The sequence below is a fragment of the Rhinolophus hipposideros genome (assembly GCF_964194185.1).
Source record: "Rhinolophus hipposideros genome assembly, chromosome: 2".
In the NCBI taxonomy this organism is placed as follows: Eukaryota; Metazoa; Chordata; class Mammalia; order Chiroptera; family Rhinolophidae; genus Rhinolophus; species Rhinolophus hipposideros.
The window spans coordinates 108,830,296-109,100,343 of NC_138048.1; the positions used below are offsets into that span (position 1 = coordinate 108,830,296).

The 270,048-nt window shown below is 52.8% G+C and overlaps 5 protein-coding genes and 1 long non-coding RNA gene across 17 annotated transcripts in view; 4 read left to right on the forward strand and 2 right to left on the reverse strand.

Moving 5' to 3' along the window:
• The first annotated feature begins 12,855 nt into the window (after positions 1-12,855).
• Positions 12,856-43,824, forward strand: PDXK (pyridoxal kinase). 3 transcript variants are annotated; one of them, XR_013991946.1, is made up of 12 exons: positions 12,856-13,074; positions 25,131-25,185; positions 31,693-31,797; positions 32,643-32,726; positions 33,207-33,253; positions 33,875-33,960; positions 35,020-35,065; positions 35,949-36,060; positions 37,200-37,336; positions 38,244-38,310; positions 38,586-39,640; positions 40,326-43,824. XR_013991946.1 is itself a non-coding variant. In XM_081028761.1 (11 exons), exons 1-11 carry the CDS (start codon positions 12,988-12,990, stop codon positions 38,696-38,698), a joined length of 939 nt encoding a protein of 312 aa, XP_080884887.1. In that variant the 5' UTR covers positions 12,856-12,987; the 3' UTR covers positions 38,699-43,824. The 3 variants fall into 3 exon arrangements, 2 of the variants coding, with proteins under 2 accessions (XP_080884887.1, XP_080884888.1); XM_081028761.1 differs by having other exon boundaries at positions 38,586-43,824; XM_081028762.1 differs by lacking the exon at positions 12,856-13,074 and adding an exon at positions 24,465-24,601 and having other exon boundaries at positions 38,586-43,824.
• Positions 43,825-47,810: 3,986 nt separating this feature from the next.
• CSTB (cystatin B) lies at positions 47,811-51,870 on the reverse strand. The gene is made up of 3 exons (XM_081028789.1): positions 51,691-51,870; positions 48,596-48,697; positions 47,811-48,192 (listed from the first exon to the last, which is right to left on the reverse strand). The coding sequence occupies exons 1-3, from the start codon at positions 51,754-51,756 to the stop codon at positions 48,064-48,066; spliced, it is 297 nt and encodes a 98-aa protein (XP_080884915.1). The 5' UTR covers positions 51,757-51,870; the 3' UTR covers positions 47,811-48,063.
• Positions 51,871-53,415: 1,545 nt separating this feature from the next.
• LOC308509465 lies at positions 53,416-54,803 on the reverse strand. Its single transcript, XR_013995189.1, has 3 exons — positions 53,914-54,803; positions 53,584-53,702; positions 53,416-53,478 (listed from the first exon to the last, which is right to left on the reverse strand). It is a non-coding gene; the product is annotated as an uncharacterized lncRNA (long non-coding RNA).
• Positions 54,804-54,947: 144 nt separating this feature from the next.
• On the forward strand, positions 54,948-70,378 carry RRP1 (ribosomal RNA processing 1). The gene is made up of 13 exons (XM_081067350.1): positions 54,948-55,138; positions 56,248-56,330; positions 58,236-58,293; positions 59,881-59,966; positions 61,667-61,728; positions 63,783-63,912; positions 63,987-64,051; positions 64,245-64,414; positions 66,860-66,939; positions 67,524-67,621; positions 67,800-67,819; positions 68,661-68,774; positions 69,689-70,378. The coding sequence occupies exons 1-13, from the start codon at positions 55,006-55,008 to the stop codon at positions 69,913-69,915; spliced, it is 1,326 nt and encodes a 441-aa protein (XP_080923476.1). The 5' UTR covers positions 54,948-55,005; the 3' UTR covers positions 69,916-70,378.
• Positions 70,379-96,959: 26,581 nt separating this feature from the next.
• AGPAT3 (1-acylglycerol-3-phosphate O-acyltransferase 3) lies at positions 96,960-193,066 on the forward strand (the record flags this gene model as incomplete). Of its 10 annotated transcripts, none has more annotated exons than XM_081070593.1 (10): positions 96,960-97,131; positions 123,542-123,604; positions 168,717-168,942; positions 177,158-177,327; positions 178,623-178,784; positions 179,674-179,827; positions 180,323-180,425; positions 184,101-184,176; positions 187,459-187,657; positions 187,942-193,066. In XM_081070593.1, exons 3-10 carry the CDS (start codon positions 168,765-168,767, stop codon positions 188,028-188,030), a joined length of 1,131 nt encoding a protein of 376 aa, XP_080926719.1. In that variant the 5' UTR covers positions 96,960-97,131; positions 123,542-123,604; positions 168,717-168,764. The 10 variants fall into 10 exon arrangements, with proteins under 10 accessions (XP_080926719.1, XP_080926723.1, XP_080926720.1 ...); XM_081070597.1 differs by having other exon boundaries at positions 96,995-97,131; positions 123,542-123,622; XM_081070595.1 differs by lacking the exons at positions 96,960-97,131; positions 123,542-123,604 and adding exons at positions 157,260-157,304; positions 158,151-158,301.
• Positions 193,067-205,252: 12,186 nt separating this feature from the next.
• Positions 205,253-270,048, forward strand: part of TRAPPC10 (trafficking protein particle complex subunit 10) — an 81,588-nt gene continuing 16,792 nt past the window's right edge. The window contains exons 1-17 of the mRNA XM_081070556.1: positions 205,253-205,490; positions 226,382-226,463; positions 230,972-231,107; positions 240,654-240,850; positions 244,725-244,920; positions 247,437-247,548; positions 249,854-250,101; positions 251,916-252,062; positions 252,632-252,746; positions 253,712-253,788; positions 254,548-254,639; positions 261,148-261,288; positions 261,598-261,710; positions 263,980-264,494; positions 265,209-265,350; positions 266,771-266,929; positions 267,652-267,881. Of these exons, the coding sequence (XP_080926682.1) occupies positions 205,424-205,490; positions 226,382-226,463; positions 230,972-231,107; positions 240,654-240,850; positions 244,725-244,920; positions 247,437-247,548; positions 249,854-250,101; positions 251,916-252,062; positions 252,632-252,746; positions 253,712-253,788; positions 254,548-254,639; positions 261,148-261,288; positions 261,598-261,710; positions 263,980-264,494; positions 265,209-265,350; positions 266,771-266,929; positions 267,652-267,881 (2,769 nt within the window). The 5' untranslated portion in view covers positions 205,253-205,423. The remainder of the gene's footprint in view (positions 205,491-226,381; positions 226,464-230,971; positions 231,108-240,653; positions 240,851-244,724; positions 244,921-247,436; positions 247,549-249,853; positions 250,102-251,915; positions 252,063-252,631; positions 252,747-253,711; positions 253,789-254,547; positions 254,640-261,147; positions 261,289-261,597; positions 261,711-263,979; positions 264,495-265,208; positions 265,351-266,770; positions 266,930-267,651; positions 267,882-270,048) is intronic.

Here is a 270,048-nt window from a genome sequence, read left to right on the forward strand (position 1 = left end):
ACTGCCAGCTGGAAGCCCAGCAAGGCCCGGCCTCCGCTGGGACCACACAGCGCTCGGCACATGAACGTACCTGTGTGCGTCCGGTCCCCTGACAATGGGGCTTTTAGATTTCCATCTCTAACGTAGGCCCAGCGGCAGCTGGGGCCCCCGGTCCACACCCTGGGGGGAATGCAGCATCCGCGAGGGCTCCTGTTCTCACAGATCCCACACCGGATCGTGTCCTCTGTCCCCTCACCCCCAATGTGGGCACAGGGCCTCTGCCTGCACCCTCCCTGAGACATTGCAGGCGCTGGGAGCAAGCCTGATCTGAAGGTTGGGGTGGAGCTACGGCCCCTCCCTCCATAAACCTAAGGGCACACTGGACACGGCATTTTTCAGAGTGATCGTCACCCACCATATCCACGCCTGCCGCTCGGAGCCTTCGGCGGGCAGCTGGCTCCCAGCCATGCCCGCACGGGCGCCCTGCCCCCCACCCCAGATGCGCAGCTTCCAGCTCCTTCCAGCCCCCAAGGCGCTCAGCCGTCTTCCCCGCTTCCCACACGCTCATGTGGTGCTCGGCAGAGAACAGCCTTGCGTGTAACAGGTGCCACCTCCCGAGAAGACGTGTTGCCAGATGGCTGTTTCTCCCTCATCACTGACCGTGTTTCCTCTACACACTCACTCAGCTAGTGCTTGCTGTACCAAACACCCTCCTGTACGACACGCTGTACACGCAGCCATCAACAGACAAAGGCCATGGGGACGACAAACGGTGGGACAGGCACGCTAGATTGGGACCTACCCAGGGAAAAGGCAGCTGCACTGGGCTCTGGTGCTGACCTGTAAGTGACCGCTGCCCCCCCACACACATCCTAGAGGTCTGGACATTTCTGTACAGATTGCTGTCAGACTTCACAGATGTGGTACCCTTTTAAGTTTCTGCTGAACTTAAAACAAAGAAGTATAAAGACCGCTGGAAGCCATTGCCAGTTTTATTAAGTGATGGAAAGAATATTAAATTGAACAATCAATATTTTAATTTTGGGTTTTTTTTTTCCATAATTTACCTGACTGCTGGCAAGGGCTGTTTGTTTAAAAGAAGAGAGACCATTTGACCAGAGACCAAAAAAGGTTGGAAAGTGAACCATGAGGGCATCTGGAGAAGGTATCACAAGCGGAAGGAACCTCGCATGTAAAGGCCCTGAGGCCAGTCCGTGTTTAGGGAATTTGAAGAGCAACGAGGAGAAGTGGGGATTCAAGGTGGCAGTGCAAGGAGCTTGGACTGCTCTGCCCATGAGCGACATCTGACGTGCTGGTCAGGTTAGCAAAGATAGCCTTCCAAAGTCTCAGGAGATTCATCAAGGGCTCACCAGAAACAGAAGCATTTATTCAATACAGGGGCCCAGTAGGAACAGCGGGAGCCTGGTGGTGGGGCCAGGCTGCACCCATGGGTCCACAGCTCTGCCTTCTAGAAGAACTGCCCCATGGACTCAGCAGCTGAGTGCCAGTGTCCATCTTCTCCCATCTCCCTGGCGTGGAAGGGCCATGCCACGTAGACCCAGCAGCCAAAGAGGAACATTTGTCTTCATGCTTCCACAGCTACGGGGGGGGGGCAGGGGGGGAGTAGGGGGCAGGGCTGGGGAGGGGCTGCTGTAGGTGCCGTGTCTACGCACCTTTTATATCTTGGACAAGGGGACTCAGCGACTCGGAGCAGACAGCCTGCCTCCCTGGCCCTGGGAGCTGCGGGCGCTTCTGCCAGACTCTGTGAGTGACAGATGCCCCCACAGTTTCCCAGAAGGAAAATCTGATGAGTCCTGCCCACAGACAAGGAAATGAGGCTTGGAGAAGCCGGGGCCTTGCCCAGACCTCAGCTCACGTGTGTCCAAGCAGGGCACTGGTCCCACTCCCGAGTCTGCAGAGTCAGGATCTGACCAGCCCCACGCCCCAGGTGGATGTGCTCCTGGCAGTGGGCTGCGGCCAGCAACAGGCCACCCAGAGTCACTAGATGGGCACAGCAAGTGGGGACGCACTGGCCCAAAGGCCAGAGCCTTTGCACCACCCTCTGCACAAATTGGCCCTCAGTAAATATTTGCTGCATTGAATTGACTGCAGCTGAAACCTCCAAACCAAAGGGGTTTCCCTGGGCCGGACGCCCTGGAGGTCCAGGCGGGAGGAGCTCCTCCAGGCCCCTCAGCCTTGCCTTTAACTTTGAAAGCAGAGCACACGCACCCACAGACCGTCGTGTCGAGTGAAGTGGTATTAACCTTTGCCGTGCTCCAGTGTGTGTTCGTTCTGACTGAACCGTCAGTAAAGTACAGACAACATGACAGTTTGTCCCCAGACACCGGCCTGCATTGCCAATGAGTGGCGTCCTCCTCTCCAAGCACAGCCCTGTAGCCACGCCAAATCCAACCCTCTTCCCAAAAGTTCATGGTCAGATCTGCCCCAGTTGTCCCCAAACACATTTTTCTTAACCATAAAATAACCAAGGATCACGTTGCATTTCTTTATCGTGGCTAAAGTTTCTCTTATTCTAGAACCTCCCTTATTTTTTCTCATGACATTGCATTTTTGAAGAGTGTGTCTGACCTTGACCTTATGGCCCACGGGTGGGCTGTAATCACCCTGGGGATGGGCTAGCAGGGGTCATAACCTTTCCTCTTGGTCGGGGGTCAGAAGGCAGACGTGTGGCTCTAGTCCAGCGAATGGACAGAACCCCGGAATAAACTCTGTTATTTTACCAACGCCCCAATGATATCACTTTTCTATAAATGAAACATAAGCCAAGTCAAAGTTTCGTTTAACAACACTAATGCAGGACAGGGACGGCTTCGGTCTGTTTTCTGAGCCTGCAAACCCTGCGGAAGCAAGGTCTGACACTGGCCTGCACATTTTGTAGTGACCCTGCCAGGGGTTCAGAAAGGTGGGAAAATGCCCAGCTACCCTCTCTGCCAGCCACTTGTAACCAGCAGTTGGATCAGGAGAGCCCCATCCCTTCCCCCACCCCATTACCCTGCTCCCCACACCTCCATGCCCACTCTGGAGAAAGGTGCTCTCTCCTTGGGTTCCTTTGCCCAGAGAGTGCCAGGCACCAGGGTGTGAAAGCCGACTGGAGGCTCCACATGCCCTGTGAGGTATTTCCTATGAGAGGTACCACGAGATGGAAGGGGAGTAACCAGCGCTGCCCTGCAGAAATGCTACCCCAGCCACCCAGCTGTCACTTGCAATTACTTGTTCAGTAGCCACATTAAAAGGACAAAGAAGGGGCCAGCCCGGTGGCTCAGGCAGTTGGAACGCTGTGCTTCTAAGGCCAAGGTTGCCGGTTTGATTCCCACATGGCTAGTGAGCTTCGCCCTCTCAGCTAAGATTGTGAACAACAGCTCTCCCTGGAGCTGGGCTGCCGTAAGAGCTCCGGCCTGGTAAGGCTCCTAATACCAGCACGGGCCAGGGAGCTGTGTCCTACACTAGACTGAGAGACAACGGCTGGAACCGGAGTGGGGGGGCGGGTGGAAGAAGGGGGGGAAAAGGACAAAGAAACAGGTGAAACCAATTTTAATAATACATTTCATTTACCCAAAATATTACCTTTTATTTCCACATGTAATCAATGTCAAAAACTATTAATGAGCTATTTTGCAGCCTTTTTTCGTGGCGAGTCTGCAATACCTAGTGACCTTCACTGACAGCATGTCACAGACTAGCCGCGGCCCAGTGCTCCGAGGACATGAGAGGGCACCTTACAGCCAAGCGCGCAGAGGTGGGGCCAGGTCAGGGAGGGCCGTGCAGACGACCTGGAGGGTTTGGGCTTTGTCCTGGGGACACTCAAGGACCTCTGAAGGAAGAGCTTTGGGCAGGCCGAGCTGAGGTTGGTGGCCCAGCAGCAGGCAAAGGACAGGCCAGAGGCCTGAGTTCAGCAGGTTGGGGGCAAGGGGTGCAGGCAGTTTTCTGGATGTCCAGGGAGGTCTGGAGAAACAGGTGACTCCCAGGGAGTGACTGCCTCTCTCTGGTCGGTGCCATCTCCCGGGCCACCTTTTCCTCCCTTCTGAAAAAGGCTGGAAGCTGAGCAGCAGGCAGGCCTTGTCCCCATTCCACTTAGGAATTGGACTGGCTGAGGGACAGCAGTACGGGATCCCACGGGGGCTCAGGGAAGTGACAGGTGAGGGCGTCCAGTGGGGACATGCTTCAAGGGCCAGCCTCTTGCGGTTTATCACACCACAGCGCCACTCTCTGACCTTCCTCTGGGAACATCCACCAGAGGAGAGGTGTTTCCAGGGGCCCTGAGGACTGGGTTGGCCTGGGGCCCTTGAGGGTGGGGCCTAGGGCTTTGGGCCATTTATCCCAGAACTGCCCCAGGGAAGGCAGCGGACCCCCTTCTCTGTGGGTGATGGTGGTGCATTTCCCTCTTAGGAGGCAGGTCACTCTGGGTCCCTGAACAGAGCCAGCAACAGCGAATGAACGGAGTGCCAGGCGCCTGTGGGTTTAGGGGAGGCTCTGTCATGCCTTGTGTTCCGGGAACTCGCTGCCTTTCTGAATTCCTGTCAAAAAGGGGCTGCAATTCTTCCTGGCATTAGTCACTGCCTGGTGACTAAGGCTCTGGCTCATCAATCTTTAAATCCTATAATTATTTCTCCACCTCGGGTTTTAAGAATAAAGTTAAAAATGTACCCCACTGGCAGCTCCTGGATTTCAATCCCATTTTATGGGCACCTTCTGGTGGGCACCATTTGTTGCCACCACAGCTTGCAGCGTCCTGGCAAATGTCACCAACCTTAATGGCTGAAGTGGCAGGGGCGCCGACACTCATATTTCCCCCCAGTAACTGGCTTTCTGTTAGTGAAAAGACATCGCGTTTCTTCCCCACAGCAGTGTTGGCAGTGCTGTTTGTTTTTAACACTGTGGAACCCGGCAACTTTATCTTAAATGACGGACATGTGATCATGTGTTGAAATTTGCTAATGAAAACGCTACAAGGAATAGAGTATGAGCTCGGGTGCAATTCAGGTGTGTTTATGTGACTGAGAAAGGAAAGGGTGTCTGGCTGCTCCAACTTGGCCAGTAACCGAGGAGATAGTGAATTCCTCACCCAGGCCTTCCATGGGGCTGGCCACCTCTATTTCCAACAGTTCCCATTTACCAAAAAGGTAAATGATTACCCAAGGCAATGCCCGATCTTTCTACATCCTGACAAAAGTTAAAAAAGAATTGCTTCTAGCTCCCTCTCCAGGACGCGCGGCTCCAGGTACTCGACGCCCACCTTATCTGGACATTCTGATACAAAGCTTCATCCGTGAGTGCACATAATCACGGAAACCGCTGGCCCATCGCTGTACTTGCCCTCGTCCTCTGCCGTGAGGCTCCCCTCCCTTCCTGACGTCAGACGCCGCTTCAAGGCTTCCTGGGGCTCTGCTCCCGGGCTCATCCTCACGGGGCCCAGATGAAAACTCCTTTCTTAAATCTATAAGGTTCTTTTTGTTGACATGACAATTTTTTTAAGGCAAAGCACCCCTTCTTTGCCTCCCCTCTCTCAATCAAAAAATATGTCTGCAAACGTTAGAAGCTGCTGGCTTGCCAGCACTCCTGCTACAAGCCCAGAGTGAGAGGAGCTGGGTAGAAGAACCAGTCGATTCCCTTCTCAAGGGACCTGGAGCCCCAGCCACAGCCCCCCCCACTACCCCGTCCACCTGAGCCAGTGGCGGTTACATGAGACTCTACTGTAGAAACTTCCATGAACTGAGACTGGGGCTTGCTGAAGAAAATGCTATCCATATACCAGAGTGAATTACAGTCATGAAAAACGACAATGTAGAATCAGCTTGATGGATGTAAGTAGAGGTGCGCCATCTGTTAATGAAAATGCAGGTTGTGAAATAGCACAAGCAACCTGATTCTCTTACTCTTTTTCTCCCCCCTTCTTCCTCTCCCCTCCCCACTCTGGTTCAAGCCGTTGTCTCTCAGCCTAGTTGTGTAGGACACAGCTCCCTGGCCCGTGCTGGTGTTATGAGCCTTGCGCTCCCCCCGGCTGAGGCAGTCATTCGCTGGTTGTTGGTTGGCTGCTCACAGCAGCCCACAGCAGGACATGGCTGGCAGCTCATGCCAACTTCCGACTGCTCACCCCAGCCCAGCTCCAGGGAGAGCCGTTGTTCACAATCTTAGCTGTAGAGGGCGCAGCTCACTGGCCCATGTGGGAATCGAACCGGCGACCTCGGCCTTAGGAGCATGGTGCTCCAACCACCTGAGCCACAGAGCCAGCCCTGAGTCTCTAACTCTTTAAAAAAATTAATAAATAAAATAAAAATTCTAGATTTGCATCAAAATGTTACCAATGGGTCATCGAATTAAACGTGATTTTTCTTTATAAACTTGTATTCTTTTAAATTTATAGATCTTATTTTTTAGAACCATTTTCAGCGTATAGAAAAGTTGACAGAGTTCCCTACACCCTCCTCCCCGCAGCCTCCCTATTGTTAACATCTCGAGTTAGTGTAGCACGTTTGTTACAAGTGATGCACCAGAATGATAACATTGTTACTAACTACAGTCCATTAGGGCTCACTCCCGGTGTTGTATGCTCTGTGGATTTGACAAATGGTTGACACGCATCCCCCATTTCAGTATCGCCCAGGAGTGTCACTGCCCTAAACATCCCGTGTCCACCGAGTTATCCCTCCTTCCTATGCTTCACATTCATCATGTGAAACCATCCCCACTGTCACTACCTTTCTCGTCTCGTAAAACTGAAACTCTGTCCCCACTAAACAATAACTCCCTATTCCCATCCACCATTTCTAGCCCCTGCTAACCACCATTCTGCTTCCCGTCTCTATGATTTCCACTAATCCAAGCACCTCATGTAAGTGGAATCACGCAGTACTCGTCCTTCTGTGACTGCCTTCTGTCACTCAGCATAATATCCTCAAGGTTCATCCGTGTTGTAGTGTGTCAGACCTCCTTCCTTTTTAAGGCTGAGTAACATTCCACTGCACGGATTCACCACATTCTCCTTATCCATCATGCCTTGATGAATATTTGGGTTGTTTCCACCGTTTGGCCATTGTGGCAATGCTATAATGGAACATAGGTGTACAAATATTTGTTTGAGTCCCTGCTTCTAATTTCTTTTGGTCTACACACAAAAGTAGAATTGCCGCATCATATGGTAGTTTTACGTTTAATTTTTAGAGAAATTGCCGTTTTTTCACCAGTTGATTGATTTATCCATCCACCCACCCAGTCAGCCCTCCCTCCCTCCATCCATCCAACATTTATTAAGTGTCAGTGTTGATGTTGGCGTGCAGGACCGCTCTGGTCCCCCGCTAATGGAGTTACAGTCTGCTGGGAAAAGCTGGTTTTATTAATCGCCAGCATTTGTTGTGTGTGCCCCGTGTGTAAACGCGTGATTCCTACTAGACGGTGGGGAGAGGGATGCTGTTATTACCCCTGTCTTCCAGATGAGGCGCTGGTGAGCTGAGGGCGCACCTTGGGCATGCGCAGTCTGTTAGGAAGCCGGGGTGCTGTGGGGGTGTGAGTCAGGGCCTCTCCTGGCCCCCGGTGCTGCTTCCTGAGGTCCAGGTCAGCCCTGGGCTGAGAAGGACTGGCCTGACTGGCGTGATTTCAGGAGCAAACAGAAGACGGTCTACCTCTAAAAGTCCAGCTTCTATAGTTAGATTAATCTCTTTTATTTGCATATGTAACTTCCTTAGAACCCTAGGGAGAAGTTCCACAAGTTCATATCTAAAAATGCCTCTGTGTTTTTTGTTTGCCAGTTTTCAAGAATTCTGTAAAAATATAGATACCTGGTACTGATGAGGCTGTGCCAAAACTTTCATCAGCTGCTGTTGACAGGACTGTCAACTATACGCTTTTCCTGCAGTATAATTTGGAATATATGTTAAGAATCTAAATATTCTTTTTCCTGTCATTCCACTTCATTATTTATACTAAGAAAGAAATAAAAACGCACACAAAGATTGTCTTACAAGTAAGTCCAGTGAAATATTTATAACAGTGAAAGCTGGAAACAATGTAACTACCCAACAATAGGGGACTAGTTTGAGATATTCTTGTAACTCGATGTGATGGAAAGAATACAGCCATGAAATACCACAGAGAAATATTAGAGGACATGCGGAAGGTATAAAAATATAATATCGTGTATGAGGTCTGACAATTAAGTTCGCCAACTTGTTGCAATGATGTTGCTAACCCTTTTTGATAGCAGAGGGATTAGTCATTATGAATTTGTACCAAGTGGACAAACAGTCAACCAAGTTCACTATTTGGAAGTGCTGAAAAGGCTGAGTGAAAAAGTTAGATGACCTGAACTTTTCGCCAACAATTCATGGCTCTTGCATCACGACAATGCACCAGCTCACACGGCACTGTCTGTGAGGGAGTTTTTAGCCAGTAAACAGATAACTGTATTGGGACACCCTGCCTACTCACCTGATCTGGCCCCCAATGACTTCTTTCTTTACCTGAAGAGAAAGGAAATATTAAAAGGAAGGCATTTTGATGACTTTCAGGTGTCATCTTCCAAAATTGCTTTTTTTTTTTTTAATTTTATTGGGGACTATTTGGGAACAGTGTATTTCTGTGGGGTCCATCAGCTCCAAGTCGTCCTTCAATCTAGTTGTGGAGGGCGCAACTGAGCTCCAAGTCCAGTCACCATTTTCAATCTCAGTTGCAGGGAGTACAGCCCACCATCCCATGCAGGAATCAAACTGGCAACCTTGTGTTGAGAGCTTGCATTCTAACCAACTGCGCCATCTGGCTGCCCCCAAAATTGCTTTGAAGGGTGAAGTAGGCACTGGTGTTGGTGCATAGCTTCCCAAGGGGAGTACTTCAAAGGTAACTGTAGTGATATTCAGCAATGAGTTATGTAGCACTTTTTCTAGGATGAGTTTACAAACTTAATTGTCTGACCTCATTTATACACAATATAATACAATCCAAGTACATACACGATATCTATACACACGATACAATATACAATACAAGTTGTATATTTTATATTCAGTATATTTCTTGAGCACTTACCATGTATTGTGTAAAATCAGACAGATGTGCACAGAAAGACCAGAAACCTGTACCTAACCTTTCCAAGTTTTCTACAACTCCAGTTTCTCCTACAACTAGAGAAACAGTGCTTGGTATTGAAGGATCTTTAGGGATACAATGTGCAGTAAGAAAAGCAGCAGGAAGTTAATCCCAAACCACCTGGGTCAACAAATTTTGCTTGTGGTTAGTCAAGAGGAAAATCCAGATGCTCACGTGAATGAGGAATTAACAGCAAAAGAGAGAATTCCCTCACTTGCCCTCTTTTCTTTCCTGTTCAGTAACTTGTCCCACTAGGCCCCTTGAGGGTCCAAAATTCTCAGTTGTTGGCCCAGATTTTGAATCTTGTCTTAATTAAAGTATCAATCACTAAGGAAAGAGAGGAAATACTCTCAATAAACGGAATAGAGGATGAGGTTCAAGGTTATTTCTTTGGGTGGTGGACTGTGAGCAGTGTTGGCCCCTCTTGGGCTTAAGCTGAAACTTATATTTTATAGTCAGTAATACTTCTTGAGCACTTACCATGTGTTGTGTAACTGTGCAGGTGGCCTGGAGCTGTTTCACGTGGCGCCTGTGAGATCAGACAAACATCAGGGAGAGTCACAGGGCCAGGCTGCTGACCCAAGGACTGCAAGGTGAGCCACAAACATATTTGAGGATTAAAAAGTCAAACTGCACTGAGACAGCTCAGGAAAGAATCTAGAGGAGTCTCTAGTGTTTCTGAAGATACTGGCCCAAAGTGCTTTTAAAGTTTCACCAAAAAATGGCTATTCCCAGGAGGAAAGCAAAAAAGGCAATTCTATAACAACAGCAGCAATAATAATAATAATTAATAATAATAATTCCAGGCTTCAGACTCAGCTGTTGCCAGTTGACAAAGATTTGGAACTGGGAAACATGCAAAAGACTGTTCCCAAGAGGATGGAACCACTTTTTAAAGATGGAAGGATTTCGAACTAGGTTCTTCATTGCTTGAAAATGGCGGCTTGGAGTCCACCCATCATTCATGAGTGATAGGGGAATTTTCAACAGCTTCTGTTCCACCAGGAGGTGGAACAGAAGAATGAAGAGGGAACTACTGAGCTCTCATGTCAGACCCTGTTCTCCGTCTCTACGGGGTCAGTCTGCAGGGTCCCCTCAGCATCTCTTTGACAGAGATATTATTACCATTTCTCCATCTGACTTGTGACTCCAAGGTGACGTGGCCACCGGAGAAGCTGGACTCCAACCTGGGCAGTGTGGCTCCGGAGCTCGCCCCAGTGGACTAACTACATTTTCTTATTTTTCTGTATTCTTGATGCTCGGGCATCTGGGGCTGCACTGACTAGGAGACACCGCCCCTCCAATGCTTGCTCATCAGGGGGCTGCCCCTGCAGGGCATTGGCCCAGTTAGGGACAGTTAGTCCCGCAGCCTGGGGGACATGGGGATGAGGGGGGAGGGTCCTACCGGGCTCTGCACTGCCCCCCCACCAACCCTCGACTCCAATGCAGAGCTGAGGCCGCCCACCCATCACCTGTCTGGCCAACAAACTGACAGTTTCTGAAAGGCCTTCACTATCTGATTCATCAAGGAAAGAGGTTCATTCTTGGACTGGTAATTATTGGCAGTTGACAGTGCTCATAAAAATACGAAATTAGCTCAGATGCCTAGACAGTGCCCCTTAAACTTTAGTCTTAGAAGCACCGGGAGAGCTGAGAGTACAGGGGCCAGGCTCAGTGAGATGGGACAGGACTGAGCCCGGCTACTTTACCAGGTTCCCCAGGTAACTCCTGTGACCAGCGTGGGGACCACAGGTATGGGGAACGAGGAACTGAGATCCAAAAGTCCAAGGAAAAGTAAATTCACCAAAATGCCATTGTCAGGGTTTTGACCTCCAGCTACCTGGGCCCTCTGTCAAGGAAGAGGGTTCCAGAGCCCACAGGCAGGGAGGCCCTTTCCCCTTCTGAGTGCTTTGTAAATCCATTCCTGGGCCAACACAGTTTTGTGTGTTTTGAGGGGGTGGGGACTAAGGATTGGGCAGTGTGCTTATGAGGCTTGCCCGGGGAGAGAAAGGGACCTGGGTGAAACAGATCGAGGTCGGGAGGAGGTGAGATCAGCTGCAGAGACAGAGGGATTCATCAGCCCTCCCGAGAGCCAAGGGCCATTGACCTCACAGAGTAGGCATGAGAAAAGGGCAGTAAGGCCACTGGCTGGTGCCGCCAGCCACCGTGAATGCCAGGGGCTCTTACCAGCAGCGCCATCACTAGCTGGAACCTTAACCCCTACTGTATAAGATAGTTATAAAGACTATTAAAAAAAAAGACAGGAAACAACATCCAAAATGGAGTCACTCATGCTAAGCCACGTCACCAAAACAAAAGTTAGTAACTAACATAATTATAGTTCCGCCTCTCCCAGGAGTGGAATTTTAAACCAATCAGTCTGGAAATTACTGTTCCACGCTAGGAAGGTAATCTGCCTGATAAAACCTGGGCCCTCGCCCTAGGGAAGGTGTCCTTGCCTGAAACAACCCACTGTTAACTTCTTAGTTTCAGCCAGTTCCACTTTGTACAACCCCTTGGGGCTCCTTCTCCCTGCTGCATTGGGCTGCTGCCAGACTCAGAAATGGCTTGGTAAATCCAATTAGATCGTCACATGGTTACGTTTTGTTTTTCTACAAAATTAAATGTGTGGAATGTGCCTAGCCCATAGCAAGCCCTCAGTAAATGTTAGCTATTATTTACTCACGATTATTAACTACATAGATGTCCTCTTCAAAACCTGGACAGCTATGGCACAGCGCTCCTTCCTGGCCGTCGCGGCACTGGCCGTGTCACTGCTTGGGCCTCCTCACCAGGGTACAGATGTTTCAACGTGCTGCCTTGAGTCACCATAGGAGACCCAAATCACCACGTCTGGAGGTGTGAACCTGGGGCGGGGGGCAGGGCAAGCCGCAGAGAGCCGCTCAGCTGTGGCGGAGGGTGGGAGTGGGACGTGAAGGGTAGGGGTCATGGTGGCGCTGGGCCCCACTGGTGGAAGGCAGGTGTCTGAACGTGGAGACGGCGTGGCTTGGGTGGGCACAGGCCACGTGGCCCAGCCGGGGCACCCTGAGGCGGGTGGGCCCCCCACCTGGTGGGTTGAAGGGCTGGGTTTCAGGGGACTGCGGAGATGTCCGCCCCACCCCCAGGCCCCCGCAGGCCCTAGCGCCGTGCGCGTCGGTCAGCTCCGCGGTCCATAGGCGAGCGCGCGCGGCGGAAGGGGAGGGCCTGGGTCCTCGGTCCTCAGGGCGGGCCCGGGGCTCGTGATCTACGCGCCGGGCCCGATGGTCTGCGGGGGGGGGGGGGGCTCCGGTTCTCTACAGGGGGCTGGGCGCGCTGACACCTCTGCGGGGGGGACCCGGCACTGCGCGCGCCCCGGGCCGTGGGACAGCGGGCCGGTCACCTCCAGCCTCGCCCGTCTCCGCGCTCAGCCGGCCCGTGCCCCTCTCGCGGGGCCGAGCCTGCGCATTTCCTGCATGGCGGTCCTGCCGGACGCGCCCGTGGCCCGGAGAGACTGGGCGCAGAGTCCGCGGACCTGGGCGCCCGTTAACCAATGAATGAAGCAGACTGGAATGAATGAGCGAGGCTGCCGCGCCCTTCCCGGGTCACATTAGAAGGGCGAACCCAGTCTCTGCGGGATGGCTGCTCCCGCCCACGTGCCAGGAGCGCAGCGTGACGTGGGTCCCCGAGGGGGTGAGGGGCAGGGAATGGCGGGTGTGGGGTGCGGTTTCGATTCACCCCGTCCTGGGGGGAGGGGCGGGGGGCGGGGCCTGTGCGATGCCCCGCCCCACGCCGCGCGGGACCGGCAGGTTCCCATCAGCGCCGAGCTCCGGCGGCCTAGCCGAGCGCCTGCGCGGAGCCGGCCCGAGCGGAGCCTGAGGCCCGCGAGCGGGGAGACGCCGACGCGCCCGGCCCCGCGCCGCCCGCCAGGCCGGCATGGAGGAGGAGTGCCGAGTGCTCTCCATCCAGAGCCACGTCGTCCGCGGCTACGTGGGCAACCGGGCGGCCACGTTCCCGCTGCAGGTACGCTTGCATAACCCGCGGTGTCCCCGCGCCCGGCCGTGCGGGCCCGCAGCTGGGTGGCCACAGCCGCCCGCGTGACCTTGGCCGGGCCGCCGAGGCAGCCGCAGGTGCGGTCTGGAGCGCAGGTCCCGACGCGGGCCGGGAGCACGTGGTGGGCCCCTGCGGGTGGGCTGGGGCGGGGGCGCTGGATTAGGGTGAAGCCCCCGCGCGAGCCGTGCCCGCCGCAGCCCCCCGCCGCCCGGCCCCTGCGGTCCCGGCTCCCTGGGGGCGAGAAGATGCAGTGCGGGGGGCCGGGGAGCCGAGCGAGCCGAGACCCTGCCCCGCAGCGCAGGAGGAGACTGGAAGGGCGGGTGTTTGCAGTGCTCACCTGCTGGGCGCCCCATTCAGTTCCCGGCTGCTGTGGGTCAGGCTGCGGGGAGGGAAGCCGAGGAGGAAGCTCACGGACAGGGAGGCCCCGCCGCCGAGGGGGGGCCGCACACCGCGGCTGACCATCCCGGGAGGTGGTCGCTGGAGGGCAGGGGACCGAGAAGGCCTATCTGCAGGTGCTGGCCCTGAAGTACGGCCCAGAGACCAGTGCAGGGCCGCGCAGCGTTCGCTTTAGAAGACGCTCTTCAAATGTGTCAGCCTTCCCATGCTGGCGTCCCCGCGGCCTTCCCTCCCACCTCCTCCCCCAAGTCCTGCGTGAGGGGCTCACCCCCATCTCCTCCTGACTCGTCGGCTGGGCACCCACTGCTCCCTGTTGCTGCCCCAAGGTTCTGGCTGGGTGGCCCTTGGAGGGGCAGGAGGAGGCCTAGGTGTAGTGCAGTGTCACCTGGGCCAGAAGCAACACCAGGGGGCCTGGGCCTTCCTTGCCTTGGGCCCCACAGGAGCACTGGCTGTTCTGGCAAGATGGTTACCCTCAAGGACTGCCCAGCCTGGGCCCAGTGTTAGAGCAAGGAACAAGTATGGCAGGTCCCAGGGCCCCTGCTAAGCATGCTGAGCACCACAGGACAGAGGGCCACCAGCCCCAACAAACGGCCTGCGGAGTGCAGGCTGGCTGGAAGGGCTGCAGGGGGGGCTGGAGCTGGTGCTCAGTAGAATTTGAGGGCCGACCTGAGGCTGCCCTGTGAGACAACTGAGGAGGAAATAGTGGAGCAGAGACTTGAGGGAGGAAAGGTAGGAGGGTTCAAGTTCAAAATGACCTCCTGCCCCTGATGTGTGAGCACCCGCACCCAGGTCTGGTCCTTGCCCCTCCCGTTGTGGCCAGCAGAGGGCAGAGCCCTGGGGGTAGTGAGTGTGCATGCCTGCAGCTGCCCCACAGCCCCCACTCTTGGCCACTGCTCCAGCATGCCTGCTCTCCCCCAGCTTGTGGGGGGAGACTCACCTGGATGGGACTGCTGAGGGCTGTGGAGCTGCAGGGTCCTTGGAGCAAAGCAGGAGCCGCCCAGGAAGGTGGGACCAGAAGGGCTCTGAGAACAGCTTCGGCCAGCTGCCCCAATGGCAGGAGCAGCCCCAGCCCGGCCTGGGCCAAGGAGTCATGGGAACAGCCCTTGGCAGAGATGTGCAGCTCCCTGCTGGCCTCCCTGTGCCCTCTGCCCCGTCCTCCCTCCCCGCCCACCTGTGGCCACTCCCTTCTTTCTCTTTCCACTGGGCAGCTGTTCCCTTCCTCTGCCCACCAGGGTCCTGCAGTGATGTCCCTTATTCCTGAACTCCCAGGCACGTGCCCTCAACTTCCACACCCAAACCATCCTTTTCTCGTTACTTGAGGGAAGGGCCTCGTAAGGACAGAGCTGCGGTTTTTACCTGAGTCTCCCCAGAGCCAGCATCCTTATTGTAGGTGAATGTCCTGGGGCTTGTGGCACATAGTCTGGGGGTGGGAGTCATGTCATCTCCTGCCTGTCATGGGGGGGGGTGTGATCCCTCTGTCTCTGATTTAATCCAGCCCAACACTTCCTCCCCTTGAGGAGCATGGCAGGGTGGGTGCCCAAAAAGCAGGGGCCCTGCTGTAGGGTGGTGACCATGAAGAGGCCACTTTCTACACAGGCCCTCTGGTTCTGGTACCTTGTCTGGGGAACGGGCATGATGTTGCTTCTTCGCGGCTCCTCTGAGAACCAAGGGAGATGGGGGCAGACACAACTGAGGATGGCCAGCAGTGCCTGGGGTGCTTTGCTTATGTCTCCTCAGGCAGAAAGACCAACGAAGGGCAGGGCATGGTGGCACCCAGGCCTGACTGGGGCACCCGCGGAGGCTGGGACCTTTGTCAGCCATGGATGAGGGTTGGGTCCACACTTCCATCCCTCAGTCCTTTGCCTTAATTATCTCTTGCTTCTAATTACAGAAATAAGATATAATTTGGGGGTTGGAGAGAGCTGAGGTCAGGGAGAAAGCCAGGGATGGTGGTCCTCAAAACATGCTCCCTCAAAACTGGGCCTCAAACAACTGTGTTAGTCAGCTCGGGGCTCAAACACGGTTATTCCCTCCTAGCTCTGGAGGCCGGAGGCCGAGATCCACATGTCCCAGGGCCGTGCCTGCTGAGGCCGCTCCTGGGCGTGCCGACGGCGTCTGCTCCCCGTGTCCTCACGTGCTCGTCCCTGTGCTTCTGTGTCCTGATCGCTTCCTCTTGTGCAGACACCAGGTGTGTTGGATCAGGGCCCACGCTAACGCTAGTGATCTTGTTTAACCTCTGTAAAGGCCCTGTCTCCCAATGAGGTCCCATTCTGAGGTGCTGGAGCTCAGGGCTTGAACATATGCAATTGGGGGACACGATTCAGCCCAGAACAAAAAGAGTTTCCAGAAATTTCTTATGTCACTGGACACTTTCTCCACTTGCCTACTAGTGCTTCCTGGACCAGTCTGTGCAGGCTTGCTGCGGCCTCGACCTCCTGTAGCACAATCTGGCAGTACTGCCTGATGGCTCCCAGGGTCCCCTGCAGGCACTTTGCTCCCCACCCTCACGTCTGGAGCAGGGACAAGAAGGGAGCTGGGTGGGGTGGCCCGCTGAGCGCAGGAGGGAGGCATCCCTCACACCCGGAGCCACTCCGACAGGAGTACTACATTCTGAGTTTTGACCAACGCCCCATAGCTGGACACTCCAAAGGCAGCTCCTGCACACGGCTGGCTGTGGGGAGAGAACTTGGAAATGACTGAGAGCAGGGCTCTGGCCGGGCTTCACAGGTCTGCCTTCATGCTACTCAGAGAGATGAAAATGCGTGTGGTTGGGGGGCTGGGCAGGCCGCCTGTGGGGACGGACCTGGTGTCCCCTGGTCTTGGACTTCTAGCTCAGGGATCTGGCCCTGCCTTCTGAGCCTTTGTAAGCGTCCTCTGCAAAGTGATGTCAACAAAAAGAACCTTATAGATTTAAGAAAGGAGTTTTCATCTGGGCCCCGTGAGGATGTGCCCGGGAGCAGAGCCCCAGGAAGCCTTGAAGCGGCGTCTGACGTCAGGAAGGGAGGGGAGCCTCACGGCAGAGGACGAGGGCAAGTACAGCGATGTGCCAGCGGTTTCCGTGATTATGTGCACTCACGGATGAAGCTTTGTATCAGAATATCCAGATAAGGTGGGCGTCGAGTACCTGGAGCCGCGCGTCCTGGAGAGGGAGCTAGAAGCAATTCTTTTTTAACTTTTGTCAGGATGTAGAAAGATCGGGCATTGCCTTGGGTAATCATTTACCTTTTTGGTAAATGGGAACTGTTGGAAATAGAGGTGGCCAGCCCCATGGAAGGCCTGGGTGAGGAATTCACTATCTCCTCGGTTACTGGCCAAGTTGGAGTAGCCAGACACCCTTTCCTTTCTCAGTGAGAATAGTTCTCGTGACAATCAGATGGTGCCTGGCCACCGGGGTGCCCCCTGACGGAGCTCAGCCCAAGGTGCCTGCACACTGCGGGCCAGTTCTGGGAGCTCCTGCAGCTCCGTGGTGAGCGTGGCACACACTTGCGAGTCTGGGCTTCAGGGCCGGGATCCCAGACTGCCTTTAGCCAGGTTCACAAAGCATACCATTCAACATATCAGGCAGATAGCCACCTTCCCTGAGCAGAGAAAAACCTTTAACAAAAGCGAAGAGGGCAGAACCTTGACCCTGCTTTTGGATTTGTTTCCGGGCTCAAGTCCAAAGTACACGTTAGTGGCCATGGGAAGCATGTTAGTTAATGTGACCAGTGACAGGAGGTAGGTAACCTTAGCTTGAAACCCATTTAAATGCTGAGTCACCGAGACAGGAAGACGACCACAGGAGGCCCCAGAAGAGCTTCAGGGGGACTGCTCAGGTTGGGACCTGTGGACGTCAGCCTCATCCTTTGACTCCTGGCCTGTCTGTGCAGGAAGAAGCTGGCTGGGGGGCATGGCCTGGAAACCAAGATCCTAGACCAGGACCTACCAAGTGGCTACAGGAGCTGGCGCAGAGTTGAGGGCCCCGCAGGAGGGCTGGGCTCCCGCTGCTCGAGCAGAGCAGAAGCTGCAGAGCTGTGGGGACCTGGGCCTTTTATTCCTGTGGGTGGCTCCATCCAGGTTCTGGAGTCACCACTGGATCCCAAGGGGTCGCTTCAGGGCCACAAGGAGCTATGTCCACCCTCTCCCCTTTAAGAAACCCCTGGGTGGCAAGGTGACCTTCAGAGGATCTCTTGATAGTCCTTTTGAGGATCTTTACATTTTTTCCTTAGAATTCCTAGGATAGAAAGGGCCTTTTGCAGCAGAACTGCACTCAGATGAACTGGCAGAATGTCACCTTGCCCTTTAAAAGACTTCGTTTCTGTCTTAACGTTTTCCACGGTGACACATCATTAGCAAACAGTACGAGAGCTGCCGCGAAAAGCATGCTTCCTTCCCGCTGCACGCTGCAGTTGTCCATTCCCTTGGAGTGACGCACCACATTTGGAGCAGTTCTGAGTGTCTTCCGGAAGGTTCCTGCGTGCTGTGCAGGCCACACAGGTCTGCTGCTTCCCGCTGTGCTGGGTGTGACCAGCCTCGTTTCCCTGCAGAATCCAGCCGGGTGCAGTCCTGGGACGTGGATGTTGTTTTTGCTGTTTCTGCAAGAAAGTCTAGAATTGCTTAAATCTTGATTTCTAAATCTCTTTGTTTGGGACTGATTTCTGTTTCTCTTTGCCTGCCATGGGGAAAAAGCAAGACTTTAATTGGTCCCATTTTCTCATCTCCTCACCGTGCCTGTGTGGGCATGTGTGTGCGTCTGTGCATGTGTGCCTACACGTGTGGGCGTGCACCTGCACGTGTGGGTACATGTGTGTCTACACGTGTGGGCGTGCTCTGCACATGTGGGTACATGTGCATCTACACGTGTGGGCGTGCTCTGCACGTGTGGGCACATGTGTACCTACTTGTGTGGGCGTGCACCTGCACGTGTGGGTACATGTGCGCCTACTCATGTGGGCGTGCACCTGCACGTGTGGGTACATGTGTGTCCACACGTGTGGGCGTGCTCTGCACGTGTGGGTACATGTGCGCCTACACGTGTGGGCGTGCTCTGCACGTGTGGGTACATGTGTACCTACTTGTGTGGGCGTGCACCTGCACGTGTGGGTACGTGTGCGCCTACTCGTGTGGGCGTGCACCTGCACGTGTGGGTACATGTGCGTCTACACGTGTGGGCATAGGTGTGTATCTGCATGTGTGTGTATGTGCATTATGTGTAGCATGTATCTGCACATATGTGTACATGTGGGCATGGGTGTTCATTTGTGCACGTGTGGGTGCGTGCATGTGTGTGATTTTGTCATGCAGTGCTGCTGTGCCCTGTGTGGGCCTTGTGTTTAACTGACCCCCGTCACAGGCCAGTGCTGCCCTCTCTCGAAGGGGAGGGCACGTCTGCCAGCAAGGGGCTTCTGTGACATGAGAGCTGACAGGATTTGCGGCTCATGGGCTTGGTGGTCCCCTGGTGCACGACGCCCACACAGAGCCTTTGAACTGGAATCAGCCAGTTCTACTCGCAGAGTGGTCTGGAAGAGGGACACTGTGGAACAGAATCAATGGAGTTTCCCTAGGAGAAAGGAAGGAGGCATGGGGACATGGGCCACCCAGAGCAGCCCAGCCTCCCTGGTCCCCATGTTTACCTGGGGGCCACTAGGAGATTGGGATGAGACCCCCTCTCAGGGCTTTGCAGTGCAGCCCAGCTCCCAGCCGAACCTGACTGTTAGCATGCGGACCCTGTGCAGGCCCGGGGGTGCCCTCCTGGCACTGAGCACAGTGAGCCCAGAAGCTGGGGGAGGGGTGCATTGCGCCGGGGTGCATGTGCTGGATGCAGGGCTGGTCCAAAGTGATGGGGTCCAGGGCTGTGAGGACTCTGAGGCCAGGGCGCTCATGTGGGCCCTACAGCAAGCAAGTCAGGGAGGCTGCTTCTGGGTGGGGGCAGGGCCGTTTGCAGGAGCAGTTCCCGTGGAGATCAGGGCAAGGTGGGTGTGTGTTGAGCTGATTGTAGGACTGATAATGGGTGGTGGTGGGACACAGGGCAGGCACTTGGCGTGAGGTTGATGAGGGTGACAGCATTCACATGACACCCTCCTGTCCCCTCTTTCCAAATTCTGATTTCCTGTGGAAGCGCTCAGGGTCTTGCACAACCAGCCAGTGACCAGTCTTGACACCAGAGCGCCCTCTTGCTGCCCAAGACAAATCTCTTCCCCTAGAGGAACCAGGGTGGTCTACGCGGGTGGGTGGTGGAGCAGGGCCGGAACGTTCCAGCATGTCCCCTCTCCTGCTGTGATGAGGGCTCATCGAGAGCCTTGTCTGCCTACCTGTCAGCACAGAGGGTGGATGATGAAGCCGAGAGGTGGGCGGGAGGCCCTGGGAGCCTGCGTCACCTGCCAGCGCTGCTTCAGCTCCCCAGCATGTGCGGCTGTCCTTGGGGAGAGCTGTGCCTGGAAAGGTGGGCTGAGGTCTGTATCTGGGCAGAAGATGGGAACCTGCATGGACTGGACACTCTGATGCTGTCCTGTGTCCCACTGTCATTGCTCTTGTGGCTCCATGACCGCAGAGGGAAGCGCTCTCCCATGGTACACGTGTGTTTCAGCTATTGCCAGTGTTTCCTGGCTTGCTGGCAGGGCTCGGAGGCTGGAGTCACCTCCAGGATGGCTCACTGACCTGGGCTCGTTGTGGGTCCCAGAACGAGGCCACCTGAGCTGCCTGCTCTCTGGGCAGGGACCAGTGCTTTGTACATACTGTCTCCACATCGTCTCCACTTCTTCAGCAGATCAAGCGCTCCTGCCGTGTGCCAGGCGTAGATTCATATTGACAGGCAGACTGTCCCACGCAGGGACCTTGCCAACAGTGCCTCGATTTTGGCTGGCTATGAATGTCAGTGGCTCCCCTCAGGTCTGAGACCCCTGTCTCAGCTGAGTTTTACAGATGTGGTCACGTGTAGCCAGGCTTTCTCAGCAGCCAGAGTGGAGGTGTGACGCACTCAGTCAGGGCAGACTTCTCTGCTGTGGCCCCGAGTTTCTCTGAAGCGGGATACATTTGCCAGTGGAATTGAGGCTGGGGCTTTGGCCTCTGCCAGCCTTTATTCAGAGGCACATGGGATGGTGGACTCATTCTGGGGCTCATGGTGGGTGGGGGCGCCCCAAAGCCCTGAAAACCCCACTGAGTGCAGGGGAAGGAGAGGAGCTCGCAGAGCTTTCACAGCTTTTCAGTATACAGGAAGTGGTATACAGGAAGTGGCCGGCGGTGCTGCAGCCACAGCGTGGAATCCATAGAATGGAGTGAGATAAGGCTGTGGGGGGGCCGGCGATGGGCATGCTGGTGGGACATGGGGTCTGGCTTCCTCCCACGGGCAGCGGGAGGCCCTCGAAGGTTGGGGTTTAGCAGATCTGGGGGTCAGCAAAGGGGCATGGGCAATGGTGGTGTGGAGGCTCAGAGGCAAGGAGTAGGAGCTGTTGAACAGCAGAGATGGGGCCCTAGGGGAAATTCTAGGGGCGCCTGGCCCCCGACTGGGGGACGCACCAGGCAGAAGGAGGGCAGTGCTGGGGCAGGGTGAGCAGCTGCAGGAGGGTTGGCAGAAGTGGTACCCCTTCTCTTGCAAGGTCCTCCTTCCCGTGCCACCCAGGCTGAACTAGTCAGTTCTTCCTATTTTTTCTTATAAAGAGTCTGTTTACATCTGTTTACTGTGTGCTGGTAAACGTTAACAGACTGGCTGGGGGTGAGGAGGCTGTGGCATACGTCCTTCCCCAGCTGCCTGTGAACCGCCAGCTTGAGATGGGAGAGTGACGTCCCTTCTGTACATCAGCAGCCGCGAAAGCCCCAGAGCCCAGCTGAGGGTTCAATGTAGTGAGCTAATTAAGGAATGGTGAGGCATGGATTGTTACTGCTTTTGTTTTTAATGGACTTCGTGCACGCGTATGCCTTCTGACGCGGATTGTAACAGTGGCTGTATGTGACATTGTCGTGCACGGTTGTGTCGTCATCACGTGGCCCCCATCCTCGCAGCCCGCGACACGCATGAGTCCTTTCACATTGTTCTCGTTGCCTCTGATCATCAGCCTAAAACTCCCTGCCTCTGATGGGCGCTGTGCTTAGATCAGACTCACCTGGGTACCCTGCTGCTGCCCGCGGGGCCTGATGACATCACAGGTCCCACCCACACTTGGATGGGTTTGTGCAGGGCTGCCCCCCACAGGCACCCCAAGGCCCTCTGAGCCCGTTCACTGTAAAACAACGAGTCTCCCCCATGAGAACCAGGGACCAGCAGTGCTGTCTCATCGATTGGCCTGATACAGACGGGTGGTCTTGTTGGGCGGTGGAGCCACGAGGCGTCTTGGTTGTTCCCATGTCATGTGACTTATGTGGAGGCATCACGGGACAGGGACTCGGATCTGCCCCGCATGCCAGGCCAGAGGCAAACACGGGAGAACCAGGCTGCTCAGCGTGTGTGTGTGGGGGGGGGGGCATGACACTGCACTGCACCCTGGGCCAAGAATCAGTGTGTCCCCGGGGGGGTATCAGGGACACACAGTGGCAGGGGCCGTCCAGAAGCAGGAACCAGAGCAATCGTTGTCACAGTTGTTAAGCCAGGTATCGGGACAGCAGAAAAAGTCGCTATAGAGGGGGCTGCACCTGCCCGCTGTCTAGCAGCTGACCTGGACCAGAGAGGAGGTTGGGTGCCTGGAGCTTAACGCTGGGCAAAGGGGCTAGGAGGGGTAGGTGAGGGGGCTTACGTCCACGAATGACAGAAAGCCAGTGTGGCTGCTGCTGCCACCACTGGGGAAGGCCTGTCACTGCTGGGACAGACCACTGCTGGGAGAAAGCCCTGCCCCTCCCCTGGTCTCTCCTTGCTGGCCATGCCCAGGAGAGCCACTGGCAAAGCAGGGGTGACGCCACAGGGCCCAGCACAAAGGGTGGGTTTGAACTGAAGCCTGAATTTGAACAAGAGGCGTTTCTCTGGGGCCCAGGGGCTCCCTCTCAGACACGGGGCTCTCCACTCTTTCTGCTGGGTCCCGCTCAGCCCTGCGCACAGCTTTGATGGGTGCCAGATTAACAAGCCCACATGGCTGGTGGTATTTCAAATAAGCCAGGGGCTTAGGGCTCTCTGTCACTTAAAAGCAGAACATAACGACTTCCAGTTCTCCAGCTCTCAAGGATTAAGTACCCACATCCAGAAGCAACAGAACAGATATTTTGGCAGGATATCTGGGACCGGTGTTCTTGCTGCTTCAAACCTGTTTCTTCAGAATTGATTAGAATTTTAAAGGATCTGAAACACTATGAGCTATCTGTGTCCAGGAGGCCATGAAACCAGGCAAGGAAGTTTGCAGAGTGCCCATTGTAATTTTAGATTAATAAGACTTGATTTTTTTTATTACTTGAAGTCCTGATAATAACTGGCTTAAAATGTTTAGAAAGACTTGTTAATACACATTTTTAAGTGTGTGGCTCAGTGACCTCACAGAATGCTACACGTCTGCGTAGCTGCCACCCACACAAAGAAAAGGACTGTGAGCAATGAGCAGCTCCCACTTCCCATCACTGCCCCCCCCTTCCTGGAGGCAGCCGCTCCCCATCGCCCGCACCACAGGTTGGCCTGTTTTGAACCTTAGGTGAGACTTGGAAGTGGTTTCATGTTGTCAGCTGAAGAGGGAAGAGAGTGTGGGAAGTTGTTGGTATTCAGAAGACCAGGTGGCCACAGCAGAAGGGCCTGGGGCTGGAAGCCGCTGGGCATCATAGAGGGTGGCCACTGGGGCCAGCCATGCCCCTTGGTTTTGTCCCCCTGTCCTCTTTTCTCTCAGACACACACTGTCTGTCTCTCACACTCGTCCCTCTTGCCATGTCTTCCGGAGGCTGTACAGGCGAGGTAGCTCACTGTCGCTCTCTAGGCCCCTTGTAGGTGCAGAGACTGTAATCTGACTGCGTGTGAGGTGTCTGTCTGGGCTACTTCACAGTTTGCTGCTGTCTGCCCCCTTTCTTTGTCTTGTGGGTCAATGTTACAGAAAGGTCCTTTGTCCCCATTTGGGGGAGTGCAGGGAGAGGGTCTAAAGGTCAGTGGGCCAGTTGAACTACAGTCCTGGGCTTGATTTCCCAGGGCTTCCCGCTCCCTGGCCTCTGCCCTCACTCACTGCCCTGTCCGGGCACGGCCACATCTCCTGCATCAGAGTTGAGCCCACACGTGTCCTCTTCTCACCCCCAGGCAGGGCCTGTCCTTGCACTTCCCTCATGGCTCCGGGCTTCCCTGCTTGTGTGTAGCTCGTTGGAGTGTGGTGGCCCTTGGGTGGCCTGGCAGGTGCCCTCTGGGGTGGGCTGGAGGCCAGGCCTCAGGTCTAGAGCACGGTGCAAGGGAGCAGAACATGAAGACATATGTGTGTGTGTGTGTGTGTGTGTGTGTGTGTGTGTGTGTGTGTGAGAGTCAGATCAGCTTGTCCTCATTAAGTTCTGTGCAGTGTAAACATTTGCACGAAGATCACGCCAGCCAACTGAGCCATCTGGTCACCTGGGAGCTGAGCGCCAGCTCCTTGACTTCATTCTAGTTGCGGAGGCTGCAGCTCGCTGGCCCACGTGGGAATCGAACCGGCAACCCTCCACAGCAAAGATTGAAAGGACAACAGCTTGACTTGGAAAAAGTCCCGGAAAGTACACACTGTTCCTCAGTAAAGTCCTGCTCCCCTTCCCCCAATAAAAATCTTAAAAAAAAAAAAGAAAAAGAAAAAAAAAGGAAAAGAAAAAGAAAGATCACTCTAGCTCTTTCCATGTCTCGAGCAAACTGTCAACGTGGGATTGTGTAGCTGTCCTGGCCACTTAGACATAACCTTTCCTTCTGTTTCATTAAAAAAAAGTGCTCCCACTGTTTCTGTGCTTGGCTTTTAACATAGTGGTAGCTGAACTTTTCTGCACTCCCCTGTTTTGTGTGCTGTAAGTGAACTTGCAGTAGTTGTGCTGTGGTTCCCTTGGCAACAGAACTCCCTCCCCTCCCTGCTCCAGAACTGCTCCTCCGGGCCTCGCTGAGCGGCTAAGCCATGGTGGCCAGAGGACCCCCGGTCGGCCCAGGGCCAACAAGCCTGGCTCAGGTGGCACAAGGATGGAGCTGCCTCAGTTCTTGGAAACGTCCACACATCCCTTGTCTGTGAGTGGGTTTGTGGCGGTGACTGTTCTCAAGGGACCTTTGGCTCTGGGCTGGGTGCCTGCTTTCTCTGTAGCTGATGGGACGATGGAGGGTCTGTAAGCCCGGCTCATGGGAAAGGAGCCGTGGCCTTGGCTCCTCACTGGTTGGGGACTTCAGGCTTCACAGCCCTCTGTCATGTTCAGACAGACGGATGCCTCCTGGGTTTCTTTCCAGTCCATTCGCTGGGATTTCCAGAGTGGTAACAAGGGCCTTGCGTCCCAGCAGGCGGCAAGTGGCCTCTGAGTCTTGGTCCTTTGGGCTGGTGGCTCCCCAACACATTTGCTGCACAAAGGGGTGAACGAAGTCCGTCGCCAGACATGCACACCACCAAAAGTGCAGATGCTGAGCCTGACGTGGGGACACCCTTCCAGTCCCTGCGCCTGGGGGCTCCCCTCCTCCACGCTGGTCCCCAGGCTGGTGTCAGGCACCTGCTGGGGTCATCGCGAGCCTGGCTTCTCTCTTACCTCTGTCTTCTCTGTCTGTATTGCAGGTTTTGGGGTTTGAGATCGACGCTGTGAATTCTGTCCAGTTTTCAAACCACACAGGTGAGGCACTGGCTCAGCTGAGTGTGGGTGTGAGAAATGGTCCTTTAGAAACAAGGGGGGTCCCCATCTGATGGATGGGGAAACCAAGCTGGAGGTGTCGCCCTGCAGAGGCTGCCGGGTACGGGAGGCTGAGGGCTGGGGCCTGCCTGTCTGCAGGTGTGGGCTGTGCCTGCGAGCTCGGCTCTGCGGCTTTGCGCTGGCTGCCTCCGGGCAGGTGGCATAACCGGGGCAGGTGGTGCCTCAGTTTCCTCCTCCGAAAAACGGGCTGTGATCCCAGCACCTACTCTGGGGCCCGGCCCTGCTCTGCACGCACCTGCTCACGCCCTCGTCGTCCACCAGGTGGCGCCATGGCCACACGAGGCCCCCACGCTGCAGGTAGACCCTGATTTTCTTTATTAGAAACTAGTGCCTGGGGGAGCACGTGTGGGCATCTCTCAATGCACGGGGACCCCGAGGATTTCTGGTCACAGACGCCTTGAAGCAGGATTGCTGGTTCACTGGTGTGTAGGGGTCAGTGCCCTCAGGAGGCCCTCACTGTGGGGGACGAGCCCCAAGCTCCCCACACAGCCTGAGGCAGGGGGACGGAGCCGCCCCAGTTCTTGGAACTGTCCACATGTCGCCTCTTCTGGGATTACTCTGAACCCAGGTGGAACTTGCAGGCACAGAACTTCCCGGAACCGCCTGGCAGGGTGCCAGCAGGACCCACGGAAGGCTGCCCCTGCCTCGGCCCTCAGGAAGCCCATATTCTCCTGGGTGTGATTTTTCTTGGAAGGAACGGGGGTGATATAAGTCATACATTGGGTGGGGGGAAGAGGCGCATGCGTGCTTGATGAAAAGGTACAGCTCTCACTGAAAGGCCTTTCCTGCCTTCATTCTGCCGAGGATGCTGGGTGCCCCGAAAGTTGGAGGAGTCCCAGAAAGTTTCAGTGGACACAGCGAAGTTCCCTGAATCCCACATTTTTATTGGCTGTTTTAACCACCCTCCTTTTCTTCCCTCTCTCTTTTTTTAAAGTAAATGAGCCGAACTGGCTCAGACACTAAATGACAGTATTGAACTTACTGGTGAATATTATATTGTGCCATAATCAGCATTAGCTCAAAACAAGCAAAGACCCTGCTCAGAAGCCCCTGTCACCCTTCCTGCCAGACTCCAGGGTGAGGGGAGGGGCTTCCACGGCTTCCGGGGTGCTGGGGCCTTCTAGGCTCCTCTGGTTCCCTGGGAAGGCCCCCAGGTAGGAAAGACCTCGTGCCCCCACCCAGCCTCCTCCAGATGCCAAGCGAGCCTGCCTGTCATGGGGATCCTCAGGCAGCTGCCTCAGTGAGTGAGTGAGTGCCCGTGCTGGGGGGCCCACAGGCACCTCTGTCTACAGACTATTCGGAGGACTTCCAGGGGGCGCCCTCCCAAGGCCACCGCTGTGGCTCAGGTGCCACATCCCCCCACCCCACCCCCTCCTAGTGTAGCCAGGTGAGGCCCCTGAGCCCATGGACCCCTTTCTCCTGTCCCTCTCCCTCTCACCCCTGCCCACACTCTGCTTCTCAGAAGTGAGGCTGGCCTGTCTCTCAAACCCAGCCCCCATGGCAGTGTGGCATGTGGCACCTGGCACTTGGCAAGCCATGGGAGCTGGCGGTTAGGACATGTGACTCAGGTACCCCCAGATGGCCACATGGGCCCCCACTCCTGGGGAGCCATATCGAGGGCTGTGAGTGTAGGGCGCCCACAATGACCTGTCTGTTCTGTCCTGGGCTTGGGACATGAAACAAAAGTACTTGATATTTTTTACTTTTTTTAAAAGAAGAACAGAGGCACTTTATCCCCCCTTTCCCCCCCTGACCTCACCTCCATCAAGCATCTCTGTGCTGCGCGAAAGACGTGTGGCAAGAGCTGTGTGTGACTCCCCCGTTAGCAAGGCTGTCCCCATTTGCAAGCGTTCTTGTCCAGTGCTGGGCTTGTCAAGCTGCCCAGCAAAGGCCTCGCTGGTGTGTTCTTTCCACCGTGTGGTCCTACTGTGCACTGAGTACTCAGCTCACGCTGGCCTCGAGAGTTCAGCCGCACCCTGCTCAACCAGCGTTCCCCTGTCCCCATAGTCCTGCACTGGGACATCTGAGCAATACCAGTTACTGTGGTGGCTTCTGAACACTTGTGCCCATGCCTGCTTGTTTCCTGGGGCCAGGCCGGGCTGGCATGGGGGCCCAAAAATATATTTATTAAGATATTTACATACTATAGAATGAATTCACAGTTGTCAACCATCACCACTATATTTCCAGACACCGTCATTGCCCCAGTGGAAATCATATCAAGGTACCTATGCCCGTTCACTGTCCCTCCCACGCCCCTCCCCCAGCCGCTGGCGACAACCAGTCTACCTTCCACCTGTGGATTTGCCCGTTCTGGACATTTCATAAGTGGAATAAGGCGCTCCTTATTTTCTTTCTTTCGCTGAGCTATTTTCTTTCGCTGAGCTAATATTTCCAAGGCTCATCCGTGTTGTAACACATCCAGAGAGAGCTTCATTCCTTTTTATGACCGAGTACTATTCCCCTGCATGTGTCTGCCACATTTGTGTACCCACGTAGCCATTGATGACATGGGGGTTTATGACTCGTGTTGCTGTGAACATTGGTCCCCATGCGCTTATGTGGATGTGTTTCAATTTTCTCCACTGTATGCATAGGAGCAGAATTGCTGGGTCAGGTAGTAATGCTGTTTAATCGTTTTAAGACTTTTTTCGAACGGGCTGCGTCATTTTGCGTCCCCACCAACGATGTGTGAGGGCTCGTTTCTCAACATCCTTACCAGCACCTGTTACTATTTGTCTTCTTTTGGTGTTGTGATTTGTCGTCTGGCTATTCTAATGGGTGTCACGTGGGATCGCATTGAGTCTGAAATCACTCTTAAGATGGTAGCCAGAGAGCCCGGCTTCCTGGGTGAGCAGGTGTCCTGCAGCAGGGCTGGCGCCTTCCTGTGAAGGGACAGGAATAAACCTCTGTGCTGCGGAAGCATGCAGCTTCCAGAGACCGCGTGCAAAGGCATGGGGCTTCCAATAAAACTTAAACTCCATTTATGGGCACTGGAAATTGAATTTCATGTAATGTGCACAAGTCTTAAGGCATTGCTTTTGTTTCTTTTCCAACCACTTAAAACTGCGCTGCTTGCTCTTGCCCGCAGGCTGGATACCCACATGGGGCTGGCCACACCCAGCCTACCAGCCAGTTTGCTGACCCCTGCTCTAGATCATGCTTCTCAAATCTGTGGGTGTCTAAGAGTCGCCTGGGGCCTGAAGAAACTGAGCGCAGCCGCCCACCCCACCCCCCACCCCCCACCAGGATTCTGACTCGGCAGAGAATTTGCGTTTCACACCAGCCCAGGGAGAGCCCAGGTGCCAGTCTCCGAGACCCCACTGTGGATAGGGAGGGTCTAGGTACATCATGAAAGATGGGTGGGTTGAGGGTAGGGAGGCCTTGGGCACTGAAAGGGGTTGTGGGAGCAGTCTCTGGCGGGCTAGCCCCAGGCCCAGCCATTCACCGAGAGGACTCGCAGGGCCCAGCGTCTGTGATTTATTTCAGTGAAAGCCCCAGCACTACATCAGCACAGGGAAAAGGAGCATGGGGAGAAGTCGGGGACACGAGGCACAATCTACAGAGCCTATCCCAGGAGTCACACAGGACACTCCCCAGCCAGGAGCTATGACAACACGTGGGAGATGTCATCTTTCTGGAGCTTGTTGGAGACTCGGCGCCCAGGGTTTTTACTGGGGGCTGATCACATGACACCTCTGCCTGGCACGCCCCCAAATTCCAGACTCCCAGAGGAAGACCAGGTGTCAGCATGAAGCTCATTGTGCAACCGGGAACCTCTCGTCAGTTCTGCGAATGATGGGGACCCCAGGCTTCCAGACCAGCAGGTCATTCAGAAGAGACTGTCTCAGGATGGCTTCTGCACAACTTCCCCCAGTCTTCCAAGTGCTTCCCTGGCAGGCAGGGCCACCCCTTCCAGGCAGCTCCAGGTTTTGAAGCAGCCGCTGCCCCTGCCCCTGCCCGCCCAGCATTCTTACGTTGCTCGTCAGCAAGGTCTCCTTGAGCCCCAAGGAGCATCTGGAGAACCTGGTGGGGCTGGAGGTCAGAGGCCAGGGCAGCCTAGCTGTCCTGGCACTTGGAGTTACGGTGTGACCGATGGTCTGGCCTGTGGTGCTGCCCCTGGAGCAGGGGTGGCCGGTGTGGACACACAGAGCCTCGGAGCTGGGACAGGCACCCGCTGAGGACATGCAGCCAGGGGCCTCCTGGCCAGCGGGGCGGGACGAGACCACAGCGCCCACTCTGGCTTCCTGCGGAACTACATCCGTCGGCGTCCATGGCTTGGCCTCCGCAGAATTTATTTTCTCAGCCATGAGTTGATGGGTTGGACGGAGGATGCGAGGGCCCCTGACCAGCGGCGAGGGTGCAGCTGGGCAGGGGGTACGGAAAGGTGTGGGACCGAGCGCCCTGGTGGTTAGGAAGCTGTCTCGTGGAGGGCCGTGCTCTGCTATGCTCCCTGTGATGCAGGCCTCGGGTCCTGGGTCTCACCTTCGCCACTGCCTGTCCAGCCTGAATTGTGTCCCCCCAAAGGTATGTGTTGAAGTCCTAATGCCCAGCACCTCAGAGACTGACTGTATTTGGAGGTGGGGCTTTTGGAGAAGTGATTCAAGTCAAATGAGGTCGTTGAGATGGGTCCAACATGGCTGCTGTTCCTGTAAGAGGAGGAGATTAGGACACAGACATGCACAGAGGGGAGAAGAAAGCCATCTGCACCCCAAGGAGAGCAGCCTCAGGAGGAGCAGCCCTGCCTGCACGTGATCTCAGCCTCCGGCCTTCAGGACTGTTGTTGGAGCCGACTGGTCTGTGGCACTTTGTCACAACAGGCCCAGGACACACGCATACTGCATGTGCAGTGGACATAAACTCAACCTGGGCAGAAGGAGGCAGGAAGGACCACTGTCCTCACCCTGGGTCTGTGGGATTTTGTGGCAGCCCAGCGTTTCTTGAGCACACACCTGCCCGGGACACAGCCAGAGGCCCCAGCTCCTAGAGGACACGAGCTGCAGTGGGCAGCCCTGCGCGGGAGTGGGGAGGTTAGCTAGGCTGACACCCAACCTCCCACCCTCCTGACCCTGACAGCACCCAGTTAATGGGGTCAGTCAAACCCTCGTGCATTAGTTCCCACTGGTGCCCCCCATGGAACACACTGGGGTCTCCTGAGGCCACACCAGCCCCTGTGGAATCACCTTTGTTCAGACACGCTTCCTCAGGACGGCTCCCTCGTGCACACAGGCCACTATGCAAGGGTCTGAGGCAGTCCCGGCCCCACCCCTTGGTCCCTATGGAGGGGGAGAGGATGCGCTCTCAAGGGTTTTACGTACCTGCTTGGAAGCGCGTACACTAGCGGGCTTCCCATGGCACAGGGGACGCCAGGAGGCATTCTCACAGGTGACCTTGCTGTCCATGGTGTGGCCCTGCCCCTGTGAACGCCAAGCCATTGCCCTACCACCATCGGAGGCTCTGTGGACAGGGGTCCCACGTGGCAGCAGGTCCCCAGGAGGCCACACGTCTGTCTGCCGGGAGGGAATGCTTCACCTGGTACCTGTCAGGGGCGAGAGCAGGTTGAGCACTGTGGCCTGTTTCTAATTCATGTCAGGATTTGATCCAAGACTTTCTTTGGCTGCATCTCCACTAGGGTTTCTGGGCGGGAATTCCTGCCCATTCTCATGAATTTTCTTCGCTTTCTTGACCCTGAATCCCGAGAAAAGTTGTTCGGGGAAATCAGGAAAATCGGCTCCTTGAACCCAGGTGTTTGGCAGTATCGGCCGTCACTTTGTGGAAACGATTCATCGTGGAGAACAGAAAACAGTTTATAATCCCAAACAGTTGGGATTCGGGAATGGGAAAGTGGAAAAATTTCCTGAGAACGGGCGGGAATTCCCGCCCGGAAACCCTAATCTCAACCTTGTGGGGGCTGGGATGTGAGGCACTCCTACCTACCAGAGGGCCCAGGTGACAGTGATCAAACAACGGCCTGGGCGGGGAAATGTGCACAGTAAACACTGGCAGAGCAAGTGACTGTGACGTGAAGGGATGTCCCCAGGTGCCCCACTAAAAACAGGGAGAGGTTCTGCAGCTTCGTGGGCCTGGCATGTTCCTTCCCAAGTGTCCCCTGCTGTGTGCAGCCTGGAGTGCTGACGCCCTCGTCACTTTGGGTTAATTCCAGAGGAACTGGCAGTGGGGGTGGGGCCTCTGATATCAGTAGTGACCAGTGTTAGGGCCAGCTGTGCTTTTTGGGTCACCCACATGGAGTTAGGAGCACCCACCAAAGCACCATGCCTGGGTGTTCTCATTTAGTCCCTGTGTCAGCCCATGGGGAAGGGACCATCTGGCAGTGTCCTTGAGGGTGAGTGGGCGTTGGGCGGCGGCGGCCATTGGTGAAGTTGTCCGTGTGCCCAGGACGAGTGTTCTACCCCTCCCCCCAACACACAGGCTATGCACACTGGAAGGGCCAAGTGCTGAACTCCGATGAGCTCCACGAGCTGTATGAAGGTCTGAAGCTGAATGACGTGAATAAGTATGACTACGTGCTCACGGGTAAGAGCCCAGCTGGGGGGGCTCGGGCGCTCCCACAGCACCCCCACCCTGGCCTCACCTCTGGCTCCTGCCTCCTTCAAGGAGGGGTGACACGTGCCGCCAAGAACTAGTGACCGCCTAGTGACGGCCATCCCTGGTGGCATGGTCTGGGGGCCCTGGCCATGCCAAGTCACTTCTGGGGCCACACTGGGGTTCCAGTGCCCAAGGGTGGAGACAGGTGGGGTCAGGCGTGAAAATACCCAGATAAGCAGCACTGCCGCCTGGTACCGTGTTTCCCCGAAAATAAGACCTGGCCAGACCATCAGTTCTAATGCGTCTTTTGGAATAAACATTAATATAAGACCCGGTCTTATTTAACTATAATACAAGACCGGGTCTTACTTTACTATAATATAAGACCAGATCTTTTATTAATTTTTGCTCCAAAAGACACATTAGAGCTGATTGTCCGGATAGGTCTTATTTTTGGGGAAACACGGTATGTTGGTCTCATTTACACACACCCCTGGTATAAAAAGAAATTTTTTTAAGTACTTGTTTGTGTTTACACACATGGTTAAAAGTGATATGCTTCTTATTGAAGTAGAAAGACAGAAGAAAAAATCCCCCGTACAGCGGTGACCCATGGCTTCTTCCTTTCATCTAAGACTTAACGCTCCTTTTGGGAAGCGCCCAGTGCCCCTCACTGACCAGTTGTTGGGGACACTTCATCCTCACCCTGGCTGCCGGACCTGAGACCCGCCGACCGTGGTGTGGGGTGGGGTGGGATGGTTTTTATGACGCTTCTTTCTCCTTTGCCAGCCAAGCCTTTGTTTTATGAAGGTGGCCTGATCTCGTGCCCACAGGTTACACAAGGGACAAGTCCTTCCTGGCCATGGTGGTGGACATTGTGCGGGAGCTGAAGCAGCAGAACTCACGGCTGGTATACGGTAGGCGCTGGGCTGTCACCGCCTGGAGTGGGGTCGAACCCTGGCCGGGGGTGGGGGAAGGGGGGGCGCTTAGCCTCCTTCCTCTGGGCACCCCTCCTGCTCCCCCAGCCTGTGAGCGCTGTCTGTGCTGGGCCTCTGGGAATGTGAGCCTTCTGACCTGGCGTGGGTGGGCGTCTGCGTGGGGCGTGTGAGAGGAGCAGGGCTAAGCGTGCTGTAATCAGTGTCAGTGTGCCAAGGTCGGGCTGCTCGGCACTGCAGTTGGGGTCTATGGGACGCCCCCAACTCTGAGGGGGTGGGGAATGCCCCGGGGCGGACTGGATGACAAAATGCCAAACACCAGTTAACAGACATAAGAATGGGAGGCTGTGATTTTCCCAAGCTTTTGGCGGCAGGTGAAGTTTATGGGCAAAGATAGTGTTGAGGGCTCTTTTTTGATTGGCTGTAGCTTTTGCTGAGAAGCTTCCCTTTGTCCCTCCGCAGTGTGCGATCCGGTGATGGGTGACAAGTGGAACAGCGAAGGCTCTATGGTTAGTCATTCTGTGCGTATTTAAGTGCTGCTGATGCTGTCAGTGCAAAAGCAGGGCACACCGCTCTGCCTGGGTGGACGCTGCTCCCAGGGGAGGCAGGACCCCCTTCCAGGGAGAAGCATGGCCGGCAGACGAGGCTTTCCATAAAAGGCCTGAGAGTCGATATCTTAGGGCCACATGTCCCTGTTGTAGCCAAAAGCAGCCAGAAAATTTACAAACGAATGGACATGACTGTTTGCTGATAAAATTTCATGTATGGAAACATTTTGAATTTCCTCTCATTTCCATGTGTCACAAAGTGTTCTTTTGACTTTGTCCCTCAACCGTTACAAAATGTTACAATCGCTCCCAGCCCATAGCTAAGGGACGCTGCCGTGGGACACAGGGGAGGCAGAGCACCGCTGGTGAAATCACCCCAGGGCCTTCACAGAAGCCGAGAGTGTTAGAGGAGGAGGGGTCTCGCCCAGCCCTCCCCCAGGAGCCCTTGGAGCCCTTTGGGTCAGCACACGCTGCCCGCACTCTCGGGTGCCGGTCTTACCGAGGGGCTCTGGCTGGGAATGTCTCCAGTTCCTTCTCCTCTTCTGTGTGCGTCAGCCTGTGTCCCTGTCTCCTTTTCTTCAGTACGTCCCAGAGGACCTCCTTCCTGTTTACAAAGAGAAGGTTGTGCCAGTTGCAGACATCATAACTCCCAACCAGTTCGAGGCTGAGTAAGTCATTTAAACCTGCTAAAGCTTGCAGACCACCCCACGAGGCGAGCCACAGAGACTGTGCAGGGAGCGTCCCCACGTCCCCTCTGGGGATTGCATTCACCTCCCTGGAATGTCCTCCCTCAGGGGAAGGGAAATCTGGCACCGTCCCTGCGCCAGGTAGCTGCCTGCACCCCTGCAAGCCAGGCTGACAAGGCGCCTGGACCCACCTGGTTTATATCCATCAATAACAGCAGTGGGTCGTTATTTTACCCTGACTCCCTGATGGTGATCGTGCTGACTCTCAGCTGTTTTCCTGAACAGCAGGGCCTTGGGGGCCACAAAGGGGGAAGAGGTGCTCTGGCGTATGGCTGACATAGGCCCTGCTGCCCGGCACCGGGTTTCCAAGGGCCTTTCTTGGATTGCATGACCCTACCTGATGGCTTGAAGAACCAGGTACCCAAGGTGGAAGGGGCATTTCCTGATGCCATGGGGTGTGCAGCCGAGCGCCCAAGTGGGTTCATGTCTGTCACTGTTTGGCTCTGCTGGACCATCAGCTGGGTTCCCTCTGTTTTCAAGGCCACTCTTTAAAGTCGGGGTGGGGGCACGTGGGGCCCGGGGATCCCTGCCCCAGGCCTGTCCTTCCCGGGGACGATGACTCACCGGAGGACCCTAACCTTTGGTGGGCTCATGAATGGGGTACACTAGCCACTTACAGCTCTGACTTCCCGTGGACGTGGATCGCCCTTGCTGGCCGCCTGTGCCGTGCTGGGGGTCACAAAGGGCTCCGCGTGCTGCTGCCCTTCATTGTTGTTACATGTACACGTTAACCACAGTCTAGAACCTCAGCACACCCGTGATGTGAGAGTTCCCGTTTAAAAGTAAAGTTTACTCTTGACTGGTCCCCAGACATGTCACGGTGGCCACCTCACCTGGTCCATGATGGCCCGTGATGGCCAGCAGGCTCTGAGATCATTCCCTGCGGGCATTGGGGCTGGGTACCAGTGCTGCTGTGGCTTTGGGAATGTTACAGGCAGGACCCAGGATGTAAAACCTCATCCCTGCCTGCCTGTCTTCCAGGTTACTGAGTGGCAGAAAGATCCATAGCCAGGAAGAAGCATTAGCGGTAAGAGGACCTGGCATGGGACAGGCGGCACTGCCCGTGGTGGGGAGGGAGGGGACGGGCGGCACTGCCCGCGGTGGGGAGGGGACAGCTGTATCTCCGTGGGAATGGGAGACAGGCACCCCAAGTGGCCAGCGTCCCAGCTCCCAGGCAGCTGGCCTGCAGGACCGGGGACGTGTTGTGCATTTCGTTCTGCACTTGGTTGGTCACCTGCAGCTCCGTGCTTGTCAGGTCTGGGTTAACCACTGTCTGCCCTGCTCACGACAGCAGGCTTTGTCTGAGCTGACTGGGGTGGCCACAGGAGAGTTCCATGGCAGGGAACGAGGTGTGGGGCCCTCCTCCCGCTCGGAGGGCCTTGCTCCGAACTGGGACGGCGCCCCCGGGGCCTCTGAGCCCCTGGTGTGTTGCTGAAGACATAGCAGTAGGTGTTTGTTGAATAAATGAATTAATGAATGAGTGGCTTCCCAGAGTGGACCGGAGGTGGGAGCCATGGTTGTTTGGTTGTTGCGATGTGTGCACCCAGATGGGGAAGGACAGCCGGCCCAACCTGGTTGGCACCTTCCTCCCGTCGGCAGACACCAATAGGCTGCAGGTGGGAGCCAGCAGGCGCACACGCTCAGACTTCAAGCCAGAGGGAAGGGGCACAGCGGCGCTAAGCAGGCCAAGCTGTCGTTCAGCAGAACTGTCGCTGGACGGGCACTGGACGGGCATGGGCCACTAAGGGCGGGTTCCCAAGACCTCTGCTCTGTTGTCTCCGCGCCCATCAGCCAAACCCTGTGAGAGCACGTCCCAGGCACAAGTGCCAGTCTGCCTGGCCGTTTGGGTTCACAGGGTCAGGGGTCAGGGGTGAGGAGGCGTAGCTGACATGCTCCCTGCGCCCGGGCAGGTGATGGACGTGCTGCACTCAATGGGCCCCGACACCGTGGTCATCACCAGCTCCGACCTGCCCTCCCCGCGGGGCAGTGACTACCTGATCGCGCTGGGGAGCCAGAGGATTCGTAAGTCCCGATCCGCCCCGGACGCCCCGCCCCTGACGCCCCGCCCCCGACGCCCCGTCCCGGACAACCCGCCCCTGACGCCCCGCCCCCGACGCCCCGCCCCGGACGCCCCGCCCCCGATGCCCCGCCCCGGACGCCCCTCCCTGACGCCCCGCCCCGGACGCCCCGCCCCGGACGCCCCTCCCTGACGCCCCGCCCCTGACACCCCGTCCCTGACGCCCCGCCCCGGACACCCCGCCCCAGCGCTGGGCTCCCGCCGCCTTTACGCCATCATGGCCCCTTGAGGCTTCCGCGAAGGTTTTGGGTCCAATAGAAAATCGTGCCTTACTCAGCAGTTCGCCAGTTTCCTGAACACTTATCACCCCCCGTGAAAGATGAGACTAAAAACAGAAACTGGAAGGATTTCCATGAGTCGGGGTGCTGACCCCTCACCCATGGTCGCCCAGCAGCCTGGATGCCCACGAGGTGCTGGCGGCGTGAAGATAACACCCTCTAACGTGAGGGGCATGAGGCACGCCCGGCTGGAGGCAGGGTCCCCGGGTCCAGGTGTCCACATGCCTCTCCTCCCGTAGAGCTGGCGGCTGCGCAGGCACTGGGAAGGCACCTCATGCTCTGCTGTGTCCTCTGTTAAATCGTGCAAATACCACGTGGGGTGGTGTTCTCTGCACCACACTAAAGTGACAGGAGCCTGGGGTGACCCCCGCTGCCCCAGAGAGCAGCCCCGCAGGCTCCCTCTGGAGCGGTGTGCAAGGACAGGCGCACACACACGCACACACACTCACTCCCAGAGGTTCACAGTCCTGCAGGGCGAGGCGCCCGCGTCACTCCTGCTTCCTCCACACCACACCACGTCACGTCACGCGTGCCAGGCCCTCGTCAGCTGCGTAGCAGCGCCATTCTGACTGTGGTCCTCTGGGCCTTCACTCTGCCACTTTCTCCCCCGGGGGAGGGCAGCTGCTGTGGGGCGTTGCCGCACCGGGCAGGACCTGAGCCCCGAGTTCTATCTGAGTGACCCCCCATGAGTGACAAGAGCCCCCAGGTGCAGAGCAGGGGAGGAGCAGGCAGGAGGCGCCCAGGCCTAGGGCTGGCCCTGTGCTGGCCGAGGGTCTGGGGTCCCAGCCAGCTGTGCTGTCCCCCAGGGCACCCCGACGGCTCCGTGGTGACGGAGCGGATCTGCATGGAGATGCGCAAGGTGGACGCCGTCTTTGTGGGCACGGGAGACCTCTTCGCCGCCATGCTCCTGGCGTGGACACATAAGCACCCCAACAATCTCAAGGTCAGCAGGACATGCCCCTCCTGCCGCGCCTGGTCCCCTGTGCCTCTGTGTGGAGCTGGTTACCACATCCAAAGACCAGAAAGGGGACAAGGGTTGTCATGAGCTGGGGGAACAGGGTGGACAGCGCTCAGGCGTGGGCTCCAGTGCCCCACGTCCCACGTCTGGGATGTGTCCCAGCCCCATCGCTGCTCACCATCTTGTTGGGTCCCCTCAAGGAAGAATTTGGAGGTCGGGATCTGGAAATGGATTCCCTTAAAGTTGTCTCTGCATGGCACCTGGGGCAGCCCCATTTCCCCCAAGGGCCCAGGCCACCCCAACATATCAACTAGGTTGGGTGTTGGGCCCCCTGTTCGTGTAATGCACAGCTGGCGCTGGGGCCCTTCGCCTCCCGCGTGCGGGCCTGCCCGTTTGATTGGCAGCAGCAGGCCCTCTGTCTGGTCCAGGCAGTGGTACCTTGGTACCAGAGGAGGCCTCCCTGCTGGGCTGCCCAAGGCCAAACCTGGGTTCGGGGGGCCCTGCGTCTGGGAGTCAGAGGGAGTTCCACCTGCACCCCCAGGGCGTGCAGAGCCCCGAGTCTGACTGGGCGGTGACTTTGGGCAGGAGCTCTTCCCCATTAGATTCTTTATCGCTAGCTCATTTCAGAAGCCTTACTAAGCACCCACTACGTGCCACGCAGTGTTGGCCGTCGGTGTCACAGCTCCTCCCCAGAGTTGCCTGTGGTCCAGAGGGGGCAGGCATCTGCTCAGCTCTTCAGGGATGGGCTGTCCCACGCTGGGGTGGGTCCAGCGGGTTGGGGAGCATGTGATGGCAGAGCCAGCGCCCTGGTGCCTCAGGGTGGAGACCGTGCTCTCCCAGGCAGCTGTGGGCAGCAGGGGTGGCCGGGCACAGTGGTTCGTCCTCCCTGCAGGTGGCCTGTGAGAAGACCGTGTCAGCCATGCACCATGTTCTTCAGCGGACCATCAAGTGTGCAAAAGGTACCGCCCACAGGCCCATGGGAGACCTGTGCCTCCCCGAGCGCCTGCTGCCTTCGGGGCCTCGGGTAGAGCGGTGGGAGGGAGGGGACAGCACCTGCTCGACTGTCAAGGGAGTGACCCTCCTGCTGTGGGTGGGGTTCCCGTGGCTCCCCTGGCCCTTGGCATTTAGAAATGGGCCAGTGGCAGCGGCGTGGAGCTCCCATGTAGACTGGGAACTCCAGGCTCAGCCTTCTCCCTGCTCTGCACCCGTCACTACCGCTTTCTTCGTTCTGCAGCCCAGGCTGGAGGAGGACGGAAGCCCAGCCCGGCGCAGCTGGAGCTGAGGATGGTGCAGAGCAAAAGGGACATCGAGAACCCGGAGATTGTCGTCCAGGCCACGGTGCTGTGAGGCCTCTTGTGTGCGCGCCTCTGACACAGAGGCTCTGTCTCCATCTCCATCTCTGTGAAAAATGTAACGTCTGCCTTAGCGCTGTGACCGAAACTTGATATTTTTTTCCTTTAGTGAGTTTCCAGCCTCAACTGGTCTTAATTGTGAAAATGTGCCGGTCATGCTTTTTGAAAATAACAAATCAATCTCAAATTTGTTATTTGGAAACCCGGCTCCCCCTGCCCACCCCCACCCCCCAATACCCCCCCGAAGGCTCCTGGACCTACCTGGAAAACCAGCTCTGTGGCCACTCTCTCAGGGGTGTCCTGCCCATCTTGGGGTATGTGGTGGAAGGGGCTGCTGCCCCCCAGAGAGTCACGTTGGCTCCCACTGTGTGGGCTGGGCCGGGGGAGGGGGAGGCCTGTGTCTCTGCGTCTCTGAGAACAAGTTTGGTGTTAGCCATTTGCATTCAGATGAATTATGCCAATTACCTCTATTGTCATTCTGACCTTCCCTCTGCTTCAGGATTTTTGCTTCTTACTTTGCTCCTCAGCAGGTCCCTGGGCATTTTGGATATTCTGCTTCTGTTTCACCTGTGGACAGGTGAATGCCTGCTGGCCCAGACCACACAGGCCTGCACAGTCACGTTGGCAGGGACCTTTCCAGGACCCTGAAAGTTCAAGTCTGTCTGCACACCTCCGCGAGACCACTCTGTGACCCACAAGTGTCTCTAGGGACCTGCTGAGCGACGCACAGAGGCCAGTAAAGAGGCTGGTGTGCGGCCGAGGGCGCCTGTGGGAAGATGCCACGTTGGGCTCCTTTTGGAAAACTCACCTTGTTTATGGTACAACGGGTTAAGCACTGCGTGTTTGCCCCCTGCTGCTGGTGACAAACGCATCATGTCACAGAGTTAGTGTCCAGACAGGTACAGAGGGCAGAGGTGGGCTGTGCAGGCCCAGCACCGTGGTGACTCTGGCTGGTCCCTACGCCTACCCTGTGGCTCAGGCTGCCAGGCTGCAGGCCACACCTACTCTTGCAGGGACCAGAGGGCCAGGCTCTGCCCCAGGGCTCAGAGAAGCCTGGTCCCCCACTGTGGGCACATTTCATCCCAAGGCCCTGGCACTAGTCCAATTGTCCACGGCCAGCGTGACCTCCTTGGCCCCCCCTTACCCAGAATTTTGAAGTCCCCCAGGCATGGCTACAGACAGGGGTGTCCATCCTGACAGATTCAGCCTGCCTTGATCTCAGCACCCACCCCCCACTCTGAGGGTGCAGAGGTTTGCCTCTCTCAGAAGCCCACAGCCTGGAGGGGACAGGGAGACTATAGAACTTAGGGGCCCAGATGTGGCCCCTGGGAAATCATTGTGAGGGCAGCCCTATTCCCCCTTCCACGGCTCTGTGCCCACAGGCAGGCCCTCTCCTGGAGCCCGCACACCTCCCCAGTAGTGCATTCTTCACTGTAGAAAATGCCCTGAAAAGAAGAGAAGCCACTCCCCCGAACCCACTGCACCCTCCCGCTGTCTTTCTTCCCACTCTGCTCACTTCTGAATGTCTTAATTCTCACGCAGTAGCGTTCCCAGCAGCGTGTGCACAGGGTCAGGGCATCTGTGTCCCTGTCATGTTTCCTGGTTTCGTGGGGACCAGCCAGAGTCACCCAGGCAGGGCCCTGGGCCTGCCCAGCACCTATAATGAAAAACACTGCCAAGTAGAGCTGGGGAGACGGCAATGAGAAAAGCCTTTTCTTTCCTTCTTTTTTTGTTTTAATATTGAGAGCCAGTGTAGAACTGGGGAAAGAACCTAAATGTGTCTGTTTTCCATGAGGTGGTGAAGACCCACCCGGAAAATACGGTTTGGGGCATTAGGCTCGCTCTGTGCACACAGCGAACCTGAGCGGAGACACTGAGCAAACGCTGCTCCACTCTTGGTTCCTTAGCTTTATTTCAGAGGCTTGGCCCCGCCTTAGATTTAGTCCTTTTACTTCTCTTTGTTAGGCATAGAATGATGAGAATTAGTCCTCCCTTAACGCTTCTGTAGACATGGACCGTGAGCCGACTTTCTTCTCTGTCCTCTGACTACTGGAAAGCCATGGGGAGATGAGGTGGCTGAGCCCTCTGAACTGAGAAAAGGAAATCAGGGCTCCCGAGACGAGCAGCTGGGAGGCGTGTCCCCCGTTCCCACTGTCGCTGAGCCTGTGCTGTCTTAGGCTGGTTTATACCTGCACGTCTCCCATCTGTGGTGACAACGGCGGAGGCCCCCAGCATTCTCAGTGTAGAATGTCCCATCCAGAAGTCATCCAGGCTCGTTGGCAGTAGTTCCTGGTACAGTTTGGATCCAAATTAGAATTAATCTTTGTTTTCACTTTCCATCGTTTAGTAACATGCCAAATGATAATGTATGTTAACATGGGTGGATGGGCTTGGAGCCGCCTGGTTGTCAGAGTGTAGATGTCAGTACTTACCAGTTTTTCAAACCTCCTGTAGACGTTAAAGATGAATTACAAAATATCCCTTTTTCTTAAGTCTTTGCCAAGCGCTGCTGAGGTAATTGTGTTAGTCCGTGTTATTTTTGCGTGTATGTCAGCGATGGTGAAAACAATGCTTTGCTGTCCCGTTCTTACACTTGTTAAAACTGGTTTTTAAAACGTTTAATTTTCCAATGGACCTGCACTGATGAGTAAGGGGAAGGTGTTTCGAGTGTTGAGAGCGCCAGAGCGTGCGACCTATACCGCGATGCCTGAGTCCTGTTGGAAAAGTCGCCTCCCCACTGCCACCATCCACGGTGACGAAAGAAACTCCGAATGCTGCTCCTGCAGGCCCATCTGGGGATGAGGAGACGGGCCTGGGATTGTGGATTTCCTGCTTGAACCTCATGTTCACTCCTCAGTTGAAATGTACAAAAGACGAGGTGAGAGCGTCTGGCCAGTGGACCCCCATGCACCATGCCTTTTCCTGCCCTTGGATGGGACCACCTGCTTGGGGTGTCAGGGTCCCCATCTGTGAATCAGAGATGCCCGTGACCATGTGACTGGGTTGAATTCAATGCCAGAATAGCCAGCAATCCCTGTCTTCCTTCTCTGCCACCCGCCTGGTCTCTCCAGCCTCCATGAACATTAACGGGAGAATGCGGGTCATCTCGGGAGCCTCCCGCCCCCAGTGCCCTCCTGGGCCAGAAGGAGGGGAGGGGAGTTTGTCAGTGAGCACAGTGGATCATGGACAGATGGGGGTGCTGTGAGTGGTCCTGGCTTTCAGAGTCTGGGTGGGAGCCGTGTGGCCCCCAAGTGGGGCACTGCTGCTCAGCCCACCTCTTCTCAGTCCACACCACCAGGCTGCAGGGGCTCGCCTTCCCATCTCGCTGTGCGGCTCTGCACTGAGATCTGGAGAGCCGGCTCCCATGCCGCCAGAGGGAGCGGGTCAGATATACGTGCTGTGTGGGTGCTCAGAAGGCCCCGTCTGGGGAGGGCCTCTCTGAGAGGCCAGGTCCACTGCCCCTCGCCAGGGCAGCCTTGAGCTTGGGCCCGTTGGGCTGGATGGCCGTCACTCCCCCAGGAGACCCCTACTGTCTGCAGGTCTGCCAACACGCACTGTCACGCTGGCCTTGCCTCAGTGATGGAGAGCCCACATGTGTGTCCTTGGAGCTGTGTGCACGGTTCGTATGCCTGTGCCACAGCCACTTTGTGACGTGCGGAATCAGGTGGCTGGCAGGTCTGCCGGTGAGAAGAACATCATGAGAGCCTGCGTGTTTTTAGAGAGGCAGTTCTGTGGTTTCAGCATCCAGCCACGTCTGCCAGCTTCTGCCTGCAGGGGGCATCGCGAGGGCACCGGAGGAGAGTGGCAGGCAGTCGGGGTCTCTGGCCCCCCACCTTGGTAGATTGCAAACATCAGTTCCCCCTTCTGGGGGGTGTTTCTTTAGTGTGGAAGTCTTTTCTGTCCATTGATGGGAACCAGACTTGCAGTCTGTGCCTCTGAGTGGGAGTGGGGGGCCTGTGTGTACCCCATCCCAGCATCACCCATCACCCCCACTGAGAAACCCCCACCAGGGCGTGCGGCCACAAGGCACGACTCAAATTCCTGAAATTGCGGGTTCTCATCGAGTGTCTTCCTGTGGACATCTGCAGTTTATTCTTGGTAGAAAATGTTTTCTGTGTAAGTGATTTAAAAACATCTTCGCATTCCTGCCTCTCATTAGAGGTTTGTACTCAGCACAATGTATTCATTCTGTTTATAAAAAAGAATTGAACGAGTAACTTTAGGTCAGACTTAGATAATATTTTTAAACTTTGTATTAATGGAAAGTTCTCCCTAGAATTTTCTTTTTAACGACTCGCAAAGTCAACAGGTGTTTTCAAAGCTTTCCCACTGTCCAAGCAGAGAAGAACCTTGTGCTTAAAGCGGGCTCCCCGTCCATCGCTGCTCATCCCCCGTGGATGAGCCTCGGTGGGGGTCCCCGAGCTTCAGGGTGGTCAGACGGAATGAAGCCCCCAGCCGCAGCCTGCCCTCCACCCCCACTCCACACCACTGTGGGCAAGTGCCAGTCTTTGTGCCACAGGACGCCCCTTCTGGTAGGAGATGGCTTCCTGAAGCCATGGGCCACTCTCCCTGGCCTGGGGCACCGCTGGCCTGCAGATCTGCTCTGACACCTGAGAGCAAGGGCCAGCCTTCCTGGTAGTGCCACCTGGAGCCCGTGCTGGGACCCTTGTCTTGGTGACAGGAGGGAGGGGTAGGTGTTAGTATTGGGGAACCGGAAACGAATTCTCCGTGTAGGACAGTGGTGTTTGAGTGCTTTTAATGTTAGCTGCGTACATTCCAATTTAGAATTTTAGTTGGCATTTCAACCGATGACTGTAAAACTGGACCAACAGAAAGACTGAGGTGCTGACTCAGGCCCACGAATGCTGGTCTTGCCCTTCCTGGAAATGAGCTTGGATTTTGGAGGCATGTCGAGGTGTGGTGCAGCCTTGGGACAACGCACATTGCCCCTGGGTCCCGGCTGTGAGGGGAGATGTCTCTGGGAGGTTCAGGCAGTTCCATTAGCCTGTGGCAACCAGCCCTGTCCCCGCGCGTGGACGTGTTTGTAAAGTGTCTGTTGTAGAGGCCTGTCTGCGGGTCCTGGCGACTGCTGATTCTCACAAATAAATATTTTCATGGTGATTGTGTTCAGGTGTGACGGTGGCTTTTCCCCACAGGATTCCCTTCTGTTAACGCCCTGTGCCGCCCCTAAACCACATTAACCAGGCAGTGCTCACTGCTGGACACCAAGTCCTTAAACGCCCCTCAAGAAAGGACCTGTCATTCCCCCTCCCTGGCCCTCGTCCCCTCTCCATCTGAGCCGCTCTGTGCTCCGTCCTGCGGACTGGTCCTTACGCTGGGCTGCAGGGGTCCGGCAAGACCCTCCCTGGCACGTTCCGAGCACCAGCTTCTGTCACTGATCACGTGTCACTGCCCCTCTGGGTTCCAGTTCCTTCACACTTGGGTGGTGCCCGCGCTGGTCCTCCTTGCCCAGCAGGTACTGTCCTCTCACCCACACCTCTGTAGATAAGTCCTGAGGTCACCTCCAGTCTCTGTGACAAAGGCACAGAGAGGGTGGGAGGATGTGAGATCTGCGTTGTGTCTGGAGCCTCTCTGACCAGTTCTCGAATCCACTCTGACCACCCGATGCCCCTTAGCTGGCCGGCAAGGCCCTGGCCCGGAAACCCACTGCTCGCAGAGGTTTCTGTGGCTGCTGTAACATTTCCACAAACTGCAGCTTCCACAACACAGGTTTGTCATGTTTAGTCTGGAGGTTGGAAGACTCATGGGTGGTCAGGGTTGGTCCCCCTCAGAGGCTCTGGGGAGAATCTGTTCCCTGCCTTTGATGGCTGCTCGAGGCGCCTGCATCCCGCGCCTCATGCTGCCCCTTTGGCCTCTGACACTGACCCTGCCACCTCCCTCTTTCAGAGACCCTGTGATGCTATCGTGCCCCCAGGTCACATCCCCCTGTCAAGATCCTTGGTCGCATCTGCAAAGTCCGCTGTGCCCTGTGAGACACAGTCACAGGTTCCAGGCACTGGACGGGGATTTGGGGGGGCATTTTTAACCCACCGTATGCTTGGTGGGGCACGGTGGGGCGAGCGAGTGCTGTCCCCGTCACCTGAGGCTGGGAGCCAATGTCACGCACAGCGTTTGAACCTCAGGCCTGGAGAGGACTCATGTGGGCTTCCTGTAAGGCGAGAAGACCAGCCGCCAGTCCAGCCCCATCCTGAGACCCCTGGCTCAGGGCTTTCACAGTCTGGGTCGTGGGAAAGAGCCAGGGCCTGAGCTTTCAGCTGCTGTGTAGAGGGTGCCACTCCAGGGGTGCGGGACGAGGACAGAAAAGGGGTGAGGCAGGGAGGGAGAAGGAAGGGTTTGGCGGTGTGTGACCTAGCTGGCTGGCTGGGAGACCCGCTGGGCTGCTGGGCCCCATAGGCATCTCTGGCGGAGCTGTGGGAACCAGCTCCTCTAATGGGTTAAAGTCACCCCATGGAGCTGGCACCCCTAGGCTTCTGAGGTGTGTGTCGGGCCTCAGGGCAGCTGTGGGTCCCTCTGGGTTGGGCATTGGTGTGAAGCCTGGGGACAGGTCCAGGTGGCCGGTTCAGGAGGCACACAGAGCTGAGATGGGAACAATGTGCCTACAAGGGAGAGCCCTGAATGAGACGAGGATGCCATCCTCCTTACATCCGGCCACTTGTCAAACACCCACCGGGTGCCAGCCATTGTGGACACTGCACTCTGGTCAAGTGGGGGAGGCAAGTGACCGAAACAAACCCCAACAGTCCCGGTTGCAGGCCAGCTGGAAGAGCTGTGCATGCGCGGTCTCGAGAGGTCACCCAGGTCTCCGCACACGGTGGCGACGTTTTGCATTTCACAAGCGAACACAGGAGGCCATGTCCCCACAGCTGGCCCCCAGCGTGGTTAGCACGGCATACAGGACAGAAAGGGGATCTCGGCGAGGCCTACTCTGCACTTCTGTGAGTGAGTGTTCAGTGGACACCTGGTTATTTGTTTGTTGTGAATTGTCTGTTCTGGTCTTTGCCCGTTTACTATAGGATTTTTCTTCCCTTTCTCCCCACTTTTACAAGTTGTTGTACGTTGGAGTTATTAACCCCTCATCTGGGATATAAATTGCATGTGGTTTGTCGGTTTGTCACTTGACTTGAGACTTTGCGCTGCTGCTCCTGCCACGTGGAAACTCTTTTTCCTCCGTCTCTGCAGTCGCGCTCATTGCTCTTCTACTGTCACTGGATTTTGAATCAAAGACCAAAAGCTTTTTTCCACACCCAGGCTGTAAAGGAATTCCTCTAGAATTCTAGTTGTCTTCTAGCCCTTGTATGCCGGAGCCATGCCCCGTGTTTGCAAGGACAGATGTGTGCCATAACGCCACTTCCAGGCAGCAGAGTGAGGGACCCCCAGTATCCACCAGAAGGGGGGACCGATGGCCCCGCCACACCAGCCCCAGTGCACAGGTGGTGTCCATTATATGTTCCCATCTCCAGCTAACGCACATCTGACCATTAGGACAGGACCTCAGCATCACAGGCCTTGGGCTTTGGGAGATGTCGAGTTCCAGAGACTTCTGGGTGGAGGAAGGACGCTTGAGGACAGACCAGGCTCGGGAAGGTGCCCACCTGCTCGGCCAGAGGTGTCTGAGACCAGCCGGTCTAAGAGCTGGCCTGGCGCGAGGCCTAACTGGCGGGCCAGTTACCAGAACCCAGAAAACAGTGCTGTCGCAGGGAGGGCACTGACCAGACCCCCAAGGTGGGCCCTGCAGTGAGCGGCGGGGGCAGAGGGCAAGCTTGTGCCCGTGGGTGAGCGCCCAGGGCAGGCACAGGAGAGGCTGGGCCAGGGGGCAGGTGGGAGCTGCAGTGCAGCATGTGTCCCTCAAACCCTCTGCCAGGGGCCCCACCTGGCCCCGGTTTACTGTGCTGAGTTCTTGAGGTCAAGTTCACATGGCACACATGTAACCATCTTCAGTGCACGCTCAGCGGCACTTAGTGCTTTCACGATGTTGTGCACCCGCCACTCATGTCACCCCAGGAAGACAGGCCACACCCAAGAAGCGGTCACTCTGTCACCACTGGCGGTGACAGCTGCCTCCAGGCGGCTCCCTGCCTGCAGGGCACAGGCCAGTGGCCCTGCTTGGCACCCACAGTGCCATCCCCCCACTGGTCACTGGAAGTTCCCAGGTGGAGCCTACATTAGGTCTTCACTCGAGTGCAAAAGTACTGGACTGTGTGCCAAGACCAAGAGCACGGCACGGGGGTGTTTTATCCTTCAGCGCGTGGCAAGGCCGTAGGCTGCACACAGCTCGTTCTCAGTTCTCTTCCTGCCACTTTCAAGGCTCTGCATGCCCGTCAGGCCCTTCCACACTCACTACCTCATGCCCTGCACGGCCCGATCCTGGCACAAAGCGCCCCAGGCTGCAGGGGCCAGGGGGTGCAGGAACATCAGACCAATGTTAACCCTCAGAAGGACATTTTCTACCTTGACCCTGAGCCACACACAAATCTCACCAGTCGTCACTCTTACAACGCAGTCTTTTTAATTCCATTTCCAACCAACCAACCCACCACGGGACTGGCTTCAAGGGTGGGCAGGCATCCTCTGTTGAAACCAAAAGAATTCTTAAACCAGCCATGCCCCCTTGCCTGGTTTTGAGCACCTGCGGCTCGGTGGTGAGCTCCAGAGAGCCCTCCAGGCAATGGCACTCAGGGCAGACACACACTAGTTTGCAGGAGCACCTCTGTTACCTGCAATGTCACCGCATCTGGGAGTCTCTCCGAGAGCTTCAATATGTGAGTGGGCCTGAGCGCAGTGAATGGTCTAGGATCGGGTTTACTCAGATCCATTTACGGGCTGGTGGTGGGGAACCAGGGCCCGGATGCAGGACAGAGTCAAGGCAACAGTGTGCCGGCCTGTAGTTGGGACAGACTCCTGGAATCCTGGGTCTACCACCCACTGCCTGTGACCTTGGGCAACCTGGCTGGGCTCTGCTCCTCAGGGGGAAGGGGCTCCAGCCGGCTCTGGCCTGGGCATGGCCATGAAACAAGTTTATAAACACGTCTGGACTTTATATTATGATTATTGTTTCAGGTGAAGAAAAAAAATCCAAAACAAAGGAGGAAATTTGCAAAGACTTAAAAATATATGTATTTAGAGATACTATAAGCCCCCTTTGAAAACAATTTAGTTAAGACCATTGATTGGGAGGAAAATCAACATCATGAAAGTCAGGAACATAGATGAAAGACAGGTGCGTGATGTCCCCTCCACTGCAGGTAGCACAGCGTAGAGACGACGTTAATGTATGATTCCAGAAGCGTGAGTGCAGGGGACAGAGAACCACGGGGACGACGGGCTGGTTCAAAAGAGCAACTAGAAATACGCCAGCGCGTCGTCCTTGGTCTTGTCGGCCTGATAGTCGTGCAAAGCCAGGGGCTTGTTCTCGTGCGGCAGACTTTCAAACACTCGAATGTGTACGAAGTTGTCATTATCTACTTGAACCTGCAAAGAGCATCGAGTGAGGGGGCAGGTGCGTCGTGGGACCTGTCTGGCAGGGTGTAGGGTCCTGGTGCGTGGACGCCACGTCCCTCCAGCATGAGCAACCAGGCTAATGACATTCCCGTGTCCTTCCTTCCAGTGTGGCAGATGCCCGTGACTCCTGCCATCACCCTCGGAACCCCGTATCTGCTCCATCAGAGCCCTCAGTTGCCCCAAAGGCTTGGTCCTTCCTCCATGGAGGACAGCACATGTGCACACTCACTTTGGAGGGCCACAAACCCCCTGGAGCTGGGGGCTGCCACAGGACCCTCCCTTTGAGCACCCATCTTGGCACCCATAAGCCCCCACTACCCACGTCTGCATGAACACCCACAGGGCAGACCCTCCTACGTGGCTGAGACCCCACCTTGATGAAGTAGTTCGTCCCCGCGACCAGCTGGCTCTTGTACTCCACAGCCTTAAAAAGGGGGTACTTCTTATTTGCCTTCTCCTCCAGCTGGGACTTCACCTGGGGGAGGGGACAGAGGGAAAAACTCAATGGCTTTTTTCCTGCACAGTAACTGACATACGAGCTCCTAGCTCACTGTAAATGTTACCAGCGATTCTAACGTCCACCTTTCAGACGTTTTCTATACCACGACTATTCTTTGTGACCAAGGAAGCCTGTTAAACTGTTTGCTCTCAGGATAAAGTACAGCAAACAAATTCTTAACTCTACCAGGTTCCAAAGCTACGATTTCAGTATACCACTTGCCCTCTTTTCTAGGCATGGGAAGTTTTTACATTTTCCTCATTATGACACTATGTGCAAGGGTGCTCCCTGCTTTTCTCTTTACTTAACCTGCAAACGGTTCATTTGAAAGACTGTGTGTAGTTTTTAAATGCCTCTTTTAAAATTAAAATCTAGGGTGGTGAACACACAATGGGATTTATAGATGATGTATTACAGAATTGTACACCTGAAATCCATGTAACTTTACTAACAATTGTCACCCCAATAAACTTTAAAAAGAATTAAAATCTAAAACATTTAAAAATGTTAAACTATGTTTAAGTTTAGATTTAGTCTTCCTTCTTGTGTATGTGCCTTCATTCTCTTAACTTTCCTACTGGGCCCTGAGACCTAAGGTCTGCAACACATCGGGCAGCAGATACAGTGCTTTGCAGGTCAGAAGCGCTTTCCTGCATTTTCATTTTTTATTTATTTCATTTTTAATTTTTCTTATTAGTTTCAGGTGTACAAAACAATGTAATAGTCAGACGTTTACACCCCCCACAAAGTGATAACCCCCTCCTCCCACCTACTACGTAGCTGTTACTCCACTGACTCTATTCCCTATGCTGCATTTTTAGGCGATGCCCTTTGCACAGAGGACGCCAGGCCTTTTCACAGAGGCTGGTCCCGACCGCGTGTCCAACAGTAACCGCACTTGTGGTTCATTCCTGTTTTCCAGGGTCTTGGCCTCTGAGAAACTGAGCATCTTTGTGGAGGACAAGGACGTTTGCCTTTTTCTTTTTCTTAATTTAAAATCTAGTCTCATTCCAAGGCCTCAGGGTAACTGGTGGGCACTGGGGCCACTGACAGTGGGAGTGACAGAACCTGACACAACCGGTCCAAGAGGGTTACCAGCTTTAGTTAAAGCCCTGTAGGAAGCAGGCTGGATTACTCACAAGTGAGTCACCGGCCACTGAACAAAGGCTGTGTGGCCTCTGGCATCTTCGGGAAGGGGCCCTTCCTGGGATAAGAATGGAGAGGAGCATGGAGTCTAAGCAGCCAAGGACTGGAGGCAGGGTCAGGAGGGGAGAGGGCAGGCTGGGTCCTGCCGCTCCTCTGCCATCCTCACCCCCACGCCCTGGCCCTGCCATCTCTGCAGGCTTACCTGTGTCTGAATACTCACCTGCAGCGCCATGCTTAGCCTGCAGAGACCTGACCCTGCAGACAACGAACAATGCCTACGGGGTGAGTGACACCTACAGACCCACCCAGGGCGATGGGAAGGCATCGCCTCCCTCTTTGCCTTTTTCAGGAGTGGAGGCAGGAAAGCCCTGGCCGTTTGCAAGGCTTTGTGAGAAACCCAGACGCAGATGGTGGGATCAGGCATGTGGCAGCCTCGAGGGCCCGGCCACTGCCTGCAGGTGGCTGTGCACTGATGCTGCTGACCAGGGGCAAGGTGGGCTGGGCGAGCGCCCAGGGGAGCGCAGAAGGCCCAGGTCAGTTAGGAAGCTGTCAATGACCGGCCCTCAGGAGACCAGAGCGGGGCAGAGGGCCAGGGAAGGCCAAGGATAGGACCAGTGGGCACTCCTGAGGCTGGGATTACAGAACGGGCATGAGTGACATCCTCCTGGCCGGGGCTCAGTCTCTCACCTCTGTTCTCCTCACCTGCAACCTAGAGTGCTTACAGAGCAGTCAGGGCAAACAGCCACAAGACAGTGTCCCTGTCACCAGCAAATATCCAGCTTCAATAACTGCCCCCTAGTAGCTATGACAACTGCCCTGCTCCATATCAATCTCAAGTCAAACTAACGATTGACGCCAAACTCACGAAGGTGCCTGAGACAGCCACTCTCTCTCCTGAATGAGGGAAATGAACGTTCAAAGTTCGCGTGACAAGTGAGGAGTTTCTTAGGCCTGAAAACCAGGAACAGGAATGACAGCGGGCTCTGTGAGTGGCTGTGGGGATGGCCCCAGACACCACCCTGCAGGCTGACTCACCACGTACTCCTTGCAAATTCCTCATTTTCAAAGTCTCCTGGGACTGATTCACCACCCTCTACTGTGGTCAGGTGGTCAGACCGCCTGAGCAAGGACACAGGGCTGGCTGCGCGCCTCCGGGTCCAGAAGCAGCAGCAGGGAGGAGAGTAACGGGGAAAGGTTTACTTTTCCTCTTCTCACGCAGAACCCCAGCTTCCACGTGGCCTGAACCCCCACCTGTGAAGGGTGGCCTTTGCTGACCCGTGGAGAAAGGCAGTGCTGGCTGGACCATTCCACCTTCCCCGGAACCTTCTGTGCAGGAACCTAGGTGGTGCCCACTTGGCAGACCAGGAGACCCAGGCGGGAGCCAAGTGCTGACCAGGGTCTGAACCAAGCGCGGCCTCGGCACGGCAGCCCGCTTTCTGTTATTTTCTGTTTCACGGCGTTTCCTTGGGGACCATGTCAGACGGACACAGAGCACCAGAGCGGAGTGGGGGTTAGGACCCTGCACGCGCCCCCCCCAGGTCCGGCGGCTGTTGGCGCCTACCCCACCTGCCCCATCACCTCCCTGGTCTCGGTTTCCCCAGATGGACCTGAGGGCGAGCACACCGAGCCCTGCCCATCTCAGCGCCTCGCGCGCGGAGCCCCTGCCCCGCCCGCGGCCGCGTGGGGAACGCACAGGCTGCGTCCCGAGCGCAGCGCCCACGCGCACTGCCCACGCGCACTGCAGCGCGGCTGCCCGGCGGGCGCCGTCCCTCTGCGGAAGGGCCGGGGCGGCCCCGGGCTCAGGAGGCCCCGGCAGGGCCTACCTTGTCCGCGACGGCCTGGATCTCGGCCGTGGCGGGCTTGGTGCTGGAGCAACCTCCGCACATCATCTTGGCGGCGCTGTGTCGGGGCAGCGGAAGCGGAGCAGCGGGCACAGGGCGGCGGACTGCGATTGCGGCTCCCGAGCGCGGCTGCCCTCCGCCTTTACTAGTCCGGGTCACGTGACGGAAGGGCGGGAGGGGGCGGGACCCGCGCCTGGGGGCGTGGGGACGGGGCTGGGGCGGGGCCGGGCGGGCGCAGCGCGCTACCTGAGACCCCTGCGAGGGGCACCTCTGGGGACCTAGGACGTGTGTTGTAGCGCGTGTCGCCCCCCAGCCGGGGTTTGGTGTTGTTTTCCTGGTCCGGGAGTCAGGAGCTGGGGAAGCGAGGGGTCGGCGTGAGCCCTGGAGGATGGGGGGCGTCTCTCGTCTCTGCATCGGGTGAGGGCGGTGGGGGGGGGGGTCAGGAGTCCGAGCTCCTGGGGGTGTGCATGGGCTGAAGGGGCTTAGAACAGGCCACCCCAGAATGTGCCACTTTAGCATGTGGACGATTCTGAGCTGAAAATAGTCAAGACCCAGAAATTCTGGAAAAACTTTCACCTCTCCCTTAATTGTCTAAAAGCATGTAGATAGGGGGCCTGGTCCAGAAAGAGCAAATTATCAGAGATAACTTGCTTATCTGAAAAAGACCCCTGCTGGCAGGGCAGACATCTGGTTACCAAACACCTGCTCTCCCCATCTTCCTGTGAGCTACCTTCCTCCCCCAGGAAGCAGCAGACCCCCATCCAGGCCCTTAACGATGGACTGCTACAGCCCTCAGCCTTTGGGTCTCATTTTTATGAGGCTTCATATGTATGAAATTAAATTTGTTTTTCTTCTGTTAATCTGGCCTATGTCAATTTAATTACTAGACCATCCAAAGAAACTAAAAGGGAAGAAAGGAAAACCTTTTCCTCCCCTACAGGGCATTGCAGGGGCATTGGCGGCAGGCCCTACGTGGGAGGGCATGGCCCTGCATGTGGTAGAGGCCTCCTTGGGCACAGGGGTGGGTGTGGCCCTGAAGGGTAAATCAGGGGTCACTGCTTGGGGCAGGGGTGGGCCTGGGCCCTGCAGAAGACAGCAGGAGTCACCGCGGGTGGAAGTGGGCCTGGGCCCTGGAGGAGCCCTTCCATGGCCCTGGCTCTGCGCATGGCAGGATGTGGGGTGGGACGTGGGGGGACAACCTGGAGACAAGTGGCACGCTGGACCTAAGAGCGACAGAGGGCAGAGGGGAGAGAAGCCTATGCCCAGCAGACACCAGGAGGTGCTGGGGACAGAGACAGGAGGCTGCCAGCATGTCCTGGAGTCCAGGATCAGGCCCTGCCTGGCCTCACTCCCAAGCACATTCGACCACCTTGTACCCCTCATCTGTAAGGTCCAGCCCAGCACCACCCCCTTGTGCTGGCCACTCTGGATGTCACCAGCATGTGACCCAGGGACACAATGAAGGATTGACTAGGTGGATAGTCACAAAGGAGTCCAGTGATGAGATGACTCACACTGGGGTGGGGATGGCACTCCCACTGCAGCCTTCCGGCCAGGGCTGCACCTCACTGGATGCTGGGCCTTTCCGATCACTGGGTGCTGACTGCAGGAGCACACCCAGCCGTGGCCGTCCCCTGGAGGCCCAGTACAGAGCCCCACTGGGAGGGGCCCATGAGCAGGTGTGTGGGAGGCAAGCCTTTCAGGTACCTGTCAACGCAGAGCCTGTTCTGTAACTTCAGGGAAGGGTCAGAGGCCAGGTGTGGTTGAGCCCTGGGAGAAGGAGAAGGAAAGATCCCTACAGTTCATTCATAATTGAGTGAGCCTGACAAGCTCAGTGACTGAAAGTAACCTCACAGGTGATCTGATCATAAATACCTCTCAGGGCAGGTCATGGTGGGTAGTCACGTCCAAGACTCCTAGCTTCCTTAGTAAAACATCGCTCTTTATCGTAAGCAAGTTCTGTGAGTTGTTCTTAGGCATCTAGGAAAACTCACCTTTGAAAAGTTAGAATAATTTTCTTATCCACATCCCTCGGAGGCATAACCACCTTGGCACAGGTGGATGACCCGACACCCCTCACTGTTGTCTTGTTGCCCACATGCCATCTCTATTTACTGTAAATGTTACGTATTAACTATCCCGTACCCACCCATGTAAAAGAAGCCTGTGTTTCTCCACTTTGCTCCCTGGTAGTTGACATCTCACCTTTGGGTTGTCACAGCTCCTTGCTGGGGAGATGAGTGCAGCCGGTGTGACTCTACCTGGAGCGGATTCTGGACGCTTATTCCTGGTCTGCCCTGCGCTCACTCCACATGCCTTTTCCCTGTGCTGATTTTGCTTTGTATCCTTTTGCCATAACAAATCATAGCCCTGTGTCCTCCTAGCAAATGAACAAACTTGGTCTTGACGTTCCCTGACATGTGGCCCTTCACAGAAAAAGTCTGCTGAGCCCATTTTGCATAAATATAAACACCACATTATCACACCTAATATAATCACACTATAAAATAACATCTAGTCTATATATGTAAGCTTTCTCAATTGCCCCCCAAAGGACTTATAGCTTCTTCATTGAACCAGGATCCACTCCAGATTCGTGTATTGCATTCCCCTCCTTCACATATGCATTCATTCATTCCTTCGGCGATGGCATTCACTTTGTGAAGCGATCAGGACAGCTGTCTTGTGGACTGTCCCCGCCCCAAGGTGGTGATTGTCTTCTAGTGCACCGGTCCCAGTCTCCCTCTGTGTCCTGAGAGCGGGGTGCAGACCTAAAGGCTGGATGAGGGCCAGGCTAGACTGCCCACAGGTGATGCGGTGCGCGGGCGGGGGAAAGTGGAGGTACGCTGCCGGCGGTGGCAGGCCGCCCGGGCTACATGTGCAAAGCTCCTCCCGGATCACCTTTTTCCAGCCCTGGTGCCGCTTTCTGATGACCTTCGCCTACATCAAAGATTCATTGGGGGCTGCACAGGATTTTCTGCCATTCTACCATTCCTTCCGCCTGTGCTCGCTGGCATTCTGTGCTAAACAAGAGCCTTTTCTCGTCATCCAGACTGAACTGCAGCCCCCCTAAAAGGCAGGCACAAGCTTAATAACCTCCCTTTAATAACTGTCCAGCGCTGTCATTGCGGGGACTGGCCACTACGCGGCGGAGGCGTGCGGGCCTGGCGAGGCGGACGCATGCGCATTACGCCAGGCAGCGTGCCCGGGAGAGACCGGCGCGGTCGTGTGACGTCACACGGCGCGCCCAAGCGAAGCGGCGGGTGTGTGGCTACAGGGGTCTCAGCGGCGGTCGCCATGGTTCCACGCGTGCAGCTGCCCCCTGAGATCCAGCTGGCGCAGCGCCTGGCGGGGAACGAGCAGGTGACCCGGGACCGCGCGGTGAGGAAGCTCCGGAAGTACATCGTCGCCAGGACTCAGCGGGCCGCAGGTAGGCGCTCGGGCCTGGGAGGGACACGGGGGACTGCCCTGGGAGGGACACGGGGGACTGCCCTGGGAGGGACACGGGGGACTGCCCTGGGAGGGACACGGGGGACTGCCCTGGGAGGGACACGGGGGACTGACCTGGGAGGGGCACGGGGGACTGACCTGGGAGGGGCACGGGGGACTGCCCTGGGAGGGGCACGGGGGACTGCCCTGGGAGGGACACGGGGGACTGCCCTGGGAGGGGCACGCGGGCCGGGGAGCGGTGGCCGTCCCGGCTGGGTGGCCTCCGAACAGCGCGGAGCCTGCACGTGGAGCCCTCGGGGCGCTGCTTCCCACTGCGCCGCCCGTGGCGTTTGTCGCTGTGTGACCCCCCTCGTGTAATTACTAGGTTGTCGTCGGAGTTTCAGTGTAGCGTCCGCTCCGCGAGGCAGGGCAAACGCTTCTTGTTCGGTGGCCTCTGTGTGTGTTCAGCGGCCCGCGCGGAGCGGTTCCCCCAGCAGCGCTTCTCGTCACCCGGGCGCTGAGGGCAGGGCTGTGGCCCCGTCCCGTCCCTGCGGGCTCAGAAGCGGCCGCGAGGCCGTCCGTCTGCGGGTTAAGAAGCTCTGCGGGTGACGAGCGCCCTTCCGCCGCGGGCTGAGGACCACCGCTGGGGGCGTGGTGCCACACACGGGGTTAGGGGCTCAGTGAATGTCTCCAGTGGTTTCCTTTGTCTTCCTCCTTGACTGGCACGACAAGCTAAGTTTTTACAATGACGTATAATATAGAAAAGTGCGCCAACCCCAGGTATGGCACTGGGTGAATTATCACCAAGGTCACCTGTGCAGCCGTCATCCAGCTCAGGAAATGGCCACTCACTCAATTTTGAACCTCCAGAAACGGAGTACAGCGCCGGATACTTGGGGATTCTCAGTGTTTATTGAATGAACGAAATGTCAGTCACCTGGGGACGTCCCTACAGCCACAGGCCCAGTGGGCTCCGAGTTAGGCTGGCTTCAGAGGGGAGGGCCATGTACCTTTACAGTGATAGCACTTTGGTCTTCTTCAGGCGGTCACATTTCCTGGCTCTAAAAAGTTGGGGTCACTTAGTCTGAGTGTTGCTGTTTTTTGGTGCAGGTGGTTTCACTCATGACGAGCTGCTGAAGGTGTGGAAAGGACTGTTTTATTGTATGTGGATGCAGGACAAGCCACTCCTCCAGGTGAGTGTGGGAAGCAGCCGCAGAAACGGAGCCCCAGTGTTGGTAGGAGGACAGACAGGCGTGTGCTTGGGCCTGATTGTAATATAGCTGAAGATGCCGGGAGATGTTTTACAGCTTCAGTGCCTTTTTGGTTTCTTGGCCAGATACCAGGGCCTTTGGTTAGGGTAGGTCTTACACGTGCTGAGTTCAGCACCTTAGCTACACAGGTGACGGCCAGTAGTGCCGGTCATCCTGTGGGTGACACCTGGGTTATCTGTCTTGTGTTTCGGAGAGATTGCAAACTGAGCCCTGAAATGAGGGAAACCCAGGGAGAGGGTCCAAGGCTTCTGAGACACAGATTTCTCCTGAAGCCATTTTGTATTGTCTTCTTAAAAAATAGACTTTAGTTTTTAGAACAGTTTTAATTCATTACAAAATTGAGGGGAAGTACAGAGATTTGCCGTACACCCCCACCCCCACACAGGCACAGCCCCCTCTGTTGTCAGCGTCCCCACCAGGTGGGACGTTTGGTACAATCGGTGGACCTACCCTGACTCGTCATCAGGGCCCAGAGTCCACAGTTTCCATCAGGATGTGTGTTCTATGGGTTTGGACAAATGTCTAATGACATGGCTCCATCATTTCGGTATCTTACAGAGTAGTTTCACTCCCCTAACGTGCTGTCCTTTTTATTTATTTTTTCATTTTTTAAAAAATATTTATTGGGGTGACATTGGTTAGTAAAATCATAGGGGTTTCAAGTGTACAATTCTGTATTACATCATCTCTATATTTATTGTGTTGTGTGTTCACCCAGAGTCAGTTCTCCTTCCATCACCATACGTTTGACCCCTTTACCCTCTATCACCCCCCACCCCTTCCCCTCTGCTAAGCATTAAACTGTTGTCTGAGTCTATGAGTTTTTGCTTGTTTGTCTTGTTTATTGGCTGCTTTCAGTTTTATATCCCACACATGAGTCAAGTCATATGGTTCTCGACTTTTTTCCAACTTATTTCATTTAGCATGATAACCTCAGGATCCATCCATGTTGTCACAAACGGCAGTATTCCATCTTTTCTTATGGCTGAGTAATGTTCCATTGTGTATGTATACCACATCTTTTTTTATCCATTCATCTATCAAAGGACACTTTGGTTGTTTCCATGTCTTGGCCGCCGTGAATAATGCTGCAGTGAAGATAGCGGTACATATATCGTTATGGATAAATGTTGTCAGAGTTTGGGGTAGATCCCCAGGAGAGGGATTTCTGGGTCATATTTCTATTCTTAATTTTCCAAAGACCCTCCATGCTGTTGTCCGTAGCGGCTGCTCCCGTGCACAACCCCACCAGCGGAGCACGAGGGGGTTTCTCAGGGGGGGAATTGTTTACTCTTCCTTGTGCTCTCCTGGGTGGTGGGGGAGATATTTGAAAGGCAGATTCCTGTGCTGTCTTCCGTGCCTGCTAAACCAGAGTCCCTTGGGGGAGGCCGTGGGATTGTGTTTCGCAAGTGCACTAGTAATGCTTGGCCCGTGACAGTCAAGGAATGCAGGCAGTGAGGGACTCACAGGGGTCTGCTTGGCCCTCTCTGCTGGTCAGGTGGCTGCACGTCCCAAAGCTCCCGCTCTGTCCTGCGCTACCCCACCTATCCCACCCCTCCTTTGATTGTCAACCTCTTGCGTGTGGCTCAGCCTTGGTCGTGAGGGCAGTGACTGCCCTTGTTGGGAGCTCCTGTTGGCCTGGCTCTAGGGGAGCCCTTTCACAGCACAGGTGGAACTTGCAAACCTCGCACACTGGGCTGAACAAGCCAGTGGAAGCCGGTTCTTGTGACGAGTGGACAGTTGAGTGTGTTGGCCTTTCTGCTGTCGGTTGTTGTAAGACCACATTTCTTCAGGGACTCAGGGAGTGTTTTACTATTTCCTGCACAGGAGGAACTAGGAAGGACCATTTCCCAGCTCATCCATGCTTTTCAGACTGCCGAAGCCCGTGAGTATCCTCGCCATGGCGAAGTCCTTTTGTAAGGCCAGGTCATTGAGAGTCAGTCAGTGACCACATGCCGAAGGCTTGGCTTCTGAAGCCCCCGCTCTAGCCGGTGTCTGCTGGTGCGTGTGCATGGGACGCAGGTCAACTAAATATACTCAGCTCAGAAGTTTAAAGGGCTGTACCTTGTATTTAAAGTGAAACGGAAAGTTCACAGTGCTACCAAGCTGCTTGGCTGAATTTCACCTGACAGTTGTGAGGTTCCCCCGCATGTTTTTCTAACTGGTTTTTGTCCTGACCAGGATCAGTAGTTAACCCTGCTGCCTGTCCATTGGAGTCAGTTGGGAATCTGTAGAAATCTTGATGTCCAGTCTCTGGTCTTGTTAAATCCATCTCTGAGGGCGGGGCCTGGGCACCAGCATTTTGACATCCGTCCACTGCCCTGAGGGCAGCCCCGGCCCGGCAGCGTCACTGGCATGCACACTGGCAATACTTACGCTACGTGGGTAGATTTAGTTCAGATCGACTTGTGGGTAAGGGAATCAGTTAGGGGGTGTGCGGGTGGGCAAGGAACTGCTTTCTCACCTGGGAGCGTCTCTGCCCTGCAGTGATCAGTGGGGGAGATGTCACTGTCATGCAGGGTCTCTGGTCCCGCTCCCACTCTCGGCAGGTAGACACAGTATGGTGAGGCAAAAAGGAACCCCCACGGAGCCATAGGTAGGGGAGTCACACCACTATATTCTCGCTGGTGGCTGGGCTGGAGACACGGGAAGCAGCAACCACACGATCCTCAGTCTGCCGTCCGCTTCTCTGCCAACCCACCCACCCCTGGTGTAGCCACGGCAGTTCTGTTGGTGGCTGATGGCTGACCAGGAACAGCGGACGTGGGTCCGAGGTCAGGGTGTCCCGGGGTGGCTTCCTCCCGCGGCCTCTCCTGAGCATGTAGACAGCAGTGTCCTCCCCGGTCCTCGCATGGCCGTTCCTCTGTGTGGCTGTGTCCTGGTCTCTCCTCAGAAGGACGCCAGTCAGATGGGATTAGGACCCCCCACCGTGACCTCATTTTATTTTAGTAATCACGTGATTAAAGACCCTATGTGCAAATAAAGTTGCATTCCGAGGTAGGGGGTTAGGGCTTTCACATAGGAGTTGGGGGGGCACAGCTCAGCCATAGCACCCTGAATCTGGCATAGTCACTATCGGGAGGGTTTGCTGCTTGATTGTGTTAGTGCCTCTCTCGGGCCTACGCGAGGTCAGGCCTGGACGGCAGGCAGGGCCCTCAGCCCAGTCAAGGGGGTGCCAAGAGCCTGGGGAAGAAGGTGCCCGAGCAGCCGCTTCTCTTGCTGGTGGCTTTGCTCTTTGCGCCTCTTCTTCAGAGGATGGGGCTGCGTTCGGGGTTGGAGGTGAGCTCTGCTTTCCTTCCAGAGGTCCCGCCTCGCCCCATTTCTAAGCCATATTCGTGGTGCCGCCTCACGGCCGAGAACCCCAGAGTTGGGCTGCTACGGTGTCCTGACCGCATTTCCTGACACTGGCGCACCTCGCGTCCCCAAGCGGCCTCCATGTTCCTCCAGGACTCCTGGCCTTTTTCCTCCCCAGAGCACCTGTTCCTTCAGACCTTCTGGCAGACCATGAATCGCGAATGGACGGGCATTGACAGACTGCGCCTGGACAAGTTCTACATGGTGAGGAGGCTGCTTGTGCCCCGGCAGGCTCCCCGGGGGGCATCCTGGCGTGCTGCCCTGCGGAGTCGGGAGGGAGGGAGGGAGTGGGCTGGCCTCTGAGCCCCCCGCCCTGACGGGCAGAGGTGAGGGCCTCTGGGCAGTGCGGCCACCCTGTGACTGACCTGCGCGCGGTGGGCGTGAGGAGAGCCGAGGCCTAGGTCAGGGGCGTGCCTGGGCCTGCGGTGTTTGTCCAGGCTGAGGGCTGGCGATGGGCAAAGAAACAGTCCTGAGACACCGCACAGACTCTCGGTTCAGGGGACGGTCACAGTCGCCCTCCTGGGAGACTCAGTGGTGAAGCCATCGCTTCCCAGCTGTGGAAGCTGAGCCGGTGAGCGTGTGCCCGAGACAGAGGCCCACGGGCTGCCCGCCCCTGAAGACGGCTGCCTCTAGGCGACAGCAGTCACGTGATGGTCGTGAACATCAAAACAGCAGAGTCCCTGTTTTGTCCTCTCCGTGCGGCATGTCTGTGAATTTGGCTTAGACTTGCCCTCAGACGCAGGAAGAACTGGCTTGTACACTCGGTATCTTGCTGCCAGCCCTCGTCCCCTCTCCCACAGGCTTGTTACTACAGTGTGTCTCCTCAGACCTAGGACGGTCCCAGATAAAGAGAGCAGGTGACCCAGTGGGCACGTGGAACGGGGTGAGGACAGGTCCCCTCAGGGCTGCAGTGACTTGTGATCTGCCACTCAGACCAGCCACCTGCTCAGCTGTGGCCAGCGTTATGTGGCACTGCATGTCAGCTGGCGGGCCAGGCAGGGAGCTGAGGGTGGAAGGAAGATGGACGCCAGGCACGTGGGACCTTGAGTGGCGCCAGGGCCTAGGCTTTGCAGGTCCCAGAGTACAGGTGATAAGCCACAGGGCTTCCTACGGGCGTCAGCACGCTGTGCCCTGAGTGCAGGCCCTGGACCCTTCGGTAGCATGGATTCTGGGGCGTTTTGAGGCCCGTTTCCCATGTCCCTATGGGAGCATGTCGAGCAGCACAGCCCCCCACAAAGGCCCACCCTCTTGGCGGCACTGCAGGCACCGGTGATGGGAAACAGCCTCCGGTGTCCTGGGGATGGGCGTCCTGGCCGCCACGTCTGCTCTGTACTGCCCGCTGTTGCCTTTGCCCACCACTGGACCCCTCTGCGGGCATGACACCGGGCTGCAAATGCTGTGAGCCCTTGTAAAGAAGTGGGGCACTATGGGCAGGTATTGGGGTTTGGTTTAACGGTGAGGCTTGAGGGAGACTTTACCCCTGGATTGCAGGAAGCCAACCTTCCGCTCTCTGCTGGGGGACAAGTTCCTGGGGGAGCTCGGAGTGGTCTCGCAGTTTCCAGACCTGGCTATTTGGGGGGCTCTGCTTCCTGTGGGAGACGCTTGCCTCATCCCGTTCTCCCTCCTGAAATGCGGACCAGTCTGGCTCAGCTGCTGTTGACGGTGCTGCTATTGCCACCTGTGTCCTCTGTGAGGCTGACTTCCGGGTGCGCTTGGGGAGTCGGGGCTTCTGAGCCCCCGTGCAGCAGCGCGTCCTCCGGGCCAGGTCCCGAGGGCTTGGTGTCCTGTCCACCTTTCATCCTCTGGGAACCTGCGTGCGTTTGGGCCACATGTGACCACGGGCAGAGGGGATGCCTGGGTCGCCTGGGCTGTGCCCCCACTAACAGTCTCCTTTTGTGCCACAGCTCATGCGGATGGTCCTGAACGAGTCCTTGACGGCCCTGAAAACACGGGGATGGGAAGAAAGGTCTGTGTCACAGCGTGTCCTGCGTCTGCTCACGGGCGGGTCCGGAGTCGTGTCCCTGGGGATTGGGTTCACATGTTTCTCTCTTAACTGTTTGTCATAAAGCGATGTCAGCCTTCCCACTAAAGGGTGCCGTGTTACTGTGTTTAGGTGTATTATCAGTGGTAGTTGCTCCCAGTTCTAGAAATACTTTATTCGCCCCAACTTCTCACTTTTGACTTGGGTGCTTGTAGTGGGGTAATCTGTCCCCCCAAATGGCCAGCAGCCTGTGTTTCTACTGTCACGGAGCAGCCCTAGGCTCTTAGCGCGTCCCGCTGCCCTTCCCCACCCCTCGTGGAGACCCCTGGGACCGAGCAGCGGCGGGAGGGCCGCTGCATCCAGGGGCATTTGGAATGTCCACATTTAAAAATTGTTTTAATTAATTTAAAATTTCCTTTGTAATTTTTTTCTAATTGTGAGTGATGTGAGCTCAGTATAAAGAACTCAGAAAACTTATAAGACATTAAAAAGCCATTTTAACCCCAACAAATAATTTTTAAATGTTTCATTGATGGTAAAAAAGTGGCATCAGATGAGACATGGTATTTGCCGGCTGCCTTTTGTTTCACTGACAGCGCCTGCAGACCTCCTGTGTCTGTTCTGCGCTTGCGTCACTTTGAGGGCAGCGAGGGGACAGGGGTTTAGAAACGTGCTTTTTGAATTGACTTGTTACTACAAAGTGTACATTAAAGGGGTTTATGTCAAGTATGTGGACACTAAAACTAGTCCCCGGATGTGAGGTCAGCTGCGGCCCAGGGCACGCTGGGACTTCTCATCATTTGGACAACAGAGTTAGGTTAGGTAGTTCTTGCTCCTGGCTCACTTCCCCCGTATGAAAATGATCAGTAGGAGTTGGCTTTGAGTTATCTGAACTTTTCTAAGTTTAGAATTCCTAGGGTGGCTTCACGTTAGGGCAGGAATGCCTCTGGTTTCGAGTGGTTTTCATCCTTCAATCCCCATGAGGACCTTGAGGTGGGCGTGGGGGCGTCTCACTCGTTTCAGGACCGTGGGCTGTGGGTTACCTGGTGGGCAGCTGGTGACTGAAGTGGAACTAAGTGTCAAGGGACGGCTTTGTTTCAGATAATTTGTGTTGGTTTGAAAGTAGTCTCACCCTCACTGTTACTAGTAATTCGGCACAGTGGTCGTTGCGGAGAAATCAGTAATCTCCCTTTGTGGGATGACCAGAGCTGCTGGTGTGATTACTCTTGTAGCCTTTCTCTGCGCTGATGCAGCCGGTGTAACTGCTTTGTTTTTGGTAAATGTCTGTCAGCCTTGTCACTACCCTCCGGGGGAGGGGGGCTCTGGCACCTGCACTGGCCTCAGGTCCTTTCTCCCAAGGGGCTCCTGTCTTTGCCTATCTGGTGGGTGCCCCAGTAGCCGTGCACATGTCGTTCAGGCAGCTTCTTAAAGACTGCACAGTGACTGCTCGGGGGTGGAGATGTGTCTTCAGATACCTAGGAGTTCATGCATCTAGACCCCTGCAGGTTGGTCCCTGACCTGGGAGCCCAGCCTCTGGGACCCTGGAAACCAGCATGCCATGTGGGAAGAGGTCTGTTGTGACCTTCACGGGCCGTGTATTCAGTACAGTGGGACCTGGGGGCCAGCCCGTCCCCGCTCTGTGGCCTCCGTCCTTTGTCTTGGAGTTTGTTCTGTCCTGCCTCCCTGAGCAGCACCCACGAGGACAGCAGGAAGGGACGTGAGACGCGGAGGCAGCCTCCTATCACACCAAGCCGTCCCCCACTTGTCTCGAGGATGGAGGGGAGGCCTGTGTGATGTTTACCCATCTCGTGTTTTGTAGCCGAGCCTCAGTCAGGCCGTGTGTTCAGGTGCTGGCTCGGTCGCCGAAGTCTGGAATTGTGTGGGTCCTTGCCGCTGGAACGACCGTGGGTGTGGAAGTGGGCGTGTCGGAGGCGGGGCACCTGCCTGCCATGGTGTTCCTGTTAGAGCCCGCCGCTTCCATAGGAGCAGTGCGTGGTGCTGTCGTGGCTGCTGCTGCACTTGCCCGCTTCTTTCCTTAGGCACGTGGAACAGCTGCTGGTACTGCTGATGACAGAGATCCTGCACCCCGACAGCCAGGCCCCCAACGGGGTGAAGAGCCACTTCATCGAAATCTTCCTGGAGGAGCTGGCCAAAGTGGGCGCAGACGAGGTGAGAGGCGGGTGGCCCAGTTTCTCCCCGGGCTCCGGGAACCTGGGCCTGACGCAGTTCCTGCTTCCCCGTAGCTGACCGCGGACCAGAACCTCAAGTTCATCGAGCCCTTCTGCAGAATCGCCGCCCAGACAAAGGAGTAAGTGGCCCGGGCACCCTCCGCTGGCCTCTTCTGCACTGAGCCCTCGGGGCACTGTGTCTGGGAGGCTGCCGCTCCCTTGTGTCCCCGTGACCCGACCCTAGGAGGGGCCGGCTGGGGGGGGGACACAGCCCTGGGCCTGTCTTGCCCCCAGCCCGCCTGACGGCCCGCCCCACGCCCGTTATCCCTTCAGCTCCCTGGTCTTGCACAACATCACGCGCAGCATCTTCGAAACGATTGTGGAGCAGGCCCCATTTGCCATCGAGGACCTAATGAATGAAATGGGGGCAGAGGACCTGTTGGAGGGTAACGAGCAGGAGCCGGATGAGCTGTCCGAGAAGCTGTGTGAGAAGCCAACTCGAGGTGAGGGTCGCTGGGCGTCCCACGTGACGTGCCTGCCACCTCTGTGGCACCTGCCGTGGACCGAGCCAGCAGCGTTCCTGCTGGGACCTCCTGCTTCTGCCCTCGCCCCCAGTCTGTCCTTGAAAAACAAGCATGTGTCACTCACTCCAGCTCTTGCTCCAGGGCCTTGGTCCTGACTCCGCCAGCTCCTCTCTGACCCACCTCTCCCGGCCCGGGCTGCCCGCTCAGCCCTCCCGCCTGTCTCTGCCGTCACTGGGGCCGCTGCTCTGACCACCCTGTTTGAAGTGCAGCCTCACTTCCTGGCACAGAGCAGTGACATAAATCACTTGTTCGTCATCCTGGGCCATCTTCCCCCCGGAGGTCGGCTCCATGCAACAGGGGACTTTTGACCACAGCTGCGTCCCCAGTGCTGAGAGCCACGGCTGGTGCAGCGGCCGAGAGTCTAGATAAGTGGGTGACTGAAGGAAGGAACAAACGAAGGGAATGTGCCTGGAGTGCATGTCCCACCGAAGGACTTAGGGGGCACGTCTGGTGGTGCTTTAGCAGCGATGGTATCTGGTCACCGTCTCGGTGCTGACGTGGGTCCTCGCGGGACTTCAGCTGCCCTTGGGTGTCCCATTCTGCTGGGTGGCCCGTGCAGTGCCTGGGGTACAGTGTCCTGTGGCGGTGGCAGCTTCAGAACTCCTGTTTGCCTCTGACTTTTTTTGTAGTAAATACACATAACAGAGTTTACTGTTTTAACTATTTGTAAGTGCACAGTTTGGTGGCAGTAGGTACATTCACGCTGTTGTGTAACCACCACCCAGCTCCAGAACTTTCCATCTCTGCAAAGTGAAACTTGTCATCCATCGAACACTAGCTGCCCAGTCCCTCTCCCAGCCCCCACCCTTGCTGTCCCTGCTCTGGGACGTCAGGTCAGTGGGTCAGGCGGAATTTGTCATCTGTGACTTGGTCTGCTCAGCGTACCGTCCTCCAGGCCTCTCGATGTCGTAGCAGGCGTCAGGGTTCTGTTCCTTTTCGAGGCTGAGTGTGCCCCACGGCACAGACCACATGCTGCTGGGCCGGCGACGGCCGCCTGGCTGGCTCCGCGCCTCAGCTCTCGTGAGTCACGTGGGTCACGCCGCTGCGAACACGGGCGCGGTGCATCTCAGCAAGAGCCTGCGTCGGGTGTTTCCGGAGTGCGCCCAGAAACGGGATTGCTGGGTCGGCGGCTAGCCCCCTGTACACCCCCCCATCAGAGCACGAGGCCTCTTTGTCTCCACGTCTTCGCCGCACTTGTTAGTGCTCATCGTGCTGACAGTGGCCGTGCTGACACGTGTGACGGTATCCCGCGCGTTTAGGTTGCTTTTCCCTAGTGACGAGCAACGAGGAGCATTTTCCACGGGCTTGTTGGCCATTTGTGCACCTCATTCGAGTCCTTGGTCCATTTTCCAGTCGGATTGTTGTGCTGTTGAGTTTCAGGGGTTCTCTGTGCATGCAGGACCCACAGCCCTTACCAGAGACGCGACTTGCAGGCAGCCTCCCCTCTGCTGTGAGCTGCGTTTCACTCTGCTGAGTCTCCTGAGAGACATTTTCAGTTTTCACGAAGTCCACTTTGTCTGTTTTCTCTCGCGTTTCCTGTGCCTTTGGCGTCACTTCCAAGAAAGCATCGCCAAGTCCAATGTCGTGAAGCTTTTGTCCTGTTTTCTCCGAGGAGTTTTATTGTTTTAGGTCCTAAGTTTAGGTTCTTGATCCATTTTGAGTTACGTTTTATATGTGCTGTTTGGGAAGGGTCCACATTCCTTCTTTGCCTGTGGGTGTCCCGTTGCCCAGCACTTTGTTGAGCCTGACCTTTCCCCACGGAGTGGCCTTGTGGAATGTCGCTCACCATTGATTCCGGGGTAATTTCTCCCTCCTCCAGCTCCTAACACCTGCGTTCCTGCTCCCAGCTGTCTTGTTAATCAGCCCCCCCGCCCCATTTTCTGCCATCCTGCGTCTCCTGTCCCTCCTTTCCCCTCCCACTCCCAGGCCCTGAGTCACCCACACAGGCAGACCCAGGAGTCCCCTGCCGGGCCGTGGGCCTGCCTACGGCCACTGTCCTCACTCCCCGCCACGCACGCCTGTAGGCAGTGACATCAGAGCCCCAGGTGATCTGAGCGTCGTCCCCAGGGTCCCTCAGTCCCGCTTTGGCTGCATGAGTTCTTCCTCCTTCTGGAACTTCTGATGCTGCGTTTGCTGCTTAAGATGCCCACTCGTAGTTCCCTCTCACTGCCACTCTATAAGGCCCACGTCCTCTGGGACGCCCCCCTTGTTTCCAGGCGTGTGTGTGAGGCCGTCTCGTGCTGTGGGCTCCCCCAGCCTCCACCTGTGCACGCTTCCAGGTGGAGGGCCCTGGCAGGAGGGCTGTTGGCTCTCAGGTGTGGTGTTGGAGGCCTGCCATGCCACGGGTCTGTTCTCTTGTTCTAGGCTCCTCCCGTGGGGCTGCAGTGGACCTGGGTGAGGAGCAGGCCAGAGGTGACGAGGACAGCGCTGGCCCTGTCCTCCAGGTGGGTGGCCTGGACTCCTGGGCTGCGCTCTCCGCCTCTGCCTTCTGGTGCGCTGCCAACTCGGGGGGCTGGCGGGTCTGGAGGGGAGGAGGTGCCATGAGCAGGGACGGCAGCCGTCTGGCTGAGACTTGGGGGAACCTTGTCTATGGAGCAGGTGGCCTTGAAAATCAGGGCTGGGGGCCAGGCGACTGGGCTCAGAGGCCTCGCCACTCATCTCCGCCCAGGTCTGCCCTGGCCGCCTCCTGAGGAGTGCACAGTACTTACCAATAGGTTTTAAATATTAATTACTTGTGCAATTAGTAGGATTTTAGGTATCGGTTAAATGAAATTGATCAAAATCAATTTTACTTGTTTTAACGTGGCTACCAGAGGGTTTAAAGTTGCAGGGCCTCGCCTTGTGGCCCCTCACGTGCCTGCTGGGCGGCGCTGCCCTGGAATGTGTCTGCTGCCTCGTGCTGTAGACAGTCCCCTCAGCTGAGGGGACATCGGGGGACATCAGGGCGTGTCCTGAGCTTCTCCACTGGGCTCACACCGTGCAGCCTGGCTGCTGACTGACGGCTCCCCCCGACATCTCTGTGCCACAGTTCGACTATGAGGCGGTTGCCAACAGGCTGTTTGAAGTGGCCGGTCAGCAGGACACCCCCTCCCTGAACAGGAAGCGGCTCTACAAGGTCATCCGAAAGTACGTTTCTCCGAAGGCCTGTCTTTCCTACTGCTCGTGGGTTCTCCCCTCCCTGTCTAAGGCAGGCAGGAGGGCAGCCGACAGCTTCGGGGCTCCGGTCGGGGGTCCCTGCCTAGGGTGGCGGGCATGGGAGGACAGAGCCACGTTCTGTGTGAGTGACCATCTCTCGCTCTTCCAGGTTGCAGGACCTTGCAGAAGGTGAGCCCAGGGCTGCGCACTGAGACCGCCCGAGTGGAAGGTTCCTGGGAGGGCGTGGGCTGCAGCACGCGTCGTCTGCAGAGGCTGCAGTGCCTGGGACACGGGTGGGCGAGGGTTCTGTGGCTCATGTTGGTTCAGCGCTGGGCCCAGGGCAGGTGGGACCCGAGAGTCTGCATTTCTAGTTAAAGTTCCCGGGCTGCTAAGGGTGCTGGACTGCAGACATCTCGGTGTGGGGCTGATGGAGCTGGGACGGCTTATTCTGAAAGACAGTTTTCTGGAAGGTCGATGAGTGCAGATGTAGCATTTCCCCTGACATTTCATCACAGTTTTTACGTGGGTGGCACAGTTGAAAGGTTTTACTGTGAGGGCCATTGTACCCACCACCTCGACTCTGCCATCAACGCTTGACTGTCCTTGTATGTCACCTCCCTACCCATCGGGCCTGGCTCCTCCATGAGACCGTACATGAAGTATTTCATGCTCATCATGAACTAAAGTCCAGTGTTTTTTAGGTGAAATTCTCACACAGTGAAATGCACAAACACTGCCTTCGGGTTTGACCAGTGCAGACCTGTGTCACTTGAACCCCATTACGATACGGGTCACTAGCGTTGTCTCACAAGGTGTTGTCCTTTCCCAGCATAAGCGTTTTTAGGAAGTGGACCGTCATAAATACTCCAGGAGCCGGCTCTTCCGTGTGTCGTGCTGACTGACTCGAGCCAGTTGAGCTGTGCCGGGTGTTAGACGGGGTCTCCTTGCACGAAGCTGGGGGCAGGGTAAGTGGGACACGCACACAGAACCAGGCCTGCCCTCAGCCCTGATCATCTGCCTCGGTCCTTAGGTCTCTTCCCTGAGGATGACATCCCAGAAAAAGCCGCTAGGAAGCTCCAAGAAGGGAGGCGGGGCAGGAAGACCACGAAGCGTTTGCCCAAATGCCGGCTGCAGAACAAGACAGGTGGGCCTGGTGGTGTGGAAGGGGGACACGCTGGGCTCCAGCCCTGCTCCCCGCCCCCAGCAGTGGGGCCTCCCGTCTGCAGCTGCGGACTGGGCAGCCGCTCTCTGACCCTTTTCTGTCCTTGACCTGTGTGTCTGGTGGGTTTTGACCCATCGTTCCTGCTCAGGGAGCTTCCAGGATTCGTTCCTCACGCTATGCTCTCCTTGCTCCCAGAGCCTTTCCTCCCTCCCTACTCTCCCCAGCTGGTCCACACAAGTGGTGAGAGTGTGACAGCCCTTGCTAAGGACTGCGCTGTGTTCCTTCACATCCTGGGCCCTGCACCCACCGCAGATCACCAGGACCCGGGCTGCCTGCTGCGGTGGGCATGGGCTGTGCCCACAGTGCTAAGCAGGGCAGGGCTGGGGGCTCGTAGCTGGAAGGGGGTGCAGAGGAGGGAGAGAGGGTGGCGGCACCGTCTTCTGGCGTGTGCTAAACAGGCCCCACGTCCTGGGGATCTGCCTGTTGAAGGGTCTGGAATCACCCCTGCTCCAGCCCAGGCCACCGCCATCCTCATCGCGTCACATCTGGGCCCCTGCGGCCAGCACAGGGCCAACTTGTGCACCAAGTTGAATCAGAGCTCCTGTCCCTGCCTCCCAGCTGGTCCCTTACCACCAGCGTCACGTCCAGCCCCCATGCGCCTGGGCCTAGGCCTGCCCACCCCATCCGTCACTCCTTCACTGCCACCATCCTTTGCCCTGACCCTGCCCTCGTGCTGCTCTCTCTCAGGCTGCCTTCTGGTGTCTGGAAGCAGCATATCCACGCTGGCCTGGGGCCGCCAGTGCTCCTGTCAGGTGCGTGCCTGGCCCCTTAGTCAGCTCTGAAGTGAAGTGACCTGGCCTCCACGGTGCCTCATTCATGTGCTCTTGCTGTTTCAGGGAGAGATGGACAGGAGGACCTGTGTGCAGACCTGAGCTCCGGGTCCCGGAGGACGAGGCAGGACGTGGCCACGGGCCCCACTGCGCCCCCGGAGCAGACCCAGGCCCGAGGCAGGAGAAGGGCTCGTAGGAGGCAGCGGCGACCTCGGGCGGGGGCCAGAGCAAAGGTGACTGGCTGCCAGGAGCCAGAGATGAAAAAGAAGCGAACACAGGAAAGCAAGAAGTGACGTCTGACGGGCCCAGCCCGGGCAGGGATGTGCCATCTCCGTGGCTCCTCCTGGTCTGCGCCCTGTGAATGAGAGGACAGGACAGGTGGGCCACATTCCCCACACCCGACATGGTCAGAAGGTCACCAGACCAGGGTGTCCTCGCGCAGGCTGCGGCCTCAGACTTGCAGCTCCCACGGACTGCCCTCCCCTGCCCTCCTTCCCTGGCGGCGCCCTGGCCACAGGTAGGTGGCCGGGAGTAAAACCTGCGTTCTTAGCAATGTTCTTAGCAACAGTGTCCTGACCCGTGTGCTTACACAGGTGCCGGTTTCCGAGCAGTGTTTATGTTTTGTACCCTTTTTTGTGCAAAAAGGTTGGCTATGTGTTTCTCAAACAAAATCTGCAAGGACATGGAGTGCTAGCAGGGGGTGTCTGGCCAGGCTCTGTTGCTCCCCACAATATAAACTGGTATTTGGAGTTGGCCATGCGTGGTGTTGGCCCCCATTACTTGGGGTTAAAGTGCCCGAGGCCAAAAGGGTGTCTTCTGGGACACGGAGGCAGAACTGGATCCGATGTTCAGTGGGCAGACCCGCCATGCCCCTCCCGCCTCCCCTCTACGCCCCTCCCGCCTTTACATTAAGTTGCAGCGCTGTGTTTGCCTGGCTGGGCGCTGAGGGGCACCCACTGGGGTGGCTGTGCTGTGAGGAGGACCCTGGCCCCAGAATCTCAATGAGAAGGGAAATTGGGCTGTGACAGCGCCGTGTGGGCGTCCGGTGGCTTCCAGGCAGTGCTGCAGCCATGGCTGAGGGCTCCACAGGTGACAATGGCGGCAGTCTCGGTTTAGCCCACATCCTGTGTTCCACGGGCACCCCGGCCAACGCTGCTGGGTGGAGGTATGTGGGTGAGCCCAGCGGGAGGCCCGACCTAGAGAGGACCCCCAGAGGCTTGATCTGAACCCCAGTCCCCAAAGCCCAGCTGCACAGCTCGCACACGGGGAGCCAGCACTCTGTGGATATTCTTTCGGTCCAGCTGGTGGTGGGTGGTGGCCTTGGGCAAGATAGGCTGGCTGGGCGCAGCGGCAGAGTCAGCTGGAGTTCACAGTTCTCTTTCCCCAAAGCCACTTACTTACAAGGACGTCCAGCCCCAGTTGCTGGTGGCCAGAGCTCAGCAGGGGTGCAGTGATCTGGCTGACTTTCAGAACCCCCCTTTCCCTGGCAGGGACCCCAGGAGGCAGGGCTCTGTTGGCGCCATTCTCTGTGTGTGTCGGGGGGCTTTGTCGTCTGTTGACATCCCTCGGTCATAAAGGAAACAGCTGTATTGTAGACATTTCGGGGGGGGGGCATACCTACCTGCTGTTCCTAAACCAGGGCCCTTCGCTGGCAGATCAGCACCACCCGCTTTTGTTACCATCTCCCCTCCAGAATCCCAGCTTCCCCATATTTAACCACGTTTTCTCCCACTGTAACTGTGGGTGCCCGCCACCCACCCCTCAGCCGCTGGGGACTGCAGGCCACTGTGTCTGATGGGCAGCACTTCTCCCCCATCGGGAAACGGTCTCACTGGCAAAGTGGCAAAACCGTAAGAGGACATTGAACGTGACCCCCACTGCCATCCCCCAGGAAAGCGGAGTTCAGAAGGTGGCTTGGATTTTATTCTCCCATGTGTTCTCTTCAAAGAGCTTTACTGAGATATAGTTCACACACTGTACAATCCACACACTTAGTACATGCAGAGTTGTGGAACCATCACCACTGCCAATTTGAAAACGTTTCACCCCCAAAAGATACCTGGTATCTTTAGCCCCCACCTCCCAGCCCCCGCCATCCTCTGATCCACTTTCTGTCTCTACACTTCCCAGTTTGGACTTAGGAACCAATGGAGTCGTGCAGTGTGTGGCCCTTGTATCTGGCTCCGGCCCTCAGCAGGTTTGCAGCCTTCGTGCACATGGTAGCTTGTGTGTCTATGGCTGGTGACGCCGTGGTGCGGGTGGACCACACTGTCCTTTGTCCGTCTGTCCACGGGGATCACCCCTCCCCCTTTGCCCAGCTCTAGGGACTGAACAGCGCTGGGCATGCTTCCCTGCTCGGCCGTGTGTCGGAGTGCTGAGCCAGGTGCTAGCAGGTGACCATGTGTCGTTTGAAGACTTGCCACTGTCCCATGCGGCTGCACCACTTCACATTCCCGCCTTGCGGGCTGGGGCCCCTGTGGGTGTGACCTGTACGTGGGTGCAGCTTCAGGTGTGTGCTCACTGGTTGAACCTGTAAGCCTGTGGTGTTGTCAGGGGTCCCGCCTGGCCCTGTTCAGGGGCGCCCACCCCGCGGGGCCCCAGGAGGCGAGCCTTCACCTCCCGACCAGTACAGTGGGCACATGGGCCCTGTTGCTTTTCCTTCCAAAACCTCAGGCTTACAGAAAAGGCACGAGTGCAGAGAGTTTCTCCCAAGCCCTTTAAGTTTGCTGCCTTGCTGCCCATCACCCTGGGCCCTGGAGGGTGCATTGCCTACAATGAAGACCTCTTAACCACAAACAAGTCGGAATAGCACGGGCCCACCTGCGGTCTCACCCACAGGCCTGTTCAGGGCTGCCCTCACCCCATTGAGAGTCACACCTGGGTCCCATGTCTAGTGGCCGTCCATCTGCACCAGGTCCCCCGTCCTGACACTCGGGACCAGACAGAACACCCCCACTGGGAGTTCTGAGGGTGCCTCTGCCTAGACTCGGGTGCCGTGTGGCCCCCACGTCTGCTCAGGCCACGGCCTGCTGCGGAGTGGGGGAGGGTAGTTTCTCTCACTCTTGGTTTAGTCACTGATTTATCTCATTAGTGGCCTCAGTTTTCCTCTTTTATCCTGCGGGTTACAGTGCATCACTGTCACTTATTTGAGTGCTCAGAGTGTGCCTGTTGGGCCCATGGGAGACTTCAGGCGGCTCTGTTCTCCTAATGAGGCCTGCCATTCCCCCAGCGTCCTGTGCTTTTGTTAGGGCTCACCGAGTCAGGCTGCCTGCGTTCACTCCACAGTGAGGTGTACTGGGTGGGGAGTGCGCAGGCTGTGTGGGAGGGGCTTGTTTGTGGAGGAGCAGGAGGTGACGCAGCTGCGCCCACCATGGTTCGCTAGGAGTGGCCAGCCAAGGGACTTTGGATTTGTCCCTCTAGTCACGGCTTGGAGGGTGGATTTGGGGGCAGTCCTGCCAGCAGCCGGTCGGGACACTCAGACCAGTGTTTTGGGGGAGCCCTGCCCTTTCACACACTGCTTTCCAAAAGTAGCCCCTTGATCACTTAGGATCTGGCAGCTAGGGACTGACTGTCCCCTCGTCCTTGGCCCGGAAGTTACATGGGCAGCAAACACAGGAGCCCCAACCTCCGGGCCGTCCATGTTGAGGCTTGGACCGCTGCTGGCAGGGGAAGGGTGGGTAAAGGAGAACCCATCCTGGCAGGAGGCGGGTAGGGTCCGGGCGGGGTCCATGGGAGGACCTCAGCAGCAGGCCGAGCTGCCGCCTGAGCCCTCCAGGTCCCGGCCTGCAGTCCGGAAGGACCAGTAAATCTTGGATGGGAGTGTTTTTCCAAGTAGGCTTTGCTGCGAAGAGAACAGGCCTGCCAGCCAACCCAGCAGCAGGCAGGTGGGGAGACTGCACTAAGGGGGCCGCTTACCTCTAAGCTGGGCCGGTTTCATTACACCGGCTGTGGCTATGGCAGCTGGAGCTACTGGTGCCACGTCGGCCACCGCAGCCGCTGTCCTGGCACTTCTGTGGTCGCCCTCTGAAATCCACTCTCCTGGCGCTGGGATTTCACTTGGCACCTTCCCTTTCTGAGTTTTGCTTTGAGCTGCTGACCAGCCAGATGTGTCCACTCTGAGATGCTGCTGCAGACAGGCTTGTTCCCCCAGCACCACGTGTGGGGTTTGGGAAGGGAGGCTTCGTGAGGCGGGGGACAGGGAGGGAGGTTCAAGGTCATCCCATCTCCTCACCTTGACCTACAACCCTGCTGCCCCTGCCTTAGGGTCAACACTTCTCTGCTTACCCTCCCCCTGCAATACCCCAGGTCTGCCCTGCCTGCCACCTGCAGTGCCCCGAGGCCAAGGGACTGGGCCCACCAAACAGGGCATCCAGCCCTGGCTGGGCCAGCGGGAGCAGGTGGGAGGTCGTGTCGAGTGTAGGACAAACCGTGCCCGGGCCTGTTTGCTGCCGTCTGCTGGGTGCGGGCCCACGTCACCCGGAGACAGCGAGCATGTGACCCAGCTATCCCTGGGAAGGCGCAGCCTGAGGCCGGCCCTGTGCTTTCCCTGGAGTGTGCTAGGTGGACTCCTGCACTGGCTCCTTGCCCATCACCCGCTGGAGGTGAGCTTCCCGGCTGGAGGGACAGGCCACATGCAGGGGCTGAGTCTGTGTTCCCAGCCTCTGCACCCCAGCCCCCCTCGCTCGCCCCTGTGGCCCTGGGGCCTTGGCCTGTCCCCTTCACTTCACACCAGTCAAAATGCTGCTTCATTCACGTTTACCCGAAACCCCACTCCGCCCAGTCCTGAGGTTCCGCTCCCCGTTCTCCCTTCCCGGGGAAAGGAGCACACACAAATTCGGTGACACTAGGAGCGCACCTGTCACCCCTGAGAGCAGGCAGGTCGGCTCCTTGTGTGCTCCCCTTCTCTCAGCTCTGTGCTTTCCAAGGAAACGGGTCTTCCAGGTCAGCTGCCCTGGAGGTTTTCTCCCAGCTGGACAGTGGTCGGTTTGTCGTCGTAAGGATACTACTGTCGTAGCGCCTTCCCGGGCAGGCATCCTCGACGTGCCGGAATTCCCACAGTGGGGCTGTCGTGACGCAGAACGCTGCAGCCAACGGCGACAGCATGCGGCCCTGAACAGGGAGGAATCCACTGCGCTCGCCGCCCGCCTGCGAGTTTGGAAGTGCTGGCCTCAGGGGAGCTCCGCAACAGTCAAGTCCCTTTTCCCCAGCTGGGCAGCCGTTCTTGGGGCCCCTGTGCCCTGGGTCACCCCCACTGAGGCTCACCTGGACGGGCCACGCTGCCCTGACCCACCCACTGGTCAGAGGAAGGGGCCGCACGCTGCCACAGTGAATGGAGGTGCTGGGCAGGTGACCGTGGATGGAGTGTGGGCATCTGCTCCATCTCCCACCTGAGGATTTCCAAGCAGGAAACCCGTCTTCACCTTTTCTAGGACTAAAACTGGCAAAGTGGGGACGTCGTCACACTGAGGAGCAGCTGGCTCCCAGACTCGTCGGCGCATAACTGACGACTAGATTGTGGGCAGGCCATGTCTGGCTCTCCCGAAATGCCCCTTCATCTCCAGACCCTGACTGCCTGCCCCTCCACCTGGCCTGGCTGATCTTTGTGCCTGTTTGAAAGTGACGTGAGGGCATTTCCATGGTTTCATGAAGCCGCTGAAGGCCTGGTGAGACTGTAACTTTCATGTTCCTTGGGAAGTAATTCCTTTTTAGCCAGTTCTCGTCAAGGCATGCATTTTCTCCTGATGAGAGCTAGGAGCCAGGCCCGGCCTGTCCCTTGGGGTAAGACGTGGCTGTCCAGGCCCGTTTCAGCCGTCGTCCATGTGCAAAGGAGGTGCCTGGAAGCTGGCGCTCTCAGGGCTGGAGCCATTCTGGGAAGGAGGAAGCACGGGAGTAGGGGCAGGAGCTGGGGGTTAGGGGCTGGGCACCTGGTGGTCACCACCGGGCGCCACAGGTGTCTAGTTGTGTGAACGGGCCCCATTTTCTTCGTGACCTTTGTCTAAGCAGATGCAGCCCAGGGGGATGTGGAGCCAGTCTGCGTGTGGCATGTCAGGGTGTCATCGAGGGGGTGACCCTCAGAGCCTGAGACGGGTTCTCATCCAGGTGGCCGACCGCAGATCCCAGAGGAGGGGTGGCCCGGCTGGACGCCAGCTGCTGCCTGGTCCGACGGGAGCACAGCCGAGCCATGGGGTTGGGCCCATCTTGGGGCTGGGGCCAGTCTTTTGGGACATCCTCCCCCCTCAATCAGTCCCTGGCCATGGGGGCGGGGATGGAACCTTGATGAGAATGCTCAGGGTATGTGGTGTTCCTGAGTCTGTGCCCACGTGTCTGGAGCGGGGTGGGGGCCCTGTGGCAGGGCCGGCTGCATGATCAGCAGACGGGAGGGGGGGTACACCTCTTTAAAGCTGCTCGCAACAGCAGGTATTAATCCAGGCACAGGGCCCCTGCCGAGCAACTAGCAGTGTGAACCTACCTGCCTCATGGGCACCCCTGGCCGGCCTCAGCTGAGGCCCCCCGTGTGCCAGGCTCCTGTTTCCAGGGACTCACATCCTAGGTGGGGAGACAAGGCTTTGGAGAACCCCAGCACCCCTTGCGTAATCCGTGCCCTATCTTAACGTCTGCAGAGCTCAGCGTTTTATTTCAAAACCCTGGCCAGTGTCCATGTGCCTGGGGCAGAAGAAGGGGTGGGTCTCGCCACAACCCGCAAGCCCCACCCTGCTCTGTATCCCAGAGCAAAGAGCATGAGATGAAATGGCAGGAGAGATTAGCCTCCTGTCAAAGCCAGGACCGGAAGGACCAGGCAGGGACAGGAGTGCCACCACCCCTTGGCCTGCCCAGTGCCTGCCCACCCTGTGCTCCGTCCCCACCACTTTCGTCACCCTGTGCCAGTGACGATGCTGATTTGGGGGAAGTGTCCCCAACATGGACACTGACCTGAGTGCAGCGTTAGCGTCTGTCCACTCCTAGGGGACCGTGTTTGCTGGCTGCACCAACCCTGGTCAGCACGTGATAGGAAGGAGTGAAGAAGCACCCACAGGGCACGAGTCAGACCATCACTCGTGTGTCATAATGACACCAGAGAAGCCCTTCGCTGCCAGCTTCTCTAGGATGCCAGGGCCCAGCTCATTCTCTCCTGAGGCCAAGGTCACGCGTTGACCTTCCTGTCTGGACGCCCCCAGACTGTCCCTGCCTGAAGGTAGTAGAGAGGTGATAAGGGTGAGTTTCTCTTTAGAGAAAAAGGAAATAGACGGAAGCGGGTTCCAAGTGACACCTTTGGGCAACCCGTAATGAGTGAAAGGGTCTCAGCGATGGAAATCGACAGGCGCTAACATCAGAAAAAAGAAAAAGAAGCAGACGCTGGCTGTGCACCTCTTGTTCCCACTGCACGCTCCCCCGGGGACGGCCTGGGGGCTGCTGTCTGGGGGGCCCTCCCTGCGTCCACTGCAGGAATGTGGCGTCTGCCCAACACAGACCATCAAAGACTGCGTGTCTCCTGAATTGTGTCACTGTTCAGACGCAGCATCCCACGCAGACTCACCGTGCAGGTGACACTCCAGAGTGCAGTGCTTTGTGTTTTCACCTTGGGTTCAGCTGACGTGAGACAGATGGAGCCAGAGGCTCAGCAGGGGCCACACAGCAGATGCAGAGCCCAGAGCACTCCGGCCTCCAGGCTAGCAAACGGAAAGGAAAACCAGCGAAGCGCGTTCCAGCCTCTCATTTCTCCTGATGGTTTATGGCTTGATCTGCTCATTTCTCCCCATCTATTTTTTTTCTATTTATAAGTTGCTGGCACTGTGTAATTTTATCTGGTCGCAGTCACAGAGAAGAATTGAGAATTTGATTTTAGAGCTGTCGGTAGAATAAGAATTGCTGTCATCTGGTGTGTCTGCTCCCTCTGCTTAGTGCCAGGCTCACCTGGGCAAGGGCCTCCTCCGCACTCACAGGGGCCTTCCATCCCCACAGCCAGCCCCCTAACATGAAAGACCCCCGTTCGCCAGCTCAGCCGTGTGTGTGTGTGTGTGTGTGTGTGTGTGTGTGTGTTGAAAGGGAATGGGTTGGAGAAATTGGAGAATGTAGGTTTTAGAATCAAAAGTCCAGCATGTGGCTTTAGAATGTACCTGCTGTTTAAATTTTGGTTTCCCAAACACTGGGAAGATCATGTCACAAAATGGGCACTGAGGCTCCAACCATCACGGCCATATCCCAGGCAGGAAGAAAGAATGGATGGGGGAAGAGAGCATTCTCAGCTGAAGCAGTTCTTGTTAAACTTTTCTGGACGTCTAGCCCATCTATCTCACTGGCAAACCCCATTGCAAGGGAAGCTCAGAAACAGTTTTAGAGCTGTGGTCATGGTGGCACCACCAATGCTGGGTTGTGTTAAAAGGGAGGAGGGGAGAATGGCTGTTGGACAGGCAGCTGGCAGCCTTCCTCACATGCCCTTCGAATGAGGCTCCCCTGCTCGGTCTGCTTTTCTTAGCCCCTAGTTGTTTTGTTCATGGCACTGACCAGTTTGTAACTATGCTTTTTGTCTACCTCCCCATGAAAATGCGAGCTCCGCGAGGGCTCATCTGTGCCCCCAATACTGGCTGCAGCCCTGCTGGCCCACAGAGGAGTGTGTAGTGTTTGCTGGAGGTTGGTCTCATCCTGCCACCTGGGCCAGGTGGATGGGTACCTGCAGCAGCAATTCGGGGACACTCTCCCCAGTTCTTGTTTCTGGGATCAAATCTCTGAGGCCATAGAATTGGGCTGAGGGACAGCAGGACTCGTCCAAATCCTTGGACCCTCCCAAACTCGTGCTTGGCAGTAATTTGTGTTTAGCCCAAGTTGTCACAGCTGTTAATATAAGAAGGTGGAGGCTGGACTGGGGGGGAGGGGTCCATCACGCCTGACCACTCTAGGCCATGCCATGCAGGGTATGGGGGCACGGTCTGCAAATTAGCATTCAGTGTCTACAGCTTCGATTTCTCTGTAGTGTAGAAAATGTCATTGGATTTTCATTTTTGAGTTTTATTATTTTTTTATTTGCCATTCCTATTTTCTTTGAAAAGTCTGTTTGTGTTTTTTTTTTTTAATAAATTTATTGGGGTGACAATTGTTAGTGAAATTACATAGATTTCAGGTGTACAATTCTGTATTACATCATCTATAAATCCCATTGTGTGCTCACCACCCAGAGTCAGTTCTCCTTCCATCACCATATATTGGATCCCCCTTACCCTCATCTCCCACCCCCCACCCCCTTACCCTCTGGTAACCACTAAACTATTGTCTGTGTCTATGAGTTTTTGTTTCTCATTTGTTTGTCTTGTTCTTTTGTTGCTTTTGGTTTATATACCACATATCCGTGAAATCATAGGGTTCTCTGTTTTTTCTGTCTGACTTATTTTGCTTAGCATTATATTCTCAAAATCCATCCATGTTGTCACAAATGTTCCTATATCATCTTTTCTTACCGCCGAATAGTATTCCATTGTGTACATGTACCACAACTTCTTTATCCATTCATCTATCGAAGGACACTTTGGTTGTTTCCATGTCTTGGCCACCGTAAATAAAGCTGCAATGAACATTGGAGCACACGTGTCTTTATGTATAAAAGTTTTCAGATTTTTGGGGTAGATACCCAGGAGAAGGATTGCTGAGTCATATGGTAATTCTATTCGTAATTTTTTGAGGAACCTCCACACTGCCTTCCATAGTGGCTGCACCAGTCTGCATTCCCACCAACAGTGTATGAGGGTTCCTTTTTCTCCACAGCCTCTCCAACACTTGTTACTATTTGTTTTGTTGATGAAAGCCATTCTGACGGGGTGAGGTGATATCTCATTGTGGTTTTTATTTGCATTTCTCTGATGATTAGTGATGTTGAGCATTTTTTCAGAGTTTTATTGTTAAATTAACCCATGTTTATTGGAAAAAAATGTCCCACACAACTGTTCTCAGTTTCTAAGGGTAACCACTGTTTGATTTTTTTATAGACTTTTTCATTTTTGTTTTACTCCCCCATTTGTCCACTGTTGTCTGAGCATCGAGCCGGATCAATGCTGGCTGTGGGATAGAATGTCTGTTTACCTATCTTCAGGGGCACATGGGGGTGGGGGTCAGAGGAGAAGGGGTAGCAGGGGGCTCAGGGACCACCCAGCAGGGCAGGAACGGGCTGTGCCTTCAGGGTGGCAGGAGGAGGGGGCGTGACCACACCTGGGAGCTGGAGGGCCTGACCTGGCACATTCGCTAACGGATCTCACTTGCTGCAAGGTCGGGGACCAAAGGAAGTGAGTGGCCCACCAGAGTCCTGGAAGTTCGGAGCAAGGGAGCCCAGCACTCCCAGCAGGCAATGCGGGATTTCCCAGCCTGGGCCCCTGGTGATGGCAGGGGTCCGCCCTTGCTGAGTCACTGGGGCCCCAGGCTACTGGCCATCAGAAAACCCCTAGTGTACGCAGGCAGGCATCTTCACCAATGAGACCGCTGTGGTTGGAAATGGAAAATGCCATTACTGGCAGAGTGGCAGTTTGTACTATGAGAAGACAGGCTTCTACAACCTCATGCCAACATGCCTGGAAGTGGAGCAGAGACCGATGGGTGCAAGGGTTTGTGCCTGCTCCTGTCACCAGCCTGCCCTGGGGGCTCAGGGACCTGCTGGCTTCAGGTCGAGGTGGGAGAAGAGTGTGGGCACCGAGCTATTGTGTGTGGGCCTGAGAGTGGCTTCTCCAGGAACTTTCTCCCCGCTTCCAGGCTCCAGAAGGAGTCTGCCTAGTACCCCTCCTGGCTGCTGTTTTCAGGTTGTTTGGGTGGACAAGCTCTTCAGTCGCCTGGAAAGCAGGCACCAAGGCATGACTCGCTCTCTATGAGCTCAGGTTTCATGGCGCCGGCCCCAAGACCTTGCTCGCAGACGGGCTTTTCAGTCTTCTAGAATCCTCTAACATTCCTATTTCTGCTTCCTTTTATGCAAACGAGGAATGTAGTCCAGAGACAGGCGCTGCCCTGGCTGAGGTCCCTCCGGCCGGCAGGGACAGCAGCCCCTCCTCCCCGGCTGGGCCTCTGCCCTCAAGCCCATAAGGGCCCAGTAGGTCCACTGCTCTCTGATGCCTCCTGACTCTGTCTGTCCCCTCGTGACCTTGGCCTCTGCTTCATCGTGGACAACACACTGGGATGTGCTGAGAGGGCCCCCAAGACCCCCGGAGCGAGTGCAGACGCTGAGAGGGCCCCCAAGACCCCCGGAGCGAGTGCAGACCCTGAGAAACGCAGCCCTTCCCCAGCAGGTTCTGTCTCTCTCGGGACCTTGCCCTATTCCATCTCGGGACACAGAACGACCCCGGACTGCACTGCTCCTGACACGGGGACCCACCTGCTTGATGAGCTGTCCCCATGGACCCGTATCTCTCTCTGTGTCCATGGTCTGTGCCTGTTCAGACTGCCGCACAGAACTCGCTCTCCACAGGAACCGGAAATACCTGTTCCCACAGTGCTGCTTCTCAGCCCTGAGGATGTCACATCCCAGCCAGTGTCCCCTCCTCTGGGCACAGCCCGGCCTCTTTCTAGCTCGGTTGCTGGCGGGGTTGAGCCAACCTGGGCTAGCCAGCGTCGCCTTGTCCCGAGTTCAAAGTGGCTGTTTGCAGCACCGTTGCTGAATGCTGATGTGCTTCCTAGGATCAGAGATTCTTTTAGGTTCATCATTTCCCCGTATATTTTAAGTGTGTTTATTTTTGTCCCGGGGATTATTTGAAACAGGAGATTGGAATGTAGAAGTAGTAATTATAGCAGCATATTACGTCGGTCACTGTTTCCAGAGGGCATGCACATTCTGAGCCCTGCCACCTTCAAAGGGGCCGTGGTGTTGTCATTCCTGTCCTAGAGATGAGGAAACTGAGGGTCAGAGTAGCCACCTGGCCTCGGGTGTAGGAGAGGCTCCCACCTCTTTCTTTCAACCTATTCCAATGTTCTCCTCAATACAGTGAGGATAATAATACTTTAAAATAGTACTGCTTATCTTTTGGGATTGTCCTGAAGAGATTGCTTAGAAGGTGAGTCACTGGGTGTACACAGCAGGTGCTCAGTGCATGCACGCCCTGCCCCGCCACCCCCCCCTTGGTGTGAGTGTCCCCGGATGTCTGCCCCGTGTGGGCTCTGCTGGGATTGTGGCTCCCCGCTCGGCTCTCTGGGGCCGACATGCGTCCCTGTGGGGACAGCTGCCCACCTTCTGTCCGTGCTGCTGAGGTACAGCGGCCCCGGCCTGGGGGTGGGCATGTGGAGGGCACGGATATAGGGATGGCTTCAGGTGGTGTCACCTGACTAGGTAGGCCTGTGACAAAGCTCAGGTGCTCGCACGGGGCATCAGAGTGTCCCTGAGCTTCGCAGGTCACAGAAACCTGATCTGATGCGGGAAGGGCCCAGATGAGAGGCAGGGTTCCCAGTGCCACGAGGAATTCCCTACTGTAAGCTTGACCCGTGCGGCATTTGAGGCATACTCGTACTAAAAATTCATTTGTGGTTTATCAGAAATTCCAGCTGAAGTGGATGTCCTGTGTTTTTATTTGTTAAACCCTGCAAACGTGATGCTATATGACAGAAGCCAGACACAAAAGGAAAGATACTGAATGATTCCACTTCTATGAAATGCCCAGAACAAGCAAATCCACAGAGAAGAAGCAGATGGTGGGTGTCAGGACTGGGGGAGGGGCTGGGGGATGACTGCTTCATGAGAAAGTTCTGGATCTAGGTAGTGGTGATGGTCACACAGCACTGTTACGGCTTTTACACTACTGACTTATGCACTTTATAATGTGTTTTGCTGCGTCTCCCTGCTCCACTCTGGGCAGTGGTGACGGTCCCTGTCTTTGGTGAGGTGACAAAGAAGAGGGGCTGCTCTACTCTGTCACCAGGACTACCCAGGGTGACAGGTATGGGGAAGAGACCTGTCAGCCCCTCTCACTGAGATGTCAGAGCTGCCCCAGCGGCCGCCCTCTACCTGTGGGCATGCGTTTGCTCCCTCTGCACCTTCCTGTCGTGCAATCAGGGCACCCTGGCCCGGCCCCCGTCTGTCTTCATCTGGGCTATGGGACTTCCTGTGGCTGCAGGATGTTGCTTGCTGGTGTGGATTTGAATCCATGAACATTGCTTGAGAATCTCTCATGAGCTGGCCCTGGTGTCGGCGCAGCGGCCAAGGCTTACGTAGGTGCTGCCTTCCAGAGCTATAGACTAATGGGGTGCCCCAGAGAGGGAGACACCCGCCCCCAAGAGCCCGAAATGTAGAGAAAGAGGTGTGCATGCGTGTGTCGGTGGAAAGTGTGTGCCTGGTCACACAGTCTGGGCGCAAGTGGTCCTGGTTTGGCCATTCGCTTGTTGTGAGATTTTAGGCAGGCTGTGTCAACTTCTGAGCCTCAGTTTCCTCGCCTGTAAAATAGGAGCATGGCAGTAATAATTTTTAAAATGAGGCCTACTCATAGCATTTGTGTGAGAGACGTGTGCTCACGTCGTCACGTGCAGCCCCAGCTCCCCGAACATGTATCTGGACGACTGTTCCTGTCCTCATGGGGTTGAGCCTTTGGGGTCTGTGAGGCACCTCTGCCCCCTCCTGGCCTTGGTAACCCCAAGCTTCCCGCTGTCAGAGTGCAGGTGGGACCCATAGGAAAGGGTCCTCAGCGTCTGGTGCTAGTTCCCAGTTCCTGTGTAGGTACAGCCCCTCATTTTACAGACGGGACTGAGACCCCCAGGTCACTTGTCTTTCCTCCAAGGGCTGCCTGATTCAATTCCAGGAGAGACTTTTTTTTTCTGTTTAGATGAAAATTTCCCTTATGTCGGTAGAAACCCACATCTGCCCCCTTGCTGGTGACTTTCTGCCTTGGCTGCCTGGAAACGTGCAGCCAAGAGCTGCCGGGCTACGTCGGCTCTCATTCTAAACGCTTTCTCTAATAGAGACTTTTTTCATATGCTTCTTTTGCACCTTTTCTTTTTGGTTTTGTGATTGTTTTCACTTTTCAAAATGCTGTGGATTTTTAAAAATAATTTTTAAGTATCCAAGTGGTACATAAATGTACTCTCCTTGTAAAAATTTAAAAATGGAAACGGAAAGATCAGGGAGCTAGTTCCTGTATTGGTGACTGCGTCCACGTGCTGGGCGGGGGGTGCCCCCACCTGCTCAGGGAGCTCCCCTCTCCAGACCCTTCCGGCCCTCAGCTGTGTGCCTTTCACTGGCGGAGCGTCCTTTGTAATGACGTGGTCAGGATGGAAGGAAACCCGGTGACAGTAGGCCTGCCCGGTCCCGCGCTCTTCCCTCAAGCCTGGGACAGCTCACCGTGTGTCTGGGTAGAGATGGCTGTACGCACAGAGGACATTTGTGTGACGCAGCTTGAGCTTTTTTCCACAAATGGCATCATGCACACATTTCATTTGGATACTTGTTTTCTGTGTTTAACCCCCTGCCTCAGAGATTTTGAAATGTGAAGTATTAAATGATATTTGAAGTGACGCTGACAAATTTAATCCAGAGTCAGTGACCGCCTTCCTGCTGCCCCCTCTCTGTTAATGTACATGGATGGGTCTCTTGGGGTGGGGGCTGATGTCATCCAGCGAGTGTGTTTGTTTGGTCTGTTGCCGTGTGTGCGTTCCTGTGGGATTACGCTCTCTGAGGGCCAGAATGAACCTCAATCCAACAGCTGTCCTTGAATCGAAAAGAAACGTTTGTCAGAGCAAGCTGCAGGAACAAGGCAATGCTTACCGTTAAGTCCACGGCTGAACTCAGAGGGCCTGTGGTCCCTGGGGAATGCCCGTCCCCGTCCAGCCTCGGCTGTGTCCCTGCTGAGGGCGCCAGCGCCGTGTGTCCCACTCAGGGCAAGGCCTGCAGGCGGTCTCTGCTCACGTAACCTGTGTCTGAGGATAACACAGAATCCCAAACGCCAGTGTGTGTTGGTGTGTGGTGGGGGGACACAGGAGCACACAGGTGGTGCCCAGAAAGTTGACAGACAGGCAGCAGCCTGGGGCCTGGGGTCAGAGACCCAGGGGGTATGAACCACCTCGAGAATGCCAGGCGCAGGTCACAGAACTGGTCGTAGGGCCAGGGGAGGTGGCCAGGAAGGCCTCTCACCCAGTGGCTATGGTGCCAGCGCCTGGTACTGGGAGGGGAGGTCAGCTGGGATGGAGGGGGCCCAGATGTGGAAACCTCGCTTCTCAGGGAAGCTCCATACAAAGGACCCGGCCTGCGAGTCTGCTGGCCTGTGTGGGTTCTCACCTGGTGTGTTGTGGGCGTGGTGTGGTGAGTCTGCGAAGCTGGCCCCATCCAGCCGTCCCCGTTGAGAAGTGTTTCAGCTGCGTAGCCAGGAATCCGGACAGAGGAGCTGAAGAGGAAGCCCATGGCTCGGCCCGTAGCCCTGGGAGTCTCTGCCCTCGTGAGGGTCCTACAAGCAGAGGTGGCACCTGGGTAACAACGGCAGGCCTGGGGGACGATCTCGTCTGCCACGCGGCTTGTCAGGTATTGGGGATTGAATTGAGTCCCCAAAAGCGGTGAAGTCCTGACCTCTGGACCTGTGATTGTGACCTTATTTGGAAATGGGGTCCCTGCAGACGTCATCAGTTGAGGTCAGCCTGGAGCAGGGTGGCCCGGATCCAATCATCGGCATCCTAATGTGGAGGCTGAGTGATGACACGGACACAGGGAGAAGCCATGTGACTGTAGAGGCAGAGGTGGGGTGACGGGGCCATAGCCAGCAACGCCGGGAGCCACAGAGGCTGGAAGAGGCAGGAAGGACCAGCCCCCAGCCTCCCTGGGGGCCATGGCCCTGCCACACCTGGGTCTCACCTCAGGAAGCTGCTCTCAGACTCCTGGCTGCCGGCACCTGTCAGGGTAAAGTTCAACGCTTCTCAGCTGCCTGGTGTGTGGGGCTTTGTTGCAGCTGCCCCAGGACACCTGTACCTCAGGTGGTTCTCTGGCACATCCCGACCCCATCCCCATCCCCCAGACATCCCCGGGAATGGAGAAGCACAGCTAGGCTTGTCCTGTAAGCCTGTCCCTTTACCTCAAGGTCAGCTGAATTAAACAGTAAACAGCTGAGTCAGCTAAGGAAGGAGGAAGGGAGCAGTGTGTGATGCAAACATGTTTCCCGAAGTTCCCGCCCTGGGGGTGCCGTTCTTCTCGCTCTGGCCACAGCCCGGGAGGCCTGCTGGCTGGTGGCTCTCTCAGGCCTCAGGTGGCCTGCACCCTGTGGCCTTGGCTCTGTGCTTGTCCCTGCAGCTCCCTCGTCTGAGGCTTTCCCCTGTCTACACCAGGGCCCGCCATCTTTCCTTGTGATTTCCTTGGCGCCCTGTCTACGCTGAGCCACTGCCCCTGTGCCCTGGTGCTACTCAGGCTGGGTCTTGATGGGCCACGTGTGTCTTGTCAGGAATCGCCTCGACCTGAAGGTGAATGTGCTCCTGGGCCCGAGTTACCGTGAGGGCCGCTGGGGCTGCGGAGACGGAGCACGGCCCTCTAAGGGCTCCCAGGTTGGTGCCCAGGCAGGCTGCCATCCATCAGGACTGCAGCCCTGTAGCGGGTCTGGGGGCCAGAGTGGCCGGCCAGGCAAGGGGGTGGAGGGAAGGGTCAACAGAGACGAGGGGGGCGTCCGCCAGGAATAGTGCCCCAGCCGAGGGGGCACCCTTGAGGGGAGGGTCTTGAGTTCGTCCCTTTCCCCTGTGAGCCTATGAATTCTGGTGTCGTCTTCCTGAAACACACCCCCAAGTGGAACCCCCAGCTCAGCGCCCCAAGGGGCTTAGTTGGGACCACAGGGCCACGACCCCAGCATGGCCCCAGGACGTCTTGGCAGCTCTGACCTTCAATGGACATCATGAACAGGCACCCATGGGGCATGACCTCACTCACTGTCAGAAACTGGTCCTTCCAGAGCCTCATGCCCGTGGGTGACAGGGACATACACACACAGGTGAGGGTGGAGGCCTCTTCACTCCCCTTATGAAAACATTTTCACGTCACAGCTGGATGTGAGGCAGGCTAGCAAATGGCTACTAGTTACTGCCATGTCCGCTCCTCTCACCTTACGAGTGGCATTAATTCCTTTAAAAGTAATGATGTCCGCGAGAGCAAATATTAAACATACCTGTAATCTTATTTAGCTACAGGCAGTTTGTAAATCGTGTTGTAAGTTCTGTAAAACAAACACCCTTTCATGTTGAGCCTTAGGATAAAATGGACCGTGCCCTCCCATGGGGACGAACGCTCACAGTGGGCTGGGCGAAGCTTTAGGGCAGCAAGCCAGTGCAGGTAAGCGCTGAGTCAGGGAACAGCCCTGCTCACAGGTGGGTGGGTGTGCTGTTACCTGCTCACAGGGGCGCCAGGTGGGAATGGAGGTCAGGCCACTGCCAGGCCGAGTGCCAAGGAGGGTACGTCATGCCCAGCCCGGCCCGTGCCCAGGAGACCGGGACCTTCTCAGCAGGCAGCAAGCTCCTGCTCTGTTCCAGGTCGGCCAGGAGCCGCGCACAGGTGCCCACGTGTACAGTCAGAAACCCTGGGCAGCTCATGCGTCAGGTAAGGGGCCTGTGTGCCATCTCGGTCTAGACGTTAGTCTGACAGGTGGGTTTTCCTGGGTGATCAGGTGAACCGTGTCCTCCTGCAATTCGTATGCCAAAGTCCTAGCCCCTGGCACCTCACAGCGGGCCCTTATGTCAGGTCATGTCCCACTGGTGGCTGTTCGTGACGTCTGTTCAAGGTCAGAGCTGCTCAGACGTCCTGGAAATGGTGGTCACAGGTGTCCTTACTTAACAAGAGGTCACACTGGAGTAGGGTGGACCCTAACCCAGTATGACTGTGTCTTATAAAAAGGGCACATTGGGACACAGACACACGGGGGTGCCGTGTGAAGATGGAGACAGACATCAGGGTGATGCGTCTACGAGCTAGGAGCCCCCACAAGCCGGGGCAGAGCCTTTCCTGGCGCCTCCAGAGGGAGCCAGCGCTGCCAACACCTTATCTCTGACTTGCAGCCTCCAGAAAGGGGAGAAAACGTTGCTGACATCCCCATCTGTGGCACTTGGCTATGGCAGCCACATGGTGCACCCAGGGCATGGCGGTGGCTCAGGTCAGAGCCGGGGGAGTGTGGCCAACTGTGATAAGAAAGAGACCATCACGTTTGGTAAAGGAAGGGAAAGGGCAGCCATTTCTGTTTCCTTTTCTTATGCAACCCTACGGCCTAGCTGGCTGAATTTATTTTTATTTTTTTAAGGTCGAGCCTCCAACTCGAGCACGGGGTGAAACCCCCGGCGGCTTTGTGCAAACACAGACCGCCGGGGTCTCTGATTCAGCAGGTCTGGGGCGAGATTGGGGAACTCTCTGCCTAGTGCCCTGGTCTTGCTGTTGGCCTGGTCTGGGCTCCGTCTTTTTAGAACAGCTGCCTTATAGAGTTGAACAGGTACACGCATAGTTAAAATCATAAAAATAACCCTGGACTTTCCAGGATGAATGTGGGAAGGAAGAGCAGACAGCGGTGGTCACTGCGCCACCCCACGTGCTGCCCACACACACCTACCCCACGCCAGGCACTCTGTACGGCCCCGCTGACATCATCTCTCTTGGTCTTCACAGCTCTCCCCTAAGAGGTAGGTACTTCTGTTATCCCCATTTGAAATGAAAATACTGAGGCACAGAGAGGTTAGGAAACCTGCTAAGGTCACACAGCTGTGAGTTACGGAGCCAAGATTCAAACCCGGGATACTGGCCCAGACAGGGTGGAAGCGGATTGCTGAACTCTGAGGAGCGCATTTTCAAGGGGACACACAGTAATTCTTGCTGGAGGGCGGAGGGAGGGGAGGGCGGAGGGCCTGCGCTGCCTGCCTGGAGGACCCTGGGGGAGCCCTGAGGGAGTCAGTGAAACCTGTGGGTCAGCGGGGAGACCAGGGCCAGCTCACCCACTCGGCCCGTGTCTGCAGCGTGCGGTTTTCTTGTCTCAGACGCCAACACGAGCTCAGACCAGTATAACGGTGTTGATTATTTTTGTTAATAGATCATCATCATTCATAATTAGCATGTTAATTTCTGTGAGGAAATTGCTTCTAAATTGCTTGAAAATAGTCCTTGGGTATGTTAAACATCCCCTCGGCAATTTTATGTGCTCAGGAATTTGCAGTAAGTGGCAACACCGTGCCAGAAAGGTGAGTGTGAGTAGACCGCTGGTACCCGAGCGGGCGGGGCAGTGCCGACCCTCCCCTGACGGGTGTTGGACATGACGTTGAACAGTGGGGAGGGTGAGCTTTCACCGGGGAGAGCGTTTTGAGGGTCAGTGCATAGCCATTCGGCCGCAGAGTGGGACAGGGGCAACACGAGGACCTGATCCCGTTCCCCTGCCCGGCCTGCTGCCCACGGCCTTGCCCTCCAGGACCCGGTGCAGGCCCAGCTGTCTGTAGGCGCCCCGTGAACACGTGCCCCGCAGAGAAATGAGGGAACCTGCGGGGGGCGGGGTGCCCACTGACCACAGTGGGCAGAAGGCAGGCTGGCGGCCCGACGGGTGGGCGAGCCGTTCAATGGGGCAGGAAGCGGAGGTTGAGGGACGTTGAATGTCACCATGTTTGTTTGCTGGGGCCGCCTAACAAGGCACCACAGACCAGGCAGCTCAAGCAACAGACACAGTTCTGGAGGCCGGAGGCCGAGTCCCAGGTGTCCCAGGGCCGTGCCTGCTGAGGCCGCTGCTGGGCGTGCCGACGGCGCCTGCTCCCTGTGTCCTCACGTGCTCGTCCCTGTGTGTCCTGATCCCACTTCCCACAAGGACACCTGCCCCGTGGGACCAGGCCCACCCAGTGACTGCACTCTAACTGGCTCACCTCTGTAAAGGCCCATCTCCAAGCACAGCCGCACTTTGATGTCATGGGGCCCGGGCTTCCACATCTGAAATGTGGAGCCATGATTCAGGCCTGGCTGAGCTGTGTTCTCCGCAGCTGCAGGTGCGGCCAGGCCCACCCCTGCGAAGGGAGGTGGAGGAGGCAGGGTGGGCTGGAGCTGGGGGTGCCCTGGGGCACAGGCTCCAGTTCCGGGAGCTCCGGGTGGACACTGACCATCAGGGTGTCCCAGGCTGGGAGCGTGCCACTCACTGAGTGCCCACAAACACGCGACCTCTGTGAAGCGGCTCTGTGGCTGCAGCCGTCCCCCAGGATCTGGTGACCTCTGCTTTGGGGACAGGCAGGCATCCAAGGGTCCGTCCGTCCCCTTCCTGCATCTGTGGACTGCCTCAGGCCCATGCTCTCCCGCGGAGGCAACCTACTTCAGGAGCCGACACCGCGGCCAGCGTGGGATGCGCCCAGAGCTCACGTCCCCTCACGTCCCCTCATGCCCCCTCCAGGTCTCACTTCCTTTTCCCTCCCTCCAGCTGCCCTGGGGTGGAAACTCCCAGATGGAGCATCGTGTTCAAGCCTCCCTCAGCTTCCGGGCTCTGGGCCCTTCAGCCTGGACAGCCTGGACCACCAGGGGGAGGGGTGTCACCTGCGCCCAGGACCGAAGGCTTCTGGGCGTGGAGGGGTCCCGCCTGCGCCTGGGGAAGGTGAATCCAGCCGCAGCGCATGGGCTGCACGCAGACAGGCTGGAATGGAAGGTGCAGGGAGGCCCAAATGGCCATCACAGAAACTGAGGTAGGAGTGATGGCAGCAAGTGGGGACAGAGGCGCAGGGTGGGAGATGCCATGGAGGGGGTACCTGTCTCAGAGTCATGACGCAAGCAGCCGCCCAGTGGAGTTAGGATAAATAATGAACACCACTGTTTCATTTCTTGTTAGGGTAACACAAGGTAGCAAAAGGTGTATTGCTAGGGCCGCTAGACGCACATCAGCTCGTCACAACTGCAAAATAGCTAGGAATGTTTCTTTACTCATGGAAACTAAGGCATTAGCTCCATGCCCCCCATGAGCCTTGGAAGGAGAGCGTGCTGAGCACTGTCTCTGAGCTGGTGAGGCAGGACGGTTGGCTGGGTATCAGTTATCTATGGCTGTGTGACAAGCCACCATGAGACTGAGAGGCCTAAAAGAACCATTTATTCAGCTCTTGATTCTGGGGCTGGCAGTTAGTCTGGGCTCAGCCGGGCAGTTCTTCTGCTGGTTTTGGCGGGTTTGCCAGCATCTGAAGTCCGCTGGTGGTCAGCGGCCGCACTCTCACAACTGATGGTCAGCGGCCGCACTCTCACGACTGATGGTCAGCGGCCGCACTCTCACAACTGATGGTCAGTGGCCACACTTTCACGACTGGTGGCTGTGGTGACGGGTGCCTGACCATGTGCCTCTTGGCATCCACTGGCTGGCCATTCAGACGCTGGGGTGCCAGGGTTCCCAGGGCAACAAACCCCATAGGAAAGGCCTTTTAAAGCCACTTTTTTAAAAAAAGTAATTCATTGGTTTTTAATCGTGGTCAAAAATATGTAAGATAATGTGTCATTTTGGCCATTTTAAGCGTACAGCTCAATGGCTTTCTTCATAGCCATGTCTTGCAGTACCTTTGCTGCAGGACCACTGGCCAAAGGAAATCCAAGGGCTGCCCAGGGTCAGGGTCATGGAGGAGGAGCCCGCCCCTCAATGGGAGGAGCGAGTGTCACCAGGGCTGCTTGTGTCAGGGGCACAGCGAGTGTCACCAGGGCTGCTTGTGTCAGGGGCACAGTGGGGCAGTGGCGCCTGCTCCCAAGGCGGTGGATGGGCCAGATGCCTGACAGCCACCACTGAGGAAATGTGACACGGGGTGGCCCTCACCATGTGGCTTTGCACAGCGGAGATGTCTGATGGCGATGGGGTCGGTGGTGACAGACGCTTGGATACCGGGATTCAGCAAGTGTTGGAGGTGCGGACCCTGGTCCAGTGTCCCGGGAACAGGTCCGGCCAGGAGGCGGTCCAGGTGCCCCCGATGGGCCTGGCACCTGGAAAGGCACCAACCTGTTTGGGAGCAGGTACTGATTCCCACTGATCCTTGTTTCCTGATTGGTGACAGGCAAAGGCCTGCAGCAAGCCCAGCCATGGGCAGGGGATGGATGGAGGTGGGCGGGAGGCAGCCCCAGGGCGGGTCCCGCCGGGCGCCCAGGCAGGGCCAGAGCACGGAGGACGGTGCCCCCTGGGCAGGCTCCGTGTTCCCTGGTCCAGGGGAGCTGTAGGACACACAGGTGTCTGGTCCGCGCAGCTGGGCCACTGGGAGATCTGAGAAATCCAAACCTCGTCTTCTTCAGGGCAGAACGTCATTGAAACCACGAGCTCTCCATTAGGCTGGGTCTGCTATCAGATGGCTCGATTCTTGGCGTCTACCTGCTACTTTATTAATTGGGGTTTGATGATCGATTGCCTGGTGTTTGTGCGGCCTCGGCTGGGTTGGTGCTCATAGTGACATGACCTGGGGTCTGCTGGACCCCTAGGATGGAGCTTCCTCTGAAGACCCCATAAGCCACTCCCATTCCGGCGTGCGGGGTTGGGGGTGGGAAAGGAGCTCCCAGCCTGGAGCAGAGAGGCCTGGGATGGGGTGGGGGGACCGGTGTCTGTTCAGGTCTCTTGGCAGCGACACTGGTGGATACTTCACAGCCTTGTCTTGTTTCACCCTCACGATAACTCTGCACTAGGGATTCTGATTCCCATGTTGCTGCAGAGGTCAGGCACACCCAGGTCCCACACTGTGAAGCTGTGGTTCCAGGCAGGGAGGGGGCTGCGGAAGGAGCCAGAGGCCAGCTGGGCCCGAGAGAAGGGGAGTGACCCATGTCGGGGCAGGCATCCTTCTGGGGGACCAGGAGTCAGCTGTATGGGGCGTGACAAGGCTGAGAGGGGCACTGAGGCAGTAGTTCTCTCACTGAGCTCTGCACCGTAAGCCGTGGCTGGCTCGCTCTCAGCAGCGGAGTTTTTCCCAAAGGACGTGCCTCTCCCCTCCCTACTTTTATTCACATTATTCGCAAGACAAAACCAGTTCCAGGCAGCGGAAGGTTTTGACAGGCCCAGTTTCCTCCCCCGAGAATAGGTAACAGCAATCCCTGCCTCCTGGTGGTGTTGGGGGGAGTAAGTGAACTTAGACCCACATCAGGAGGACAAAAGCACTGGCTTCTGTCACCATCACCAGGAATATGTTCTTAACCTTCAAAAGCATATGCTTTTGTAATTAAGTGTAAGATACATTTAAATCATATCAGGGCGGCTGCATGGCTCAGTTGGTTAGAGCACGAGTTCTCAACAAGGTTGCTGGTTCAATCCCCACATGGGATGGTGGGCTGTGCCCCCTGGAACTAATGATTGAAAATGGCGACTGGACTTGGAGCTGAGCTGCGCCCTCCACAACTAGACTGAAGGACACAACTTGGAGCTGATGGGCCCTGGAGAAACACACTGTTCCCAATATTCCCCAATAAAATTAAAAAAAAACACATGTCAGGATCTTGCACCTATACCTAAGTGTCTATGCCTGTGGCATTTAATAGGCACCCCACCTGACCTCCTCGCCAGCCTTGGAGTTACTGTCTCCTCATACTAACCGTCAGGGGGGAGTTTTTTCTGGAAGCATTTCCTTAATCTCACTAAAGCAGTCCTTGAATAAGTCCTTTCCCTGTTTCTCAGGAATTCCATGGCCTGGGGGCCTGGGGGACAGGTTAGCACCCTCACATATCAGCAATACCAAATCTGAACAGGTGAATTTTTAGAAACAGCATGTACTTTTTTTTTTTTTCCTTTAAATCCCGGAGAACATTTGAGATATGATTTGGTACAAGGAAAAAAAATGAACGTTTTTGCTTGAATGTATGTAGGGAGGGGCGGGCGTGGGAAGAAGGGAGACCGTCCTTGGAGAGGTCACACTTGCTGCGTGTTTCCTGCCCGCCCTCTTCCGTGGACAGAGCCTGCGCAGGGCAGTGACTCCCACCTTTACCAGGGGCCTCGGACACTTGACTGATTTAGAGACCGGGTCAGAGGACCGAGTGCCCGCACCTCTGTCTGCAGAGTTGGGTACAGCCTGGTCAAGCAGCATTTGTAAGCGAGAAGGCTCTTTTGCAGGCCCCGTGTCAGGTGGGAGCTCCAGGGAGTACACAGAGTAGGGGTAGGGTACAAGGAGCTTGGCGGTGGGGGTGCTGTTGCAACGCCTGTGAGAGACAAAGGCACGCAGAGCCTCAGGCCTCCATCAGCAGGCTGAGGCTTGGAGCAAAGGTCGCCTGTGAGGGGTGTTGGCCCCAGTGCCCCACCTGCTGTGACTGGCTGGGGTTGCATGGGGAGGAGGGCCTCAGGCTGCGCCCCACAGCCGCGTTCTTGTCTCCCCGTCTCTGCCCCTAGGCCTGCCCTCGGGCCTGCTGCCCTTGCTCACTGGCACCCCCACGCGCCCGCGGCACGCACTAGAAGAATGCTGATGGTCCACAGCTGCCAGGTCAGTGGCTGTCGCTGAAGCAGGCCCTGTGCTCAGGCCACAGGTGCCCAGTCCTGACCACACAACCACGTACAGCAGTTACTCTGGGCAGGGAGCGGCACGTGCTCAGTAATGCCCCCGCCCGCACACCTAGTGCAGGGGGAGCCCGGGTTCAAGCCAGGGCCGACATCTGCACCCATGGCCTCCCCACTTGCCGGTCTGTCCTTGGCTGGGTGCTGGCTTCATCTGGGCTTGTGACCGTGACTTTGACCTCTAGGCTGATCAGGCCAGCTTCTCTCCAGTCCCCGCCACTCTTGCACTCTCAGCTGACCCTGGGATGTCTGGTAGATGTCAACAGTCATGTCTGATTCAGCCCCTTCAGGCTGGTCGGGTTTCTCAACAACCACCTCGAGGGCAGCTCTCAGTGCTGGGGTCTCCAGTGTCTGATTTTTGCCCTTGTAGAAGCCTATGTTTAAAATAATTTGTCTCTTGAAAAAACTGCATTTATCATTGTTTCCTATTATGTATTAATCCAAAACATATAACATCTATCCATTTGAGACCACCATTAATGTGCTGGAGTTATCTTTAGTTTTGGTAATGTTTACGTCTTGGGTAGATATATAAAGGTCTCTTTAGACTGTTAAAAATGCCTGGATCAGCCCCAGGGACTCTTGGGGATCAGGGAAGTCTGGGTGGGAAACTCCTTGTTTTACAGAAAAGGAAACTGAGACCTGAAGGGGTAATGACCTTGACCAAGGTCACAGGCTGGCTCCGAATTTCCCTGGGCAGTGGTGACAGTCTGATGTCTGTGTCCAGTTGCCCAGGAAGTTCGGGCACTGTGGCCGACTCAGGGCCTGCGGCCAGGCTGCGGGCTGTGCTGCCCACTGTTTCCCGTGGGAAAGCTGTGCAGCTTTGCTGTGCCTCAGTTTCCACAAAGGTAAAACGGGATGCCAATAGTTTCTGCCCACAGGCTTGTTTTTGTAAGTAGGGAAAATAATGCACACATGTATAAGCTCTCAAGAAACCTGAGCGAGGACCACTTCTTCCACCAACCTGAGCCCCACAGGTTGAGGGCTGGCTGCTGACCGCCAAGTTTCATTTACATGCTTACTCCGCTCATATGTTCAGATGAGCTTTTCCAGAGGCAAATTCCTGCTCAGCTCAGGTCTGAGTGATCACAGATTCTAACTAAATAAAGACCAGCTTGTACTGACAACGTTTTACGCTGTTGAGACATACAATATTTTGAGCGGATCTAAAAGCTCAAAGTAACTATTCAGGGGCCATCTAATATCTACACAATGAGGTTCATTTTAATTAATTTTTAACACGTAATAAAATGTGTGCATGAGATAAACTTAAACATCAGCACCTAGCATGCGATGTCTCCCTACCCTTGCCCAGCCAGTGAGTCTCATGTTTATCCTTCGAGGAGTTTTCTGGACGTGTAAATGCACATGCTTTTTAATGTAGAAAAGGGAACGTTGTACACCCATCACTCTGCATCTTCTCTTTATTTTTTATTTTTAATTTAACAAATCTTGGAGACTATGTAATATCAACATATATAGAATTACCACATTAAAATGTGGTGGTGTTTTAAATTAAAAATATTAAATGAATGTTCTGGACTTTATTGAAGTAGGCTGTACTGGTGGTTCTCAGGCCTTTTGTAATTCTATCCTGTAAGCCAGGACACTCTGTAGACACTTCCGCAGGGTCCTGTGGGACTTTATCTGCACCGAACGTGACTGGAAGCGGCAGTGCAGGGTCCAAGGTTTTACAAACATTAAATTGTCACGAACACTGCGAACCATAACTCCTTTTTGAAGAATGAGGGACTTGTGAGTGGAGCAGGTACACGCATGTTTATTATTTCTTAGTCTAGTTGTTTTCTAAAATAATTGGAGGAAGATTAAAACCAGGCACAGTGGGCAGTGAAAGCATCTGGTATTTTAAACAGCTTTCAAATGAAACTCATCCCCCCTGGGAGGTCTAGGCGGACCTGAGCGCTGAGCAGGCGTTGGGTCACCCCCAGGTGTCAAGTAGAGAAAGAGTGGAGATGACCGTCTGCAAACAACACAGCGTCAGGGCAGTCCTGCCTGGCTCGCTCCCCCTCCCTCGGCGTTTCCAGGCTCAGCCACGTGGCAGGTGCCCCTCGGGGTTGCCGGCCGCTCGGCCCGGAGCCCATGGCCGTCAGTGACGCGCGCGAGGGGCAGAGCTAGGAGGCCAGTTCAGGGCCATCGCCTCCGTCACTTCGGGAAACTTCCTACAGGGTCAGAAAGATGCAGCCAGCTGGTGCCAACTATAAATAAGTCACAGGGCGCTGCCCGTGGGTCTGAAACGCGATCCTGCCGCGGAGCAAGGCTCCCAGGAGGCTCCCCACGCTGACCCCACCCCTGCGGTGACCCCCAGAGAAGACCAGGATGCGGGGCGGGCCCACCGGGAAACACCCCCAGAGCCCACGTGGTGCCACCGGGAAGACGGGGCGTCTAGGTGGTCCGCACTGCAGGTGGGGCTGTCCGCCTGCCCCCGGTTACCCAGACGCCCTCTCCCCAGGCCGAGCCCCGGCCCGACGTCCAGTCCACCCGGAGCCCCCGGTGCCGCGCCTGCTCGGCCCTAGTTGGTCCGCCTCCCACGTGCCGCCGCAGGGCTCCCACCCGCCTGCGTGGCGGTTACCAGGACCGGCCTCGGCCCTGCGCCGCCGCGCCGCCCGCCAACCCCGCCCCGCCCTGCCCCCGCGGCCCCACCCCTGTGTCCCCTTGTCACCCCCAGCAGGCCCCTCCCGCGTGCACCTGTCCCCCACGTTCCCGTCCCCGTTACACCACGTGTCCCCTCTCCCCCCGTGTGTTCCCCTGCCGCCCAGCGTGTCCCGTGCCCCCCGCGTGTCCTCCCCGCGTGTCCCGTCACGCCACGTGTCCCCTGTGTGTGTCCCGTCCCCCCCGCCCCAGCGTGTCCCGCGTCCCGTGTCCCACCCCCCGCGTGTCTCCCGCCCCGCGCGCCGGCGGAACTGTGGGATCGGCGCGCACAGGAAGTGGCGGGGCGGCGCGGCCGAGGGCTGAGGGCGGCGGGCCGGCGGGGGGATGGGGGCCGGGGGCGGCGGGCGCCGCACTCGCTGAGGCCCGACGCAGGGCCGGCCGCCCAGGGCCGGAGCGCAGGCCGGAGCGGCCCGGAGCCAACGCCGGGGCCAACGGCGCGACGAGCAGGTGAGCGGCGCGGCCCCGCCGGGGTCGGGCCCCGTCCCCCCGCGCAGCTCGGCCCCCGCCCCGCCGCCCGAGGTCGGCCCCATCCTCCACCCCGCCGCCGCCCGAGGTCGGCCCCACCCCCACCCCGCCGCCGGAGGTCGCCCCCCAGCCCCGGCCTGCGCCGCAGTGGGCCGGCCGAGCTCCGCCGGGCGCGGGGCCTGCGGGAGGACGGGGCTGCGGGTCCGTGGGCCCGGACCCCTCCTGGCCTCACCGCGGGCTTGTCCAGGCCCAGGCCGCGTCCCCGCCTGCCCTCCGCCCCGCTGCGGCCTGGTGCGCTGGGCCCGGGAGGGGTCGCCCCGGGCGGGGTCGCCCCGGGAGGGGCCCGGCGGGCCGAGGGAGGGCGCGCCCCCTCCTCCCGTCGCGCGGGACTGGGCTGGGGCCCCTCGGCTGTCGGGGGCGCCGGGGCCTGGGGATCCGCGTGGCGCCCCCGACCCCGCACGCGGCGGCCCGGGACCCTGCGGAGGGCTGCCGGTGGGCCGCAGGGGACAGGTGCGCTGGGCTTTCGGCTTTGGCTTTGGCGTTGGGACCGAAGGCTGACTGTGAATTTCCACGGTGACAGTCAGGTGACGGATCCATAATCCAACAGCCGTCAGAAGGAAGCCTGCTCCACCCCAGGGCCACCCACGCGGCCCTGAGGACTGTGGTTCCCAGATCCTCAGGAAAGGAGGCTTATTAGTAATTGAAGCTACCTTGAAAAATTATGCAGTGTTTTTAAACTTTGAGAGAAGTTCAATGCAACAGGGAAAATCGCCTTTATAAATGGCTTCCTAGACCTTTTCCTTTTACACAATATGAAGTCTTGGCTAAGAGAATACTTGAGCAGTTGGGTTCCTTTTCGTTGGAAATATAATCCTATGAGGAGGGAAAAATAAGGGCAGTTGTTCTTGAAACAGGCTGGACTGAGAAATGGCCACCTATATCAAAAGAGAAAACCATCCCAGAGAACCCACATCCGTGGCGGGTGAGCTGGTGCCCACCGGCCGTGCTTTTGCAGCTCACCCGGAAGACGCCTGCATGTTTGAAACTGCAGCTCTGCAGGCTGACTAGACTCCTCCAGGGATTGCTAATCACAGTTTTCTGCGTTCAGAAGCTTCTTGAGAGATCTGTCAGATCCTGAGCATTCTCTAATTTGATCACTTCCTTAATGTTCTCCACCCCTCTATTCTGTCCCCACCCCCCCTGCAACCCCCTTAAAGTTTTAGACTTAGCCTGTTACAGCTCACTTCTGTATCCATTTCTCGGTGACTCTTAGGGATGTCTTGATTACATTGTTTAAAAAAGAAGCTGCGTGTGTGTCATTGACATTCAGGGTGCACAGGGCCTCTCCTTGACTTTGGAGGGTGTAGGGGCCTTACCTTTTTGAACCTGACTTCATGTGTATGTGGCTGTGCTTGGCTGGAGCCCACTGTTCACCCCACTTTTGGAGCCATACCTGGGCATCTCTGGCCAAGAAGCCTGAGTCTTAGCTGTTGCCTGAAGAATGTGCGAGAGCAGGGTGACGTCAGCTCACAGTGAATGGTGACGGAAGGCGCAGGAGGGGTCCTTGAATTGCAGAGTCCTGATTCTGGGGGCAGCCTGCAGGGAGGGTGCGGCCACCCCTGGGCTGGCCCACTTGCCTGCTCACAGGAGCCCTGGGTCTGTATACACTTCCAGTTTGCCTGGGCTGGCGAGGCAAACTGGAAGTAGTTTCACTTTGGACATTAGAAAAAGCACATCCACCAGTGACCATTTTCGCAGCTGTTTCCCACATTAATTCGAGGTGGGTCCTGATACACTGGGTTAGTCCTTGATGTGTTATGTCTGATTGAACTTTGACCTTGTGAAAGAGTGGCCCACAAAAACAGAGAGGTTCAGTTACCTGCCGAAAGTTAGGGCACGGATCGGGGTGGCCAGAATTAAACTAAGCTCTACCTTCTCAGACCCATCAGTCTGTTAAAAGTCCATTAACTTTTATCTCTGGTCAAATTAGAGGTAGGAGGGAAATGATAAAATCCTTACAAACAGGGAAAAGGGAAAACAGAGGTGTTTGAAAGAGCCACATTTGCTGGGGTTTTGTGGGGAAGGGCCTGGTTAATTTGTCCCATCATCCTGGAGCCCTGAGATGCAACCTGCCCTAGCCTTTCAGCCTGACTTGGCTCAGGAGACCTGAGGGGGTAAAGACAGGTGCCCAGCCCCGCACTGTTAGCAGTTAACCCTGTGTTTCCCTCAGAACGCACCCTGGGCAAGAGCAGTGGCTTTGGCCCGCATGGGATCGATTGGTTACATTTGTTTCTTCCTGAAGGACTGGTACCACTGAGATCTTTATTACTTAGTCTCATTAAGAAATTTATGTTACAATAAAATTGAAGTTTGTAAGACAGTTGCTCAGAAATGTTACAGATTTTACCTTTGGTTAACCCAAGAAAGCTTGAAGTTTTAAATGAGTTGTTTTAAATTGTAAAGCCATGGCTGTGACTTAATCTGTCGTTCCTAAAACCACTTAATGATCATCTTAAAGTTAATCCTAAATTCCTAATTTTAAAATGCTGCATTTTAGGCAAACACATTAGTGGTTCATCCTTTGCCAGGCTTTTATCTGTTATTTAGCAGAATTCACCGCATTTGATTATCTTTATCAAGCAAAGTGTGGAAAAACTGAAACACTGATAACCTGGGGCGGCTCTGTTTGTTTTGGAGGTGAGGTGTGGAGTGGAGGGGAAAGTCGGTTCAAGTTCTCGCTGCAGGGCCGAAGATGTCTTTAGCAGGCCCTGCGCGCTGTGGTGACACTGGCCATGTCTTTTCCCCCGTGGCCAGAAGGGTTGCAGACAGGGAACATGTGAGACGCCAGTGTTACCAAAGTGAAAGAAACATGCGTCCTGGAACATGTACGGGCAGAATTCTTCCTGGCCGAGTGCTTTGCGTCACACAGGATTCCAAACTGAAGCTGGGTGCTCATGGTGGGAGCGGCATGCCAGCAGCCGAGAGGCCTGTCCTGTCCCCGGGTGACTCGGGGAGACCATGCATCATTCATGTGGACCATCTGGGTCCCTTTCTGAAAGCGGGTGGGGAATGAAATCTGTAGTAAAGAACAGTAGTGATGGATTCTACCATGAGCAGTAGTAAAAGCTGCGACCAGGAAAGACCTGCCCAGAACCTGCCCAGAACCATTGCTCCCTGATGGGTGCAGCCCAGGTGGGGGGCTGAATTCTGAGCGCCAGAGGTGGCAGCTGTCTCTCTTCCTCACGTGTCGCCTGCTGACCTGAAAACTTTATAAAAGTACGCACTGACAATAAATGTGTCCCCTGCTGCGTAACTTAGGCTTTTGTCTTGTTTCCATGATAACAGCGACAATGACTGCACCGCCGCCAGGCATTGTCTGTGCTCATTTTGCTGCTTACTTCTCAAAACAACCCTGTGAGGACAGTGGTATTGCCCCACTACACAGATGGAGAAACTGAGATGGCCAAGCTTGGCCAGTGAGCAAGGGGTGAGTGCAGATTTCAAACAAGGTCTGATTGCACCTGAACTACCTTCCTGCTCAGAAAATTCAATATGTAAAAAATTTCCATTTTAGAAATAGAGTGACTGGCCTGAAAGCCCCAGGCCGAGGCTCCGCCCAGTCCCCTGTCTCCGCTCACAAGTGTCCCAGCAGCCGGCAGGTCTGAGGGCTCTCGCCCCCTCCCGCCCCTGCCTGCAGCCTCCACAGCATTTCTCCCTATCCCCCCCCCCCCCACTTGTCACCTTGACACCCGCTCCCTGCATAACCCAAACTGATGCAGTCTTAACAGTTTGACTTCTGTCTTCTGTTAGCAAAAATCACTGCTATCGAACCGTATATTGCAAAGCTTACCGAATGAGTAATTTCTGACTGTAAGGGTGATGTGTCTCCCTGGGGAGAAGTACATTCATTCACTCAGTCACTCCACTAGACTAGGACAGCCGTCTGCATTAGAAGTCAGCCTATGAAGAACTTCACCCAGCCACCAGCAAGCATGTCCTTTATCGATACTGAGTCAATAGGCAGCTCTTGGTTTTAGTCCTATTACGCGCATGAGGAAAGGCTGCGCACAGTGAACTTGCAGACACTGCAGTTAGGCTCTTCCCCCTGCAATGTCCTGTCTGGCTGATTCAGTCATTGCAGATGGGGATTTCTGACCCCTGTCCGCCAAGTGTAGGTCTCCTTCAGCTGTCTCTCAGGCCCCTTCACTGTGGCTGGTTGTGAGCTGGTATGTCCGAAAGGGTGAGAGTCTGGCAGGAGAGAAGCAGGGGCTGCCAACGGCGACAGAGATCAGAGCACACGTGTCAGTGTAGAGGTTATTCTCAGTTTTCTAACTCAAGGTGTATACTACTGTGACTTACATTCTAGGATATTTGTTAGAAAATTCACTGGTAGCCTGCAGTTGGGTTCTAGCTCCCAGCTTGCATGGCTTTTTCCAGAGCCCCAACTGCTTTGTACTTTTCACGTCTTTCCTTTACATTTTAGGGAGCCACTGGGTATAAACGTTACTTTTTTGGTGAACACAGCTCTATGTGAAAGTTGTAAACCTCTGACAGGGGCCAGGCAGGAAAGGAAGCCAGTGACATAGCAATGGTGGTCGTGCAAACATGAGTGATGACTGAGCGCCTTTTCTGGGCCTTATTCACTGACTCCGGCACTGACCCACAGCCACCAGGACGCCGTGGGTACAGGACCAGGATTCATAGGTCTTTCGTCTGCTGTGACAAGCCAGAAATCTGGACTTTTATATGCAGCTGTTTATTTTTAACAGGCTGTGCAGGCCAATCAAAGACATTCCTGCTTGAATTCAGCCTGTGGGCCACTATTTTTACAACCTCTGGTCTAAATTATCGATTTAATTTTGAAATAAAGTAACTGAGCTAATTAAATGAGGATAAAACGGGCACTTCCAAAATGCATGCAGGAGAAGCAGGAAACAAATAACAGAAACCCAAGACTTTATGTGCAGATGAAAACCAAAGAATTGTCCATCCCCCCTCATGCATGGCTGCTGGAAACAGGACGGGGGATCTGTGGTGACACGGGGAGGGCAGAGAAGAGGGTACCAAGAGGACGTCTGTCAGTCAGGAAACGAGGGCACGCCGCGTGTCTCCGACGGTAGCAGGCGCTCCTAGGATCTGTGTGAAGATGGAGTCTGGGAGTAACGTTTGCGGGACGTGTCTGTACATTACAGGGAGGCACTCCTAGTCTTATCTATTTCAATGGGACGTTCTGTGTCCCTTTCTCTGGGTGCACATGTGGCAGCATCACACAGGGCCCTCGTGCCTGCTCCGGGGGGAACACTGGGCGGTAGGTACGGGCATGTTAAGATTCACACGGTGACTTGGGGCTGTTTCCCAGATGACTGTCCCAAGCTACACTGCCCCCAACAGTGGGTAAGACAGACCCACGTATGCTTCAGTGCTTGATGATGATGTTTATTTTTGCAAATAGGATGAATGCAAAATCTTCCTTCCTTCCTTCCTTCCTTCTTTCCTTCCCTCCCTCCCTCCTTCCCTCCCTCCCTCCTTCCCTCCCTCCCTCCCTCCCTCCCTCCCTCCCTCCCTTCCTTCCTTCCTTCCTTCCTGTTTTGCCAGGCCCCCATCAGCTCCAAGTCAAGTAGTTATTTCAATCTAGCTGTGGAGGGTACAGCTCACAGTGGCCCAGGTGGGGATCGAACCGGCAAACCTGGTGTTAAGAGCACCGCGCTCTGAGCTGACCGGCCACCCCAAAAATGTTTCTAATTGTGGCCTTGATCTGTGTTTCCTGACTCTTTATAGTCTCATACGTGTTTCCTCCTCTGTGGACTCCACCCATTTTCTTATCGGGTCATGTCCTTTTCTTATCTATTCCTACATGTAGTTCTATATGACACGTTTTCTTACGTATCCATTTCCTAATGTGTGTACCACATGCCTTTCCCAGTCATGTCTTTTTACTTTATTTTGAGGAATAGAAATTCTCAATTTTATGTAGAATTCATCCCTCTTTTGTCCTTTGACGGGTATGCCTTTTGAGTGTTGCCAAGAAGCCGTTCCCTACCCTGGGGTCGCAAGTGTATTCACCTGTATTTTCTGGTAGAAGTTCTAAAGTCTGCTCGCCACACTGAAATCCTCACTCCCTCTGTGTCTGGGAAGCAGCAGGGAGCTGGGTTCCTCCTGTCCCCATGTGGAGAACAAGTGTCCTGATGCTGTAGCCATGTGTCCCGGCCCCTCTGTCTACTGCCCGTCCCCCGGCCAGTGTGTCTGCGTGGCAGTGGTGTAACCACCCAGCTGTCCCCCGTCTTGCCGTCTGGATGTCCCTCCCGAGTCTGCAGACCCCTGGTCGCCCTTGCTGTGTGTCAAAATCAGCTTGTCAAGTTTCATGAAAACCTTTGTCAGGATTTTGATTGAAATTGCGTTGACTGTATAGAGCCGTTTGAGGGGAATTCTTCCTCCTTGTGAAGCAAGTCTTCCTGCTGTAAGCATGCGTGTCTCTGTTCGTGGAGACCTTTCAATGAGACTCTGTCATATTCCACATACTGGCTTGGACTCCGTGGTTACATTTCTTCCCAAGCGTCCCCATTATTTTTGGTGCTTTCGTAAGTGTTGTTTTTAAAATTCATTTTTAATTAAAACAATGTCCAGCTCCTTGTTGGTGTTGTGCAGAAATGTGGTGGCTTTGGGGTGTCGACTCTTGGCCAGTCAGCTCCCCAGGGTGTGTTTCTCGTCGGCTGGTAGATATGGGGGTTTTCTGTGCAGATGTCCCCTTGCCCGGGAATGGCGGGCATTTGCTTCTGCCCTGTAACTCTCATGCTTTTCCTTCCCGTCTGCTGCGTGGAAGTGGGACAGGGCGTTTTTGTTTCCTTCCCGACTATAAGGAAATGATGGTGCCGTTTTGCCCCGTCGTGCTGGCACAGACACAGACTGCTGAGTTGTTAGTCTCCCATTCCACCTCCCGGGTCAGAGGCACACAGATGCAAAGGAAAATAAAGAGGTTAAAGACTTACCTCCGTGGGTCATCTGGGACATGCCAAAGGACAGCCACAGCCAGGTGCCGTCCACCTGCTTGGCCAGGATGTGAGATGAGCGCGCCGAGACCATGCGGCCGGATCTGCAAAAGAGGCCGTTGCACGTGCAGGCCTGTGCCCGGTGTGCAGTCTGGAGCCAGCGGCCCAATGGCCACCGCAGCACCGTTGGTGGGACGAGCCTGGAGGCGCCCTATGTGCCTGGCTCGGAACAAAACGAAGAAAACTCGTGGTGCATTCACACGCTGGGAAGGAGAACGAAGCACTGCCAGCACAGGCAGGTGTGCCCACTGGCCCACGGGCACAAAGCTCAGAAGCAGGTGACCCCAGCCGTGCTGCCTGAGTCGGACGTAGTTCCAGGAGGGAGCGGAAGGGAGCGTGTGGGCCTTGGAGGGGTCTGGGGACTCTGCCTTTGCTGGTTCAGGTGTTGTTTACACGGGTGTTTTCTTCAAAGGTTTTTAGTAAAAACATAGCTAACATGTAACATTATATTAGTTTCTGGGGTACATACAATAGTTATTCAACGCTTACACACCTAAAGAAGTGATCACTATGGTAAGTCCAGCAGCCGTCTGACACCGTCCCAGCTGTCACCATATTATGGACTGTGTTCTCCCTGCTCTACTTTACATCCCCGTGACGTGTTTGTTTTGTACCTGGAAGTGCGAACCTTTTATTCCCCTCCCCCCTTTTTAATTTTTCAATTACAGTTGACACTCAATATTATTTTATATTAGTTTCAGGTGTGCAGCATAGTGGTGAGACTTTTATATAATTTAAGAAGTGACCCCCTGACTAGTATCCACCTGGCACTATGCATAGTTATTACCGTGTCATTGACCGTATTCCCTGTGCTTCACTTTACGTCTCCATGACTGTTACGTAACCACCAATCTGTGCTTCTCACTCCCTTCCCCTTTTTCACCCTGCCTCCTTACACTGGTGTTTTTGGTTTGAGAGTTGATCATGCGCAGTTAAGAGGTGTGCACTCTCTGTGTGTCTATTATAGTTAAACTAAAAGTTTTGATAAAAGAGTGAAAGATGACAGATGCAGAAGACAGGCAGGAGTTTCACTCGCGTGCCCCGGTGGACCCAGCGTGCACCCTCAGGAGGCCAGACGGTGCAGCTGACGGCTGTTCAGACTGCTGCTCGGGAGGCTCTCCTCAGTCGGGAGCTGACCTACAAGGCCACACAGAGACCTCTGCAGTTAAACCTCCGTGGGCGGCCGAGAGATGGTCACCTGTCAAGGAAAGACAAGCAGGTGGCCTGCAACATTGCCCCAGTGACGGGTACCCGTCACACGTGGAAGGGTCTCAGGAAAGAAAATGGGGCCACGCTGTGTTCGGCCATGCTGCCTTCAGGCCCGTCGGAGCTCAGGGAATGTGTAGGAGCCCTTCCGGGGAGATCAGAGGAGCCCGACTGTGTGGCTGGGAATCGAGGTGGCAGACAGGCCATACAGTGGCAATTAGCATGTTTTGGGGTGCACTGGTGAACTCTAATGGATGGTTGGCCACAGCTCGGGGTAAAAGGGGGTGGGAACGTGTCTTTCCTCAAAACATGGAGTGCGGCCTCCCCCAGCGGGATGTGTTGTGCCCAGGAGGTTGTGGAGGGAGGGGTAGGTGCAGCTGCTGTGGGGGAGGGGATCCTCACCATCACGGAGTGACCAGGGCATGTGTCCTTTGGTCTGGCAGCCAGTCTCCTGCGACTCCTGCTCCAGCACATCTTGGCAGTTGAGACGACAGGCAGGGCTCTGCATTTTGGTTCTGGCAGCAACCCAAGGGTCTGTCTCTGGGGCTGTTGGATAAACCAGGAGATGCCCACAGACTGGACGCTCTGCCCCTTAAACCCGGCAATGCCAGTATTTCCTGCAGGATCCCTGCTGGGGAAGAGAGGGGGGCGTGGAGCTGTGCGTATAAGATGGAGGGGGGCAGGACCTTCTCTTCAAATTTCGTGCATTGCAATGATGACATACCGGGAGGAGACTCAAGGAAGCAGCCGTTCCTCAGAGGAGAGTAAGGTGCAGCAGGGAGGGGTTACGGCGTGTGAGCGTATTGCCTCGGAATATGTTACTCATGTAAACCAGTGAAGTTACAAAAAAAGACAATGCTTATATTTCTGTGGTACCCCCCCTTACAGGTTAAGAAAGTTCACTTGTTTCTGAGAATATTTTACAGAAAATGTTGTTTCATCCAAAAGTTTTCTGCATGCATTGGTCTCTGTACGATTTTCTCCTTTCATCTGTTAATTTGGTGAAGTACGAGTAGGTGTCCTTGCTTTTCTGGAAACATCCCATCTCGGCCATGATGTAGTATTTATTATCACATTACTGTTTTTGGTTTGTTAACATTCGTTTAGAACTTTTTGCACTTCTGTTCAGAAGTGAGCTTGGCTTAGAACTGTCCTTTATTCTGCTGTCGTCCTCTGGCTCGGGGTCGCAGAGTCTGGGTTGGGCAGTGCTACCACTCCTGTTGTGTGAAGGAGCTCACGTCAGGCCGACACGGTTCTTGTGCCGTTTCTGAGCCTGTGCCTGGATTCGTGCGCATCGATTTCTTGAATGGCTGCAGGTCTGCTCAGGTCTCCCCCGTTTACAAGAGACTTGGTGACTTGTTTTTCCAGGGAGTCGTCTGCACTGGTTACTTGTTGCTGTGTAAGAAACGATGCCGGTTTCGTTGGCTTTAAACAACGGTACTTGTCCTCTCACTGTTACTGTGGCTGCTGGGCCCTCAGGCTCGGGCCTGTCACGGGCTGCCATGTGTGTCACGGGGGCTGCGGTCCTATCTGAAGGCTTTGTGGGGAAGGGGTCCTGTCCAAGTTCACTCATGCGTTGTTGTCAGGGTTCTGGGGGCCTCCCCAACATGGCAACCTGCTCATCAGGGCACGTAAGCACGAAAGAAGGGGGGGCGGGAGGGAGGTTAGGGAGAGAGAGACTTAAAACCTCATCTTGGCAGTGACCATCCATTACGTGGCGGTACTGCTTTTGTTGGAAACCAGCCACTAGGTCCAGCCCACCCTCAAGGGGAAGGGACCCACAAGGGCGTGAATGCTGGGGATCGTCTTACAGCTGTGTGCTGCACTGTCCATTTCATTAAAGTTGTTAGCTTCTTAGAACAAAGGTCATCATTGAACCTCTACTGTGTCTAATGTTTTCATTCCCAAAATTGCTTTTGCTCTTCTCTTATCCTTGAGTCATCTCAGCAGAGGTTTAGCTATTTTATTACTGTTCTCACAGCCAGCTTTTAGTTTTGCAGACCACGTCCATGGTCTCTCTGTTTTCTGTCATTAATTTCTGCTTTCATTGCCATTATTGTCTTGCATGTTCCTTGAGTTTATTCTGGTGTTCTTTTTGTAGGTTATTAAACTGAAAGCTGAACTTTTTTTCATGTATTTCTAAGTGTAGTTTCTTAATTTTCTAGACTTTATTTGTATCACGAGCATTTAAGGCTGTAACTTTCCATCCTTGGTTCTGCTGCGCAGTGTACTTTGGCATGTAGCATTTTCATTGTTGAGTTCTAAGCATTTAAAATGTTCTGATATGATTCTTCTGTGACCCATGAGTGACACAGAAGACAACTTTGTTTTCTAAATCTATGGGGATTTGGGGTGATATTTTTAACCTCAGCTGCCTTACGGACAGAGGACGTGGCACTGACTCTGTTTTGAGACGTGAATTGTATCCCGTCACCGTCTCCCGGAATCTGTTGCTGCCACCAGGCAGCCACTGTCAGTTCAGGTGTCCGTCCTGTGTCAGTAGTGTGCCTTCTCCCGGCATGCCATTATGGTCTCCTTCCCTCTGGTGTTCTTCAGTTTCACTGTGGCGTCTCTAGAGTGAATTTCTTTTATTTATCTTGGGATGGATTCCATGTGCTTCCTGAAGATCAAGTTTTGTGTCTTTCAGCAGTTCTGGAAGAATTTCAGGCAGTGCTTTGTTGACTTTTGCTCCTACTTTATGCTTGACTTACACCGTCCTTCAAGCCTGTTAAACGCTTGTCCATGTGTTTTAGTCATTTTTTCCTCCTTCTGCATTCTCATTAATTTCTTCGGCTTTCTCTTCCAGTTTTCCAGCTCCATCTTCATGTCTGTCTAATCTGCTATTTAACCTGCTCATTAAACTTTGTATCTCAATGATTATGTTTTTCATTCTTAGAAGTTCTCTTTGGTTCTTTCCAAATCTGCCCCTTCTTTTGTGTGATGTTCTTTGCACGTATTTCAGTTTCCTCCTTTCTCTCTAAACATGCTTATTTTACGTATGAAAACTAATGATACCGACATAATAATAATACCAAATATAATACCAAAGTCTGATGTTTTGAGGGTTGAATTCCACTGCTCGTTCTGCTGCCTCTTGTTCCCTGGAGCTGGTTTCTCATGTGCTTTGCAACTTTGTGTAGTGGCCTTACGTTCGAGTGACCTTTGTGTGTCGATCCCTGGAGTGGCTCTGCTTCTGAGAGGAGCTCAGTCTGGGGCTGGTCTGGTACCATTTTAGGTTCATTCTCTGGACTCGCAAAGGGGACTTCTGAAGATATACTTGACAAAGGAGAGAAATGACCCCAAAATAAAACTCTGAGATTGAAGAAATTGCTAATAGTCGGGTGAAACTCTACAAATCCTGAAACTCTACAATAATAAAAGTTAAAGGACTGTCATGGACTTAGGTAACCTAAGGGACTGGGCCAACTTGGGGAAAGTGTTAACCTGGTGTAAAACTGCCTGTGGAAGACAAATGTGACCTCGGGCCAAAGCCAGGAAGACCCTGCACCCCCGGCAAGTCAGGAGCAGTGCTTTAACCAGTGTGGGGCAACATGGCAAAACGTGTCTCCTTTCACACTGAGATTAGTCCTCAGTGAACTTCCCTTCCTGCCGTCTTCTGTCATCCATACAACAGAGGTGATTTCTGCCATCATAGGCTCGGCAGACTAGGTCACCATTTAAACAGGATTTTTGGGTAGCTGACGAACTATGATACTTAGGCAGTACACGGTATATAACAATGAGAAAGGCCATGGTTTTTAAAGGTGTTTAATCGTAATTAAAGGGCATGATTTGGGGGGAGGTGATTTTTGCCTCTTAATATGTCAGATGTCAAAACTAGAAAATAAATGTGAAGGGAAAGGCCATTAGCGTTTGACAGGTGTTCTCGCTGCTCCCCCCGAGGCTGCCTCTCGCTCTGGCTCCCCAGCCCCCCTTGTTTCATTTCCTGTGAGCGGCAGCCCCACTCCTCTGCCTCCTCTCCAGGTCTGGCTCCTGACCCGGCCCACGTACTTCTCTGCATCTCCTCTCCGATCGGGTACCCATTGCGTGGGCCCGTTCCTGTCCCTTCTTCTGGCACCCACAAGCCTTCTTCTCGTCTCCGTTGTCGCCTGCAGTGAAGTCACTGCCCACTGGTGTCCAAGCCAGACCCCAGGGCACTGCCTGTGACCCCCTCACACCCTCCCCCGCTGGCCACTGGTTGCTCCTCCCTGATTCCACCTCCCATGTCACGTGCTCACCCCCCTCCTCCGATAGGCCACACTCGGGCCACCCCCGTGCCCTGATGGCCTCCCGCCCCACTTCTGCTCCCATCAAACCCATCCCCTACAGCTCATCTGAAATCGTATGTCAGTAGCCCAGATTCGGTCCCTGCCACCCTCCTGTTCTAATCCCCTGCGGTGACGTCCCACTGATGCCCCTCCTCGTCCTCACGCTCCCGCCACAGCCGGGCTTGAGGCTCCTTCAGTGAGCCCGTTGGCCTGGACCGTCGCTCGCCTTCCTCTGGGACTTCTTTCCCCCTTTGCCTGGTGAATTCCCACTCATCCTTCCCCGTGGCATCCCCTGCTGGGAGGCTGAGCCCCGGCCCCGTGTGAATGTGGGTGCACACACACTTAACACACAGGTGGACTCCCTTCTCGAGTGCTCTCTCCGCAGCCCGCCGTCTTAGATCTCATTGCACGGCTGACCTTTGTCGTGTGCCCTTGTCACAGGGTAAAGACCATGAGGGGGCACCTGACTCCACGTGTGGACGGAGGTGTATGCAGCCAGCGCGCTGATGGATGTTGAAGCTGGCTCCGTCCCTGCCCCAAACACGATGGCCACGCTGGGGTGGCCACCCCTCGAGACCAATTCTGAGCAGAGGGCCTGTGTGTTTACACGACTTGAGGTCCACACTGCCAGCTCGCCCTGGAAAGGGTCACACTGCCTCCACTCACCCCCGTGGTATCTGAAATAATGACCCTGTTCTAGGTGCTCAGTAGTTTTTTATTTCCATTTATTTTCTGGCTTTGAAACCCAGTGTGCTAAGATTTCGTGTTGCCACATTTCACTGTGGTCTAGATAATAGCATAATCAATTCAGTAGTGAAAATCGGTGGCAGGTGACTGGTCTTTCCTCCGGGCTCACAGCCGAGATCAAGGGTGACAAGAGCTCGCAGCAGGTGACTTCCCTTCTCTCCCTCCCTTGGTGTTACTGAGGATTAGAAAAGATCACGGGTGAAGGCGCTTTGCCAAGAGGTACGCATACACAACGTACCACATGCGTGGGGCAGGTGTGACGGGACACGTGGCGGTGTGTGGCGAGTGCCTGCCGGCCTCCTCTGGGACGAGCGCACCTAGAAAGGAGTGGCTGAGATCAGTGAGCGCCACGCTGAGAAGGGAGCAGGGACAGGAAAGGGCTGACCTCTGCACGGTCGCCCCGAGACTGGTCGTGAGCCCGGGGCATCTGACCAGCGCCCGGGCCTGTCATCCTCACGCTGGCCTTGCTGCTTCCCCTTGGGTGTGGGTGAAGAAGGGGTGGCTTTTGTCCATCCCTGTTAGTGTTTGTTCTTGGAGAAGCATGGTGGTGTTACCGTGGACCATCCCACTGGGTCCTGGCACTTTTGCGGAACGCGGTAGAGGCTGGTGCATTCACATGAGCTGCTCGAGCAGCCCGCACCCAAGCGGGGCTGTCTGTTATCACGGTCCAGCACTGCCTTTCGGCGCCAACTTTCGATCTTGTTGCTGAATCATTTCTTGGCTCCGCAAACCTGAGAGGAGCATCTTTCCCCTCCCTCAACGCCGCCAGTCTGAGAGGAGCAGCGGCTGCCAGCTGCGGAGCTCACTGTGTGGCACTTGGGTGGCCGACTGGCGGGAACAGGTAAGGCTTCTTGTCCCCCTGGTCTCGGTACGTGGGGAATTTGCCAGGCACCCGAATTGTCTAGAGCTGCGAGTTCGGCTTTAGGCTTCTAGTGAGGTGGGACCGTCTGCTTTGTTGTCAGGATGCTAATGGGCCCAGAGGGGATTCTCTCCCTTTTCTCAGAAGTTTGTTTATTGTCGTGTGTGTATTGGAGGAGGGCGGGCTCACATATACATCTGTGGCCTTTTGAAAATAAATTTCAAACTTTGCCATCACGTTTATGGGGACAGGTTTGTTTTACAACCTCGACTTTGCCAGTGACTCTTTTTATTCCCCTTCGTGTACTTTCCCCCAAATAATGACACAGCACGTAGGTAGAGAGAAACACCCGGCCCATCTGAGCACAACAGGGCTGAGCAGACAGCTGTCACCTGAGCATTTCAGAGAAGCTTTATTTGACACTGTGTTTAATTTGACACATGTGACAAGTAGCGGTATGTTAACTGTGCAAAGCAAGAAAGATTTGTTACCAGGCCGGTGGTTTGATTATGGAGGTGATCTCTCCTGGCATAGGGGTAGGGGAGCAGGGAGCAGGAAGGGAGAGATGACACAGAGAGACAGACCCAGAGACAGACAGGCACACACTGAGGGCGGCAGGCTATAAATCAGAGAGAAGCTTGTAAACAAGAACTTTTTTGAGAATTGAAAAGGAGGTGATGACAATCACTAACGTCCTTGGTCATTTATCGGGTGCTTATTTCCAGAAAGGAATCAGTTTCTTCTTCTCCTTCCAAAATTCACAGAAAAGATAGAATATTGGCAGTATTTACTAATTTTGTCATAATTTTCATTTTGTAATTTGTGATTAGACTGTATTTCCAGGAATGGGTTAACTTCTTTTTTTAAATTAATAAGAAATATGAAAACATGTAAAACACTGAGTCCCCTGATGTACCACCCAGGGGAGGAATGAACCCCTATAGACTGAAGCCAAAGAGTTGGTGAAACTAAAAGCTTCTGAAATTCGTAACATGTAAAAGGAAGAGGAGCCGGGTGGGGGGGGGGCAGCCCTCAGAGAGGCCGTGGAGTTGGAGCCTGCGCTTCCGACCAGGACCAGGCCCTGAGCACACGAGGGCAGAGGTCAGAGACAGGCCTTCTAATGCGTCTATGCTGATTAGATGCCGGCATGATAACGTTTAGGGTACAGCGGGTTCAGTAAATGTATTACCACATTGTTTTGGCTTGTTTCTTTTCACTTTTTAATACGCCGACCAGAAAATTTAAAGTTGCAGATGTGCTCTTGTCTGTGGCTCCTGGCTGTTTCCACTGGACAGGGCATCGCGATTCTAAGTAGCCTGGTCAGGGAGGCGCTTTGTGAGCTTGGGCAAGCCCCCCATCTTTGGGCCTGCGTTCCCAGCAGTAAATGGGGGTGGTCTGATGTGTTAGCCTCTACCCTGCTGGACCCACACGTCCTTTCTAAGTGCAGTTGATACACGTGAAATGCTTAGTACGGGGTCTGTCAAATGCTAACCACCTAGTGTGTTTGATATTAATAAACATCGTGTAATATCCTTTAGCACAGAAATGGATTTCTTAGATTGTCCACACCAGGATTTCAAGTTGCTAGGTCTTCCGATCTGGGCCATCCTGCCCCCGTGGGTGCTGCACCCCCAGTCACTGCAGCTCGGACCTGTGGCACCAGGGGACCCAGGGGAGCAGTCTGCCCATCTGTCCTCCTCTCAGCCGCCTCCAGGAGGGACCACTGGGCCCTGGTGACTTTCTTCTCATCAGTTGGCTTTAGGGCTGGGTCTCTCGGCCACAGGAGAAGGTATTTGTCCCCTAAAACATGCCCCTCTGACTAGCGGGGCCACCTCTCGCCAGAGCACATAGCGCCTCCATGGACGTCCCAGAATAGTCTCCGGAGTGGGGGAGCGCAGGTCCCATGGACAGTCCCTCCCCCAGCTCTCTGCCCGCTTTCTGTGTCATGGAAACTGCCGGCTGTAGGTAATGCCTTTCTCAATAATCGAGCTTTTTGTAACCAGCTCGCTGGTTTCAGATGAACAACATTATGAAATGTGACTCTAGGCTTTCTGTATCTCTTCATTCTTCCCATACTTTTGGCAGTTTCTTAGCATGCGCGTTTTTTTCTACTCTGAAGGACCCATAGTGGTTACCCTCTGTCCTGCGTGTCGCCTGAGTGTCCTGTCATGGCCCTGCCTGTGGCCCAGGCTCCTGCTGGGGGCTCCAGGTGGCCCGCTGCCCAAAGATGGTTAAGCTGAGCCTGGTGCTGGCATCTGAAGGACAACTCGGCCTTGAGTGTGGACGTGAGCCTGCGTCAGAATTCCACAGCACACATCAACACCTGCTGTATACGTTGTTTCTTTGTCTCTGCTGTCCCTTCTCCCCATTACCTTTAATAACTCACCTAACAACGATGCTTTATCCATTCTTCAAACATAATGGCATTCAGCCCCATGAGATGTTGGAAGCACTGGTTTTACTGAATGGCAAGGATTTGCCTCAGCCCAATGACCATACACGGCAGTGGGACAGTTACCGGACATGTGCGAGTTCAGTGTCCCCCGAGCCCTGCAGGGCCACCCCGCAGGGTGGGCCCCGGTTGGGACCCAGAACCAAAGGTTCCCCCACAGCCGGCTTGTCAGTCGTTGTGACTGGGTCTCCATGCCCGTGCTCCTACTTGGTTCTTGAAGAAACAACTTTCAGTCAAATTTGTTTCTGTGCTAACAATTGCCCGTTTCTTCCACAAGCTGATTTGGTGAGAGATTGTGCCATCCACTTTGGAGGACGGCGGGTCTGTCGGTGTGAGGCCACACTCTGGCCAGGCAGCCCAGATGGCCCCAGGTGGGGGCAGCCGCAGGCCAGGGCACAGGCTTTCCAGGGGCCCAGGGGCGGCTGTGGGCCCTCCCCATTCTGCGTTTTCAAGGTTACAGTGTTCTTTGGGTTTTCTGTGTCTTCTTAGTATCTTTTTGTCAAGTATTCTTCCTAGGCTTCTATCCTTTTAGTTACATTTTTACGTGTTTTGCTGCAAAGCCGTTCACAACACCCTCTTGTTCTGAGCGTCCGGTGTGCCCCTTCTGACGTCACTGGTACCGCCTGTCTGTCTCCTCTCTTGTCACAACTGTTAACTTTATCGAACCCTTCAAAGAGCCAACTTTGTGACTTTCTTTATGTTTTTTATTACATTAATTTCTGCTCTTTAAATTATTTCCTTTTTGTTTTCTAACTTCTTGAGTCATGTTTTATGCAATTTGTTTTCAGCTTTTTAAGATTTGTTTTCAGCTTTTTAAGATTTCCTGCTCCGCGCTTCAGTATAACCTTTGAGGCCTTTAAGAGCTGGTTTGGCTGCAGCCTATCAGTTGTGATACAACATATTTTTGTGACTGTTCCACTCAGTGCATTTTCTAATATCTAACTGATTTATTTTTTTGATTGTTGATAACTGTTTTGAATTTCCAAACACATGGAGATTTTCCCCCGAATATCTTTTGTTGCTGCCTTTGTTCTTTTTAAGCTTCAGCACGTTGGGGTTGAAGAATACACTCTGACGGACCTCTTGCTTTGTGGCCCGGCACAGCGTCGAGTTTTGGAGATGTTCCATGCGTCTTTGAGAAGGTTGTATGCTTTGTGTAGGTTCCTTAAGTTTCTTGAGCATGTTGCTCGAACCTTCTGCATCCAGTGGGCTTGTCACCTGGCTTGTCACCTTTTTCCCTAAACAAGGTTTTGTGGGCTCACAGCACACCCATCTCCTACGTAACTGTCTCTGACTGTTCTGCTCTACGACAGGCTTGAGAAGTTGTGATACAGACCATTTGGCCTGAAAAATATAAAATATTTACTATCTGGCCCCTTCTGGAAAGTGTTTTCCGACTCCTGTCTCCTTATTGATTTCTTGTATCTGCGTGTTCTATCAATTACGGAGAGAGGTCTGATAGAGGCTCCTGTCGTCACTGGGTTTGCATATTTATTCCTGCACTGCCATCAGGTTTTGCTTTATATGTTTGGAGCTCTGTTATTAGTGACACGGTTTTTAAATTGTCGTATCTTCCTTTGGTTGAGGTGTTGTCATTATGAAGTGACCTTTCTCTTCCAAGGTTTTCAGCCTTTGTCTGAAATTCATCACCCGACTCAGCTACGTTTGGTTACTGTGTGCCTTGCGCGCCTCTTTCTGTTCTTTTATTTTTAACTTCTCTGTATCTTTATGTCTTAAGATGTGTCTTGTAAACAGCATATGATTGAAGTTTTTTAAATTGAAGTTGACAAGCCTTTTTTAAATTTTTAAGTTTGACAAAAACTTTTTTAACCAAAGCTTTTATCTTGTTTACTTTAACTGTAATTACCGCTAGATTGGAGTTTAAATCCACCATCTCACATTTTGCTGATTTATCTGCTTGATTTTTTTTCCCTTTCCTTCTCATTTCTTGCTCTTTTTGGGTTGATGGTTGATCCTTTCATTTTTCTCCCCCTCTACCAGTTTGGAAGTTATAGCCTCTTTCTGTTCTTCAGATGGTTTTCCCAGAAATTCTAGGATTCTTACATATCAGACATGTAAGACTAACTCGTACTGCATTCTTTGGGTGACCCGAGGACCTGAGAATACCCGACACTCCCCCTTCCAGCTCATATGTCCTTTTGCTTAATTTTTTAACCTCACAGGATATTGCTGCTGCCTTATTAGTATTATTTTCTGTTTTAGGTTTGTAGGCATATTTGCTACTGTCTCCGGTCTTTCTGCTTCTCTCACTTCCCATCTGAGACCACCTTTTCCTGCTTGGAGCGGCCATGCAGTAGAAATTCCTCCAGTTAGGTGCTGCTGGTGGCAGGCCCTCCCCACTTCTGTTCTCTGGAGTGGTTTTAGTCTCCTGGTCCTACTAGGCAGGTCCTTTTGGGGGGTTGGTGAGATAGTGCACTGGTCTTTGACACCCTTTAAATGCTGAGAAGTCATCGTCAGGCGGTCACTCCTTTGCAGGTAACCTGCCTTTTTCTCTGGCTGCTTTTAAGATCAAACTTAAAAACCTTTGTGTTTCATAGGACGCTATAAAGAAAGTGAAAAGACAGATGGGAGAAAATATTTGCGAGTTACATCTCTGACAAGGGCCTTTTCTCCAAGATATAGAAAGATCTCTGACGAATCTGAGCGAGTCGCGAATGAATGCCTTGGGAGGGGACACCTGATTGTTGTCTGTGAGGAGGGCTCTGTAGCCCACATGCTCGCGGGGCCACAGGAGCAGAACACCTGTGCTTCTAAGCCATGCCTTCCTGTTTTGAGCTGTAGCCCCTCTGCTCTCCTGCCCCTGACTGGATGTCACCCTGCCCCCTGTCCGCCCCGTGCTGCAGAATCACTGGTCATCTCTTGAGATGCCCAAATATGACTTCTCCTATGCAGCTTCTTCTGCCCCAGCCCTAGGTAGGTTCAGGAGAAGAGGTGACTGAAGTGGTGAGTTATTGGTGACTGAGTGTGAGTGAGATTCTTGCCCTTACGGAGTGAGTTTGGAAGAAGAATTATAGAGGAAGGGGCTTGTGTCAGAGGTGCTTCCAGCACACAGGTACTGTTTGGGAACTGCCTTGTCTCTGCTAATTAGCTGCAGGCTTGCTGTTCAGGATGAGCGTGGGTAGGCAATCAGTCCTAGGTAGCATCTAAAATAGCAAATGTGCTTTTAATGAGATGCTTTCGTTACAGTAAGTGATCTGAGAGAAGAAAGGAAGAGGTAAATGCCTTTGTTCTTTTCAAGGGATGGCTGTAGATTAGCTGTGCCGTAGTCAGGCTTTTTCTGGCAACTGGCGTTGTGCTTCAGATTTACAGATCAGTGCTTCTGATACAAGATACATCAGTCTGATCCATTAGAGAAGCCCACTTTGGAGTAGTGAAAAATTGAATTAAAAATGCAAGATTCCAACATCCACTTCTAGCCAAGATGGGATGAGAGGGACGAGATTTCACATTCTACCTTAAACAACTGGAAACCAAACAAAAGTATGCGAGGCTGCAGACTTCAGACACTACACAACGGAAGCCAGTGGACGCCGTGAGAGGGACCAAAGGCAGGGAGCCCCTGGCCTCCCAGCTCATTGCCCACAGTGTGCAGCGGAGCACAGGGAGAGCCCAAGACCGGTGGAGAGAGAGCGTGGCGTTAAGGGACTTGATGAAGCCTAGAATATGTGGAGAACAGCACTAGAGAGGATGGGATTGAGAAAGAGCTCTGGGGCGTAGGAGGGGCCGCTCTAGGAGGGGCCGATCTGTGCACTTGTGTGCAAATGCCGCCACTGTCAGGGGAAGGAGCCCTGGAAAAAATGGAACAATCCCTGTGGTTCCCACGAGGCTGGCAATGAAGTCTGTGTTCTCACCCGCCGGTTGGGAAGACCTCCTGATTTGAAGGTATGGGTGGAGTCACACCTTAGCCTTAGATGCCAGCCTGTTCACATCTCACCTAAACAAAGTTTAAGCAAGTCTTGAAAAGATCAAATGATTCTAAGTAAGTTAACTACATCCCTGAACAAAACCTAACAGTATTTAAAGGACTGCAGCGAAACTCAGCCTCCAACAACATCACGCTGACAATATCTGGGAGCCAACCAAAGATTCCTTGCCATACAAATCAGGGGAAAATGTAACCCAGAAGAGGAGGAAAATCAATCATTAGAAACAGATCCAGTTGCGTTCATATCTATCCAGGTGGTAGAATTAGTAGACATGATGGTAAAATGCTCCAGGTGTTCAATGGCAGAGAAAACATGAACAAAATGAGGAGAAGATGGAAGATTGAAAAAGACCCAAATATGTCTTCTAGAGAGGAAAATGCACTGGAATGGGATTTGTAGCTCAGACATTGCAGAGACAAGATGAGTATTCTCAAAGACATAGCACTAGAAACTTTCTGAAATGAAGCACAGAAAAAAGAGAGGAAGAAAAACAAACAAACAACAAACAAGCAAACAAAATGGAACAGAGCACTGGCGAGTCCACATCAGGAGGAATAACATGTATGATATTGAATTTTAGAAAAGAGATGTGTATGATTTGGAAAAAATAATGGCTAAAACTTTCCCAAATTTAATGAAAACTTATTTCCAAGAAGCTCAACAGATCCCAAGCAGAAGAAACATGAAGACCAGACCAATGCACATCATAATCAATTTTCTGGAAGTCTTAAAAGCAGCCAGAGGCAAAAACCTACTATATGCAGAGAAACAAAGATGAAATTACAGCAGACTTCTCATCAGAAGCTGTGCAATCCAGAAGACGATGGAGGAACATCTTTAAAATATTGAAAGAAAAAAACCTTTAATATGTTATGTTCTCTTAATGAACTGGCCCCTGTCTGATCACTATAAAATAATCTTATTCTTGGAAATATTCCTTGTCCTGAAATCTAACTCATCTGATAGTAACATATCCACTTTGCATATGATGATTCATGTGCAACAGAATATCTTTCCAAAGGAAGGCCAAAAAAAACACAAAAAACAAAAAAAAAACACAAAAAACACACAACCCACCAGACTTTTTCAGACACTCGGAAGCTGAGAGAATTTATCAGCAGCAGACATGCACTCTAGGAAATACAGAGGAGGTCCTCCAGGGACAAGGAAAATGACACCACATATAAATTTGGATCAAAAAAATAAAGCAGAGTAGAAATGCAGGCTTGGTCCTCTCATTTTAAAAAGCCCTATAAAATAATTTACAGTTCAAAGTAAAAGTAATAATGTTTTGTGGAGTTTATATGTAGAAGTAAGAGGTTTGACAGCCCAAAGTCTATGAATGAGAAAATGGAAACTATTATAAAGTTCTTAAAATACATATGATGTGTTATAATATTATTGGAAGGAAGACACTGATGCACTAAAGATATATATAGTAAACTCTAGGACAACTGTTAAAAAAAAAGCAAAGAGATATAGCTAATAAGCCAATAATGTAAATAAAATGGAATCATTAAAAAAAATCACTAATCCAGAAGAAGACCAAAAAAAAAAATTAATAAATAAAAAAAAACAATCTAGGTAGGACTGTTAGAAAAATGATAGATTTAAATTGAACCACATCAACAATCTCATCAAATGTGGATGGCCTGAAAACTCCAAATAAAAGGCATTTTGTCAAGAGTGTCAGGTCAGATAATAAAAGTTACATAAAAGTGCTATTCACATTAAATATAAAGGTACAGAGAGGTTCAAAGTAAAAGGTTGGAAAAAGATACGCCATGCAAACATGAATCAGCATATGCAAAGTAAATATGTTACTATCAGATGAGTTAGACTTCAGGACAAGGAATATTTCCAGGAATAAGAATGACATTTTATAGTTATCATACAGGGGTCATATCATTAAGAGAACATAGCATATTAAATATGCACTTAATAACAGAGTTACAAAATACATGTAGCAAAAACTGATAGATCTGAAAGGAGAAATGGACATTCACAATTGTAGTTGGAGATTTCAACATTCCTCTTTCAATAATTAACAAAACAAGTACACAGCAAATCAGTACAGATGTGGTGGGCTTGAACAACATCACCAGCTGTTTTGACCTGATTGATGTTTACAGAACACAGTGTCTCCAACAACAGCAGAATACACATCCTTTGCAAGTACACATGGATTGTTCACCAGGATAGACTAGACTGTATTCTGGGCCATAAAACAAATCTCAATAAATGAAAGAGGACTGAAAATATGCAAAGCATATTCTCTGACCAACAGAGAATTAAACTAGAAACCAGTAATTGAAAAATAGCTGGAAAAAATCCCTAATATTTGGAAACTAAATAAACGCATTTTAAAATAGCCCATGGGTCAGAGGAAATCACAGGGAAATTAGACAGTTTGAACTGAGTGAAAGTTAAAACATACGGTATCAGAATTTATGGAATGCAGGTAAAACAGTACTTAGAGTGAAATTCATAGCGTAAGGATTATATTAGAACATAAAACTGTTCTCCAATTAATGATTTAAGCTTCAACCTTAAGAAAAAGTAAACAAAGGAAAGAAAGAGCAGAAATGAAATGAAAACAAACAGGAAAAAACAATCAATGGAACCAAGAGTTGGTTCTTTGGAAAGATCATTAAAATTGACAAACCCCTAGATAGACTGTTCAGAAAAAAAGAAAGAGAGAGAAGAAAAACTACTAAAATCCGAAATAAGAGATGAGAAGTCACTATACATTCTACAGGTGTGAAAATAATGGTAAGGGAATATTATGAAAAACTTTGTGCCAGGAAATTTTACGATATAGATGAAATGGAGAAATTCCTAAAAAGATACAAATCACTAAAACTCACTAAAATGAAAATAAATAACCTGAATAACCCTGTATCTTTAAAACAATTGAATTTGTATATAAAAACCTCCCAACAAATAACACTCTTGGCCCAGATGAGTTCATTGATGAATTCTATCAGACATTTAAGGAAGGAACATATTAATTCTACACAAAGTCCTCCAGGAATGAGAATAGGAGGGAACACTTCTCATTTCATGAGGCCAGCATTTCCTGATACCCAAACCAGACAAAGGTTATGAACCAATATCCCTCATGAACAACCCTTCATGAATTAGAAAATTTTAGCAAATCAAATCCAGCAACATGTAAAAAGAAGACTACGTCGTAACCAAGTAGGATTTATCCCAGGAATGCAAGGTTGGTTTAACATTCAAAATCAATCATTATAATTTACTATATTAACAGACAAAAAAATAAAGAAGAGAAAGAAAAAGAAAAACCATATGACTAAATCATTGGGGCGGGGGGGGGGAGTCATTTGACAAACTTAATACTCGTTCATGGTAAAAAGAATAAAATCTCCGCAAACTAGAATAAAAGTGAACGTCCTCGATCTAATAAAGGGCCCTATGAAAAACCTGTAGCTAGTGTCATACTTGATGATGAAAGACTGAAAGCTTTCCTTCTAAGATTGGGAGCACGACAAGCATGTCTGCTCTCACCACTTTTATTTAGCATTACACTAGAAAAATAAGACAAGAAAAGCAATAAAAGACATACGGAATAGAAAAGTGAAATTGTCTTTGTTCGCTGGTGGCAAGATGGTCTATGTGGCAAATCTAAGAGATCTACAAAAAAGCTACTACATCTAATAAGTGAGTTTAGTGGGTTTACAGGATACAGATCAATATGACGAAATGGATTTTACTTCTATAGACGAACAGCAAACAATTAAAAGCTGTAATAAAACACCATTTACAATACCATAAAAATAGAGAATTCCTAGGGATCAGTATAAGCAAAAACTGTGCCAAGAGAAATTAAAGAAGACCTAAATAAATGGAGAGCTATACTATGTTAATGAACCAGAAGACCCGATGTTACTAGCAGGTCAGTTCTACCAAAAGTGATATGTAGATTGAGTATAATCACAATAAAAATCCTGGCAAGGCTTTTTGGTAGAAACTTACAAGCATATTTAAAACTTTACATGGACATCCAAGGACCCAGAGTAGCCAGAATAATTTTGAAGAGACAAACAAATGACGACCTGGTTTGAAGACTTCTCTATTGCTACAATCGTTTAGGCACTGTGGAACTGGCAGAAAGTTATATGTGAAGCTAAGTGGGTGGACTAGATTCCAGAAACAAACCCCCACACTTATAGTCAGTCAATTTCCCACAGAAGTGCCAACATAATTCAATGAGGGAGTGATAGTATTTGCAACAAATGGTGCCAGGACAATTGCACACTCGTATGCAAACACAATGCACCTTTCTGATTAGTTTGTTCATTTATTCTGATCCTTAGATTCCACATAGAAGTGAGATCATATGGTATTTGTCTTTCTCCGTCTGACTTATGTCACTCAGTATAATGTTCTCTAGGTCCATCCGTATCGTTGCAGATGGTACGATTTCCTTCTTCTTTGTGGGATTAGAGAATGGAGACTTTAACTTACTTTCTCTGCCTGTTGTGAATCCTGCTGAAGTTGAAGCATGTTTGCAGCAAAAATACGCGAATGCCAGCTATCTTGCGGAAAATTTTATAGCTTTTAAGACGTATTTCACCTGGATAATACTGGTCACTAGTGGACAATATCACATCTCAAATGAAAATGTACTTAGAATGGCTCCACAAAGACTAGAAAATCATCAATTTTTAAGAAAATGAAATACTGGATCAAGTTGTGTCAAAATTAGCATAAAGAGTTTTGCGTTCATGAAAGTAAGGCACTGCGTGACAGATTATCCTACCCCAGAGACACTGAATTCTTAATTATTGTTGTTAAAAATTTAAAGTGCTAGTTTATGTTTAATAATTTAATTTACATGACTTATAGAAAGTGGCTACTTATAATTGCTTTTATTATTAAACAACATATCAACTACAAAACACACAAAAAAACAGTGCACCTTTGCCCTACTTCATCCCATTGTAAAATAAATGCAAAATGGGTCACAGACCTAAATATGAAAGATTAAACTCTTAGATTTATAGAAGAAAAATGTATGTGTACGATGGAATGTCATTCAGTTTGAAAAAGGAAGGACATTCTGACACGTGCTAAAACACAGACGTACCTGGAGGACAGATCCTGTGTGACCCCACTGATACAAGGTCCCTGGAGTCGTCACATTCGTAGACACAGAACGTGGATGATGGAGGGAGCGGTGGGGAGCTCGTGTTTGACAGGAGCAGAGTTCAGTTGGGGAACATGGAAAGTTCTGGAGATGGACGGTGGTGAAGCTTACACAACAGTGGGCTGTGCCTGACGCCACTGAGCTGTACACTTAGCAATGGTTCAGTGGTGGGGTTTAGGTATGTTTCACCACAAGTTGAAGCAAGCAGAAGCAAGGACCAAAGCTGGCCAGTAGGCCTGGGGTTTCTTTGTCGATCACAGGCTGGCGGCCTGGAGGGGAGCCCGGTGTGCAGGGTTAGTGGGTTTGGGTGGGAGAGAGAGTGCAGATGAGGTTGGGCATAATCGCCGTGCAGGGAGGCGCAGAGCCAGAGGCCTGGGGGCTGCGGGGTTCCTCCTGGCACGGCCCTCGGGAAGGCGGCTGCCTTTGGCTGGTCCTGAGGGCCTGCAGGGAGGCTGCAGTTGGCTTGCGGCCCTTCCTGGGGTGTTGGTTTGTGAGTCTGTCTTGGGGTCTCCTTATCAGGAGTGGAAAGTATCGGCTCAGAAAGGCCCCAAATCGGCCACGTGCCTGGCGGTGCTGAGGTTTGTGGAATCTGCAGTTCACGGGCAAATAAAGGTCATTCACAATCGTCGGTTTTCCTGACGTGCAGGAGTTTGGTCACTGTGTAAGTACACGTGTTTGTGCCTTTCACTTCCAGGCCTTCAGGTTGGAAGCCTCGAAGGACCATTGCTCGCACTGGCTCTGCTGACCCTGTGCCTGGGTAAGTCAGGAGAAGGAGGTGAGCAGTGTGTGTGTGTGTGTGTGTGTGTGTGCGTGTGTTGGGAGAAGGAGGTGAGTGGGGGGTGTGGGGGACATGTGTGTTGTGTGTGGTGTGTGTGTATGCGTGTGTGTGTGTGTTGGGAGAAGGAGGTGAGTGGGGGGTGTGGGGGACATGTGTGTGTGTATGCGTGTGTGTGTGTGTTGGGAGAAGGAGGTGAGTGGGGGGTGTGGGGGACATGTGTGTGTGTATGCGTGTGTGTGTGTGTTAGGAGAAGGAGGTGAGTGGAGGGTGTGGGGGACATGTGTGTTGTGTGTGGTGTGTGTGTGTGTGTGTGTGTGTGTGTGTGTGTGTGCGTGCGCGCGCTCCCTGCAGCAGCCCGGGAGTGGGTCCCATCCCTGTGACCTAGGCCTGGCTCTTGTTGGCAGCTGATGAAATCCATGTGCCCTGAGAGCCAGGCTGTCTGCGCCAGCTTCAGTGACATTGAAGGGACCTTGTGGGGCACAGTTGGGCCTTCGTGCATGTCGATTGATTTTCTTAAAGGGACATACACTTTGAAGTTTTCTTCAGCCCAAGGATATTTACTAATCAGTTCTCATTTGTCCAAATCCAAATGAAAAAGTTCAGCTGTGTGGTCTCCCCTTCTGTTCACTCCTGGGGGGATGAGCTGAGGGGCCGAGCTGAAAACTGCTGGTGGGCCCAGACTGTCCTCGGGGGCACAGCAGTGGGTGTCGCCCGCGCTGAGCTGGAGTCCGGGCATCTCTGTAAGGTGGATGTAACTGTCCAGTTTAGACGCTTGGGGAGATGTGTGACCCCAAGTCCCTGTGCATGTGAGCCATGAGCAGGAAGGCCCTGTTAGCCATCGGGCAGTCAGCTCCTGTCCTCCGTGACCTGGCTCCTGGCAGTGGGGACCCTCCTTTTCAGCTCCAGGCTGACCACCTCCCCTCTGTGCCCACTTTGCCCTCAGGATCTATGGTAGGTGAGGGAGCTGCAGGCTCCTGACGCTAAGCACGTGTGTGCGCGCGCGCGCTCCCTGCAGCAGCCCCGGAGTGGGTCCCATCCCAGCCTCCTGCTGGAGCTTCCTGGGGCCTGGAGACAGCAGTGCTGTAAGGCGCTGGGGCACCCCCAGGCACCGCGTCTGAAAGTCTGCGGTTGTTAACTCATAGCCCCCAGTTCCAGGGTGGGGCTGGGGGGCAGGCGACTCAAGCTCCTGTGTAATCACTACAGCAAACAGTGTGCTGGTAGCTACTGTTTGGTGAAAACAAAACAACTTTTGGGATATGAGTAGGATTGATGGAACCCGTCGTCAGTCCCATACTTTTTATAATCATGACTTGTTTAAAATAATGTCTCTTAAATATGTGAACCGAGCAAGTGTCGCTTTAGAATTCAGTATTTTGTTAGGAGTGCTTATTTGATAACTGGTAACATAAGTGTGACACACACGGCAGCTCCCAGCTAACGAGTACTCGGAGCATCTTGTCTCCAACATTCTGAGTTAACTGAAGTTTATTTGCTGTTTTTGCTCATTATTGATTGAATACACAGCTGATAGTTAAATTACTGCAAGCTACTATTGTGTGAAAAGGAAAATCAACCTATACTGAATCCTGAAGCTGGGCTCAGTGTATTCCCTTCCACATGCTTGTCGTCTGCCAATGGCTGGACTATGGCCAGGGCTCAGGGGCTTCTCTCCCTCACGAGGGTGTAGCCTGTGACGGCTTCAGGGGCTGTGGGTGGCGCCAAGAGCCTGCAATCTGTGAGGCACGTTGCACTGTGCACGGCAGGCATGTGTGCTGCACGCTGGCCGGTTTCTGGGGAGAGTGGCTGAGAGGCACTAGTCATCGGCCTGACCTCTCCCAGAAAAACTGAGCTTGAGAGGTTGGACATAGAAATCGGTTTGCTCTCCCACATCTCTGGGGATGGGGACCTCCGAGTTCTGTAACAATCGAGGGCTTGGAAAAGACCGGGAAGAAGAGGAATGGCAAGTTGGAGACATTGTGCTTTTCAGGACTAGTCATAGTCACGGGGGTGGGTGGGTGGGGCAGATCAGATTCATAACAAGTGCCCAGCCCAGAACTCACATTCACACAGTGGAAGGCCGTCAGTTGCATGTGCACGATTTACCTCTTTCCAGAGGCAGGAAAGAAGCAGCAAAACCACCAGACAATACTATGTGACAGCCCCCACCCCATGCTATTGACAAGCTGGTAATGGTCAGTCCGGAAATAACCAGAACTCTTGTGTGTGACTCGACCCGTGCCTCTCAAAAGATGATGTCCAAGAGTGTAATGAACATCTGGAAAGGTGTGCACCTTAGTCATCGGAGGGATGAAAAGAAAAAACCACAGATGTGGTGTCTGTGCAGCACCGGACTGGCTAAAATGGGAAAGACAGACAGTGGGCGCTCACACATCCTGGGGGCTGGAGCACATCGTGGGGGTCCAATCACTTGGGAAAACTGTCACGACGGTGATGATGCATGTGTGTGCTGGGCCCCGCACTCTCAGAATCCCGCATCCACACACGTGGAGGAAATCTTACCATTTGTGTTTTTCAGATGAGGACACAGGCTCGGGATGAGTGTTTGGCTGTGCTCATGCCAAGCGGCCACTGTGGCCCTGAGGATGGGTGTGTGTCCGTCCTGTCCCTGCCCGGTCCTGGTGCCCTGGTAGACACTGCGCTGGCCGGTGTGTCATGTTGCTGCCCAGGAGTGAGACGCGCTTAGCCGGCCAGAGTCCCTTTTGTGGACTCCCGAAGGCTCTGGGGCTGGACTCCTCCTGGGAACGCCGCTTGGCATGGCCTCTGGGGGTGGTGGCATATGTGGTCCCTTTGCTGTGTGGCCCCTTCACTGACAAATGGTAGGACCGATAAGCTCTCCTACGTAGCTGTTACTGCAACTTTAGCCCACACTTGTTTTCCACAACCTGTCTTCCAAGTTCTAAGGTGACCTTAAGGCTGGCCTTACTCGTTCTTACGCACTGATACTGGAACAGGGTCTTTCCTGGGAGTTCATCTCACAGGCTCCTCTCCTCCCTCTGCCTGGTGTTCAGGCACCTGGCTGCCTCCTTCCAGGCGGGCCGTGGACCTTGCTCTTTGCAGCAGGAGGGAACGATTGGGCGTCAGCAGAGGAACCCCTTGCAGTCCCTGAGAGCAGTCTGCTGTCCGACAGAGTCTCCCTGACAGCCACCCCGTGGGGTCAGGTCTCCTGAGGGTGAGGGTGCATTTCTGCTCTCAGGGTGACCAGGGCAGGACCTTCGGGAGACCCAGAAGACTCTCTGAGGAAGGTGACGTAGGTATGTGATGTTTTGGTCTTTCCTGGCGAAGGTCGGCAGCGCCCCTGTTGCTGGGATCCCGCTGTTTTGTGAATTCTGGAAGGAGGGGAAGCCCCGGACTTCAGCTGCAGAGGTTTTGTGTCCGCGCCTCTCTCTGTGGAACTGTGGTTTGGTCCACGGCAGCACGGCTGCCATGTGCTGTGAGCCCCTGGGGAGCGGAGGCCCCCACAGACCAATCACTGCTGTGGCCCCCAGACCACATGTACTGGGAGCCGCAGTCCAGGGCCCCTTGGGGAGGCGCCGGCATCTGCAAGGTGGGCGGCGAGTCCCATGTGCCCGCCAGATGGGGAGGTTCTGTTTGCTCGCAACGTAGTGTAGGGGCCGGGCAAAGGCTCGGACTTTGACCAGCCAGCTTGTGTCCAGAGAAGGCACGTGTCCTGCAACATAAGCTTTTTTGTTTAAAAAACAAATCTTATCAGTGTTGAGGATAATTAGTTAGACTGTCGTTACACCATAGAGACAAAAGGTTGGGGCTTAATAAACAAGCGAGGTCATTTCTTTCTTAATATTTAAATTTTAATTATAAAAGTGACACATGCTTGTCAAAATTAAACACAGAACCAAATCCAATAAATAATCAAAATCCCAGATCCACTCTTTTGCCTGGAGGGAACTCCTGTAAGTGGTTTGTGTTTTTACAAGTTTTACTGAGCTTGTGAAAGCACACGTCAGAACAGACATACATGCACAGAGCTTCTAAAAATGTGCTTCTGTGTCACAGCATACATCTGGGCAGCTTGACGTAACTTGTCTGGAAGTCTTTTCAGACACATAGACCTACCTCACTTCAAAAACGTAACGTCCTCTTTTATGCGTGTTCTAAAGTGTGCGTGGCTCTACGTGTATGTACACGTGTGCTAGTTTCAGAGCCCCCCATTATCACTTTGTTAGGAACAGCGTGTGCTTCCGGGACTGAGATGTGTGTGCACGGCTTGGAATGCGTGTGGAACTGGCACACTTGTTCCGAAGTGAGGGGCTGGCTGGGATCGGGTGACGCAGTGGAGACAGTGTCTGTGAAGAGGGTGACGATGGCCCTGAGGTGCTGTGGTGTTAGTGAGCCCCATGGGGCCCAGGTTCTCAACCCAAGGGGGGGGTTGGAGGGGGGATTCTGCCTCCTGCTGTTGGGGAAGTGGCTGTCCCTTCTGTCTCTGGCTGGTGCTGTCAGTAAGTTGGGAGGGGTGGAGGAGCCTCCTCTGGGACAGTGGCCTGGGCCAGGCTCCTTCCCACCTAGGAGCATCTGTTTTCTAGAACGTTCCACACTGTGTTCCTCCCTCTGGGACGCCCGTAAAGTAGGTTGTGTGCACGCAGGTCCCCGTGCCTTTTGTGGACTGGGTGACCGGTGCGTTCCTCCAAGCATGGAGCAGAAGCAGCAGCGGGCTGTGGCCCCCGACTCTGCTTGGCCCCAGGCCGCCGGTCGGGGTGCAGGCGTGTGTCACAGACGCAGCCTGCCCGGCAGCTCCTTGCCTCTGGGTGACTAGAACTACACGTCGAAGCGCCTGCTGCTGGCCGAGCCTCGGAGCAGCAGCACGTGTGCCGGGGCTGGCTTTGTCCCGAGGGCCTCCCGTGGGAGCAGGGTCACAGGCAGTCTCCTCCCACTGGCTTCCGTGGGGGCTGAAACCAGGGGGCGAGTCCGTGGGAACCCCAGCACCACGCCGGCTCCCGCGGTCCAGCCCCGACGCTGGAGGGAGGGCGCCAACGCCTCATGGCGAGTCCCGGCACCGGCTCGTGCCTCAGTGTCACGCACGTGACGCCCCGCTCATTTTTCGTGCCCTTTGCTGTCTTGTCCCTCCGAAGTGAGCTTGTGTCAGGACGCGCGTGCTGGCGCCGGCCGCGGGGGGGTGTGGGGGGGTGGGGGTGGGATGGGGGTGGGGTGGGTGGGGGTGGGGTGGGGTGGGTGGGGGTGGGGTGGGGTGGGGGTGGGATGGGGGTGGGTGGGGGTGGGGGTGGAGGTGGGGTGGAGGTAGGGTGGGGTGGGGTGGGGGGGGTGGGGTGGGGGGGTGGGGTGGGGGGGTGGGGGTGGAGGTGGGGTGGGGGTAGGGTGGGGTGGGGTGGGGTGGGGTGGGGTGGGGGTGGAGGTGGGGTGGGGGTGGAGGTGGGGTGGAGGTAGGGTGGGGTGGGGTGGGGGGGGTGGGGTGGGGGGGTGGGGTGGGGGTGGAGGTGGGGTGGGGGTAGGGTGGGGTGGGGTGGGGTGGGGTGGGGTGGGGGTGGAGGTGGGGTGGAGGTAGGGTGGGGTGGGGTGGGGTGGGGGCGCTGCTGCCCCACCTGCAGGTCGCGCCCAGAGGCCCCGGACCGGGTTCCCGCTGTGCGCTCCTGTCCCCTACGATGACCACAGCTGGGCCGTCGCCGGGCTCAGCAGCAGGTCCTTAGTACGAGTCCTGAGCTCCCTCGTCGGCGCTCTCCTGATCCACGGAAATGACCGTGTTGTTTTTCTTCTTTTTTCTCTTACTGTCAATAATTAGATTAATTGATTTTCTGTAGTAAGCTGTTCCTGTTTCCTGGTAGAAACCAAATTTGCTCACGATTTTTTCCTGTTTTTTCTTAACCTCGTGGCCGGAGTCACGTTGCTAATATGTATTTATTATGCGTGTTCCCTGTGGTAGTCACGCCTACGGATTCCTGCAGCGTCTCCGCTGTTTGTCCCTTACAGAGATGTGACTCTGGGGCCCAGAGTCTGGGGCGAGCACGGCACCTACGGGGAAGCATGTGATGAGTGTACATGATATTCTAAATTGCCTCTACTTTAGGGAGTCTTGTTATCAGGAAGTGAGGTTGCATTTTGTTAAATCCAGCATTCTTTTAAAAGAAATACAATTAATTTTATTAATAGCATGTTTCCCTGAAAATAAGACCTAGCCGGACCATCAGCTCTAATTCATCTTTTGGAGCAAAAGTTAATATAAGACCTGGTCTTATTTTAATATAACATAAGACTGGATCTTATATAATATAAATAAGACCGCATATAATATAATATAATATAATATAATATAATAATAATAATAATACCAGGTTTTTATAATATAATAAACAATATAATACCAGGTATGATATAATATAATATAACATAATACTGGGTCTTATATAACACCAGGTCTTATAATATAGTATAATATAATATATTATAATATAATATAATATAGTATAATTTAATATAATACTAGGTCTTATATAAGACCAGGTCTAATAATATAATATAATATAATATTATATAACAATATAATATAATGTAATACTGGGTCTTATATTAATTTTTGCTCCAAAAGACACATTAGAGCTGATAGTCTGGCTAGGTCTTATATTTGGGGAAACACGGTTCATTTCCTACCATAAAACTATCCTTGCATTCCTGGAGCAAACCCCACTTGGTCATAACATATCATTGTCTTTTTAGTGTGCTGTTAGATTCTGTTTGCTAATTTTTAAAGGAATTTTGTGTTTATGTTCGTAACTAAAGAGCAGTGGTTCTCAAAGTTTTGGTCTCTTTACACTTTTAAAAAATGACTGACGACTGCACAGAATCTCTGTTTTTTGTGAGTTGTATCTATTGTGGTTCTCAGCTCGGGGTGACCCCCCACAGGGCACATTTACAGTGTGAGGAGACGTTTGTGGTTGCTACAACTGGTGATGGGGGGTGTTGCTGCTGGCTTCTAGTGGGTAGGGGCTGGGATGCTGCCAAATGTCCTGCGGTGCCCAGGACCACGACAGAGAATGATCTGGTCCAAAATGTCAGCTGTGCCACAGTTGAGCAACCCTGCTGTTGATGTACAGAGGGTGCCAAAAAAATGTATGCATTCTTTAAGAAAGGAAAAAACCGTATTAAACTTGTAATACTCGAAATATACCGATAGCAAAAGGTGAATGCAAGTCATGCGTATGCATTGTTTTGGCACCCCCGTTACATGGGCACTGTTGGTGAGTGTTTCTGTGGTGACTCTCGGGAGGTGTGTCCCTCTCATCGGGTGCAGGCTGGCTGTCCTGCGGGTGCACTGCGTTCATCCTGCCGCGTCTTCTGTAGCTGTTTGTAGTTCCCAACCCCTTGTTCTTCCTTGGGTTGGGAGAGAGGTATCAACCTTTCCTGTCATCAGCCTGATTGGTTTGCATGACATCCATTGTTTCTGCTTTATGAAACGAGCTGCTGGGTTATTTGGTACGTAGGTATGATATCTTCTTTAAGAATTTTAGTTGCTAGCATTATCCATGTTTCTGCTTTGTCTCATTTCATGTTGCTTGGCCTGATACTTTATATTGTCTGATATCAAGAGTTTGAGCCCTATTTTTCTTTTTGGCATTTCCCCAGTATACATTTTTTCATTGTTTTCAACTCTGCTGAATTGCGTTGTTTGAGGTATTTCTCTGATATCTAGCAGAGTGGGTTTTGTTTTGTAAAGTATTTCCCTTTTTCAGTAGGTGTTCTCCACCTGCCTCAAGTGATCGATAGGATCCGTGTGTCTGTGTGTTTGCAGGGTCAGAGATAAAATGTGTGTCCACGTGCCATTTGCAGACTCTCTCACAGGGCGTGTGGCCTCTGTCCTTCCCTTTCCGGTTGTTTGGTTTGTGCTGTGTTTGGTGTGGTGACCTGGCGTAGCTGAGGAAGTGTGTGTTTTGTCTTAGTGGTTACCTGATGCGAACCTAATACGAGAATCTTTCTATCAGAGCCTGCGTCCTCTCCTTTTGGATAACGCCTGTTGTTTCTCTGCTGACAGAGACAGTGAAATGCCCCGTACCTCCCCAGCACCAGCTCTCACACCTCACGCACACCTGAGCCTCTCTGGCCCACGTTGTCAGGCCCTGCTGTCATTTCCACTCTGCTCTCTTGAAGTGCCCGTGACTCGTTCTCTCCCACCTCCCTGCCAGCCCACCCCACATGCTGGTTGGTTGTCACAGCATTGAACGCTCACGTGCAGTGCGGTCAGCTCTCGCGGCTGAGGCTTCCTTCTCCAGGTAAACATCTCACAGCTCAGCCCCAGGTGTGTCCCAGCTCTGTCGTGGGCACAGGTTCGGACGCATGGCAAACGGAGCCGTTTGTTGTGTGTCCAGCCCTGCTCGCCTCTCCTAGACCTCCTGCCTACAAGTCTAGTTTACCATCTTATTTTTCACTCCAGCGTTTTGTTTTGTTTTTGCACATGTTTGTACGTCTTTTCCTCTGACTTGGTTCCCTTCTTAGTGTGACACACTGTGTGAGCTGTGTCTCTTGTCAATGGAACAGACAGCTGGGTTTTAACTGCTGTTTCTATTTACGTGGTTACTAATATACTTGGACCTGCTCTGGGTCATCATCATTCACCACCCTTTTCCTTGGTGTCCTGCCTTGTCTGGAATTGTACCCGTTACCTGTTACTCTATTGGAATGTCTACCTTACACCACAGGGAAGCACAGCTGACTTAGCTAAAGCTCACTGCTGTCTCTGCTTTCTTCCCAAATCGTGTACAGGCCTTAGAATCAGGACTTTGGCTTCACAGTGTTTTCAGACCCGCGTTTCCTGGGCACATGCAGCACTGTGCTGGCGTTTGCACCTCGCTGCTCTGACAGAGTCTCTGCCGTGGCCCTCGGGAAGGCCCTGAGCCCGGAGAAGGGACCCTGGGGCCAACGCAGGACGGGGAGGGCCTCTGGGTACTTTGCACATGCGGGCCGGGCCGTGGTCGGTGAGCCTGTCTGTTCCCACGGGGGCCTCTGCTTTCCCTCCCAGTGCTCAGGGGAGAGTGTGTTTCCAAGAAAAGCAGCTGTGCGATTATGGTGTTTACACTGGTGTGAGGAGAGCAGGGGTGTGTCTGAGAAGGCGTGAGGGGGACCAATGGCCCCCCGCCCTGCGGGATGCATGCGGCCTGCGTGGCCTCCGCGGACAGAAGCCCAGACCTGCGGCTGGTTCCCGTGTAGACTCGTCCTTGTGCTGCAAGGACAAGACGTTGGGATTGAAATGGGGATGGCGGAAGCCAGGAGCCTGGAGCTGTGTGTCCATGAGCATGAGTGAGGGGGCTCCATAACAACTCAGGGGAGTCCTCCCCGATTGCAAATCGCAGAGTTCCACATCTGTTAGGAGCAGGTTCAGCCACGTGTGGTAACAAATATGCAGGTCAGCTGTCCTCCCATTACCAGTGAGACAGCCCGATGTCCCTGACTTTCCTCTGATGTCCCTGTCAGTCCGCAGCTCTGTCCTCCCAGTTACGGCTCGCTTGTCTCAAGGAGGCTGCTCCCGCCTTGCCATTTCATCTGCATTCCAGGCAGGTGGGATAAGGGCACAGCTGGGCAGTTTCCTTTTGAAGACTTGTCCCCATGCTCCACCCACTGGCTTTCACCTCCTTGTCCATGGCCGGACACAGCTGTCCAGGCTGCAGGGGAGCTGGGACCTTATGTTGTTGACTGAGGCTGTGTCTGCCTGACAGAATGTCTGTCCTTTTGGTACAGAAGCAAGTGACAGTGAGTGCTGGACTGGCAGTGCAGGGGAGGAACAAACTTCTCTCTACTCTCAAGGTTCCTGCAGCTGGTCTAATAAGCAAACAGTCACGAGACAGATTAGCAAGAGAAAATGACCAAATTTAATATGTACATCGTCATAGAACCCCACATACGTGAGAGGTTCAGAGATGGGAAATGAGGGGCATGACATCCTGAGCTCAGGGTGAGGTAAGGCGCCTGAGGCCTCAGAAGGTCATTGCAGGACGATAAGAAGAGCAGATGTCCAGTCATTAGTAGTTTGCCCTACCCTGTAGAGAGGTCAAAAAAAAGTTATTTCTGCTGATACCTCTTATAATAGGCAAGTTCCCTAATTCATTTCTTCTAGGTTGTTGGGGGTGGGGACAGAAGTTTGTTTGGAGTCTACAGGGGCTCACTTGCCTTCAGAACAACCCTCCTAACACAGAGTCCCTTTCTGAACCCCTAGAGCAGCCACCCCCTTCGTGCCACTTCCCGGGACAGTCAGCATTCCAGAAAGCGGCCTAGCCTTAACCTTGGACCTGAATGTGACAGAAAGAAGGCATTTTCCCCATTTCTTCTTGCTTCCCTCTTCATACGCTATACGCATTGGTAGTTCTGCAACTGTCGACTTGCATTTCTGTTTCTCCGCGTGGGGGCTGGTCAGGTCTGAGCTTTCAGTTTCTTTGAGAATAAGACAAAGGACAACTTGACAGCCTCAAGCAGGATTCCTCCCTAATCACTCAGCCACCTCAATTGGTGGCTGTCCAGCTGTGTGGGGGCAGCCTGGCCCTGGCCCCTGGACCTTGAAGCGCTTGTCCCACGCCCGCTCCTGGCTGCTTCCACCTCCCACCTTCCTGGCATGAGGACAGCGTAGGTCAGGGGTGAGGAGGACTCGGCTGAGAGCTCCTGCCTCCGCACTGGGAGGGCCTGGGGGACAAGAGCCCTGCCACTCTGGCCCAGGAAGCCCACAGGTAAGAGCGCAGTACGGCTGGGATGAGGCCCCAGTAGTGGGCAGGAGAGAGTGGGGTTCAGGGTGGCGCGTCTCAGACCCCATGGGCCCCACCCGAATTTGCACCCTCTGTGGGTCTGACGCTCCCTCCGCTCTGGCCACAGACAACAGTGGGGTGTTCTTCACCCAGGACCCCTCCCCCCTGGCCTGCCCCGAAAAGCATCCCATCCCCCTTAATATGCCTGGTGTCTGTCCATCCTCACTCGGAGCTAAACTCCACGTAAGAAGCACCCAGACCGGTAGAGAATTTTTATAAGCGTTTATAGTAGCGAAACTGACACCGTGGGGAGCAAGATCTCCAATGCTCTGGAGAAGGGCCATTGGCAGCTTCTTTTATGCACGTGAGACTAAGGAGGGGATGTAAGGAAGATTACCAGGAGGGGGGAAAGCGAGTCGGGGGTCGGATGATGGGGTAGTCCACAGGCTTCTGTGCTCTCTGAGGGTTAACACCCCCTCCCAGGGCTGTTTCGGTTATTCAAAGGTGTGGGAACCTAGATGCACAAGGACGATGGGCCGGCTGGAAACCTTTCGCTGAAGAGGTTCCAGGCCTGGGGGTGCCCCCCCGACCCGCCCAGGTGGGGATTCGGACCCGCTCACCCTGTGAGGTTCCTTCCGCAGGAGCCCAGAGGCCAGGTCTGCGTCTGTCTGACCTCTCTCTGCCCCGTCAGCCCACCCACCGCAGTCCACAGGCTGCTTCCGCAGCATGATTCCTGCGTCTCTGGTGTCTCCCCGCCAGGGTGGTCAAAGGCTTTGTCTGCCACGAACGTCACACAAGTGACTGAAAGCGCAGAATCACGGCTCACGTGTGCTGTGAGCCCGTAGAGCTGACACGCCGACCTGCAGGCCCTGAGAGTCACACACACATGAGCTTGGGGACCACAAGGACCCAGGTGACAGGTGACACAGCACGTCCCATCAACTCCTCTTACCGTTGCTGGCACATTGCCAGGATGGCGTTTTGGCTGAATGAGGTTAAATAGAATACATTAGTAAGAGTCGTTTTCCTTGTTCCGGTTTTTAATGTGGGTACTAGGGCACTGAGCTTATCGCATGAATCACTTTCTTTTTCGGGGCGGCCTGTTGAGTGTTGTCTGTCAACCTCTGCCTGGGACAGACCCTGCTTGCAACATGCGTTGGCTCTGCTCTCCCGTGCTTGTGAAATCTGGAGAGTTCTTAAGTCACATACAAGTCGAGTCACCCCTGCCTTTGCTGCCCGGACAAGTTGTTTCTGTTTGGACGACCATCAGGTTCCCACGCAGGTGGCAGGAAGAAGCAGTTCTGAAGGGCGAGTGTGTGTTCGGGTTCCTGTGGCGGGACGGGAGGTACAGCCTTTCGTGGGTGCCCGAGGGGCGCTGGTTGGGCTCTGAGGACAGGCCTGTGTGCGGGGACCATGCCTGAGAGAGAGGGACTTAACCAGAGAGTTCTTGGGTGTGGTGCATTTTATGCTGCAAAAGAAGTCCCCCGACATTTAAGAGAGAGGGGTTCTCCGTGGTCCTGCTAGTGGTTTAGTTTCTGGGGAGTTGAAATCGACGGGTGTGGGTGTTCGTGTGGTGAGACCTGGTGCCTTGCCCAGTGGTCCTGTGTGACCCGGGGTGGATGGGCCGACGGCCAGGCCAGGGGTCCACAGGGCTTGGCACAGGCCCCACCTTGGGCCTACGCGGCAGGAGGTGAAAAGCTTTTCTCTGACGGGAGCTGTGTGCTGGCTCCCGCAGGTGGTTCGGGTGAGTGAGAGGACTCTTGTGTGTGGCAGAGCCAAGTGCTGCCGGCGAGGCCTGGGATCGCGACAAAGGCCCTTTTCTGTAAAGACTCAACTAGACCACCGTCAATCTGTTCGTTTCACAGTCAGATGTGTGGTTACTGTTGCTGCCAGGACCTGCAGTGGGACGGGGGTGCAGAACACCGTAGATGTGGTCTGCCTGTGTCCAGGAGCAGGTGTGGCCACATGGGGCTCGGGTCAGCAGGCCGCGCCCGCACTCCCGCGAGAGCGTGCCGATGGCCTTTCCAGGTCGGGTCACTGGTAAGGCCCGTGCAGGGAGGGCTCTTAGAGCCTAGGCCTTGTGGCCACGGGCGGAGGAGCAGCGGGGGAGGACTGGGGGGCTTGAGCCAGCCCTGTGCTGGTCAGCACACGCCTGAGGGGCCGGGACAGTGCAGCCGTGCCCAGTGGCTGTCGTGACCCGCGTCCACCGGTGCTGAGTGGCCTGGCTTCCCTGCAGAGCACAGAGCTGCTGCAGCCGCCCGGGACTCGGGGCAGACTCCTTCCCGCCCTGACAGCCGTCCCTTCCCTCTCGTGGTTTGGTCGCCAGCTCCTTGTACTCACAAGTATTCCCAGCGGATTCAGCCTGATGTCAGTGGGAACGACTCCTTCCGCTTCCAGCTCTGCACTGCCCCCTCCCCCCCCCCCCCCCCTCCCCGCCTCCGTGTTCTTTAATTCAGCTCCGCAGCTGCCGACACAGTGGCTGCACAGCAGGTCTGGGCCCTGACAGTGGTTCTGAACTTGGAGCTAGAGGGAGCTGCAGGTGAGCTGCTGGAGGCAGTGGGGGCGTGCCATCAGCTCCGGGGGACCTTGTGGGTCAGGGCAGCCACGTCAGGCAGCCCCCACTGTCTATAGAAAGCGCTTGACACCTGTCCATGAAGATGGCTTGGTGATCGCCCACTCACCTGTGACAGGTAAAATGTGGGAAGTCACACCGTCCTCTCAGGGAAACCAAGGCAACAGAGTATCTGATCTCAGAAACAAGGTAAGTATCCCTTGCGGGCCAGAACCAGAACTGAAGTGCTGAGCATCGGGAGGGCCAAGGCTGGGGGCTGTGGAGGTGCCGCCTGGAGGTCTGCCATGGGAAGCGCAGGGTCCCAGCTGCTCTGCCATGGAAGCAGACACTCATGGCCAGCCCATGCTGGAACCAGGGGCCGGCATGGGGTGCCCTGCTGGTGAGAGGAGCTGAGGTAGGAGGAGGGAGGAAACACAGTGGCCGCGGCCTTCTAGGCAGCTGGGCCCAGAGAAGGCAACAAGTACACAGCTTCTTGACGTAGAGCGAGGCAGGCTGAAGGTTGGCCTCTGCCTGAGCCACAGCGTCCCCTACATCGCGAGGCCACAAGAGCCCCAGGCACTGTCTCGTCCCTGGTCTGGGTGGAAGGCTCAGACCGCCAGCTGGAGGCCACTGCACATGGCAGGATGGAAGGTTCGGCAAAACTTTGCCAAACTCGCCATCAAGATCAGAGTCACCCAGGAAGCCTGACACGAAGACAGTGCTCAAAGTCTGCGCCAAGCAGATGCTCTTCAGGTGAAACTTGGTTTGTGATGGAATTTGGAAAGATGCTGGAAACGGTGCTGTGTTTCGTACTCTCAGAGCGCTAGGTGAGCCTGAGCAGCTGGTAAATGAGACAGGACACTGTGGAGCAAAAGTGGTTGTTTATTAGGGGCTGCTGAACGACCCCCACTTCCCTGTCTGGTTTGGAATTGGGAGAGGTGAAAATGTCAGCTTTTCACCGATCTGTTGGGGAACGTGGGTTAAATGTCCAGCAGCCCGGCCTTCCTGATGGTGTGGGATGGGTGTCCCTGTGTGACAGAGCTACACCCGGCATCCTCCTCGGGCAGGAGAGTCCAAGGACGGGCGCTCTGCAGGCTGGGGGCCCCCGGAAGGAGGAGCCGACAGTATCTCAGCATGTTCTCAGAGGACAGTGCGTGAGCAGCAGTCCCCGAGAGGTGACTGGAGGGCTGGGCGTGATCTATCAGTGGTCAGAAAATGCAAGTGCAACCACGTGGGGTCACAGCCCACTCCTTAGATCAAACACCAAAGGGTGGGCTGAGGGTGCCCAAGGTCAAGGGGCCCGAGTGGGAGTTGGAGGGCTTGGACTCCGGCGCAGAAAAGGGGGCCATTTACAGTGGGCATGTGCTCATGAGGGAAGGCACCTTTTCAGCACAGAGGGGCAGGAAGAGCCCTGGGAGTAGGTTCCTGGCCGTCTGGTGTCCTGGGAAGGTGCACAAGAGAGCCATGGGGCTCCCTCCCCACAGAAAGCCTGCGGATGGTGCAGGAGGGGAGGCGACACTGCCAGTGTTGCTGACGTGTGACTCTCAGGACCCCTGTGCACAGCGGGTTTGTTCAGGTTGGTGGGATTTCTGGGGACCTTTTGTGTTGATGCAGGCACGTGGCATGTGTAAGGACTGGCTGCGGGTGCAGCTGTGTGTGGCAGACCCCGGGCTGCTGACTGCTGCAGGCAGGACTGTGGGGGGGTGAAGTGCCCAAGTGCACCCCGGAATGCCCAGCAGCCCACAGCCGGCACCTACCGTGTTTTGAGCAAGGTCCAGCACCTTCTTCCTAAAGTAGCCCGTGCTTCTGTCCTTTCTCCAAACAGGAGAGCACACAGGAGAGCCTTTTGGCCCCTTCTCATTGTCCTGTCCCCCATGTCATTCAGTGTCCTGGCAGCCTTGTACGGGAAAGCAGTGGGATTTAATGCTCCCAGCTCTGCCACTAGTGAGCTCGGGCTGCACTTCCTCCCCTTTCCAGAAAAACGGGAGGTGCAACCGGTCACGCTCATTGGGAAATGAGGGCGTTTCAGGTGGCAGACACTTCTCCCGGCACATTTTGTCTGCTCCTCCATGGAGCAGCGGCTACACGCCAGGTACAGACAGCACATGTCATGGGGCCCAGAGCACCTCTAGGAACCCAGGGCACCCCACGTGGCCCAGGGCACCCCTCAGAGCCCAACACACCCCATGGGGCCCAGGGCACCGTTCAGGACCCAGCACACCCCACGTGGCCCAGGACCCATTCAGCCTATGCTGTGCCCCCTACTCGGCTCCCTGACCACAGGCCCATCTGGAACCCCTGTTGCGAGGAGTCCACCCCCACCCCTGCATGGCGCTCTTGCCTTCAGAACCCCCTGTCACACCCCTTCCACAGAGCAGCTTGCCCCTTAATTAAAACAAACAGGCAGAATCTCTGTTCATCCTTTTCATCCTGTTTGTTCTGGATACTTGTTCCCAGGGAACTGGACAGGCCTCTGCTCTGCTGTTTGTCAGGTTCTCGGTCACAAGTGCATGGTGGCCGCCTGGCCACTCTCTTTCTCTCAGAAGACCCGTTATTTTCCATCTGTGGTTGTATGGAGCCTGGGATTCTCAGGAACACGATGCAGATGGGGCGAGGGACCCACTCCCGGTGAGGGAGACCTGGCCCCGCAGGGAGGAATGTGCTGGGTGCAGACCCTCATTGGGGGTGTCATTCACCCATCCTCCCACCCAGCCTCAGGCCTGGTCCTGCAGGACAGGGGCCACTGCCTTCTGTTCGGTGTTTATTTTCCGTCCTCAGTTCCTGGCTACCCAAACCAAATCCTCTAACAATTTGATGTGGATGTTCTCTGGAAGGTTCTATGTTTAGTTTGAAGAATGTCTGGTTTCCACAGTGGCTTTAAGGAATTGTCTTTCTCATCAATTCCAAGCTGTATTTCAATGGCCGTACGTGCAGTAAGGAGTTCTCAGGGAAGGGCCACCACTCACGGTGACAGTGACATCCCAGCTCCCTGTTTGGGGCGTGGCTTTCCCAGCGAGGGTTCCTTGCCAGGGAGCCTTTAATGGAGGTGGTCTTTACACTTGTTTCAGGCTTGCGTTCTCTTTTAAAGGTTATGAAAATAATTCTACCCATTTTCAAAAGTATAGGACTTTAGACTTCCTCCCCTGGGTCCCAAGCTGCTGGAGCAGAGAAGGGCCTGAGATTGGTGCCCCGCAGGCCCCCTGATGACACCTCCTAGGGACGGGCCAGAAACCCACCCGGCTGGTCAGACCAGGAAACTCCACTGGAGGCCTGAGGGCTTTTCGGTTCTCACTCTTTTGAAGATTATAGACATAATATATCCCCATTTTCTAAGATAAAATCTCTTAGGCTTTCTTACGGGGGCTTCTGAGCACGAAACCTCAGCTCTCTGAGCCACGGGTATTGTCAGCACGGGGGACCCAGTCTCTCTTGAATGTCAGCGCGTGGATTTTCTACCTGAGACCTTGGCGTGCCTGGTCCACACTGTGCTGGACGGTCAGGAGGCCCAGGAAACGCCCTCTGGCTGTCGGGGTCTCGCACATCCCTGCCCACCAGGGATGGCAGGTGCGGTGTACAAACCACGGTCTGCTGCGACAGAATTACCTTTGGGGTCTGTGGGCATAGATTGGGACTTTTACTAACTCTGGAACTAAAAGATATAACGAGGGTTGTATGTCATACTCATGACATGGGGGAAAGACTGCTTCTCTTTCATATGTTTTCTTGCTAGATCTGTGTCATTGCTTAGAATGAAATTTGTCTAAGCATTTTAAATTTATATTGTCTTCTTATTTTGAAATCTAAATAAATTTTTGTTGGAAAAATCAGACTCAGACGAACGCCAGGTGTTAAGGCTGACATGGCAAAGGGCCAAACTGGAAACCAGGCATCAGAAAAGCCTCTTGTGCATTGATTCTTTTCGGGAAATTGCCGTTTTGTGAATTTGCATTGTGGAAATCGTCTCCATTAGATATGTTCTGCACACTGACTGAGTGAAGGTGCGAGACCTCGTTCTGCAGGTCGCACTTCACAGCCCCACCTGTCATACGGTTGTCCCTTGTCATACGGTTGTCCCTTGTCATACGGTTGTCCCTTGTCATACGGTTGTCCCTTGTCATACAGTTGTCCCTTGTCATACGGTTGTCCCTACAAGCCAGGTGTAGCCCACGCTTGTGCACCCAGCTGGGAGCCAAGTGGGGGAAGCCGGAAAGATCCAGGCTGTGCCCAACCCCAGCCGGTTTGACAACACTGGCTCAGCTTTCAGTCCTTTATTTAAAGTTGGCGGAGACTGGGCTGAGCGGCGTTGGGAGCCCGGCCTGAGGTGGAGGTGGCAGTGTGGAGAGAAGACGGAGGGCAGCACAGGGAGCTGGACAGGACCTGGGAGAGGAGGGTGGCAGCCGGCCCTCCCCCACCCTCCAGGTAAGGTCAGTGTTGCGGAGCCTGCAAGGTGTGGTCATGGTCACTGGCTATAGCTGGTTTCTCTTTACTTTTTCTGTCTGAGCCTTTTTCCATAAGGTTGAAAAAATTGGTTTGCCTCCCCTGGGAAAATGTTGACGTGTCAGTCGGCAGGTCGGTAATTCAACACCCGGCCACGTAAGGGCCCCCTCCCCACCACGCCGTGTCACTGGTGGCCGGGCATCAGGGTGATCCCACGGGACCTCACACCATCCTCATCTTTGAGGCTCAAAAGTGGAGTGGGAGACCCGGAAGTGGGTCCACCTATGGGAAACCCTACACAGCTGGAAGCTTCTCCTGTTCCCAGAAGGAGCTTGGCCGGTTTGGGCAGTAACATGCATGGTGCTGCACACACTTGCTCACGCCCCAAGGTGAAGGGAGCGTACTCCATTGTTACTCACAGAGCTGGTGAGAGAGAAGCCGGCAGGGCTCTGGGGGGGCCGTGCGGTGGGGCTGGGAGCCCAGAGGCTTATCCACCATCGTGCGGTCACCTGACAGGACTCCCCAATGTGGAAATGAGGGGAGCAAATGCTGCACGAAAAGGCTACTGAGGCTTAAGCAGAAATGGGTTCCAGCTTGACACAGGCCAGCACCGAAACCGTGAGGCGGCCGCGTGCCATTTGATCCGTGTCAAGGGGTCTGAGGGGATGGCCCAGAGTCAAGTTGTTACAGCACGGGTTGGGCACTTGATCCAAATGTCCTCAATAGGAGAATGGTGACATACTTTTTAGTACATCCCTACAATGAAATAAATACCCTGCAGCTGATTTCACAGGAATGAAAGCAGTGATGGTAACGATAACAGCGCCCGCAGACCCTTGACTCACTGCTTCATACAACCCACTCATTTAACCCTCATAACCTGGGGATGGAGCAACCTTACCCCCGCTCTACAGATGAGGAAATGGAGCCTCAGAGAGGTTTAGTACCTTTCTCAAGGTCACACAGCTTAGGGGTGGAGAGGCCAGGATTTGAACCCAGATGGTGTGCTCATGTTGTATTTACTACTTCTCGCTGTAAGGAGAGGTTTGCATGATCCAAAAAACTTCCCCGTGTCTTCGTCTGGTCAGGTTGCTATAACAGAATACCATAGACTGGGTGACTTTTAAAAACAGACATTGATTTCTCATAGTTCTGGAGGCTGGAAGTCCAAGACCAAGGCCCAGGTGTCTGGTGAGACCTGCTTCCTGGTCCACGGACTGTGCCTTCTTGCTGTGTCCTCACAGGGTGGGAGGGGCGAGGGGCCTCTCGGGTCTCTCGTTAAGGACACAGGTCCATTTTTGGAGGCTCACCCTCATGTCCTAGTCACCTCCCAGAGGCTCCACCCCCAGTAAGACCACACGGGGCCTTTGGTTTGAACACATGAATGTGGGGGGACACAAATATGCAGTCCACGGCGTAGAGCATTTTGTGAGCAAATCCATTTATAGAGTCACCCAACGTCACCACATGTGGCCGCGTCTGAATCGACCTCTTCAGCGGAGCGGACGCCACTCCACATGAGCCCTGGCCGTGGAAGGGTCCTCTCTTGAAGGCTTGAAATTTTTACAGCAAGAATGTATTACTCTCTGCTAACTCACAAAATCTCATTATTTACAAAATCTTTTTGAAAACACAGAGTCAGGTGCTTTTTACAATATTTCGTTCGGCTACAGAACTGAGTAGCCGGTCTTCACCAGGTAGTGAGTGGCTGCAGTGTCTCCGTGTCCCAGGTGGAGAGAGGGTCTTTGAAGTTTTATGCCGATCCACTCAGACCTGATTTTAGAAGGTAGTGAAACAAAGCTGCTTCTTTAATCTCCTTTCCTCTGGCACACTCCTCCTTTCACAAACCATAGAAGGCCCCTCCCCAGTGGCGAGGCTCAAATGTTCTCTTCTTTTCAGCAGCGATGAGGGAGAGGGTGTTTCCAGAGCATTTTAGTTCGATTTTGCTTCTTGGCCGTTCAGGACACAGTTCCTGTTTATGGAAGTGGTGGTTTTGCGGTTAGACGGCCTGGGTTAGAATCCTGATTCTGATGCTTACTTGCTTACTGTGTGACTCTGGGCAAGTTGCTTAACCTTTCTGCGCCTCAGTTTCCTCACCTGTAAGATGAGGCTCATAGGAGTGCCTACCCCCTAAGGGTGCTGGGAAAAGTGAATGAGCTGATGCAAACAGAGCCGTCAGGACACCCACGCCCAGTGGCGGTGACCAGCACGCGTGCAGGGGCACTAGTGACAGAACAATGACCTGCAGGTAGTGTCAGAGCGTCCTGCCTGAGATTCCAGAGCCCAGGCTCCCTCTCCAGGGAGCTGGGGTGGACAGGGCCCATGTCCATCCTGCTGCCTTCTGTCAGGGCCTGATGTGCGCTGGGCAAGCCCCTTGCAATGCAGCAGAAGCATAGACCAGCCGCTCGGCCGACTGGGGAGAGCAAAGCTTCCTTCAGGAGGTTCGGGCATATGGTGTGGACCTGGGTGGGTGGCGTGGACCTGGGTGGGTGGCGTGGACCTGGGTGGGTGGCGTGGACCTGGGTGGGTGGTGAAGACCCTGCTGGGTAGTGTAGGATCTGGTCATGTGGTGTAGACCTGGCCAGGTAATATAGACCCAGGCGGGTGGTGTAGACCTGGGAGGGTGGTCTAGACCTGTGCATGTGGTGTAGACCCCGGTGGGTAGTGTAGGACCTGGGCAGGTGGTGTAGACCTTGTCAGGTGGGGTAGACCTGGACAGATGGTGTAGGACCTGGGCAGGTAGCATAGACCCGGGCAGGTGGTGTAGACCGAGGCGCAGCACCCATGTGGTGATGGCTGCTTCTCACTGGCTTCCAAGCACATTCCCTCGCAGGGTCTACTCTGCAGGGAGACGTGGGGCTGCACTGGCACACACTGTTCTGAGAATGCAGATGGGAGCCAGTGGAACGTGCCAAGCAGCAAACACAGGCGATCTGGGGACCCGCGTCCAGCAGAGCAGCCACTCCCTCGTCCCCTCGTCCTGAGGGACAAAGAGCTACTTCCTGTGGAGAGTTGATACTTTTCTGTGGGCGGCAGCCCATCCTTTAGCCTAAGTGGCCTGAAGGTCCTTGCCTCAGCCACTTCATGGCAGCCCAGAGCAAGCCACGGGCCACGCACCCTCCGCATTGTCGGCGGGGGGGGGGAAGGGCCAGGCACACAGTGCTCGGGAAACCAAGTGACGGAAGCCAGGCCGCGTGGCCCCGGCCTCCTGCAGCCTCATCTTCCGGGTCTTCCCCCTCCTTCCTTACCCCCCCTCGGGTTCCAGGCCTGGGCCTGCCTGAGGAGACTGGAGGTTGGAGTCCTGCCCAGCTTCCCCTCCTGCTCCTGTGAGAGGCTGCCCCAGGGGGAGTCCTGCGTGGAAGAACCATACGGTTATGTTCTTGCACTGTCATTGAGTCCACCCGGGATTTTAGAAACCATTTCCTAGACTGCTGTGTGCTCTGTGTCTCCATGTCATTGGAGTAGACGCCGACTGTGAGGTCAGGTAAACACATCAGCTGTCACCGAGGCTTTGTCCTGTTGTGTGACATTTAGGGCGTTTCTGTGCCCTCCCCGCTATGAACACTGCCGGAAGAGCCTTCCGCCTGCCCACAGCATCCCCCTGGGTACAGCTTCCAGGTTTGTTTTCCTCACTTGGGATGACTTTCATCAGGAGCTTCTGAAGGCTGGAGCTGGAGGTAGTGTAGACCCGGGCATGTGGTGTAGACCTGGGTGGGTGGTGTAGACCTGGGTGGGTGGTGTAGACCCGGGCATGTGGTTTGGACCCGGGCATGTGGTGTAGACCTGGGCAGGTGGTATAGACCCTGGCAGGTGGTGTAGGTCGGTACAACTCAGCCTAGGAACGGGGAGCCCCCCGGCTGCTGTGGCCACGTGCCAATCACTTAGCCCGAAGGTGTGATAGGAATTTTAACAGTGATTTTAGTTGAAATGGTTAAGAACAAAGAAGCTGACTTCTGTGAATTTGAAGCATTGTGATAATTGTTCTAACAGGTTTCACATCTGCATGAAACCATGTTTTCTGTAACAATTGCATTCCGGGCAGGAGTTTTGTTCTGGGCTGAGGAAGGCTGGAGGTGCTGGCCAGCGGGAGGGCCGGTTGCCGAGCCGGGTTCCCGGTGAGCTGCAGCCTGTCTGCGGCCCAGCCCGTACTTGGCTGCACAGTGTTTTGCTTCTGAACAACTACCAGGCAATTCTCGCAGGAGCCTCAGCCGTGTGTACCCGTCTTCCTCACCCTCATCTTCCAATGGACTGTCGCTGCCCTGACGTGCAGCCTTGAAAAGATCAGTTTTTAATGTTCCGGTTATCTGGGCTCTCCGAGGGCCAGGGAGCCCATGACATGTCCTTGGAAGGCTTTCCAGGCACCCGGTGTTTCGAACAGCGCCCTCACCTCTTCGCCCTTAACAGGTGAGGCCCCCCCACTCGTGGCGGCATTACCCAGGACTTGGTACCGGCGCCATCTGTGCGTGGCCTGCGTTCGTGAAGAGTGACTGCGAGCTGCACAGACGGCGCCCGGCACACAGAGTTTCTGACTTCAGAGCACTCGAGCCGCGGCCGCTGGCCTCTCTGGGCTCACACCTCAGGCTGTTTACTTGTGTTTGGTTTGCATAGTAACCCGTTTGTGGTGTGGATTGGGAGGACACTGTGTCAGCTGGTCCCTGCAAGCACCAGCCTCCTGGAGCCTCTGCCACTGCATTGCATTTACCCCGGAGTGACTCAAAGCAAAGGGCCTTTCCACGTGGGGAGCTTCACTTTTGTTATTTACTTATTTACGTGTATATTTAAAGCTGTGGAAGGGCCGATTGGGTGAGGTGTGGCACACAAAACCGCTTGCCTCCCGCAGGCACCACCGCGGTGCGTCTGAGGAAGGGTCCCGGTGGAAAGGGACGCAGGCCTTGGTCGTGCTCCCAGAACAGTGTGGATGTGAGCAGGCCTGGAGGAAGCTTCTCTGGGACACGCTCGGGCTGCAGACTGTGTGTGCCTCTCCTGCTTCTTCCTGAGACCAGAGGAGAAAGCTCAAGGAACTCGTTTCATTTCCAAAGCCTGCCGGAAAGCACCAGGAGCTCCGTGTCCAAGCGGTCAGTGGGAAGGATGCCCTGGGCATAAGACTGAGGTATGAGCGTGACACCATCAGCTGCAGAGCCCAGTGCGGCCTTGGGGGGCTGGGGGTCTCAAGTGAGTCCGTTCAGCAACTTTCCTCCTTGTTGATGGTCCTGCAGCGTGTTGCTGGTATCCGGAGGGTTCTCTCCATGCTAGTGTGTGCTCAGTGTGGATAAACAGGCTGGTGAGAGGGTGCGTTCCCAGTGGGCTAGCAGCATCTCATTAACCTAATAAATGCAGTAGGCCGGTGTACGAGAGCCTCTGCTGCCTGGGACCAACGTGTTTAGTGAGTGCAGAAAGCCCGGGGCACAAAGCACGGTGATGAGTTCCGCGGCTTCTTTCCTTTTGGAAGTCAGCACCTGTCGCTGCCCTTCTGCGGGTTTAGTCAGGTTCCACATTCTGGAGGCCCAGGACAGCAGGAAGTGACACAGTGCCTTCGGGGGAAACTGGGAAGAGGGTGATTATGAATTAGTAAGAGCCTGAGGTGTGGAGCAGTGGGGAAAAAGTCCAGGACACCCTGGCCTCTGGGGACTGCTGCAGACGAAATAAGCCAGGAGTCACTGCTGGGGGCCTGGGTTGGACTGGTCACATCAGGGTCCCCGGCATCTGTGAAACCTGGCAGAACTCGTGGGTCTGCCAGTTATTTGGTGACTTTGTGCAGAATTTATCTGGAGTTGGCAGTAGTACCCAGAGAGCAGAGCTGTCGTGGTCATTAGATGGATAAATTCACATGCGTACCCGTCACTTAGCACAGCTTTGGTGTGGCTTACCTGGTTGTCACCTGCATGTGTGGCGTGGTCTCCTGCACCTGTCACCGGCCTGTCTGGGTGTGGTCTCCCTGATCCGTCACCAGTGTGCCTGGGCATGGCCGGCATGGCCGTTCTGGTTATGTGTGGACTCTGCAGCCTCAGACCTCAGCCCTCCCGGTTAACTCGGGCCGTCCGCACCCAGTTCTGCGATGTTTCCAGAAGAGACGCACCCTTGAGGGCCAGGACTGGGAGGTGAGGCTGGCAGGAAGGGGGCCAGGTCGGAGCTCTGCCCTGCACACACGGGGGCTGAAGGTGACAGGCAAGGACCTGGGGAAGGGAGGTGGCCGATGGGACGAGGGCCGCAGAGCCTGGGTGCTCATGTGCCGCGCAGGCGGGGACTGGGCTGTCCCGCATCTTCCCGCCCCTTCCCTGGGGGCACGTAGGTGGGATTGTGTGTCTGTCTCTGCACAGCGCCTGCAGCTTGGTGGGGCCCCAGGGAGAGAGAGGCTCTCTCTCCTGCCACCAGGCGCCCCGCCCACCTGCCCTCCCCTGGTCCCTTAGCTTCACGTCCCTCCCTGGGGGTCACGCTCTGAGGCTGTGTTTTATGTTCAGTGCTGGTTGGCTCCTTGTTTCCAGAGCGGGGCTGGTAGCTCTTGGCAGATGCTGCGTGGGCAGCGCCCGGCTCTCTAGGGGCTGTGCTTAGCCTGTGGCCTTGGGGACCCCGAGGGCTGACAGATGGGGTCCTCCGCTGGACAAGGAGGTGTCAGCGGGGTAACAGAACTTTTCAAAACTACATAATGATGACAGGTGCATATTTGTCATTCGTATTTCCCCACGTCTGATGGTCGGATAATTACTACTAGCTAAGCAGGAATAATTAATTATACCTTGAGTTTCTCTCAGTTGTGGGAGAAAGGGAAATTGGAAATTTTATGAGAAAACTTACCTAGTCTAAAGAAAGGTTTTCTTCAGTTTTTACAACATACCTTTCACGTGGCTGCTCTGAGTTTCTGTCAGCACACTCCTGCTCTTCTCTTTTCATATTTATTATAAATCATTAATTTTCAAGTCCAGGGAAATCATCTAGAGATACTATATTCTTGTGTAATATGTTCAAATTAGCTTTGTTTTCTTTAACCTTAAATAAGAACTGTGGAGAACGAAACCGACGAGGAATCCAGAGGCGGGAGTGACATCGGCCCACGTGGGGTTCTCAGGCAGGGCCGACGGGACCCTCGGGTGGATGGGACCTGAGCACTGACCAGCCGGACACGCGGCAGTCAGGAGCCTGCGGGGAGTTTCCATTCAGCAGAAACACGACTGGAGGAGGATTTGGGTAAAATTCCTACGCCAACCTTTATTGGAAAATAAATAAAGCCAAGATTCTCAACAGGCTAGGTTTGCTGCATTTGACACAAACAACGTAAAAAGCACGATGAAAAGCGACGAGGAACTCAGCAATCCTTACAGGTGATGGAGCCAAACACAGGTTAGGGGTTCAGTCTTGGTTCTGCGTGGCCTGGAGAGAACTCTCAGTATGTCTTTTCGCCTGCGCGGCCTGTCTCCTCCAGGGCCCTGGTTCAGGGAAGGCTCCCCATTTGGCGTGTTGACCACGTCAGGCGTTTTTCCAGGGGCTTTCCCTGTAGCAATCCCTTAAATGTCACCACCACCCATTGATGTAGGTAGAGTGGTTATTCCCAGTTTACAGTAAACCGAGGCTCAGCTTGGAAGTGGGGGCAGGTACTGCCTGAGGCTGTGTGTGCACCCTCGCCTGGGTGTTCCCAGCGGCCAACGCAGAACCTGGGCGTCTCGGCCTCCGGCGGTGTCGCCAGGAGAGAAGGGACTCTTTCTGTGACACACTGAAGGCTCTGTGGTCCACAGTCCAGAGCAAGGATGAGAGTCAGGGCCGCCTCCGCCTGAGAACCGACCACCATGCTGGGGCCGGTTGCGTGCCCGGCGTGGGAAACTGGGAGCGATGGGTTGTGGGGCGGCTCAGGTGTGGCCTGTTGGCCTCTCTGCCCTCCACTCCCCACACCCCAGAGCTCTGTGCACAGGCCCCGTCACTGCTCCCTGGGGCCCAGAGTCCAATGTAGAGCAGAGGAGACATGAAACAGGCATGGCAGCCGGTGCCACGAGACCATGTGCTGAGCCCAGGCCCAGAGGACCCCCCCGGTGGCCAAGACTGGAGGCCAGGGGCTCACAGGGGTCTCTGCAGCCATGTGGGGGTGGCGGAAGCCCACAGGCCTCCCACCTGCCCACTGAGGGGCCAGCCTGACTCCCACCCTGAGAACTCAGCAGGGGGGTAGGGGTGAGGGTAGAATGTGGGGGGCATCTTAAAAGCCTGGAGCTCGGAAGGTGCCTATTGTTGGGGTGCTGGCAGTGGCAGATGGGGGGTGGGCTGTGATCCGATTTCTGTTCTAGACAAGTCACTCTGGCCACACCATGGAGGAGAGGGGCTGGTGCCCCAGGTGCTGGGGACGCCGGCAAACAGCCTTTCCTGAGGAAAGCAGGGTCACCCTGGATCCCAGAAAGTCCTTTCTAAGTGGAAGCTGGCCTCAGGGCCAAGGTCGAGGCAGGTGCTGCTGCTGAACTCAAGGACACCTGCCACCTTCGTGAGACCTGAGGACCTGTGCCCAGCTCAGCCTCGAGGTCCAGTGTCCCTGAGGCTCAGATGTATCGAGGGGGCCCCGGCCCCTTAAGGCTGCTGCTACCGCCTCGGGGTGGTTTTGTGTGGTGGATCGCTGAGCCGCTGTCTGTGAGAGGATGGTTTATTTCCCTGATTTATTAGAAAGGCAGAGGCCCGAAAGCCTGGGAGAATGGCCCGTTTCTCAGGCTCTCAGACGAGGGCCTGCTCATATCCCAGGAGAGCAGGCACGGCTATTTAAAAGCCTGTCCTCCCAGGTCAGCTGTCCCTCCAGCTACTTTGGGGACTAGGGACTCGGAAAGCCTTAGCCAGCAAGGTGATGCTCAGGGCAGTGCTTGGAAGCCCGTTCCCGGAGGCCTGAGTGGAGGACGGAGTGCTGACCTGCTTCCTCTCCTGATGGCTTGTCGGCCCTGAGGCCAGGGTGTAACTGTAGAGGGGCCTTCACTGTCCAGAGAACCCAGGGCCACCCCACCAGGCGACACTGCAGACCCCCTGTGGAGTACAGGGGTGGGGTCAGGCTTTCCCAGCTGTGAGCCCTCCCCACTGGGCACAGGGTGGCACCCTGGGCAGGTGGGCCACGGCCGGGTGGGGTGGGAGTGGGGGGCCTGCCTGTTGCCTGCTTGGAAGCAGGTCTTTTGTGTCATGTACCAGGGAAGGTACACAAAGCAATGACTTTTCATGTCACCTCGTACAGTGTGATAACCCTGAAAGAAGATACATTGGCTGGAGAACCCTCGAGATACGCTCCCAGTGCAACCCTTCCTGCTCCATGTGTCTGTTGGGGGGCTTTCTGCACCAGCAGCAGGTTTCTCTGGGTGACATGACTCTCCCTGGATGGCTTCATCGCATCTTAGTTTCTTCATGCAGATTCCATCTCAGGCTGGGGAGATGTGGGAGAGAACAGACCTTCACGTGTCTGCTCGGTCACTTGTCCAGTCTATTCACCCCTGTTTTCTGGAGAATAAGAGGTGTCACTCTTCCCACCATTCTCCGCACGGCGTTGCCTGGAGCCGTCTTGGCCCAAGGGCCTGGAGTTGGAACTGGGGGTTACATCTGGCCTCTACAACCTCGTCCGTCTGGTGGGGAGCGGGGCAGCCTGCTCTGGACGGGGGAACCGATGGCCCCAAAGAGAGGATGTCTGCCCATCGCTTGCAGGCCTTTTGGGTCTTCCTCACCGGCTCGCCCAAGTGGCTGTGGGGTTGTGCAGTCGGGGTCCGTCGGTTTCTGACAGGTGAGGGGGGACAGTGTGCAGTGTCAGGTCCGCCATCCAGAGTCAGGGGCTCGGCAGGGCACGCTGACCTGCCCCCTGCCTGAGCCCAATGCCACCTGCCTGCAGCAGCTGGCGCTGAAAGCCGCTTATTGGATTAGTGGGTGCCCGGCAGCCCCCACAGCAGGCTGAGGAAAGCCCGTGTTTTACACTCTGCTTCAGAGTCCTGTTTTCACTTGAGTTGGTCTCCAAGATTTGTGGTCATAATCCCTCCTCCTTGCCTCTGGCCAAAGGTGAGACCCGCTCACACCACCCGCCTTCTCACCACTCTCAGAAGCACTCGGGACAAGATGCTGGCCAGCTACTCGACCTGCGTGTTCTCGGGGGTTTGTGCTGCCCTGGTGGCCGTGGCTGTGGCCTATTACTGGTACTGGTGAGCGTGGCTGTGCCGGGGGCTGGGCCGTCCTGGGGGAGGGGCTCCCAGGAGCTGAGGCTCTTCCCCTCTGTCCCACCTGCCCACCAACTGTCCCGCCCCCAGTGGGGCCCTCGTGGCAGGTGGGAAGCCAGTTACTTCTCAAGCACAGCCCGTCTGCTCCCCACCTCACGAGGGCCCTTTGGGGATTATCCTGTCCTTCAGGGAACGCTCTTTTGTTTGGAATGTTCCGGAAGATGCTTCTGTAGATATAGGCCCTTCACACTGCGCACGTCCCCATGGCTCTCTTGCCTCAGCTCACGTCTCCCCAGGGCGGGTGCTGCTGTAGCTGCTGATACTCGGGCTGTCAATTGAGCAGAAACACGGTGGTTTCCATCAAAGGGACGCCGCCCTGTTGTACCTGTAAGTGAGGAGCTGCTTCACAGTGAGTCACATGCCACCCTCTGGCAGTTGTGACCAGAGTGCATGTCAGCTCTTGACATGAACGTGTGTGGGGAATTGCTGAGGTGTCACGGGCCACACGGGTGGGGATCCAGAGGCTCAGTTCCAGCCAGCCCGTCCTGAGGTTGTGATGGGGCCTCCAGTTTCCATCTGTGAAATGGGATGTTGGCCCTCTCTGTACGTGAGAACCTTTGTATGTGGGCAGATACTAATGGCACCACACAGGCTGGTACCCACCTGATGGTGGCTGTTCTTGGGTGGCCGTGGGGAACCCGACAACAGCCGGGTTACTAACTTTATTTGCTAGAGAATGGATAGTTTCCTGTGAAGAGACATTGGCCTTCTGGAGGTTCCATCTTGGATTATTTTTGTTTCCTCGAACGTACTTGGTTGGAGTGCAGATTCTGTCCTCTGATCTGGAAGCTTTCTCGACTGTAGCTCCGATGGATGCTTCTTCCATTTGTGGTGACGAGCAGGGGTCTGCAGGCTGCAAGGCCATCAGACCGGCAGGGCTGGTCCCACTGGCCCTAGGACTCCGTGGTGACCTTCCCCCTCGCCCCCAGGAGCTCAGAGCCCCCTTCCTCCCAAACTCTGTAGTCATTTACTTCTTAGGAGAACTTAAGCCCCAGAGGTATTTGCTTCTTAGATCTCATGTAAACATGATCAGTACAATCTACAAAGAGAATTATGCAGAACCGAAAGAGAAGCTAGTGTAGGGTTTGGGGGAGGCATTAGCCCAGGTGAGGGAAGAAAGACTTGGCCCTACTTAAAGGGGCCTCGGCCTCTGTGAGCCGGAGGTGGAGGTGGGGCAATTGTTGGCAAGGAAGTCCCCAGGTCCCCACAGGAGGAGCGGACACTTTATCATAAACTTGAGGACACTTTTGAGAATGAAGGGCCACTGCCCGCAGGCCGCCTCCCACGTGGTGCCATCCCTGGGCACCTGGGGCAGGAGGCAGGTGTGTTGGGAGTGAGGGCCCTCCCCCACTTCTGCCGTTACCGTTACCGATGGCCAGTCAGGCAGGGAGAGGCGGAGCAGCTTGCATGTTCGGGAGGCGCCGGCTGCTGGCCCTCCCGGGCCTGGTGGTGCTGGTCAGAGTTGACCCGAGAAGGGACGTCGCCTGCGTCACCAGGGAAGGTGTGTGCTGGTTTTCTAGCCTGTCCTCAGACGTTTCCTCTTCCAGCGCTTGTCCCAGCCACTAAGTAGTCCTGGATCCACAAATGTGTAGAGACCCTGTTCACAGAACATTCTCGACGTTAGCTGTGATCTGAGTGGAGGCGTCAGGCCACCTCTGCCACACACTTCTGAGTCACTATCTGAGAGTCGACACTCAGAACTGGGAGCAAATGGCCAGGTCTTGGTTCTCTGGGTCTGCACTGGCTTCTCAGCCGCCGTGCTCCCCAATGCCCTGCACCCCGCTCTGGGCTGGCACGTGTCTTCTGCCCCAGCTGTGACCGACGCTGACCGCAGCCCAGCAGCTCAGGCTCAGACTCAGTTCTGTTCCACAGCCCAGGGGCTGGGAGGACTTCCATTCTGGTAAAGGTACTGGCACGACTTTGTAAACTTGGGACACTTGAAGGAGAGGCTGCTGGGCTCCGTGGGGAGCTGGGAGCTGCAGGTACTGTAGACCTTGGTTTCCACTAATAGTGACAATGCAGAATCTCCTGTGGGAGGCAGCTTCCCTGGGTGGGTCCCCGATGGCCGCGGCCCTGGCACTGACACCTGCCGACAGCACGGCGTCTCTGCAGCGAGGACTCCTCCCTTGGCAGTTCCTCCCATCACAGGCAAGGGGCTGCGGGAGCGGAGACCAGCTCTGAGGGGAAGTCTGACCGAGCTGTGAGTCACAGTGAGGCGTGTGGCGGCTCAGCCCCTCCCCAGCAGGTCTGTCTGCAGCTGCCTCGGCACAGTGTCCAGGGACGGAGCCATGTGTGCTCAGGAAGCCCCACGGCAGCTGTGGTGTACGGTCCCAGACCGCCTATGACACGTGAGAAAACGCTGGTTCAGACTCCCACGCACCTTCGCTTGCCGGCTGCTTTTCTTTTTACTCGACAAAGTCACCGGTAACTTCTTCCAGATGTGGTGCTGTAGCAAGACTTACGATACACACACTGGGCCATAAAATCTAAGTGTACTTCTTTAAATTGTTCACTGATAACAAGACCAGCGTAATTGCCAGCCCACACGCTGCTGGGCATGACCCCACAGCCCAGTCATGCCCTGTGGCTGCACCGCCTGCTGCTGACGGGTGCTGTGGCCTGGAGGATACCTCGTGTGGGAGAGCAGTACTGTCCTGGCTCAGTCAGGAGGCCCGTTACTGGGGTACATGTTACAATTCAGGGAAATCAGTGTGATGGGAGTGAGGCAGTTACGGAGGAAAGAGGAAAGTACCGCTTAGAGAGAGAGGTAATTTCGGGGGCATTTTCCTGGGGGACCGGACAGTGTGCAGGGTACTTCATGCAAAGTGGCCACGAGTGTTCCACCCTGGTATGATTTTCCAACAGCAGTGCCAAACGTGAGATGGAGAGCTTGGAGTTTCTGTGCCAATTAGACGGAATTTAAAATTAAAAGCAATTAAAATGTTTCAGTGTTGCAAAATTATTCCTAAATCATTGGCATTTTTAAGTTAAAAGCTGTCTTGTATTTTTGAAAGATTGATTGGGATGGTAGAACTCTTGGGCAGGTGTCCCAAACCTTGATGGAATCTGGAAGTGTCTTTTGTTGACCATTTAATTGAATACTCTCCTGGAGCCAGCAAGTCATGACTTTTTAGTTTCATTTAATCTAAGAAATCCCTAAAAATAGTGCAACAGATAATCTGCCTCTTAGTGGCAGAGCCAACATGCCCACCTTGGTCGAGTTCCAGGTGCCTTACACATGCCCTCTTTTGTGTCCTTCCTCCCCTCTCCTCCAGATAGGCTTTGAAAGCTTTTCCAAGGGAGGGGTCACTTCTACGAACCTGTCATGTTGCTTGGTGGCAGAATGCCTGTCTAGTAGAAAGTGCGGTTCTATCAGGAGATAAACTTGGAGGGCAACCAGCAGCTGGTATCAGCTGCCATCCCGCAGGACAAACCCCGCCCGACTCGCTGGCACAGGACAGGCGTCTTCTCCTCTCGGGGGCCCGTGGGCAGTCCTGCTGATTTGGGCCAGGCGAACGGTCAACTGAAAAAGTGTTGGTGTGAGAATATCCTCATTGTTACCTGTTGTAAATGACTCCCTGAAGCTGTTTTTAACTTCAAGGATGCCTTTCAGTTGTTAAAACATTTTTATAATTACATAAGTGATCATTATTTCAAGCCAAAAAATGTAAATGAAAAACAGAAAAAGGTACCCCCAAATCCATGTTACTTTGTTACCAGAGGTTGGCACCATCACACGTTGGCTCAGGTCCTCTCGGGGGGGGGGGTGTTGTAGCGACGCGTGTCCCCTCGTCAGCCTGCAGTGTGGAGTGTGCCGTGCACATGTCACTGAGCTCCCCACACACTCGATGCCGGGGGCTGACGTGCCAGCAGGTGGCTCTGCTAGGTTTCCCGGGCTGGCCCCTTGTGTCTCCGATTTTGGGGGGTCATCCGTAACTAACACAGTGACGGTCCTTAGACATTCCTCCTGCACCCTCTCCTGGTTTCCGCACGATCCGTTAGCGTTGTACCTCGGGACTGAAGGATGAGGGCGTTAGAGGTTGGAGCACGTTGTGCCCGATGGCCGTGCAGACGAGACGCATCTCCTCAGGGCTGTCATTTCACGTTATTTTTCTCAGCTGATGGCAAAAGTGAATTCACCCTTTTTGTAGCTCTAGCTCTTAAGGCAGTAAGTTATTTGTAGGGTTTGAAGACTTGAGTCGTCTTCAGAGTTACGTAGGCATACACTGGGTACCATTCAGCTGTGCTCACAGTATGCCCTGGAAGCTTCTGGAACCCATGGGCCATGCCGGCCCGGCTAATTCAGTGTGACCTGGAGGAGCATGTGTTTTGGGGGACGTTGAGCCTCCAGCTGGCTGCTGGGCCCTCGGTGAGCAGATTCTGTGCTCGGCAGCACCATGGCTGTCACAAAGGGACGTCCACGTCTCTGGGGTGACCTCGGGCAGTTCCTTCACAGAAATAGACAGGAGCACTGTGGTGAGGGGGTGCCAGGTGCCGTGTGCCCTCAGCCAACACAGCAGTGCCGTGCACGGTCACTGTGGAGGCTGTGGGGGCCTCGCCGGTGTGTTTGTTGGTATTTAGTAGACGTTGGTGAATGAACCCAATCACCACTCATTCGCCACACATTTCTCACGGTCCTGGGCGCCGTCCCGTGCGACAGGTCAGGGAAGCTATGAACGTGGCCTCTGAAGGGCCGGGTCGCGGCTCTAGTTGCTGGAGATCCCCCGCCCCCGGGTGTCTCTCAGTTCCAGTGCGACACTTTCTGAGTACTGGGGTCCAGACCAAGGATGCCCTATCCTTGCTCTCCAGTGGGAAGAGAGGAAGTATAATTAACAGCATCTCTTCTTCATCCCACTGAAGTGCTCTTCATGGCTCAGAATGAGGAGCAAAATCCAGGCCAGGAGGCTGCATGCTCAGCAGCGGTTCGGGGCCTTCCCCCCCAGCCCTGGGGCCAGGCCCACACTGGTCAGCCTCGGAGTAGCTCCTGGAGTTCCGCGTCCTGTGGGGCGGCCTCCGTCCCTGTGCCAGCCTGAAGGGGAAGAAAGGGCCTGCACCGGGGAGCCCGTGCCCGGCACAGGCAGCTGTGGCTTGCAGAGGAGCCGTCTGGCATGTAAAATGAGGGCCGTGCCGGTGGGTCGTGCTGGGGAGAGGGTGCTGGTGTCGGGACCAGCCGTGACAGCACATTCGCACTTTAGTGTCCCAGTGATCGTCGTTTAAGATCAAGATTGAGAGGACAACCAGAGCAAAGTTCCTGTGTGTGAGCGTGTTGTGTCACCACTTCTAGTCGAGTTTGGCGTCCCTTGTGAATGGGCAGCGGAAACAGGCTGTGCCCAGGGCCACCCGGGGAGGGGCTGGGGGGCCACTTAGCGAAGGGGCGTCGAGCTGAGTTTGAACCTTAACATTTCCTGTCTTCCCAAGATTTGTCAGCCTTCCACTCTCACCCCATTCTTCTGTAACCAGCATCGACCTCAGTGCCAACTGTGAAAATAAGCTGCAGCCCCACGGCGCCCATTCCCTAACATTTCACCCACTTGGCAGACGCCCGTGCCCAGTCCGCTCCTGTGACCAGACGCCCCAGAGTCGCGCTCAGCCCCTCGCCCTCATGGATCGCCAGCCAATGGGTATGTCTGTGCTTGGGAGGAGCCGGCCGAGTGGGCATGGCCCGTCCCTGCCCTGTCCTTGTGTCCTGCTGGCCGAGTCCCTTGGCAGCACTCCCAGCACCGGCCCTGGTTGCCTGGGACCCGAGCAGAGGAGAGGGAAGGAGGGAGAAAAGGCAGGTAAGGGGCCGGATCCCTGCCGCTGTCCCCATTGCCTGCTCTGCAGGGTCACTGGGGTGGGGGAGGGGAAGAACGGCAGCACGCTGGTTGCTGTGGGTTTTCTCTGACTTTTAAGGAAGGAAGGTGCAGGCACAGCTGCCTGTGGGAGGGTAGCCGTCCTCCCTAAGTGGGTTCCCTGACAGGGTCGCAGGGAACGCGTTCCTTCCAGGGCCCAGGACACCTCTCTGATTCTTTCTCTTCCAACATCTCCAGGTCCCCACGGGGAGACACTGGGGACATGTCCTCAGATGCCCGCTGCCAGCGGCCTTGTTAGGGATCCACTGGAGAATGAAAGGGGTTTGTTGTAAGCGCTTGGGGACTTAGGGAAAGCAGGAAGAGAGAAAGCCTAAGGGGTGAACTCCTGTCTATTTATAATCATGGCTTACCTTCACAGCAGGGTGTGAGAGAGCCAGTGGGGACAGGCAGAGGTGGGCTGCCCACAGCGTCTTCCCAGACTCCATTAGAGTTTCCCAGTTTTACTGGAGAGACAGACTTGGGAGGGACAGGAGCTCTCATCATGGGGGGCAGCAAGGAGGGGAGCGGGGAGTCACTTCTGACCTTGGCACCTGCTCCCCCGCACCGGTGCCAGAGGGGGGACAGGGAGGGTTCCTTGTTGCTTCTGTTTCATCTTGTGGCTGCAATTCAAAGTAGACATTATAGGCTGTGTTGTGTGTCCTTGAAATGGCAACCCCAGTGACAAAGTGGGGACAGAGCAGTGTGGGGCAAGGCTGGGCCAGTCCTTGAGTTGGGGTTGGGTGTGGGGGTATGCTGTGGCCTTGAACTGTTCGTGCCCCCCTCACCATGCAGACCTTTCCCGTTTCCAGTCTGAGGAGGGTAGCGATGGGTAGGAAGTGAGGAAGAGGGCAGTGTCTGGTTTCCAGGCCGGGGCCCGCACCACCATTCGATTGCTGGCCAGGTGGCACTCCCGTACTTGTGAACTGCTGCCACCCCAAAGAAGGTGGGTACACTGTGTCACTGATGACCTTTATTTCAGTCTTGCTTAACATTCTATTTCCTGAGTCTGATTCATGTTTTTGAAAACTGTCCTTTACTTCAAAGCATTTGTGTATCTGAAATGCTCCGAGTTTATATTCAGATAGGAAGCTCAAGTAGGAGACAGACTGCCAGCTGACAGGTGACCCTCCTTCCGTGACTTGGGATAAGATGGACCTTTTCCAAGTCGCACCTGGGTTGGGGGGCTGCAGTGACATGTGGGGTCTCTTCTGTAGCTGTGAGCAGAGGCCAAGGGTGGGGATTCAAAACCCAGTTAGTTTATTCCATTTTGAATCCCAACCATTTTTAAAATCTGTTTTTTAAGTGCATGAGTCATGTTGCCTCTTTAATGGCAAAGATGAAAACTTGTAAGTGGCTTTGTTCCCCTTTAAGGTCCGTGTTCATTATAAAAACACTGTCAAGTTCCTCCGCGTTCTAGAGTTTGTGTGGGAGAAGCTTTCGTAGGACTTCCCAGGCAACCCTGTAATGCCAGGTGGGAGGCGTCTTGGGGAAAAGGGCTGCAGGAGGGTGAGACCTCCCCCCACAGCGCTCTGGGACCTCACACTGTCCCAGCCATGCCGTCTCACCTGGCCTCAGCTGTTTCAGCTGAAATCCCCTTAGCAGCATCCGTCTGCCCCAGGAAACCGAGGGCTCAGTGCTGCAGGCGCACATCTCACTCCAGACTTCCTGGTGGCCTTTGACCTCAGATCCCTGATGGGGCCAAGAAAAGTCATGAACTTGCAGTTTGTCCAGCTTTATTCTTGTCACACGGGTGGAAGTGACAGGCTGTCTGCATTCCCAAGGGGAAAGAAATCAGGGCTCTGATACAACTTTTTAAGTTGTGAGATATATTGTACATGTAGAAAAGTACATCAGCAACTAATTTATTGGATAATTATAGAGCAGACACCGCTCTGTTTCTCTGAGTAAAATGTCATTATTATAATCGGCAGTTCATTGTCACAAAATTATGTCTGAGTCAACTCAACTGTGACTTTTTGGTGCATGTGTGTGCATACATGTGTATGTATGTGTGTGCATGCATGTGCGTGTGAGCATGCGCATGTGTGCATGCACATGTGTATATGTGTGTGTGCATGCACGCACATATGTGCATACGTGTGTGTACATGCACATGTGTATATGTGTGTGTGCATGCACGTGCATGTGTGCATACGTGTGTATTCTGACACACGGTCGACATATTTAGCTCCCGTTGGAGAACACGCTTGTGCTCTGGCGCCACCAGCTGCCTTGAGCAGCACCCTCTGTGTCCTACAGGCTGTGTCCTGAGACTTGTCACAGACCTATTGTCATAGACCTATTGTGCAGTCATCAGGCCCCAGGAGCTTTTCACATCCCTCCCACCTCCCATCGTCCCCTCCCACAGGAAACATCGCCACTACGCAAGCCGCAAGCCTGAAAAACCATCAGAAAAGTCTCAAAAAGACAAAAGATTCTGGGGCTCAGAGAACTGGGGTAGGTGGGGTGTGAGTGGGGCCCTGGAGGTGCTAGGCCAGCCGCCTTCTCGCCTGGTGGCCTTCTGTGTCCCTACAGTCCTACCCATACCTCCACTGTCCAGAGCTTGGAACAGGCCTCAGCACTTTGTGCAGCGCCCCCTCCTGCCAGGGTTCTGCAGTTTTCACAGTGGACACAGAGCCAGGAACAGACTCCTGGGGAAATTACAGCATTTTACCACCTTGATGTTGGCCCGTGGCTCCTGGGGAGCGCCTCACTTTGGAGGTGGCCTGGGGCCTCAGGGACACTTTGATGCATGTGGCCCCTCCAGTGGCCTGTGCAGGATGGACGCTGGCTGCAACTGGCTCCCGGGAAGCCCAGATTGTTCGTCTGCCCTCTGCCAGCTGCAGGGATGCCCCACATGTCTCCAGTGAGATCTGGAAGTGTCGGCATTCTCCCTCTTACTAAGGCCAAAGTCACTTCCTCCTGCGGGCATCGTCCAGCTCCTGCCCAGCAGACTGGCCCATCGCATGTTTCCCAGGACTCCAAGATTCTCGGATGACCCTTGTTGGGCAAAGGGCTGCATGGGCGCTTCTGGAACATTGTTCTTCCAGGAAACTTGCACTGAGGCGGCTCGTGGTGACTTGTGAGTGGTACGAGGTTCAGGAGCCATGCTGCCATTTGCCACAAATGGATGTGTAGTGGGTGTGAGCCGTCCATTTCGCAAGCTGTCACATGCCAGACCTGTGGGAGCAGCAGTGACAGCAGCGAGGATGATGCGTCTCGAGGGGTTTGGGCTGCAAGGAACAGAAACGGTGGTTTAAACACCTCGGCTCTCGTCCTGCTGCCTCTTGAAGGGGGCAGCTGCTTAGGAGAGCAGATGCCTTCTGGCAGCCCCTGCAGACTCCTCCCTGATGTCCCACTGCCCAGAACAGGGCCACAACCCCTCCCTGGGTCAGTCTCTTGAAGAGGGGTGGGGTTCCCTTTATGGCTGAGATCAGGGGCTGGGGCTCCTCTCCTGGGAGCCAAGGGCGTGCACCCCTACAACGGCAGTGCTCTCCTCAGTGACCGCCTGCTGCAGAAGTAATTATCGAGGCTTCGTAGTGTGTTGTGATCTCTTGTAGGGCTGTTCCTTGGTTCTTTCTCATGGTTTCCCTGGCCTTTCTTTCCTGTTTGCTTTTCCATATGAACTGTAGACTCTGCATGTCTAGTTCTGGGGGTGAGGTATTTCCATTGGGGTTCAATTACCTTTATAAATTAACTTAGAATGAGTGACTTGTGAATCCTTTATGTATTACTGCCAAACCACCTCAAAATGTAGCCATGAACGTGGCCGCCATTTTGTTGGCTCGCAGTCCTGTGGGTCAGCAGTCGGGTGGGCTGGGCGCAGCGGCGGTCACTCAGGCAGCCTGCCCGGGGCACGCTGCCCCAGCTTCCTCACTTGGGGGCCCTGAGCAGGGGTGTCGGGAAGCTGCAAGTCCTCTGAAGGGCCAGGCTTGGGAGTCGTAGGATGGCACTCCCACCGTATCCCTTAGCGGGACGAGCCCTGAAGCCAGCCCAAGGGCCAGGGCCAGAGCCTGCTCCATGTCTGAATGGGAAGGATGGCAGCACTGCTTTGCAAAGGACGTGCGAGGTACGGGGAGGGCAGTGGTGGCCGCTAAAGGCGCAGCGTTTTCCCATTTGTTGAGTTCTGCTTTTGTATTTCTCACGATGTTCTAACGTTTCTTTGCATGGGCTTTGTTTGTTTCTTCTGAAGTTTGTGATTAGCTATTTTGTCTTTTTTATTGCAATGTACACACTGTCCTCCGTTATGCATTCTGTTTTTGTGTGTTCACATGGCGTGCCCACTGGACCACCCTCCCCTGGCTGCCTGGACATGTGAGGGGCCATGTGTCCTCATCTTCCTGGCCACTAAGCACTTGAACTCTGGCTTGCCTCCCTCTGGCTTTAGAGGAAATCCCTCGTCCTCGACTTCCAATTCTCCCTTCTACCTGCTAGAGGGGGACAGCAGGGCAACCTCAGAAGCCCTGTACTGAAGCCAGGGGTGTCTGGCAGCCTGGGGCCTAAATGACCACGAGGACCAGAGCTGCCAGCAGCCTGGCCCCAGGTGACCATGTGACAGAGCTCCCAGGCTGCTGGGGGCTCGCCCGTCTTCAGGGCATGGCTTCCTAGGCTGCTCCAGGGTCCCAGTGGCCACCTGGGGTCAGTGGCCTGGAACTGGCGAGTCAGGAAGATGTAAAATATAGTCTTCGTCCCTTCTCATTACTTCAGTTAGGGCCAGTTATTGAACATTATTCGAATGCTGATTTCTGTATATTGTGTTAATTTGATTCCTTTCAACATTCCTGTAATTGCTTGTTATTTACAGCAGCATTTTGGCTGCGGCGGATTCTCTTGGGTCTGTGGGACCCAAAGCTGCACATAGTGATGCTTTCACTTGTCCTTTTCAAGTTTTCGACTTTTCAGTGATTCCGAATGCTGAGGAGGTTGGACTGGCAACAGATGATTAGTAACAAAGAGACATGCCCCGTTTTCAGCCTTATTAAAAGATGAAGTGTTTCCTGTGAGTTTACCTGAGAACAGAAGCTAGCCCCTTTAAACCTCAAAAATAGGCTTGTGCTCATCTAATCTAAAATTTTAGTTGGACTCATAAAACCCCTTCCCTGCTTTCGAGCCTTCTTAAATAGCATGGAGAGCAGGCTATAGCCCTTTGCCTCAGTGCTGTGGTGACAACAGTTCTGTATTGTGTGCTCATGCGTGATGTCGTCCAGGGCAGGGCCTGCAAACCTGCTGCCAGCACTGGACACCCTCCCAGGTGGTGCTGTCTGAGGTGGCCTGCCTCGCTGCCCTCTGTGCTGCTGTCAGCAGGATGTCTGCCCCCAGCGCTGCTTCCCCCGCCTCGCTCAGCTGCTGCCTCGGTTTGGCTGTGGCCCAGGACCCCACCCAGTCTCCCTGGTCAGAGCGGTGTTTACAGCAAGAGCAGGGAGGAGCTGATTACGGCGCTGGCGGCCCTTCCTTGAGTCCAGTGCTTTGAGACGCCTGCTCTGGCTGCTCTGAAAGCATTGGGGGTTTATTCCTAGTTTTCGCCTGTGTTCTAAACAGTAAACATTGACACCTAAATTACTTTAGATACTTTCAGAATATTTGAGGTAATATTATGTGTCCACTGTGCTTTGTTTCCAATCGTCAGTCCTGTCTGTAGACTTTCTCCTATAGTGTATCCTGACTTGGAAATGAAGACTATCTATACACAAACTGAAAATCTAGGGCTCGCCCCAGTCTCCCCTGTGCAGCCAGCCAGCACAGCCCTTCCACCCTGCCACCTCATAGCAGAGCAGGTCTGCTCTGCCCTCCGCAAGTGTAGGCACTCACATCACATGGATGATGGACGGGTGGGAGGGTGGGTGGGTGGGTGGATGGATGGATGGATGGGGGCATAATGGATGGGTGGATGGATGGATGGATGGATGGATGATGGATGGATGGATGGATGGATGGATGGGTGGATGGGTGGATGGGTGGATGGGTGGATGGATGGATGGATGGATGGATGAGTGCGTGAGTAGAAGGGCAGGTATAGGTGAGTGGACAAATGGAGACACCTGGCCAGCACTCTGGGTAGTGTAGAGGATGGTGGACTTGTGACTTCAATTTCCGTCTCAGTGGAAAGGCTTTGTTGAAAAGATGGGGGTTCCACAAAGATGAGGGGGTGTCTGGGGAGGTTTTCTGAAGATCAGACCATCTGACAGGCTAGTTCTTGAGGAAGAGAGACCAGTGCTGGTGAGAGAGGGCCCCGTGGGCGTCTGGTGATGGCCTCTGAGGCACGGGGTGGGTTCCGCCCTTGAGCACGGTGAGGCCAGGCGGGGGTTCACTGGCAGGCTCTGGACCACCCGGGCATCGGGGCCAAGTTCACACACGCTGTGCACTTCTACGAGTAAGGGGTCTGGGAACAAGGCTGCATGTTTATAAAAGTGGACTCATTTGCTAGGGCTACTGTGACAGAGTCCCACAGGCCAGGGCACTTAAACAACAGACATTTATTCCTTGGAGGCCGGAGGCCGAGATCCAGGTGTCCCAGGGCTGGTACCTCCTGTGGCCTGTGTCCTGGGCGTGCAGACGCCGTCTGCTCCCTGTGTCCTCACGTGCTCGTCCCTCTCTGTGTGTCCCAATCTCCTCTTCTCATAAGGACCCCATCTGTGGGATCAGGGCCCACCCTGATGACCTCATTTAACTTGATTACCTTTGTAAAGACCGTATTTTCACATACAGCCACGTTCTGAGATGCTGGGGTTAGGACCCCAACATATATTTTGGGGGTCACAACTGACCCATAGTGAAGTGCCAGAGTCAGGTCTGAAGGTACCTGGAGCAGAGCCCAGCTGGCAGGCCGGACCCTCCCGCGATGGTGGTGAGACGGGCGCTCGCTCGTCCATGGTCCTGGCTCCTGCTCCTCCCCTCGCCTCCCGGCCTGAGCAGGGCCAGCTGGAGGCAGGAGCCTCGAGTGCAGAATTAGCAGCAGAAGCACCTGGGGGGACCGAGTGCCAGAACCACCGAGAGTTCCGCTCCTTTGGGTCCCCAGTCCCTCGCACGCCCTGGAATCTGGCTGCCTTCCCCAAGCCCTGTCTCTGGCAGTGGGCACCACTCGAGTCCCCTGTGAGGTTAGTTGCGGCTCTGTGAGGTTTACCTGCCCTGGAACTATTTTTAGCACAGTCTCACTGAGCCACCTGGCTCACTTCCCCTCTCTAATTTGCCAGCAGCCTGTTCTGTCCCTTTTGTCCCTGAGGTAGTGACACTACCCTGTGTCCATCTCCCTTTAGGAAGAGTGAGCATACAACTCATCTCCTGCCCTGAGAAGGTTGGGGTCCTGGCAGCTGGTACAGGGGCCCCAAACCCAGGAGGCAGCTGCCTCGCCCTTGGGACCAGGCTGTGTAGCTACCTGGCTCCTGGAACAAGCTAAACCTGTTACCTACTGAGGGGACTCAGACGCCGGCCTGGGTTTTATCCCCACCGCAGCACTAAGGAGAAGGCGCCATGTGCCTGGGCTGGGCCGCTGTCCCTCCTTCCAGCCCTAACGTGGCTCTTCTCTATGGGTCACATCTTCTGGGCACAGGGGCCTTACCTACCTAGGTTGTCCTGTGTAACCAGGTGATGGGAGCAGGCAGACAGCTAGCTTCTAGGCCTTTTCTCAAGGGAACCCTTGTCTTCACACATCAGGAGCAGTGGGTGGCCAAAGGCTCGCTGTGGTATTGCCCATCCTGAGCTGATGCCCCTGGGGTCCTCAGTTTCCCTGTCTGTAACAGTGTGGTTTAGAGATATTGGAACATGACGTCTTAATCGTCAGGAAATGTTATATAAGTTAGCGTTACTATCAATACCATTTTACACTAGATTGGACTAAAATGAAGTCTGATTACATTCTCATGGTGGGAATGGATGTTGCTGGCCTCCCCTTGGAAAGTTTAGCATCATCTAGAAAAGTTCAGATGGGCACAGTGTGTGGCCCAAGGACCCCAGCCCGGGGACGGTCCCAGCAGCGCTTTCATCACAGCAGAGGCTACTTGTCCCTGGGAGACGCCGGTCCCCACGGTGGGTCATTCCCACACTGGGCTCCTGTCTAGCAATAGACACGAGCTGCAGCTACATGCCACTTGAGGAGTTTTAGAAACAAGATTGAGCAAAAAGAGCAAATCACAGAAGACTTAAGTTCGAAAAAATAGAGCTTGACAATATCTTGCTTGGGATATAAGCAAACGTTAAGGAAGAGCAGTGGTCACCCGTGGGGGGGTGAGGGGATGGGGGAAGGAGCCTCGGACGTTTGCTTCCTCACACCTCAGAACCTACGTGTTAGAGACACACTTTTACACGGGACTGGACTGCGTGTTTTCTGAAAGCTCACACTGCCGTCGGGAACGGCCATCTGTGCTGCTGCCAGTTTGAAGCATCGTGTTTGTGTCGTTAAGTTAAAAATTATTTTAAGGGGTACAGAAGCCAGCGCTCTAGGGAACTACTGAGTCGAGGCCCCTTCCCGACGCCTTCCTGCTCTGCCAGCATCGGGCTTTGGGGAGAGGCTGGCGGGGGCGTGGCTGTGTGGGGAGCAGGGCGTCTTCCTGCCACCTCCTTCCCAGAAGGGGAGGCAGGGGGCCCTGCTGTTGTCAAAGGTCCGTGAAGTTAGCGCGTGTGGTGTGTGGTCACGACAGTCTGGCCGGCGGGGCCACATGCTGGGCCAAGAGGCGGCGACGTCCAAGCACATGGCTGTCTCTGGATGCTTTTGTGGGGTTCAGGGAGGGCCCCTGAACAGCAGCTGGCTGACATTCCTTAGGACGGGGGCCCACAGTGAGCGATGAAGCCAGCGACCCCACATTTGGGTCATAGACAGCCGAGGCAGGAGGCAGCAGCAGGGAGCCGTGTGGGAAGAGGGCACAGTCCCTCCTGGGTGCCCGCCGGGGAGCCTGGCAGACAGCGGGCAGGACTGTTTCAGGTGGTTCATCTTCCCCCGCAATTTGCCTGTTGACACTTGAGATGTATTTCAGCCACTATGGTGCCGAGTGGTAACATGGGAGCATTTGATTCAACAGAAACACACAACTAAGGGCGGCTGAAACCACGCAGGGAAGAAGCTTCTGGACAGATGGGCAGGTGGTGAACGTGGCTCATCCAGAAGGGGGGCAGTCGTTACGGAGCTCCACGCCCGGCCAGCCCTGCGCCACGTCCATCAGCCCTTGTCAGGGCTCCCACGCGTCCCCAGGGGCTTGGGCCACGGAAGCCACTGGACCGGAGACATCGGGAGCACGTTCCAGAGAGCAGTGCCTGGCATGCATGGCCGGGTGTGAGAAACGTGGGCCGAGCGAATGGCACGGCTCTCTGGGGCTTTCGTGGATGTACTTTCCAGATTCAGGGGACCGACCAGGGACTGACCGCTTCACAGCACTGGACAGCAGTGAAATGGGTTCCTGAGTGAAAGCCTGCGTTCGAGCGCACAGGCATGATGGCCTCCGCGAGATGCCGCAGCCCACAGACCCCTGGTGCCACTGGAAGGGGGGTGCAAAGGCGAGGTCCACGCCATAGACGGTCGCTGTGCAGTTGGACCAGGCCACCAGGCAGATGCCATGGGACTAGGCTGATGAAGCTCTAGGTGTCATCATCTGCGTACCCAGTCAGTGCCTCTGAATTGTGTGTGAATGATACTCGATGAACCTGATTTGAAATCAGATTCTTATACTTCGTGCCCTAGCAATGGAGTCGGCAGGTCTGGCATAGAACCTGGGGCAGATGATGTGCCAGTGTTGGAGCTGGCTTTTGGGGACCCTGGTTATTCTGGCCCACATGGTGAAGCCATGTGCCTGACCTGGGATGGTAGGGGTGGGGGTAGAGCTCGGTCTCCTGGGGCTTTGGGGTCAGAGAGCCTACAGGGTGCCAGGCTGGGTGCCAGATGACGAGCGGCAGTTTCAGGACTGGTCAAAGCCATTATCAGCAGTGCCCCAAAGAAGCCGGCCTCGGGGCTGGCCTGGCCGGCGTGTTTGAGACTCTGCCTTGTGGAGGGGCCCTGCTCACGGAGGGCGCCATGGAGAGCGCGTGGACTCGGCTCTCACCACCGTTCCTACTGCTACTTATTGTGGGACCCTGAACATGTCACTTGACCTCTCTCTGCTTCCATTTGCTCACCTGTGAACTGCGGCAATAGTGGTGCCCACGCGCGGGGTATGTGGGAGACAGGAATTAGTTCATGGGGGGTTTGCAGTGGCCCCAGAACGGTCCCACACCTGGCAGGTGGCTTTTCTGTCCCTGTTGGGTTTTCTTCCCTTTGTGTTCAGAGAGTGTGAGTGACACTAACTCGCAAGAGTAATGAATTCATTTCCTCATGCTGTGTACCAAATGACCCGAACACATGGTGGCAACCCTACACCTCCATTATCCTCAGCTTCTGGGGGTCACCACTTCAGACACAGCTGGCCAGGTGGGTCCACGTCGCTCATGGCCTGCAGGCCTCTGAAGGCTTGACTGGGCCTGGAGGGTCAGCTTCCACCGAGGCTCCCTCGTCTGGCGCGAGGCCTTGGCTCATTCCCCATCAGGGACCTCCTGCTCGAGTGGCTTCCCCCAGGGCCAGCCAGGCGAGGGACCCTTTTATGACTCAGCCTGGGGAGTCACGCCACACCATTTCAGACACAGGAATATTGAGCAGTGGGTGGCCGGTCCCTGGTGCCCTGAGGGAGCTGAGGAGCCTGTGCAGCTGTCCCAGGGCCAGCTCCACCCCACCCCAAAGAACCAGGTTTCCAGGGCTCACCATGGGGCGGCACTGCAATGTCACACGCCAGCTCTGAACTGGCCAGGGTTAGAATCCCGGCTTCCGGTGTTTCTCACCTCACAAGGGGAATTATTGGGCAGCTCCCTGAGCAGGTACAACCATGAAATGTGAGCTCTAGCCTCCCCTTTGAAACTAAGAAATTCATGTTGAAGGAAAGGGAGAAAAACCCATTACATTCATGGATGAGTCACCGTTTTTGTATTAGAAACCAAACAAAACCTTTTAGCTTAAAAGATTTCATGTGCAGCTTTGATCTTTTAAATGAGATCCTCTAAAAAGTACCCATAATGCCTTCACTTAGAGATAATCAGTCTTAATATTTGGGTGTATTTCTTCTAGTCTTTTCTTCTCTTATATACCATATGGTGTGTGTGTGGTGTGTGTGTGGTGTGGTGTGTACGTGTACGCAGGTGTGTGGGTGAGTGTGCGTGACACAGCTAAGAAGGGCGTGTGTGTCGGGTCACCTGTCTGCCCTGTGTTACCTGCAGGAGGAAAGCCCCTGCCCTGGGCACTGCAGATCTGGGGCTCTGGTGCGAGGCCGTGGGTTTCTCCTCGCTCCGCCTGCAGCACGGGGCCCTTGGCCCTTGGCACTCCTCTAACCGCTGTCGTGGCCCTTCCAGGACGGCTGTTCTCAGTGAAGGACCTTGCCGTCGCTACTGAGTACGACCATGGGCCTGCTCGCCTGGCTGAAGACGCAGTTCGTCGTGCACGTGCTCATCGGGTTCGTCTTTGTGGTGAGTGGGCTGATCATCAACTTTGTCCAGCTGTGCACTCTCGTCCTGTGGCCTGTGAACAAGCAGCTCTACCGCCGGCTGAACTGTCGCCTCGCCTACTCGCTCTGGAGCCGTGAGTACCGCCCGGGCCGCGCAGGGCAGGGGAGGGGGCGCTGATGGTGATGGGGGCGCTCAGGGGACCAGCCGTCTACTCCACGCAGGAGACGCACGGGAAGGTGCTCACCCCAAAGTGCATCACTAGGTCGAACCACGTGACATCCCCACACTTGACCATTGACCCATAGAGGTGGCAATGTCACATGGTTTAACGCGGTGCTTGGGACATTTGGAAGCAAACAGTCATGAACTCAGGCCTCCATTACTAGCCCTAAGTAGCTGCCGGTACGTGGCCAGTCCTGATTCACTGTCCCCCAGCCACCCACATTGAGGACGGTGAAGCACCCCTCAGGTGGCCTGTCATTTCACTCGTGAATATTTCGGTGTCTATCTCTGAAAGAAAAGGACTCTTCCTCTAAACTGGACATGTGTGTGTCTGTACCTTACCTGTGCATGTGAACTCGTCTCTGCCTGTCAGGTGGACGCGCTGAGAACTGACACAACGCCCCGGTGAGCTCTCCCACTGGGCACGCGCGTGTCTGAGGGCAGTGCCAGGAGCCAGTGGCAGCTCCCGCCGTTGTGTCTGTTGACCTGATAGTTTCACAAAATGGGAATGTAACCCAGAGAGACGTCTGCAAAGGCACATCATGCAGATGTCCTCTGCACACTGTTTTCACGTTAGCACCAGCCTGCAGCAGTGGACACACCCGTGAACACACGCTGATCACACTGTGCCCGCCCGAGGCGACCCCACACTCCAGTAAGGAAACAAGGCGGTCCGTCTCTACTGACACCCAGCTTCAGAACACACTTAAGTGAGAAAGGAAGGTGTACAACAAAGCACCTCGTGTGGTGCCACTTGCCTATTTGTAGAGACCACGTGCGTGTGATGTCTGCATGTGTGTGTAGCTGTACATGCACAGAAAATACCGATAAGATGAACAAGAAAACTGTCCAGGAGGTGGAGGATGGAGGGACTTTCACTTTTTACTTCATACTGTTGTGCTGCTTTTTAGCATAAGAACATGTTTGTTTTATAAGGAAAAGAAAATAAATATGTTTTATGTCATGAGGGAAATGGTGTCTCCGTTACCCCTCCCAGGTCAGGAGCTGGTAAGAAAATGGTACAGAGGAGGCCGTTGGTGTCAATACATTACATTATATGTTGTGTTATATTCTGTTACATTGTATCACATTGTATCATGTTATATATATAATAGATCATAGTATATCATACATATAATAGATAAGCTTGTATGCGTGTGATTTCCTGCTGCCTCTAAAGAGACCAGCAGCCTGGCCCTTTGCTTTAGCTTGCCTTAAACGTGTAGTAATAGCTTCTGTTCCCAGGGGTTTTTTTTCCTCCTAAATGAAAGGCTACCTTGTGTATGTGTACGGGAATTGAGAATTAGAAATCATTTAATATAAAACATACAAATGAGTTCTATGTGAGTATAACTGGGTACGATGAATGCATACCAAAAGGGCAAATACTAATTAATAAAACCTAAATTATAGGCTCCACTGCCAGCAGTATTCTGGAGTTAAAATACTACAAAACAGCTAAATCCTGGATAAAGCCCGCTTTAAATGCACTGCTGGGTTCATGATAAGTAAAGGAAATCTCTCAGCCCACCCTCATCCCTGTTGAAAAAGCTGGGGCTGAGATGGGATGTTGGCATTGCTTTTCAGAAACCCCCCCGCTTGGCCAGCTGTGCGAGAGAGAACTGACTATCAACCAGAACTCCTGAGAGATGGACGGAGTGGGGCTGGTCAGCGTGCCCGAGGGCTCAGCACAGAAATGCACTCTGGGAGCGTATGTCATAGGTCCAAAGAATCCCACAGATTTAGACAGATCAAATAGGAACTCACAGTCAGGAACAGCAAACATGCAAGAATAGATTTAGACAAAAGTCCACCAAAAGGGACCAAATTTGAAAAAGAACCAAACGGAACTTCTGTAAGTAAAAATTGTAATTGTTGGATTGTTTTTTTAAATAAAAACTTAGTGAATGAATTTTACATCAGATTAGACAGCCGGTGAGAGAATGGGTCAACTGGACATAAATCTGAAGAAATCACCCAGAGAGTGGGGGGGGGGGGTGACAAGGCGAAAATACGACATAGAAGTTAAAAGATGCCCAGAGGGCCGGCCAGGTGGAATGTTCCAGCTTGGAACGCTGTGCTCCTAATGCTAAGGGCACCGTTTTGATTCCCACATGGGCCAGTGAGCTGCGCCCTCCACAGCTAAGATTGTGAACAACGGGTCTCCCTGCCCCTGGGTGGCCATAAGCAGCTGCCGTGGTCTGCCGTGAGCTGCTGTGGGCGGCTATGGTGCCGTGTGCTGCCAGGAGCGGCTGGTGGCCAGCATGAGTGGCTGGTGACCAGCGTGATTGGCTAGCAGCCAATGTGAGTGGCCGGCAGCCGGCGTGAGCTGCCGTGAGCTACTGTGAGAGGCTGACCAACAAGCAGCGACCGACCGCCTCAGCGGGGGGAGCACAAGGCTCCTAATACCAGCACGGGCCAGGGAGCTGTGTCCTACACAACTAGACTGAGAAACAACGGCTTGAACCGGAGTGGGGGGAGTGAGGCGGAAGAAGGGGGAGAAAATAAGATGTCTGGAGAGAATGAGAAGTTCTGTGACTAGGTCTTGGACACCTGTCCTGGAAGGAGATGGTAAGGAGAAGCAACCGTGGATGCAATGATGACTGATGATTCCCCTGAACTGATAAAAAACATGATTCTGTAGCTCTGGAGGCACGGTGAGTAAACAGAAATCTACACTTAGACGCCTCTGTGAAATCACATCCATCAGAACCAACGAGGTGATCCTCAAAATACCCAGAGCGCAGAGCTAGAGCCCGCGAAGGTTGGCAGATTGACAGCGGTAATCGGAGCCAGAGACGGGGTCCCTTCAGCCTCCTGGAGGTCAGTGACCGTCAGCCCAGGATCCCAGATTCGGCAAGGTGACCTCGCAAACAAGAGTGAGATAAAAACAGCCTGAGGTAAAAAAAAAAAAAAGTGAGCGCACCCAGCATGTAAAATGTGTCCTATCACACAGGTAGGGTCTGAGTTTCACCAAAGAATGGCAGCCAGAGAGATTGGTAAGTAAGTAAATTTAAACCGTCATAGAAAATAATAGTATTGCCCAGTTTGTGAGGCTGAAAACACACAGGACTGGACCCTGGGCGGCAGATGTGGAAAGAATGAGGTGATCCACATTCTGATTTGTTAGAAGAGTGGACCTCTCAATCTGAGACCTCGTTGACTGAGTTGGAAAACGGAGAAAGCAAACATAACCCCTAAACTATTAGGAAAAGATGCGTTAAAGAAGTAAAAACCAATTCATTTTTTTTAAATGCAAGAAAGAAAAAAGCAAATGCATAAGGAAAGTAAATAAGTAAAGTAAAAGTAAATAAGTAGAAAAAACGCCAAGTTGAAGTTAAGATTAACATAGCATCCCCCAATATTTGGAAGGGACGCAGATACCCACGGAAAGCACCATCCTGCTCCTGTCCCCTGAACCCACATGCGTGTGGAATTCCCCCCAAGTGATGTGTTGAATTTGGGGACATTCTCCACTTAAGTTTATTTCTTAACTATGTGAGTGAGAGTCCTTCTCAAATTTGAACTAAGTGGGAGCCCCTCCCCAATTCTGCGGGCATACAGTGAGGGCTAGAGGCACGTTATTGTATCAGTAACCCTTCAACTCTGCACACACATCCTGTTCTCGTTCTAACACCTGGCCTTCTCGCCGCCCACCCTGAGCCCATTCCAGTGCGGCTGTTGTCTGGCCGTGGAGTGGCCGTGCTAACGGCACAGGTGTGGAGCCAGGCGGCCTGGCTCCCTGCTGGCCTAGACCCAGGCTTTACCCCTTCTCATCTGTAAAACACAGATACAGGCGCCTAGCTCCCTGCTGTATTATAAAAATTAAATGAATGCATAGTGGATGTGTACAGCAAGGCTCGGTCAATGATTATTATTATTAGGCCAATTCTGATTTTTAAAAATCAGTGGTTGAAATGTGCAGAAAATGGCCAGCTTGTTGTGTATAAGGGCAAGCATCTATCTGAATGAGGAAATCACAAAAAGAGATTCATGTGGGCCCAGGAACCAGCCAGCAAACCTCCTGATTCAGAATATTCCCCATATTGACGGCAAGGTGACTGTGGACGTGAGGCCTGGCAGCTGTCAGTAACCATCCAGCGGGACCCATGTGTCTCGCAGTCAGCAGAACGGGCCACCCACGGCTGCCACAGGGTGGAGAGGGCCCTTGTTCTCCTTAGAACATCTGCGGGGCGTTTATCCGTGTCTGTCTGTCTGTCTGCAGTCCCTTCCTCCTTGCAGGCCCCTACCTGGACCAGGTTCTCAGGCCTGATCAGAATGGTGCAGGTCTTGAGCACTGGCCCAGGTGAGCAAGCTGTAGGATGGGAAGCTGCTTGTGGGAACACCATCCGTGTGTCCCCGTGCTCGGACGCAGGGTTTCCACCTGCAGTCACAGACGACACTTCCCTCCGTGAAAGCCCCTGCGTCCTGGCTGCTGGCCCAATGGTGGCAGCGACCCAAAGACGCCTTAAGTGTAGCAGCACAGCTCGGCTTCCCGACGCCGTGAGCACCCTAGGATAAGGCACGAGTTCTGATGGCAGTCCTGTGTCCACCTGGCCCAGTGCCGTTGGGGTACCTGCTGTGGCCTGTACCCTGTTAGCGCTCTGCATCGAGGGCCCAGCGTGGCCTTGTGGGGGGCACGCTTAGCGCAGCAGGTGGCTGTTCTGAGCAACAGGACCTACAGGTGACCTCTGAGATGCAGCCATGGACGCCAGGGCCCTTTGCGCACAGCCATAGCACCAGTGTGAGCCAGGCACGGATATCATGCCTGAGCGAAGAAATGGTTGTGAACAGTACCTTTTAGAAAATTCCACAGGTGGGCTCAGGCCGTCCCTGCCTCATCCGGGTTTCTGTGTGTCCGCCTCTGTCACCCAGGCCCGGCCAAAGCCCACACTGACTGAGCGTTCGCCTGCGTCAGAGCTGCTCCTGAGAGCATCCGTCCGGCCTGGGCACCCCCAGCCCTCCCTGCGGGTGGGGCAGTGACGGCCCCTCTGATGGCGGCGGAGGCTGCACAGCTGGTCAGGGCCGTCCTGGGGGTCAGGGCAGCCTGCCGGCGTCAGAGCCCAGGCTCTCGTCCAGCGAGCTGCAGTCTCCACCCTGTGATTGCTAAATCGGTAGGTCAATGAGGAAGCATTCAGAACTGACCCTGCCGGGAGGCCCCGGCGCGCCCATGGCAGCCAGGATGCAGGAATGGCGTCTGTCCACCGACGGGCGAGTGCATGAGCAGGCGTGGTGTCCATACGGTGACTGTTATCCAGCCTGAAAGAAGCAGGAGAGCCTGCCATGCGGGCAGCCTGGGCCGCTCTGGAGGATGTGGTGCCAAGGAAGCGAGCTGGCCACAGGAGAACTCCCCATAGCCCCGCTCACGTCAGGACCTGAAGCAGCCACACTCGTCGCAGCAGGGAAGAGCCGGACGGGGCTGCTGTGCGGTGGGCGGGCAGTGTTGGTCGGCCAGGTGCATACGTCCCCTGACACGGAGGTGCCCAGCCCCACACAGTGGGGAATCCGTGTGTAACCGGAGGTGGCCCTCCACACAGCAGATGCCCAGCAGCAGTGAAAATACTGTGCAGCCTGAACAACGGGCCTTTGAACTACCAGGGTCCACTGAAATGCAGATTTGGTACATCTGCATATTCATGGCGTTGTACAGCCATCTCTACCATCTAATTTTATTTTTATTTTTTTAAAGATTTGATTGAGGAAGGGAAACAGGACTTTATTGGGGAACAGTGTGTACTTCCAGGACTTTTTCCAAGTCAAGCTGTTGTCCTTTCAATCTTAGTTGTGGAGGGTGCTGTTCAGCTTCAAGTTGTTGTCCTTTCAGTCTTAGTTGTGGAGGGCACAGCTCAGCTCCGGGTCCAGTTGCTGTTGTTAGTTGCAGGGGGCACAGCCCACCATCCCTTGCGGGAGTCGAACCGGCAACCTTGTGGTTGAGAGGACGCGCTCCAACCAACTGAGCCATCCGGGAGCTCAGGCAGCTCAGCTCGAGGTGCCGTGTTCAATCTTAGTTGCAGGGGGCGGGAATTGAACTGGCATCCTTGTGGTTGCGAGCCCACTGGCCCACGTGGGAATCAAACCGGCAGCCTTCGGAGTTAGGAGCAAGGAGCTCCAACCACCTGAGCCACCGGGCCAGCCCTCCACCATCTAATTTTAGAACATTTTTTAGCCCCCAAAGAAACCGTGTACCATTAACTAGTCATGCATTCCTCTCTTTCCCCGCCCCTGGCGTTTAGTCTACTTCCTGTTTCTATGGATTTGCCATGTCTGTACATTTCATGCAAACGGAATTCTGCCGGGCGTGGTCCCCTGTGAGTGACCTCTTTCACTCAGTGATGGTTCCAAGGCTGGTCTACATTGTAGCAGGTGTCAGAACCCCATTCCTATCATGGCTGAATAATCGTACCCCATATGGATACACGCTGTTACCCACTCAGTTGATGGACAGTTGGGTGATTTCCACTTTTGGCCATGTGAATAAAACTGCTGTGAACATTTGTGCACAGGTTTTGGGGTGGATGTGTTTTCATCTCTCGTGGGCATACACCTAGTAGTGGCATTGCAGGGTCATCTGGTAGCTCTGTCTGTTTTCCAAAGCAGCTGCTCCGTCTGACGTTCCACCAGCAGCGTGGGGGGGTCCAGTTGCTCCCGTCTTGCCAGCACTTGCCATTGTCCGTCTGTTGACGACGGCATCCTGGTGGGTGCGAAGGCTTTGCTTTGCGTCTCCCTGACGGCTGATGGTATCGATCCTGTTTTCATGTGCTTGTCGGCCTCCTGGGAATTAGCTTTGGAGAACTGCTCAGATCTGTCTGTTTTTCAGTCCCTGCACCTTTACTCAGTGCCCTGGAATGTTGGATGGACGCGGCCAGGCTAACAGGTTCATTATAGGTGCCGAGTTTGCCTCTGAGGACTGGCCTTTCTCTTAACCCGGCCCTGTGTCCCCTTGGGGCCCTCTCTGGTCCCTCGACAGTATTATGGTCAACTGACCCCTTTATGGCTTGTCCCCTGACTGCTCATCAGGCAGAAAGTACATGTGAGTGTCCAGGCGTTGTCTGAGACGGACCTTCTCTCCGGTTCCCATCATGTGTAGAAGAGGAAGTTGAGACCCCAGAGGCGGTGTTCTTGGCTGTTAAGGTCACAGGCTGTGTCTCATTTCGTCTGCCCAGCTGCCCTGTGAGGAAACCGCTGTGAGCTCCTTTCTGTAAATGGGGAAACTGAGGCTCAGAGCCCAGTCTCAAAGTGCTGGGCTATGCTGCCCCATCAGCATTCCCTGGCCCCCACCCGCAAGGGCTGCCCCTCGGGAAATGGGTGGGTGGGGCTCCAGCACACCAACAGCAGGTTCTGTGTCACTCCTGAGCCTGCGCGCTACTTCCTGCTCTGCGAGGTCACCCTCCTCAGGACACCCGGCCATGGTGGGCGTGACACCGCTGACCGTGGAGCCCGGGGCTGGCTGTAGGCCCGAACCCACCCTCTCCCCCCACTCCGTGAATGACATGCGTGGTATTCCATCAAACCACAGCACATGTGGCAGTCATAACTGGACACACAGTAAAGATATCTGTCTAAAATGCTGGTTCTCCTCCATTTCCTCTCCCACTTTCCCATCTTCCTGAAAGTTTCATTTGTGTCTTCTCCCCTGACGTTTTTTTGTACTAGTTTCCGGTGTACAAAACAATGTACTAGTTAGATTTACACCCCTCACAAGTGATAACCCCCCTCTCCCAACATACTACCCCTCTCATGGTATATACGTAGCTGTTACAATCCCACTGACTCCATTCCCTATGCTGTCCTCCACATCCTGTGACCATACGTATATTAAATTATAGTTGACATTCAGTATTATTCAGCTTCAGCTTCAGGTGTACTGTGCAGTGGTCAGGTACCTACCCGTCCATAACGTGGTCTCCCTAACGAGACGTGTCCATCTGACACCCTACAAAATAAATTAGGAAAACTTACTTTATTAACTATAAACCAGCAAAAGCCATTTCTAGCAGCAAAGCCCAGTCTGGGTGACAATACCGGACGAGTCCCACCTGCGTCAGAGCTGGGGCCTGGCCTGTGCACCCTGGGAGGGAGAGCTGCGTGGGCCTGAGCCCCTGACCTCACACCCCGTTTGCCCGCAGAGCTGGTCATGCTGCTGGAGTGGTGGTCCTGCACCGACTGCACCCTCTTCACCGACCAGGCCACGATGGAGCGCTTTGGGAAGGAGCACGTAGTCATCATCCTAAACCACAACTATGAGATTGACTTCCTCTGTGGGTGGACCATGTGCGAGCGGTTTGGTGTGCTCGGGGTGAGTGACATGGGGTCCGGGGAGGGAGTGGGCTGAGTGACGTGGGGTCCCGGGGCAGTGTGGGCTGAGTGACGTGGGGTCCCGGGGCGGTGTGGGCTGAGTGACGTGGGGTCCGGGGAGGGAGTGGGCTGAGTGACGTGGGGTCCCGGGACGGTGTGGGCTGAATGACGTGGGGTCCCGGGAGGGTGTGGGCTGAGTGACGTGGGGTCCCGGGATGGTGTGGGCTGAGTGACGTGGGGTCCCAAACGGTGTGGGCTGAGTGACGTGGGGTCCCGGGACGGTGTGGGCTGAGTGACGTGGGGTCCCGGGGCGGTGTGGGCTGAGTGACGTGGGGTCCCGTGAGGGTGTGGGCTGAGTGACGTGGGGTCCCGGGAGGGTGTGGGCTGAGTGACGTGGGGTCCCGGGACGGTGTGGGCTGAGTGACGTGGGGTCCCGGGAGGGTGTGGGCTGAGTGACGTGGGGTCCCGGGAGGGTGTGGGCTGAGTGACGTGGGGTCCCGGGACGGTGTGGGCTGAGTGACGTGGGGTCCCGGGACGGTGTGGGCTGAGTGACGTGGGGTCCCGGGACGGTGTGGGCTGAGTGACGTGGGGTCCCGGGACGGTGTGGGCTGAGTGACGTGGGGTCCCGGGACGGTGTGGGCTGAGTGACGTGGGGTCCCGGGAGGGTGTGGGCTGAGTGACGTGGGGTCCCGGGAGGGTGTGGGCTGAGTGACGTGGGGTCCCGAGAGGGCACTCGGCGTGTGATGTAGGGGTTCTGGAAGGGCTCTGGGGATGAGCAATGTGGGTGTCCCAGGAAAGTGCTGGCGTGACTCCCTGGGGTTTTAGCCCCAGTCCGCTGAGCTATGCGTCTGAGCGCGTGGCTGACAAGGGTGCCTCAGATGGCAGGCGGCCCTCTCCTGAGCTGGGTTGTTCCCGCTTTTCCGCTCAGTCTGTACTTACCACCCTGCGAGTCCCTGAAGCTCCCGGGGTGAGCGAGATGCCCCAATGAAATGTCATCACCCTGAGCCGGGCTGAGGAATGAACGCCCGTGTGGCGGCCTTGCCCTCAGGAAAGCCGGGGCCTGGCGGCCAGTCAGGTAGCCTGTCCTGGGACCCCGCCCTCCCACCAGGCCCGTGCCTTGCCGTCCTCCTCTGTAGACGGACGCGTGCCCGTGTCCTCAGGGCCAGCTTATCCCCGGGGTCACACTCAGTGTCAGCAAGTCCCCATTGACAGCGAAGGCCACACACAGCGGGCAGTCCCGGGGCGTCCCGAGGGGCTGCGCGGCCTGGCACGCCATCTGCTGTCCCCCGCCCGCAGAGCTCCAAGGTTCTGGCCAAGAGGGAGCTGCTGTACGTGCCGCTCATCGGCTGGACGTGGTACTTCCTGGAGATCGTGTTCTGCAAGCGCAAGTGGGAGGAGGACCGGGACATGGTGATCGGGGGGCTGCGGCGCCTGGCCGACTACCCTGAGTACATGTGGGTGAGTCCCTGCTCTCGCCGCACACGCTCGGGGAGGCCGTCCCACCGCCGATCACGGGAGGGCAGGCTGGCAGTCGGGCCAGCCCCCAGGGCTGGGTTCGGGGCCCCCTGCCTCCACGGCCCCAGCTGAGACTCAAGCCCAGATCCAAGCCGCACTCAGGGTGCCGGGAGGGAGGGAGGTGGGGTCCTCCCCGCTCAGCAGAGGGGCTCCTGAAGAGGTGAGTGTGGGTGCCCCACCGGTGCCCAGGCTGAGCCCCCTCTGCAGGGAGGGTCTTCCTTGGAGGCGAGTTTCAGGGCGAACCAGTGACCTGCAGGTCTGAGCGAGTCTGCTGGCCGTCAATCATAGCAGAAGCATAGCGCATTGGCCCCCACCTGGAACGGCAGCAGGGCCTGGGGACTCGGCGGGTTTTCAAGCCCCTCGGGTGGGTTTGATGGACAGCAGCCAAAATTACCGGGGTCAGTCAGTTTGAATCTCCTGCTCCTCTCTCTGCTCCTTCCTTCTGGTTTGTGACAGTCCTTCGAGAGCTAGCTCCTTATTTAGTGTTTCCACCTCTCGTGTGTTGTCCACTCACTGACCAGAAGGCTTCTGCCCAGGAACCTTCATGGTACCTCCCTTCTGGAAAGTTCTCTTTTGTATCCTTTGAGATAAGTGCAATGCTATTAACTGTTCGGTGAGGGCATTTGTGTGGTCGAGTGCGGGTTGCAGCCCGAAAGTAAACTGATACTTCAGACCCTGCCACATGCTTGTCACTAGAGTGCTGCTGTCATCTCTACAAATGAGACTGCAAGTGTTTTGCTGCCAGTCAAGGCCGCATGTGAGGGACACGGCTGAGCCCTCAGGCCGTGAGTTCCCACCAGGACGATGCAGTGTCCCCGTGTTTGTGTCCTAGTTTCTGCTGTACTGTGAGGGCACGCGCTTCACGGAGAAGAAACACCGCGTCAGCATGGAGGTCGCCGTCTCCAAGGGGCTGCCTGTCCTCAAGTACCACCTGCTGCCCCGCACCAAGGGCTTCACCACCGCGGTGCAGTGCCTGCGTGGGACAGGTAAGGGCCCCGCCCCTGCCAGCGGGACGCCACCGTGTCCTGGGCTCCGTGTGAAGCCAGAAAGGGAAACGGTCAAAACCTATACGAGTGCGTCACATGTAAGCGTAGGGCTGGAAAGGGAGACCCCAGTAAGTGGAGTTGATATGTTGTAATGCTCTTGTGTCAATTTCGAGGTGATAAAATGCTAGTTAATGGAAATGCTAAAATAATTTTAAAAGTATATAACGGAAGATCTTATAAAGGAAAAACAATGTCTCTAACGAGCCCAAAAGAAAGCAAGTAGAAGAAAAGGGCCGAGAACACACAGGACGATAATTAGAAAGCGGCCGGATGGCTGAAAGGCACACTGGTCAGTGAGCACAGTGATGGGAATCAGCTGAACGCCAACTTAAAGACGAGAATCCAAAGAAAAGATGACCCCTGCGAAAAGCTCCCCCCGCCCCCGGGCCCTGCACGGCGAGGCTGGCGGCCTGGCTCACCCTTACCCCCCCACAGTTGCAGCCGTGTACGACGTCACGCTGAATTTCCGGGGGAACAAGAACCCGTCTTTGCTGGGGATCCTCTACGGAAAGAAGTATGAGGCGGACATGTGTGTGAGGTGAGCTCAGAGCCCGGGGGCACCCGCCCTGCCCGGCCCCCTCCTATGTCCCAGCCCTGACACACGGCCCCTCCAACTTCCCGGGCTGTCCCCACGTGAAGGTGCCCCAAGTCCCACTGCCCAGCATGGGCAGACATGGGGACAGACACGGGAACCAGTGGCTGTCGTACCAAGTGAACGAGTAGCCGTGAGGTGTAGGCCGAATGTTCCAGATGGTCTGGGGAGGAGTGACCCCTCCCGCTGGAGGGAGCACAGAGGCTTTTTGAAAGAGGCTGAGCTAAAACTTGATCAGTGACTAGGATTTCCACAGGGTGGAGAACGACAGCTGCCCCAGCTGAGGGGGCTCCATGTTCCTTTGTTCAAGGTGCAGGACAAGTTAGGTCTGTGGCTTGCAGACCGCCCAGGAGAGAAGGGAGGGTCAGAGCCACAGCTGACCTTGGTGGCACTCGGGCTCTGGCTCCTGGCGACCCTGGGGCTGAGCCCAGCAGGCTCCACCACAGCAGGCGCATATTTTCAGGGTCGTCCTGCTGGAGGGACACAGGAGCTGGTTAGTGCAGAACTATGGGGTGGTCTTGGGGGCCCTGAACACCCAAGAAGGGAAACTCAGTCAGAGGAGGGGCATGATGGAGCCCTTAAAATGTGCTCAGAGTATCAGAAACGATTCCTATTGAGTGTGCACTGAGCTAGGATTGAGTGCTTGCTGTATGCAAAGCAGGGGGCTAGAGATGGGTGGGGCAGCTGGAGGGAGCAGAGAACCAGGTTTCTGAGGGGCAGTCACTGGTGAGATACACACGTGTGCTCAGTGCCATGGGCGGGGGAAGGCGGTGCGCACCCTCCCTCTCACCTCCGTGGGAGCCTGAACAGTTCGCTTCCCAGACCTTGCTCAAGTCCAATGGGGTATGGGGTTCCCTGGGACTGCAGTCACGTGGCTGGTGGACGCCTGGGCTGACCTTTCCCCTAGATCTATGCAGAGGCCGCAATGCAGGCTCTCCCACGGAACCTTCTGGCTGGAAGCTGCACTTACGTGACTTTTGCTGGCATTGGTGATTTCAGCCCCAGAATTTGAGGGACCTGTGTCTGAAAGGAAAAGGGTTAGAGGGAGGAGGGTCCATGTTCGGTTCCATCCTGAGTGGTTCCCGGTGCCAGGGAGACAAGAGTGAGGTGTCCAGGTGTCCACTGCAGAGCCTGAGGTTTGTCCTGAGATGCAGGCACGACCTCCCATGGAGAGCGGCCCTCATTGCTGTACCACAGGGTCAAGCTCAGTGGCAAGGGCAGTCCCACACAAATGGTGGCTGCATGTCTCACTGCCAAGCTTTGTCTCCAGGCTTCTCTGGCTCATGAACATAATCCACCCAAAAAATCTGTCTAACTCAAAGCCATCTGGGGACCCCTCTATTAAGGAAATGGTGTGACGCGGCTTCCAGCTCAGGGCAAGCCCCAGGCCATCCAGCTCGTCTCCTGCTGGAGCCTCCGATTGAACGTGCAGGTCTCCCTGTCCTGGCAATGTGCCCAGAGAGGCAAGCCCTTCCGCCCACATCTGCCATCCGCCCCTCACCGACCTCACCGGCGTGGTGTCCATCCTGATCAGTGAGTCCTGCGAAGGCTCTGACAGGCCCTCTCCGTTTCAGTCTTGAGAGCTTCAGTCTGTATGTTTTAAAACACTGCCACCCATTTCTGGCCACACGATAGGAAACTCCAGGCATCGTTTTGTGAACATAAATAACAAGCCAGGTCGTTTTTTCCTTCGGAAGCTCGTGGTGGACTCGCTTAGCATAGGGTGGGGTCTCTTGTGCCATCCTGGGGCAGGGGAAGCCCAGGAGGCCTGCCCTGAGGTCTCTAGAAGCCCTGGCGGGGGGTGGCCGCAGCGTGCCCACTGGGGACTGGGAGATCTCTCTGGGGCCCTGGGTGGTCCTGACCGCAGCACGGAGAAACCAGGCCAGCCTCCCCCCAGTGGCTCCAACTAGAATACGTGATGTCGGCCGGTAATGGCAGTGGTGGGTCAGCCCTTGCCTTCGCTGTCTGTCATCCTCACAGGACTTGCAGGCAGGTCCTGCTCTTGTCCTGGGTAGTATGGGCTGGGTGGGGGTCAGACAGTCTCAGCTGCCCGGGGTCAGAGGTTGTGGGACCGGGGGAGGCCACTGGGCCCAGCTTGAGGTCGGTGCCCTGGCCTCCCCGCCAGGCTGCACGGCACCTCCGCGGGAACACCGGTCCCAGTTGCAGAGGACATGTGCTTTCAGCGGTCATTCCCCCTTTGCTACAGAAAACATGGGGTGATGTTTTATCTAATCTTACGTGGATAGACACATTCTTAGAACTTCTAAAACCTTCAGCTTCCTGTTTGGTGTCACTTATTATTTGAGTTTAGAGTAAAAGCAGTATTCCAATGAGTCTAAAACATACGTGTCATCCAATGCACTGAGACTCTCACGGCCTGGGGGGCTTTGTCTCGTTCCCTGTCCTGTGCGGGTGAAGTGGCCGGGGGCCTGAGACTGGACAAGGCCAAGGCTTTGGTGACAGTGGCCTGAGGCTCATGCTGGCAGTGATCCTAGGTAGCTTGACTCAAGTCCAGGAAGTAGATGCTGGTTTGTATTTCTTTTTATCTCCTCTTAAATTCTCATTGTATGTATTTCGTAGTGCATGTGGCAGACACACCGACCCAGCATGTGACACGCACACTATGCGTATGAAGTCAGGGAGGACAGCGGGGGTCAGGCAGTCATGTCTCCTAGGCGCACCCCGTCTGAGCCTCCCCCCCACCCCGCGTGTGGGCTTCTAGTCTGTTTCAGTTTTGAATGTGGTGAAGATGGATAGGCACAACCCACACAAACCGAAGTTCTCGATTTTTAGAGCAACAATGTGAAGATGCCTTAAAGGGTGGAGGTTGACGGCAGGCCATGGAAACGCCCCCTGGCTGTCGTCTCACTGTGGGCCCCTCCCGGTGGCGGCCCCACCCCCACCCCCACCCCCACCCCCACCCCCACCCCTCAGCACCCTCGTCCCGCCGGTTACTCCAGCGCATGGGGTGCTTGGCGCCCTCTGCTGGCAATTCGCGGTACTACAGCGGCCGTGGCAGTGGCTCTTGTCTGGCCGGTCTTAGCAGGTGGACACCTTCAGCTGGTGGGGCTGGTAATCCGGCTGGTGATCAGGTTTATAAACAAGTTAGTGTCTTAACCGGTCAGGTGTTCATTAACTGAGATTAAAGTTCTAAATCTCTATTGCTTTCCACGTTTGAAGCAAGTAGATGTCATTTGTGAAATACCTAATTTTCTTTGCCTACTGAAAGACACTCTGAGTTGATTATTTCCAAAGGATGAACTATTCAGAGAGACCAAAACTCCTGCTGAAGCTAATAACTGATCACTCTTCACGGTGGAGCTCATTGCTCTGCCTGTGGTTATCCCTCGTGAAATGCTATCCCAGGACCGTAGCGGTGTCTGTGGCCCCCCTCCCCCTCCGGGCTCCCTGCAGTCCCACAGAGCCCCAGGTCACCCTCATGGCACTCTGGGAGAGTGCCCGAGGACATTACTTTGATGTTTGTGTGTTTCTGGAAACTGAGAGTGAGATTGGTTAGCAGAAGCAGGCCAGCAAGTAACCGTGATGCACGAGTTTTTCCCCCGTTTGCAGTTTGATGGCATCTAGTTATTGACTTTGCTTTCGATCTTCTTCATAAAACAGGAGATTTCCTCTGGAAGAGATCCCGCTGGATGAAAAGGGAGCAGCTCAGTGGCTTCATAAACTGTACCAGGAGAAGGTAAAGGCACCCAGCTTTCCCTGCTCGGGAAGAGGTCTCAAGGGGCAGCTGAGGGGGCAGGCGGCAGCGTGGTGACTTCCTCTGCAGTCAGAAGTGCTGTGCAGTTAGCAAATACTTCTAAGCCTTTTTTCTTAGCTTTTTTATTAACAAACTAGAGAAAAGTACAAAGGGTAACATAATGGTTATATAACCTTGGCTGATAGCATTTTATCACATTTGTTTCATATTTTCATGTAAAAGAAAGTAGAGATATATAATAGACGTATATATGTGTGTGTGTATGATTTAATATATGAGACACAATGTAGATGACATAAAAATATTCTGACCACACCCAGCCCCATCTCTTTTCCCATAGTACACCTCACCCTTGACTCTTGCTTCCGGTTTATTTTAGATACACAAATATACAGGACACTAGATTTTTGTTTTCAGTGTTGTGGGAGGCTTAGATAATCAGAAAATCCTTCCAGTAATAACAAATACCCTTGAAATGCATTGATGAACTCTCAAGAAAATAAGGGAAATTTCTAAGGAATCAAAAAAAAGGAGATGGGACTGAAAACCCAGGGTAAGCCTAGGGGCTGCCACTGCCATCCCCTCCTTGTAGAGTTTGCTGGTTCCCTTACCCCAAAGTCTTGAATCTTAATGCCTACCTGGAGAAAGAAGGTAAAGGTTTGACTTCATTCAAGGCAGAAGTTAGAACTGAAAACTCTACATAAAGCTGGGAGCCTCTGAGACTTCCACCTTTCACAAAGGTTAAACTGAAAAAGCACTTGCTTGCCAGCACAGGGAAATGACTCTGAAGCTTCCTTCTCTTGGTCTCAAAAAGGTCCCCCTGGTAATTCCTAATTACAGGTGTGACAGCAAACAGGTGTGTGGTTTGCATTTATACAACAACAACACAGTTCAAAAAGAGAAAAGACAAAATATCAACATGAAAAGTGGTTCCAGGCAAATCTCTCTAGAGATCCTGAAAGAAGTACTGCAAAACTGGAAGAACATGACTGCAGGCCTAAGCCGCCCAAGATGTCCTCAGATAAAGTTCTGCTGGAGATGAGCTCACAGCCAGAATCCACCATGGGCTCCACGACAGGCAAACAGGCAATAGTTAAATCCTCCAAAAGCCTCAGCTACTGAGACAGTCACGCAGAAACTAAAATTAGTATCTTTGAAATGAGTAAGCACAAAAGAAAGAACTGAAAAGAAAAGAGCAAGACCTAGGAAAAAACGAGTCAGGTTTGAGAAAAACCAGGCAGGATTTATGGACATAAGGAATCTAGTCACTGACAGTAAAATCTTACCAGGGGAAATAGCACATGAGATACAGCTGAAGAGAGAATTAGTAAACTGTAAGATTTAGGAGAAACTGCTCAGAATGCAGCACAGGAAGTATACCTATGAAAGGAAAGTCAAAAGACACAAAGCACAGACTGAGAGGCCCAATAGATAACCGTTAGAAGGTCCAGAATGAGGAGGTAGAAAGAACGGTGAGGAACATCTTCAGGGACGGTAGCCGTAAAACATGGATTTCATCAGGTTCAAGAAATACAAGTCTGGGATAGGATAAACAAAAATAAACTTATTGGGGCAGCCTGTTAGCTCAGCTGCTCAGAGCGCGGTGCTCTTAACAAGGTCGCCGGTTCCATCCCCACATGGGCCACTGCGAGCTGCGCCCTCCACAACCAGACTGAAACAACTACTTGACTAGGAGCTGATGGGGCCTGGAAACACACACTTAAAATAAGTAAAAGTTTTAAAAAACAGATACTTATCCCCACTTGGCAATGAAATTGAAGACAAAAAGATGATCTGAGAATAAATAACCATTTACTAACAATTGTCACCCCAATAAACTTTAATTTAAAAGAAAAAGAATAAATAACCAGAGAAAAAAGACATACTGCCCACAAAAGAATTGGTCATATCTCTTACTATGTATCAGAATCTCTTCTAAAGTCTTACACGTTTTATCCTCTTAATAATCATACACATATACACACACTTACATACACATACATTATACATGCATACATGTGTATGCACACACACAAAATAGAGTAAATTCAGAGAGAGTAGAAGAAAGAATAAAAATAGTGTAAATTATTTCTTTAAAAATATTACAAAATAGACAGCCTTGAGCAAGACTGGCTAGTTACAAGAGAACGGGAATAAAAAAAAGTGACTCAACCAAAGAACAGGAAGTGAAAGTCATATGCAAGCAGTAGGACTAGCTTTATGCTCACAGGTTTGAAAACTTAGATAAAACGTATCATTTTCAAGAACAATATCACTCTCCAGAAGAAAACGGAAACTTAAATTAAGAAGAAATAGGACGGATACATCATGTCAATAGATAGGCAGATGATGTGTGTGCTAGGTTGTAAAGGAGAATAGCTCTCTGAATCTGGGTCAGGTTTTAAAGTCTGAAACGGACACAAAGTGATGTTTGCTCATAGCAGTATTTATTTACCTGGAAATGAGAAGTAACCTAAATGTGTATGAGGAAATAGATACATCGTACATGCATATTCATTTGCTGGGATTCAGTCAAAATAAATGAACTATATATTAGCAAGCAACATAACTGACTCTCTAGAAAATAATGTGTGAAAAAAGCCGATTGCAGTATGTGTCACTGGGGTTCCAGCTTCCTAAGGGTGGTCCTGTTCAAATGTCTACAGTCACACCTAGTGTTTGTTTAAATGGGGCCTTATGATACGTAGCCATTGGCAGTGCACCCCTTGTTAACATGTCCTGTGTGGTGGCATGGACACATGTGTTCTGTTAGGTGTCCCCTTTCTCAGCCAGTGCGTGCTTTGTGTTTACAACACGTCCCTGTCCCACGGCTGACGGTCCCCTGACAGTGTCACCTTCCCCACGTCTTCACCAGCTCCTCTCTCCGTGGTCATTGGCCTACAGGAATGGAGGAAGGAAGAGTGAAATAACTTCCTGTGGGTATCACCCAGCAAGTGATGCCCCCAGACCCCCTGCCCTTAGATGATGAGTGGTGGGGTGACAGTGCCCATCTGCCAGGCACAGACTCATTATTTTCCTGGGAAACGTGCCAGGTCAGAAGGTTTGTATCCTTTCAAGCTTTTCGTGCAAGCAGCCTAGGTTCTCCATGAAGGTCCCGCTAGCCTCATTCCCTGCCTGCAGTGCACGCTTCCTCCGCTCGATATGTGTGGTACCTGTGCAGGTGGCTGTGTTTCACTGTCAGCACGCTCCCTCGTGTTAAGAGGACAGTGTGTCGAGACCCCACTCCTCTGTGGACTCTTACAGGACGCCTTGCAGGAGATGTATAACCAGGAAGGCGTGTTCCCAGGGGAGCAGTTCAAACCTGCCCGCCGGCCATGGACACTCCTGAACTTCCTGTTCTGGGCCACCATCCTGCTGTCCCCCCTGTTCAGCTTCGCCTTGGGCGTCTTTGCGAGTGGCTCTCCCCTCCTGATCCTGACATTCCTGGGCTTTGTCGGGGCAGGTAAGGAGCGGACGATCACACAGCTCGAGGTTGGGCCTCGAGGTGTCCTGGAGTCAGGCATCCAACCAGAGCCTCTCAGGCCTCAGAGAGCGGGCTCTGGCCACTCCGTTGTGGAGGCCATCTGCTCTGTGGGGACAGGCTGAGCGGGTGAGGGAGGAGGGGCGGGGCTGGCCTGCCACCTCCACAGGATGTCGGAGGCCAGATGTCGGGCGTCCCCCCAATGACGAACTCTCCAGTTGATGCCAAAGCGGTCCGTCTAACCTCGCCTTTCTCCTGTTTTAAAGCTTCCTTTGGAGTCCGCCGACTAATAGGAGTAACTGAAATAGAAAAAGGCTCCAGCTACGGAAACCAAGAATTTAAGAAAAAGGAATAATTAGTGGCTGTGATCGAACACGCATAACCTGATGGTGGCATCCAGTTAACTCAATTAAAAACAGCAACACACACAGAGCGGAGAAACAGACACTTAGAAACTATTTTTCTTATTAACTGGTGACTAATATTAACCAATAAACTTGAGCCAAGAGTAAAGAAATCAGAAGGCCTGCAGGATGGAGCCCGTCACAGCGCACCTGCAGGGCCCGTGTGCCACCTGGGAGAGCTGTGAGGAGGGTGGCGTCTGCTCTGGGGGGTGGCTTCTGGGGGACTGGTCTCACCTGAGCCATCTCTCAAAGACGCTGCTGGCCAGAGAGAGCCTCTGACGCTTTCTCTTCTTAAACTTAGGCCCTGTTTTGTTTTTTATCTGTGATTTTGGGAACGCGCCCCAGCCCCTCGCCTCTTCCCCTGCACCCTCAGCAAACTCCCTTCGGGATTCTTCCCCTGTCCTGCTGGGAACGATGTCACGGGGTCCTCAGCCCCCAATGTGACCTGCACCTTTGCTTCCAGATGGTGGGGTGGGGGCACCATGGAGAAAGTTGTCTTGGTGATAAGCACAGACTGGATGTCATGTGGACTGGAGCCCCACCCTGTGTCCCACCCGATCCTGGGCGTAAATACCTGAGAACTGGTGAAACGTAGTGTTCCTGCCCGCCCAGTCTCCATTCCTTCTCCCTGCAGCCATCGGACTGCAGTCCCTGGGCTGGCAGCTGCGGAGGCCGGGCTGGGCAGGTACCCTTGCCCCCAGCAACAGGGAGCCCAGAGGCGCTGAGTGTGCTGGAGTGAGACCCCTGCCCACGGTCCCCGGGACTCGTGGAGGCTTCTTAAAAAGGAATGTCACCCTCAAACCTCTGTCTTCTAAAGGCGGTTGGAGACTTAGCACAGAGCTTGTCGGCTTGTAGAGATTTTATTTTTATAGTTGATGGCTCTCAAGTTTAGAGGTGGTGAGCCTTCCACCCTCCTTGCCACCCTCCCTTCCCCAAGCAGGCACGTGTGTCCCCAGAGAGGGCCTGCCAGGCTCTGAGCAGGCCGGTGGCCTCTCCGCCTGGTGTGCCCAGCAGGCAGCTAGTTCCTACTCTACTCCTTCTGCCACAGGGGTTCTCTGAGCTTGTCTTATGTCCTCACAGTGTCCCTTTGGCCGTAGCACTAGTGGGAAGCATTTATTCTGCAGACGGAGGTGTGTTTAATGCACCCAGGACCTGGGGCGGGAGTAGTGGGGACATGCTACACACAGGTCTCCCCCTCTCCCCCCACCCCCATGTGGCTCAGCTGTCATTCCACTGTAAACCCACCTGCAGTGGACTTTCCCCTTAGACTTTCAACTTGGTTTTTTAAAGTCACATTCCCCTCATGTTTTTTAGCAAGGGGAAGAAAAATAATGAGTGTTCTCTCTGATACACTGTAACCAGCATTCTGAGTAGAGGCAGGTTGAATTTTCTAGGAAAACAATGGAGAATAGAAGCACAGACAAAATTGTAAACTAAATTGGAAAAATAATTACGCATTGGCCCTAAGTGTTTTGGGAAGATTTATCGGACGGCATAAATTCTTTATAACAATGACACTGCTGAATTTTAGGTGTGGTAACTGACGGAGGGACCACTACAGAAAAGTGCCCCACAAGCAAGGGTGGGTAAGCACGCGATTCCCTGTGAGGCTGAAACAAAACAGCTTTAAAATGCTTTTGTTTCAGGAGTGCCTGCCTCTGCCCTTGAAGGCTGTCTATCCGCTCCCCCTGGGGTGAGCAGCTACCTTAGGGTTTCTTTGTCTTCATAGAACATTCTGCTCATCTGTCTTTATGTGTGTTTATCTATGTCATTGGCTAAGTCACTAATACTTAAGTCTTAAAGGAAAAAGGTGGAAGGGTACTACCGTGCAGACACGTTACCCGGAAAATTCAAATTTAGGTCTTTAACCACTAAATTAACCACTTAGTCCTTGTTGCCCAGATAAATTCCCTCCCCTTAAAATGAACACATAGTATGTGAATTCTGTGTCTAGTCGGTGTGGGCTCCTCCATAAATGGAGATTGAGACAAGGGTGTAGATTTTAAATCTCAGTGATTCCTTCTGATTTAACATGGATCAGCTCATGCATTGAACACGGAGCCCTTTGGGAGCAATAAAAACTACGCCATGAATGTTCGGGCTTTCTTTTTTTTTTTTGCCTTTCAGAATAGTGCTTTTCTTTATTCTTTTCCTTTACACCCCACTACTGAGCTGCATGTGACGCTGATGTTGTCCTGTCAAGTTCAGGATGAGTATTTGGATAGGCCGTGCGAGTCAGAGTTGCCAGTGTGCATTCTAGTCCTGGCGTCTAGGGTGCCCTCCACATGTAGCCCTGGGTCTGGCAAGGGAGAGGAGATGTTTGCTGACCCTCTGCTGGGGGAGGTGTTTGCTGATCTTTGCTGCTGGGGGAGGTGTTTGCTGATCTTTGCTGCTGGGGGAGGTGTTTGCTGACCCTCTGTGGGGGGAGGTGTTTGCTGACCCTCTGCTGGGGGAGGTGTTTGCTGACCCTCTGCTGGGGGAGGTGTTTGCTGACCCTCTACTGGGGGAGGTGTTTGCTGATCTTTGCTGCTGGGGGAGGTGTTTGCTGACCCTCTGTGGGGGGAGGTGTTTGCTGACCCTCTGCTGGGGGAGGTGTTTGCTGACCCTCTGCTGGGGGAGGTGTTTGCTGACCCTCTACTGGGGGAGGTGTTTGCTGATCTTTGCTGCTGGGGGAGGTGTTTGCTGACCCTCTGTGGGGGGAGGTGTTTGCTGACCCTCTGCTGCGGGAGGTGTTTGCTGACCCTCTGTGGGGGGGGGAAGTGTTTGCTGACCCTCTGCTGGGGGAGGTGTTTGCTGACCCTCTGTGGGGGGGGAAGTGTTTGCTGACCCTCTGTGGGGGGGGGGAAGTGTTTGCTAACCCTCTGTGGGGGGGGGAGGTGTTTGCTGATCTATGCTGCTGGGGGAGGTGTTTGCTGACCCTCTGCTGGGGGAGGTGTTTGCTGATCTTTGCTGTTGGGGGAGGTGTTTGCTGACCCTCTGCTGGGGGAGGTGTTTGCTGACCCTCTGTGGGGGGGGGGAAGTGTTTGCTAACCCTCTGTGGGGGGGGGAGGTGTTTGCTGACCCTCTGCTGGAGGAGGTGTTTGCTGACCCTCTGAGGGGGTGGGGAGGAAGTGTTTGCTGACTATCGCTGTTGGGCAGGCTCTGGTGCTTGCAGTGCACCCCCAGAGCCAGCCCCCGCTCCTGCTGGTATGCACAGAGAGAAGGTCCCTTCCATGAGTGATGGACAGGCTGCGCTCTGAGCCTGGGGGACCAATGGTCGCATGTTTCTCATCAGGCCCAGGCTCCACTGTCAGGCCCTAGGTTCTGTGTCCTTTGTCACCCTCTACGCTTGTGTGCCCCTGCCCAGTGAGTGGAGTTTGGCTTGTGGGCCCTCCCTGTGTGTCTGGCTGGGGAAAGGGCCACAGATTTGGGGCCCCCTCTGGGGAGTTCCAGGGGCTTCTGAGGTGCCTGTGGTCTTCCATGATGATTCTATAGCAGCTGCCGGCACCTGGAGACTCTGTTTCCCTCTCTAGGGTCTTTCAGGTACCACTGTGAGCAGTGAATGGGCCCACTGTGTGCAGTGAGCAGACGCTGGGGAAAGGCTGGGCTGGTCCAAGGGAACACGTGTCAAAAACCCGTGAACACTTTCCTTATGCCCTCTTTTTCTACACATTGGAGCCTAGCGGAGGGTTTGAAATGGCTGCCCACTGACAAAGTTTGAACACAGAGAAAGCAGTGGCACTGGTCACTGGTCCGTGGTGACAGACACAGCCGTGTTGGAGGTGGTCTGTCATCCCCGCCCTCAAGAAGCACAGAGTCTGGTTAAGAGATGAGCTGAGTGTGCACACCACTGAGGGACATAACGCGACCATGTCAGTAGCACCTTGTGAAACGGACGCAGGTGTAATCCTCTGCTCTGACTCGTCTCGTCCGTGCCTGTCACGCCCTCCGTGCACCGCGCAGGAGGACTTCCCTTACCCCCGTTGGGTTATGGAGCGTGAAGCCGATCTGCAGAGACGCGTGCACCCAGTCACATGCGGCCACGCCCACGCCCATGTGACGACTGATTTGGGGCAGATTTGGGGCAAAGAATAAGGAACTCTCTGCATGTTGCTTTGTGTCCACCCGAGACGCCCATAGGACAAGCCAAATAGAATCTTTTCAGCCCAGCTGACTTCTTGCAGCTCAGTTATTCATCCCTGTGAGTGACCCCTGCTGCGACTTTCTCACCAGTAGTGCATGCTTCCCCCGGCATGCAACACTCAGCGTTCAATGGTGTGACGCGGCTTCCAATCTGCCCGCCTGCCATGTAACCAGGCTTAAGATCGAAACAGTGGGCCATCATGCCCGCCTGCCTTCTCTCTGGAGACTGCACACCCTCGGCCCACCTGCCTGCCCCTTTGTCTAGTGAGTTAGCTCCTAAAGCCAAGGCCAGCCTCTCCAAACACCTGGGCCTGGGCCGGGTGCCGCCCACTCGGACCGGCCACGCTTTGTCCCAAACCCTGCATGGGGCTGCCAGGGTGCATGAGGACATTCGGGTTTCACATTCTTGCATATCAGGGCCAGGGCGCAGAAACACAGGGGCAGTTTTGGGGTAGAAGATGTCACACTGTGTTCTGCCTGATTGAGGGGGTGGACACATGTGAATTAAGTTTTAGCACAAGCATTTGCCGCTAGCTGACTCAGTGAGAATGGTGGCATTCTTACAAACCACTCGGGAAATAAAAGGACAAGGTCACTTTCAGGGAACCCGGGAAATTACCAGAGAAGCTGACATCAGTCAGCCCCAGCGGCAGCCGCGCACATTCTTCTCAAAGACAATTGAATTGCTTTAAATTTTTAAGCTTTTTAATAACAAGTTCACCTGGAGTTTTCTTTTCTCGTAAACTTTCAGTTTCTTAACTTTTTGTTGTAAAAGTATTTGGACAGAAGTCAAACTGTGAATGAGATACTGAAATGCACTAAATTGTATTAAATTAAACTGGAGTTACTTGATACAATGAAGAAATGCATCTGATCTACTTGTATTTATTGTCTCAGAATTGTACTTTGTGACAATCAAATGTTACTTGCCTAAAAGCCAGGAAATTCAACTGGCGTCTTAATCACAAAGATCATCAGCAAGTACTGTATCGTAAATTGATCATTAATCATTAATCATGAAGATCTGGCTTCTGAACCACAGACCGCCAGCAAGTAATGGATCATAAACTAATCATGGGTCATAAAGGTCTGTTAGCAAGTGCTGTCACTGTGAATGAAAATCTCTTTGGAAAACCACACAAACCATTGACTCACATGCGTGTGACAGACATTGGGGTCTTTTTCTATTGTTGACAATCTGCCATACTTGACCGTTGGCCAGTTTCAAGGGGTGATACATTGTATACAGGGTGCAAATATGTTATACAGACGTTCCCTTTTGTACACTTCATTTTTACAAGTTTGCTACTCACAAGCTTTATGGAGTTGAGTCTAGCGGTATTTATGGTCTATAGGAGGCTGGTGGGGGGAGCTCACTTAGACCTTAAAAGCCTGTGTCCCAAAAAACTGACTGTGTTTGCCATGCTCTGTGAAGACTATTTTGTACACGGGCGTGCGTGAGCCCTGCCTGAGTGGCGGTATTTTGTAGATAAAATGCTGCAGGCATCATACTTGTTTATTAAAATTGCTGCTATGAAAGAGAGGGATAAAATATCCCCAGTATAAGCGAAAGTGACTGTCTGCCTCCTTCTGTTCCTTTGTTTCCAGTCTGCGTAGATTTTCCCCAAGGGAAGTTAAGGACCTCAGGCACTTCCTGGCCTGTGGGGCTGTCACCTGCACTGGCAGCTCCTCTGCGCTTTGCAAGCCTCTCCTTTTCATGCCCGTTGCCTATGGAGGGGATGTGGACGAGGAGCGCCACCATCTGGCGAAAGCCAGGGAACAAATCAGTTGGTGCAAAAAGCGTGCGAAATGACTGCCTCAAAATGGGTATAAAAGCCATCAAGGACAAACGGGTTTCCACATAGGCATGTGTGCTTCACCAAGTATTCTTTTGTAAAAAATTCATTTTGTGGAGAAAACTAAGGACCCCTTTCTCTTATCAAGAAAAGAACTCTTGTTAGAACCAAGAGCTATTGAGGGTCTCGTTTGTCTGTCTGCGGAAAATAAATGAAGCTCAAAGAACCCAGGTGTCACTTATGCTCTGGGAACCGCCGCCGTGGTGACACGCTTCTCTGCTGTGTGCCCTCTGGTTCCAGCGGCACTGGTGGGAGTGGGCAGGGCCCATGTCCACGCTCAGCTCAGCCTGAGAACTGGAAAGGCCAGCTCAGACGGCCTTCTGGAAAGTCCTACATCTAGCCATGACGTATTTTTAAAAATACATCTTGAGGTCAGAGTATCTCTGTACCAGCAGGTGCACACGCACACATGCCCCCGTGTGCCTGCACATGCACACAAACGCAGAGCTGTGGGATTTGGGTACTGTGATGCAGGAGATGAAGCCGAAGGGTGCTGGCAGGGCTGGGTCAGACCCTTGTCTCCTACGTACACAGCTGTGCTTCGCTTGGGCACTTGTCCTGTGGAAATGATTGTCCACGAGCAGACACAAGTGCTGCGTAAGACACCCTTGGACCCCCCCACCTGAGTCACAGACATTGGGACACCCAGGCGACAGGCCCAGCTTAATTCTGGGGCCCGCCTACTTCTGACTGCTGGGGTCACTTGGTATGTAAGAGTCAGCCCCAGCCCCCTGACGTGATGAGAAGTGTGAGCACGCACATACACACACGTGCACTTCACACCTGCACGTACCCATGCACACGCACACGTGCCTATACACAACACGTGCCAAAATGCATGTGTGTACCACACGTGCACACAAACCCATGTGGGCGCACACTTGCACACACGTCTACACGTGCACCCACATGTATGTACACATATCTTACACACGTGTACACACACACCTCAAAAAGTAAGGGGAAGGGGAAGAAATAGATTGTCCTGTGACATCTCAGTGGAGCTGGCCACGTCACTTGATCCAGCTGCAGCCCCACCAGGGAGTGGGGAGAACGTTCCACCCACAGGAACATATGCTGGGGGCTGATTTTGTGGAAAGTGGACAGAAAGTATGGAATGTATGGAACATGTGACATAGGACGTGTGGGGTGTGTTTTCAGTCCCCCCAGGGAGAATCCTGCGTGTAGCTGGAGGGGTTCCCCCGCCATGTGGAGTGGAGCCTGACCCTCTGAGATTACTCTGTGGAGTCTAGTGAGTCCCTCAAAGTGCCTTCTAGAAGGATGTCTTGCTGAACAGGGTGTGTGAGCCTGTGGCGAGAGACAACTGCTCCGTCCAGGGCAAGACCCAGCACTGTTGCAGCCCTGACCCCTGGCCCCACAGGCCCAGAGTGTGAGGTGAGTCCCTAGGCATCAGAATAGGGACTCCTGGGGACCCCAGAGCACTCTGAACCAGAGGTGTGTGCAGGATCCTGGGGGTGAGTTTGGAGACAAGCAAACGCTAAATGACCTTAAAGGGGGACTGCAGTAGGGGGAGGGGAGAGCAGTTCTAACCAGGGGTGTCCAGACTGTTTGCAAAGCTATTGCAAGATCTAAGGGCCCCCCAGGGGTGCAGCTTGAGGGGGGAGCTCTCCTTCTGTCTGCCTCCTGTCATGGAGGAACATGAGCCCAGACCGTGTGCCAGGGGTCAGTCCTAAAGCGATTCAGGGTGCTGGCAGCTGCAGAACTGGGGTGCGCCTCCGCCCAGGCTGACTGAAGGTGCCGCACGCCTGCCCTGGCATTTCTTTCATCCAGCTTCTGCCAGGACTTCAGTTGCTACTGAGGACCACCAAGGTGCTGGAACACAGATTCCCCACAGACCTTGTTTGACAGGGTCTCGCTTCCTGGTAACGCCTTCTGACGACGTCCACCTGCCCAGGACTTCGTAAGAAACCTGACCCATGGGCCAGCCCGAGGCCATCAGATGTACCCTCCACCCTTCTACAAAACAGGGAGGTGGCTGCCACCTCCAGTGACCCTGCCATCCGGACGCCACGCAGACACTGTGCATCTTGGGATGCGACCTTCAGTGCTGAAGACAGCCGAGCAGGCGTGAACTGTCGCCACTCCTCCTGCTCAAACCCTCTGCTGCTGCCTCCAACTGGAAAGCAGTGGGGAGGGGCCCAACCTGCAGTGCCCCCTCGACCAGCGAAAGGCTTGGTGCTGAAGGACGTGGAGCTGTGGCCCACAGTGAGGCTTGCGGTTGTTGGGGAGTGCGCTACACATGGCGCCCGCCTCCCGGGGCCCCACATGACTGTGTGGAGGGGATCCTGCCGGCAGGGGGTGAAGAGCTGGAGTCCAGAACGCAGCTCCTGGCCCTCCCTCGCCTACTTCCCTCAGACGGAGCTCCTAAAACCCTCGGAATCTCCTAAGTGGTAAGAGCACTGCTCGCCTCTTTTATCCCAATGAGGGGACTCTGGGTGGCTCCTGGATGAGGGCTGTCACCAGAAGGACCACGCCCTGATTAGAAGCCGGGACCTCCCGGCCATGCCCCCACCCTCCAGAGGGCAGAGGGGCTGGCGATGGAGGTGGTGGTCCATCATGCGTAGGAGAGGAAGCCTCCGTAACATCCCAACAGTACGGGCTCGGGGAGCTTCCGGTGGGTGCACACATCCGTGCCCCAGGAGGGTGAGGTGGCCTCCCTTCCCACCAGGAGCGTGCCAGCCCAGCTCCACAGCTGTCTGTCACCTTTGGTCTGGAGCTCCTGGTCGTCCTGCCAGGACCCCTTGGGCTGACTGACCCCTGAGGGAGGCCTTCAGTCCCCATGGAACTGGGCCGAGGCCCGGGGTGGCTTGGCCAGGACAGCCAGCCAGACCCTCAGAGCGGCAGCCTTCACACATTGCTCCCGTGTTCCCTGAAATGATGCAGGGAGAAACTGGATTTTCTATTAATAACCATTAAATACTCAGAACATTCAAAACAAAGCATTTATTACGTGTGGTCCTGAGCCAGCCAAGTTCTGAGGAGCATATAAACACTTAGCTTTGAGATAATACATGAGCCATTGATTATCAGTAGCTCGGCGATGGACGCCTCTGTTTTAGGCTGTCAGGCAACCATGGCTGCCCCTCTCAGGGTGGGGGCCGCGCAGCGCACTTGGACTCAGAACCACATCCGGCACTGCCTGCTGCACCTTAGGCGAGTGAGCAAGGACTTGAGTGCAGGTGGTCCCGAGGAAGGGGCAGGGGCGGGGGGAGCGTGAGGAGAAGAGGCCAAGGAGCCCCGACCATGCCGGTCACGAGCTGGTTATCTCTGTGCCTCAGCCCCCCAGGCCTGTCAGGTGCCATGCACGATGCACTCTGAGCAAGGGGAGGTTGGCACATTTACCCACCGACGGGGTGCAGAACAACCTGCTGGTGCCCATTCCCTGGCACTTCCTGCCAGGTTGCTCTGGGCCCCTGGAGAAGGTCCTGGGACTGGGGCAGGAAAGTGGAGTCCCTGAATGTCCAGGAGATGGGACCTTTCCAGTGCCTGGCTGCCCCGTTGCAGTCGAATCAGAGTGAGCTGAGGGCAAATGGCCTGGGACATCCAACATAGCTGGTCTTCATGTACCACACAGGTGCTGTGACTGGACAGTTTTCATGGTGCCACTTAGGTGGGACAAGACATGTGGAAACCTGGGTTAGCGGCACCACCCTTCCGCCTTTCCAGTGAAGTTTTGGTGCCTTGGAGGTCGGCATTCTGGTTGGCCCAGCCCTTAACCGGCCCTTCCCTTCCACCCTCCTCTTCTACCTGCCACCCCAGTATTAGATATGCCAGGACTGGCACAAGAAGCATTGGCCCTGCTCCCAATGGCTAAGCCAGGCCACAACTGGCTCCCGCCACCAGAATGGGGGTGGCTCCCGGGGCTTGAGAATAGCTCAGAAAGGGGGGTAAAGGACAGATGAGGGCCTCCAGCAAGATGGTCACTCTGTACTCCACCTCCCACTCCCAGTGAACAGGGACAGGAGAGGGATACGCTTGGGCACGGATAGACTTCTTGGTGGGGGTGGGAGGTGGGGTCCGGAGTGATAACCTCAGCTTGAAAGGAGAGAGTGAGAATCCAGGCTGTGAGAAAGCCAAGAAAAAAGGCAACTGACCTAAAAATAGATAGGCACAGTGAACAGAATGTCCAGAAATGCTAGCCACACCTCCAGATTTTGTTTCATCATGGCTAATTATTTAAGTCACATAATGCAGAATGAAACCTGGGAAGAGCCTCCAGTCCTGTACAGGTTGGGGCGTTGGGTTCTTTATGAGAACAATACACAAAGACAGTGGTGGTTATCAGCGTGCTGAGTGCCTCCCTGAGGCCAACAGGGCACCTGGCTGAGCCCTTTACCCACCATGCCCAACAGTCACGCCCTGGCTGAGCCCTTTACCCACCATGCCTCCTGCTCCTGAAAACAGGACAGTAACAGCAGCACTGCCTCACTGCTCCCTGGCTTCAAGCCCACCTGAGCAAGGGGCTCACCGTGTCCCTGGTGTGGCCATGCCCCAGGGGTCTGCTCTCCAAGCTGTCACGGGGCAAACACTTAACCCTGTCTGTTCCTCCACCTCCCCATGTGTGAGCTGGAGCTAGAAATCCCTTCTCACAGGGATTCTGTGGGGACCGTGTTTTGGAGGGAGACAATCTGTTAGGAGCCCTGCTTTCAGATGAGAGAGTTGAGACTCAGGAGAAGTGAGGACCTATTTAGAATCCAAGACCCCGGCTAGAATCTGCTACCTAACCTCGGGGTGTGCCCCTTTTGCAGACAGCCGGGCTCCATCCAGGTAAGTGGAGAATACAGTGGTGGGAAAAAGAGGGAAGAAGTCGTTTCCAGTCCGAGAGAGCCGCCGCCAGCATTTTGATGCATTCCTTCCAATCTCTCTTAAAAGAGGATTTTTGCTTTTATGTACTTGTGATCATATCAGAACTTCATTTTCTTCTTAGACTTCTTTTTTTGTGTTTTTTTTCTTTGCTTTTCAAAAGCCAATGTTTATTCCTTCTGAAATGCTCAAAATACTTTTGAAAAGGTCCAAAGGCCTAAAGATATCCTGGTTTCAGATAAGATTATAGGCCGGTGCTGACTGCTGCTTTCTCCCTTGCTAAAGCATAAATTTCAACCTGTTCAATTCCCAGCCTCTACAATGCTTCCCGCTGGGCAAAGTTCCCCAAAGGTGAGCACTCCAGTAACGACAGGTAAACAATAGCAATCACTGTCACTGCGAGGTAAAAGGTTTTATGATCCAGGGATTGCGTTTTACAGAAAATCAGAAACCCTTTCCAAACACCGTTCTGATGTAACATTTCAAGTGGACATGGCATAATTTATGTAACAGTTATTGGTACTTATTTTAGGTTGTTTCCAGTTTTTGGCTGATGCTGTGTTTTTATCCATAAAGGTTTGGGAGAGACTTTCCTTAAGACTCGCAAGTGGAGTTGCTGGGTCAGAGGACGAAAGGGTGTTACCGCCTTTTAAAAAGGTGGCACCTCAGAGTGGAGTGGGGCACCGTCCCGCCTGCTGTCTGCCTGCACCCTCACCTGCCTGGCTCTTCTCTCTTTCGTTTCCTCCCAAGTTCTTGTTAGTTTAGCAAAAAAAGAAAGAAAGAAAGTGTATGTGGTATTTCCTGGATTGTTTATGAGGTCGATTATTTCCCCACATTATTACATAATTATTACCTCTACCTGCCTTTTTGTGGACTGTTTCCTTACCTGAGGATATTGTTTTTGGAAGTCTTGGTTAAATGCACACATGAAATGCAAGTAAGATGGCCGCTGCCCCGGAGGCCCAGGGCAGTGCTGTCCCTAAACACCTCAGGGTGTGAGGTGCCCTTAAACAGAGGGACAAGTGACGCACGTGGTACCACTTCACTCAGTTGGTTTATTTTTTTTTATTAAACTTTGATTTTGAATAATTGTAGCTTCCCTGGGAGCAGTCAGAGAGATCCTCTGTGGCCTCTGCCCAGACCCCCAGTGGTGACATCTCGCACACCTCCAGTTTAGTATCACATGGAGGACGTGGGCACTGATGCGTGCGGACACAGACCGTGCCATCCGCGCACGGGCCCCTCAGCTGCCCTCTTATGGTCACACCCTCTCTCCTCCCACCCAGCCCCACCTGAACCCCCACCAACCACTACTCTCGTCTCCATTCTGTAATTTCGTCATTTCAGGAACATTCCATTAATGGAGTCACACAGTATATGGCTGTTTGGAGTTGGATTTTTCCCTTTAGCATCGTTCTATAAAGATCCATCCAGGTGGTTGCATGTATCAGTAGCTCAGTCCTTCTTATTGCTGTGTAGGGTTCCATGGTCTGGGTGGACCAGTTTGCCTAACTAACCACCTGTCACAGGACATCTGGATTGTTTGCAGGTTTTGGTCACTACGAATAAACCTGCTGGGAACATCTGCTGGCTCACCGTTCTTTATTTTTGGCCCAGCCCCCCTGTGGAGAGGGACTGAGCAGTGGGGCAGAGCAAAACCTGGGTGCCTCCCTTTAGACCCAGCGAGCATACGCAATGTCCCAATACATAATTTAACAGGCTTTTTGCATCCTGGACACAATGTAATGGGCTACCAGGAAAGGCCATTTGGGCTCAAGTTCCAGCAACCTTTAAAAAAAGCAAATGCTATCTCAGGACAAAAGGATCTGAAAAAAGAAGGGACATCGATTAATAGTAATGCCACCATTTTTGCCATTATTAAATGGAATTGCTAAACCAGGATTTGTGCTGAATTCAAGCATTTCTAAAACTCCCAAGAGGATGGTTCTGCTCATAGAGAAGATAGCCCGAGTCCCCTTCCTTTTCACAAGCCTGAGTGTTGCCTGGAACGGATGGGAGACCTGTGCCCTGCCCTGCCTCCCTCCAGAAAGAAAAATGCTTCCACACTGAGCTGGCTCGTGGGGCTGGGACATGGTGTGTACATCGTCAGGAAGGGTTTTTCGTGTCTGTTTTCTGAGTCTCAGGATGACGTCTCTGAGAGAACAGCCTAAAGACATGGAGATCTGGGCTTGGAGACTACATTTGGTATTATTAGGCGTTTGTTGTTGTTCTTGATTATTATTTTAGCTATTTGAGTAGATGTGAAGTGAGATGTCACTATCACTTTAATTTGCATTTCCCTGATATCTGATGGATGCTAAACATCTTTTCATGTGATGACTGGCCATTTGCATTGGTACTTTCTGATTTGTATTCTTCTGTTGTTCCTTTCTCATCTTCTTTTGTATTAATCAAATATTTTATATTTTTCCATTTTATTCTTCTACTGGCTTCTTAGCCAAACCCTTTTTATTATTATTTTTAGTGGTTTTGCTCTAGGGCTGGGTACATGTATCCTTATATCAAATTCTATTTCCGTCAATATTGTCTTCCTGCAGTCTTCTCATCGCCTGCTTCTCACTTCACATGTGACATTCCCCATTTCACAAATATAACAGACTGCCATTGCACGAGTCCTTGATTGCCCCACCCTTTGAGCCACTGTCATTATGCCTTTTAGTTTTACACACATTTTAAAACCATCACACGAACTTTTTATGTATGACTGTCTCTTGCGGAAATTATGGCAAGAAGGTAAAGCATAACAACTTACATTTACTCACCTGTTGCCCATTTCCAGGGCTACCCCTTCCTTCCTATCTGTGTAACTTTGCATCTTGTATCATTTCCTGTTACCCTGAAGAACATTTTTTAGCATTTCTTGTAGTACCTGCCTGCTGAGCACAGGTTCTCTGAACTTTATCTGAAAATATCTTTATCTGCCCTCATTTCATTTTTGCTGGACATGGAGTTTGGGCTAAGTTTACAAAATTCTGCACTTTATTGGTTTTTAAAAAAATGTTTTTTAACAGGACTTTATTGGGGAACAGTGTGTACTTCCAGGACTTTTTTCTAAGTCAAGTTGTTGTCCTTTCAGTGTTAATTGTGGAGGGCACAGCTCAGCTCCAGGTCCAGTTGCCCGTTGCTAGTTGCAGGGGACACAGCCCATCATCCCTTGTAGGAGTCGAACCGGCAACCTTGTGGTTGAGAGGACGCACTCCAACCGCGTCATCCGGGAGCTCAGAGGCAGCTCATTGACTTCACTCTAGTTGTGGAGGGCGCAGCTCGCCGGCCCATGCGGGAACCGAACTGGCAGCCCCGCTGCCCAGAGCTCACGCTCCAACCAACTGGGCCACCTGTCCGCCCCAGCACTTTATTGGTTTATACCACTGTTTTCTGGCTCAGACATTGTGTCTGACAAGAAGTCAGTAGAAATTCTTACCATTGCTCCTGTGAAGGTAACATGTCTTTCTTTTCTGGCTGCTTTCAATAGTTTCTCTCTATGGTTTTCAGCAGTTTGATTGTGATGTGCCTGTATGTGACTTTGTATGCATTCTGAGGTTTGGCTGCATTTCTTGATCTGTAAATCAATGTTTTTCATCAAATTTGTGGATTTGGGGGCATTATTCTTTTCAAGTAAAATTTCTGCCCTATTCTCACTCTCTTTTCCTTCTGGGACTCTCATTACATGTGTTAAGGCCATTCTGTATTGTCCCACAGGTATGTAAGGCTCTGTTCATTTCTCTTCAATCTTTTTTCTCTTCTTCAGATTAAATAATCTGTATTGATGTGTCTTGAATATCATTGACTCCTGCTATTTCCAATCTGCTGTTAAGCCAATGTGGGGAAACTTTCATTTCAGTTGTAATTTCAGCTCTTGAATTTCCATGTTTAATACTTCCTATTACTCTGCTGAGTCCCTATCTCTTTAATGATTAAAACCATATTTTCATTTAATTCTTTGAACGTATTTATTATAGCTGCTTTATAGTCTTTATCTGGAAATACGACATTTGGGTCATCTGAGGGTTGGTTTCTATTGGCTGCTGTTTTACGTGACTATGGTTTACACTTTCCAGTTTTTCATGTCCAGTACATTTTTAGTGTATATTGGACATTGGTAAATCATAAGTAGTATAGGCTGTCATTTTCCACAGAAGAGTGTTGACTTGTAGCTGGCAGTTCAATCAGTCTTTATCAACTTGACCTTGTAGAGGTTTGGTTTTATGCTTTGTTAGGCTGCATCTGAGCAATGTCCAAGGTGTCCCCAACTTGGCAGGACTCAAAGTTCAAAGTCTCTCTCGTAGATCTTGTCCAGGATGTGCTGTACCCTTCGTTAAGGTAGGTCTAGCGTGGCCTTACTTTAGGGCAGGGGTTAGGGATGGCTCACAGGCCACATTTGGGCCATGACCTGTTTTTGTATGCCCTTTGAGCGAAGAATAGTTTTCATATTTTTAAATAATTGTTTTTAAAAGATCCCAAAGAGGGGCCGGCCTGGTGGCTCAGGTGGGTAGAGCTCCGTGCTCCTAACTCCAAAGGCTGCCGCTTCAATTCCCACATGGGCCAGTGGGCTCTCAACCACAAGGTTGCCAGTTCAATTCCTCGACTCACGCAAGGGATGGTGGGCAGTGCTCCCTGCAACTAGCAACTGGACCTGGAGCTGAGCTGCGCCCTCCACAACTAAGACTGAAAGGACAACAACTTGAAGCTGAACGGCACCCTCCACCACTAAGATTGGAAGAACAACTTGACTTGGGGGGAAAAAAAAGCCCTGGAAGTTCACAGTGTTCCCCAATACACCTGTTCCCCTTCCCCCCCAAAAAAAATCCCAAAGGAAAACATGAGAGAAACTGTAGTGGCCCTGAAGCCTAAATACTTACCTCGGCCTTCACAGGTGAAGTTGGCTGAGCCCTGGGCGCGTGGCCGTAATGTAATGTCCGAGCTGAACTGGGTGTTAATGAGGTCTGTCCTGGAGCCCTGACTGGCCTCCAGTCTGTGCCAATCTGGACTGTGGAAGAGCCTCTTCCTGGCAAACCCATGGAGTCCCATCCTCCACTCGCAGTGCCAGGACCTGCCAGGGCCCCCAGTACACTCTGGCCCCCACCTCTGCCTGCCTCCTCATGGGCGCCCTGTCCTAACTGATCGTCTCCTGCTCCCCCAGCTCCAGTGCACCACACACCCTTAGCAGCGGTGTTCACGCTGAAAACTATGTCGCACATACACTTACTTTACTTCATTTGCAATAGTGACCTCAGACATACTTTCCTTGCACAAGAAGCTTAGAAGTAGTTACAAGTAAGGTTTCATTCCGTGCTGTTCCCCAAACGTGGACCCCACAGGGAAGGCTCCAGTAGCTGCGCCCTGGGGCCGGAGGGGAGGACGTGGGGCAAATAAGGCACAGGCACAGCCGCTGGTTTCAAAGTCCCGCTGTTCTGGCCCCAGGAGGCCAGTGCGAGCAGGAGAGGCAGGCCGGCGACAGGCGGCTCGTGCAGTGATCCGGGGTTGCTGCGCGCTGGCCCGGGGGCTGATCCTGGAGAGGGCGTCGGGGTGTCGTGGGGCTTTGGTTGCAGTGAGAAGATAAGGCATCTCGTTCTTCTTTGGGGTCCGACGGTGGTAACAAGAGAGCACAAGACCCAGGGCTCACAGGGCCGGACCGCCACTCCGCCGGTGGCAGGAGTCAAGCCGGGGTCCTCGCCGGGGTCCTCGCCGGGGTCCTCGCCGGTTCCGCGCCGGCATCCTGCGCTTGGTAACGGACCGCACGGCGAGGTCACGCCAGCAAGCTCCCGCAGTGGGACTCGGGGCGGTGCCCACGTGCTGTCCTCAGTGACCCCCGCCGCCCCTGTCCGCACAGGTCCTTGTCAGGACCCGGGCTCGGCCCCACGGCCGCACGGCCCCACGGCCCCACGGCCCCACGGCCCCACGGCCGCACGCCACTGGCGGTGACCCCCGGGCCGCCGCCTGCTGCCAGCTCCCTGCCCCGAATCCGCGGTGGCCGGGTGCGGTGGGGGTGCGTGCGTGGTGCTGCCGGCATCGCCGCGGCCGCGTGCACCCACCCTGGGCGTCCTGCACTCCGGGCGGGGACATGTCTTGGGAGCCCCGCGGCGTCGCTGCCGCTGCCGGGGGCCAGGCGCCCAGTCCACCCCAGGAGGACCCCAGTCTCGGGGGCACTCCCAGCCGTGCAACCCCTACAGCTCGGGGTCCACGCGGTGGCCGCCGCCCCCCACGGCTGACCCCCGAGGGGAAGTCCGCAGGGACCGCACGCCGCGCCGCCCGGCCGCCCGCCGCCTTTCCGTCGGAGGGCAGCGCCAAGGCCGGCTGGAAGCCCTCCCCTTTAAGGCGCGCCCCGGAAGCGGTACCGCAGCAGCGCCGGCACCGGAAGTGCATGCAGCCGGCAGCAGCGGGCGGCCGGCTCTGGAGCTGCCTCGCTCGGCCGGCCGGGCGTCGCTGTCGCGGCCGGCGGCGCCGCTCAGCTCGGGTGGCCGGGTGCGGCCGCGGGGCCGCCCATGGGGCGCGGGGGGCCGGGCCGGTGACGCCGGACGCCCATGGACGCCCCTGAGGAGCTGCCGCCGCCGGTGATCTACACCATGGAGAACAAGCCGATCGTCACCTGTGAGTGCCCGGCGGCTGCGGGCGGCCCGGATGCGGCGGGGCCTCCGACCCCGCGATGGGCCTCGGGCCCCGCCGGGCGCGCAGTTGCCGCCCCTCCCGGGCGCGCGGCCCTTCCCGCTGCGGGCGGTGCTCGTGCGGCGCGGGCGGGGGGCGCGCGGGGTCGCGGGGCGGGACGTGCGCTTGTCCCTCGGGGAAGTGGGGAGCGGGGGCCGCGGGCAGGGCCTGCAGCGCCGCGCGAGCGTGGCCGAGCCCGCCCCACGCGCGCCCTGCCCCACGCGCGCCCTGCCCCACGCGCCCCACGCGGCCCGCCCGGCGGGCGCCACGCGAGAAACCGCCTTCACCACGGGGCCGTGACGGCCGGCGGGCTCCCGGCGGACTCTGCCGTCGGGACGAGCGCGGCGCGTGTGGAGCGGGCGGCGTGGCCTCCGCGCCCCGGGCGGGGCCCTCGGGGGCCGGGGGCGGCCTCGGGGTTCGCGGCCGTGACGCAGCGTGGGGCGCCGCGCAGGGTGGCGGTGCCGGCCGACGCTTGCCGGGAGCAGAGGCGCGTTTCACGCCGCGAGGGGGCCCGCGCTCCGCGGCGTGCTGTGCCGGCGCTCACTCCCACGCGTGGCGGCCCCCGAGACGCCGGTCCTCAGGCCCAGACGGCGGCTCGCGCGGCTCTGTCGCCTGTCTGCGGATGGCGAGCTCCCTCAGGGCCACGGGCGCTGCCACCCCGCGTGGGACACCCGCGCGGCTCAGCGGTCGCTGCCCCCAGACGCTTGTGACGGGGTCTCGGTCACAGCGCCGCGCCGCGAGGCCCCCGGCACGAGGCCCCGGCACGGGCGCCCGCGGAGCTGACCCGCAGACCCTGCGGCTCCCGCGTGCTCCAGGGGGGGCCCGAGACCTCTCCCCGCGCGGCCTGCGGCGCGAGTGCGCGTGAGCGCTGCTGGCGGGGCCGTCACGCCGCGGGGGCCCGAGCCGCGAGGATGGCACCCGGCCGCCCGGGCTGTCCCCCCAGCGCGCCTTTCCCTGGCTCGCTGCGCCGGGTGTCGTGTCGGCGCAGTTCTGAGCATAAGGCCCCACGCGTCCTGCGTCCTTCGGGCCCAGTGAGTGTCAGTGCTGACCCTCCGCCTCCCCGCGCACGCGTGGCAGCCGGCTCACGGGCGGTGTCCCTAACCACAGGCTCAGTTGGTGGGGGCCCCGGTTAGAACCCGAGCTCCCGCTGCCTGTCGTAGAAGGCACAACCCTGCGTCCCGTGGCGTCTCAGAAAAACCGTGGCTTCGTAAACTGTCAGAAAGGCAGCCTGAAAACGTGACAAGGTCCCTGTCCGCGTTAAAGACTCGAACTCTTACAAAGGCTGCCTGCAGACTTCCCACTTGCGGGGCCCTTTCCGTGCGGCTGGGCCGATGGCGGGGCCCGCGCTGCTCCGTGGCGTCCTCTTCCTCCTTTCAGCTGCACGACCTTTGCAGGGAGGCGCTGGTCCAAGGGAGGACGGTGGCCTTAGAAAACTCCGTCGGGGTCTGTCTTCTCCCGTTTGATGGTGTGCGGAGCTCTGTAGTGTGCAGCTCTCGTTCTCGGAAGGCCGCGTACGGCTCCTCCTGGACCGCTTACCAGACGCTGTGCCCCTAGGAGGTCGGTGCTGCTTCACTTGACAGTGAAAGCGGAGCTCACAGTTGTCCATCGTTTTCATAGAACTTAGGACATATTACTTTAAGTGAAAATGAGTTGTGCGCAGACCTTTCTGAGAAGAATGTAGAACGTAACTGGTTCGTGTAAATTTAGGAGCTGTTTATAGGTGGCCATGAGAAGAATGGAAAGTCCCCAGAGACTAGGGGGACACAGAATTCATCATTACTTGGAAACCTTGCTGAATTCTTTTAATGATACTCTGAAACTCCCTACACGTTTTAACTGCCTTCTATCCTTAATAGAAAGTTTGGGAGCCCGCTGTTCACGGCCTCTGCCGCAGGGTCTGCCTCAGCGGGGGTCTGCTTAGGCCCAGGACTAGCTAAGCAGGTAGACACGGGAGAGGAACCTGAAAGGTACCTGACGGATGTCCGCGGAACAGCTCGTGGCACTACTGACACGGCGGCGTTGGGTGATGCATGACCTAATCATAGCAATTGGAATACCTAGAGTATAATTTATTAATCATGAAAAATGCACGCTGAAACTGAACCAAATCCAGCAGATCCATTTGATCTAAATTTAAGTTTCAGCTTAGATTTTTTTTTCAACCACTGGGTCAATTCTTTGCTTTAAAATAAAGACTTAGGTTTCTGATCCAAGGGTATGTTGGGAAAGATATGTCCCTTTTCCAGCTCTCCTTCATGGACAAAGTGATTGTAATTCGGTGATTTGTGACTTTCCTTTGCTGACCGTCAGCATCATACCGGGAGTAGTACATTCTGTCAGCACGCAGTTGTGTAGTATCTGAAAACAGCCACGCTCCATCCAAATGCTCTGTTCTCACCAGTCACATCTTGTTTTCCGAATCTATCTGCAGTTCCAGATCCTACGTACATTTTGAAAAGGGGAAAAAAGGCAACAAAACTGAGCAGATCCGCAGTGCTTTGTACCTGGGTGGAGTTTGTTTTGCTTTCCCCTGTAGCTTAAAAAGTTTTTAAATTTGCACATCACAGTTTTCCACCAGGCCTGAAAGTATGGTGCTTGTGATTTAACACCAGCTCAGTTTCATTACTGAAAAGTAACTTAAAATGTTGTTTTGTTGTTTTAAATCAATGCATATAAATGCAGGTCTTGGTCCATATCAGATTTTTGAATCAATAGCAAATCAGCGATTGAGAAGTGGGAGAAGCGTTTCTCCTTAGGGACCTCCGTCGTTCCACGGGGTGTGTTTGGAGGGCGGGGGCTGAAGGCACTACCAGATGTGCTGCCTTGCTTTATGTCGTTTCTACCTGTGTCGGTAAAAACAGCCAGGTCTCACCTGTGTGACCTAGGGTGTCACAGCCCCGTCTGCTCTGTGAAATGGGGATCGTGACCGTACCAATCTAATAGGGGTTAAAAGAATGAATACTGCGAAGCACTCAGACGGGTGAGCAACGTGCAGACAAGTTAGAACTAAGGAGAGATTCCTAAACTTCCTCTGTTCATGGTGGCCTTAGCGTCTCAGTAGTGTTTTCATGACACCACTATGACGGAAAGAATACTTAACCATTCCAGTTATTAAGTCGTTTTATTTTATTTTAAGTCGTTTTATTTTATTAAGTATTATGTCCTACCAGTAATTTGAAAAAAATAATACACATAATTTGGAAGAAACATGTTTATTTCATTGTTAGATAACCACAATGACACGCTAATGGGTGGTTGCACCTGCTGGGCCCTACACAACTTCTCTAACCTGAGAGTCAGATTGAACACTGCTGCCCGCTTTGAGTGTGTGTGTGTGTGTGTGTGTGTGTGTGTGTGTGTGCGTTGGGGGGGTGTACTTGCCGTTTATCCCACCAACCACCCTGTTTTGTGATAATAATGACATCACGGAAAGGAATGGACCACGACCTAGTATTGATACTGAGAATACCTGAAGTGGGGTCTGCTTCATCTCCAGCATTGCTGTTTCCTCCTCAGTTTAAACTATCTCATGGGGCCTTGTGGGCTTGCTGGTCCCCTGAGGCTCCTGGGTACACAGTTTGGGAACCCATGTTATTAGTACAGTATCCCAAATTCTAGGGGATACTGATAATTTAGAAGTGAAAAGCTTCCTTTTCTATTTGAACTTCAGCTCACATTCCTAATTTGCAAGATGAGGTGTTTCTGAAGTGTTTCTAGTAAAGTAAAATTTGGTTTATGCAAATAAAATGCAAGAGTCTGATTATTTTTAAAGTGCTGATGAATCTGAAGTCCCACATACGGGCAGACGTAACGCATGAGGCAGTCTTTCCCTAGAACGGAACTGACAGCATGATGGTGTGGTCCTCGCAGTGAGAGATGGGAAAGGCTAAGGTGGTCACCTCTTACTGGAGACGCAAGTGATTTACTTAAGAAGACACCTGAGTACAAGAAGTCTGTTGCCAGTTGACAGTGTCTTTTCATGAGTTGCATGATTTAGTGTGTGTGGTCTCACAGGGACCACTTGGGCACGGACGTCCTTTTCCCTCTGCTCTTGCCTGGTGGCTTCAGATCTAAATGACAGGCCAGAGGTGGCGGGAAAAACTGCATGGCCTTAAATACTCTGTGGGGGAGGAGGAAACTTTCCCCTACCCTTCTAGACTCTTCTGGCTGGTCTAATAAGTGACATGAGGCAGATTAACAAGAGAAAATGACCAAATTTAATTACATACAGATGTATGGGAACCCCACATACATAGGGGAGTCAAGACCCCACATCTGTGAAAGGTTCGGAGACAGAAAGAAGAAACGAGGGGTCTGTGACATTCTGAGCTCAGGGTGAAGGAAGCTCATTGGGGCTTCAGAAGGGAGGAAGGTCACTGCAGGACCATTAGAGCAGATGTCCAATCATTACTAGGTTGCCCCGCCCTGCAGGTAGGGCCAAAAAGTTATTTCTGGTGATAGGTCTTATTATGAGCAAGGCCTCTAATTTAAGGGCGAGATGAAAATTTCTCATGAGCCTTCAGCTCAAAATAATCCACGTGCCAGAGAGGCACATCTTGGGGCGACTCATTCTGAACCCCTTCAACTCTAAGACACACCTCTTTCTGAACAGCCTGTTGTGTTTGCCTCAGAGCCATCCGTGGCTTTCTCTCCTTAGAGCTCACCTTGCCTCTGTCTTTCCTTTCTTCTACCCTAATCAAACCTGTACCTGCTCTCAACATGAATTTTCAATGTGCTGACAGTATTTTGGTCTCAGAAAATATTTGGTTTTTAAATTAAACATCGATGACTTTGGATCATTCCCGACTCCTCTTTTTCTCTCACAGCTGACATTCAGTCAGCAAATAGCATTTTGACTTTGAAGTTTATTTAGAATTCATCCGCTTCTCCCACCGTTACTGCTGCTCCCCCAGCCCAGCCCCCTTCGTCCGTCCCAGGGTGACTCCAGCGGTCTCCCCGCTGGCCTCCCCATTTCTAGGCCCTTGAAGCTAACGCTCTGTGGGGAGGAGCGGGATCCGACTGAAAGAGAAGTCGCAGCATGCAGTTCCTCTGCTCAGACCCTGCCACCTTCTCCGTGTAACATTCACAGACCTTTCTGGGGGCTGCGAGGCCTCCATGACCGTGACTGAGACGTCTAGCCCTCTGGCCCCCAACAGCGGTTTCTGGCTGTGCCCACACCCACTGCGGCCTTTGCGGCGTGGCGCCGCACTACCTGCGTGGCTCTGCGGTGGCTCTGCGGTGGTCCCTCGGCGTTCCTGTCCCCGCCCTGGGGCCTGCTCCATGCCACGCCCTCACCCCACTTCCTGCTGAGCCTCCCTTTGACGTTGTTCAGTCTCCTTGGCTCAGCACCCCTGACATTCGTGTTTTTTCTTGGTTCATTGTCTCTCTCCACCCTGCTCCCAGGCCGCCTGCAGACTAGAGTGTGAGGGTCAGAATTGCAGGAACTTCATGTGTTTTGTTCATGGCTGTGTTTCCGGCGTCTGGCATGTACTTGCACATAGTAGCTGGTCAGTAAATGTTTGTGGAATAAGTAAATAAGCAAACAAGTCCGCATTTCTCTAAGGGAAAAACTGCTGTATGTCATTTAACGCTTCCATAGGTTAGAAACTTGTGATGGCATCCAGTTATTTTCTTTAAACACATGTTTTTATGCAGCTAACAGAGCGTTGTAGAAAATGCTTGTGGAGTTTGGATCCTCCTCATTCAGACCTGTTTTTAGTAAACTGCTATATGCTTACTTGTTTGTTTGTTTGTTTTCATATACTGGAACATTCTCTGTTCAGAGTTTTTGAACTGAGGAAACACATGTGAATTCAGTGAAAGAAGCAGCGCTGACTTACCCTGGGGTGCCCCTCCGGTTGCCTTCCGGTGTGCTTCCTGTACTGCCCCCCTGCAGACGTTCACCACGGCCGGACCGAGACATTCACGGGCCACGGCTCCAGCTTCTGAAGGGGACACTTAGGTTGGGGACTGTCAACCCCGGCATTTGGATGCAGCCTTGAAAGGAGATACATCTGTAACTTTTCAAAACTAAACTTTACACCTTAAAATGCATAAATAAAACAGGCGCGCATTTTTATTGTAAAGAATGGAATCTGGAAGTGAACCTGCTGGGTCAGAGGTGAGAGCAGGTTAAAGTTTGCAGACTGCTTCTGGGTCACGCTGTGAAAAGCCACCCCCAGTTATGTGTGCCACACAGTGGGACTCAGTTTCTGCCGGTCTTGATGGATGGGGAAAAAACTACGATGCTTTCTTTCTTTCTTTTTTTTTTTTCAATTTTTATTGGGGACTGTTAGGGAACAGTGTGTTTCTCCAGGACCCATCAGCTCCAAGTTGTTGTCCTTCAATCTGGTTGTGGAGGGCGCAGCTCAGCTCCAAGTCCAGTTGCCATGTTCAATCTTTAGTTGCAGGGGCACAGCCCACCCTCCCATGCGGGAGTTGAACCCGCAACCTTGGTGAGAACTTGTGCTCTAACAAGCTGAGCCACCCATCCCCTCTGGAAGCTCAGCAGCAGCTCATTGCTTTCAATCTAGTTGTGGAGGGCGCAGCTCACTGGTCCGTGTGGGGATCGAACCGGCAGCCCTGTTGTTCAGAGCTCGCGCTCTAACCAACTGAGTCATCCGCTGACCTACCATCATTTTTTTTTTTTAAAACAGCTTGATTGAGCTTTATTCCATGGACTATAAAATCTATCCATTGCACGTGTACAATTCTTTGTTAGTATATTTTTAGAGTTGTGCAGCCATGGCCATAGTTTAGTTCTAGAACATTTCCATCACCCCAGGAAGTCCCCTTGTGCTTGTTAGCGGTTAATCCCTTCCACCCAGGCACAGGCAGCCACTGATCCACTTTCTGTCTATAAATCTGCGTTTTCTGGACGTTTTGTACAGATGAAATCACGTACTGCGCAGTCTTGCGTCTGGCTGGCACACAGCACTGATTCTGAGGTTCATCCACGTTGCATCGTTGATCGTTTGTGCCATTTACTGCTGGGTAGCGTTCCTCTGCAAGGACGGACCGGCGCCTCTTGTGTACCCGTCACCAATGACATTGGGATTGTTTCCAGCCTGGGGCTGCATGTGTGTCTGTGTGTGGACATGTGTGTTCCTTTTCGTGGAGTGATTCCTAAGAGCTCACTGATGTCTGATGTCTGACTCTCTAAGAACTGCCCCGGTGTTTTCCTGAGTGGCTGCTCTGCTTGGCTCCCCCAGCGCTGTCTGAGGGTCCCAGTTTCTCCGCGTCCTCACCAATACTTGTATGTCTTTTCAACCACAGCTGTTCTGGGGCGTGAAGCGGTGAGACTGTGGTTTTAATTGGCATTTCCCTAGTGGCTAGTGACATTGGGCATCTTTGCTTGTTCTCGTTGGCCATTTGTATGTCTCCTTTAGTGAAATGTTTGTTCAAATCTTTGGCCCCTTTTTAAATTAGATTGTCATTGTGTTGTAAGAGTTCATTATATTTTCTGGATACACATTCTTTATCAGCTATATGGTTTGCACATATTTTCTCCCCTTTGGTTGTCTTAATTTTCTTAATGGTGTCTTTTGAAGTGCAGACGGTTTTCATTTTGATGACGTTAATCAGTTTTCTTCTCATGGCTTGTGCTTTTGGCATCACAACTAAGAACTATTTGTGAAAGCCCCGATCAGCATAGGATGATTAGTGTGTCTCCCTATATATGCTTATTGCTGAGAGGGCCCCTTCAGAATTACCTGTTCATCTGGTCTACTTTGACATTTGAGAGGCATGGGCAAAAACGCGTCTAAAAGATGAATTGGAAGAGCACTATGAAACAAAAGTGCATCCCACTTTTGTATTTTGTACCGTATGTGTTAGTTTTTTCTAGGGCTGCTGTAACAACTTACCAGAAACTGGATGGCGTAAAACAACAGATATGTGTTCTCTCACAGTTCTGGAGACCAGACGTTGACATCGAGGTGTCAGCAGGGCTGCGCTCCTCCAGAGGGTCGAGGGGCGGGTCCTTCCTGCCTGTCCCAGCTCCCAGAAATCCTTGGTGTTCCTTGGCTTGTAGCCGCGTTGTCATTGCTCCGATCTCGGCCTCGTCTTCACAAGGTCTTCTCTCTCCCTGTGTTTTTTCTTCTGTCTCTTACCAGATGGTCTGGAATGGTCTCATTTGTGATCCTGAACTTAACGACATCTACAAAGACCCTTTTCCAAATAAGGTCCCATCCACAGGTTCTGGGGGTCAGGACGTGGACAAATCTTTTGGGCCCCGTTCAGCCCCTTCATCACAGTATCTGCTATCAGCCCGCACCCATCTAGTCTTTCGTTTTTATATCCCTTCTTCCATCTTCTTCTGTCCTCGCTCTGCTGGCTGAGGGAACGATTCCTTGGCATCTGGAATTTGGGCTCCAGAAGTTGACACAAGATGGGATGATCTCTTAGAAAAAGATGAGCTTTTTCAACAATCTCTATTTCTCCCAGAGACATAAATGCCTTTATTTGGCTTCTTGCACGTGTAACTTACATGATTTTTCCTTCCTTGATATTATTTTAGCCCCTTGTGTGTGTAGCCCCCTCATTTTTTAAAACATGAGCAGAGAAATGATAAAGAAACTGACAACAGGTTTAGGCCTTGGTCTCACCAGGAGTGTTGTACATCTGGACATTTTTCCTGACAAATGTATGGAGCATAAAAGTCATTGCATCAGTTTCAGAGCTGAAGTTTTTGGTACGGCCTTGGAACAAACAATAAGCCCTTTCGGTAGTAGTTTGTCCTGAATCCGTAGCTCCCCTGATGGGCACTTTCTGTTCTGCTGGATCGGTAGTGAGGTTCTAAGCATGGGGTGGAGGGGCCTCCGGAAGGGCTGTTGGGGTCAGTAGGAAGGTGGCGACCTGAGGGCGATTTCCTAGGCCTGGCCAGGGTCCTCAGTGTTTCGCAGTGTAGCGACCAGCACCATGGTGGCTGGCTCCCCCTCTACCACGAGTTACAAGCAGTGGGGGAGTCACCCACTTTCTGGCCACATGGAAGGGGTGGTATTCCTTCAAATAGCCCTCAGAGAAAGTCTCCCACGGAGTTAAGTAAAATAAAAATATCACTTCCTTTAGTTCAGCAATCTAAGAACTGACTAAGTCAGCTACACCAGAAATTTTTAGTGTAATTTAAAATTATGTTCCTATTCGGAGAGCGCATTCTGCCTCCCAGCACTGTCATTCCTTCTGCTGTAGGATATCCTGTCCTAAGGGGCCTGGCTTATCGAGGACCTGAAGGAGCGGGGCAGGATTCACGAGTCAGTACGGATCAGCGTGTCCGGTGCCAGGCAGAATACGGATCAGCGTGTCCTGTACCAGGCAGAATACGGATCAGCGTGTCCTGTACCAGGCACCGTTGCAGGTGCTCGGATGACATCCTTGAGCAAAGACCCCCCCAGCCCTCTTAGAGCTTACATTCTAGCAAAAGGAGACAGACAGTATATATAACCAGTAAATTATATAATATAATAGATGGTAAATGCTGTGGGAAAAAAGGAAGAGAAAGGAATAAGAGAAATGGGATAATTGTATCATTTCAAACATTTGTTTATGGAAACTTGCAACTATGTATAAAAATAGACAATAGTGTAAAGAAACCCTATAAACCTATCACCCAACTTCAACAATTGGTGAATTGGCCAATCTTGCTTCTCTATATCCCTCATTCACTCTGATCCTATATTATTTTGAAGAAGATCTCAGGGTTTACGTAACTTATCCAGAAATGTATATATGGACTGAATGTTTTTGTTGCTCCCCTCCCCCCCATTCACGTGTTGAAACCCTACCCCCCACCGTGTGATGGTATTTGGAGGAGGGGTCCCTTGGGAGGTGATCAGGATTCGATTAGGTCACGAAGGTGGGGCCCTCATGATGTGATCAGTGGCCTTAAGCGCCTGTGCACACCGAGGGACGAGGGACGGCTGCAGTGAGGGGGGCCATCACAAGCCAGGAGAAAAGGCCTTGCAGGAGCCAGATGCCGGCCCCTGATCCTGGACGCCAGCCTCCAGCTCTGGGAGGAAATGCGTTTGTGCTATTGAAGCCCCTCTGTCTTTGACCTTCAGTCACGGTCACCCGAGCTAAGACAGTGCGTATCTCTAAAAGATGGGACTTCTTTATAACACCAAAAACCAAAAATCCCTAGTATCAAATATTCAGTGTTTATATTTCCATTGTCTTAAATATCTTATAAAAAACTCTTTGAATTAATTAGTACCCAAGTACTTTTTTAGATAAGTATTTTCAGTCTCTTAAAATCTTGGTTTGCCCTCCATCTGCCTTTCGTTCCTTGCAGTTTGTTGAAGACCCAGGTTGGCCGTCCTGTGGTAGAGTTCCCCCACTCCTGCCCCGGACTTTGCCAACTGCGTCTTGTATGGTCCTTGTAAACAATCCTCTGCCTGAGATTCCTGGAAAATGGTGGTTGGAGCCAGAGGCTCCATCAGATTCAGGTTGGATTTTTCTGGCAAGACCATTTCATAGTGCTGGTGTGTTCCCTGGCCAGCACAAGCAGTGTCTGGTGGGCTCTTTGTGACCTTTGCAGCCATTTATTCTCGCATCAGCTCCCTAAGGGTTGCAAAACGGTGGTATTCTAATTTTACCGTTTCTTCTTCACTTATTCGGTAAAATATTTCTGTACAGGAGAGTGTGTGTATTTACATGTGCACACGCATGTACATACATATGTTGATAGTATTGGTTACCCAGTGGTGGCGTTCCTACAGGGAAGGCAGACTAACTGCTTGATTCACGGCCTTTATGTAACTGTTTTCAAAACGAGCTGGTTTGCTAGTGTCCTTCGTTGATGATCAGTTAGCTCCTTTTAGTATCATTATGAACTAAAGGGTTCCAACACCCTTGACGTCTTTCTGCCCGTTGCAGTTGTGATGCTATTGCTGAGCGAGTAGTTCCGTCTTTGCCAGGTAGCTTCTGAATTGTAGGAATGCTTGTTCATTTCTTTGCTGGCTGGTGTGACAAGATGTCCCAGACTCATGGGTGCATTTCCTGCCCCCGACCCTGAGTCCGCCATTTCTCCAAGGAGCCCTGATTCCTCGTGCTGGGCCTTTTCTGGGGACAGAGCTAGGAATTGAAAGTGAGAGCGCACCCTAAGTCCACACCGACCTTTTCGGTTCAAAAGCAGGACTTCGGGGTTTTCATGAGCTGCTCTGTGTTCCGTATTTTCTTTCTTGCTGTTCTCCTGGGTACTTGGGGATGACAGAGTTAGAGCCATGTCCCAGTCCCCAGGGGCAGGACATTAGAACCTACCACCAGGCTCCACTGCGTGTCTGATTCAGCAGGTCTGCTGGCCTGGCAATCTGCATTTTTACCAACCCCCAACAGATGCATAGGACACTTTCACTCTGCCACCCGCAGGAGGACCGTGAGCACCCGTCAGACTGGTGGTAGTTCTTGGCGGCATTGGGGTTTATCCCACCAGGATGAAGTCACGTGACTGTAGGTTTTAAGTCCCTTGGCATATTTCCTCTCTCTGGTTATACTACTGAGTATACATTTAACTGCATTTGTCTTATTTTTCCTGACATATAGGGAAAGTTTTTTTTAAATTTAGTTTTATAATTATATAAAAATAATTTCATGCTTTCAAAATCAAATCTATCAAACGCGATGCTTTTGAAAGCAATCTAGCATATATCCCTCTTTCCACCCACTCCTTCCCTTACCTAAATATTCTCCTTCCATAAAAAAATTTATACACATTGGTATTTCCCTTTCTTAGGTAAGAGTTTGCAAACCGCACACGCTTCCCCACCCGCTTTTTCCCTCAGCGTTACCTGGCGCACGCGCCACACTGAAGTCCAGAGGTCTGTCCGTTCCCGCTGGCGGCCCTGCAGAACCCTGCCGGTCATTCCTTTAGGTAGCTGGTCTGCGGCCCACTGTACCAGACGCCCCGCGGGGCATTGGAGTGCTGTGTCAGCATGTCGGCCTTTCCGTCCGCTGCTGCACCTGTTGGGGTAGAGGCCTGCGGGCTGCTGGGCTGTCACTGTGCTGCATGCTGCCCAATTCCCCTCCGTAATGGTGCGCCTCACCTCGTTGAGAAAGTGCTCTTTGAACCTAGACTTGAAGGAGGTGAAGGGAAACGTGGAGGAAGGGCAGTCTGGGAACCCTTCTGGGCAACGCCCCCCACCCCCCCGCAGGGGCTGGCCTGGAGCCCCAGGGTCTCTTCTTGAACTTGCAACTGCTAGGGTTCAAACTGCTACAATCGTCCTGTATATTTATTTTATTTAAAAATATACAAACGTTTAGAGGCTGATTCTTCAGTATTCTTATATTTAGATGCATTTATCCAATCTGTTTCTGTTGAAACTCTCCGATTTTAAGTGTAGTTTGGTCTCTGAGTGCTAGGGAAGCTGACTTATCCCTCTGGTTCCACGTGTTGTTCAGACCCCTTACCACTTGGCGTATGTGCTAATTCCCTTTCCTGTTGACAAAGACCAAGTCTTGCGGCGGTAGAACCTGTGGCGGGTCTGTGTGTGGGTGGCAGCCCCTTCCCTGCAGACTCCCACAGCACAGAACTTGCTGAACACTAATAAAATGTGTGCTTCCCCCACTGATCACACCTCCCAGGGCTGGGAACTACAGACTGGGAGAGGGCAGAGTGGGACGGAGCGCATGTCACAGAAGGATCAGGAGGCCACGTGAGTAGGCATGCCGTGAAAGAACGCCGGTGACGAAATGGCAGGATATACCGACTCGTGGTTTCAAGTCACTCACATTTATTCAAGCCCAAAAGTGACAGGTGACGGCCAAGTGTAGGCAACCCCATCATGACCACGGGAGGAGTTGCTGTTCTTTAAACTCGGCCTCTGCGGTGCAGAGCTGTGGGAGGGTTCATTGCTTTCTTCTCAAATGCCTGCCTCGCAGTAAAGGGAGGGCGATGTTTGTGGGTAGAAATGGGGATCAGCTGCCTGGTCATTTTAGGGCACAGACTAACTAGCCTGGCTTTCTGCTCCGGTAGTCTGGACAACAGCTGGATTTCTCTTGTTCTCTCATGAACCTTCACTCCCCACCCCAGCCCCCACGGGAAAGCGTGGGAGATTTCCCTAGTCCCGTGAGTGTGCATTTGATTAGTTTTCCCCATGAAAAAGCTGCCAGCTTGAAACATGAATTAATTTTTATTACTGCATTGACGTTAGACATAAATGGTAGCAAATACTGTTTTACGCATCATTGAACAGGCTGAAATGACTTCCCAGTTTGTGACCTTGGCCATTTTTATTGTCCATTTGAAAGTCTGTTCTGCCAAATCTGTTGAGAAATTACTGTCTGGTCTGTGGGCAAGCACGTGCATTCGTAGGGTTACAGTGCTCTCTTCTCAACGTGTTTCAAATAGGAGTGAGCTGCCGCCCAAAGCAGGAGTGAGGCTGGCTGAAAGAACAACCCTTTCTGCAAAGTTTTCTATAAAGCAAAAGTTAGAAAAATTATGTATTCCCCTTGACTTTTTTGTTCAGAAGTGGAATCACAGCTCCTCTCGCTTGAGAGGGCCTTGAACTAGGTCGTCCTGGGGCAGCCACCCCACTCTGCAGTCTCCAGACCCCATAGGTGGTCCTCAGATGTGGGAGACCGGCCTCCAAATCCAAGCTCCTCTCACCAGAGCTCGCGTCTGAGTTGAGCTGCAGTGTCCCCCCCCCCCCCCCCCCGCCTGTCTTCCCACCCGTTCCTCTGGGCAGCCTGTGGAGCCCCACGGGGTAAGTCGGACCCTTTTCAAGGAAGACACCGCCCAGCAGATAACGGTAGCTGGAGGCAGCCTTCTTGTTGCCAGGCTAAGATAATCTGGAAGTCTTCAACAATTCAAGATGGATTGTGACCTGTGTCGAATTGGATGAGTTACGATTGCCCTTTAACTGAGATTATACTAAAGATTGTGAAGAAAAATCATGCTGTATGAGAGCATCAACAAATATTTAAAACCTTTGTTTAAGATATTTTACCCAGTATAAATTTCCAAGTAAAAATACTCATCTTGAAAATATATGGTGTCAGTACGAAGAAAGCTGTACGTCAGCTGCCAGTTGGCCGAACATTCTGTTTCTCTGCCGCTTCTCCTGGGTACAGTTTCCTTTATACTTTTGTGTTAAGACCTTCACAGCTCTGTGTGTGTAAGGATTGGTTACTGTGGACAGCAGATGACAGAAATGTCACTCTACTGGTGGAGGGGCTTCTGGAGCCTGTATTTTCAGCCGAGCGGTGTCACCACAGCCACTGCGGGGTAACAGCAAACCGTGAAAGTGAGGAACGCAGAAGCGGCGCCGAGCCCAGAGCCCGCTGCTGGTGCGTCTGTCCCGGCTCCCAGCTCAGGGGCCGCCCACCTCGGGCCAGCCAGGGGCGGTCTGGGGCCTCGGTTCCCACGTGTGGAGCGGCTCTCTCCTCGGGCTGGTGTCGGGGTTCAGGGTGACTGTGCCATGCTCCGGCATGCCCGTCCACATGCTGTCTGGTATGGACAGTACACAGGCGACCCCCCTGGTCTCCCGTCAGTGTTCAGCTGGGGCCTAACCCTGGAGCTTCGAAAGCCCTCCTGTATCATCAAATCACAGTTGTTGCGGAGATTGCAACTTAAATGCTTTTATTTTTCCCCTTGAAGTCTTTCATATACTTCTCATAGTTTTTAGTTCCTGGGGCCGCTGTAGCAAATGACCACAAAGTTAGTGCCTTCACACAGCAAACGTCTTCTCTTAGCGTTCTCGGGGTCGGAGTCTGGGGTGGGTCTCCTTGGGCGGAAATCCGGGTGTCCGCAGGGCTGGTTCCCCTGCAGGCTCTGGGGGAGAATCTGTTTCCTGCCTTTTCCAGCTTCTAGAGGCGCCCACTTTCCTTGGCTTGTGGCCCCTCCTCCTTCTTTAAAACCAGCAGTGACCAGTTCAGTCGTCTTTGTGGTGCCATCTCTTTGGTCCTGGCTCTTCGGCCTCCCTCTTTCCCACTATAGGACCCTTGTGAGGACAGTGGGCCGATCCGATGATCCAGAAGAATCTAAGGTCAGCTGATGAGCAGCACCCTTAATCCACCTGCAGCCTCAATTCTCCTTTGCTGAGTAATGTAACCTATTCACAGATTCTGGGAGCAGGATGATTATAGAAATTTCTGAATGCCCTTAGCACATGTCTGGAAAAAAATAATCATAGGAAGTAATGATTTTGCAAGTATGAAAACACCGTCCTTCTCAATGAGGGTACTTCAGTTTCACGAGTCATAATTTATAACTGGAGCATTGAAACCACACTTGATAATTTACGCTACTTTTGCTGTGGATTGTGTAGTGCTAGATTCAATCTTATGTCATAATTGAGTCCTCGAATCTTTTTAAAGTTCCTGCATAGACATTAGAGGAACACTAACAACAGTACATGTGTACTTTTTCATCATAGATAACAAACATGTTTTCTTGGTTAAAGAGAATATGTGTCTGTAGTTTAGTTGGCCTGTATCCCGGAAGTGCAGAGGGAACACCCTGGTGTGGACAGAATTTCAGCAGCGCGATCCTGGCTGTGGGTCTTGTCTGAGCGTTTTCACACAGAGCAGGACATCCTCGAGTCCTCTGCATATTATCGATTCTGTTCTGGTTGCAGCCGACTGTTAAGAATTCAGAATCTGAATTTTAAAGTGCTTTGACACTAAGTAACCGATTTTGCAGTCCTGGTGGGTCCTAGAATGAAAGGTTTAGCCCATAAAATGATTGGGAGTAACGCTTCCCTGGCTCTTAGTAAAACAAATGCCGTGTGACTGACGACAGCTGTGAGGCCCGCTCACGTGGCTCTTGCAGCAGCGCGTCTCTGTTTGTCTGGGTCCTTCACTCCGCTCGGGTCTGACTCTCATCCTGGTGACAGCACCCTGGGTCTCAGTAGATGGCGGCGCCTGCAGGTGTCTATTTTCAGTGATAATTGACTTCTTTGAGGACTAGAGTTGCTTATTGTCTCATTGTTGGTGACATGATAGCTAAATGATACAACTGTATCTGTAGTTATTTCTGTTTTGTAAATTGGACAAGGTTAGTTAGTCTTTTTAATGCTGATATGGGTTATTGATTCTTTGCTCTATAATTTAGTTCCCAAGTCCTTCTGTTTTAAAGATTTTTAAGGAAATGTTTAGCAGTTCATTGAAATATCACCCATTTATGCTTAAATCACTGAAGTCATCTTTTTAAATTCTTTTTCCCATGTTTAATTAGTTCTTATCTGCTTTTTAAGTTTTTTTATTTTTCAATTACAGTTGACATTCAGTATTATTTTACATTAGTTTTGAGTGTAACTTACCTGCTTTTAACATAAAAAATTTTAAATTACGCGATTAAGACATGGCTACATGCTTGTAAAAATCTCAGCGTGTGTAGGAATAATTCAGGACACAGTGAAGGCCTGCGACAGTCGTCTGACTGTGCGTGACAAAAGCCACTTACAACCAGTGTAAATAAGGAAACAGGTTCATATCATCAAAAACCCTGGGTGCTGCCTGCCTTTCTTGAGGGGTGTCCGAGTTGGGCCGTCCTCATCCAGGTGGCAGGTGCTGCCCACACAGTGCCCACGTCCCTCCCTTCAGAGCCAGGCGGCCATCCCTGAGGCTCCCGTCACAGCGCAGTGTCTGCTGTGCTGCCTGGTCGGCCACCCTCCTGCCAGGCGCCGATCCTCAGAGGCAGGGGACACCCCAGATGGTCGCGTGCCCCGCAGCTGCCTGTGGGTCCGGAGCCGTGGCATTCTCACGTCTCTGTGTGTTCATGGTTTGTGGTGAGAACTGGTAGCATGTTTGTAGACCACACTTACAGGGAGAGACATCTATGGTAATGGAAGTGCGTTTTGAAGTATTCTTATTAACTATTCGGATAAGTCTCCCGCTTCCAGCCCCCTCCCCGCAAAAAAATCTTAGTTTTTGTAATAGTCTGAGTTGACTCTTGTAAAAGCCTGAGTCAGAAAAATAGACAGCAATTTTCTGAACGGTGTTCTCTGAACGTGGGCACGTGGATCTTAAGCCTCTTTTTGCTTTCAGCAGCTATTTTCTAACCATTGAATCCTTGCTGGAGTTTCTCCTGCGGCTGTTGCCCTGGGGATTAAGCTAAAAACAGCCTGGAAGTTGTTGCGCTATCTTACAGTTCAGACCTCAGAGCTCTAATGACTTTCTACTTAGTGGTTGGGCTATTTTGGGAAGCTACAAAGTCTACTGTTGTTAACTTAATTACCTGTCATATAAGCTGAGATCATTCTTTTGGGGTTTTACACCTAAACTCTTTCCTGTCTTTGCTACATGCTCTGGCTCTCGATAGGCCATTTTCAAAGGCATTTCTAATTTTTATGACACTTGGTAGAAAGATTTAAGAGTACTATAATTAATAATACCGTAGCTATGTCTTCTGAGAAAATCATGGTCGCTTTTCTTCATTCTTGTTCAATTAGTGCAGAGCTTCAGTGGGTTAGAAGAATTGACCTTCAGAGGTAAATTAGGGAACTGTATTAGTTTGCCAGGGCTGTCACAAGAAAATACCACACACCGGGTGGCTTAAACAGCAGAAATTTATTTTCTCACAGTTCTGGTGGCTGGAAGTCCAAGATCAGCGTGTGGCCAGGGTTGCTTTGGACGGAGGGCTCCCTCCTTGGCACATGGAGGGGAGGGCTGCCTTCTTGCTGGATCCTCACAGGGTCTTTTCACACCCCCGGGGTCTCTCAGTGTGTCCACACACTTTCTCTCTTTACAAGGACACCAGGCAGATTGGATCAGGGCCCACCCTCCAGACCTGTTTTAACTTAATCACTGCCTTCCAGGCCTTATCTCCAAATACGGTTTAACATGAATTTGGGGGGTGGGTGGGCGGGGCACAATTCATAACATGTTAACTTCCCAGTTATTGTCAAATGACATCTTTGCCCTGAGAGATGTGCTAATTAACCTGTAATATTTTTTAATTACATTTTTGGACATAAATTGAAGATTTATTTCATGATAGAATGTAAGAAAAATTGTTACTATGTAGTCCCCAGTAGACAGGTTTTACTGTATAACTGGGTTTCCTGTGGGAGATAGCTTCCGGGGTACAGGCATTTCCACTTGCTTACTCTGTGTACATATGTTATTTGGGCATTTATGTGAGACTATAGCGAACCCAGTGAAAGGAGAAAGCATCTAAGCAGCCAAGGGTAATGATTTTTTTCCCCCAGTTTCAAATTTTTTTTAATGGAAAATGAAATTCCTTTTAATGGAAAAAAATCACATGGAATTAATTTTTATGCATAACCTTTAATGCGAACTTAAATTCCTAGCTACCCAGGTGTGACATGTGATCCAGATCTCTTTTCTGTGGTAGTTATAATTCTTCTGAGAGTCCTAAGTTTGTACTAAGTTTGTACACAGAGTCTCTTTATCCAAAACTATTATGGTCACACTTTTATAATGATTAGTATTTAATAACCAGATTCATCACTCAATAAATTATAATGTTATATAACATACACCAAAACAGTTTGTTTTAAATCATTGAAAGAATTTCAGCATTATATTCTACAGTTTTCCCATTTAATCTTTTTCTAATCATTGTGATAAATAAACTTGTAAAGAAATGATATTGTACAATACACTGAGAGAAAGTACCATATTTTTGGCTATCTAAAAAACAATAGGGGAAAAATGGAACTGCACACACTCATAAGGTATAATTCTCTTCGTGGTAAATCTATTTTGTTGATTAATATTAACCCTCTCATTCTCAAATGTTTGGGTGATTAATTATATGGTAGCCCTAATGATAAGCTACCTTATCTCTTTCTTGAGATATAAATAAGAGAGTCAACAAGAGTAGTGATTTCTGTTCGTTAATCTTGGAACCTTTTAAACAGACAACAGAAATTGGTAGTCACAGATGAGAAATCTAAGCTAACTAAAGACTTTCTTATGTTAATGATTTCTAAGATGACTACGGAATAAATGAACAGGATGGAAAATAAGTTGAAACATAAACATTGTTTTCATTTTGGCAAACAATGTAACAGTAGCCTTATGAAGTATTTACCTACTGTTAGGCCTTGTTCAAGGTTATTTATTTGTGTTGATTCATTTAATCCTCACACAGCCCTGCTGGGGAGGTATTCTTATCTCCCCATTTCACAGCTGGTCCCTTGAGGCCTAGGAAGGGTAAATGGTCTCCCCAAGCTCTTGGGCTGAGACAGGAGCCAGGTGGCCAGGCTGTCAGCGTCTGTGTCCCCAGCCCCACTGCCCATAGCCACCACTCGGCTGCCCAGAGACCTTGCTCTCTGCAGTGACTGGATGTTGTTACGTTGTTACATTGTTACGGGCTTTGGAGGAGGTTTGTGTTTGTTTCTTTTAGGTTCATGATAGGAAGATAAACAAATGTGTTAAGGGCCCAGGTGAATTCCCAGTGCTTTCTTTCAGATCAGTAAAAAGCAGTTTGGAAAATGATTTTGCGTAAAGGTTTAGCGCATAAAATGATTGGGAGTAATGCTTCAGAGGGTCCTTCAGAGGATCCTCTGAATATAAGAATTTGAGTTACCTGCGTTAAAAAGGTTCTTTTTAGCTTAAGCACAATACGGTTATACTATCACTTCATGGCAGCTAAATGGAGTTGTCAGTTCTGCTAAAGCGACCGTGAAAGAGCTGAGTGTGCAGCGTCCAGTCAGACACACGTGGGCTCGCTCGCTGGCTGTGCGCTCTCCTCACCTTGCCTCTCAGACCTCACCTTCCTTCTCTGAAATGGGTGGTGTCGTCCTTGCGTCCCAGGCGCTGCTGTGAGCGCTGAGTGCGACGCTGCTTGGCAGGCGTTTTGTGTGGTATTGCATGGTATGTGCTGGGAGAGGGTCCCGTGTATGTTAGCTCCTATTGGCATTTGCATGCATATTAAGTTTGTTTTGGTGAAGAAGTTCACAGGCACTTCTCCGTGTTTCCTTTTCTGCCTGGAATTTTCTGGCTGTGCCCTTGAAGTTGAAGAAAACAGTGGCTGTGGAGCAGACTGGAGCGAAGCAGGGTGGGGTGAGCCGGCGTCACCTCTCCCACTTTCCTGACCCTCATTCTCCTCGTGGGGAAATCACACCTGCCTCATGGAGGTGTCCTGAGGGTCAAGTTAGAGCAAGTATGCTAAGTGCCAGGTTTTGTAGAGACCAGTTATTTGAGAGACAATGTTGTTGTTTTTTAAATTTTTTTTTTTTAAGATTTTACTGGGGAGGGGGAACAGAGCTTTATTGGGGAACAGTGTGTACTTCCAGGACTTTTTTTCCAAGTCAAGTTGTTGTCCTTTCAGTCTTAGTTGTGGAGGGCACAGCTCAGCTCCAGGTCCTGTTGCTAGTTGCAGGGGGCGCAGCCCACCATCCCTTGAAGGGAGTCAAACCGGCAACCTTGTGGTTGAGAGGACGCGCTCCAACCAACTGAGCCATCCTGGAGGCAGCTCAGCTCAAGGTGCCGTGTTCAATCTTAGTTGCAGGGGGCGCTGCCCACCATCCCTTGAGGGAGTCGAACCAGCAATCTTGTGGTTGACAGGACGCGTTCCAACTATCTGAGCCATCCGGGAGCTCAGCGGCAGCTCAGCTCAAGGTGCCGTGTTCAATCTTAGTTGCAGGGGGCACAGCCCAGCATACTTGCGGAACTCTAGGAGATGAACTGGCAACCTTGTGGTTGAGAGCCCACTGGCCCAGTGGGAATCGAACCGGCAGCCTTCGGAGTTAGGAGCACGGAGCTCCAACCGCCTGAGCCACCGGGCTGGCCCTTAAGAGACAATCTTGTTTCTTGATATCGTTTTATTACATATAAAATTGTCTAAAATTAGCAATTTAAGAACATTTAGAGCCCATTTTGCTTCTATTTACCTAAAACTGTCTCACCTGGATTTCTCGTTGTTCCTATTGCAGCTGCTGGAGATCAGAACTTATTCGCCTCTGTTTACCCGACGCTTTCCCAGCAGCTTCCGAGAGAGCCTATGGAATGGAGAAGGTATAGTGTGTTTGCTTTTTGGCTGTCCTGCCTTTCCCCTTTCACCCGTTTCTGTGAGTAAGCCCAGTGGTCAAGTTAAGGCCAAAGTTCTGCAGTGTAATGTGCAGAAGCTGAAGGGCGTCCCACACAACCTCAGCCTTACTCCTTAAAGAACATGGTGACTTCCTTAACGAGACACAGGATGGTAGGAACACGACAGCTCCTGTGCGTCACAGGCCTGCTTTTATGGTGGTGCCGCGTGACGCTTCAGGCTCACCAGACTGTCTTCAAGGGAGGACAGGCGTGTGCGAGGAGTCATCACTCACTCAGGCCCCTCAGTAAAGCCGAGGACGCGGCCTCGGTCTGCAGTCTGACCAAGACCTCCCTGTACCCTGCGCTCGCTCCACGTGCTTTCTGGAGGCTGAGAAAGTCACAGAAAGCCCTTAGGTAAGTGATAGGAGACCAGCGCTGTCAGTCACCAGGCGCCCTGCTGTGTGTGGTGACTTGTTCAGAGGGAGTAATTGGCTTTGAGTCGTCTTACTGGAAAACTCACTTGTGGTAAGGTGTTACTTTTAGAAAACGTTTGGATTTTGATTTGTTCATACAGATAATCTGATTTTAGCCAAGGTGGATAAAAAATGTCCTGTTCGTACTTCTGCTCAAGTAGTTCTGGTTCTTGGCCACTGTCCCTTTCTGGCCACCAGTTTGTACCCCAGGAGAATTAGTGTGGTTTCCTGGGGGTGACTAACTCAGGGTCTCTGTTGAATCTCGTGTCATTTTTGAGCCCTATGGTTGTGTTACAGGAATGTATTTAATTACTAATGTTTAATATAAATAGTGTACAGAAAGGGAGAGAATTCTCTTACAGAAAAATTGTTCAACCTTTGAGGTGGCCCAATGCTGTGAGCAAGGGAAGACAGTTCAGCAAATACAGGAAGTTAATGCCTGAAGAGATGGAGTCATTGAAAAGGATTTCAAATAAGCATACATTATTGAAACATTCAGAAAGATAAAGCAACAAAAGTGTGTCCATGAAACAAGAAAGGGGGTTATGAGGAAAAAAGTGAAACAGAAAGACCACAGACATTCAATGTCTGTATTCATCCTTCACCTTCCTGAAAGCTCTAAATGAGAAAAAGGCCCAAAGAGGCCCAAATGCACAAGGACAGAGGAAGGGGGTGGGGTGAGGGTGGCACAGATGTGGGCACCTTTGTTTTAGAAGCAGGAAAGATGGAAGAGTCAGGGAAGAAAGCCGAGCCCATGCGCCTGCAGTGTGGCTCCCTGGGGAGCAGGCAAGTTCCTGGCAGGTGACAGGACTGTGGCCTTTAGGGGAGGGCAAGACCAGGCTGCAGAGGGTGGTGGCCGAGGTCACGGCAGGGAGCCGTTAGACACAGGGCCCCCAGTGCTGTGTGCGTGTGCATGTGGGTGTGTGTGAGAGTGAGAGAGAGAGAGAAAGAGAGAGAGAGAGAAAGGAAGCGACCCCTGTTGTTTGCTGCTTTGGGAACCTGGGGGGTCTTTCTGGGGACAGAGAAGTTCTAGAGCCTTGGATGCGAGCACTGCAGAAAGCAGGGAGAAGTGCTGTTCTGAAACCAGCAGGTCGAGCTGAAAAGCGAACAGCTCAGGTCTAAGGACCCTGTGTCACATGCGTGCTCCCCAGGCAAGAGCAGAGAACTTGTCTCAGGAGAGAGTGGAGGGCCCCGGGGCCAAGACCACGCCCCCTTCTCCAGGAAACACGCGGAGGAGGTGCTTCGTCGAATTTAGGACACAGACCCATCCCTGCTTAGAGCAGGAGGACGTGGGCTCCTGAGCGACGTTTCCGAGGAAAGGGACTGGTCAATTGCCTGGTACCTGGCTGTGTGGGTAGCACGCAGCTCACGGTTCTGTTGGAGAGCTTTGCAAGGTTTAAAAATGGTGACACTGACAGCTAAGAAAATGAGAAGTGTCGTGAAAAAGAAAAGTGACACTAGAAAGGTACTGTAACCACGGGGCGTTGCTTGGCCCGTAGTAAGCAGTCTCCTGCATGTAAATCATAAGGGAAACGTGCACTACAGACAATCTAAAGGTGACAGCTGTTGGGAGGGGGCGGGAGAGCAGGATGGGCAGGCAGACCGGCTGCATCTGCCATCACAGACAGTGGGAGAGCGTGTCTGAAATTAAAGCACTTGGGGAGATGTTGTGGGCTGAATTGTGGCCTTCAAAGGATGGGCCCATCTGGAACCTGTGAATGGGACCTCATTTGGAATAGAGGTCTTTGCAGATCCAGCAAGTTAAGGCTCTCAGGATGAGGTCCCCCTGGATTGGGGTGGGCCTAAACGCAATGACAGGTGTCCTTGGATGACACAGGAAAGAAGACACGTGAGGAGGGAGGCAGAGGTTGGAGCGATGCGTCCATCACCAAGGCTCAGAGGGTAGGAGAGGCAGGGAGTGGGCTGGGCCGCAGAGCTCCCGGGGGCCCGCCAGCCCTGCTGACACTGGGGTTTGAATCTCTGGCCCTGGAGCTGTAAGAGAATGTGGTTTAAACTCCCGGGTTTGTGGAAATGGTTACAAGTAGCAGTTGGAGACCATTACGTGGGGGAGGTGCAGGAGGGTGGGGTATGCACCTGCTTGTGGAATGCGTGTTTGAAAACTATTACTTGGATAAAAATTTAAAGTGAACTGATTAGATCTTGGTGATAAGAAAAAGTTGAGGCAGAAACTTCAGTCGGTGCAGTGAACAGCTGTGTAGCTGAGGAGCAAATTAGTGAGTTGGAAGACTGAGCTTAGAGATGCTGGAGGTTAATGCTACGAGCTGCAGATGGAAAGCATGGAGAAAAGCTGAGACATGGAGGATAGACCCAGAAGTTTCAGGATTCCTCCAACGGCTGTTTGCAGGAGGAAACAGAGAGAATGGAAGATAGGCAATATTTGAAGAAGCAATGTCAAGATTTTCCCAGAAGTGAATCAGAGCTCACAGGAACCTGCTGGGGTCTAGCCGAATACAGCAAAACAGCAAACAAAGCCTTGCTGAGAAAACAGACAAGGACAATCAAATTAGCAGTCTCTCACAACATTTCAATAGAATATTCAGGAAGAGTCTCAGAGTACTGAAGGAAAAGACTCACACGAGTGGAAGACTGTATCAGAGCCTTCCACGGGGGGCCTGACCGAGAGGGAGCTGGGAGACCTTGTTCCCCTGGGGGGTGGGGGGTGGCCAGCTGGGGCCCAGGACGGACAGGTGCCCTGACCGGTCACTTCTGGCTGCACAAAGCCACATTAGAATATTCTGTTTACTGCTTGCCACGACATGGAGACAGTTGGGAAGCAGTGCAGTGAGGAATAACTTTCTTAGACAAGTGATCAGACACCTCACCACCGTGTCTGAAATAATAATGAACGGATGTATCTCAAGAAGAAGAAAAATGAAACCAGAGTTCCACAAGACGAAAGAAGCAGCTGCCAGCAAACAAGTCATACGCAGCATTTTGCGGAAGTTAAGGAATCAATCCTTTTAAAAATGAAAAAAATCGGAAATCCCCGATGTGTGGAAGAAAGCAGAGAGAAGAAAGCATACTTATTGTCTTTCTTATTCAGGGAGGATACACATTTACTTTAGACTTTGAAAGAAAATTTAAATTTGTGCATATAAAAATAAAACTGTAACCAACCTCAGCATAGAAATAGATGGTTAAACTTTTAAACCAGCAGAGGAAAAGGATGGAAAAAGAAAACGTGATTAATCTCATGAAGGACAGGAAAAAGTAGAGAGCCTGCCAATGGGATACAGACAAGTTCAGTGAGCACGGTCGTGCTCAACGTGGCTGATGTCAGCTCGTTAAACACGGAGCCTCCTGAGGTGGAGACACAGCCACTAGAGATGGGAAATAAAGGTGCGGAGAAAAGACATGTGGGGCGTGATTTATTTTTAGAAGTATAGCAGAATTGCATCTGTACCCTCTGATAGCTTTAGAAGGGGTGTTTGTAGCTTGTGGGACTTCGCTGTGTGTTGTTTCCCCTGGGGTCGAGGGAAAGGGGGTGTTCCCACGGTTTCATTTGTGCTCTGCGAACAGAAACCTGTTCCCTTTCACCAGACAACCCCCTTTGTGGATAATACAGGGTGTCACAAAAGTGTTAGTGCACTTTACAGCTTTCATAGTTTCAAACTGTGCTTTTGTCATCTGGGAAACTGCTTTTATAGTGACTTCCAGATGGAGTTACACCCCAAGTCTGGTCCATTTTTCTCAGAAGTCTGGATTGTTGCAAATTGCCCTGGTTAGACAGAATATTACTGTGCAGGTATCATTGAGTAAAAGGAAAGATTTTATGGGGGCAGTTTTGACATATAAATGTGAACTATGTTTAAAGTAATTTATAGAATCTTTCTGGACAGGCTATTATAGTTATGATTCAGGGTTAATATTCTATTTGTACTTCTGAACTCATGGAAATGATTCAATTATTGTTGCTTTTTTTTTTTTTTCTTTTTTCCTTCCCTCTTTCTGCTGAACATTCTGTAGTTGCTTTTCTCAGTGACTTTTAAAAATTGTTTATAGGTCCTACGGCCGGGCTCCAAAGATGATTCACCTAGAATCCAACTTTGTTCAATTCAAAGAGGAACTGCTGCCCAAGGAAGGAAACAAAGCTCTGCTTACGTTCCCCTTCCTCCATATTTATTGGACAGAATGCTGCGTAAGTACTCATTTAGGGGAAGTTACATTGGCACGTCTTGGAATAGAGTTAAGAATTCATGGGCCTAGGATTTGTTAAGACAACTGTAAGTTTTTAGATTGACTTTTTGATGTACTCTTTACTAGGGTTTTCTCCTCTTTCTTCCATTGCTCAGCTGAACGTATGGCATTGTCGCATATTCTGCCCTGGGCCGGTGTGTGGCACTGGCGGCGATCCCCGATAAGGCTTCCTCCTGGGATTCCGACTTCTTGGGAACTGGGTCACTGCACCCCAGTGGCCACTGGCAATTCAGTTGTCTTTAGCTTCGTTTTCCTGAGCCCCTCTGCTCAGCAGCATGGCAGTTACCCATCACCCTCATTTCACTCACTGGTCTGTAGACCTGCGGGCACGGACCGCTCTCCTCCTCACCATGACGTACTGTCGCGGGGGCCTTGTGACTGGCCCGCCGGTGAGTGAAGCTGCTGCCCTGGGCGTGTGGCCTTTCCTTGCTCCCTGCATTTGTGTGTTCACAAATCCAGACAGAAACTTCTCATTCTCGACACAGTTCATCTGTCAGGAACCAACAGAAAATTCTGTGGGTCATTTCTTCCTGTCCATTTTGACTCTAATCAGACAAACATTTAGCACTATTCAGCATCTGTAAATCATTGCCTATTGTGAGAATGTAGCCTGAACCTGAGGAAGCGGAAGTAGCATTTAGTTTGAATGAGAAAGGACTCAGAGCTCACATCTGGTTTCCCTGGGCTTCACCCCGGGCACTTTTTCCCTCTGCCCAGCAAGGTGTGTGACAGCATGTGTGAGGGGTCGTCTGCAGCACCTCTCCCCTGCACGTCCCCAAGTCCCAGACTCCCAGAGGGCGGGGAGGTGGCAGCACAGCTGTGGTGTCTGTGGGAGCGGTTCAGGCCTGGGAGGCGCTCTCATCACGGGGGTGGGAACCTGTCCCGGTGCAGCCAGGGGCGCGTCTCGGGCAGGCCTGGCGAGGGCCGCCCCAGGCCTGGTAACTTCTCTGTCCAGCCCCTCAGTGGTGCTGTTAGAGTTGCTTCTCCATGCTGGTTCCTCCATGCTGCAGCCCTGTTTTCCCCTCTGGACTAATAAGTCACCCCCAGGGGCCTCCTCCCGTCCCCACCCAGCCCCCAGCCCTTAGAAGGCTTGTTAGCACCCCACCCCCAAGGGTAGCAGCCTGCATCCTCCAGCGAAGCGCCGGCCTTGGTTTTTGTGTAGTGTGCTACAGTCAGGTGTCCCAGACCTGGCGAGGGAGAGTCATGCAAACCGGCTCGTGTCCTTGGAGTGTTTCTGAACCCTGCCGCCTTCTCCTGGCGTCTGCTGCCCCACCAAGCGCTGCTCTCCCGTCCTCCCGCAGGCTTCACGTCCTGTCCGTGTTTTCCTAGGCGCTCTTGTCCATTCATTTTTCCATGCAAACTTCAGTGTCAAATTGCTTAGCTCCCAACAGAAGCTTCTTGGTATTTTTATTGGGACCACAGGAAATTTATAAAGCGCCATGTGCAGATCCATGCCTTGATGTTGAGATGCTCTAACATGGAACGGGTGTCTTTCCACCTGTGGAGGTCTGCTTCTGTGTCTGTCTGGAGGGTTTCGTACGTCACTGGAGATTTGAAGCAGTTCTTGTTCAATTTACTTCTAAGTATTTCACGTTGTTGTTGCTATTGTAAAACGGGGTCTCTGTCTCCCGTTGTGTCTCCTAGTTGGTTGTCTTCTGCGTAGATGAAGGCTGTTGATTTTTTCGTGTTAACCTTGCTGAATTCTTTTATTGTTTGAGTGGGTTTTATCATGCATTCTCCAGGCCACACTAGGGTTTTCCAGATGTCCTATCATGTCGTCTGCAAGTAGAGACAGTCTTCCCTCTTTTCATGCCTCGGATTGTGTGCTCTGTTGTGAGACATTGTTAAATAGTGGTGGGGATAGCGGCGTCTTCGCGGGTCCCTGACCTTAGTGGGTTCCCCGTTAGGTAAGATGCTGGCTGCACGAGTCAGGTGAAGTTATGTGAGCGTATGAAGGAAGTGCCAGCTATCCCTATTCTCTCGGGGTTTTATTAGGAATACATCATTGAAGTATTTAAAGTCTTTTTCAGACTCGGTGGAGATAATCAGATGATTTCTTCTGCTCAGATCTACTAATATGTTGAGTTATATGAATGGGTTTCTTATTGAGCCATACTTGCATTCCTGGTAGAAATCCCACTTGGTCAAAGTATTATATTCTTAATGTGGTTTTGTGTCCACTTTATTTAGGATATTTGCATCTATATTCATAAGTGATTGGTCTATAATTTTTTTTGTGCTATCTTTATCTGGTGTGGGTATCAATGTTATGCTTGATTCATAAAAAGAATTTGGAAATGTTTTCTTAATTTTCTATTTCTTAAACAATTTATGTAGCTCCTGTCTCTGAGGTTTGATGGCATTCTCTTGTGAAACCATCCGGGCCTGGTACTTCCCGTGGGATGGTTCCTTTGATCACTTTCTGTATCCCTCCCATGGAAATTGGTCTGTTTAAGCCATTTGTACATTTTGATAAACTATTTTTCTTAGAAATGATATATTGCAGTTAAGTTTTAAGATTTATTTTCATTGAGGAGTGTGGTCTTTTTTTGACTTAAAATATGCTCTGTGTCAATAGGTATTTGCCCATTGTTATTTCTTATTTTGAGTATTTGTATGTTCTCCTTTTCTTCCTTGGTTAAATTAGCTAGTAGTTTATGGATTCTTCCCCCCAGAGAATCAGGGTTTTTATTCATTAACCTGATGTACTGTTCATCTGTTTTCTATTAAATTTAATTTCTGCTTTCATTTTTCTTATTTCTTTGTTTCTTATAATTTCCTTTGTTCTTTTTCTCAGTTTTTTTGAGAATGCATTTATTTTCATTTTTACATTTTTATCGATATGTCTTTGAAGATGTGAACTTAAATATATCCCCGTGTTCTATCATTATTTTTCAGAAATTCTCTGTTTTCTGATTATATTGCCCCTTTCATCCAGTAGTTTAACAGAAAGCTTTTTAATTTACAAAAAGTTTAAAAGTTTTTCATTTTTAAATTTCTAATTTGATTGCATTATGATCAGAGAGTGTTGTTTATAATATTTCTGTTTTATGAAGCTTATTTTTGTTCTCTGCCGGCCTTGTGCTGGCGTCAGCTGTCCCCTCCGAGTGCTGCTCCTAATGAATGGTCAGGTTTTAGGGATGCTCCATGTGTTTGAGGGTGTGGCTTCTCTGGTTTCCGATTATGATGTAAGTGTGTATTCGTAAGAGTTAGCTTGCTGGTTATGTCGCCTAGGCCATTTAAGTCTTAGTGTTTGTCCCCTTGTCCCATCTTGAATGACGCTGGTATGTTAAAGCTGTCTCGTATAGATGTATTTCTGTTTCTCTTGCATCTTCTGTAGTTTCGGTTGTGTAGCGGTGCTTTCATGTATTATTTAGTGCCTAGGTATTTATAATTAGTGCAACTTTTATGGAACCAGACGTGTCATTTAAAAAGTGGTTTCTGAGGAGTATATCATGTTTGGGGAAGCCTTGTCTGTCTGAAGATAACTGATTTTTCTCCTATATTTTCTTTTAATAATTTTATAATTTGTGTTTTATATTTTGATCTGTATAGCTTCAAGTAGTTTTTGTGTATGGTAGGAGCTGTGAGGATTTGGGGCCTAACTTTGTAGTCTAAATTGGTTGCTAATTGGCCTAACATCATGTCATAATTGTCTTTTTCTCACTTGTTGAAAATGTGTCCCGTATTCCGACACTTCCGTTCTGACCATTGTCTGATCCGTGCAAGGATCAGACTTGTAACTATTAGACTTCTGTAATACGTGTTAATATCTTGTTTTAAAATACATCCCTTGCCTAGTATGCATTTTATCTTCCATAGGGATTTTGGAATCAGATTGTTAGATGTATAAATTTTATTTTCCAAAGATGGCTGGACCAGTGTGCGCCGTCTCTCTGCTCTTCTGTGCATGGCTGGGACATTCTTCCATGAGAGGCCAGGTCTGTGTTTCCGCTTGTGGAAGCTGGGTGGGCCTCGGACTGGGAGAAGGGACACTGCCTTTTGCGACTATATATCTTCTGCCAGTAAGACCTGGCCAGCCATCCACGGTCTGCCAGCACACACGGGTCCTTGCTCCAGGCTCAAACCCCACAGCGGACACCAGGGGGCGCAAACGAGCCACCCACCAAGTCTCTGGGCTGCTACTAGAGAGAGTTTCGTAGGCATTCTGGACGAGGTGTTCTTTTTTTCCTTCCAATTGCGTTTTCTAATAGGGGCCCTGTGTTTTTCTTGTTCTTTCAGGGTTTTATTGTTTCTCAGTTTGGGTTAGTCTTGATTATTACCTGTTAAGTTTCCTAGAGCAAGGTGATAATGTTTAGGATTTGAGATTTCAAAGTAAAGCTCGCATCTTATTTCAGTGCACTTAGTTCTCACCTACCATCCTTCTCAGGCTGGTGGAACTGCAGTGAAATGGCGCCTAAGGAACCGGCCTGACCGCAGGCTGCTGGGTATAAACAAGAGTTAGGTGCCTGTGACACCTTGGCAGTGTCATAACTCAATGGCGTTGAACAAAACTACATTATTGGAGGACCTGCTGTGGTACGTTAGGGCTTATAGTACACGTCTGTCACTTGTCACTTCCTTCCTTCAAGTCACATTGTACTACCTGGCACACAGTGTGCTTCTGGTCCCCTCCCAGCCTTTGTGGTGTTGTGGAGTTGTTATGCTTTCAGCAGTCAATTATATTGCAGAGAGAGTAGATGAAGGAAACAGGTTTGGTATTCACCCTCACAGCTACCTTTCCAGCGCCCCCCATTCCTTTGTGTGCATCTAGATTTTCAATCGGCTTCGTGTCCTTCTGCCCGAGGGACTTCCTCTGCCCTCTGTAGGGCAGCCTGTTGGCGATGAGTTCTTTCAGCTTTTGTATCTCCAAGGAAGTCTTTATTTTGCCTTTATTTTGGGAGAAGGTTTCCCTGGCTATAGAATTCTAGATGGAAAGTTCTTTTTTTTTCTTTCAGCACTTAAAAGATGTTGCTCCACTGTCTTGATTTCCATGGTTACCCATGAAAAACTTTTTTTGGTCTTTGTACATAAAGTGTCTTTTCTTTTTGGCGGCTTAAGAATTTTCTTTATCACTGGTTTTAGACAGTTTGATTATGCTGTGCCTTGCTGTAGTTTTCATGTTTCTGTGCTTGGATTTTTTGGGGCTTTCTAAATTTATAATTTTCATCAAGTTTCTAACATTTTTGGTCATTATTTCTTCAGATATTTTTTTCTGTTTCTCCATTTTTCTCCTCTCCTTTGGGGACTCAAGTTACTTTGTATATTTGGCCACTTGAAGTTCTACTGATGTTTTTTATCGGTCGTTTTTTCTGTGTTTCGTTTGGGTAATTTCTGTTTCTTTGTCTTCAAGTTACCTGATCGTTTCTTCTGCAGTGTCTCATCTGTTCTTAATCCTCTGCAGTGTGCTTTTCAGTGTAGCGTCATGGTTTTCATCTTCACGAGGTCCATGTGCGTGTTTTCCTCCTCCTCCTCCTGAACATACCGGATTCCACGTTTCTGCTTGACAGCAGTCTTTCCTCTGCCTTCTTGAGCATATGAACTGTGGTTACAATAACTATTAGTGGCTTTGTCTACGAATTCTATCGTCTGTGTCCTTCCTGAGTCTATTTCTATTGATTGATTTTTCTACTTATTATGGACCATATATTCTTATTTCATTGCCTGTCTGGGAGTTTTTCTTAATGGATGCCAGACATTGTGAATTTTATCTGTTTGGTGCTGGCATTTTTGTGATCCTAGAAATTTTCTTGAGGTTTGTTTAACTAAGTTACTTATTAACTTTGATCCTTTTAGAAATTGCTTTTATGATTTGGTGGGTCTGGAGCAGTGGCCAGTTTCGGACTAATGATTCCTTACTTCCTGAGTTCTGGACCCAGTGCCCTGTGAATTAGGAGGTTTTCCTGTCTGGCCTGTGAGATTAGGTACTGCTCCCGGCCCCGGGAGGGTGCCTGGTCTGGTCTGATGGCTCTCTCCATGGCTCTGGGCAGTGCCTACCTGCACGTGCCGGTCAGTTCCCTGCCGAATACTCGAGGGCCCTCTGCACGTGGCCAGGGTCTGTCATGCTGCCCCCCCCTCTGGTACTCTGACCTCCTTGGAAGTCAGCTGCCTTCACTTCCCAGGACTCCTCAGCTCTGCCTCCTCCACACGGGGAGTCTGCCAGGCTCTGCCTCAGCCCCTCCCTGCACTGTGGTCTGGAAACCCCCAGGCGGTCAGCCGTGTCACAATTGTTTCTCTCCTGGGGTTCACTGTCCTTCGCTGCCTGGTGTCCACGGCCTTGGAAACCCTTGATCCATGTTTTCTTTTGGGGGGAGGAGTGGGGAGGTTGTTTCAGGTGGTGTGTCAGTCTGGTCCCTGTCACTTCCTCTTGTCTGTTCATTGATAGATGGCAGAATGCACCCATTGATTTCTAGTTTTTGGAGTATAATCCATTGCTGTCATTACTTTTTGTAATGCTCAGATTGTCCCAGATTTGGCTTCTGTGACCTTCTGAAATGTCCTCATTCTCTGAGTACTCCCTTACACAGGGGTTCCAGGGTCATCTTGTCCTTTCTCAGCCTGAACCCTGGGGTCAGCTGTTTCTCCAAAGAACCCTGGGCCTTTTAGTGGAAAATTATATTTAGAAACCAAGATCTGGAGCCAGGCGTGCTCTCTGCTGTTGAGCCCTCTCAGTGGACAGAGGTGGAGAGCACACGTATGTGTATATGTACATGTATGTCACCCACACATGCCCCCACATCTGTATGTCCTTCTGTAGCTATATGTGCACGCATGTACACTCGTGTGCGCGCGCGCGCACACACACACACACACACACACACACACACCGTTCCAGTCCTAACCACAGAGTTGATGCAACTGTCCTCCCTTCTCCGACATGGGAAGCCTGGCACTCATCCTCTTTATGTTGGCTCATGTGAATAATCGCTGCCAGCAGGCACGCTTGCTCCTGTCCCCGCAGCCTGCCCCCCACATCGCGGTGCGCCCCTGCTCTGGACAGCTGCTCTGCTGGACCACCTGCTCCTCACTCCCCCTGCCCACAGCCCCGGGCCAGCTCACCCACAGGGAGGCCCCGCCCTGCTTGGCCTCAGACACCCCCGTGCCACTCCCACCCTGGTCCCTCATTGTCTCACTTGGGGTCCCACATCTTGCTCCGTGATGCCCTTCTCACCCTGCTTGACTGTGATTCCTGGGCACAGCTGCTGCCCACAAAGCTGCCCTCCTCGCCCCCACCACAGGGGCCCTCCCCGCCCTCCCTGCTCATCGGTGTTTCCTCCATTAGCTTTGTTTTTCTGAGAGACCCTTAACCTCACTGGCTCACCTGGGCTCTTCTGAAGAGTCACCAAGTCTACTGAGGACTGTCCCCATTTGCTCACTGTCACCTGTGATGGGCCAGACTGTGGTGCTGCTTTCCCACATTGCTCTGGGAACTCTGTCCCACCTGCTGCTCAGCGACACCTCCTCCGAGTCCCTTCAAACGGCCCATGCAGAGCAGAGGGCTCAGAACCAGCTGTCTCCTCCCCAGTGCGGAGAGCAGGGGGCGGGTGAAGGGTGCCTGGAGACAGGCCCGGGGGTTGCGAGCTTGGCCAGTGGAGCCTTGTGGCTTGGGTCTCCCCTTCGACAGAAGCTGCTGGGACCCGTGGCTGCCGGTCATGGCCTTTGGTTTCACCGTCAGACGAGTGATGATGCATTTGGGCTCTTAGGGTTCTGACAGAACACCAGCTTTGTAAAGTCTGCACTGCAAGTCCTAAAAATGGCCAGTCTGTGGGGAATATGCAGCGTGTAGTGTGAGGATAGTAAGTCACAGAAGATCGATTTTTGCAAGATGCTTTTCCTCTTAATTTTTAAGCTGAAGATCTTTTCAGGTTGTATTTGCTGCTAATTTAAATGAGGGCCTACAGGTTTTAAAATTAGGCTGAAAGTTATTTTGGAACTTTTCACTCATTAATTAAATCAAAAGAAGGACTGGGTATAGAATTTGAGGTTTCACTCATTCGTTGATCAGTGGCGTTCATATATGAGGTCGGATAATTAAGTTCGCGAACTCATTCTAGAAAACGTGCTCCATACTTCATTGCTGAATATCACTACAGTCACCTTGGAAGTCCTCCCCTTGGGGAGCTATGCACTGACGCCAGCACCTAGTCCACCTTTCAAAGCAATTTTGGAACTTTTTCTGGAATGGCCATCAGAGCTGTCGTCCTATTACCCTTGATGTCCTGAATGTCATCCAGATGTCTTCCTTTCAGTATTTCCTTTATCTCTGGGTAAAGAAAGAAGTAATTGGGGGCCGGATCAGGTGAGTAGGGAGGGTGTTCTAATACAGTTATTTGTTTCCTGGCTAAAAACTCCCTCACAAGACAGTGCCCTGTGAGCTGGTGCATTGTCGTGATGCAAGAGCCAGGAATTGTTGGTGAAAAGTTCAGGTTGTCTAACTTTTTCACACAGCCTTTTCAGCACTTCCAAATAGCAAACTTGGTTAACTGTCCAGTTTCTGATACCAAAAAAGGTTAGCAACATTGTTACAAGTTCGTGAACTTAATTGTCAGATCTCGTGTGTCTGCATGAGTGTTATTCGAGAGAGACTGAAAAATCTAGACAGAATGCGGCCAGGATAATAAGGAATCTTCCAGTAAAAGAGGCGAAAGTGCATATTTAAGCTGTAGCTATTAATTATAGTTGCCAAAGGTTTTGAAGTGCCTACTTTTGAAAGGACTTCAGCATCTTGGTTTGAGATTTTCTAAGTGGTTTACAGAGCCAAGGGCCCTTGTAAGCAGAGGAACAGGTAGCGAGGGAAGCTTGTTTCCCTGCTTCTCCCTGAAGAGACGGGGCTGGGACTCCCCCGCCTCTGGGAGGCTGACTGTGCTGCCCTCTTGGCAGGCTGCTCCGAGCCAGAAGCAACCCTGCTCTTTAGGAGCACGATGCTTTCCCTGTCGATCCATCCGCGTGGAGCAGAACAACTTTCAGGAAGCCCTCACTTGTCTTTGCTTGGGTTTGCATATGAAGCTTCCTTGCCCCTAATGTGGCTTGCGAGTGGCATTGAAGTTGGAGTGGCTCTGGGGCTCGCAGAGAGCTGGAGGGGGCTGCCCTGAGCTTCTTGCATGTGGCCTGGGCCCCGCGCTGCCAGGCAGCCTGCAACCCCTCCTCTCCCGGCAGGGCACACGCCTGGCTGAGACTCCTGTGGGGCTTGGGCGCAGGCCTGGGTTTTAAAGTCCCACTCACCAAGCCGCCTGGGGCACTGAGCTCTCTGACTCCCTGACTCAGTGTCTTCCTCTGTGATCCTGGAAGGGCTTCGGGGATACTGTGCCCCGCGGGGTGGCACTGAGCCTGCCCAGAGTGCCTGTGGCCGTGGCTCGGTGCGGGACGTCCCCTGGAGTGTCCCCATCCCCAAGCCGGGAACCACTGTGTTCCCTGTGATTAGACACGGTTTGCCGTGTAAACGAAGGGATTGATTAACTTGCTTTTACGGTGACTTATTTATTTTTAGGACACTGAAGTATATAAAGCTACAGTCAAAGACGACCTTACCAAGTGGCAGAATATTCTGAAAGCTCATAGCTCTGTGGACTGGTTAATAGTGGTAGTTGAAAATGATGCCAAGAAAAAAAACAAAACCAACATCCTTCCCCGAACTTCTATTGTGGACAAAATAAGAAATGATTTTTGTAATAAGCAGAGTGACAGGTAAGTGCATCTTTAATTTTACCTCCTTGGGCTGCTGTCTGAACGGGACAGATGACTGGCTTCCAGGTAGCGAGGGACTGATATGGCTGACACTTGAGCATGTGATGGGGCGCTGAAGAGAGGAGCAGTCCGTCCCCGCGTGGAGGTCCTGGTCTGTGCAGTGCCCTGCCCGGGGAGAGGTCCTGTGGTCAGTGACCCTGGGAGCAGCCGCACACTGGGTCCCCTTTCTGAAGATGCATAAAGGGTGTACGCCTAGGGGGGCCTTTGAGGAGTCTGGCAGGCCTTGTGACCAGCAGGGGTCCTTCAAGGTCTTATCTTTGGGACCCTCTGTTTTGTTCGTTGACCTTTTGAACGCCTAGTGAAAGTTCCTAAAAGCAGAAGTTCCAAACTGCTGACTCATCTCCTTCAGAAACTGGGAAGGGACAGCTGAAGCTTTGGCGGTCACGCTGTTGCGTGGACCAACTTTCCCCTCTGACTTTTCCCTGCCTGGGCCCTGCGCTCTTGGGGTCAGCTCACTTCCTCTGTCAGTGTGCCGTTCCCAGCCGTGCCGACCAGCATGTGGCTTAACGCCCGGACAATTTTTGTGTGTACCTCGGACTTGAGCACTTTAGCTCACCCAGGCCCTGGGGTGCAGTGGGGAGCTGGTCCCTGCTCTGGTACCACGTGATCTAGTGACAGATAGACCTTGCTTCACACCCGGGTGATCACACCTGCGGTCACCATGGTCGCACGCGCTCAGACAGAGGGTTCAGGATGTGCAGCAGGAACCTGGTGAGCTGCCTTGAGAGCGCAGCTGCGGGGCTGCGGAAGAAGGGCGCCAAGGAGTTAGGGGGCGCCCCGGGGGTGTGGCCTGCGTACCAACCACACTGCCACGTGGCTGCCGGGTCCGTGACGTGCCTGTGGCAGGGCACGCAGTGAATGCACAGCTCTTCAGGGGACGCCACATGTGGGCTTCCTTTTCAGGAGTGTTCAAACTTGCCTTGTTTATAGTTCGTTGAGCTTATGGTTTATATTAGAAAAATTTCATGCAATCTGGACTTGTGGAATTTTTTTCTAAGGTCTCTTATTCACACATTCGGAAGGAATTCAAAGGGTGAGCCATGACCGAGTATATTTTCCAGAGCAGGAAAGGCAGGTTGCCACAGCCCGGGAGGGGCCAGGGCAGGATGGGCCAGCACGGATGAACGGAAACCAAACCAAGTGGCGTTGGAGTGCTTTTAATATAATAAAAGAAATCATATTTACTGGGGATTTTAGTAGGTAAATAAGTTGGTATTAATGGAGTGTAGTAACCTAACCTTGTGAAATGTTCAAATTCTGTAATAAATTTTTCAAAGTACCTATTGATTACTTTTAAGTTGTATATTTTTATCTAATTGCCAAAAGTATGTTTCTGGTGAGCCCATTTAAAACTAACTTGATTTTAATGACTATCTGTAAAATTTAACTTACTGAAATTTGTAGCATTTTATCTTTAGTATTTAAATATGCCTCCTAACATTGTGATTTTCGTTAGTTTGAAAAGCCACCTTGGACAAGTCTATATTTCTTAATGTAAAAAGCTGGGTCAGATTTTCATAAGTTTGAGTTTAGTAACATCCGTATTGACAATTGTTTTATTAGACTGTGTTGTTTCTGCCATTGGGATATTGGAACCTGGTCTGAAAGTGGCTTACTGTTTTTCTAATTTCTGATTATAAATATTTACATGTTCATTGTAGAAGTATTTGAAAAAGGTAATGAGCAAAAAGAAAATAGATGTTAACTTGTAGTATTTGATATGTATCTTTCGGACTTGCAGACATATGTGTAATGTGTTATGCATAATGTTTTATATCTGCCTTTTCCCCTAAATACATTGTGACAATTTGTCCTACACTGTATTCCTACACCATTATTGGTGAGTTTCTAATATTCTGTAGTTACCAGTGTACTGTAACTTATCTATACAGTCCTCTGCTGGGCTTGTAAGTTATTGCTGACTTGTTACTATAAACAACGTTATAAAGATCTCTCTAGCTCTGATACTGTCTATGTCCTTAGGATAAATCCCTAAAAGGAAAATTGCTTGGTAACAGTTTGGTGCATTTCAGGCAGTGGGTGAGTATGGCTGAGTCAGAGGGTTGCCTTGTTAGTTGTCCCCCTGACTGGCGGAGATCCCAGCCTGCAGCTCCTGGTGACACTGCGACTCTGAGCAGCTGCCCAGGACGGCCGAGCAGCCAGGACCCTGAGACCCTGCTCTTCTCCCGATTGGTCCCCACCTCCCCTGACTTGAGGAGCTGTTTGGGGCTCTCCCTTTCTGAGTCAACCATCTAGGCTTGATGGGAATTTCTGAAACATAGTGCTTTTTAATTATCAAAAGGTCTAGAAGCAGCAAAAGTTGAAGGGCATAAATAAGGGGTAGAGATAATGATGAGTATACTGTCCGATTGATAAGAAGCAGGTCACTGAGAAAAATACTGTTTTGGGGGTTGCTGTTGGTGTCCGTTTCCTTTTCCAGCCACCCCTGTAGGTAGGGGGGCTCTTCTGTGTCTCCCTTCTGTGTCTTGTCGGGAGTAACCTGGAGCTCCAGTCCTGGAGAGGGCCTGAAGGAAGAACCACTGAGCCGTAGCTTTTAACCGCTCAGATAGTGAATAAATACGTGGCAGGCTTTTGGGGGGCCTTAGGAGTGAGCTGGCTGGACCCCTCTGTCTCTCAGCAGAAGGGACAGTGTGCAGGGGGGTGGAGTGACTGGAATTGAAGTCAGCTCCTGAGTTTTGCATTTTCTCCGTGTGCTGATTGCCTACCTGTGAGTCACCTAGACCGTGTGCTGCTCCCCTCTGTCCAGTAGCGTATTGTTGCCTAGTCAGCCCTTCGTGCAAGGGTGTGAGTGAGGGGTACAGGGAGATGAAACTGAGGATCTGGTCCTGTTGCTGGTCATGCCGGTAGACTTAACTGAGGACACATGTTGGGGCTCAGAACATTGATACTGTAAAGTTATTTCTGAGTTCAGATTGATTCGTCGTCTTTCTAAATTATTAAAGGGTGAAGAAAGTTGCCTTGCCCGGCCGGTTGGATGGACACGTTGTCGTTTCCAGACCCACTGGACAGCCTTGCAGTGTTAAGCCTCTGATGCTTTCCCAGCACAGATGCAGTCTTGGTGTAGAGAATCGTGTCGTGCCTCCATGTTAGGCCTGTTCTCCTAAGCCTTTATTCATTTATCATGTGTTCTCCCTGCTCTGGAGGAGCTCACAGTCTGGGGGGAGAGACAGGCCTACAAAGACAGGAGGTGGTGACAGCGTGGCGCTTCTGGGTTAGGGGCGTAATCACGGGCCCAGGGTGGCGGGAGGGTTGTGAGGACGGGTCAGCTGAGCTGGGTTTTGAAGGGTGACTAGGAACGTGCTCGATAGAAAGGCAGGAGCATGCGAAGCTGAACTGGGATCGTAAGGATTAAAGACGACTGAGTGGGATCCAGTTGTAGGGGTCCTCATACGCCATGTTCAGAAATTTAAATTTTATCCTGTCAGGGAACCAAAAGAGGCTTTTAAAGGGGGTCAGGGGAAATAAGGTTTGAGAAGTGAGTGTGACATGACCACCTTTTGTGCAGAGAACCCGGAGGCAGAGTCGAAGCTTGTAGCCCTCTCCTCCTTTCCAGTCCATTCTATGGCGTCTCCTTGGAATAGCACTTACTGCTCATGTGGCGTTAACCTTTTCCTAATCTGATTTCTCACTGCTCTCCTGATGTCTTTCACCAGTTAATGAGAGAAGGAGAGAGGGAGGGAGGAAGGGAAAGCGTGGAGGGAGGAAGTCGTTTACACTCGGGAGGATGGCACAGCGGGGCAGTGGGGCTGTGCTTGGAGAGTATTTCCCAGGTAGTCCGTCCATGTCTCCGCAGGTGCGTCGTGCTCTCCGACCCCCTAAAGGACTCTTCTCGAACTCAGGAATCCTGGAACGCCTTCCTGACCAAACTCAGGACGTTGCTTCTTATGTCGTTTACCAAAAACCTAGGCAAGTTTGAGGATGACATGAGAACCTTGAGGGAGAAGAGGACTGAGCCTGGCTGGAGCTTCTGTGAATATTTCATGGTTCAGGTACTTGACTGAGACAGAGCTAGGCAGTTCTCTCTCTCTCTCTCTTTCTTTCTTTCTTTCTTTCTAAGTAAGGCGACTTTCTGTGGTGATTCTAATTGGCATAGTTTTTAAAACCAAGAGACAATGTACTACCGTGTTTTCTGGAAAACAAGACCTAGCCAGACAGTCAGCTCTAACGCGTCTTTTGGAGGAAAAATTAATATAAGACCTGGTCTTATTTTACTATAAGACCAGGTATAATGTGATATGATATAATAATATAAATACCGGGTCTTATATTAATTTTTGCTCCAAAAGATGTATTAGAGCTGATTGTCCGGCTCTGTCTTATTTTGGGGGAACAGCGTAGCTAACAGACATTTCAGTCTCTTGGCCCATCAAGCAGAGTGCCAGAGGTGGTCCCCTGAGTGGCTGTCATCAGCTCCCTGCTGCCTCAGCTTGGCATCTCGCCCTTGATGAGATGACCTTGTCCTCAGCGTGGTACTGGCTATTGGTGTCGCTATTCTGGGGTCGGAGGCAGAGGAGCCCAAGCAGTGGTGACGGCCCGACGGGCTCGCGACGGGGCCTGACTTTGCAGGGGCGCGGCCTCCACACTTGGTGTTGATCTTGGGCTCCAGTACCAGACAGTCTCATGCTAGTTCTTTACTGTTGTTGAAGATGTCTAGTTTTTAAGACTGTTGTCTGTAATAGCCCTTTTTCTGTTTGAAGAAAGTTGTAAGTGAACAAAGGGATGTGTGATAGTATACTTCGGGGACGAGGGGACCTTCCTGACTCTGCACAGTGACAAGAATGTTGCCCTTAGGATTCCTTGTCCTTAGTCACCATGGTTTTCACATTTAAATGTCACTGTGTATCAGTTACTGAAGAAACAGTGCACTTTGAATGAATAAAAACCAATTCTGATTACACGTTGTGGTGTTTATCTCTTGTTCTGATGCCTATGTTGTAGTGTATTTGGATGATTTGCTCCACATGAGGGAACTTCCTGTATGATTGGCCTGCTACAGACCTTTCAGAAGTCCTGTCTCTTCACCCTTCGAGCTTATTAAACTTAGTTTCTAAGAGTTACAAACAAGGAAAAGGGAGAGGGTCTAAATGAAACCGGTGGTGTTGGATTGGAATCTGAAGTATCGTTGTGAACTCGTGGTTTGGTGGATGTTTGGATGGGTAGGTAGATGGATGGTGGATAAATGGATGAATGGATGGTTGAATGGATGGATGGATGGACGGATAGACTAATAGATGGATAGATGTGTGGGTAGATGGATGGATGGATGGATGGATGGATGGATGGATGGATGGACAGACTAATGGATGGATGGATGTGTAGATGGATGGATGGACGGATAGACTAATGGATGGATGGATGTGTGGGTAGATGGATGGATGGATGGGATAGGTGGATGATGGATGGAGGGATGGATGGACGGACTAGTCAATGGATGTGTGGTGGATGGATGGATGGACAGACTAATGGATGGATGGATGTGTGGATGATGGATGGATAGATGGATGGGTGGGTGATGGATGATGGACAGACTAATGGATGGATGAATGGGTGGATGATGGATGGATAGATGGATGGGTGGGTGATGGATGGGTGGATGATGGATGGATGGATGGATGGACAGACTAATGGATGGATGAATGGGTGGATGATGGATGGATAGGTGGATGAGTGGGTGATGGATGGGTGGATGATGGATGGATTAATGAATGGGTGGATAAGGTAATTCAGAAATATAGGAGCATGTGTGGGTGAGGGTTAGTACACAATCATATGCATACATTTTCTTGCTGTGTCCTCTGACAGAACCTAGAAGAAAATGACACCTCAATTGTAATGAGCACACCTAGTGCCAAGATCTTGGTTTCTAGACTCCATTCTCCATTAAGGTGCCAGGGCTTCTTGTAAAAGTGGCTGATTCCAGGGCTGGTGTCCGGGAAAAGACAAGATGAACCCGGAATATCTTGTAGAACCAGCAAGTAAGGAAGTGCACAAGAAAAGATGGGGGGCTGTCAGAGGGACAGAAGCAGCGCCTAAAGGAGCCTCCGTGGCCAAAGCTCGACCAGTTTGTGCCACAACATAAAGAAGGACAGAATCGGATTTTAACCCAGGGAATAAACTGAATGCCCACGAGTCTACATGGACAGAAAGAACTAGCGGTTAAATAAGTAAATGGAGGCGAAGGCCCAGCTCTTCCACAGAAGAATTCCAGTTAAAAACGTGTGTCTAAGATGGCAAGGGAAGCACAAGGGACAGGAGGGTGACTGTGTCCTGTGCTGCTGACAGGTCCTGGAGCTTCCCAGAGCTCCTGGCCTCCTCCTGCTTCGTTTGGTCCTCCTCTGTGCCTGCGTAAATGGTGACCTGTCATCACGCTGGCTCTTACTAGCACAGTCCACGCATTAGTCATAACGCTGTGTGCCTTTCTCTGGTGTCATCTCTAGGACTGTTTCTATATCGTGTTTCAGAAAGTTGATTTGTGTTTGTGTTTTTGGACTTCCTGGGTGAACAGGAGGAGCTTGCGTTTGTGTTTGAGATGCTGCAGCAGTTCGAAGACGCGTTAGTGCAGTATGACGAGCTGGACGCCCTCTTCTCGCAGTACGTGGTCAACTTCGGCGCTGGCGGTGAGTGCTGATATCTCGGGAGCACGTCCTTGTCACAGCGGTTCCCCCATTTTTCAATAGAGTGGCAGCTTCCATTTATTCACCACAGGATTCAGTCATCTTTTGTTACTGCTTTTACGTAAATTATATAGGAAATATTCCCACGGCTCCACTAGGAAATGAACAAGAGTTCAGAATTAGTCACTTTTACTTTCGGAAGAATCTTAAGTCATAAGTAGTTGTTTTTCACATGTAGTGTCATTGCTACAACTTAGTGGGGAGTTTTACTCCTGTGCAGAGGTCGTCTTTGTAGTATCTGAGTGCTCGTTGCACTGAGCTTTATATGACACCGTTGTAATGGGGGCTCATCTTTCTTTGAAACTTTCAGATGATTTCTTAAATTCTTTTAAAAGTGCAGGATTAGCACAGTGAAACCATATACAAAGAAAACGTTTCTAATCGTCCTCACTGTGTTTTGGGTTGATTCTTTGATGGACACGGCATCCTCTCTGTGGATGTTTGTCTGCAACCAGTTGTTCTTGTTGCGGCCCATCGCAGGCGTCTCGCCCTGTTAGCGGGCGAAGGTCTCAGTTACTTATGTCCCCGGCTGCCTGGGGCTTCGCATTGTGGGCTCCTAGTTTATCAGCCACGCCTGGTGTTGGGCATTTGGGTTGTTGCCATTCTTGACACCACAGCGGGGCTGTAATAGACATCTTTGTTGGTGTTCTTTTTGAGAGAACCCTTGTCATAGTGTCCGAAGAAAAGAGTAATGTCAGAGAGCCATAGAGTCTGCCAGAAAACCCTGGCACCTGAAGTCCTGGGCCAGACTGCCTGGGCCCGGGCACTACGCATGCTCTGGAAGTGAGGATGAAGTGTCACCCCTGAGTCTCACTCCAAACTGGTTTTTACCGCGTCCAGGTTCGGATCTCTTACTTTGCTAAGGCACGAATGTAAACATACAACCAAAGCAAAGTATTTACTAACTAAATTTTTAAAAATTTAGAAGAGGTCAAGTTACATTTACTGTATTTTGCATATTCGTATTATACACACATATCTTTTAAATAACCTTACACATTCCAAGATTTCTTTGTTCTCTCAGTTTTAAAATAAATCTGGGGCCGTTTAAAATCCAGAAGTGAGCCTGGACCAGGTTTTGCAGCTGAATGATAAGGTTGTTTGTTTTTGGTCCTTCATTCCATAGATACTTGTGGGGAGTCCACTGTGTACCAGGCACCGTTCTAAATACCATGGGGAATGAAACAAAATCCCTCCCTTCATAGAGTTTACGTGAAGGGGAAACAGCCCCAGAAAGATAAATATTAACATAAAGTTAGGTGGTAATAAAATAAGAGCAGGCTGCAGGAAAAGATACAGGGGAGGGGGGCGGGGGGCGGTAGGTGCTGTTTAATTTTAGGACAGTCCGGGAGGGTCTCCGTGCAGCTGGCATTGGCACAGAGACCTGAATGGCAGGTGAGGGTGAGCCAGGACAGTCCTGAGGGTGGGGACTCCGGGGGGTGGGCTGGCCCTGCACTTGGCGTGCGCCCTATCAGCTCGGAGTGTAGGGTCAAGGCCGGAGCGCATGCTGGGGGTTATAGGTGGCACTCAGACATTCCGTAGCGTCAGATGCCAGTATTGGGTCCTTCTGACGTGAACTTATAATGAAGTGGATATGACATCGCTTTGGAAGTGAGGAAAATAGATTGAAATTTTCTTTCTTAAAAATTGAATGACTTGTTATTGTAGATTCTTATGTTGTCTTAAGATAATATTTGAGTGTTGGGGTTCTAAGTTACAATTGGGAGCCTCGCTGGAGATTTTCACAAGAATATCCCCTGTGCTCCTGCTGCTGCACCTGCTGTCCCTTCCTGCTGCCCAACACGGTGCAGTTAGGGACAGCAGAGTAAGGCGGAGTGTGAGGTGAGGGGGACCAAACGAGGCCGCACGAGCAGGCCGCCCTCGGGCACCGGGAGACAGGGCTCCGCCCACGCCAGCCAGGCCTCACACCTCCCCTCCGAGCTCCCTGAGCCCGCAGCCTGTCACTCTGGCACAACCCCTGGCACAGTACGGCGGCGTGCCAAGGCCTCGGCTGTGTTACTCTGCACTCATCATCAAGTGCCAAGTCCTGCGGGGGGACTTGGGGTGACTGCCCGGCCCGGTGCCCCTAGCCTGCTCCACGCCGACCCGAAGGGGAAGGCCAGTGGTCAGGGAGGAGCCAGGGCGTCAGCTGCCCGTTGGTGCCGAGGCGCCATCGTCCTGAGCACGAGTCTCAGAAGGTGAGGGGAAGGACTGTAGTCAGCGCCTTTCATGATGTGTGTTTGTCTAGATGGTGCCAACTGGCTGACTTTTTTCTGCCAGCCGGTGAAGAGCTGGAACGGACTGGTCCTCCGGAAACCCATAGATATGGAGAAGCGCGAGCTGATCCAGAGGCAGGAAGCCACCCTGTTGGACCTGCGCAGCTACCTGTTTTCTCGTCAGTGCACCCTGCTTCTCTTCCTGCAGCGGCCGTGGGAGGTGGCCCAGCGCGCCCTGGAGCTGCTGCACAGCTGTGTGCAGGAGCTGAAGCTGCTGGACGTGAGTCGCCTTCTCCACTCACCCCTCCCGCGTGTCCGCACTGCCCCGACCGCCACCTCCCAGGCCCGGAACGGGCTGCATAGGCAGCGGTCGTCTTTCTGAATGCCCTTCCTTCTCAGCGTGTTACTTGCACAGGCACTCCCGACAGTGATTAGTGAATGGCTGCAAAGTAAGGTTCTGCTCTCTGCGTGGTAGAGGGAGAGCATGTTGGCCCGAGGAGAGCGTCCTAGGTCAGTTTTGTGGTGGAATGAAGGTGGTTCCGTGGGAGTTGGTCTCCACTGGTAAAGATACTCGCCCCGGGTGGACGTGCAGCACCAGGCCCCGTTCTGTCAGCACTGCCCTCGTTGCTCACTGGTGTGGCACGCACGGCAGGCTGTGCCACGGGTCCGCAGCGCGGAGTTTCAGGGAAGGTACAGTGTGCCTGCGCGTGTGCTTTGTGTGTGAAGGCAAGCCCAGGGAGGCCTCACGTTGCCTACCTGTAGGGAGGAGGCGCTGCCTTTGGAGAGCAGAAGGGCTCCCGAGCTCTTCTCCTGCCTGTGGACTCTACACATCACAGTGCGCTCAGGAACCTCATGATTCTCGCCTGGGTGCCCGCCATTTTGTTTCAGCGACCTCCTTACCCAGAGAAATGCACACGAGCACGTACAGAACGTTACATTCATTTCAGAGGATTCGCCGAGTGAGTGGTGTAGAACCTTTCACACCTGAGGAGAGTGGGTCTGGAAGCGGGTCGGTGACTTGCCCGGTTCCGGAAGTCATCCCAGAAGCAGCTCCCCAGCCGGCTGTCCTAGCCACACACGTGCTCCCGAGGGGCGCAGTCACCAGCGCCTTAGGGGAGATAACGTTACTGTATCAGCTAAGCCGTTGGCAGGGATTGTCTTTCCTAAAGCAGCGACTCTTCTTTTATGTGCCTACAATACTAAATAATAGGCTTGACGCCTGGTTCAAAACCATCTCAAGAAATGTAAACGTGTTTTTAACCCAAACGAAGAGAAATTATTTTAGTTAATTTCTAAAGAACTGCCTAGCCCGACTGGGTCACAATCTCAGGAATTTCAGAGTTTTTAGCAAATTATTTTTCTTGCCTCAGATGAAACAAGAAAACTTCTAGCAGATAACGTGGGAGGGAGAGACCGTGGTCTTGAGGGTAGCAGGTATTTCTTCATCAGCACACAGGCAGCAAGCATGAAGGAAGGAAGAGTGTGGTAAACTGGAAGTGAGCCCTTGTCTTCACAGGAGATGTCTCTGAGGGAGTAAGAGGCAAATGGGGGCTGGGAAGGACTTTATTTGTGTGTAAGTTGTTCACTGTGTATCTCTGAGCCCCCTTTTACAAACATAATCACACCTAAAACACTAACAGAAAATCCTAAATGTCATCTAACATCTACCTAGTAGACCCATTTCTAGGATTATGTATGGCCTTTTTTGAAGTCATCTGAGGTCTTCACTTCCTCCCTTTGTAATGTGTGCTCTTCACAGTGAGGTGTGACCAGGTGTCACACTTAGAGAAAAGGATGATAGTGGCCTTTTGTAGGCCCCCTTTCTTCACAAGGTTTAACGATCTATTTCTGAAGTTACAGCCCTGTCAAGTCACTCGTCAGCATCCAAATACAAGGCCAAACCACATAGTTGGACCTAGATCACCCTTTCCTCTCCATAGGTGCCCGGGTGTAACGATTGTTACGGGCCCCTTTGTTGCAGTTTGGCGGGAGCCAGCACCTTTGGATGGTGGCTGCTTGGACGGGGAGGCTAGAGCGAGCGGGGTTGGGTGCCCTGTCCAGCACGTTCGTCACGCGCCTGCTCTTCCCGTGCAGGTGTCGGTCGCGCCCGGCGCACTGGACTGCTGGGTCTTCCTGAGCTGCCTGGAGGTGCTGCAGAGGATAGAAGGCTGCTGTGACCGGGCGCAGATGGACTCGAACATCGCCCACACTGTGGGTCTGTGGAGCTACGCCACGGCGAAGGTAGTCTGGGTGCGCGGGCCGTCCGTGGGCTGCGCCGTTGGGGCAGGCACAGGAAGCTGTTTGCAGACGTGTGCACTTTGGACTCCTTGGGCAGTTCTGGTTACTTTTGGGCGTGGCTCGAGGCGGCCGTGGACTAAAGAAATGGTCCCTTAAGTATCGCTTTATTCAGGTGCCTGTGCTGCAGGTGAGGTTCGGCAGGAATGGGGGGCAAAAGGAAACGTGTAGAAATGCTGGTGGCTTCTGCTTAAGTGACTGATGGTCGTCCCGTGGGTGCAGCAGGGTGGGCTGCGGGCTTGGGGTTGTGGGGTGCAGACAGTGGGAGACCTTCAGAGCTTGGGAGAGTGTAGGCAGGTGAAGGGTGCAGGCTGAGAAGCACCGGCCTCAGAACCACTCTGAGAATTACTGTGTGGAAGATATGCGTTTGATATAGTTGCATGTACGGATAAGAATCAGACCGGAAAGCTAAATTTCTTCTAGAATTCAGTTAGATTTTAATTTTTATATTTAAATTCATAGTCTCTGCTGACTCTTATGGCAAATTCATTGAAATTGTGGATTTATCTCAATAGCTGAAGTCCTTGGGCTACCTGTGTGGACTTGTCTCAGAAAAAGGCCCTAACTCAGAAGACCTCGATAGGACAGTCAATCTTTTGGCGGGTTTGGGAGCTGAGCGACCTGAAACAGGTACTTTCTGAGATGAACCTCTGCAGGTAGTACAGTGGAAAGTAATGAAATTGGGTTGCTGGTTAGCTCTGTTGGTTAGAGCCTGGTGCAAATAACACCACGGTTGCTGGTTCAATCCCCACATGGCCCACTGTGAGCTGCGCCCTCCTTAAACAAAGAAAGAAAGAAGGAAAGAAAGAAATGAAATTGTCGCTTGTCACTTGGCACCTGTGACTCAGGTTCTAACATTACAGTTAGTTTGGGAAATTATACTCATTATTAGCTGACCAGATTAATATGCAGGGTATTTTACCTCTCAGTAACATAAAAAAATGTTAGAAATAGTTTAAGGACTTGTCGAAAGGATTCTTAATGTGTTTGAGCTTCCTAGGCTTAAATGAGCAGATCATGACTTACATCCCATGCGACGTTTAAATGCACCGGTCTCCCTGGGAATTGCAGATGGTCTGCTTTTCTAACAATGTGGCCAGACAAGCCCTTTCACTCAATGAGTTACTCGTAGGGAATAAAGCATGTTGAAAGGAGCGTTACTGGTTCTCTTAGGTACGAGTACAGTGATGAGTCTGATTTAGGAAAACGGGTGCTAAAGTAAAGAATACCTAAAGAACTGAAAGGACCCCTACTAAATCGACTACGTTTGAAAGGGGAAATGTGTAATATTTGAGACCACCTCAGATCATTTTTGCAGTAATTTAATTCATTGGAGGATTTATATTATAATACCTTTAAAAATTCTGATCTCAGTCAAAACTAAAAGTAGTACATGAAGGGTGAGACTATTTCATGCATATATTAATTGGACAAGAATATAGGTAATTATGCAGTTTCTGCCAGCATGGCTGTGTGTAATTTCCTCAAGTGTCACGTGAAGTCATCTGTCTACCTGCACCTGGTGAGGGGCAACGTAAGCTCACATGACTGGACGTAATGAAAATTAGTAAGGACTCTATTTCTTTCTGTTTAAGCCAACACAGCTCAGAGTCCTTACAAGAAACTCAAAGAAGCATTGTCATCAGTAGAAGCTTTTGAAAAACACTACTTAGTAAGTATTTCATTTTTCCCCATCTGCCCTTGGCAGAAAACCTGACTCTAGAGCACTTGATGACGGCTGACCTTCCGCGTTGGGAATGAGCTGGCATGAGGACCTCCTGCTAGTTGGCCTTTCAGTTTCGTTGGTACCCTGGGGAGTTGGGGGTCACACCTGGAGTAGTTGTTGATCTTCAAATGTTTATTAGTATTCATGGTGCCCTATGAGGCATAAAAGCATCTTCGGGTATTTACCGTTTTATTCAGAATGGTATTGCTCATTCAGTAGAACAGAAATTGTAAGAGAGGATAAGGAATGGTTTTCTATGGACAGAGGAATAATTTGGACTTGAACGGAGCTATTGTGCCCGATTTTAAAGGATTTACATTTGGGAGAGACCTTCGAAAGCAGGTCAGTGAGTTCGGCCGTACCTGAGTTATGGTCAACGCAAGAGTATTACATGGTAGCCTCTAATAGTTTGTCCCTGTTACCCAAAGAGTGAGAAAAATATAAGAAATGTTACCCACATATGGAAAGTACTTTGAAAAGTTAAATATTCTGTGCCTGCTGAGTTCATATTTCTTTTATTATGCTTCATAATTTTATGTACAAGTTAACGACTTTGTATAAATTACACATGCCATAAAAAGTACAAAGTAAAAACTAATGTTATATTCGTAAGTCTTTTGCTTCAGATTTGGGTAAATAAATGTGGGGTTTGTCTAGCATTGAAATGAAAGTACAGAATTACATGTTTGTTTTCCTTTCCCACAGGACCTGTCGCATGCTACCATTGAAATGTATACGAGTATTGGGAGGATTCGATCTGCTAAGTTCGTTGGAAAGGATCTGGCTGAGTTTTACATGTAATTGACTTTGAACTTTTCTTTGAATTTCAAACATTTCACATGTGTAGTAAGAGAAGGTGTGTTATATATGGAATTAGTATGGGGTGTACATAAATGTGGAGAATGAAAAATGTAGAATCTGCTAACCAGTCGTCATCATTTTTCTATTCAATTTCTGAAAATAAAATGGAAATATTTTCAGCTATTACTTTTTTTTTTTTTTTTTTTTTTTTAACAATTTAACTTCTTCATTCCCAATTTGGATGCCTTTTATTTCTTTCTCTTGCCTGATTGCTCTGGCAAGGACTTCCAACACTATGTTGAAAAGCAGAGGTGATAGGGGACAACCTTGTCGTGTTCCTGAACGTAGAGCAAAGGGCTTCAGCTTTTCACTATTAATTATGAGATTACCTGAGGGCTTGTCGTATATGGCCTTTATTATGTTGAGGTATTTTCCTTCTATACCAATTTTAGTAAGTGTTTTAATCATAAATGGATGTTGTATCTTATCAAATGCTTTTTCTGCATCAATTGATAGAATCATATAATTTTTGTCCTTTATTTTGTTTATGTGATGTATCACATTGATGGATTTGTGGATGTTGAACAATCCTTGTGCCCCGGGGATGAACCCCACTTGGTCGTGATGAATAATCTTTTTAATGCATTGTCGTATTCGATTTGCTAGAATTTTATTTAGGATTTTAGCATCTGCATTCATCAGAGATATTGGTCTGTAGTTTTCTTTTTTTGTGTTGTCCTTACCAGGTTTTGGTATCAGGGTAATGTTGGCCTCATAAAATGAGTTAGGGAGTACTGACTCTTCTTCAATTTTTTGAAAGAGTTTGAGCAGGATTGGTATTAGATCCTCTTTGAAGGTTTGGTAGAATTCACTGGTGAAGCCATCTGGTCCCGGACTTTTGATTTTGGGAAGGTTTTTGATGACTGATTCAATTTCATTACTGGTGATCGGCCTGTTTAGATTTTCCAGTTCTTCATGATTCAGCCTTGGAAGGCTATATGTTTCTAAGAACTTGTCCATTCCTTCTAGGTTATTGAATTTGGTGGCATATAGTCCTTCATAGTATTCTTCGGTGATCCTTTGTATTGCTGTGGTGTCCGTGATAACTTCCCCTTTTTCATTTCTGATTTTGTTAATTAGTGTCTTCTCTCTTTTTATCTTAGTGAGTCTAGCCAAGGGTTTGTCAATTTTGTTAATCTTTTCAAAGAACCAGCTCTTTGTCACATTAATTTTTTCTATTGTCTTTTTGTTCTCTATTTCATTTAGTTCTGTTCTGATTTTTGTTATCTCCTTTCTTCTGCTGACCTTGGGTTTCGCTTGTTCTTCTTTTTCTAGTTCTTTAAGGTGTAACATGAGGTTATTTATTTGGGATTTTTCTTGTTTCTTGAGATAGGCCTGTAATGATATAAATTTCCCTCTTAAAACTGCTTTCGCGGCATCCCAAAAATTTTGGTAGGATGTATTTTCATTGTCATTTGTTTCTATGTATCTTTTGATCTCTCCTCTAATTTCTTCTTTGACCCAGTCGTTCTTCAAAAGTATGTTGTTTAATCTCCATGTATTTGTGTTTTTTCCTGCTTTCTTTTTGCAGTTGATATCCAATTTCAAAGCCTTGTGATCAGAGAATATGCTTGGTATGAATTCAATCTTCTTAAATTTGCTGAGGCTGATTTTATGTCCCAATATATGGTATATCCTTGAGAATGTTCCATGTACACTCGAAAAGAATGTATAGTCTGATGTTTTAGGATGAAGTGCTCTATATATGTCAATTATGTCCATTTCATCTAATGTGTCATTTAGGGCTGCTATTTCGTTATTTATCTTCTGTTTGGATGATCTATCCATAGCTGTCAATGATGTATTTAAGTCCCCTAGTATAATAGTGTTTTGGTCAATTTCTCCCTTTAGTTCTGTTAGTAGTTGCTTGGTATGTTTCGGTGCTCCCTGATTGGGGGCATAAATATTGATGACTGTTATGTCTTCTTGTTGTATAGTCCCCTTTACCATTATGAAATGTCCATCTTTGTCTCTTGTTATCTTTTTCACCCTGAAGTCTGTTTCATCGGAAATCATGGCTACACCTGATTTTCTCTGGGTACCATTTGCTTGGAGTGTCAATTTCCACCCTTTCACTTTGAGTCTATGCTTGTCCTTGTAGCTGAGATGTGTCTCTTGTAGACAGCATATGGTTGGGTTTAGTTTTTTGATCCAATCTGCTACTCTGTGTCTCTTTATTGGTGAGTTCAGTCCATTTACATTTAGGGTGATTATTGATACGTGAGGATTTCCTGTCATTCTATCTTTAGTTTTCTGGTAAGGCTGTGTCTCCATTGTTTCTTTGCCTTTTTGTTGTTGTCTATTATTTCTGTATGGTGGTATTCTATGATGGTTCCCTCTGTTTCTTCTTTTATTCAGTATATATTTCAGTTCTGGATGTTTTTTGAGTGGTTACCCTTAAGTTTATGTAAAAGAAAGTTTGATATTTAGAGTATTCCAGTTTCTTCAGCACGCTTACTTTCTCTATTCCCATATTCCAGTTGAGGCCTTTACTCTCCCCCTTTTTATGTTTCGGTTGCCACAAGTTGTCCCTGTTGATGGTGGTCTAATAGCCTCCTTTAGTATTTCTTGTAGTGCAGGTCGTGTATTAGAAAATTCCCTCAGCTTCTGGATGTCTGGAAAGGTCTTTATTCCTCCTTCATATCTAAAGATCTTTGCTGGATATATTATTCTTGGCTCATAATTTCTCTCTTTCAATAGTTTGAATATTTGGTTCCATTCCCTCCTAGCTTGTAGTTTCTGCTGAAAAATCTGATGATAATCTGATGGGCTTTCCTTTGTAAGTTACCGTCTTCTTTTCCCTGGCTGCCTTGAGGATTCTTTCTTTGTCATTGATTTTAGACAGCTTCAATACAATGTGCCTTGGTGAAGGCCTGTTGGGATTGAGATAATTAGGTGTTCTATTTGCTTCTTGGATTCGAGGATCCAGTTCTTTCCACAAGTTTGGGAAGTTCTCATCGACCATTTGTTTGAATATATTCTCTGTTCCCTTCTCTCTTTCTTCTCCTTCTGGTATGCCCATTATTCTTATATTGCTCTTTCTGATGGAGTCAGAAAGTTCTTGTAGAGTTCTTTCATTACTTTTAAGTCTCAAGTCTCTTTCTTCTTCCATCTGTGTAAATTCCAGGTTCCTATCTTCGATGTCACTGATTCTTTCCTCCATCTGGTCAACTCTACTACCTAAGCTGGATATTTTATTGTTAATTTCTTCTATTGATTTCTTAATCTCCAGAAATTCTATTTGGTTCTTTTTCAAAATTTCAGTCTCTTTTGTAAAATGCTCATGGTGTTCTTTGATTGTGTTTCTGAGTTCATTAAACTGCCTTTCTGTGTTTTCTTGCATCTCGTTCAGTTTTTTCAGAATTGCGATCTTGAATTCTCTGTCATTTAAATCACATATTTCCATATCTCTAAGTTCCTTTTCTGGAGACTTTTCATTTTCTTTCTGAGCTATCTTGTTGCCTTGGTTATTCATGGCAATCACTGATTTACTATTTCTCTTCCTAGACATCTACAGGAGTGGCTTCTGCAACAGGTTGATAGGTATGCGAAGAGCTTTTGAAGTTCCAAAGCTCTTTCTGCACCAGATTCAGAGCCCGAATGTTTCAACAGTTCTGTTTACTGCTGTAGGGATCCGCCCAGATAGGTGGGGCCAGGGGCGGGGTGAGTTGTGAGAGGTGGCCCAGAGCAATGGCGGCGACCACCACCACAGCCAGTCCTGCTTCCACAGTTCCCTCCCCTTTGCTGGAACGAGTTGACCTGTGAATCTGTGTCTGTGGTCCACAGTTCTCAGAGCAGCAAATATTCTGTCCTTTGATCTGACCCTGCTACTTTATCGCTTCTAGCACCGGGCAGGTGGGGGCGGGGCGAGCTCTGGGAGGGTAGGGAGGGGGCGGCTAGTCTCAGTGCCTAAGCACTGAGTTAGGTCTGTGTCTTGCGCCCTCGCGGCTCCGTCTCCGCACTTCTCCTCTCCCTCCTCCCCCGCTCGCGCGATTCACCCACCTGGAGGTGAATTCAGTAGTCGGCCTCTTCGTCTGGCCTGTCTGCTGTGCAGGGAGTCCTTTGTGGAGTTATTGTTGTCTGATTCGTTGTAAATTCCAGGGGAGCGCTACAGAGGCTCACCTCACGCCGCCATTTTTTCCGCGAATCTCCAGCTATTGCTTTTAATACCATGTTTCCCCGAAAGTAAGACCGGGTATTATATTAATTTTTGCTCCAAAAGACACATTAGGGCTTACGTTCAGGGGATGTCATCCTGAAAAAATCCTGCTAGGGCTGATTTTCCAGGTAGGTCTTATTTTCAGGGAAACACGGTAGCTCTTATTGATCTGTGTGTTTCTTTTATTTAATCAAATTATCATAATGAACTTATATGTAATATATAATGTGTGTATGTAGGTATTATACGTAATGTATATAGTAGTATAATTACATTTATTTAATTAAAGAATTATGAAGAAATATTGAAGAAGCTACATCCAGTGACAGCTAAATTGGGATGTCGGTTCTTAAGTATTTTGTTCTGTAGCATTTGCTCTAGTCTGTTTGAGGTACCCCCTGGACGATTGAAAGCCTGGAGGCCAGTGATGTAAGGTAACCACTTGTGTTACGAGAGGGGGACCCGTGATTACCTGCCGGTGTGTACAAATGCAGGGGGACATTTCCCCGTGTAGCTCCAGCTTTGGAATCGGAGTCCACAGAAAAGACTCCAGACTTAGTGTATTTCTCATGGGTTTGATAAAGCAGCCTATAGAAGAAAAGAACCCCCGGCCAGCAGTGTAATTTCTATTTAAAAGCATTAGAGAGAGATATATTGTATTTTGCCCAGTACAATGCCCTCCCATGGATAATGCACACCCACGTTTTGGGCCCAAACTTTCAGGGGGAAAAAAAATCTTTCCTTTTAATTTTTTTAATTCAAATTTTTATTTGCTTACATTTAGGTACCTGTTTTTTATGTTATAAAGAAATTTTAGCATTTACTTTTTACCATGTTATGGTATAAGAAATTTTATGTAACAAATAATTATAAAACACAAGAACAGATATAAGGCACAAGAAATTTTATGTACTGGTAACAAATTTACGATATTCATGCATCTTAATAGGCCAAGAACTCTTCTTCATTGCAAGTTCATCATAAGTTCAACAAAACTGATTATCGTATTCCAGGGTATTATTTTTCGTACGGGTATCATTATTGATTTCTAGAGTTACACTTTTAACTCATAAGCTTAAATAAAAAACTTGAAATTATTTATATAGATACAGAATCAGGTACCTATTCAGGTGTCACAGCTTGTTAACGGCAGAGCCAGGGTGAGCATTTGGCTCTCATGAGCCCCCATCCAGTGATCTCTGGAGTAAGTTAGTAGTAAATGGAGCAAAGAAGCCCATTTTAGGTGCTGTGCATGGAGCCCCCCCCAACACCAGTCCATTCTGAGGCCAGCAGCTACAGTGGGAAGACGCTGGCCTGGGTCCAGCTGGGCCATAGTCCGGCTGGGTGACTGCCAGCTCCATCTCCAGGGCTGGATGGTGCAGGGTCTGTGGGATGTAAGAATCTTCAGCTAGAGGTGCTTACTGAAGAAGTACTGAAGGTTCGGACCGCTTTACGGGCAGAGGGGTAGGAGCGGACCATAGAAGTGCAGAAAAACTAACATGCAGTTGGGCAGGTTTAGAACTTACTGATTTGAGAATTTGAGAAACGTCATTGCCTCAAGAGCAGGGCGGTGAGCACCGGGCTGCCTTCCAAGGGGCCAGTTCAGAGTTAGCCTTCGGTGACTCGGTGGTCCAGCTTCGGGGAGGGTCAGGGGAGCCATGCTGTCCGAGGCTTTGGCAAGCTCTCCCTGATCGTGCTTTAAACTGTGTTCCTTGCTGAACATCTTGCAGCTTTAAATTGGGAGTGTGAAGATCTTCTCCTGGGTGAGAAGTGTTGCTCCTTAAATTCTCCATAGTTGTCTGTAAGTCTGCCTGAGTTCCAGAGTTGACCCGAGCTCCCCTCTCGGTTGGGCCACATAGACTGTGTCTGTGTTTTCCTGTCTTCAGTAGGTAGGTGGCACTGAGCTCTGGTGTCGTAGCTTCCTTGCTAACTGGCCACGTGCCTGTGGACAAATCCTTCCTTCTTTTGACCTTGGGGTCTTTATGTGTCAGCTTGAAACAGTGAGTGCGGCCTTCACTTCCAGATCCTGAGATTCAGCTGTGAAAGTTCTCTGGCTAGTGTATGATGCCAGGCAAACTGTGGGGTGTCGCCGTGAGCCCAGTCCTCAGTCAGTGCCCCTGACGTTGTGCTCTCTCACACCAGGGCAGGGGGCAGAGGACGTCTGCAGATGGTACAAAGGTCGTGGGGGGTGGGGGGTGTGAAGGGCGGAGGGCGTGTGGGAAAGAGTACGTCCGAGTCTGTGGATTATGAACCATAATGAAAGTTTCCGTTTGTTGATTTGCAAGGAAGAAAAAGTCTCCTCAAAAGGCGGAAATCTACCTTGAAGGAGCGCTGAAGAATTACCTGGCTGAGGGTTGGGCATTACCTGTCACACACACGAGGAAGCAACTGGCCGAATGTCACAAACACCTCGGACAAATTGAGAAGTATCCTTTAAGTGTAGTATGTCAGTGAGCTAGGAAAACCGCTTTCTGTTTGAACAGCACCAATGTCCACAAGAGAGTGTTTAAGAAGTACCCAATAATTAGGAGAGAAAAAGCCTACCTGCACACAGGTACGGTGTCAAGTGTAAGCTAAGTGTCTACTCCATGGGTTTGATCCCTTTGGGAGTTCCTAGTAGCTTTAAAAAAACAGGTGGGCTGCACTGTGAACGCCCTGGGGACCTGTAGTTGCTGTTAGCACAGCAGCACCCTGGGGGCAGGCCCTCCCTGTAAGCGCCTTGACTCCCACTCCAGCTACCTGCAGACCAGCAGCCTTTTGGCCAGCGATCCTCATTTAACTGAAGAGGAACGGAAATACTTCTGCCAAGAGATACTCAATTTTGCCAGCAGACAGCCGGACAGCCCAGGTAAGACTAATTGTTAAAACTTTTGATTAGGAGAATTTTTAAATATCATAGAAAAGCAAAAAGTAATACAATGTATAACATACACTAACCACCTAGATTCAACAACTGGTAACATTTGACTGTGCAGCAAACATGTGTCTGTTTCTTTTTTTCTTTTAAGTGTGTTTTTCCAGGACCCACCAGCTCCAAGTCAAGTAGTTGTTTCAATCTAGTTGTGGAGGGCCCAGCTCACAATGGCCCATGTGGGGATCGAACCGGAAGCCTTGTTTCTTTCTTTTTACTTTTTTCTTTTTTGTTGAACTAGGAAGCAACCCCAGCCCATGTGTGACCCTAACCCTGAAACAATGTAACATGAACCTTCTGAGAACAGGGCTGTCCCCAGCCATGCCCAGATCTGCAAGGTTCTAACGTCGCCTACTCAGTAGCCCAAATTCAAATCTCATTGTCTCAAAAACCGTTTTTCTCCATTATTTGCAGTAGAGTCTAATCAGGAACTACATATCATATTTGATTGTATTTCAGTTCTCTTTTAACTTAGAATAGTTCTTCCCGCCTCTTTTTCTTGTTCTCAAGACACTGACCTTTTTTTAACAAGCAGCTTTCTTGCGAGAATTCACAGGCCATGTAATTCGCTGGTTTGAGTGTACAGTTCAGTGACTTTTCGTGTATCTGCAGCTATGTGCAGCCGTCACCAGAGTCCACTTTCTAGGTAGCGATTCTGGGTATTTCATGTAAATAAATCAAACAGCGTGTGTTTTTATGACCGGCTTATTTCACTCAGCGTAGTGTTTCCAAGATTCATCCATGTTGTAGCGAGTCGGTATGTCATTCCTGTTTATGGCTGAAGACTACTATTCCATCGTGTGCATGGACCACAGTATGTTTATTTCTTCCATCAGTTGTGTGACTTGGGTTGTAAGACACTGACTTTTTACAGACACAGTCCGGTTGGCTGAGGCGGTCCTACCTTCGGGGATTTGTTGTTTCCTCACGGAAGTCGAGCGGGAGGTAGATGTGGAAGCCCCAGGTTCAGGCCAGGTGTCTGGGCCTGTGTCCTGCGTGGGTGATGCAGCTGGGAAGGGTAAATAGGTCGTTCGCTCAGCGCCTCCGGGTGTTTGTCCAGAAGGGTGCTATTTACAGTAGTTACTGCCTTAGTCAGCTCGGTGGCCCTGAGCAAAGGCCGCAGGCTGCAGTTTAAACAACAGGCGTTTATTTTCTCACAGTCTGGAGGCTGCTCGTCTGAGATCAGGGCGCACGCAGTAGGGTTGGTTTCTGATGAGGCCTCTGATTTGTCCTTATGTGGCGGGAGAGGGGGGCGGTTAGGGCTTCAACTGAGGGAACACAGTTCCGTCTGTGGCGGTTACTAACCACTGAAAGCCGGTGTTTTCCTAGGTTTGGGCTTCAGATGACTGACATGGTAATGACCATGACCCCTGCTGTATTTCGTTCAAATCAGGCCACTTGGGTGGGTGTGTCAGGGGCATTTTGTTGGTTTGTTTAGATTCTGTAGTGTGCCCAAACTGGTCATTGACACAGTCGTGTGCCACGTGTGCTGTGTGTGGCATGTATGTGACGCTATGCAGTTATGCCTTTCCTGCCAACGTTGCTTGGCATCTCTGCGTGAATAAGATAGTCTGCTTGTCCACTGTTTTCTTGTGATTTTATAGCATCGGTCTCAGCGAATCCTTCAGTTGATTGGTGTTTAGTCAATATTACTGGTCAGTCCGCCAGCCTTGTGGGTTTTCTGGGCAAACCAGGTGCTTGTAGGAAAGACCGTGGGTTCTTCTCCCATTAATGACACTGGGATCCAGGAGGCAGGGTCCCCCGCTCTGTGGGCTGGGAGACAGCTGGGTTTGTTCCCAGGTATTGGGAGGTCAGGTGTGGGCATCTTTACTCAGGAATTTCTTTACGTAGGTAGAAAGTGGTGGAATTCCTTGAAATAGCTCTAGGAATTGGACTATTTGTAAATTTTGTTTTGAAGTTGAGGAGTTAGTTGACCTGTATTTCTCTTAGGTTTGCTGAAACAGAACTTGGAAACCTTAATTTCTCCAGTGGTTTTGATTTCCAGGCATCATCCAGGCCTGTGTCGTGTCCTGCGTTTGACGCAGCCGCTCTGGTGTGTGGGATGTGAAGCTCTCTCTCTCGACCATCTTTGCTCTTGCTTCTGTGTCGCGCCTCCTCCAGCTGGCCCGACAGTCCCCAAGGCCCGGCCTGTGTGTCTTCTGCCAGAGTGCCAGGGGAAGTCACACGGGGACATGTGCCTTTGCAGGTGACAAAGTCGTCCTCCCTATGCAGTCTTTCGCACACCTGAGAGATCTCCGCTTCACCCCGCCCAATGCCGTGGTCCACGTGGGCGGCGTCTTGTCCTTGGAGATAACGCTGTGCAGCCAGATGCCCGTCCCGGTGCACGTGGAGCAGCTGGCCATCAGCGTGCACTTCAGCATCGAGACAAACAACTACCGGAAGACTGCCGAGTGGCTCACCAAGCACAAGACGTCCAACGGGATCGTTCACTTCCCCCCGGAGAGCCCGCCTTTCCCTGCAGCCCCAAGCAGCTCACCCGCACTGGAGCTGTACGAGACGTTTGAGAGAAGTCCTTCCGATAACTCGCTGAACACGACAGGGATCATCTGCAAAAATGTTCACATTCTCCTGAGAAGGCAGGAGAGCGGCCCCTCCCTGGACGTGCCCCCTGCTGTGGCCGTGGAGGACGGAGCCCACATGCTGAAGTGCAGCGCCGTGACCCTGCAGCCCGGGGCCAATGTCATAACGTTCAGGACGCAGGTGCGTGTGGGTGGGGTGCCAGGAGCCAGCGCCCCTGCTTTGTTCTCCTGAAACAAGAGTAGACTGACATTTAAAAACTCTCTTATGCAGTTTCAAGGCAGTTGAAAAATTGCGAGTGAACTTCTTCACATAGCTGATTATTTGTGTTCTCACTGGATTGAGATTTTTTTCCCTTGGTATTAAAAGCACCCTCATTTGTTAGAATGAAATTTCGAAGAAGATGGCGCACTTTTACATTAAACTGTGTGCTGTTTGCGGCTGTGTGAGTGTCAGAGAGTGGCTCCTGACCCACTGCAACACAGGTCTTTCTCGGATGCAGCAGTGTGTCCTCTGAGTCCCCTGGCCGAGGAGGGCGTGGCTGCTGCAAAGTCTAGCTGTTTGTCACATGTGTCATTCTAGTCTGAGAGCAGGTCTCCAAGCTACTGCTAAGCGGCTCCATTGAATATCTTTACAGAAGAAAATACCGCAAATAAAGTTAGTAAATTGAAAATGCATTGTTAGAAGCGTGAAGTCAAGTGTAAGCAGCAGTCACGCAGAAAAAGCTCTGGCTGAGGGTCTGCAGGCTCATCTGATCAGTGTATCCACATGCAAGCAGAGCAGGACAGGCAGTGCGGGAGGACAGTCATTGCAGCGATCTCGTGGTGTGGCCTTCTCATAGGAAGCCCATAATGATAAGCAGGTGTGTCCACTGCAAATGCTTGGTTTTGACCGTAGGCCAAGGAGCCGGGGACATACACGCTGCGGCAGCTCTGCGCCTCCGTGGGCCCACTCTGCTTCGTCCTCCCGCACATCTACCCACTGCTACAGTACGATGTGTACTGCCAGGAGCCGCAGCTGCGCGTGGAGCCGCTGGCCGGTGAGTGGCCGCGGGCCGCGGGGTGCTGGGCTTGGTTCCGGGGGCACTCACCCTTTCACAGAGGAGTCACGCGAGGGAGGGCTGGCTGTCTGCACTGTCAGACTTCAGTGCGTAGTAGCCACGCCCCTCTGTGAGGGGCGTTGTAGGCAGCGTAATGGAAGTGCTTGGGACCTCACTGGCGGTGGCTTTTCTGGTCATCGAATATTTGCTGTCCTATAATTGCCGACTTCCATGTTTAAGAAACATGGTGTATCTGAAAATAAGAGAAAGGAGGTATTAGTTAACACCTACTGCAGAGAACTTAATAAGTAAGTATGACTTCCATTTCAGAGTTCCATTTCAAAGGCTAAGAGCTAGATGTTGTTATGTTCAATACTATGATCAGAAGTCTTTTCTTTTGAAAATGTTGACTAAACTTGACCCTGTAGCATGTAGTATGGCATGTGAGAAATTCAAAGCTGCTATCCTTGTTAAGTCATATGGAATTGGTATATACAAACTAAGGCCACACGTCACTTAATTAAAACAGTAATGAGTGAATGCTACAGTTATTCAGGCTGGAATAATGTATTTATTGGCTTTTTTCCTCCATTTGAGAAAAAAATCAAAGAAAGCATTTATTCTGTTTACTCTCCGCATGCTCCGTTTTTCTGCTTTTACTCTTCTCCCATGGCTACCAGGACCGGAGGGCCCTCAGTTACTGAACACAGCAGTCAGCTTCTCAGATGGTTCTTCTTCCAGATAGTTCTGTCACAGAGCCTTTTGTGAGAAGGCTGAGCTTTGCTTTCATCAGGACCTGGAAAAGGCCCTGTGAGACGCCCAGCCCTGCTCATGCCGCCATTCCACAGCCCCTCGCTCCCTTCTTGCCCCATGCCTTCCCATCCCTCTGTCTCCATTCCTTCTCCTCCTTTCTTTCTCTGCCTTCTTCCTTTTGTCTTCCCTGGAGTGGGATTCTTAGACACTTCAGCTCATGTCCACGTAGGAGAAACCAGCAGCCATAGCTTTTACGAGCTGTCTCTACACCAAAGGCCTAACCTGGAAAAGCCAGAGAAAGTTCTGAATAGCTCTGGCACCTTCCGTTTCACCGGACTGTTCTTGAGTCCCTTTATCTGATTCTCTCTTACTAACTTCTTGGCAGGTGACATTTGAGCCCCTCATGGACACAGTTGCCACCGTGATTTCTAACTCCTAACCAAGGTGGTGAGAAGACCCCTCGGGCTCCCAGCAAGAGCCCCTCAGCCCTGCGGTCCATGTAATTGAGATGAACAGTGAGGGTGGGGCATGGAGACTGGAAATTTGTCGGGTATCTAAAGTGAACAGATCTTTCCTACCAGGAGAAACAGTGCCCTTCTCACCTCATAGGGGCCTCCATCAGTACTTTCGGTTGAAGTGATGCTAATTGTTGTCTTTTTCCCTTTAGACAGCCTTTTGGCTGGTATTCCTCAGAAGGTCAAGTTCACTGTCACTACTGGCCATTATACAGTGAAAAACGGGGACAGTCTCCAGCTCAGCAATGCAGAAGCCATGCTCATCCTGTGTCACGCCGAGAACAGAGCAGTGATCTATTCCAACACAAGAGGTGAGGCACCAGTCACTTAGGAAAGGTGGGCTCTCAGCATTGTCATGCACCTTGTGGGTGGAAGGGACCTGTCATCCCTGCCCTCCTCAAGTGGCGTCTGAGGCCTGCTTTTCCCTGTGACTCTTTCGAGGCAGTGACCCTGTCCCTGGATGGGGCGCTACACTGGGGGGAAGACCAAGAGCTGTGCATGTACCTCATGGCCCAGCGGTACTGACAGTGTGCCCTGCCAGCCCCCAGCCTTCTTCATCCCTCCCCAAAGTCCCTCACCAAGAAGCAAAAGTCAGTGAGCCTTTTAGGCACTGGTCGGAAGCCCTAAAAGAGTCCCATCTCCCCCGAACCTCAGCCATGAGGTGTGAGGGAAGCATGCTGCTCCCCTCCTGGTGAGAGCTGGCCCGGTGGTTTGATGCACTGGGGACACACACAGTACTTGGGTGTGCCACACAGGAAGTGTCTCTTTTCTGTCTTCAGACTGAGCACAGTGACAGTTGTCTGGGCTGTTACCAGCTGGCTTTCCTGCAGAGTCACTCCGTCTTAGGGGGTTTTGTTCCTGATTTTCCTGCCTCTTCCGCCCCCCCCCTTAATCCTAGGCACACTGTTGTACACACATAGGAGCAGCAGGAGTTGGGCCGGAACTTTAGTGCTGGGTCTAACACCTGCTAGAAGAGAAAAGAACAAGGAAACAGAGGGAATATGTTAGAAGTGACTTTTTCCATCTTTCCTAGAAAAGGCTTCTGACGCGTCTCTCCGGGTACAGTCATCTGACAAGGTCACGAGCATCAGCCTGCCGGCTGCGCCTGCGTACCATATGATCGAATTCGAACTGGAAGTTCTCTCTCTACCTTCAGCTCCAGTAACTGGAGGGGAGAGCAGCACGCTGGGTATGCCAGAGCCCCAGAGGAAGCATAAGGACGCACAGAAAGCTGGCCACCGCATGGTTACCACGGACCACAAAGTAAGGAGGAGCTGGAACTGCTCAGCCTGTGGTGTCAGCCTCTGCCTGTCCTGCAGACAGTACATAAGAGATGACTTCTGTGGAAGTGGCAGATTTTCAGTTCCTGTACCACGAGCTCTCATTGGGTTTAGCACTTATATCTGTGAATCGCCCCTTCTTAGCTAAGGGGTACATCTTAGAGACAAACAGATCAACCTTTCCATCCCAACTCAAGAGGGAAGGACAGTTTATTGTAAGAGAGTGTGTTTGCTTAGGGGGAGGTAACTTTGGGTGTATAGTCCATTTGTCCTGGTGACTAGTCTGGAGGAGTTCTGAGTCTTGGTGGGCTTCTGTTTCTACCACTATAGCATCACATGAAGCTTAGCGAGGAAAAGGCCTCCTTCGGTGCTGGTATTTACTGACATTATTTGAGAGATCCATGACTGTGCTCCCAGACCCACAGCCCATCAGCTCATGGGATGTGTTGCTAGCGTTGTGCTTTTTCCAGGGGTGTCTGTTTCTTGTAGCACAGATACCAGTTCTGAAGGCTTCTCAACAGCCCAAGTGTACAAGTGGACGCCTGTGGTCCCCCAGGCTGCGTATATGTGCTCCCTTTTGAAAGTTGCTGCCTGTGGGTCTGGCTTCCAGTCAGCCCGAATCTAGGTGCTGAGCTCCTCCTCTTGGGGACAGTGACAGATCTTGGCACATCCTCAGTCGCTGGGAGTTATTAAAAATAGAACAGGCTGTTTGGACAAGTGCAGAGCTTTGTGAGACAACCAAGAGCGGAGGCAGAGTTGAACGACAGGTTCACCTCCTACACAAGGCCACTCCTTCAAGACGGGAGAAGTGGTTGTTTCATTTACTTCATAGAAACCAGCACAGAGGGTCAAGTAAGTGAAGAAACAGAGGAGTACGTTGCAGATGAAAGAACAAGAAAAACCTTAATGAAGCGGAGATAAGTAATCTACCTGATAACGAGTTCAAAGTAGTGGTCCTAAAGATGCTCACTGAACTGGGAGAAGAATGGATGAACAAAGAACTTCAACCAAGACCTGAGAAGTATAGGAAAGTAGCAAATAGAAGTCACAGAGCTAAAAAACACTAGTGTGACTGAAAAATACAGTAGAGGGTTTCAGTGGCAGACTAGATGGAGCAGAAGATAGGACGAGCGAACTTGAAGACAAAGCTGTGGAACTCACCCAGTCAGAGCCGGGAAAAAGGAAAAAGAATGAGAGAAAGGGAAGAAAGTTTAAGGGACTTATGGGAGAGTGAAAGGAAGTGGATAAAGTTTATGGAACGTTTAGAACAACATCAAACAGACGAACATTCACATGATGTGGCTCCCAGAAGGAGAAGGGAAAGGGGTGGAGATCTTACATGAAGAAACAATGGCCGAAAGCCTCCCTAACCTGGGGAACAGACATCCAGATCCAGGAAGCCAAGAGAGTTCCAAATAAAATGAACCCAAGGAGACCCACACCAAGACACATTACAATTAAAGTGCCAAAAGTGAAAGACAAGGAGAGAATCCATAAAGTAGCAAAAAAAAAAAAAAAAAAAAAAAATTGTTATATACAAGGGAACCCTCGTAACACTATCAGATTGCTCAGCATAAACTTTCCAGGCCAGAAAGGAGTGTCACAATATACTCATATTCAAAGTGCTGAATGAAAAACAAAACTGCCAGTCAAGAATACTCTACCCAGCAAAGTTATCAATCAGAATTGAAGGATAGTTCACCAGACAAGCAAAAGTTAAAGGAGTTCATCACCACTAAATGTGCCTTACAAGATATATCAAAGGTACTTTAAAATGAAAAAAAGGACACTAATTAGTAACAAGAACACATGAAAGAATAAATCTTATTGGAAAAATAAATGTATAATAAAAGTATTGGATTAATCACTTACAAAACTAGTATGAAGGTTAAAAGACAGAAGCAGTTAAAATAACTATGATTACAATAATTAGTTAAGGGATACACAAAATAAAAAGATGTAAAATGTGACCTCAAATACAGAAAATTTGGGGGTGAGGAGAGTAATAATGCTGAGCTTTACAATGGGATCAAACTTAGTTATCAAGTTTAAATAGACTGTTATAGATATAAGTGATTATATGTAAGCTCATGGTAACCACAAAGCAAAAATCTATACTAAATACACAAAAGGTAAAGAAAAAGGAACAT

Excerpts from the sequence above, each read along its gene's own strand:
- PDXK (XM_081028761.1), top strand. The coding sequence starts at position 12,988 with ATGGAGGAGGAGTGCCGAGTGCTCTCCATCCAGAGCCACGTCGTCCGC. Across the intron at positions 13,075-25,130 it reads CGGCCACGTTCCCGCTGCAG|GTTTTGGGGTTTGAGATCGA; the intron begins GTACGCTTGCAT and ends TCTGTATTGCAG. Across the intron at positions 35,066-35,948 it reads GCCAGGAAGAAGCATTAGCG|GTGATGGACGTGCTGCACTC; the intron begins GTAAGAGGACCT and ends GCGCCCGGGCAG.
- RRP1 (XM_081067350.1), top strand. The coding sequence starts at position 55,006 with ATGGTTCCACGCGTGCAGCTGCCCCCTGAGATCCAGCTGGCGCAGCGC. Across the intron at positions 59,967-61,666 it reads GCCTGGACAAGTTCTACATG|CTCATGCGGATGGTCCTGAA; the intron begins GTGAGGAGGCTG and ends TTTGTGCCACAG. Across the intron at positions 64,052-64,244 it reads ATCGCCGCCCAGACAAAGGA|CTCCCTGGTCTTGCACAACA; the intron begins GTAAGTGGCCCG and ends TTATCCCTTCAG.
- CSTB (XM_081028789.1), bottom strand. The coding sequence starts at position 51,756 with ATGATGTGCGGAGGTTGCTCCAGCACCAAGCCCGCCACGGCCGAGATC. Across the intron at positions 48,698-51,690 it reads TCCAGGCCGTCGCGGACAAG|GTGAAGTCCCAGCTGGAGGA; the intron begins GTAGGCCCTGCC and ends CCCCTCCCCCAG. Across the intron at positions 48,193-48,595 it reads GGACGAACTACTTCATCAAG|GTTCAAGTAGATAATGACAA; the intron begins GTGGGGTCTCAG and ends TGCTCTTTGCAG.